The following is a 288,358-nucleotide window of genomic DNA, read 5'->3' on the forward strand; positions in this document are numbered from 1 at the left end:
GCCAATCTTAGAAATGGCAATATCCTCGTTTAAAAACTAGACAGAATCATTCTCAGAAACTACTTTGTACTGGATGTGTTCAACTCACAGAGTTTAACCTTTCTTTTCATAGAGCAGTTTGGAAACACTCTGTTTGTTAAGTCTGCAAGTGGATATTTAGACCTCTTTGTGGCCTTCGTTGGAAACGGGATTTCTTCATATACTGCAAGAAAGAAGAATTCTCAGTAACTTCTTTGTGTGGTGTGTGTTCAACTCACAGAGTTAAACCTTCCTTTAGAAAGATCAGTTTTGAAACACTCTTTTTGTGGAAATTCCAAGTGGAGATTTCCTGCGATTTGAGGCCAATCTTAGAAATTGAAAGAACCCCGTTTCAAAACTACACAGAATCATTCTCAGAAACTACTTTGTAATGGGTGTGTTCAACTCACAGAGTTTAACCTTTCTTTTCATAGAGCAGTTTGAAAACACTCTGTTTGTTAAGTCTGCAAGTGGATATTTAGACCTGGTTGAGGCCTTCGTTGGAAACGGGATTTCTTCATAGAATGCTAGACAGAAGAATTCTCAGTAACTTCTTTGCATTGTTTGTATTCAACTCACAGAGCTGAACGTTCCTTTAGACAGAGCAGTTTTGAAACACTCTTTTTGTGGAATTTGCAAGTGGAGATTTCAAGAGATTTGAGGCCAATCTTAGAAATGGCAATATCCTCGTTTAAAAACTAGACAGAATCATTCTCAGAAACTACTTTGAACTGGATGTGTTCAACTCACAGAGTTTAACCTTTCTTTTCATAGAGCAGTTTGGAAAAACTCTGTTTGTTAAGTCTGCAAGTGGATATTTTGACCTGTTTGTGGCCTTCGTTGGAAACGGGATTTCTTCATATACTGCAAGAAAGAAGAATTCTCAGCAACTTCTTTGTGTGGTGTGTGTTCAACTCACAGAGTTAAACCTTCCTTTAGAAAGATCAGTTTTGAAACACTCTTTTTGTGGAAATTGCAAGTGGAGATTTCCTGCGATTTGAGGCCAATCTTAGAAATTGAAATAACCCCGTTTCAAAACTACACAGAATCATTCTCAGAAACTACTTTGTAATGGGTGTGTTCAACTCACAGAGTTTAACCTTTCTTTTCATAGAGCAGTTTGAAAACACTCTGTTTGTTAAGTCTGCAAGTGGATATTTAGACCTGATTGAGGCCTTCGTTGGAAACGGGATTTCTTCATAGAATGCTAGACAGAAGAATTCTCAGTAACTTCTTTGCGTTGTTTGTATTCAACTCACAGAGCTGAACGTTCCTTTAGACAGAGCAGTTTTGAAACACTCTTTTTGTGGAATTTGCAAGTGGAGATTTCAAGAGATTTGAGGCCAATCTTAGAAATGGCAATATCCTCGTTTAAAAACTAGACAGAATCATTCTCAGAAACTACTTTGTACTGGATGTGTTCAACTCACAGAGTTTAACCTTTCTTTTCATAGAGCAGTTTGGAAACACTCTGTTTCTTAAGTCTGCAAGTGGATATTTAGACCTCTTTGTGGCCTTCGTTGGAAACGGGATTTCTTCATATACTGCAAGAAAGAAGAATTCTCAGTAACTTCTTTGTGTGGTGTGTGTTCAACTCACAGAGTTAAACCTTCCTTTAGAAAGATCAGTTTTGAAACACTCTTTTTGTGGAAATTGCAAGTGGAGATTTCCTGCGATTTGAGGCCAATCTTAGAAATTGAAATAACCCCGTTTCAAAACTACACAGAATCATTCTCAGAAACTACTTTGTAATGGGTGTGTTCAACTCACAGAGTTTAACCTTTCTTTTCATAGAGCAGTTTGGAAACACTCTGTTTCTTAAGTCTGCAAGTGGATATTTAGACCTGTTTGTGGCCTTCGTTGGAAACGGGATTTCTTCATATACTGCAAGAAAGAAGAATTCTCAGTAACTTCTTTGTGTGGTGTGTGTTCAACTCACAGAGTTAAACCTTCCTTTAGAAAGATCAGTTTTGAAACACTCTTTTTGTGGAAATTGCAAGTGGAGATTTCCTGCGATTTGAGGCCAATCTTAGAAATTGAAATAACCCCGTTTCAAAACTACACAGAATCATTCTCAGAAACTACTTTGTAATGGGTGTGTTCAACTCACAGAGTTTAACCTTTCTTTTCATAGAGCAGTTTGAAAACACTCTGTTTGTTAAGTCTGCAAGTGGATATTTAGACCTGGTTGAGGCCTTCGTTGGAAACGGGATTTCTTCATAGAATGCTAGACAGAAGAATTCTCAGTAACTTCTTTGCATTGTTTGTATTCAACTCACAGAGCTGAATGTTCCTTTAGACAGAGCAGTTTTGAAACACTCTTTTTGTGGAATTTGCAAGTGGAGATTTCAAGAGATTTGAGGCCAATCTTAGAAATGGCAATATCCTCGTTTAAAAACTAGACAGAATCATTCTCAGAAACTACTTTGTACTGGATGTGTTCAACTCACAGAGTTTAACCTTTCTTTTCATAGAGCAGTTTGGAAACACTCTGTTTCTTAAGTCTGCAAGTGGATATTTAGACCTCTTTGTGGCCTTCGTTGGAAACGGGATTTCTTCATATACTGCAAGAAAGAAGAATTCTCAGTAACTTCTTTGTGTGGTGTGTGTTCAACTCACAGAGTTAAACCTTCCTTTAGAAAGATCAGTTTTGAAACACTCTTTTTGTGGAAATTGCAAGTGGAGATTTCCTGCGATTTGAGGCCAATCTTAGAAATTGAAAGAACCCCGTTTCAAAACTACACAGAATCATTCTCAGAAACTACTTTGTAATGGGTGTGTTCAACTCACAGAGTTTAACCTTTCTTTTCATAGAGCAGTTTGAAAACCCTCTGTTTGTTAAGTCTGCAAGTGGATATTTAGACCTGGTTGAGGCCTTCGTTGGAAACGGGATTTCTTCATAGAATGCTAGACAGAAGAATTCTCAGTAACTTCTTTGCGTTCTTTGTATTCAACTCACAGAGCTGAACGTTCCTTTAGACAGAGCAGTTTTGAAACACTCTTTTTGTGGAATTTGCAAGTGGAGATTTCAAGAGATTTGAGGCCAATCTTAGAAATGGCAATATCCTCGTTTAAAAACTAGACAGAATCATTCTCAGAAACTACTTTGTACTGGAGGTGTTCAACTCACAGAGTTTAACCTTTCTTTTCATAGAGCAGTTTGGAAACACTCTGTTTGATAAGTCTGCAAGTGGATATTTCGACCTCTTTGTGGCCTTCGTTGGAAACGGGATTTCTTCATATACTGCAAGAAAGAAGAATTCTCAGTAACTTCTTTGTGTGGTGTGTGTTCAACCCACAGAGTTAAACCTTCCTTTAGAAAGATCAGTTTTGAAACACTCTTTTTGTGGAAATTGCAAGTGGAGATTTCCTGCGATTTGAGGCCAATCTTAGAAATTGAAATAACCCCGTTTCAAAACTACACAGAATCATTCTCAGAAACTACTTTGTAATGGGTGTGTTCAACTCACAGAGTTTAACCTTTCTTTTCATAGAGCAGTTTGGAAACACTCTGTTTCTTAAGTCTGCAAGTGGATATTTAGACCTCTTTGTGGCCTTCGTTTGAAACGGGATTTCTTCATATACTGCAAGAAAGAAGAATTCTCAGTAACTTCTTTGTGTGGTGTGTGTTCAACTCACAGAGTTAAACCTTCCTTTAGAAAGATCAGTTTTGAAACACTCTTTTTGTGGAAATTGCAAGTGGAGATTTCCTGCGATTTGAGGCCAATCTTAGAAATTGAAATAACCCCGTTTCAAAACTACACAGAATCATTCTCAGAAACTACTTTGTAATGGGTGTGTTCAACTCACAGAGTTTAACCTTTCTTTTCATAGAGCAGTTTGAAAACACTCTGTTTGTTAAGTCTGCAAGTGGATATTTAGACCTGGTTGAGGCCTTCGTTGGAAACGGGATTTCTTCATAGAATGCTAGACAGAAGAATTCTCAGCAACTACTTTGCGTTGTTTGTATTCAACTCACAGAGCTGAACGTTCCTTTAGACAGAGCAGTTTTGAAACACTCTTTTTGTGGAATTTGCAAGTGGAGATTTCAAGAGATTTGAGGCCAATCTTAGAAATGGCAATATCCTCGTTTAAAAACTAGACAGAATCATTCTCAGAAACTACTTTGTACTGGATGTGTTCAACTCACAGAGTTTAACCTTTCTTTTCATAGAGCAGTTTGGAAACACTCTGTTTCTTAAGTCTGCAAGTGGATATTTAGACCTCTTTGTGGCCTTCGTTGGAAACGGGATTTCTTCATATACTGCAAGAAAGAAGAATTCTCAGTAACTTCTTTGTGTGGTGTGTGTTCAACTCACAGAGTTAAACCTTCCTTTAGAAAGATCAGTTTTGAAACACTCTTTTTGTGGAAATTGCAAGTGGAGATTTCCTGCGATTTGAGGCCAATCTTAGAAATTGAAATAACCCCGTTTCAAAACTACACAGAATCATTCTCAGAAACTACTTTGTAATGGGTGTGTTCAACTCACAGAGTTTAACCTTTCTTTTCATAGAGCAGTTTGGAAACACTCTGTTTCTTAAGTCTGCAAGTGGATATTTAGACCTCTTTGTGGCCTTCGTTGGAAACGGGATTTCTTCATATACTGCAAGAAAGAAGAATTCTCAGTAACTTCTTTGTGTGGTGTGTGTTCAACTCACAGAGTTAAACCTTCCTTTAGAAAGATCAGTTTTGAAACACTCTTTTTGTGGAAATTGCAAGTGGAGATTTCCTGCGATTTGAGGCCAATCTTAGAAATTGAAATAACCCCGTTTCAAAACTACACAGAATCATTCTCAGAAACTACTTTGTAATGGGTGTGTTCAACTCACAGAGTTTAACCTTTCTTTTCATAGAGCAGTTTGGAAACACTCTGTTTCTTAAGTCTGCAAGTGGATATTTAGACCTGTTTGTGGCCTTCGTTGGAAACGGGATTTCTTCATATACTGCAAGAAAGAAGAATTCTCAGTAACTTCTTTGTGTGGTGTGTGTTCAACTCACAGAGTTAAACCTTCCTTTAGAAAGATCAGTTTTGAAACACTCTTTTTGTGGAAATTGCAAGTGGAGATTTCCTGCGATTTGAGGCCAATCTTAGAAATTGAAATAACCCCGTTTCAAAACAACACAGAATCATTCTCAGAAACTACTTTGTAATGGGTGTGTTCAACTCACAGAGTTTAACCTTTCTTTTCATAGAGCAGTTTGAAAACACTCTGTTTGTTAAGTCTGCAAGTGGATATTTAGACCTGGTTGAGGCCTTCGTTGGAAACGGGATTTCTTCATAGAATGCTAGACAGAAGAATTCTCAGTAACTTCTTTGCATTGTTTGTATTCAACTCACAGAGCTGAATGTTCCTTTAGACAGAGCAGTTTTGAAACACTCTTTTTGTGGAATTTGCAAGTGGAGATTTCAAGAGATTTGAGGCCAATCTTAGAAATGGCAATATCCTCGTTTAAAAACTAGACAGAATCATTCTCAGAAACTACTTTGTACTGGATGTGTTCAACTCACAGAGTTTAACCTTTCTTTTCATAGAGCAGTTTGGAAACACTCTGTTTCTTAAGTCTGCAAGTGGATATTTAGACCTCTTTGTGGCCTTCGTTGGAAACGGGATTTCTTCATATACTGCAAGAAAGAAGAATTCTCAGTAACTTCTTTGTGTGGTGTGTGTTCAACTCACAGAGTTAAACCTTCCTTTAGAAAGATCAGTTTTGAAACACTCTTTTTGTGGAAATTGCAAGTGGAGATTTCCTGCGATTTGAGGCCAATCTTAGAAATTGAAAGAACCCCGTTTCAAAACTACACAGAATCATTCTCAGAAACTACTTTGTAATGGGTGTGTTCAACTCACAGAGTTTAACCTTTCTTTTCATAGAGCAGTTTGAAAACCCTCTGTTTGTTAAGTCTGCAAGTGGATATTTAGACCTGGTTGAGGCCTTCGTTGGAAACGGGATTTCTTCATAGAATGCTAGACAGAAGAATTCTCAGTAACTTCTTTGCGTTCTTTGTATTCAACTCACAGAGCTGAACGTTCCTTTAGACAGAGCAGTTTTGAAACACTCTTTTTGTGGAATTTGCAAGTGGAGATTTCAAGAGATTTGAGGCCAATCTTAGAAATGGCAATATCCTCGTTTAAAAACTAGACAGAATCATTCTCAGAAACTACTTTGTACTGGAGGTGTTCAACTCACAGAGTTTAACCTTTCTTTTCATAGAGCAGTTTGGAAACACTCTGTTTGATAAGTCTGCAAGTGGATATTTCGACCTCTTTGTGGCCTTCGTTGGAAACGGGATTTCTTCATATACTGCAAGAAAGAAGAATTCTCAGTAACTTCTTTGTGTGGTGTGTGTTCAACTCACAGAGTTAAACCTTCCTTTAGAAAGATCAGTTTTGAAACACTCTTTTTGTGGAAATTGCAAGTGGAGATTTCCTGCGATTTGAGGCCAATCTTAGAAATTGAAATAACCCCGTTTCAAAACTACACAGAATCATTCTCAGAAACTACTTTGTAATGGGTGTGTTCAACTCACAGAGTTTAACCTTTCTTTTCATAGAGCAGTTTGGAAACACTCTGTTTCTTAAGTCTGCAAGTGGATATTTAGACCTCTTTGTGGCCTTCGTTTGAAACGGGATTTCTTCATATACTGCAAGAAAGAAGAATTCTCAGTAACTTCTTTGTGTGGTGTGTGTTCAACTCACAGAGTTAAACCTTCCTTTAGAAAGATCAGTTTTGAAACACTCTTTTTGTGGAAATTGCAAGTGGAGATTTCCTGCGATTTGAGGCCAATCTTAGAAATTGAAATAACCCCGTTTCAAAACTACACAGAATCATTCTCAGAAACTACTTTGTAATGGGTGTGTTCAACTCACAGAGTTTAACCTTTCTTTTCATAGAGCAGTTTGAAAACACTCTGTTTGTTAAGTCTGCAAGTGGATATTTAGACCTGGTTGAGGCCTTCGTTGGAAACGGGATTTCTTCATAGAATGCTAGACAGAAGAATTCTCAGCAACTACTTTGCGTTGTTTGTATTCAACTCACAGAGCTGAACGTTCCTTTAGACAGAGCAGTTTTGAAACACTCTTTTTGTGGAATTTGCAAGTGGAGATTTCAAGAGATTTGAGGCCAATCTTAGAAATGGCAATATCCTCGTTTAAAAACTAGACAGAATCATTCTCAGAAACTACTTTGTACTGGATGTGTTCAACTCACAGAGTTTAACCTTTCTTTTCATAGAGCAGTTTGGAAACACTCTGTTTCTTAAGTCTGCAAGTGGATATTTAGACCTCTTTGTGGCCTTCGTTGGAAACGGGATTTCTTCATATACTGCAAGAAAGAAGAATTCTCAGTAACTTCTTTGTGTGGTGTGTGTTCAACTCACAGAGTTAAACCTTCCTTTAGAAAGATCAGTTTTGAAACACTCTTTTTGTGGAAATTGCAAGTGGAGATTTCCTGCGATTTGAGGCCAATCTTAGAAATTGAAATAACCCCGTTTCAAAACTACACAGAATCATTCTCAGAAACTACTTTGTAATGGGTGTGTTCAACTCACAGAGTTTAACCTTTCTTTTCATAGAGCAGTTTGGAAACACTCTGTTTCTTAAGTCTGCAAGTGGATATTTAGACCTCTTTGTGGCCTTCGTTGGAAACGGGATTTCTTCATATACTGCAAGAAAGAAGAATTCTCAGTAACTTCTTTGTGTGGTGTGTGTTCAACCCACAGAGTTAAACATTCCTTTAGAAAGATCAGTTTTGAAACACTCTTTTTGTGGAAATTGCAAGTGGAGATTTCCTGCGATTTGAGGCCAATCTTAGAAATTGAAATAACCCCGTTTCAAAACTACACAGAATCATTCTCAGAAACTACTTTGTAATGGGTGTGTTCAACTCACAGAGTTTAACCTTTCTTTGCATAGAGCAGTTTGAAAACACTCTGTTTGTTAAGTCTGCAATTCGATATTTAGACCTGGTTGAGGCCTTCGTTGGAAACGGGATTTCTTCATAGAATGCCTGACAGAAGAATTCTCAGTAACTTCTTCGCGTTGTTTGTATTCAACTCACAGAGCTGAACGTTCCTTTAGACAGAGCAGTTTTGAAACACTCTTTTTGTGGATTTTGCAAGTGGTGATTTCAAGAGATTTGAGGCCAATCTTAGAAATGGCAATATCCTCGTTTAAAAAGTAGACAGAATCATTCTCAGAAACTACTTTGTACTGGATGTGTTCAACTCACAGAGTTTAACCTTTCTTTTCATAGAGCAGTTTGGAAACACTCTGTTTCTTAAGTCTGCAAGTGGATATTTCGACCTCTTTGTGGCCTTCGTTGGAAACGGGATTTCTTCATATACTGCAAGAAAGAAGAATTCTCAGTAACTCCTTTTTGTGGTGTGTGTTCAACTCACAGAGTTAAACCTTCCTTTAGAAAGATCAGTTTTGAAACACTCTTTTTGTGGAAATTGCAAGTGGAGATTTCCTGCGATTTGAGGCCAATCTTAGAAATTGAAATAACCCCGTTTCAAAACTACACAGAATCATTCTCAGAAACTACTTTGTAATGGGTGTGTTCAACTCACAGAGTTTAACCTTTCTTTTCACAGAGCAGTTTGAAAACACTCTGTTTGTTAAGTCTGCAAGTGGATATTTAGACCTGGTTGAGGCCTTCGTTGGAAACGGGATTTCTTTATTGAATGCTAGACAGAAGAATTCTCAGTAACTTCTTTGCGTTGTTTGTATTCAACTCACAGAGCTGAACGTTCCTTTAGACAGAGCAGTTTTGAAACACTCTTTTTGTGGAATTTGCAAGTGGAGATTTCAAGAGATTTGAGGCCAATCTTAGAAATGGCAATATCCTCGTTTAAAAACTAGACAGAATCATTCTCAGAAACTACTTTGTACTGGATGTGTTCAACTCACAGAGTTTAACCTTTCTTTTCATAGAGCAGTTTGGAAACACTCTGTTTCTTAAGTCTGCAAGTGGATATTTAGACCTCTTTGTGGCCTTCGTTGGAAACGGGATTTCTTCATATACTGCAAGAAAGAAGAATTCTCAGTAACTTCTTTGTGTGGTGTGTGTTCAACTCACAGAGTTAAACCTTCCTTTAGAAAGATCAGTTTTGAAACACTCTTTTTGTGGAAATTGCAAGTGGAGATTTCCTGCGATTTGAGGCCAATCTTAGAAATTGAAAGAACCCCGTTTCAAAACTACACAGAATCATTCTCAGAAACTACTTTGTAATGGGTGTGTTCAACTCACAGAGTTTAACCTTTCTTTTCACAGAGCAGTTTGAAAACACTCTGTTTGTTAAGTCTACAAGTGGATATTTAGACCTGGTTGAGGCCTTCGTTGGAAACGGGATTTCTTCATAGAATGCTAGACAGAAGAATTCTCAGTAACTTCTTTGCGTTGTTTGTATTCAACTCACAGAGCTGAACGTTCCTTTAGACAGAGCAGTTTTGAAACACTCTTTTTGTGGAATTTGCAAGTGGAGATTTCAAGAGATTTGAGGCCAATCTTAGAAATGGCAATATCCTCGTTTAAAAACTAGACAGAATCATTCTCAGAAACTACTTTGTACTGGATGTGTTCAACTCACAGAGTTTAACCTTTCTTTTCATAGAGCAGTTTGGAAACACTCTGTTTGATAAGTCTGCAAGTGGATATTTCGACCTCTTTGTGGCCTTCGTTGGAAACGGGATTTCTTCATATACTGCAAGAAAGAAGAATTCTCAGTAACTTCTTTGTGTGGTGTGTGTTCAACTCACAGAGTTAAACCTTCCTTTAGAAAGATCAGTTTTGAAACACTCTTTTTGTGGAAATTGCAAGTGGAGATTTCCTGCGATTTGAGGCCAATCTTAGAAATTGAAATAACCCCGTTTCAAAACTACACAGAATCATTCTCAGAAACTACTTTGTAATGGGTGTGTTCAACTCACAGAGTTTAACCTTTCTTTTCATAGAGCAGTTTGGAAACACTCTGTTTCTTAAGTCTGCAAGTGGATATTTAGACCTCTTTGTGGCCTTCGTTGGAAACGGGATTTCTTCATATACTGCAAGAAAGAAGAATTCTCAGTAACTTCTTTGTGTGGTGTGTGTTCAACTCACAGAGTTAAACCTTCCTTTAGAAAGATCAGTTTTGAAACACTCTTTTTGTGGAAATTGCAAGTGGAGATTTCCTGCGATTTGAGGCCAATCTTAGAAATTGAAATAACCCCGTTTCAAAACTACACAGAATCATTCTCAGAAACTACTTTGTAATGGGTGTGTTCAACTCACAGAGTTTAACCTTTCTTTTCATAGAGCAGTTTGAAAACACTCTGTTTGTTAAGTCTGCAAGTGGATATTTAGACCTGGTTGAGGCCTTCGTTGGAAACGGGATTTCTTCATAGAATGCTAGACAGAAGAATTCTCAGCAACTACTTTGCGTTGTTTGTATTCAACTCACAGAGCTGAACGTTCCTTTAGACAGAGCAGTTTTGAAACACTCTTTTTGTGGAATTTGCAAGTGGAGATTTCAAGAGATTTGAGGCCAATCTTAGAAATGGCAATATCCTCGTTTAAAAACTAGACAGAATCATTCTCAGAAACTACTTTGTACTGGATGTGTTCAACTCACAGAGTTTAACCTTTCTTTTCATAGAGCAGTTTGGAAACACTCTGTTTCTTAAGTCTGCAAGTGGATATTTAGACCTCTTTGTGGCCTTCGTTGGAAACGGGATTTCTTCATATACTGCAAGAAAGAAGAATTCTCAGTAACTTCTTTGTGTGGTGTGTGTTCAACTCACAGAGTTAAACCTTCCTTTAGAAAGATCAGTTTTGAAACACTCTTTTTGTGGAAATTGCAAGTGGAGATTTCCTGCGATTTGAGGCCAATCTTAGAAATTGAAATAACCCCGTTTCAAAACTACACAGAATCATTCTCAGAAACTACTTTGTAATGGGTGTGTTCAACTCACAGAGTTTAACCTTTCTTTTCATAGAGCAGTTTGGAAACACTCTGTTTCTTAAGTCTGCAAGTGGATATTTAGACCTCTTTGTGGCCTTCGTTGGAAACGGGATTTCTTCATATACTGCAAGAAAGAAGAATTCTCAGTAACTTCTTTGTGTGGTGTGTGTTCAACCCACAGAGTTAAACATTCCTTTAGAAAGATCAGTTTTGAAACACTCTTTTTGTGGAAATTGCAAGTGGAGATTTCCTGCGATTTGAGGCCAATCTTAGAAATTGAAATAACCCCGTTTCAAAACTACACAGAATCATTCTCAGAAACTACTTTGTAATGGGTGTGTTCAACTCACAGAGTTTAACCTTTCTTTTCACAGAGCAGTTTGAAAACACTCTGTTTGTTAAGTCTGCAAGTGGATATTTAGACCTGGTTGAGGCCTTCGTTGGAAACGGGATTTCTTCATTGAATGCTAGACAGAAGAATTCTCAGTAACTTCTTTGCGTTGTTTGTATTCAACTCACAGAGCTGAACGTTCCTTTAGACAGAGCAGTTTTGAAACACTCTTTTTGTGGAATTTGCAAGTGGAGATTTCAAGAGATTTGAGGCCAATCTTAGAAATGGCAATATCCTCGTTTAAAAACTAGACAGAATCATTCTCAGAAACTACTTTGTACTGGATGTGTTCAACTCACAGAGTTTAAACTTTCTTTTCATAGAGCAGTTTGGAAACACTCTGTTTCTTAAGTCTGCAAGTGGATATTTAGACCTCTTTGTGGCCTTCGTTGGAAACGGGATTTCTTCATATTCTGCAAGAAAGAAGAATTCTCAGTAACTTCTTTGTGTGGTGTGTGTTCAACTCACAGAGTTAAACCTTCCTTTAGAAAGATCAGTTTTGAAACACTCTTTTTGTGGAAATTGCAAGTGGAGATTTCCTGCGATTTGAGGCCAATCTTAGAAATTGAAATAACCCCGTTTCAAAACTACACAGAATCATTCTCAGAAACTACTTTGTAATGGGTGTGTTCAACTCACAGGGTTTAACCTTCCTTTTCATAGAGCAGTTTGAAAACACTCTGTTTGTTAAGTCTGCAAGTGGATATTTAGACCTGGTTGAGGCCTTCGTTGGAAACGGGATTTCTTCATAGAATGCTAGACAGAAGAATTCTCAGTAACTTCTTTGCGTTGTTTGTATTCAACTCACAGAGCTGAACGTTCCTTTAGACAGAGCAGTTTTGAAACACTCTTTTTGTGGAATTTGCAAGTGGAGATTTCAAGAGATTTGAGGCCAATCTTAGAAATGGCAATATCCTCGTTTAAAAACTAGACAGAATCATTCTCAGAAACTACTTTGAACTGGATGTGTTCAACTCACAGAGTTTAACCTTTCTTTTCATAGAGCAGTTTGGAAAAACTCTGTTTGTTAAGTCTGCAAGTGGATATTTTGACCTGTTTGTGGCCTTCGTTGGAAACGGGATTTCTTCATATACTGCAAGAAAGAAGAATTCTCAGCAACTTCTTTGTGTGGTGTGTGTTCAACTCACAGAGTTAAACCTTCCTTTAGAAAGATCAGTTTTGAAACACTCTTTTTGTGGAAATTGCAAGTGGAGATTTCCTGCGATTTGAGGCCAATCTTAGAAATTGAAATAACCCCGTTTCAAAACTACACAGAATCATTCTCAGAAACTACTTTGTAATGGGTGTGTTCAACTCACAGAGTTTAACCTTTCTTTTCATAGAGCAGTTTGAAAACACTCTGTTTGTTAAGTCTGCAAGTGGATATTTAGACCTGGTTGAGGCCTTCGTTGGAAACGGGATTTCTTCATAGAATGCTAGACAGAAGAATTCTCAGCAACTACTTTGCGTTGTTTGTATTCAACTCACAGAGCTGAACGTTCCTTTAGACAGAGCAGTTTTGAAACACTCTTTTTGTGGAATTTGCAAGTGGAGATTTCAAGAGATTTGAGGCCAATCTTAGAAATGGCAATATCCTCGTTTAAAAACTAGACAGAATCATTCTCAGAAACTACTTTGTACTGGATGTGTTCAACTCACAGAGTTTAACCTTTCTTTTCATAGAGCAGTTTGGAAACACTCTGTTTCTTAAGTCTGCAAGTGGATATTTAGACCTCTTTGTGGCCTTCGTTGGAAACGGGATTTCTTCATATACTGCAAGAAAGAAGAATTCTCAGTAACTTCTTTGTGTGGTGTGTGTTCAACTCACAGAGTTAAACCTTCCTTTAGAAAGATCAGTTTTGAAACACTCTTTTTGTGGAAATTGCAAGTGGAGATTTCCTGCGATTTGAGGCCAATCTTAGAAATTGAAATAACCCCGTTTCAAAACTACACAGAATCATTCTCAGAAACTACTTTGTAATGGGTGTGTTCAACTCACAGTTTAACCTTTCTTTTCATAGAGCAGTTTGGAAACACTCTGTTTCTTAAGTCTGCAAGTGGATATTTAGACCTGTTTGTGACCTTCGTTGGAAACGGGATTTCTTCATATACTGCAAGAAAGAAGAATTCTCAGTAACTTCTTTGTGTGGTGTGTGTTCAACTCACAGAGTTAAACCTTCCTTTAGAAAGATCAGTTTTGAAACACTCTTTTTGTGGAAATTGCAAGTGGAGATTTCCTGCGATTTGAGGCCAATCTTAGAAATTGAAATAACCCCGTTTCAAAACTACACAGAATCATTCTCAGAAACTACTTTGTAATGGGTGTGTTCAACTCACAGAGTTTAACCTTTCTTTTCATAGAGCAGTTTGAAAACACTCTGTTTGTTAAGTCTGCAAGTGGATATTTAGACCTGGTTGAGGCCTTCGTTGGAAACGGGATTTCTTCATAGAATGCTAGACAGAAGAATTCTCAGTAACTTCTTTGCATTGTTTGTATTCAACTCACAGAGCTGAATGTTCCTTTAGACAGAGCAGTTTTGAAACACTCTTTTTGTGGAATTTGCAAGTGGAGATTTCAAGAGATTTGAGGCCAATCTTAGAAATGGCAATATCCTCGTTTAAAAACTAGACAGAATCATTCTCAGAAACTACTTTGTACTGGATGTGTTCAACTCACAGAGTTTAACCTTTCTTTTCATAGAGCAGTTTGGAAACACTCTGTTTCTTAAGTCTGCAAGTGGATATTTAGACCTCTTTGTGGCCTTCGTTGGAAACGGGATTTCTTCATATACTGCAAGAAAGAAGAATTCTCAGTAACTTCTTTGTGTGGTGTGTGTTCAACTCACAGAGTTAAACCTTCCTTTAGAAAGATCAGTTTTGAAACACTCTTTTTGTGGAAATTGCAAGTGGAGATTTCCTGCGATTTGAGGCCAATCTTAGAAATTGAAAGAACCCCGTTTCAAAACTACACAGAATCATTCTCAGAAACTACTTTGTAATGGGTGTGTTCAACTCACAGAGTTTAACCTTTCTTTTCATAGAGCAGTTTGAAAACCCTCTGTTTGTTAAGTCTGCAAGTGGATATTTAGACCTGGTTGAGGCCTTCGTTGGAAAAGGGATTTCTTCATAGAATGCTAGACAGAAGAATTCTCAGTAACTTCTTTGCGTTCTTTGTATTCAACTCACAGAGCTGAACGTTCCTTTAGACAGAGCAGTTTTGAAACACTCTTTTTGTGGAATTTGCAAGTGGAGATTTCAAGAGATTTGAGGCCAATCTTAGAAATGGCAATATCCTCGTTTAAAAACTAGACAGAATCATTCTCAGAAACTACTTTGTACTGGAGGTGTTCAACTCACAGAGTTTAACCTTTCTTTTCATAGAGCAGTTTGGAAACACTCTGTTTCTTAAGTCTGCAAGTGGATATTTAGACCTCTTTGTGGCCTTCGTTGGAAACGGGATTTCTTCATATACTGCAAGAAAGAAGAATTCTCAGTAACTTCTTTGTGTGGTGTGTGTTCAACTCACAGAGTTAAACCTTCCTTTAGAAAGATCAGTTTTGAAACACTCTTTTTGTGGAAATTGCAAGTGGAGATTTCCTGCGATTTGAGGCCAATCTTAGAAATTGAAATAACCCCGTTTCAAAACTACACAGAATCATTCTCAGAAACTACTTTGTAATGGGTGTGTTCAACTCACAGAGTTTAACCTTTCTTTTCATAGAGCAGTTTGGAAACACTCTGTTTCTTAAGTCTGCAAGTGGATATTTAGACCTCTTTGTGGCCTTCGTTGGAAACGGGATTTCTTCATATACTGCAAGAAAGAAGAATTCTCAGTAACTTCTTTGTGTGGTGTGTGTTCAACTCACAGAGTTAAACCTTCCTTTAGAAAGATCAGTTTTGAAACACTCTTTTTGTGGAAATTGCAAGTGGAGATTTCCTGCGATTTGAGGCCAATCTTAGAAATTGAAATAACCCCGTTTCAAAACTACACAGAATCATTCTCAGAAACTACTTTGTAATGGGTGTGTTCAACTCACAGAGTTTAACCTTTCTTTTCATAGAGCAGTTTGAAAACACTCTGTTTGTTAAGTCTGCAAGTGGATATTTAGACCTGGTTGAGGCCTTCGTTGGAAACGGGATTTCTTCATAGAATGCTAGACAGAAGAATTCTCAGCAACTACTTTGCGTTGTTTGTATTCAACTCACAGAGCTGAACGTTCCTTTAGACAGAGCAGTTTTGAAACACTCTTTTTGTGGAATTTGCAAGTGGAGATTTCAAGAGATTTGAGGCCAATCTTAGAAATGGCAATATCCTCGTTTAAAAACTAGACAGAATCATTCTCAGAAACTACTTTGTACTGGATGTGTTCAACTCACAGAGTTTAACCTTTCTTTTCATAGAGCAGTTTGGAAACACTCTGTTTCTTAAGTCTGCAAGTGGATATTTAGACCTCTTTGTGGCCTTCGTTGGAAACGGGATTTCTTCATATACTGCAAGAAAGAAGAATTCTCAGTAACTTCTTTGTGTGGTGTGTGTTCAACTCACAGAGTTAAACCTTCCTTTAGAAAGATCAGTTTTGAAACACTCTTTTTGTGGAAATTGCAAGTGGAGATTTCCTGCGATTTGAGGCCAATCTTAGAAATTGAAATAACCCCGTTTCAAAACTACACAGAATCATTCTCAGAAACTACTTTGTAATGGGTGTGTTCAACTCACAGAGTTTAACCTTTCTTTTCATAGAGCAGTTTGGAAACACTCTGTTTCTTAAGTCTGCAAGTGGATATTTAGACCTCTTTGTGGCCTTCGTTGGAAACGGGATTTCTTCATATACTGCAAGAAAGAAGAATTCTCAGTAACTTCTTTGTGTGGTGTGTGTTCAACCCACAGAGTTAAACATTCCTTTAGAAAGATCAGTTTTGAAACACTCTTTTTGTGGAAATTGCAAGTGGAGATTTCCTGCGATTTGAGGCCAATCTTAGAAATTGAAATAACCCCGTTTCAAAACTACACAGAATCATTCTCAGAAACTACTTTGTAATGGGTGTGTTCAACTCACAGAGTTTAACCTTTCTTTTCATAGAGCAGTTTGAAAACACTCTGTTTGTTAAGTCTGCAAGTGGATATTTAGACCTGGTTGAGGCCTTCGTTGGAAACGGGATTTCTTCATTGAATGCTAGACAGAAGAATTCTCAGCAACTACTTTGCGTTGTTTGTATTCAACTCACAGAGCTGAACGTTCCTTTAGACAGAGCAGTTTTGAAACACTCTTTTTGTGGAATTTGCAAGTGGAGATTTCAAGAGATTTGAGGCCAATCTTAGAAATGGCAATATCCTCGTTTAAAAACTAGACAGAATCATTCTCAGAAACTACTTTGTACTGGATGTGTTCAACTCACAGAGTTTAACCTTTCTTTTCATAGAGCAGTTTGGAAACACTCTGTTTCTTAAGTCTGCAAGTGGATATTTAGACCTCTTTGTGGCCTTCGTTGGAAACGGGATTTCTTCATATACTGCAAGAAAGAAGAATTCTCAGTAACTTCTTTGTGTGGTGTGTGTTCAACTCACAGAGTTAAACCTTCCTTTAGAAAGATCAGTTTTGAAACACTCTTTTTGTGGAAATTGCAAGTGGAGATTTCCTGCGATTTGAGGCCAATCTTAGAAATTGAAATAACCCCGTTTCAAAACTACACAGAATCATTCTCAGAAACTACTTTGTAATGGGTGTGTTCAACTCACAGAGTTTAACCTTTCTTTTCATAGAGCAGTTTGGAAACACTCTGTTTCTTAAGTCTGCAAGTGGATATTTAGACCTCTTTGTGGCCTTCGTTGGAAACGGGATTTCTTCATATACTGCAAGAAAGAAGAATTCTCAGTAACTTCTTTGTGTGGTGTGTGTTCAACCCACAGAGTTAAACATTCCTTTAGAAAGATCAGTTTTGAAACACTCTTTTTGTGGAAATTGCAAGTGGAGATTTCCTGCGATTTGAGGCCAATCTTAGAAATTGAAATAACCCCGTTTCAAAACTACACAGAATCATTCTCAGAAACTACTTTGTAATGGGTGTGTTCAACTCACAGAGTTTAACCTTTCTTTGCATAGAGCAGTTTGAAAACACTCTGTTTGTTAAGTCTGCAATTCGATATTTAGACCTGGTTGAGGCCTTCGTTGGAAACGGGATTTCTTCATAGAATGCCTGACAGAAGAATTCTCAGTAACTTCTTCGCGTTGTTTGTATTCAACTCACAGAGCTGAACGTTCCTTTAGACAGAGCAGTTTTGAAACACTCTTTTTGTGGATTTTGCAAGTGGTGATTTCAAGAGATTTGAGGCCAATCTTAGAAATGGCAATATCCTCGTTTAAAAAGTAGACAGAATCATTCTCAGAAACTACTTTGTACTGGATGTGTTCAACTCACAGAGTTTAACCTTTCTTTTCATAGAGCAGTTTGGAAACACTCTGTTTCTTAAGTCTGCAAGTGGATATTTCGACCTCTTTGTGGCCTTCGTTGGAAACGGGATTTCTTCATATACTGCAAGAAAGAAGAATTCTCAGTAACTCCTTTCTGTGGTGTGTGTTCAACTCACAGAGTTAAACCTTCCTTTAGAAAGATCAGTTTTGAAACACTCTTTTTGTGGAAATTGCAAGTGGAGATTTCCTGCGATTTGAGGCCAATCTTAGAAATTGAAATAACCCCGTTTCAAAACTACACAGAATCATTCTCAGAAACTACTTTGTAATGGGTGTGTTCAACTCACAGAGTTTAACCTTTCTTTTCACAGAGCAGTTTGAAAACACTCTGTTTGTTAAGTCTGCAAGTGGATATTTAGACCTGGTTGAGGCCTTCGTTGGAAACGGGATTTCTTCATTGAATGCTAGACAGAAGAATTCTCAGTAACTTCTTTGCGTTGTTTGTATTCAACTCACAGAGCTGAACGTTCCTTTAGACAGAGCAGTTTTGAAACACTCTTTTTGTGGAATTTGCAAGTGGAGATTTCAAGAGATTTGAGGCCAATCTTAGAAATGGCAATATCCTCGTTTAAAAACTAGACAGAATCATTCTCAGAAACTAATTTGTACTGGATGTGTTCAACTCACAGAGTTTAACCTTTCTTTTCATAGAGCAGTTTGGAAACACTCTGTTTCTTAAGTCTGCAAGTGGATATTTAGACCTCTTTGTGGCCTTCGTTGGAAACGGGATTTCTTCATATACTGCAAGAAAGAAGAATTCTCAGTAACTTCTTTGTGTGGTGTGTGTTCAACTCACAGAGTTAAACCTTCCTTTAGAAAGATCAGTTTTGAAACACTCTTTTTGTGGAAATTGCAAGTGGAGATTTCCTGCGATTTGAGGCCAATCTTAGAAATTGAAATAACCCCGTTTCAAAACTACACAGAATCATTCTCAGAAACTACTTTGTAATGGGTGTGTTCAACTCACAGAGTTTAACCTTTCTTTTCACAGAGCAGTTTGAAAACACTCTGTTTGTTCAGTCTACAAGTGGATATTTAGAACTGGTTGAGGCCTTCGTTGGAAACGGGATTTCTTCATAGAATGCTAGACAGAAGAATTCTCAGTAACTTCTTTGCGTTGTTTGTATTCAACTCACAGAGCTGAACGTTCCTTTAGACAGAGCAGTTTTGAAACACTCTTTTTGTGGAATTTGCAAGTGGAGATTTCAAGAGATTTGAGGCCAATCTTAGAAATGGCAATATCCTCGTTTAAAAACTAGACAGAATCATTCTCAGAAACTACTTTGTACTGGATGTGTTCAACTCACAGAGTTTAACCTTTCTTTTCATAGAGCAGTTTGGAAACACTCTGTTTGATAAGTCTGCAAGTGGATATTTCGACCTCTTTGTGGCCTTCGTTGGAAACGGGATTTCTTCATATACTGCAAGAAAGAAGAATTCTCAGTAACTTCTTTGTGTGGTGTGTGTTCAACTCACAGAGTTAAACCTTCCTTTAGAAAGATCAGTTTTGAAACACTCTTTTTGTGGAAATTGCAAGTGGAGATTTCCTGCGATTTGAGGCCAATCTTAGAAATTGAAATAACCCCGTTTCAAAACTACACAGAATCATTCTCAGAAACTACTTTGTAATGGGTGTGTTCAACTCACAGAGTTTAACCTTTCTTTTCATAGAGCAGTTTGGAAACACTCTGTTTCTTAAGTCTGCAAGTGGATATTTAGACCTCTTTGTGGCCTTCGTTTGAAACGGGATTTCTTCATATACTGCAAGAAAGAAGAATTCTCAGTAACTTCTTTGTGTGGTGTGTGTTCAACTCACAGAGTTAAACCTTCCTTTAGAAAGATCAGTTTTGAAACACTCTTTTTGTGGAAATTGCAAGTGGAGATTTCCTGCGATTTGAGGCCAATCTTAGAAATTGAAATAACCCCGTTTCAAAACTACACAGAATCATTCTCAGAAACTACTTTGTAATGGGTGTGTTCAACTCACAGAGTTTAACCTTTCTTTTCATAGAGCAGTTTGAAAACACTCTGTTTGTTAAGTCTGCAATTGGATATTTAGACCTGGTTGAGGCCTTCGTTGGAAACGGGATTTCTTCATAGAATGCTAGACAGAAGAATTCTCAGCAACTACTTTGCGTTGTTTGTATTCAACTCACAGAGCTGAACGTTCCTTTAGACAGAGCAGTTTTGAAACACTCTTTTTGTGGAATTTGCAAGTGGAGATTTCAAGAGATTTGAGGCCAATCTTAGAAATGGCAATATCCTCGTTTAAAAACTAGACAGAATCATTCTCAGAAACTACTTTGTACTGGATGTGTTCAACTCACAGAGTTTAACCTTTCTTTTCATAGAGCAGTTTGGAAACACTCTGTCTCTTAAGTCTGCAAGTGGATATTTAGACCTCTTTGTGGCCTTCGTTGGAAACGGGATTTCTTCATATACTGCAAGAAAGAAGAATTCTCAGTAACTTCTTTGTGTGGTGTGTGTTCAACTCACAGAGTTAAACCTTCCTTTAGAAAGATCAGTTTTGAAACACTCTTTTTGTGGAAATTGCAAGTGGAGATTTCCTGCGATTTGAGGCCAATCTTAGAAATTGAAATAACCCCGTTTCAAAACTACACAGAATCATTCTCAGAAACTACTTTGTAATGGGTGTGTTCAACTCACAGAGTTTAACCTTTCTTTTCATAGAGCAGTTTGGAAACACTCTGTTTCTTAAGTCTGCAAGTGGATATTTAGACCTCTTTGTGGCCTTCGTTGGAAACGGGATTTCTTCATATACTGCAAGAAAGAAGAATTCTCAGTAACTTCTTTGTGTGGTGTGTGTTCAACCCACAGAGTTAAACATTCCTTTAGAAAGATCAGTTTTGAAACACTCTTTTTGTGGAAATTGCAAGTGGAGATTTCCTGCGATTTGAGGCCAATCTTAGAAATTGAAATAACCCCGTTTCAAAACTACACAGAATCATTCTCAGAAACTACTTTGTAATGGGTGTGTTCAACTCACAGAGTTTAACCTTTCTTTTCACAGAGCAGTTTGAAAACACTCTGTTTGTTAAGTCTGCAAGTGGATATTTAGACCTGGTTGAGGCCTTCGTTGGAAACGGGATTTCTTCATTGAATGCTAGACAGAAGAATTCTCAGTAACTTCTTTGCGTTGTTTGTATTCAACTCACAGAGCTGAACGTTCCTTTAGACAGAGCAGTTTTGAAACACTCTTTTTGTGGAATTTGCAAGTGGAGATTTCAAGAGATTTGAGGGCAATCTTAGAAATGGCAATATCCTCGTTTAAAAACTAGACAGAATCATTCTCAGAAACTACTTTGTACTGGATGTGTTCAACTCACAGAGTTTAACCTTTCTTTTCATAGAGCAGTTTGGAAACACTCTGTTTCTTAAGTCTGCAAGTGGATATTTAGACCTCTTTGTGGCCTTCGTTGGAAACGGGATTTCTTCATATACTGCAAGAAAGAAGAATTCTCAGTAACTTCTTTGTGTGGTGTGTGTTCAACTCACAGAGTTAAACCTTCCTTTAGAAAGATCAGTTTTGAAACACTCTTTTTGTGGAAATTGCAAGTGGAGATTTCCTGCGATTTGAGGCCAATCTTAGAAATTGAAAGAACCCCGTTTCAAAACTACACAGAATCATTCTCAGAAACTACTTTGTAATGGGTGTGTTCAACTCACAGAGTTTAACCTTTCTTTTCACAGAGCAGTTTGAAAACACTCTGTTTGTTAAGTCTGCAAGTGGATATTTAGACCTGGTTGAGGCCTTCGTTGGAAACGGGATTTCTTCATAGAATGCTAGACAGAAGAATTCTCAGTAACTTCTTTGCGTTGTTTGTATTCAACTCACAGAGCTGAACGTTCCTTTAGACAGAGCAGTTTTGAAACACTCTTTTTGTGGAATTTGCAAGTGGAGATTTCAAGAGATTTGAGGCCAATCTTAGAAATGGCAATATCCTCGTTTAAAAACTAGACAGAATCATTCTCAGAAACTACTTTGTACTGGATGTGTTCAACTCACAGAGTTTAACTTTTCTTTTCATAGAGCAGTTTGGAAACACTCTGTTTCTTAAGTCTGCAAGTGGATATTTAGACCTCTTTGTGGCCTTCGTTGGAAACGGGATTTCTTCATATACTGCAAGAAAGAAGAATTCTCAGTAACTTCTTTGTGTGGTGTGTGTTCAACTCACAGAGTTAAACCTTCCTTTAGAAAGATCAGTTTTGAAACACTCTTTTTGTGGAAATTGCAAGTGGAGATTTCCTGCGATTTGAGGCCAATCTTAGAAATTGAAATAACCCCGTTTCAAAACTACACAGAATCATTCTCAGAAACTACTTTGTAATGGGTGTGTTCAACTCACAGAGTTTAACCTTTCTTTTCATAGAGCAGTTTGGAAACACTCTGTTTCTTAAGTCTGCAAGTGGATATTTAGACCTCTTTGTGGCCTTCGTTGGAAACGGGATTTCTTCATATACTGCAAGAAAGAAGAATTCTCAGTAACTTCTTTGTGTGGTGTGTGTTCAACTCACAGAGTTAAACCTTCCTTTAGAAAGATCAGTTTTGAAACACTCTTTTTGTGGAAATTGCAAGTGGAGATTTCCTGCGATTTGAGGCCAATCTTAGAAATTGAAAGAACCCCGTTTCAAAACTACACAGAATCATTCTCAGAAACTACTTTGTAATGGGTGTGTTCAACTCACAGAGTTTAACCTTTCTTTTCATAGAGCAGTTTGAAAACACTCTGTTTGTTAAGTCTGCAAGTGGATATTTAGACCTGGTTGAGGCCTTCGTTGGAAACGGGATTTCTTCATAGAATGCTAGACAGAAGAATTCTCAGTAACTTCTTTGCGTTGTTTGTATTCAACTCACAGAGCTGAACGTTCCTTTAGACAGAGCAGTTTTGAAACACTCTTTTTGTGGAATTTGCAAGTGGAGATTTCAAGAGATTTGAGGCCAATCTTAGAAATGGCAATATCCTCGTTTAAAAACTAGACACAATCATTCTCAGAAACTACTTTGTACTGGATGTGTTCAACTCACAGAGTTTAACCTTTCTTTTCATAGAGCAGTTTGGAAACACTCTGTTTCTTAAGTCTGCAAGTGGATATTTAGACCTCTTTGTGGCCTTCGTTGGAAACGGGATTTCTTCATATACTGCAAGAAAGAAGAATTCTCAGTAACTTCTTTGTGTGGTGTGTGTTCAACTCACAGAGTTAAACCTTCCTTTAGAAAGATCAGTTTTGAAACACTCTTTTTGTGGAAATTGCAAGTGGAGATTTCCTGCGATTTGAGGCCAATCTTAGAAATTGAAATAACCCCGTTTCAAAACTACACAGAATCATTCTCAGAAACTACTTTGTAATGGGTGTGTTCAACTCACAGAGTTTAACCTTTCTTTTCATAGAGCAGTTTGAAAACACTCTGTTTCTTAAGTCTGCAAGTGGATATTTAGACCTCTTTGTGGCCTTCGTTGCAAACGGGATTTCTTCATATACTGCAAGAAAGAAGAATTCTCAGTAACTTCTTTGTGTGGTGTGTGTTCAACCCACAGAGTTAAACCTTCCTTTAGAAAGATCAGTTTTGAAACACTCTTTTTGTGGAAATTGCAAGTGGAGATTTCCTGCGATTTGAGGCCAATCTTAGAAATTGAAATAACCCCGTTTCAAAACTACACAGAATCATTCTCAGAAACTACTTTGTAATGGGTGTGTTCAACTCACAGAGTTTAACCTTTCTTTGCATAGAGCAGTTTGAAAACACTCTGTTTGTTAAGTCTGCAATTCGATATTTAGACCTGGTTGAGGCCTTCGTTGGAAACGGGATTTCTTCATAGAATGCCTGACAGAAGAATTCTCAGTAACTTCTTCGCGTTGTTTGTATTCAACTCACAGAGCTGAACGTTCCTTTAGACAGAGCAGTTTTGAAACACTCTTTTTGTGGATTTTGCAAGTGGTGATTTCAAGAGATTTGAGGCCAATCTTAGAAATGGCAATATCCTCGTTTAAAAAGTAGACAGAATCATTCTCAGAAACTACTTTGTACTGGATGTGTTCAACTCACAGAGTTTAACCTTTCTTTTCATAGAGCAGTTTGGAAACACTCTGTTTCTTAAGTCTGCAAGTGGATATTTAGACCTCTTTGTGGCCTTCGTTGGAAACGGGATTTCTTCATATACTGCAAGAAAGAAGAATTCTCAGTAACTTCTTTGTGTGGTGTGTGTTCAACTCACAGAGTTAAACCTTCCTTTAGAAAGATCAGTTTTGAAACACTCTTTTTGTGGAAATTGCAAGTGGAGATTTCCTGCGATTTGAGGCCAATCTTAGAAATTGAAATAACCCCGTTTCAAAACTACACAGAATCATTCTCAGAAACTACTTTGTAATGGGTGTGTTCAACTCACAGAGTTTAACCTTTCTTTTCACAGAGCAGTTTGAAAACACTCTGTTTGTTAAGTCTGCAAGTGGATATTTAGACCTGGTTGAGGCCGTCGTTGGAAACGGGATTTCTTCATAGAATGCTAGACAGAAGAATTCTCAGTAACTTCGTTGCCTTGTTTGTATTCAACTCACAGAGCTGAACGTTCCTTTAGACAGAGCAGTTTTGAAACACTCTTTTTGTGGAATTTGCAAGTGGAGATTTCAAGAGATTTGAGGCCAATCTTAGAAATGGCAATATCCTCGTTTAAAAACTAGACAGAATCATTCTCAGAAACTACTTTGTACTGGAGGTGTTCAACTCACAGAGTTTAACCTTTCTTTTCATAGAGCAGTTTGGAAACACTCTGTTTGATAAGTCTGCAAGTGGATATTTCGACCTCTTTGTGGCCTTCGTTGGAAACGGGATTTCTTCATATACTGCAAGAAAGAAGAATTCTCAGTAACTTCTTTGTGTGGTGTGTGTTCAGCTCACAGAGTTAAATCTTCCTTTAGAAAGATCAGTTTTGAAACACTCTTTTTGTGGAAATTGCAAGTGGAGATTTCCTGCGATTTGAGGCCAATCTTAGAAATTGAAATAACCCCGTTTCAAAACTACACAGAATCATTCTCAGAAACTACTCTGTAATGGGTGTGTTCAACTCACAGAGTTTAACCTTTCTTTTCACAGAGCAGTTTGAAAACACTCTGTTTGTTAAGTCTGCAAGTGGATATTTAGACCTGATTGAGGCCTTCGTTGGAAATGGGATTTCTTCATAAAATGCTAGACAGAAGAATTCTCAGTAACTTCTTTGCGTTGTTTGTATTCAACTCACAGAGCTGAACGTTCCTTTAGACAGAGCAGTTTTGAAACACTCTTTTTGTGGAATTTGCAAGTGGAGATTTCAAGAGATTTGAGGCCAATCTTAGAAATGGCAATATCCTCGTTTAAAAACTAGACAGAATCATTCTCAGAAACTACTTTGTACTGGATGTGTTCAACTCACAGAGTTTAACCTTTCTTTTCATAGAGCAGTTTGGAAACACTCTGTTTCTTAAGTCTGCAAGTGGATATTTAGACCTCTTTGTGGCCTTCGTTGGAAACGGGATTTCTTCATATACTGCAAGAAAGAAGAATTCTCAGTAACTTCTTTGTGTGGTGTGTGTTCAACTCACAGAGTTAAACCTTCCTTTAGAAAGATCAGTTTTGAAACACTCTTTTTGTGGAAATTGCAAGTGGAGATTTCCTGCGATTTGAGGCCAATCTTAGAAATTGAAATAACCCCGTTTCAAAACTACACAGAATCATTCTCAGAAACTACTTTGTAATGGGTGTGTTCAACTCACAGAGTTTAACCTTTCTTTTCACAGAGCAGTTTGAAAACACTCTGTTTGTTAAGTCTGCAAGTGGATATTTAGACCTGGTTGAGGCCTTCGTTGGAAATGGGATTTCTTCATAAAATGCTAGACTGAAGAATTCTCAGTAACTTCTTTGCATTGTTTGTATTCAACTCACAGAGTTAAACCTTCCTTTAGAAAGATCAGTTTTGAAACACTCTTTTTGTGGAAATTGCAAGTGGAGATTTCCTGCGATTTGAGGCCAATCTTAGAAATTGAAATAACCCCGTTTCAAAACTACACAGAATCATTCTCAGAAACTACTTTGTAATGAGTGTGTTCAACTCACAGAGTTTAACCTTTCTTTTCATAGAGCAGTTTGGAAACACTCTGTTTCTTAAGTCTGCAAGTGGATATTTAGACCTCTTTGTGGCCTTCGTTGGAAACGGGATTTCTTCATATACTGCAAGAAAGAAGAATTCTCAGTAACTTCTTTGTGTGGTGTGTGTTCAACCCACAGAGTTAAACATTCCTTTAGAAAGATCAGTTTTGAAACACTCTTTTTGTGGAAATTGCAAGTGGAGATTTCCTGCGATTTGAGGCCAATCTTAGAAATTGAAAGAACCCCGTTTCAAAACTACACAGAATCATTCTCAGAAACTACTTTGTAATGGGTGTGTTCAACTCACAGAGTTTAACCTTTCTTTTCACAGAGCAGTTTGAAAACACTCTGTTTGTTAAGTCTGCAAGTGGATATTTAGACCTGGTTGAGGCCTTCGTTGGAAATGGGATTTCTTCATAAAATGCTAGACAGAAGAATTCTCAGTAACTTCTTTGCATTGTTTGTATTCAACTCACAGAGCTGAATGTTCCTTTAGACAGAGCAGTTTTGAAACACTCTTCTTGTGGAATTTGCAAGTGGAGATTTCAAGAGATTTGAGGCCAATCTTAGAAATGGCAATATCCTCGTTTAAAAACTAGACAGAATCATTCTCAGAAACTACTTTGTACTGGATGTGTTCAACTCACAGAGTTTAACCTTTCTTTTCATAGAGCAGTTTGGAAACACTCTGTTTCTTAAGTCTGCAAGTGGATATTTAGACCTCTTTGTGGCCTTCGTTGGAAACGGGATTTCTTCATATACTGCAAGAAAGAAGAATTCTCAGTAACTTCTTTGTGTGGTGTGTGTTCAACTCACAGAGTTAAACCTTCCTTTAGAAAGATCAGTTTTGAAACACTCTTTTTGTGGAAATTGCAAGTGGAGATTTCCTGCGATTTGAGGCCAATCTTAGAAATTGAAATAACCCCGTTTCAAAACTACACAGAATCATTCTCAGAAACTACTTTGTAATGGGTGTGTTCAACTCACAGAGTTTAACCTTTCTTTTCACAGAGCAGTTTGGAAACACTCTGTTTGATAAGTCTGCAAGTGGATATTTCGACCTCTTTGTGGCCTTCGTTGGAAACGGGATTTCTTCATATACTGCAAGAAAGAAGAATTCTCAGTAACTTCTTTGTGTGGTGTGTGTTCAGCTCACAGAGTTAAATCTTCCTTTAGAAAGATCAGTTTTGAAACACTCTTTTTGTGGAAATTGCAAGTGGAGATTTCCTGCGATTTGAGGCCAATCTTAGAAATTGAAATAACCCCGTTTCAAAACTACACAGAATCATTCTCAGAAACTACTCTGTAATGGGTGTGTTCAACTCACAGAGTTTAACCTTTCTTTTCACAGAGCAGTTTGAAAACACTCTGTTTGTTAAGTCTGCAAGTGGATATTTAGACCTGATTGAGGCCTTCGTTGGAAATGGGATTTCTTCATAAAATGCTAGACAGAAGAATTCTCAGTAACTTCTTTGCATTGTTTGTATTCAACTCACAGAGCTGAATGTTCCTTTAGACAGAGCAGTTTTGAAACACTCTTTTTGTGGAATTTGCAAGTGGAGATTTCAAGAGATTTGAGGCCAATCTTAGAAATGGCAATATCCTCGTTTAAAAACTAGACAGAATCATTCTCAGAAACTACTTTGTACTGGATGTGTTCAACTCACAGAGTTTAACCTTTCTTTTCATAGAGCAGTTTGGAAACACTCTGTTTCTTAAGTCTGCAAGTGGATATTTAGACCTCTTTGTGGCCTTCGTTGGAAACGGGATTTCTTCATATACTGCAAGAAAGAAGAATTCTCAGTAACTTCTTTGTGTGGTGTGTGTTCAACTCACAGAGTTAAACCTTCCTTTAGAAAGATCAGTTTTGAAACACTCTTTTTGTGGAAATTGCAAGTGGAGATTTCCTGCGATTTGAGGCCAATCTTAGAAATTGAAATAACCCCGTTTCAAAACTACACAGAATCATTCTCAGAAACTACTTTGTAATGGGTGTGTTCAACTCACAGAGTTTAACCTTTCTTTTCACAGAGCAGTTTGAAAACACTCTGTTTGTTAAGTCTGCAAGTGGATATTTAGACCTGGTTGAGGCCTTCGTTGGAAATGGGATTTCTTCATAAAATGCTAGACAGAAGAATTCTCAGTAACTTCTTTGCATTGTTTGTATTCAACTCACAGAGCTGAATGTTCCTTTAGACAGAGCAGTTTTGAAACACTCTTCTTGTGGAATTTGCAAGTGGAGATTTCAAGAGATTTGAGGCCAATCTTAGAAATGGCAATATCCTCGTTTAAAAACTAGACAGAATCATTCTCAGAAACTACTTTGTACTGGATGTGTTCAACTCACAGAGTTTAACCTTTCTTTTCATAGAGCAGTTTGGAAACACTCTGTTTCTTAAGTCTGCAAGTGGATATTTAGACCTCTTTGTGGGCCTTCGTTGGAAACGGGATTTCTTCATATACTGCAAGAAAGAAGAATTCTCAGTAACTTCTTTGTGTGGTGTATGTTCAACTCACAGAGTTAAACCTTCCTTTAGAAAGATCAGTTTTGAAACACTCTTTTTGTGGAAATTGCAAGTGGAGATTTCCTGCGATTTGAGGCCAATCTTAGAAATTGAAATAACCCCGTTTCAAAACTACACAGAATCATTCTCAGAAACTACTTTGTAATGAGTGTGTTCAACTCACAGAGTTTAACCTTTCTTTTCATAGAGCAGTTTGGAAACACTCTGTTTCTTAAGTCTGCAAGTGGATATTTAGACCTCTTTGTGGCCTTCGTTGGAAACGGGATTTCTTCATATACTGCAAGAAAGAAGAATTCTCAGTAACTTCTTTGTGTGGTGTGTGTTCAACCCACAGAGTTAAACATTCCTTTAGAAAGATCAGTTTTGAAACACTCTTTTTGTGGAAATTGCAAGTGGAGATTTCCTGCGATTTGAGGCCAATCTTAGAAATTGAAAGAACCCCGTTTCAAAACTACACAGAATCATTCTCAGAAACTACTTTGTAATGGGTGTGTTCAACTCACAGAGTTTAACCTTTCTTTTCACAGAGCAGTTTGAAAACACTCTGTTTGTTAAGTCTGCAAGTGGATATTTAGACCTGGTTGAGGCCTTCGTTGGAAATGGGATTTCTTCATAAAATGCTAGACAGAAGAATTCTCAGTAACTTCTTTGCATTGTTTGTATTCAACTCACAGAGCTGAATGTTCCTTTAGACAGAGCAGTTTTGAAACACTCTTCTTGTGGAATTTGCAAGTGGAGATTTCAAGAGATTTGAGGCCAATCTTAGAAATGGCAATATCCTCGTTTAAAAACTAGACAGAATCATTCTCAGAAACTACTTTGTACTGGATGTGTTCAACTCACAGAGTTTAACCTTTCTTTTCATAGAGCAGTTTGGAAACACTCTGTTTCTTAAGTCTGCAAGTGGATATTTAGACCTCTTTGTGGCCTTCGTTGGAAACGGGATTTCTTCATATACTGCAAGAAAGAAGAATTCTCAGTAACTTCTTTGTGTGGTGTGTGTTCAACTCACAGAGTTAAACCTTCCTTTAGAAAGATCAGTTTTGAAACACTCTTTTTGTGGAAATTGCAAGTGGAGATTTCCTGCGATTTGAGGCCAATCTTAGAAATTGAAATAACCCCGTTTCAAAACTACACAGAATCATTCTCAGAAACTACTTTGTAATGGGTGTGTTCAACTCACAGAGTTTAACCTTTCTTTTCACAGAGCAGTTTGAAAACACTCTGTTTGTTAAGTCTGCAAGTGGATATTTAGACCTGGTTGAGGCCGTCGTTGGAAACGGGATTTCTTCATAGAATGCTAGACAGAAGAATTCTCAGTAACTTCTTTGCCTTGTTTGTATTCAACTCACAGAGCTGAACGTTCCTTTAGACAGAGCAGTTTTGAAACACTCTTTTTGTGGAATTTGCAAGTGGAGATTTCAAGAGATTTGAGGCCAATCTTAGAAATGGCAATATCCTCGTTTAAAAACTAGACAGAATCATTCTCAGAAACTACTTTGTACTGGAGGTGTTCAACTCACAGAGTTTAACCTTTCTTTTCATAGAGCAGTTTGGAAACACTCTGTTTGATAAGTCTGCAAGTGGATATTTCGACCTCTTTGTGGCCTTCGTTGGAAACGGGATTTCTTCATATACTGCAAGAAAGAAGAATTCTCAGTAACTTCTTTGTGTGGTGTGTGTTCAGCTCACAGAGTTAAATCTTCCTTTAGAAAGATCAGTTTTGAAACACTCTTTTTGTGGAAATTGCAAGTGGAGATTTCCTGCGATTTGAGGCCAATCTTAGAAATTGAAATAACCCCGTTTCAAAACTACACAGAATCATTCTCAGAAACTAGTCTGTAATGGGGGTGTTCAACTCACAGAGTTTAACCTTTCTTTTCTCAGAGCAGTTTGAAAACACTCTGTTTGTTAAGTCTGCAAGTGGATATTTAGACCTGATTGAGGCCTTCGTTGGAAATGGGATTTCTTCATAAAATGCTAGACAGAAGAATTCTCAGTAACTTCTTTGCATTGTTTGTATTCAACTCACAGAGCTGAATGTTCCTTTAGACAGAGCAGTTTTGAAACACTCTTTTTGTGGAATTTGCAAGTGGAGATTTCAAGAGATTTGAGGCCAATCTTAGAAATGGCAATATCCTCGTTTAAAAACTAGACAGAATCATTCTCAGAAACTACTTTGTACTGGATGTGTTCAACTCACAGAGTTTAACCTTTCTTTTCATAGAGCAGTTTGGAAACACTCTGTTTCTTAAGTCTGCAAGTGGATATTTAGACCTCTTTGTGGCCTTCGTTGGAAACGGGATTTCTTCATATACTGCAAGAAAGAAGAATTCTCAGTAACTTCTTTGTGTGGTGTGTGTTCAACTCACAGAGTTAAACCTTCCTTTAGAAAGATCAGTTTTGAAACACTCTTTTTGTGGAAATTGCAAGTGGAGATTTCCTGCGATTTGAGGCCAATCTTAGAAATTGAAATAACCCCGTTTCAAAACTACACAGAATCATTCTCAGAAACTACTTTGTAATGGGTGTGTTCAACTCACAGAGTTTAACCTTTCTTTTCACAGAGCAGTTTGAAAACACTCTGTTTGTTAAGTCTGCAAGTGGATATTTAGACCTGGTTGGGATTTCTTCATAGAATGCTAGACAGAAGAATTCTCAGTAACTTCTTTGCCTTGTTTGTATTCAACTCACAGAGCTGAACGTTCCTTTAGACAGAGCAGTTTTGAAACACTCTTTTTGTGGAATTTGCAAGTGGAGATTTCAAGAGATTTGAGGCCAATCTTAGAAATGGCAATATCCTCGTTTAAAAACTAGACAGAATCATTCTCAGAAACTACTTTGTACTGGAGGTGTTCAACTCACAGAGTTTAACCTTTCTTTTCATAGAGCAGTTTGGAAACACTCTGTTTGATAAGTCTGCAAGTGGATATTTCGACCTCTTTGTGGCCTTCGTTGGAAACGGGATTTCTTCATATACTGCAAGAAAGAAGAATTCTCAGTAACTTCTTTGTGTGGTGTGTGTTCAGCTCACAGAGTTAAATCTTCCTTTAGAAAGATCAGTTTTGAAACACTCTTTTTGTGGAAATTGCAAGTGGAGATTTCCTGCGATTTGAGGCCAATCTTAGAAATTGAAATAACCCCGTTTCAAAACTACACAGAATCATTCTCAGAAACTACTCTGTAATGGGTGTGTTCAACTCACAGAGTTTAACCTTTCTTTTCACAGAGCAGTTTGAAAACACTCTGTTTGTTAAGTCTGCAAGTGGATATTTAGACCTGATTGAGGCCTTCGTTGGAAATGGGATTTCTTCATAAAATGCTAGACAGAAGAATTCTCAGTAACTTCTTTGCATTGTTTGTATTCAACTCACAGAGCTGAATGTTCCTTTAGACAGAGCAGTTTTGAAACACTCTTTTTGTGGAATTTGCAAGTGGAGATTTCAAGAGATTTGAGGCCAATCTTAGAAATGGCAATATCCTCGTTTAAAAACTAGACAGAATCATTCTCAGAAACTACTTTGTACTGGATGTGTTCAACTCACAGAGTTTAACCTTTCTTTTCATAGAGCAGTTTGGAAACACTCTGTTTCTTAAGTCTGCAAGTGGATATTTAGACCTCTTTGTGGCCTTCGTTGGAAACGGGATTTCTTCATATACTGCAAGAAAGAAGAATTCTCAGTAACTTCTTTGTGTGGTGTGTGTTCAACTCACAGAGTTAAACCTTCCTTTAGAAAGATCAGTTTTGAAACACTCTTTTTGTGGAAATTGCAAGTGGAGATTTCCTGCGATTTGAGGCCAATCTTAGAAATTGAAATAACCCCGTTTCAAAACTACACAGAATCATTCTCAGAAACTACTTTGTAATGGGTGTGTTCAACTCACAGAGTTTAACCTTTCTTTTCACAGAGCAGTTTGAAAACACTCTGTTTGTTAAGTCTGCAAGTGGATATTTAGACCTGGTTGAGGCCGTCGTTGGAAACGGGATTTCTTCATAGAATGCTAGACAGAAGAATTCTCAGTAACTTCTTTGCCTTGTTTGTATTCAACTCACAGAGCTGAACGTTCCTTTAGACAGAGCAGTTTTGAAACACTCTTTTTGTGGAATTTGCAAGTGGAGATTTCAAGAGATTTGAGGCCAATCTTAGAAATGGCAATATCCTCGTTTAAAAACTAGACAGAATCATTCTCAGAAACTACTTTGTACTGGAGGTGTTCAACTCACAGAGTTTAACCTTTCTTTTCATAGAGCAGTTTGGAAACACTCTGTTTGATAAGTCTGCAAGTGGATATTTCGACCTCTTTGTGGCCTTCGTTGGAAACGGGATTTCTTCATATACTGCAAGAAAGAAGAATTCTCAGTAACTTCTTTGTGTGGTGTGTGTTCAGCTCACAGAGTTAAATCTTCCTTTAGAAAGATCAGTTTTGAAACACTCTTTTTGTGGAAATTGCAAGTGGAGATTTCCTGCGATTTGAGGCCAATCTTAGAAATTGAAATAACCCCGTTTCAAAACTACACAGAATCATTCTCAGAAACTACTCTGTAATGGGTGTGTTCAACTCACAGAGTTTAACCTTTCTTTTCACAGAGCAGTTTGAAAACACTCTGTTTGTTAAGTCTGCAAGTGGATATTTAGACCTGATTGAGGCCTTCGTTGGAAATGGGATTTCTTCATAAAATGCTAGACAGAAGAATTCTCAGTAACTTCTTTGCATTGTTTGTATTCAACTCACAGAGCTGAATGTTCCTTTAGACAGAGCAGTTTTGAAACACTCTTTTTGTGGAATTTGCAAGTGGAGATTTCAAGAGATTTGAGGCCAATCTTAGAAATGGCAATATCCTCGTTTAAAAACTAGACAGAATCATTCTCAGAAACTACTTTGTACTGGATGTGTTCAACTCACAGAGTTTAACCTTTCTTTTCATAGAGCAGTTTGGAAACACTCTGTTTCTTAAGTCTGCAAGTGGATATTTAGACCTCTTTGTGGCCTTCGTTGGAAACGGGATTTCTTCATATACTGCAAGAAAGAAGAATTCTCAGTAACTTCTTTGTGTGGTGTGTGTTCAACTCACAGAGTTAAACCTTCCTTTAGAAAGATCAGTTTTGAAACACTCTTTTTGTGGAAATTGCAAGTGGAGATTTCCTGCGATTTGAGGCCAATCTTAGAAATTGAAATAACCCCGTTTCAAAACTACACAGAATCATTCTCAGAAACTACTTTGTAATGGGTGTGTTCAACTCACAGAGTTTAACCTTTCTTTTCACAGAGCAGTTTGAAAACACTCTGTTTGTTAAGTCTGCAAGTGGATATTTAGACCTGGTTGAGGCCTTCGTTGGAAATGGGATTTCTTCATAAAATGCTAGACAGAAGAATTCTCAGTAACTTCTTTGCATTGTTTGTATTCAACTCACAGAGCTGAATGTTCCTTTAGACAGAGCAGTTTTGAAACACTCTTTTTGTGGAATTTGCAAGTGGAGATTTCAAGAGATTTGAGGCCAATCTTAGAAATGGCAATATCCTCGTTTAAAAACTAGACAGAATCATTCTCAGAAACTACTTTGTACTGGATGTGTTCAACTCACAGAGTTTAACCTTTCTTTTCATAGAGCAGTTTGGAAACACTCTGTTTCTTAAGTCTGCAAGTGGATATTTAGACCTCTTTGTGGCCTTCGTTGGAAACGGGATTTCTTCATATACTGCAAGAAAGAAGAATTCTCAGTAACTTCTTTGTGTGGTGTGTGTTCAACTCACAGAGTTAAACCTTCCTTTAGAAAGATCAGTTTTGAAACACTCTTTTTGTGGAAATTGCAAGTGGAGATTTCCTGCGATTTGAGGCCAATCTTAGAAATTGAAATAACCCCGTTTCAAAACTACACAGAATCATTCTCAGAAACTACTTTGTAATGGGTGTGTTCAACTCACAGAGTTTAACCTTTCTTTTCACAGAGCAGTTTGAAAACACTCTGTTTGTTAAGTCTGCAAGTGGATATTTAGACCTGGTTGAGGCCGTCGTTGGAAACGGGATTTCTTCATAGAATGCTAGACAGAAGAATTCTCAGTAACTTCTTTGCCTTGTTTGTATTCAACTCACAGAGCTGAACGTTCCTTTAGACAGAGCAGTTTTGAAACACTCTTTTTGTGGAATTTGCAAGTGGAGATTTCAAGAGATTTGAGGCCAATCTTAGAAATGGCAATATCCTCGTTTAAAAACTAGACAGAATCATTCTCAGAAACTACTTTGTACTGGAGGTGTTCAACTCACAGAGTTTAACCTTTCTTTTCATAGAGCAGTTTGGAAACACTCTGTTTGATAAGTCTGCAAGTGGATATTTCGACCTCTTTGTGGCCTTCGTTGGAAACGGGATTTCTTCATATACTGCAAGAAAGAAGAATTCTCAGTAACTTCTTTGTGTGGTGTGTGTTCAGCTCACAGAGTTAAATCTTCCTTTAGAAAGATCAGTTTTGAAACACTCTTTTTGTGGAAATTGCAAGTGGAGATTTCCTGCGATTTGAGGCCAATCTTAGAAATTGAAATAACCCCGTTTCAAAACTACACAGAATCATTCTCAGAAACTACTCTGTAATGGGTGTGTTCAACTCACAGAGTTTAACCTTTCTTTTCACAGAGCAGTTTGAAAACACTCTGTTTGTTAAGTCTGCAAGTGGATATTTAGACCTGATTGAGGCCTTCGTTGGAAATGGGATTTCTTCATAAAATGCTAGACAGAAGAATTCTCAGTAACTTCTTTGCATTGTTTGTATTCAACTCACAGAGCTGAATGTTCCTTTAGACAGAGCAGTTTTGAAACACTCTTTTTGTGGAATTTGCAAGTGGAGATTTCAAGAGATTTGAGGCCAATCTTAGAAATGGCAATATCCTCGTTTAAAAACTAGACAGAATCATTCTCAGAAACTACTTTGTACTGGATGTGTTCAACTCACAGAGTTTAACCTTTCTTTTCATAGAGCAGTTTGGAAACACTCTGTTTCTTAAGTCTGCAAGTGGATATTTAGACCTCTTTGTGGCCTTCGTTGGAAACGGGATTTCTTCATATACTGCAAGAAAGAAGAATTCTCAGTAACTTCTTTGTGTGGTGTGTGTTCAACTCACAGAGTTAAACCTTCCTTTAGAAAGATCAGTTTTGAAACACTCTTTTTGTGGAAATTGCAAGTGGAGATTTCCTGCGATTTGAGGCCAATCTTAGAAATTGAAATAACCCCGTTTCAAAACTACACAGAATCATTCTCAGAAACTACTTTGTAATGGGTGTGTTCAACTCACAGAGTTTAACCTTTCTTTTCACAGAGCAGTTTGAAAACACTCTGTTTGTTAAGTCTGCAAGTGGATATTTAGACCTGGTTGAGGCCTTCGTTGGAAATGGGATTTCTTCATAAAATGCTAGACAGAAGAATTCTCAGTAACTTCTTTGCATTGTTTGTATTCAACTCACAGAGCTGAATGTTCCTTTAGACAGAGCAGTTTTGAAACACTCTTTTTGTGGAATTTGCAAGTGGAGATTTCAAGAGATTTGAGGCCAATCTTAGAAATGGCAATATCCTCGTTTAAAAACTAGACAGAATCATTCTCAGAAACTACTTTGTACTGGATGTGTTCAACTCACAGAGTTTAACCTTTCTTTTCATAGAGCAGTTTGGAAACACTCTGTTTCTTAAGTCTGCAAGTGGATATTTAGACCTCTTTGTGGCCTTCGTTGGAAACGGGATTTCTTCATATACTGCAAGAAAGAAGAATTCTCAGTAACTTCTTTGTGTGGTGTGTGTTCAACTCACAGAGTTAAACCTTCCTTTAGAAAGATCAGTTTTGAAACACTCTTTTTGTGGAAATTGCAAGTGGAGATTTCCTGCGATTTGAGGCCAATCTTAGAAATTGAAATAACCCCGTTTCAAAACTACACAGAATCATTCTCAGAAACTACTTTGTAATGGGTGTGTTCAACTCACAGAGTTTAACCTTTCTTTTCACAGAGCAGTTTGAAAACACTCTGTTTGTTAAGTCTGCAAGTGGATATTTAGACCTGGTTGAGGCCGTCGTTGGAAACGGGATTTCTTCATAGAATGCTAGACAGAAGAATTCTCAGTAACTTCTTTGCCTTGTTTGTATTCAACTCACAGAGCTGAACGTTCCTTTAGACAGAGCAGTTTTGAAACACTCTTTTTGTGGAATTTGCAAGTGGAGATTTCAAGAGATTTGAGGCCAATCTTAGAAATGGCAATATCCTCGTTTAAAAACTAGACAGAATCATTCTCAGAAACTACTTTGTACTGGAGGTGTTCAACTCACAGAGTTTAACCTTTCTTTTCATAGAGCAGTTTGGAAACACTCTGTTTGATAAGTCTGCAAGTGGATATTTCGACCTCTTTGTGGCCTTCGTTGGAAACGGGATTTCTTCATATACTGCAAGAAAGAAGAATTCTCAGTAACTTCTTTGTGTGGTGTGTGTTCAGCTCACAGAGTTAAATCTTCCTTTAGAAAGATCAGTTTTGAAACACTCTTTTTGTGGAAATTGCAAGTGGAGATTTCCTGCGATTTGAGGCCAATCTTAGAAATTGAAATAACCCCGTTTCAAAACTACACAGAATCATTCTCAGAAACTACTCTGTAATGGGTGTGTTCAACTCACAGAGTTTAACCTTTCTTTTCACAGAGCAGTTTGAAAACACTCTGTTTGTTAAGTCTGCAAGTGGATATTTAGACCTGATTGAGGCCTTCGTTGGAAATGGGATTTCTTCATAAAATGCTAGACAGAAGAATTCTCAGTAACTTCTTTGCATTGTTTGTATTCAACTCACAGAGCTGAATGTTCCTTTAGACAGAGCAGTTTTGAAACACTCTTTTTGTGGAATTTGCAAGTGGAGATTTCAAGAGATTTGAGGCCAATCTTAGAAATGGCAATATCCTCGTTTAAAAACTAGACAGAATCATTCTCAGAAACTACTTTGTACTGGATGTGTTCAACTCACAGAGTTTAACCTTTCTTTTCATAGAGCAGTTTGGAAACACTCTGTTTCTTAAGTCTGCAAGTGGATATTTAGACCTCTTTGTGGCCTTCGTTGGAAACGGGATTTCTTCATATACTGCAAGAAAGAAGAATTCTCAGTAACTTCTTTGTGTGGTGTGTGTTCAACTCACAGAGTTAAACCTTCCTTTAGAAAGATCAGTTTTGAAACACTCTTTTTGTGGAAATTGCAAGTGGAGATTTCCTGCGATTTGAGGCCAATCTTAGAAATTGAAATAACCCCGTTTCAAAACTACACAGAATCATTCTCAGAAACTACTTTGTAATGGGTGTGTTCAACTCACAGAGTTTAACCTTTCTTTTCACAGAGCAGTTTGAAAACACTCTGTTTGTTAAGTCTGCAAGTGGATATTTAGACCTGGTTGAGGCCTTCGTTGGAAATGGGATTTCTTCATAAAATGCTAGACAGAAGAATTCTCAGTAACTTCTTTGCATTGTTTGTATTCAACTCACAGAGCTGAATGTTCCTTTAGACAGAGCAGTTTTGAAACACTCTTCTTGTGGAATTTGCAAGTGGAGATTTCAAGAGATTTGAGGCCAATCTTAGAAATGACAATATCCTCGTTTAAAAACTAGACAGAATCATTCTCAGAAACTACTTTGTACTGGATGTGTTCAACTCACAGAGTTTAACCTTTCTTTTCATAGAGCAGTTTGGAAACACTCTGTTTCTTAAGTCTGCTAGTGGATATTTAGACCTCTTTGTGGCCTTCGTTGGAAACGGGATTTCTTCATATACTGCAAGAAAGAAGAATTCTCAGTAACTTCTTTGTGTGGTGTGTGTTCAACTCACAGAGTTAAACCTTCCTTTAGAAAGATCAGTTTTGAAACACTCTTTTTGTGGAAATTGCAAGTGGAGATTTCCTGCGATTTGAGGCCAATCTTAGAAATTGAAATAACCCCGTTTCAAAACTACACAGAATCATTCTCAGAAACTACTTTGTAATGAGTGTGTTCAACTCACAGAGTTTAACCTTTCTTTTCATAGAGCAGTTTGGAAACACTCTGTTTCTTAAGTCTGCAAGTGGATATTTAGACCTCTTTGTGGCCTTCGTTGGAAACGGGATTTCTTCATATACTGCAAGAAAGAAGAATTCTCAGTAACTTCTTTGTGTGGTGTGTGTTCAACCCACAGAGTTAAACATTCCTTTAGAAAGATCAGTTTTGAAACACTCTTTTTGTGGAAATTGCAAGTGGAGATTTCCTGCGATTTGAGGCCAATCTTAGAAATTGAAAGAACCCCGTTTCAAAACTACACAGAATCATTCTCAGAAACTACTTTGTAATGGGTGTGTTCAACTCACAGAGTTTCACCTTTCTTTTCACAGAGCAGTTTGAAAACACTCTGTTTGTTAAGTCTGCAAGTGGATATTTAGACCTGGTTGAGGCCTTCGTTGGAAATGGGATTTCTTCATAAAATGCTAGACAGAAGAATTCTCAGTAACTTCTTTGCATTGTTTGTATTCAACTCACAGAGCTGAATGTTCCTTTAGACAGAGCAGTTTTGAAACACTCTTCTTGTGGAATTTGCAAGTGGAGATTTCAAGAGATTTGAGGCCAATCTTAGAAATGGCAATATCCTCGTTTAAAAACTAGACAGAATCATTCTCAGAAACTACTTTGTACTGGATGTGTTCAACTCACAGAGTTTAACCTTTCTTTTCATAGAGCAGTTTGGAAACACTCTGTTTCTTAAGTCTGCAAGTGGATATTTAGACCTCTTTGTGGCCTTCGTTGGAAACGGGATTTCTTCATATACTGCAAGAAAGAAGAATTCTCAGTAACTTCTTTGTGTGGTGTGTGTTCAACTCACAGAGTTAAACCTTCCTTTAGAAAGATCAGTTTTGAAACACTCTTTTTGTGGAAATTGCAAGTGGAGATTTCCTGCGATTTGAGGCCAATCTTAGAAATTGAAATAACCCCGTTTCAAAACTACACAGAATCATTCTCAGAAACTACTTTGTAATGGGTGTGTTCAACTCACAGAGTTTAACCTTTCTTTTCACAGAGCAGTTTGAAAACACTCTGTTTGTTAAGTCTGCAAGTGGATATTTAGACCTGGTTGAGGCCGTCGTTGGAAACGGGATTTCTTCATAGAATGCTAGACAGAAGAATTCTCAGTAACTTCTTTGCCTTGTTTGTATTCAACTCACAGAGCTGAACGTTCCTTTAGACAGAGCAGTTTTGAAACACTCTTTTTGTGGAATTTGCAAGTGGAGATTTCAAGAGATTTGAGGCCAATCTTAGAAATGGCAATATCCTCGTTTAAAAACTAGACAGAATCATTCTCAGAAACTACTTTGTACTGGAGGTGTTCAACTCACAGAGTTTAACCTTTCTTTTCATAGAGCAGTTTGGAAACACTCTGTTTGATAAGTCTGCAAGTGGATATTTAGACCTCTTTGTGGCCTTCGTTGGAAACGGGATTTCTTCATATACTGCAAGAAAGAAGAATTCTCAGTAACTTCTTTGTGTGGTGTGTGTTCAACTCACAGAGTTAAACCTTCCTTTAGAAAGATCAGTTTTGAAACACTCTTTTTGTGGAAATTGCAAGTGGAGATTTCCTGCGATTTGAGGCCAATCTTAGAAATTGAAATAACCCCGTTTCAAAACTACACAGAATCATTCTCAGAAACTACTTTGTAATGGGTGTGTTCAACTCACAGAGTTTAACCTTTCTTTTCACAGAGCAGTTTGAAAACACTCTGTTTGTTAAGTCTGCAAGTGGATATTTAGACCTGGTTGAGGCCGTCGTTGGAAACGGGATTTCTTCATAGAATGCTAGACAGAAGAATTCTCAGTAACTTCTTTGCCTTGTTTGTATTCAACTCACAGAGCTGAACGTTCCTTTAGACAGAGCAGTTTTGAAACACTCTTTTTGTGGAATTTGCAAGTGGAGATTTCAAGAGATTTGAGGCCAATCTTAGAAATGGCAATATCCTCGTTTAAAAACTAGACAGAATCATTCTCAGAAACTACTTTGTACTGGAGGTGTTCAACTCACAGAGTTTAACCTTTCTTTTCATAGAGCAGTTTGGAAACACTCTGTTTGATAAGTCTGCAAGTGGATATTTCGACCTCTTTGTGGCCTTCGTTGGAAACGGGATTTCTTCATATACTGCAAGAAAGAAGAATTCTCAGTAACTTCTTTGTGTGGTGTGTGTTCAGCTCACAGAGTTAAATCTTCCTTTAGAAAGATCAGTTTTGAAACACTCTTTTTGTGGAAATTGCAAGTGGAGATTTCCTGCGATTTGAGGCCAATCTTAGAAATTGAAATAACCCCGTTTCAAAACTACACAGAATCATTCTCAGAAACTACTCTGTAATGGGTGTGTTCAACTCACAGAGTTTAACCTTTCTTTTCACAGAGCAGTTTGAAAACACTCTGTTTGTTAAGTCTGCAAGTGGATATTTAGACCTGATTGAGGCCTTCGTTGGAAATGGGATTTCTTCATAAATTGCTAGACAGAAGAATTCTCAGTAACTTCTTTGCATTGTTTGTATTCAACTCACAGAGCTGAATGTTCCTTTAGACAGAGCAGTTTTGAAACACTCTTTTTGTGGAATTTGCAAGTGGAGATTTCAAGAGATTTGAGGCCAATCTTAGAAATGGCAATATCCTCGTTTAAAAACTAGACAGAATCATTCTCAGAAACTACTTTGTACTGGATGTGTTCAACTCACAGAGTTTAACCTTTCTTTTCATAGAGCAGTTTGGAAACACTCTGTTTCTTAAGTCTGCAAGTGGATATTTAGACCTCTTTGTGGCCTTCGTTGGAAACGGGATTTCTTCATATACTGCAAGAAAGAAGAATTCTCAGTAACTTCTTTGTGTGGTGTGTGTTCAACTCACAGAGTTAAACCTTCCTTTAGAAAGATCAGTTTTGAAACACTCTTTTTGTGGAAATTGCAAGTGGAGATTTCCTGCGATTTGAGGCCAATCTTAGAAATTGAAATAACCCCGTTTCAAAACTACACAGAATCATTCTCAGAAACTACTTTGTAATGGGTGTGTTCAACTCACAGAGTTTAACCTTTCTTTTCACAGAGCAGTTTGAAAACACTCTGTTTGTTAAGTCTGCAAGTGGATATTTAGACCTGGTTGAGGCCTTCGTTGGAAATGGGATTTCTTCATAAAATGCTAGACAGAAGAATTCTCAGTAACTTCTTTGCATTGTTTGTATTCAACTCACAGAGCTGAATGTTCCTTTAGACAGAGCAGTTTTGAAACACTCTTCTTGTGGAATTTGCAAGTGGAGATTTCAAGAGATTTGAGGCCAATCTTAGAAATGGCAATATCCTCGTTTAAAAACTAGACAGAATCATTCTCAGAAACTACTTTGTACTGGATGTGTTCAACTCACAGAGTTTAACCTTTCTTTTCATAGAGCAGTTTGGAAACACTCTGTTTCTTAAGTCTGCTAGTGGATATTTAGACCTCTTTGTGGCCTTCGTTGGAAACGGGATTTCTTCATATACTGCAAGAAAGAAGAATTCTCAGTAACTTCTTTGTGTGGTGTGTGTTCAACTCACAGAGTTAAACCTTCCTTTAGAAAGATCAGTTTTGAAACACTCTTTTTGTGGAAATTGCAAGTGGAGATTTCCTGCGATTTGAGGCCAATCTTAGAAATTGAAATAACCCCGTTTCAAAACTACACAGAATCATTCTCAGAAACTACTTTGTAATGAGTGTGTTCAACTCACAGAGTTTAACCTTTCTTTTCATAGAGCAGTTTGGAAACACTCTGTTTCTTAAGTCTGCAAGTGGATATTTAGACCTCTTTGTGGCCTTCGTTGGAAACGGGATTTCTTCATATACTGCAAGAAAGAAGAATTCTCAGTAACTTCTTTGTGTGGTGTGTGTTCAACCCACAGAGTTAAACATTCCTTTAGAAAGATCAGTTTTGAAACACTCTTTTTGTGGAAATTGCAAGTGGAGATTTCCTGCGATTTGAGGCCAATCTTAGAAATTGAAAGAACCCCGTTTCAAAACTACACAGAATCATTCTCAGAAACTACTTTGTAATGGGTGTGTTCAACTCACAGAGTTTCACCTTTCTTTTCACAGAGCAGTTTGAAAACACTCTGTTTGTTAAGTCTGCAAGTGGATATTTAGACCTGGTTGAGGCCTTCGTTGGAAATGGGATTTCTTCATAAAATGCTAGACAGAAGAATTCTCAGTAACTTCTTTGCATTGTTTGTATTCAACTCACAGAGCTGAATGTTCCTTTAGACAGAGCAGTTTTGAAACACTCTTCTTGTGGAATTTGCAAGTGGAGATTTCAAGAGATTTGAGGCCAATCTTAGAAATGGCAATATCCTCGTTTAAAAACTAGACAGAATCATTCTCAGAAACTACTTTGTACTGGATGTGTTCAACTCACAGAGTTTAACCTTTCTTTTCATAGAGCAGTTTGGAAACACTCTGTTTCTTAAGTCTGCAAGTGGATATTTAGACCTCTTTGTGGCCTTCGTTGGAAACGGGATTTCTTCATATACTGCAAGAAAGAAGAATTCTCAGTAACTTCTTTGTGTGGTGTGTGTTCAACTCACAGAGTTAAACCTTCCTTTAGAAAGATCAGTTTTGAAACACTCTTTTTGTGGAAATTGCAAGTGGAGATTTCCTGCGATTTGAGGCCAATCTTAGAAATTGAAATAACCCCGTTTCAAAACTACACAGAATCATTCTCAGAAACTACTTTGTAATGGGTGTGTTCAACTCACAGAGTTTAACCTTTCTTTTCACAGAGCAGTTTGAAAACACTCTGTTTGTTAAGTCTGCAAGTGGATATTTAGACCTGGTTGAGGCCGTCATTGGAAACGGGATTTCTTCATAGAATGCTAGACAGAAGAATTCTCAGTAACTTCTTTGCCTTGTTTGTATTCAACTCACAGAGCTGAACGTTCCTTTAGACAGAGCAGTTTTGAAACACTCTTTTTGTGGAATTTGCAAGTGGAGATTTCAAGAGATTTGAGGCCAATCTTAGAAATGGCAATATCCTCGTTTAAAAACTAGACAGAATCATTCTCAGAAACTACTTTGTACTGGAGGTGTTCAACTCACAGAGTTTAACCTTTCTTTTCATAGAGCAGTTTGGAAACACTCTGTTTGATAAGTCTGCAAGTGGATATTTCGACCTCTTTGTGGCCTTCGTTGGAAACGGGATTTCTTCATATACTGCAAGAAAGAAGAATTCTCAGTAACTTCTTTGTGTGGTGTGTGTTCAGCTCACAGAGTTAAATCTTCCTTTAGAAAGATCAGTTTTGAAACACTCTTTTTGTGGAAATTGCAAGTGGAGATTTCCTGCGATTTGAGGCCAATCTTAGAAATTGAAATAACCCCGTTTCAAAACTACACAGAATCATTCTCAGAAACTACTCTGTAATGGGTGTGTTCAACTCACAGAGTTTAACCTTTCTTTTCACAGAGCAGTTTGAAAACACTCTGTTTGTTAAGTCTGCAAGTGGATATTTAGACCTGGTTGAGGCCGTCGTTGGAAACGGGATTTCTTCATAGAATGCTAGACAGAAGAATTCTCAGTAACTTCTTTGCCTTGTTTGTATTCAACTCACAGAGCTGAACGTTCCTTTAGACAGAGCAGTTTTGAAACACTCTTTTTGTGGAATTTGCAAGTGGAGATTTCAAGAGATTTGAGGCCAATCTTAGAAATGGCAATATCCTCGTTTAAAAACTAGACAGAATCATTCTCAGAAACTACTTTGTACTGGAGGTGTTCAACTCACAGAGTTTAACCTTTCTTTTCATAGAGCAGTTTGGAAACACTCTGTTTGATAAGTCTGCAAGTGGATATTTCGACCTCTTTGTGGCCTTCGTTGGAAACGGGATTTCTTCATATACTGCAAGAAAGAAGAATTCTCAGTAACTTCTTTGTGTGGTGTGTGTTCAGCTCACAGAGTTAAATCTTCCTTTAGAAAGATCAGTTTTGAAACACTCTTTTTGTGGAAATTGCAAGTGGAGATTTCCTGCGATTTGAGGCCAATCTTAGAAATTGAAATAACCCCGTTTCAAAACTACACAGAATCATTCTCAGAAACTACTCTGTAATGGGTGTGTTCAACTCACAGAGTTTAACCTTTCTTTTCACAGAGCAGTTTGAAAACACTCTGTTTGTTAAGTCTGCAAGTGGATATTTAGACCTGATTGAGGCCTTCGTTGGAAATGGGATTTCTTCATAAAATGCTAGACAGAAGAATTCTCAGTAACTTCTTTGCATTGTTTGTATTCAACTCACAGAGCTGAATGTTCCTTTAGACAGAGCAGTTTTGAAACACTCTTTTTGTGGAATTTGCAAGTGGAGATTTCAAGAGATTTGAGGCCAATCTTAGAAATGGCAATATCCTCGTTTAAAAACTAGACAGAATCATTCTCAGAAACTACTTTGTACTGGATGTGTTCAACTCACAGAGTTTAACCTTTCTTTTCATAGAGCAGTTTGGAAACACTCTGTTTCTTAAGTCTGCAAGTGGATATTTAGACCTCTTTGTGGCCTTCGTTGGAAACGGGATTTCTTCATATACTGCAAGAAAGAAGAATTCTCAGTAACTTCTTTGTGTGGTGTGTGTTCAACTCACAGAGTTAAACCTTCCTTTAGAAAGATCAGTTTTGAAACACTCTTTTTGTGGAAATTGCAAGTGGAGATTTCCTGCGATTTGAGGCCAATCTTAGAAATTGAAATAACCCCGTTTCAAAACTACACAGAATCATTCTCAGAAACTACTTTGTAATGGGTGTGTTCAACTCACAGAGTTTAACCTTTCTTTTCACAGAGCAGTTTGAAAACACTCTGTTTGTTAAGTCTGCAAGTGGATATTTAGACCTGGTTGAGGCCTTCGTTGGAAATGGGATTTCTTCATAAAATGCTAGACAGAAGAATTCTCAGTAACTTCTTTGCATTGTTTGTATTCAACTCACAGAGCTGAATGTTCCTTTAGACAGAGCAGTTTTGAAACACTCTTTTTGTGGAATTTGCAAGTGGAGATTTCAAGAGATTTGAGGCCAATCTTAGAAATGGCAATATCCTCGTTTAAAAACTAGACAGAATCATTCTCAGAAACTACTTTGTACTGGATGTGTTCAACTCACAGAGTTTAACCTTTCTTTTCATAGAGCAGTTTGGAAACACTCTGTTTCTTAAGTCTGCAAGTGGATATTTAGACCTCTTTGTGGCCTTCGTTGGAAACGGGATTTCTTCATATACTGCAAGAAAGAAGAATTCTCAGTAACTTCTTTGTGTGGTGTGTGTTCAACTCACAGAGTTAAACCTTCCTTTAGAAAGATCAGTTTTGAAACACTCTTTTTGTGGAAATTGCAAGTGGAGATTTCCTGCGATTTGAGGCCAATCTTAGAAATTGAAATAACCCCGTTTCAAAACTACACAGAATCATTCTCAGAAACTACTTTGTAATGGGTGTGTTCAACTCACAGAGTTTAACCTTTCTTTTCACAGAGCAGTTTGAAAACACTCTGTTTGTTAAGTCTGCAAGTGGATATTTAGACCTGGTTGAGGCCTTCGTTGGAAATGGGATTTCTTCATAAAATGCTAGACAGAAGAATTCTCAGTAACTTCTTTGCATTGTTTGTATTCAACTCACAGAGCTGAATGTTCCTTTAGACAGAGCAGTTTTGAAACACTCTTCTTGTGGAATTTGCAAGTGGAGATTTCAAGAGATTTGAGGCCAATCTTAGAAATGGCAATATCCTCGTTTAAAAACTAGACAGAATCATTCTCAGAAACTACTTTGTACTGGATGTGTTCAACTCACAGAGTTTAACCTTTCTTTTCATAGAGCAGTTTGGAAACACTCTGTTTCTTAAGTCTGCAAGTGGATATTTAGACCTCTTTGTGGCCTTCGTTGGAAACGGGATTTCTTCATATACTGCAAGAAAGAAGAATTCTCAGTAACTTCTTTGTGTGGTGTGTGTTCAACTCACAGAGTTAAACCTTCCTTTAGAAAGATCAGTTTTGAAACACTCTTTTTGTGGAAATTGCAAGTGGAGATTTCCTGCGATTTGAGGCCAATCTTAGAAATTGAAATAACCCCGTTTCAAAACTACACAGAATCATTCTCAGAAACTACTTTGTAATGGGTGTGTTCAACTCACAGAGTTTAACCTTTCTTTTCACAGAGCAGTTTGAAAACACTCTGTTTGTTAAGTCTGCAAGTGGATATTTAGACCTGGTTGAGGCCGTCGTTGGAAACGGGATTTCTTCATAGAATGCTAGACAGAAGAATTCTCAGTAACTTCTTTGCCTTGTTTGTATTCAACTCACAGAGCTGAACGTTCCTTTAGACAGAGCAGTTTTGAAACACTCTTTTTGTGGAATTTGCAAGTGGAGATTTCAAGAGATTTGAGGCCAATCTTAGAAATGGCAATATCCTCGTTTAAAAACTAGACAGAATCATTCTCAGAAACTACTTTGTACTGGAGGTGTTCAACTCACAGAGTTTAACCTTTCTTTTCATAGAGCAGTTTGGAAACACTCTGTTTGATAAGTCTGCAAGTGGATATTTCGACCTCTTTGTGGCCTTCGTTGGAAACGGGATTTCTTCATATACTGCAAGAAAGAAGAATTCTCAGTAACTTCTTTGTGTGGTGTGTGTTCAGCTCACAGAGTTAAATCTTCCTTTAGAAAGATCAGTTTTGAAACACTCTTTTTGTGGAAATTGCAAGTGGAGATTTCCTGCGATTTGAGGCCAATCTTAGAAATTGAAATAACCCCGTTTCAAAACTACACAGAATCATTCTCAGAAACTACTCTGTAATGGGTGTGTTCAACTCACAGAGTTTAACCTTTCTTTTCACAGAGCAGTTTGAAAACACTCTGTTTGTTAAGTCTGCAAGTGGATATTTAGACCTGATTGAGGCCTTCGTTGGAAATGGGATTTCTTCATAAAATGCTAGACAGAAGAATTCTCAGTAACTTCTTTGCATTGTTTGTATTCAACTCACAGAGCTGAATGTTCCTTTAGACAGAGCAGTTTTGAAACACTCTTTTTGTGGAATTTGCAAGTGGAGATTTCAAGAGATTTGAGGCCAATCTTAGAAATGGCAATATCCTCGTTTAAAAACTAGACAGAATCATTCTCAGAAACTACTTTGTACTGGATGTGTTCAACTCACAGAGTTTAACCTTTCTTTTCATAGAGCAGTTTGGAAACACTCTGTTTCTTAAGTCTGCAAGTGGATATTTAGACCTCTTTGTGGCCTTCGTTGGAAACGGGATTTCTTCATATACTGCAAGAAAGAAGAATTCTCAGTAACTTCTTTGTGTGGTGTGTGTTCAACTCACAGAGTTAAACCTTCCTTTAGAAAGATCAGTTTTGAAACACTCTTTTTGTGGAAATTGCAAGTGGAGATTTCCTGCGATTTGAGGCCAATCTTAGAAATTGAAATAACCCCGTTTCAAAACTACACAGAATCATTCTCAGAAACTACTTTGTAATGGGTGTGTTCAACTCACAGAGTTTAACCTTTCTTTTCACAGAGCAGTTTGAAAACACTCTGTTTGTTAAGTCTGCAAGTGGATATTTAGACCTGGTTGAGGCCTTCGTTGGAAATGGGATTTCTTCATAAAATGCTAGACAGAAGAATTCTCAGTAACTTCTTTGCATTGTTTGTATTCAACTCACAGAGCTGAATGTTCCTTTAGACAGAGCAGTTTTGAAACACTCTTCTTGTGGAATTTGCAAGTGGAGATTTCAAGAGATTTGAGGCCAATCTTAGAAATGGCAATATCCTCGTTTAAAAACTAGACAGAATCATTCTCAGAAACTACTTTGTACTGGATGTGTTCAACTCACAGAGTTTAACCTTTCTTTTCATAGAGCAGTTTGGAAACACTCTGTTTGATAAGTCTGCAAGTGGATATTTAGACCTCTTTGTGGCCTTCGTTGGAAACGGGATTTCTTCATATACTGCAAGAAAGAAGAATTCTCAGTAACTTCTTTGTGTGGTGTGTGTTCAACTCACAGAGTTAAACCTTCCTTTAGAAAGATCAGTTTTGAAACACTCTTTTTGTGGAAATTGCAAGTGGAGATTTCCTGCGATTTGAGGCCAATCTTAGAAATTGAAATAACCCCGTTTCAAAACTACACAGAATCATTCTCAGAAACTACTTTGTAATGAGTGTGTTCAACTCACAGAGTTTAACCTTTCTTTTCATAGAGCAGTTTGGAAACACTCTGTTTGATAAGTCTGCAAGTGGATATTTCGACCTCTTTGTGGCCTTCGTTGGAAACGGGATTTCTTCATATACTGCAAGAAAGAAGAATTCTCAGTAACTTCTTTGTGTGGTGTGTGTTCAGCTCACAGAGTTAAATCTTCCTTTAGAAAGATCAGTTTTGAAACACTCTTTTTGTGGAAATTGCAAGTGGAGATTTCCTGCGATTTGAGGCCAATCTTAGAAATTGAAATAACCCCGTTTCAAAACTACACAGAATCATTCTCAGAAACTACTCTGTAATGGGTGTGTTCAACTCACAGAGTTTAACCTTTCTTTTCACAGAGCAGTTTGAAAACACTCTGTTTGTTAAGTCTGCAAGTGGATATTTAGACCTGATTGAGGCCTTCGTTGGAAATGGGATTTCTTCATAAAATGCTAGACAGAAGAATTCTCAGTAACTTCTTTGCATTGTTTGTATTCAACTCACAGAGCTGAATGTTCCTTTAGACAGAGCAGTTTTGAAACACTCTTTTTGTGGAATTTGCAAGTGGAGATTTCAAGAGATTTGAGGCCAATCTTAGAAATGGCAATATCCTCGTTTAAAAACTAGACAGAATCATTCTCAGAAACTACTTTGTACTGGATGTGTTCAACTCACAGAGTTTAACCTTTCTTTTCATAGAGCAGTTTGGAAACACTCTGTTTCTTAAGTCTGCAAGTGGATATTTAGACCTCTTTGTGGCCTTCGTTGGAAACGGGATTTCTTCATATACTGCAAGAAAGAAGAATTCTCAGTAACTTCTTTGTGTGGTGTGTGTTCAACTCACAGAGTTAAACCTTCCTTTAGAAAGATCAGTTTTGAAACACTCTTTTTGTGGAAATTGCAAGTGGAGATTTCCTGCGATTTGAGGCCAATCTTAGAAATTGAAATAACCCCGTTTCAAAACTACACAGAATCATTCTCAGAAACTACTTTGTAATGGGTGTGTTCAACTCACAGAGTTTAACCTTTCTTTTCACAGAGCAGTTTGAAAACACTCTGTTTGTTAAGTCTGCAAGTGGATATTTAGACCTGGTTGAGGCCTTCGTTGGAAATGGGATTTCTTCATAAAATGCTAGACAGAAGAATTCTCAGTAACTTCTTTGCATTGTTTGTATTCAACTCACAGAGCTGAATGTTCCTTTAGACAGAGCAGTTTTGAAACACTCTTTTTGTGGAATTTGCAAGTGGAGATTTCAAGAGATTTGAGGCCAATCTTAGAAATGGCAATATCCTCGTTTAAAAACTAGACAGAATCATTCTCAGAAACTACTTTGTACTGGATGTGTTCAACTCACAGAGTTTAACCTTTCTTTTCATAGAGCAGTTTGGAAACACTCTGTTTCTTAAGTCTGCAAGTGGATATTTAGACCTCTTTGTGGCCTTCGTTGGAAACGGGATTTCTTCATATACTGCAAGAAAGAAGAATTCTCAGTAACTTCTTTGTGTGGTGTGTGTTCAACTCACAGAGTTAAACCTTCCTTTAGAAAGATCAGTTTTGAAACACTCTTTTTGTGGAAATTGCAAGTGGAGATTTCCTGCGATTTGAGGCCAATCTTAGAAATTGAAATAACCCCGTTTCAAAACTACACAGAATCATTCTCAGAAACTACTTTGTAATGGGTGTGTTCAACTCACAGAGTTTAACCTTTCTTTTCACAGAGCAGTTTGAAAACACTCTGTTTGTTAAGTCTGCAAGTGGATATTTAGACCTGGTTGAGGCCTTCGTTGGAAATGGGATTTCTTCATAAAATGCTAGACAGAAGAATTCTCAGTAACTTCTTTGCATTGTTTGTATTCAACTCACAGAGCTGAATGTTCCTTTAGACAGAGCAGTTTTGAAACACTCTTCTTGTGGAATTTGCAAGTGGAGATTTCAAGAGATTTGAGGCCAATCTTAGAAATGGCAATATCCTCGTTTAAAAACTAGACAGAATCATTCTCAGAAACTACTTTGTACTGGATGTGTTCAACTCACAGAGTTTAACCTTTCTTTTCATAGAGCAGTTTGGAAACACTCTGTTTCTTAAGTCTGCAAGTGGATATTTAGACCTCTTTGTGGCCTTCGTTGGAAACGGGATTTCTTCATATACTGCAAGAAAGAAGAATTCTCAGTAACTTCTTTGTGTGGTGTGTGTTCAACTCACAGAGTTAAACCTTCCTTTAGAAAGATCAGTTTTGAAACACTCTTTTTGTGGAAATTGCAAGTGGAGATTTCCTGCGATTTGAGGCCAATCTTAGAAATTGAAATAACCCCGTTTCAAAACTACACAGAATCATTCTCAGAAACTACTTTGTAATGGGTGTGTTCAACTCACAGAGTTTAACCTTTCTTTTCACAGAGCAGTTTGAAAACACTCTGTTTGTTAAGTCTGCAAGTGGATATTTAGACCTGGTTGAGGCCGTCGTTGGAAACGGGATTTCTTCATAGAATGCTAGACAGAAGAATTCTCAGTAACTTCTTTGCCTTGTTTGTATTCAACTCACAGAGCTGAACGTTCCTTTAGACAGAGCAGTTTTGAAACACTCTTTTTGTGGAATTTGCAAGTGGAGATTTCAAGAGATTTGAGGCCAATCTTAGAAATGGCAATATCCTCGTTTAAAAACTAGACAGAATCATTCTCAGAAACTACTTTGTACTGGAGGTGTTCAACTCACAGAGTTTAACCTTTCTTTTCATAGAGCAGTTTGGAAACACTCTGTTTGATAAGTCTGCAAGTGGATATTTCGACCTCTTTGTGGCCTTCGTTGGAAACGGGATTTCTTCATATACTGCAAGAAAGAAGAATTCTCAGTAACTTCTTTGTGTGGTGTGTGTTCAGCTCACAGAGTTAAATCTTCCTTTAGAAAGATCAGTTTTGAAACACTCTTTTTGTGGAAATTGCAAGTGGAGATTTCCTGCGATTTGAGGCCAATCTTAGAAATTGAAATAACCCCGTTTCAAAACTACACAGAATCATTCTCAGAAACTACTCTGTAATGGGTGTGTTCAACTCACAGAGTTTAACCTTTCTTTTCACAGAGCAGTTTGAAAACACTCTGTTTGTTAAGTCTGCAAGTGGATATTTAGACCTGATTGAGGCCTTCGTTGGAAATGGGATTTCTTCATAAAATGCTAGACAGAAGAATTCTCAGTAACTTCTTTGCATTGTTTGTATTCAACTCACAGAGCTGAATGTTCCTTTAGACAGAGCAGTTTTGAAACACTCTTTTTGTGGAATTTGCAAGTGGAGATTTCAAGAGATTTGAGGCCAATCTTAGAAATGGCAATATCCTCGTTTAAAAACTAGACAGAATCATTCTCAGAAACTACTTTGTACTGGATGTGTTCAACTCACAGAGTTTAACCTTTCTTTTCATAGAGCAGTTTGGAAACACTCTGTTTGATAAGTCTGCAAGTGGATATTTAGACCTCTTTGTGGCCTTCGTTGGAAACGGGATTTCTTCATATACTGCAAGAAAGAAGAATTCTCAGTAACTTCTTTGTGTGGTGTGTGTTCAACTCACAGAGTTAAACCTTCCTTTAGAAAGATCAGTTTTGAAACACTCTTTTTGTGGAAATTGCAAGTGGAGATTTCCTGCGATTTGAGGCCAATCTTAGAAATTGAAATAACCCCGTTTCAAAACTACACAGAATCATTCTCAGAAACTACTTTGTAATGAGTGTGTTCAACTCACAGAGTTTAACCTTTCTTTTCATAGAGCAGTTTGGAAACACTCTGTTTCTTAAGTCTGCAAGTGGATATTTAGACCTCTTTGTGGCCTTCGTTGGAAACGGGATTTCTTCATATACTGCAAGAAAGAAGAATTCTCAGTAACTTCTTTGTGTGGTGTGTGTTCAACCCACAGAGTTAAACATTCCTTTAGAAAGATCAGTTTTGAAACACTCTTTTTGTGGAAATTGCAAGTGGAGATTTCCTGCGATTTGAGGCCAATCTTAGAAATTGAAAGAACCCCGTTTCAAAACTACACAGAATCATTCTCAGAAACTACTTTGTAATGGGTGTGTTCAACTCACAGAGTTTAACCTTTCTTTTCACAGAGCAGTTTGAAAACACTCTGTTTGTTAAGTCTGCAAGTGGATATTTAGACCTGGTTGAGGCCTTCGTTGGAAATGGGATTTCTTCATAAAATGCTAGACAGAAGAATTCTCAGTAACTTCTTTGCATTGTTTGTATTCAACTCACAGAGCTGAATGTTCCTTTAGACAGAGCAGTTTTGAAACACTCTTCTTGTGGAATTTGCAAGTGGAGATTTCAAGAGATTTGAGGCCAATCTTAGAAATGGCAATATCCTCGTTTAAAAACTAGACAGAATCATTCTCAGAAACTACTTTGTACTGGATGTGTTCAACTCACAGAGTTTAACCTTTCTTTTCATAGAGCAGTTTGGAAACACTCTGTTTCTTAAGTCTGCAAGTGGATATTTAGACCTCTTTGTGGCCTTCGTTGGAAACGGGATTTCTTCATATACTGCAAGAAAGAAGAATTCTCAGTAACTTCTTTGTGTGGTGTGTGTTCAACTCACAGAGTTAAACCTTCCTTTAGAAAGATCAGTTTTGAAACACTCTTTTTGTGGAAATTGCAAGTGGAGATTTCCTGCGATTTGAGGCCAATCTTAGAAATTGAAATAACCCCGTTTCAAAACTACACAGAATCATTCTCAGAAACTACTTTGTAATGGGTGTGTTCAACTCACAGAGTTTAACCTTTCTTTTCACAGAGCAGTTTGAAAACACTCTGTTTGTTAAGTCTGCAAGTGGATATTTAGACCTGGTTGAGGCCGTCGTTGGAAACGGGATTTCTTCATAGAATGCTAGACAGAAGAATTCTCAGTAACTTCTTTGCCTTGTTTGTATTCAACTCACAGAGCTGAACGTTCCTTTAGACAGAGCAGTTTTGAAACACTCTTTTTGTGGAATTTGCAAGTGGAGATTTCAAGAGATTTGAGGCCAATCTTAGAAATGGCAATATCCTCGTTTAAAAACTAGACAGAATCATTCTCAGAAACTACTTTGTACTGGAGGTGTTCAACTCACAGAGTTTAACCTTTCTTTTCATAGAGCAGTTTGGAAACACTCTGTTTGATAAGTCTGCAAGTGGATATTTCGACCTCTTTGTGGCCTTCGTTGGAAACGGGATTTCTTCATATACTGCAAGAAAGAAGAATTCTCAGTAACTTCTTTGTGTGGTGTGTGTTCAGCTCACAGAGTTAAATCTTCCTTTAGAAAGATCAGTTTTGAAACACTCTTTTTGTGGAAATTGCAAGTGGAGATTTCCTGCGATTTGAGGCCAATCTTAGAAATTGAAATAACCCCGTTTCAAAACTACACAGAATCATTCTCAGAAACTACTCTGTAATGGGTGTGTTCAACTCACAGAGTTTAACCTTTCTTTTCACAGAGCAGTTTGAAAACACTCTGTTTGTTAAGTCTGCAAGTGGATATTTAGACCTGGTTGAGGCCTTCGTTGGAAATGGGATTTCTTCATAAAATGCTAGACAGAAGAATTCTCAGTAACTTCTTTGCATTGTTTGTATTCAACTCACAGAGCTGAATGTTCCTTTAGACAGAGCAGTTTTGAAACACTCTTTTTGTGGAATTTGCAAGTGGAGATTTCAAGAGATTTGAGGCCAATCTTAGAAATGGCAATATCCTCGTTTAAAAACTAGACAGAATCATTCTCAGAAACTACTTTGTACTGGATGTGTTCAACTCACAGAGTTTAACCTTTCTTTTCATAGAGCAGTTTGGAAACACTCTGTTTCTTAAGTCTGCAAGTGGATATTTAGACCTCTTTGTGGCCTTCGTTGGAAACGGGATTTCTTCATATACTGCAAGAAAGAAGAATTCTCAGTAACTTCTTTGTGTGGTGTGTGTTCAACTCACAGAGTTAAACCTTCCTTTAGAAAGATCAGTTTTGAAACACTCTTTTTGTGGAAATTGCAAGTGGAGATTTCCTGCGATTTGAGGCCAATCTTAGAAATTGAAATAACCCCGTTTCAAAACTACACAGAATCATTCTCAGAAACTACTTTGTAATGGGTGTGTTCAACTCACAGAGTTTAACCTTTCTTTTCACAGAGCAGTTTGAAAACACTCTGTTTGTTAAGTCTGCAAGTGGATATTTAGACCTGGTTGAGGCCGTCGTTGGAAACGGGATTTCTTCATAGAATGCTAGACAGAAGAATTCTCAGTAACTTCTTTGCCTTGTTTGTATTCAACTCACAGAGCTGAACGTTCCTTTAGACAGAGCAGTTTTGAAACACTCTTTTTGTGGAATTTGCAAGTGGAGATTTCAAGAGATTTGAGGCCAATCTTAGAAATGGCAATATCCTCGTTTAAAAACTAGACAGAATCATTCTCAGAAACTACTTTGTACTGGAGGTGTTCAACTCACAGAGTTTAACCTTTCTTTTCATAGAGCAGTTTGGAAACACTCTGTTTGATAAGTCTGCAAGTGGATATTTCGACCTCTTTGTGGCCTTCGTTGGAAACGGGATTTCTTCATATACTGCAAGAAAGAAGAATTCTCAGTAACTTCTTTGTGTGGTGTGTGTTCAGCTCACAGAGTTAAATCTTCCTTTAGAAAGATCAGTTTTGAAACACTCTTTTTGTGGAAATTGCAAGTGGAGATTTCCTGCGATTTGAGGCCAATCTTAGAAATTGAAATAACCCCGTTTCAAAACTACACAGAATCATTCTCAGAAACTACTCTGTAATGGGTGTGTTCAACTCACAGAGTTTAACCTTTCTTTTCACAGAGCAGTTTGAAAACACTCTGTTTGTTAAGTCTGCAAGTGGATATTTAGACCTGGTTGAGGCCTTCGTTGGAAATGGGATTTCTTCATAAAATGCTAGACAGAAGAATTCTCAGTAACTTCTTTGCATTGTTTGTATTCAACTCACAGAGCTGAATGTTCCTTTAGACAGAGCAGTTTTGAAACACTCTTTTTGTGGAATTTGCAAGTGGAGATTTCAAGAGATTTGAGGCCAATCTTAGAAATGGCAATATCCTCGTTTAAAAACTAGACAGAATCATTCTCAGAAACTACTTTGTACTGGATGTGTTCAACTCACAGAGTTTAACCTTTCTTTTCATAGAGCAGTTTGGAAACACTCTGTTTCTTAAGTCTGCAAGTGGATATTTAGACCTCTTTGTGGCCTTCGTTGGAAACGGGATTTCTTCATATACTGCAAGAAAGAAGAATTCTCAGTAACTTCTTTGTGTGGTGTGTGTTCAACTCACAGAGTTAAACCTTCCTTTAGAAAGATCAGTTTTGAAACACTCTTTTTGTGGAATTTGCAAGTGGAGATTTCAAGAGATTTGAGGCCAATCTTAGAAATGGCAATATCCTCGTTTAAAAACTAGACAGAATCATTCTCAGAAACTACTTTGTACTGGAGGTGTTCAACTCACAGAGTTTAACCTTTCTTTTCATAGAGCAGTTTGGAAACACTCTGTTTGATAAGTCTGCAAGTGGATATTTCGACCTCTTTGTGGCCTTCGTTGGAAACGGGATTTCTTCATATACTGCAAGAAAGAAGAATTCTCAGTAACTTCTTTGTGTGGTGTGTGTTCAGCTCACAGAGTTAAATCTTCCTTTAGAAAGATCAGTTTTGAAACACTCTTTTTGTGGAAATTGCAAGTGGAGATTTCCTGCGATTTGAGGCCAATCTTAGAAATTGAAATAACCCCGTTTCAAAACTACACAGAATCATTCTCAGAAACTACTCTGTAATGGGTGTGTTCAACTCACAGAGTTTAACCTTTCTTTTCACAGAGCAGTTTGAAAACACTCTGTTTGTTAAGTCTGCAAGTGGATATTTAGACCTGGTTGAGGCCGTCGTTGGAAACGGGATTTCTTCATAGAATGCTAGACAGAAGAATTCTCAGTAACTTCTTTGCCTTGTTTGTATTCAACTCACAGAGCTGAACGTTCCTTTAGACAGAGCAGTTTTGAAACACTCTTTTTGTGGAATTTGCAAGTGGAGATTTCAAGAGATTTGAGGCCAATCTTAGAAATGGCAATATCCTCGTTTAAAAACTAGACAGAATCATTCTCAGAAACTACTTTGTACTGGAGGTGTTCAACTCACAGAGTTTAACCTTTCTTTTCATAGAGCAGTTTGGAAACACTCTGTTTGATAAGTCTGCAAGTGGATATTTCGACCTCTTTGTGGCCTTCGTTGGAAACGGGATTTCTTCATATACTGCAAGAAAGAAGAATTCTCAGTAACTTCTTTGTGTGGTGTGTGTTCAGCTCACAGAGTTAAATCTTCCTTTAGAAAGATCAGTTTTGAAACACTCTTTTTGTGGAAATTGCAAGTGGAGATTTCCTGCGATTTGAGGCCAATCTTAGAAATTGAAATAACCCCGTTTCAAAACTACACAGAATCATTCTCAGAAACTACTCTGTAATGGGTGTGTTCAACTCACAGAGTTTAACCTTTCTTTTCACAGAGCAGTTTGAAAACACTCTGTTTGTTAAGTCTGCAAGTGGATATTTAGACCTGGTTGAGGCCTTCGTTGGAAATGGGATTTCTTCATAAAATGCTAGACAGAAGAATTCTCAGTAACTTCTTTGCATTGTTTGTATTCAACTCACAGAGCTGAATGTTCCTTTAGACAGAGCAGTTTTGAAACACTCTTTTTGTGGAATTTGCAAGTGGAGATTTCAAGAGATTTGAGGCCAATCTTAGAAATGGCAATATCCTCGTTTAAAAACTAGACAGAATCATTCTCAGAAACTACTTTGTACTGGATGTGTTCAACTCACAGAGTTTAACCTTTCTTTTCATAGAGCAGTTTGGAAACACTCTGTTTCTTAAGTCTGCAAGTGGATATTTAGACCTCTTTGTGGCCTTCGTTGGAAACGGGATTTCTTCATATACTGCAAGAAAGAAGAATTCTCAGTAACTTCTTTGTGTGGTGTGTGTTCAACTCACAGAGTTAAACCTTCCTTTAGAAAGATCAGTTTTGAAACACTCTTTTTGTGGAATTTGCAAGTGGAGATTTCAAGAGATTTGAGGCCAATCTTAGAAATGGCAATATCCTCGTTTAAAAACTAGACAGAATCATTCTCAGAAACTACTTTGTACTGGAGGTGTTCAACTCACAGAGTTTAACCTTTCTTTTCATAGAGCAGTTTGGAAACACTCTGTTTGATAAGTCTGCAAGTGGATATTTCGACCTCTTTGTGGCCTTCGTTGGAAACGGGATTTCTTCATATACTGCAAGAAAGAAGAATTCTCAGTAACTTCTTTGTGTGGTGTGTGTTCAGCTCACAGAGTTAAATCTTCCTTTAGAAAGATCAGTTTTGAAACACTCTTTTTGTGGAAATTGCAAGTGGAGATTTCCTGCGATTTGAGGCCAATCTTAGAAATTGAAATAACCCCGTTTCAAAACTACACAGAATCATTCTCAGAAACTACTCTGTAATGGGTGTGTTCAACTCACAGAGTTTAACCTTTCTTTTCACAGAGCAGTTTGAAAACACTCTGTTTGTTAAGTCTGCAAGTGGATATTTAGACCTGATTGAGGCCTTCGTTGGAAATGGGATTTCTTCATAAAATGCTAGACAGAAGAATTCTCAGTAACTTCTTTGCATTGTTTGTATTCAACTCACAGAGCTGAATGTTCCTTTAGACAGAGCAGTTTTGAAACACTCTTTTTGTGGAATTTGCAAGTGGAGATTTCAAGAGATTTGAGGCCAATCTTAGAAATGGCAATATCCTCGTTTAAAAACTAGACAGAATCATTCTCAGAAACTACTTTGTACTGGATGTGTTCAACTCACAGAGTTTAACCTTTCTTTTCATAGAGCAGTTTGGAAACACTCTGTTTCTTAAGTCTGCAAGTGGATATTTAGACCTCTTTGTGGCCTTCGTTGGAAACGGGATTTCTTCATATACTGCAAGAAAGAAGAATTCTCAGTAACTTCTTTGTGTGGTGTGTGTTCAACTCACAGAGTTAAACCTTCCTTTAGAAAGATCAGTTTTGAAACACTCTTTTTGTGGAAATTGCAAGTGGAGATTTCCTGCGATTTGAGGCCAATCTTAGAAATTGAAATAACCCCGTTTCAAAACTACACAGAATCATTCTCAGAAACTACTTTGTAATGGGTGTGTTCAACTCACAGAGTTTAACCTTTCTTTTCACAGAGCAGTTTGAAAACACTCTGTTTGTTAAGTCTGCAAGTGGATATTTAGACCTGGTTGAGGCCTTCGTTGGAAATGGGATTTCTTCATAAAATGCTAGACAGAAGAATTCTCAGTAACTTCTTTGCATTGTTTGTATTCAACTCACAGAGCTGAATGTTCCTTTAGACAGAGCAGTTTTGAAACACTCTTTTTGTGGAATTTGCAAGTGGAGATTTCAAGAGATTTGAGGCCAATCTTAGAAATGGCAATATCCTCGTTTAAAAACTAGACAGAATCATTCTCAGAAACTACTTTGTACTGGATGTGTTCAACTCACAGAGTTTAACCTTTCTTTTCATAGAGCAGTTTGGAAACACTCTGTTTCTTAAGTCTGCAAGTGGATATTTAGACCTCTTTGTGGCCTTCGTTGGAAACGGGATTTCTTCATATACTGCAAGAAAGAAGAATTCTCAGTAACTTCTTTGTGTGGTGTGTGTTCAACTCACAGAGTTAAACCTTCCTTTAGAAAGATCAGTTTTGAAACACTCTTTTTGTGGAAATTGCAAGTGGAGATTTCCTGCGATTTGAGGCCAATCTTAGAAATTGAAATAACCCCGTTTCAAAACTACACAGAATCATTCTCAGAAACTACTTTGTAATGGGTGTGTTCAACTCACAGAGTTTAACCTTTCTTTTCACAGAGCAGTTTGAAAACACTCTGTTTGTTAAGTCTGCAAGTGGATATTTAGACCTGGTTGAGGCCTTCGTTGGAAATGGGATTTCTTCATAAAATGCTAGACAGAAGAATTCTCAGTAACTTCTTTGCATTGTTTGTATTCAACTCACAGAGCTGAATGTTCCTTTAGACAGAGCAGTTTTGAAACACTCTTCTTGTGGAATTTGCAAGTGGAGATTTCAAGAGATTTGAGGCCAATCTTAGAAATGGCAATATCCTCGTTTAAAAACTAGACAGAATCATTCTCAGAAACTACTTTGTACTGGATGTGTTCAACTCACAGAGTTTAACCTTTCTTTTCATAGAGCAGTTTGGAAACACTCTGTTTCTTAAGTCTGCAAGTGGATATTTAGACCTCTTTGTGGCCTTCGTTGGAAACGGGATTTCTTCATATACTGCAAGAAAGAAGAATTCTCAGTAACTTCTTTGTGTGGTGTGTGTTCAACTCACAGAGTTAAACCTTCCTTTAGAAAGATCAGTTTTGAAACACTCTTTTTGTGGAAATTGCAAGTGGAGATTTCCTGCGATTTGAGGCCAATCTTAGAAATTGAAATAACCCCGTTTCAAAACTACACAGAATCATTCTCAGAAACTACTTTGTAATGGGTGTGTTCAACTCACAGAGTTTAACCTTTCTTTTCACAGAGCAGTTTGAAAACACTCTGTTTGTTAAGTCTGCAAGTGGATATTTAGACCTGGTTGAGGCCGTCGTTGGAAACGGGATTTCTTCATAGAATGCTAGACAGAAGAATTCTCAGTAACTTCTTTGCGTTGTTTGTATTCAACTCACAGAGCTGAACGTTCCTTTAGACAGAGCAGTTTTGAAACACTCTTTTTGTGGAATTTGCAAGTGGAGATTTCAAGAGATTTGAGGCCAATCTTAGAAATGGCAATATCCTCGTTTAAAAACTAGACAGAATCATTCTCAGAAACTACTTTGTACTGGAGGTGTTCAACTCACAGAGTTTAACCTTTCTTTTCATAGAGCAGTTTGGAAACACTCTGTTTGATAAGTCTGCAAGTGGATATTTCGACCTCTTTGTGGCCTTCGTTGGAAACGGGATTTCTTCATATACTGCAAGAAAGAAGAATTCTCAGTAACTTCTTTGTGTGGTGTGTGTTCAGCTCACAGAGTTAAATCTTCCTTTAGAAAGATCAGTTTTGAAACACTCTTTTTGTGGAAATTGCAAGTGGAGATTTCCTGCGATTTGAGGCCAATCTTAGAAATTGAAATAACCCCGTTTCAAAACTACACAGAATCATTCTCAGAAACTACTCTGTAATGGGTGTGTTCAACTCACAGAGTTTAACCTTTCTTTTCACAGAGCAGTTTGAAAACACTCTGTTTGTTAAGTCTGCAAGTGGATATTTAGACCTGATTGAGGCCTTCGTTGGAAATGGGATTTCTTCATAAAATGCTAGACAGAAGAATTCTCAGTAACTTCTTTGCATTGTTTGTATTCAACTCACAGAGCTGAATGTTCCTTTAGACAGAGCAGTTTTGAAACACTCTTTTTGTGGAATTTGCAAGTGGAGATTTCAAGAGATTTGAGGCCAATCTTAGAAATGGCAATATCCTCGTTTAAAAACTAGACAGAATCATTCTCAGAAACTACTTTGTACTGGATGTGTTCAACTCACAGAGTTTAACCTTTCTTTTCATAGAGCAGTTTGGAAACACTCTGTTTCTTAAGTCTGCAAGTGGATATTTAGACCTCTTTGTGGCCTTCGTTGGAAACGGGATTTCTTCATATACTGCAAGAAAGAAGAATTCTCAGTAACTTCTTTGTGTGGTGTGTGTTCAACTCACAGAGTTAAACCTTCCTTTAGAAAGATCAGTTTTGAAACACTCTTTTTGTGGAAATTGCAAGTGGAGATTTCCTGCGATTTGAGGCCAATCTTAGAAATTGAAATAACCCCGTTTCAAAACTACACAGAATCATTCTCAGAAACTACTTTGTAATGGGTGTGTTCAACTCACAGAGTTTAACCTTTCTTTTCACAGAGCAGTTTGAAAACACTCTGTTTGTTAAGTCTGCAAGTGGATATTTAGACCTGGTTGAGGCCTTCGTTGGAAATGGGATTTCTTCATAAAATGCTAGACAGAAGAATTCTCAGTAACTTCTTTGCATTGTTTGTATTCAACTCACAGAGCTGAATGTTCCTTTAGACAGAGCAGTTTTGAAACACTCTTTTTGTGGAATTTGCAAGTGGAGATTTCAAGAGATTTGAGGCCAATCTTAGAAATGGCAATATCCTCGTTTAAAAACTAGACAGAATCATTCTCAGAAACTACTTTGTACTGGATGTGTTCAACTCACAGAGTTTAACCTTTCTTTTCATAGAGCAGTTTGGAAACACTCTGTTTCTTAAGTCTGCAAGTGGATATTTAGACCTCTTTGTGGCCTTCGTTGGAAACGGGATTTCTTCATATACTGCAAGAAAGAAGAATTCTCAGTAACTTCTTTGTGTGGTGTGTGTTCAACTCACAGAGTTAAACCTTCCTTTAGAAAGATCAGTTTTGAAACACTCTTTTTGTGGAAATTGCAAGTGGAGATTTCCTGCGATTTGAGGCCAATCTTAGAAATTGAAATAACCCCGTTTCAAAACTACACAGAATCATTCTCAGAAACTACTTTGTAATGGGTGTGTTCAACTCACAGAGTTTAACCTTTCTTTTCACAGAGCAGTTTGAAAACACTCTGTTTGTTAAGTCTGCAAGTGGATATTTAGACCTGGTTGAGGCCTTCGTTGGAAATGGGATTTCTTCATAAAATGCTAGACAGAAGAATTCTCAGTAACTTCTTTGCATTGTTTGTATTCAACTCACAGAGCTGAATGTTCCTTTAGACAGAGCAGTTTTGAAACACTCTTCTTGTGGAATTTGCAAGTGGAGATTTCAAGAGATTTGAGGCCAATCTTAGAAATGGCAATATCCTCGTTTAAAAACTAGACAGAATCATTCTCAGAAACTACTTTGTACTGGATGTGTTCAACTCACAGAGTTTAACCTTTCTTTTCATAGAGCAGTTTGGAAACACTCTGTTTCTTAAGTCTGCAAGTGGATATTTAGACCTCTTTGTGGCCTTCGTTGGAAACGGGATTTCTTCATATACTGCAAGAAAGAAGAATTCTCAGTAACTTCTTTGTGTGGTGTGTGTTCAACTCACAGAGTTAAACCTTCCTTTAGAAAGATCAGTTTTGAAACACTCTTTTTGTGGAAATTGCAAGTGGAGATTTCCTGCGATTTGAGGCCAATCTTAGAAATTGAAATAACCCCGTTTCAAAACTACACAGAATCATTCTCAGAAACTACTTTGTAATGGGTGTGTTCAACTCACAGAGTTTAACCTTTCTTTTCACAGAGCAGTTTGAAAACACTCTGTTTGTTAAGTCTGCAAGTGGATATTTAGACCTGGTTGAGGCCGTCGTTGGAAACGGGATTTCTTCATAGAATGCTAGACAGAAGAATTCTCAGTAACTTCTTTGCGTTGTTTGTATTCAACTCACAGAGCTGAACGTTCCTTTAGACAGAGCAGTTTTGAAACACTCTTTTTGTGGAATTTGCAAGTGGAGATTTCAAGAGATTTGAGGCCAATCTTAGAAATGGCAATATCCTCGTTTAAAAACTAGACAGAATCATTCTCAGAAACTACTTTGTACTGGAGGTGTTCAACTCACAGAGTTTAACCTTTCTTTTCATAGAGCAGTTTGGAAACACTCTGTTTGATAAGTCTGCAAGTGGATATTTCGACCTCTTTGTGGCCTTCGTTGGAAACGGGATTTCTTCATATACTGCAAGAAAGAAGAATTCTCAGTAACTTCTTTGTGTGGTGTGTGTTCAGCTCACAGAGTTAAATCTTCCTTTAGAAAGATCAGTTTTGAAACACTCTTTTTGTGGAAATTGCAAGTGGAGATTTCCTGCGATTTGAGGCCAATCTTAGAAATTGAAATAACCCCGTTTCAAAACTACACAGAATCATTCTCAGAAACTACTCTGTAATGGGTGTGTTCAACTCACAGAGTTTAACCTTTCTTTTCACAGAGCAGTTTGAAAACACTCTGTTTGTTAAGTCTGCAAGTGGATATTTAGACCTGATTGAGGCCTTCGTTGGAAATGGGATTTCTTCATAAAATGCTAGACAGAAGAATTCTCAGTAACTTCTTTGCATTGTTTGTATTCAACTCACAGAGCTGAATGTTCCTTTAGACAGAGCAGTTTTGAAACACTCTTTTTGTGGAATTTGCAAGTGGAGATTTCAAGAGATTTGAGGCCAATCTTAGAAATGGCAATATCCTCGTTTAAAAACTAGACAGAATCATTCTCAGAAACTACTTTGTACTGGATGTGTTCAACTCACAGAGTTTAACCTTTCTTTTCATAGAGCAGTTTGGAAACACTCTGTTTCTTAAGTCTGCAAGTGGATATTTAGACCTCTTTGTGGCCTTCGTTGGAAACGGGATTTCTTCATATACTGCAAGAAAGAAGAATTCTCAGTAACTTCTTTGTGTGGTGTGTGTTCAACTCACAGAGTTAAACCTTCCTTTAGAAAGATCAGTTTTGAAACACTCTTTTTGTGGAAATTGCAAGTGGAGATTTCCTGCGATTTGAGGCCAATCTTAGAAATTGAAATAACCCCGTTTCAAAACTACACAGAATCATTCTCAGAAACTACTTTGTAATGGGTGTGTTCAACTCACAGAGTTTAACCTTTCTTTTCACAGAGCAGTTTGAAAACACTCTGTTTGTTAAGTCTGCAAGTGGATATTTAGACCTGGTTGAGGCCTTCGTTGGAAATGGGATTTCTTCATAAAATGCTAGACAGAAGAATTCTCAGTAACTTCTTTGCATTGTTTGTATTCAACTCACAGAGCTGAATGTTCCTTTAGACAGAGCAGTTTTGAAACACTCTTTTTGTGGAATTTGCAAGTGGAGATTTCAAGAGATTTGAGGCCAATCTTAGAAATGGCAATATCCTCGTTTAAAAACTAGACAGAATCATTCTCAGAAACTACTTTGTACTGGATGTGTTCAACTCACAGAGTTTAACCTTTCTTTTCATAGAGCAGTTTGGAAACACTCTGTTTCTTAAGTCTGCAAGTGGATATTTAGACCTCTTTGTGGCCTTCGTTGGAAACGGGATTTCTTCATATACTGCAAGAAAGAAGAATTCTCAGTAACTTCTTTGTGTGGTGTGTGTTCAACTCACAGAGTTAAACCTTCCTTTAGAAAGATCAGTTTTGAAACACTCTTTTTGTGGAAATTGCAAGTGGAGATTTCCTGCGATTTGAGGCCAATCTTAGAAATTGAAATAACCCCGTTTCAAAACTACACAGAATCATTCTCAGAAACTACTTTGTAATGGGTGTGTTCAACTCACAGAGTTTAACCTTTCTTTTCACAGAGCAGTTTGAAAACACTCTGTTTGTTAAGTCTGCAAGTGGATATTTAGACCTGGTTGAGGCCTTCGTTGGAAATGGGATTTCTTCATAAAATGCTAGACAGAAGAATTCTCAGTAACTTCTTTGCATTGTTTGTATTCAACTCACAGAGCTGAATGTTCCTTTAGACAGAGCAGTTTTGAAACACTCTTCTTGTGGAATTTGCAAGTGGAGATTTCAAGAGATTTGAGGCCAATCTTAGAAATGGCAATATCCTCGTTTAAAAACTAGACAGAATCATTCTCAGAAACTACTTTGTACTGGATGTGTTCAACTCACAGAGTTTAACCTTTCTTTTCATAGAGCAGTTTGGAAACACTCTGTTTCTTAAGTCTGCAAGTGGATATTTAGACCTCTTTGTGGCCTTCGTTGGAAACGGGATTTCTTCATATACTGCAAGAAAGAAGAATTCTCAGTAACTTCTTTGTGTGGTGTGTGTTCAACTCACAGAGTTAAACCTTCCTTTAGAAAGATCAGTTTTGAAACACTCTTTTTGTGGAAATTGCAAGTGGAGATTTCCTGCGATTTGAGGCCAATCTTAGAAATTGAAATAACCCCGTTTCAAAACTACACAGAATCATTCTCAGAAACTACTTTGTAATGGGTGTGTTCAACTCACAGAGTTTAACCTTTCTTTTCACAGAGCAGTTTGAAAACACTCTGTTTGTTAAGTCTGCAAGTGGATATTTAGACCTGGTTGAGGCCGTCGTTGGAAACGGGATTTCTTCATAGAATGCTAGACAGAAGAATTCTCAGTAACTTCTTTGCGTTGTTTGTATTCAACTCACAGAGCTGAACGTTCCTTTAGACAGAGCAGTTTTGAAACACTCTTTTTGTGGAATTTGCAAGTGGAGATTTCAAGAGATTTGAGGCCAATCTTAGAAATGGCAATATCCTCGTTTAAAAACTAGACAGAATCATTCTCAGAAACTACTTTGTACTGGAGGTGTTCAACTCACAGAGTTTAACCTTTCTTTTCATAGAGCAGTTTGGAAACACTCTGTTTGATAAGTCTGCAAGTGGATATTTCGACCTCTTTGTGGCCTTCGTTGGAAACGGGATTTCTTCATATACTGCAAGAAAGAAGAATTCTCAGTAACTTCTTTGTGTGGTGTGTGTTCAGCTCACAGAGTTAAATCTTCCTTTAGAAAGATCAGTTTTGAAACACTCTTTTTGTGGAAATTGCAAGTGGAGATTTCCTGCGATTTGAGGCCAATCTTAGAAATTGAAATAACCCCGTTTCAAAACTACACAGAATCATTCTCAGAAACTACTCTGTAATGGGTGTGTTCAACTCACAGAGTTTAACCTTTCTTTTCACAGAGCAGTTTGAAAACACTCTGTTTGTTAAGTCTGCAAGTGGATATTTAGACCTGATTGAGGCCTTCGTTGGAAATGGGATTTCTTCATAAAATGCTAGACAGAAGAATTCTCAGTAACTTCTTTGCATTGTTTGTATTCAACTCACAGAGCTGAATGTTCCTTTAGACAGAGCAGTTTTGAAACACTCTTTTTGTGGAATTTGCAAGTGGAGATTTCAAGAGATTTGAGGCCAATCTTAGAAATGGCAATATCCTCGTTTAAAAACTAGACAGAATCATTCTCAGAAACTACTTTGTACTGGATGTGTTCAACTCACAGAGTTTAACCTTTCTTTTCATAGAGCAGTTTGGAAACACTCTGTTTCTTAAGTCTGCAAGTGGATATTTAGACCTCTTTGTGGCCTTCGTTGGAAACGGGATTTCTTCATATACTGCAAGAAAGAAGAATTCTCAGTAACTTCTTTGTGTGGTGTGTGTTCAACTCACAGAGTTAAACCTTCCTTTAGAAAGATCAGTTTTGAAACACTCTTTTTGTGGAAATTGCAAGTGGAGATTTCCTGCGATTTGAGGCCAATCTTAGAAATTGAAATAACCCCGTTTCAAAACTACACAGAATCATTCTCAGAAACTACTTTGTAATGGGTGTGTTCAACTCACAGAGTTTAACCTTTCTTTTCACAGAGCAGTTTGAAAACACTCTGTTTGTTAAGTCTGCAAGTGGATATTTAGACCTGGTTGAGGCCTTCGTTGGAAATGGGATTTCTTCATAAAATGCTAGACAGAAGAATTCTCAGTAACTTCTTTGCATTGTTTGTATTCAACTCACAGAGCTGAATGTTCCTTTAGACAGAGCAGTTTTGAAACACTCTTTTTGTGGAATTTGCAAGTGGAGATTTCAAGAGATTTGAGGCCAATCTTAGAAATGGCAATATCCTCGTTTAAAAACTAGACAGAATCATTCTCAGAAACTACTTTGTACTGGATGTGTTCAACTCACAGAGTTTAACCTTTCTTTTCATAGAGCAGTTTGGAAACACTCTGTTTCTTAAGTCTGCAAGTGGATATTTAGACCTCTTTGTGGCCTTCGTTGGAAACGGGATTTCTTCATATACTGCAAGAAAGAAGAATTCTCAGTAACTTCTTTGTGTGGTGTGTGTTCAACTCACAGAGTTAAACCTTCCTTTAGAAAGATCAGTTTTGAAACACTCTTTTTGTGGAAATTGCAAGTGGAGATTTCCTGCGATTTGAGGCCAATCTTAGAAATTGAAATAACCCCGTTTCAAAACTACACAGAATCATTCTCAGAAACTACTTTGTAATGGGTGTGTTCAACTCACAGAGTTTAACCTTTCTTTTCACAGAGCAGTTTGAAAACACTCTGTTTGTTAAGTCTGCAAGTGGATATTTAGACCTGGTTGAGGCCTTCGTTGGAAATGGGATTTCTTCATAAAATGCTAGACAGAAGAATTCTCAGTAACTTCTTTGCATTGTTTGTATTCAACTCACAGAGCTGAATGTTCCTTTAGACAGAGCAGTTTTGAAACACTCTTCTTGTGGAATTTGCAAGTGGAGATTTCAAGAGATTTGAGGCCAATCTTAGAAATGGCAATATCCTCGTTTAAAAACTAGACAGAATCATTCTCAGAAACTACTTTGTACTGGATGTGTTCAACTCACAGAGTTTAACCTTTCTTTTCATAGAGCAGTTTGGAAACACTCTGTTTCTTAAGTCTGCAAGTGGATATTTAGACCTCTTTGTGGCCTTCGTTGGAAACGGGATTTCTTCATATACTGCAAGAAAGAAGAATTCTCAGTAACTTCTTTGTGTGGTGTGTGTTCAACTCACAGAGTTAAACCTTCCTTTAGAAAGATCAGTTTTGAAACACTCTTTTTGTGGAAATTGCAAGTGGAGATTTCCTGCGATTTGAGGCCAATCTTAGAAATTGAAATAACCCCGTTTCAAAACTACACAGAATCATTCTCAGAAACTACTTTGTAATGGGTGTGTTCAACTCACAGAGTTTAACCTTTCTTTTCACAGAGCAGTTTGAAAACACTCTGTTTGTTAAGTCTGCAAGTGGATATTTAGACCTGGTTGAGGCCGTCGTTGGAAACGGGATTTCTTCATAGAATGCTAGACAGAAGAATTCTCAGTAACTTCTTTGCGTTGTTTGTATTCAACTCACAGAGCTGAACGTTCCTTTAGACAGAGCAGTTTTGAAACACTCTTTTTGTGGAATTTGCAAGTGGAGATTTCAAGAGATTTGAGGCCAATCTTAGAAATGGCAATATCCTCGTTTAAAAACTAGACAGAATCATTCTCAGAAACTACTTTGTACTGGAGGTGTTCAACTCACAGAGTTTAACCTTTCTTTTCATAGAGCAGTTTGGAAACACTCTGTTTGATAAGTCTGCAAGTGGATATTTCGACCTCTTTGTGGCCTTCGTTGGAAACGGGATTTCTTCATATACTGCAAGAAAGAAGAATTCTCAGTAACTTCTTTGTGTGGTGTGTGTTCAGCTCACAGAGTTAAATCTTCCTTTAGAAAGATCAGTTTTGAAACACTCTTTTTGTGGAAATTGCAAGTGGAGATTTCCTGCGATTTGAGGCCAATCTTAGAAATTGAAATAACCCCGTTTCAAAACTACACAGAATCATTCTCAGAAACTACTCTGTAATGGGTGTGTTCAACTCACAGAGTTTAACCTTTCTTTTCACAGAGCAGTTTGAAAACACTCTGTTTGTTAAGTCTGCAAGTGGATATTTAGACCTGATTGAGGCCTTCGTTGGAAATGGGATTTCTTCATAAAATGCTAGACAGAAGAATTCTCAGTAACTTCTTTGCATTGTTTGTATTCAACTCACAGAGCTGAATGTTCCTTTAGACAGAGCAGTTTTGAAACACTCTTCTTGTGGAATTTGCAAGTGGAGATTTCAAGAGATTTGAGGCCAATCTTAGAAATGGCAATATCCTCGTTTAAAAACTAGACAGAATCATTCTCAGAAACTACTTTGTACTGGATGTGTTCAACTCACAGAGTTTAACCTTTCTTTTCATAGAGCAGTTTGGAAACACTCTGTTTCTTAAGTCTGCAAGTGGATATTTAGACCTCTTTGTGGCCTTCGTTGGAAACGGGATTTCTTCATATACTGCAAGAAAGAAGAATTCTCAGTAACTTCTTTGTGTGGTGTGTGTTCAACTCACAGAGTTAAACCTTCCTTTAGAAAGATCAGTTTTGAAACACTCTTTTTGTGGAAATTGCAAGTGGAGATTTCCTGCGATTTGAGGCCAATCTTAGAAATTGAAATAACCCCGTTTCAAAACTACACAGAATCATTCTCAGAAACTACTTTGTAATGGGTGTGTTCAACTCACAGAGTTTAACCTTTCTTTTCACAGAGCAGTTTGAAAACACTCTGTTTGTTAAGTCTGCAAGTGGATATTTAGACCTGGTTGAGGCCTTCGTTGGAAATGGGATTTCTTCATAAAATGCTAGACAGAAGAATTCTCAGTAACTTCTTTGCATTGTTTGTATTCAACTCACAGAGCTGAATGTTCCTTTAGACAGAGCAGTTTTGAAACACTCTTCTTGTGGAATTTGCAAGTGGAGATTTCAAGAGATTTGAGGCCAATCTTAGAAATGGCAATATCCTCGTTTAAAAACTAGACAGAATCATTCTCAGAAACTACTTTGTACTGGATGTGTTCAACTCACAGAGTTTAACCTTTCTTTTCATAGAGCAGTTTGGAAACACTCTGTTTCTTAAGTCTGCAAGTGGATATTTAGACCTCTTTGTGGCCTTCGTTGGAAACGGGATTTCTTCATATACTGCAAGAAAGAAGAATTCTCAGTAACTTCTTTGTGTGGTGTGTGTTCAACTCACAGAGTTAAACCTTCCTTTAGAAAGATCAGTTTTGAAACACTCTTTTTGTGGAAATTGCAAGTGGAGATTTCCTGCGATTTGAGGCCAATCTTAGAAATTGAAATAACCCCGTTTCAAAACTACACAGAATCATTCTCAGAAACTACTTTGTAATGAGTGTGTTCAACTCACAGAGTTTAACCTTTCTTTTCATAGAGCAGTTTGGAAACACTCTGTTTCTTAAGTCTGCAAGTGGATATTTAGACCTCTTTGTGGCCTTCGTTGGAAACGGGATTTCTTCATATACTGCAAGAAAGAAGAATTCTCAGTAACTTCTTTGTGTGGTGTGTGTTCAACCCACAGAGTTAAACATTCCTTTAGAAAGATCAGTTTTGAAACACTCTTTTTGTGGAAATTGCAAGTGGAGATTTCCTGCGATTTGAGGCCAATCTTAGAAATTGAAAGAACCCCGTTTCAAAACTACACAGAATCATTCTCAGAAACTACTTTGTAATGGGTGTGTTCAACTCACAGAGTTTAACCTTTCTTTTCACAGAGCAGTTTGAAAACACTCTGTTTGTTAAGTCTGCAAGTGGATATTTAGACCTGGTTGAGGCCTTCGTTGGAAATGGGATTTCTTCATAAAATGCTAGACAGAAGAATTCTCAGTAACTTCTTTGCATTGTTTGTATTCAACTCACAGAGCTGAATGTTCCTTTAGACAGAGCAGTTTTGAAACACTCTTCTTGTGGAATTTGCAAGTGGAGATTTCAAGAGATTTGAGGCCAATCTTAGAAATGGCAATATCCTCGTTTAAAAACTAGACAGAATCATTCTCAGAAACTACTTTGTACTGGATGTGTTCAACTCACAGAGTTTAACCTTTCTTTTCATAGAGCAGTTTGGAAACACTCTGTTTCTTAAGTCTGCAAGTGGATATTTAGACCTCTTTGTGGCCTTCGTTGGAAACGGGATTTCTTCATATACTGCAAGAAAGAAGAATTCTCAGTAACTTCTTTGTGTGGTGTGTGTTCAACTCACAGAGTTAAACCTTCCTTTAGAAAGATCAGTTTTGAAACACTCTTTTTGTGGAAATTGCAAGTGGAGATTTCCTGCGATTTGAGGCCAATCTTAGAAATTGAAATAACCCCGTTTCAAAACTACACAGAATCATTCTCAGAAACTACTTTGTAATGGGTGTGTTCAACTCACAGAGTTTAACCTTTCTTTTCACAGAGCAGTTTGAAAACACTCTGTTTGTTAAGTCTGCAAGTGGATATTTAGACCTGGTTGAGGCCGTCGTTGGAAACGGGATTTCTTCATAGAATGCTAGACAGAAGAATTCTCAGTAACTTCTTTGCCTTGTTTGTATTCAACTCACAGAGCTGAACGTTCCTTTAGACAGAGCAGTTTTGAAACACTCTTTTTGTGGAATTTGCAAGTGGAGATTTCAAGAGATTTGAGGCCAATCTTAGAAATGGCAATATCCTCGTTTAAAAACTAGACAGAATCATTCTCAGAAACTACTTTGTACTGGAGGTGTTCAACTCACAGAGTTTAACCTTTCTTTTCATAGAGCAGTTTGGAAACACTCTGTTTGATAAGTCTGCAAGTGGATATTTCGACCTCTTTGTGGCCTTCGTTGGAAACGGGATTTCTTCATATACTGCAAGAAAGAAGAATTCTCAGTAACTTCTTTGTGTGGTGTGTGTTCAGCTCACAGAGTTAAATCTTCCTTTAGAAAGATCAGTTTTGAAACACTCTTTTTGTGGAAATTGCAAGTGGAGATTTCCTGCGATTTGAGGCCAATCTTAGAAATTGAAATAACCCCGTTTCAAAACTACACAGAATCATTCTCAGAAACTACTCTGTAATGGGTGTGTTCAACTCACAGAGTTTAACCTTTCTTTTCACAGAGCAGTTTGAAAACACTCTGTTTGTTAAGTCTGCAAGTGGATATTTAGACCTGGTTGAGGCCTTCGTTGGAAATGGGATTTCTTCATAAAATGCTAGACAGAAGAATTCTCAGTAACTTCTTTGCATTGTTTGTATTCAACTCACAGAGCTGAATGTTCCTTTAGACAGAGCAGTTTTGAAACACTCTTCTTGTGGAATTTGCAAGTGGAGATTTCAAGAGATTTGAGGCCAATCTTAGAAATGGCAATATCCTCGTTTAAAAACTAGACAGAATCATTCTCAGAAACTACTTTGTACTGGATGTGTTCAACTCACAGAGTTTAACCTTTCTTTTCATAGAGCAGTTTGGAAACACTCTGTTTCTTAAGTCTGCAAGTGGATATTTAGACCTCTTTGTGGCCTTCGTTGGAAACGGGATTTCTTCATATACTGCAAGAAAGAAGAATTCTCAGTAACTTCTTTGTGTGGTGTGTGTTCAACTCACAGAGTTAAACCTTCCTTTAGAAAGATCAGTTTTGAAACACTCTTTTTGTGGAAATTGCAAGTGGAGATTTCCTGCGATTTGAGGCCAATCTTAGAAATTGAAATAACCCCGTTTCAAAACTACACAGAATCATTCTCAGAAACTACTTTGTAATGGGTGTGTTCAACTCACAGAGTTTAACCTTTCTTTTCACAGAGCAGTTTGAAAACACTCTGTTTGTTAAGTCTGCAAGTGGATATTTAGACCTGGTTGAGGCCGTCGTTGGAAACGGGATTTCTTCATAGAATGCTAGACAGAAGAATTCTCAGTAACTTCTTTGCCTTGTTTGTATTCAACTCACAGAGCTGAACGTTCCTTTAGACAGAGCAGTTTTGAAACACTCTTTTTGTGGAATTTGCAAGTGGAGATTTCAAGAGATTTGAGGCCAATCTTAGAAATGGCAATATCCTCGTTTAAAAACTAGACAGAATCATTCTCAGAAACTACTTTGTACTGGAGGTGTTCAACTCACAGAGTTTAACCTTTCTTTTCATAGAGCAGTTTGGAAACACTCTGTTTGATAAGTCTGCAAGTGGATATTTCGACCTCTTTGTGGCCTTCGTTGGAAACGGGATTTCTTCATATACTGCAAGAAAGAAGAATTCTCAGTAACTTCTTTGTGTGGTGTGTGTTCAGCTCACAGAGTTAAATCTTCCTTTAGAAAGATCAGTTTTGAAACACTCTTTTTGTGGAAATTGCAAGTGGAGATTTCCTGCGATTTGAGGCCAATCTTAGAAATTGAAATAACCCTGTTTCAAAACTACACAGAATCATTCTCAGAAACTACTCTGTAATGGGTGTGTTCAACTCACAGAGTTTAACCTTTCTTTTCACAGAGCAGTTTGAAAACACTCTGTTTGTTAAGTCTGCAAGTGGATATTTAGACCTGATTGAGGCCTTCGTTGGAAATGGGATTTCTTCATAAAATGCTAGACAGAAGAATTCTCAGTAACTTCTTTGCATTGTTTGTATTCAACTCACAGAGCTGAATGTTCCTTTAGACAGAGCAGTTTTGAAACACTCTTTTTGTGGAATTTGCAAGTGGAGATTTCAAGAGATTTGAGGCCAATCTTAGAAATGGCAATATCCTCGTTTAAAAACTAGACAGAATCATTCTCAGAAACTACTTTGTACTGGATGTGTTCAACTCACAGAGTTTAACCTTTCTTTTCATAGAGCAGTTTGGAAACACTCTGTTTCTTAAGTCTGCAAGTGGATATTTAGACCTCTTTGTGGCCTTCGTTGGAAACGGGATTTCTTCATATACTGCAAGAAAGAAGAATTCTCAGTAACTTCTTTGTGTGGTGTGTGTTCAACTCACAGAGTTAAACCTTCCTTTAGAAAGATCAGTTTTGAAACACTCTTTTTGTGGAAATTGCAAGTGGAGATTTCCTGCGATTTGAGGCCAATCTTAGAAATTGAAATAACCCCGTTTCAAAACTACACAGAATCATTCTCAGAAACTACTTTGTAATGGGTGTGTTCAACTCACAGAGTTTAACCTTTCTTTTCACAGAGCAGTTTGAAAACACTCTGTTTGTTAAGTCTGCAAGTGGATATTTAGACCTGGTTGAGGCCGTCGTTGGAAACGGGATTTCTTCATAGAATGCTAGACAGAAGAATTCTCAGTAACTTCTTTGCGTTGTTTGTATTCAACTCACAGAGCTGAACGTTCCTTTAGACAGAGCAGTTTTGAAACACTCTTTTTGTGGAATTTGCAAGTGGAGATTTCAAGAGATTTGAGGCCAATCTTAGAAATGGCAATATCCTCGTTTAAAAACTAGACAGAATCATTCTCAGAAACTACTTTGTACTGGAGGTGTTCAACTCACAGAGTTTAACCTTTCTTTTCATAGAGCAGTTTGGAAACACTCTGTTTGATAAGTCTGCAAGTGGATATTTCGACCTCTTTGTGGCCTTCGTTGGAAACGGGATTTCTTCATATACTGCAAGAAAGAAGAATTCTCAGTAACTTCTTTGTGTGGTGTGTGTTCAGCTCACAGAGTTAAATCTTCCTTTAGAAAGATCAGTTTTGAAACACTCTTTTTGTGGAAATTGCAAGTGGAGATTTCCTGCGATTTGAGGCCAATCTTAGAAATTGAAATAACCCCGTTTCAAAACTACACAGAATCATTCTCAGAAACTACTCTGTAATGGGTGTGTTCAACTCACAGAGTTTAACCTTTCTTTTCACAGAGCAGTTTGAAAACACTCTGTTTGTTAAGTCTGCAAGTGGATATTTAGACCTGGTTGAGGCCTTCGTTGGAAATGGGATTTCTTCATAAAATGCTAGACAGAAGAATTCTCAGTAACTTCTTTGCATTGTTTGTATTCAACTCACAGAGCTGAATGTTCCTTTAGACAGAGCAGTTTTGAAACACTCTTTTTGTGGAATTTGCAAGTGGAGATTTCAAGAGATTTGAGGCCAATCTTAGAAATGGCAATATCCTCGTTTAAAAACTAGACAGAATCATTCTCAGAAACTACTTTGTACTGGATGTGTTCAACTCACAGAGTTTAACCTTTCTTTTCATAGAGCAGTTTGGAAACACTCTGTTTCTTAAGTCTGCAAGTGGATATTTAGACCTCTTTGTGGCCTTCGTTGGAAACGGGATTTCTTCATATACTGCAAGAAAGAAGAATTCTCAGTAACTTCTTTGTGTGGTGTGTGTTCAACTCACAGAGTTAAACCTTCCTTTAGAAAGATCAGTTTTGAAACACTCTTTTTGTGGAAATTGCAAGTGGAGATTTCCTGCGATTTGAGGCCAATCTTAGAAATTGAAATAACCCCGTTTCAAAACTACACAGAATCATTCTCAGAAACTACTTTGTAATGGGTGTGTTCAACTCACAGAGTTTAACCTTTCTTTTCACAGAGCAGTTTGAAAACACTCTGTTTGTTAAGTCTGCAAGTGGATATTTAGACCTGGTTGAGGCCTTCGTTGGAAATGGGATTTCTTCATAAAATGCTAGACAGAAGAATTCTCAGTAACTTCTTTGCATTGTTTGTATTCAACTCACAGAGCTGAATGTTCCTTTAGACAGAGCAGTTTTGAAACACTCTTTTTGTGGAATTTGCAAGTGGAGATTTCAAGAGATTTGAGGCCAATCTTAGAAATGGCAATATCCTCGTTTAAAAACTAGACAGAATCATTCTCAGAAACTACTTTGTACTGGATGTGTTCAACTCACAGAGTTTAACCTTTCTTTTCATAGAGCAGTTTGGAAACACTCTGTTTCTTAAGTCTGCAAGTGGATATTTAGACCTCTTTGTGGCCTTCGTTGGAAACGGGATTTCTTCATATACTGCAAGAAAGAAGAATTCTCAGTAACTTCTTTGTGTGGTGTGTGTTCAACTCACAGAGTTAAACCTTCCTTTAGAAAGATCAGTTTTGAAACACTCTTTTTGTGGAAATTGCAAGTGGAGATTTCCTGCGATTTGAGGCCAATCTTAGAAATTGAAATAACCCCGTTTCAAAACTACACAGAATCATTCTCAGAAACTACTTTGTAATGGGTGTGTTCAACTCACAGAGTTTAACCTTTCTTTTCACAGAGCAGTTTGAAAACACTCTGTTTGTTAAGTCTGCAAGTGGATATTTAGACCTGGTTGAGGCCTTCGTTGGAAATGGGATTTCTTCATAAAATGCTAGACAGAAGAATTCTCAGTAACTTCTTTGCATTGTTTGTATTCAACTCACAGAGCTGAATGTTCCTTTAGACAGAGCAGTTTTGAAACACTCTTCTTGTGGAATTTGCAAGTGGAGATTTCAAGAGATTTGAGGCCAATCTTAGAAATGGCAATATCCTCGTTTAAAAACTAGACAGAATCATTCTCAGAAACTACTTTGTACTGGATGTGTTCAACTCACAGAGTTTAACCTTTCTTTTCATAGAGCAGTTTGGAAACACTCTGTTTCTTAAGTCTGCAAGTGGATATTTAGACCTCTTTGTGGCCTTCGTTGGAAACGGGATTTCTTCATATACTGCAAGAAAGAAGAATTCTCAGTAACTTCTTTGTGTGGTGTGTGTTCAACTCACAGAGTTAAACCTTCCTTTAGAAAGATCAGTTTTGAAACACTCTTTTTGTGGAAATTGCAAGTGGAGATTTCCTGCGATTTGAGGCCAATCTTAGAAATTGAAATAACCCCGTTTCAAAACTACACAGAATCATTCTCAGAAACTACTTTGTAATGGGTGTGTTCAACTCACAGAGTTTAACCTTTCTTTTCACAGAGCAGTTTGAAAACACTCTGTTTGTTAAGTCTGCAAGTGGATATTTAGACCTGGTTGAGGCCGTCGTTGGAAACGGGATTTCTTCATAGAATGCTAGACAGAAGAATTCTCAGTAACTTCTTTGCCTTGTTTGTATTCAACTCACAGAGCTGAACGTTCCTTTAGACAGAGCAGTTTTGAAACACTCTTTTTGTGGAATTTGCAAGTGGAGATTTCAAGAGATTTGAGGCCAATCTTAGAAATGGCAATATCCTCGTTTAAAAACTAGACAGAATCATTCTCAGAAACTACTTTGTACTGGAGGTGTTCAACTCACAGAGTTTAACCTTTCTTTTCATAGAGCAGTTTGGAAACACTCTGTTTGATAAGTCTGCAAGTGGATATTTCGACCTCTTTGTGGCCTTCGTTGGAAACGGGATTTCTTCATATACTGCAAGAAAGAAGAATTCTCAGTAACTTCTTTGTGTGGTGTGTGTTCAGCTCACAGAGTTAAATCTTCCTTTAGAAAGATCAGTTTTGAAACACTCTTTTTGTGGAAATTGCAAGTGGAGATTTCCTGCGATTTGAGGCCAATCTTAGAAATTGAAATAACCCCGTTTCAAAACTACACAGAATCATTCTCAGAAACTACTCTGTAATGGGTGTGTTCAACTCACAGAGTTTAACCTTTCTTTTCACAGAGCAGTTTGAAAACACTCTGTTTGTTAAGTCTGCAAGTGGATATTTAGACCTGATTGAGGCCTTCGTTGGAAATGGGATTTCTTCATAAAATGCTAGACAGAAGAATTCTCAGTAACTTCTTTGCATTGTTTGTATTCAACTCACAGAGCTGAATGTTCCTTTAGACAGAGCAGTTTTGAAACACTCTTTTTGTGGAATTTGCAAGTGGAGATTTCAAGAGATTTGAGGCCAATCTTAGAAATGGCAATATCCTCGTTTAAAAACTAGACAGAATCATTCTCAGAAACTACTTTGTACTGGATGTGTTCAACTCACAGAGTTTAACCTTTCTTTTCATAGAGCAGTTTGGAAACACTCTGTTTCTTAAGTCTGCAAGTGGATATTTAGACCTCTTTGTGGCCTTCGTTGGAAACGGGATTTCTTCATATACTGCAAGAAAGAAGAATTCTCAGTAACTTCTTTGTGTGGTGTGTGTTCAACTCACAGAGTTAAACCTTCCTTTAGAAAGATCAGTTTTGAAACACTCTTTTTGTGGAAATTGCAAGTGGAGATTTCCTGCGATTTGAGGCCAATCTTAGAAATTGAAATAACCCCGTTTCAAAACTACACAGAATCATTCTCAGAAACTACTTTGTAATGGGTGTGTTCAACTCACAGAGTTTAACCTTTCTTTTCACAGAGCAGTTTGAAAACACTCTGTTTGTTAAGTCTGCAAGTGGATATTTAGACCTGGTTGAGGCCTTCGTTGGAAATGGGATTTCTTCATAAAATGCTAGACAGAAGAATTCTCAGTAACTTCTTTGCATTGTTTGTATTCAACTCACAGAGCTGAATGTTCCTTTAGACAGAGCAGTTTTGAAACACTCTTCTTGTGGAATTTGCAAGTGGAGATTTCAAGAGATTTGAGGCCAATCTTAGAAATGGCAATATCCTCGTTTAAAAACTAGACAGAATCATTCTCAGAAACTACTTTGTACTGGATGTGTTCAACTCACAGAGTTTAACCTTTCTTTTCATAGAGCAGTTTGGAAACACTCTGTTTCTTAAGTCTGCAAGTGGATATTTAGACCTCTTTGTGGCCTTCGTTGGAAACGGGATTTCTTCATATACTGCAAGAAAGAAGAATTCTCAGTAACTTCTTTGTGTGGTGTGTGTTCAACTCACAGAGTTAAACCTTCCTTTAGAAAGATCAGTTTTGAAACACTCTTTTTGTGGAAATTGCAAGTGGAGATTTCCTGCGATTTGAGGCCAATCTTAGAAATTGAAATAACCCCGTTTCAAAACTACACAGAATCATTCTCAGAAACTACTTTGTAATGAGTGTGTTCAACTCACAGAGTTTAACCTTTCTTTTCATAGAGCAGTTTGGAAACACTCTGTTTCTTAAGTCTGCAAGTGGATATTTAGACCTCTTTGTGGCCTTCGTTGGAAACGGGATTTCTTCATATACTGCAAGAAAGAAGAATTCTCAGTAACTTCTTTGTGTGGTGTGTGTTCAACCCACAGAGTTAAACATTCCTTTAGAAAGATCAGTTTTGAAACACTCTTTTTGTGGAAATTGCAAGTGGAGATTTCCTGCGATTTGAGGCCAATCTTAGAAATTGAAAGAACCCCGTTTCAAAACTACACAGAATCATTCTCAGAAACTACTTTGTAATGGGTGTGTTCAACTCACAGAGTTTAACCTTTCTTTTCACAGAGCAGTTTGAAAACACTCTGTTTGTTAAGTCTGCAAGTGGATATTTAGACCTGGTTGAGGCCTTCGTTGGAAATGGGATTTCTTCATAAAATGCTAGACAGAAGAATTCTCAGTAACTTCTTTGCATTGTTTGTATTCAACTCACAGAGCTGAATGTTCCTTTAGACAGAGCAGTTTTCAAACACTCTTCTTGTGGAATTTGCAAGTGGAGATTTCAAGAGATTTGAGGCCAATCTTAGAAATGGCAATATCCTCGTTTAAAAACTAGACAGAATCATTCTCAGAAACTACTTTGTACTGGATGTGTTCAACTCACAGAGTTTAACCTTTCTTTTCATAGAGCAGTTTGGAAACACTCTGTTTCTTAAGTCTGCAAGTGGATATTTAGACCTCTTTGTGGCCTTCGTTGGAAACGGGATTTCTTCATATACTGCAAGAAAGAAGAATTCTCAGTAACTTCTTTGTGTGGTGTGTGTTCAACTCACAGAGTTAAACCTTCCTTTAGAAAGATCAGTTTTGAAACACTCTTTTTGTGGAAATTGCAAGTGGAGATTTCCTGCGATTTGAGGCCAATCTTAGAAATTGAAATAACCCCGTTTCAAAACTACACAGAATCATTCTCAGAAACTACTTTGTAATGGGTGTGTTCAACTCACAGAGTTTAACCTTTCTTTTCACAGAGCAGTTTGAAAACACTCTGTTTGTTAAGTCTGCAAGTGGATATTTAGACCTGGTTGAGGCCGTCGTTGGAAACGGGATTTCTTCATAGAATGCTAGACAGAAGAATTCTCAGTAACTTCTTTGCCTTGTTTGTATTCAACTCACAGAGCTGAACGTTCCTTTAGACAGAGCAGTTTTGAAACACTCTTTTTGTGGAATTTGCAAGTGGAGATTTCAAGAGATTTGAGGCCAATCTTAGAAATGGCAATATCCTCGTTTAAAAACTAGACAGAATCATTCTCAGAAACTACTTTGTACTGGAGGTGTTCAACTCACAGAGTTTAACCTTTCTTTTCATAGAGCAGTTTGGAAACACTCTGTTTGATAAGTCTGCAAGTGGATATTTCGACCTCTTTGTTGCCTTCGTTGGAAACGGGATTTCTTCATATACTGCAAGAAAGAAGAATTCTCAGTAACTTCTTTGTGTGGTGTGTGTTCAGCTCACAGAGTTAAATCTTCCTTTAGAAAGATCAGTTTTGAAACACTCTTTTTGTGGAAATTGCAAGTGGAGATTTCCTGCGATTTGAGGCCAATCTTAGAAATTGAAATAACCCCGTTTCAAAACTACACAGAATCATTCTCAGAAACTACTCTGTAATGGGTGTGTTCAACTCACAGAGTTTAACCTTTCTTTTCACAGAGCAGTTTGAAAACACTCTGTTTGTTAAGTCTGCAAGTGGATATTTAGACCTGATTGAGGCCTTCGTTGGAAATGGGATTTCTTCATAAAATGCTAGACAGAAGAATTCTCAGTAACTTCTTTGCATTGTTTGTATTCAACTCACAGAGCTGAATGTTCCTTTAGACAGAGCAGTTTTGAAACACTCTTTTTGTGGAATTTGCAAGTGGAGATTTCAAGAGATTTGAGGCCAATCTTAGAAATGGCAATATCCTCGTTTAAAAACTAGACAGAATCATTCTCAGAAACTACTTTGTACTGGATGTGTTCAACTCACAGAGTTTAACCTTTCTTTTCATAGAGCAGTTTGGAAACACTCTGTTTCTTAAGTCTGCAAGTGGATATTTAGACCTCTTTGTGGCCTTCGTTGGAAACGGGATTTCTTCATATACTGCAAGAAAGAAGAATTCTCAGTAACTTCTTTGTGTGGTGTGTGTTCAACTCACAGAGTTAAACCTTCCTTTAGAAAGATCAGTTTTGAAACACTCTTTTTGTGGAAATTGCAAGTGGAGATTTCCTGCGATTTGAGGCCAATCTTAGAAATTGAAATAACCCCGTTTCAAAACTACACAGAATCATTCTCAGAAACTACTTTGTAATGGGTGTGTTCAACACATAGAGTTTAACCTTTCTTTTCACAGAGCAGTTTGAAAACACTCTGTTTGTTAAGTCTGCAAGTGGATATTTAGACCTGGTTGAGGCCGTCGTTGGAAACGGGATTTCTTCATAGAATGCTAGACAGAAGAATTCTCAGTAACTTCTTTGCCTTGTTTGTATTCAACTCACAGAGCTGAACGTTCCTTTAGACAGAGCAGTTTTGAAACACTCTTTTTGTGGAATTTGCAAGTGGAGATTTCAAGAGATTTGAGGCCAATCTTAGAAATGGCAATATCCTCGTTTAAAAACTAGACAGAATCATTCTCAGAAACTACTTTGTACTGGAGGTGTTCAACTCACAGAGTTTAACCTTTCTTTTCATAGAGCAGTTTGGAAACACTCTGTTTGATAAGTCTGCAAGTGGATATTTCGACCTCTTTGTGGCCTTCGTTGGAAACGGGATTTCTTCATATACTGCAAGAAAGAAGAATTCTCAGTAACTTCTTTGTGTGGTGTGTGTTCAGCTCACAGAGTTAAATCTTCCTTTAGAAAGATCAGTTTTGAAACACTCTTTTTGTGGAAATTGCAAGTGGAGATTTCCTGCGATTTGAGGCCAATCTTAGAAATTGAAATAACCCCGTTTCAAAACTACACAGAATCATTCTCAGAAACTACTCTGTAATGGGTGTGTTCAACTCACAGAGTTTAACCTTTCTTTTCACAGAGCAGTTTGAAAACACTCTGTTTGTTAAGTCTGCAAGTGGATATTTAGACCTGATTGAGGCCTTCGTTGGAAATGGGATTTCTTCATAAAATGCTAGACAGAAGAATTCTCAGTAACTTCTTTGCATTGTTTGTATTCAACTCACAGAGCTGAATGTTCCTTTAGACAGAGCAGTTTTGAAACACTCTTTTTGTGGAATTTGCAAGTGGAGATTTCAAGAGATTTGAGGCCAATCTTAGAAATGGCAATATCCTCGTTTAAAAACTAGACAGAATCATTCTCAGAAACTACTTTGTACTGGATGTGTTCAACTCACAGAGTTTAACCTTTCTTTTCATAGAGCAGTTTGGAAACACTCTGTTTCTTAAGTCTGCAAGTGGATATTTAGACCTCTTTGTGGCCTTCGTTGGAAACGGGATTTCTTCATATACTGCAAGAAAGAAGAATTCTCAGTAACTTCTTTGTGTGGTGTGTGTTCAACTCACAGAGTTAAACCTTCCTTTAGAAAGATCAGTTTTGAAACACTCTTTTTGTGGAAATTGCAAGTGGAGATTTCCTGCGATTTGAGGCCAATCTTAGAAATTGAAATAACCCCGTTTCAAAACTACACAGAATCATTCTCAGAAACTACTTTGTAATGGGTGTGTTCAACTCACAGAGTTTAACCTTTCTTTTCACAGAGCAGTTTGAAAACACTCTGTTTGTTAAGTCTGCAAGTGGATATTTAGACCTGGTTGAGGCCTTCGTTGGAAATGGGATTTCTTCATAAAATGCTAGACAGAAGAATTCTCAGTAACTTCTTTGCATTGTTTGTATTCAACTCACAGAGCTGAATGTTCCTTTAGACAGAGCAGTTTTGAAACACTCTTCTTGTGGAATTTGCAAGTGGAGATTTCAAGAGATTTGAGGCCAATCTTAGAAATGGCAATATCCTCGTTTAAAAACTAGACAGAATCATTCTCAGAAACTACTTTGTACTGGATGTGTTCAACTCACAGAGTTTAACCTTTCTTTTCATAGAGCAGTTTGGAAACACTCTGTTTCTTAAGTCTGCAAGTGGATATTTAGACCTCTTTGTGGCCTTCGTTGGAAACGGGATTTCTTCATATACTGCAAGAAAGAAGAATTCTCAGTAACTTCTTTGTGTGGTGTGTGTTCAACTCACAGAGTTAAACCTTCCTTTAGAAAGATCAGTTTTGAAACACTCTTTTTGTGGAAATTGCAAGTGGAGATTTCCTGCGATTTGAGGCCAATCTTACAAATTGAAATAACCCCGTTTCAAAACTACACAGAATCATTCTCAGAAACTACTTTGTAATGAGTGTGTTCAACTCACAGAGTTTAACCTTTCTTTTCATAGAGCAGTTTGGAAACACTCTGTTTCTTAAGTCTGCAAGTGGATATTTAGACCTCTTTGTGGCCTTCGTTGGAAACGGGATTTCTTCATATACTGCAAGAAAGAAGAATTCTCAGTAACTTCTTTGTGTGGTGTGTGTTCAACCCACAGAGTTAAACATTCCTTTAGAAAGATCAGTTTTGAAACACTCTTTTTGTGGAAATTGCAAGTGGAGATTTCCTGCGATTTGAGGCCAATCTTAGAAATTGAAAGAACCCCGTTTCAAAACTACACAGAATCATTCTCAGAAACTACTTTGTAATGGGTGTGTTCAACTCACAGAGTTTAACCTTTCTTTTCACAGAGCAGTTTGAAAACACTCTGTTTGTTAAGTCTGCAAGTGGATATTTAGACCTGGTTGAGGCCTTCGTTGGAAATGGGATTTCTTCATAAAATGCTAGACAGAAGAATTCTCAGTAACTTCTTTGCATTGTTTGTATTCAACTCACAGAGCTGAATGTTCCTTTAGACAGAGCAGTTTTGAAACACTCTTCTTGTGGAATTTGCAAGTGGAGATTTCAAGAGATTTGAGGCCAATCTTAGAAATGGCAATATCCTCGTTTAAAAACTAGACAGAATCATTCTCAGAAACTACTTTGTACTGGATGTGTTCAACTCACAGAGTTTAACCTTTCTTTTCATAGAGCAGTTTGGAAACACTCTGTTTCTTAAGTCTGCAAGTGGATATTTAGACCTCTTTGTGGCCTTCGTTGGAAACGGGATTTCTTCATATACTGCAAGAAAGAAGAATTCTCAGTAACTTCTTTGTGTGGTGTGTGTTCAACTCACAGAGTTAAACCTTCCTTTAGAAAGATCAGTTTTGAAACACTCTTTTTGTGGAAATTGCAAGTGGAGATTTCCTGCGATTTGAGGCCAATCTTAGAAATTGAAATAACCCCGTTTCAAAACTACACAGAATCATTCTCAGAAACTACTTTGTAATGGGTGTGTTCAACTCACAGAGTTTAACCTTTCTTTTCACAGAGCAGTTTGAAAACACTCTGTTTGTTAAGTCTGCAAGTGGATATTTAGACCTGGTTGAGGCCGTCGTTGGAAACGGGATTTCTTCATAGAATGCTAGACAGAAGAATTCTCAGTAACTTCTTTGCCTTGTTTGTATTCAACTCACAGAGCTGAACGTTCCTTTAGACAGAGCAGTTTTGAAACACTCTTTTTGTGGAATTTGCAAGTGGAGATTTCAAGAGATTTGAGGCCAATCTTAGAAATGGCAATATCCTCGTTTAAAAACTAGACAGAATCATTCTCAGAAACTACTTTGTACTGGAGGTGTTCAACTCACAGAGTTTAACCTTTCTTTTCATAGAGCAGTTTGGAAACACTCTGTTTGATAAGTCTGCAAGTGGACATTTCGACCTCTTTGTGGCCTTCGTTGGAAACGGGATTTCTTCATATACTGCAAGAAAGAAGAATTCTCAGTAACTTCTTTGTGTGGTGTGTGTTCAGCTCACAGAGTTAAATCTTCCTTTAGAAAGATCAGTTTTGAAACACTCTTTTTGTGGAAATTGCAAGTGGAGATTTCCTGCGATTTGAGGCCAATCTTAGAAATTGAAATAACCCCGTTTCAAAACTACACAGAATCATTCTCAGAAACTACTCTGTAATGGGTGTGTTCAACTCACAGAGTTTAACCTTTCTTTTCACAGAGCAGTTTGAAAACACTCTGTTTGTTAAGTCTGCAAGTGGATATTTAGACCTGGTTGAGGCCTTCGTTGGAAATGGGATTTCTTCATAAAATGCTAGACAGAAGAATTCTCAGTAACTTCTTTGCATTGTTTGTATTCAACTCACAGAGCTGAATGTTCCTTTAGACAGAGCAGTTTTGAAACACTCTTTTTGTGGAATTTGCAAGTGGAGATTTCAAGAGATTTGAGGCCAATCTTAGAAATGGCAATATCCTCGTTTAAAAACTAGACAGAATCATTCTCAGAAACTACTTTGTACTGGATGTGTTCAACTCACAGAGTTTAACCTTTCTTTTCATAGAGCAGTTTGGAAACACTCTGTTTCTTAAGTCTGCAAGTGGATATTTAGACCTCTTTGTGGCCTTCGTTGGAAACGGGATTTCTTCATATACTGCAAGAAAGAAGAATTCTCAGTAACTTCTTTGTGTGGTGTGTGTTCAACTCACAGAGTTAAACCTTCCTTTAGAAAGATCAGTTTTGAAACACTCTTTTTGTGGAAATTGCAAGTGGAGATTTCCTGCGATTTGAGGCCAATCTTAGAAATTGAAATAACCCCGTTTCAAAACTACACAGAATCATTCTCAGAAACTACTTTGTAATGGGTGTGTTCAACTCACAGAGTTTAACCTTTCTTTTCACAGAGCAGTTTGAAAACACTCTGTTTGTTAAGTCTGCAAGTGGATATTTAGACCTGGTTGAGGCCGTCGTTGGAAACGGGATTTCTTCATAGAATGCTAGACAGAAGAATTCTCAGTAACTTCTTTGCCTTGTTTGTATTCAACTCACAGAGCTGAACGTTCCTTTAGACAGAGCAGTTTTGAAACACTCTTTTTGTGGAATTTGCAAGTGGAGATTTCAAGAGATTTGAGGCCAATCTTAGAAATGGCAATATCCTCGTTTAAAAACTAGACAGAATCATTCTCAGAAACTACTTTGTACTGGAGGTGTTCAACTCACAGAGTTTAACCTTTCTTTTCATAGAGCAGTTTGGAAACACTCTGTTTGATAAGTCTGCAAGTGGATATTTCGACCTCTTTGTGGCCTTCGTTGGAAACGGGATTTCTTCATATACTGCAAGAAAGAAGAATTCTCAGTAACTTCTTTGTGTGGTGTGTGTTCAGCTCACAGAGTTAAATCTTCCTTTAGAAAGATCAGTTTTGAAACACTCTTTTTGTGGAAATTGCAAGTGGAGATTTCCTGCGATTTGAGGCCAATCTTAGAAATTGAAATAACCCCGTTTCAAAACTACACAGAATCATTCTCAGAAACTACTCTGTAATGGGTGTGTTCAACTCACAGAGTTTAACCTTTCTTTTCACAGAGCAGTTTGAAAACACTCTGTTTGTTAAGTCTGCAAGTGGATATTTAGACCTGATTGAGGCCTTCGTTGGAAATGGGATTTCTTCATAAAATGCTAGACAGAAGAATTCTCAGTAACTTCTTTGCATTGTTTGTATTCAACTCACAGAGCTGAATGTTCCTTTAGACAGAGCAGTTTTGAAACACTCTTTTTGTGGAATTTGCAAGTGGAGATTTCAAGAGATTTGAGGCCAATCTTAGAAATGGCAATATCCTCGTTTAAAAACTAGACAGAATCATTCTCAGAAACTACTTTGTACTGGATGTGTTCAACTCACAGAGTTTAACCTTTCTTTTCATAGAGCAGTTTGGAAACACTCTGTTTCTTAAGTCTGCAAGTGGATATTTAGACCTCTTTGTGGCCTTCGTTGGAAACGGGATTTCTTCATATACTGCAAGAAAGAAGAATTCTCAGTAACTTCTTTGTGTGGTGTGTGTTCAACTCACAGAGTTAAACCTTCCTTTAGAAAGATCAGTTTTGAAACACTCTTTTTGTGGAAATTGCAAGTGGAGATTTCCTGCGATTTGAGGCCAATCTTAGAAATTGAAATAACCCCGTTTCAAAACTACACAGAATCATTCTCAGAAACTACTTTGTAATGGGTGTGTTCAACTCACAGAGTTTAACCTTTCTTTTCACAGAGCAGTTTGAAAACACTCTGTTTGTTAAGTCTGCAAGTGGATATTTAGACCTGGTTGAGGCCGTCGTTGGAAACGGGATTTCTTCATAGAATGCTAGACAGAAGAATTCTCAGTAACTTCTTTGCCTTGTTTGTATTCAACTCACAGAGCTGAACGTTCCTTTAGACAGAGCAGTTTTGAAACACTCTTTTTGTGGAATTTGCAAGTGGAGATTTCAAGAGATTTGAGGCCAATCTTAGAAATGGCAATATCCTCGTTTAAAAACTAGACAGAATCATTCTCAGAAACTACTTTGTACTGGAGGTGTTCAACTCACAGAGTTTAACCTTTCTTTTCATAGAGCAGTTTGGAAACACTCTGTTTGATAAGTCTGCAAGTGGATATTTCGACCTCTTTGTGGCCTTCGTTGGAAACGGGATTTCTTCATATACTGCAAGAAAGAAGAATTCTCAGTAACTTCTTTGTGTGGTGTGTGTTCAGCTCACAGAGTTAAATCTTCCTTTAGAAAGATCAGTTTTGAAACACTCTTTTTGTGGAAATTGCAAGTGGAGATTTCCTGCGATTTGAGGCCAATCTTAGAAATTGAAATAACCCCGTTTCAAAACTACACAGAATCATTCTCAGAAACTACTTTGTAATGGGTGTGTTCAACTCACAGAGTTTAACCTTTCTTTTCACAGAGCAGTTTGAAAACACTCTGTTTGTTAAGTCTGCAAGTGGATATTTAGACCTGATTGAGGCCTTCGTTGGAAATGGGATTTCTTCATAAAATGCTAGACAGAAGAATTCTCAGTAACTTCTTTGCATTGTTTGTATTCAACTCACAGAGCTGAATGTTCCTTTAGACAGAGCAGTTTTGAAACACTCTTTTTGTGGAATTTGCAAGTGGAGATTTCAAGAGATTTGAGGCCAATCTTAGAAATGGCAATATCCTCGTTTAAAAACTAGACAGAATCATTCTCAGAAACTACTTTGTACTGGATGTGTTCAACTCACAGAGTTTAACCTTTCTTTTCATAGAGCAGTTTGGAAACACTCTGTTTCTTAAGTCTGCAAGTGGATATTTAGACCTCTTTGTGGCCTTCGTTGGAAACGGGATTTCTTCATATACTGCAAGAAAGAAGAATTCTCAGTAACTTCTTTGTGTGGTGTGTGTTCAACTCACAGAGTTAAACCTTCCTTTAGAAAGATCAGTTTTGAAACACTCTTTTTGTGGAAATTGCAAGTGGAGATTTCCTGCGATTTGAGGCCAATCTTAGAAATTGAAATAACCCCGTTTCAAAACTACACAGAATCATTCTCAGAAACTACTTTGTAATGGGTGTGTTCAACTCACAGAGTTTAACCTTTCTTTTCACAGAGCAGTTTGAAAACACTCTGTTTGTTAAGTCTGCAAGTGGATATTTAGACCTGGTTGAGGCCTTCGTTGGAAATGGGATTTCTTCATAAAATGCTAGACAGAAGAATTCTCAGTAACTTCTTTGCATTGTTTGTATTCAACTCACAGAGCTGAATGTTCCTTTAGACAGAGCAGTTTTGAAACACTCTTTTTGTGGAATTTGCAAGTGGAGATTTCAAGAGATTTGAGGCCAATCTTAGAAATGGCAATATCCTCGTTTAAAAACTAGACAGAATCATTCTCAGAAACTACTTTGTACTGGATGTGTTCAACTCACAGAGTTTAACCTTTCTTTTCATAGAGCAGTTTGGAAACACTCTGTTTCTTAAGTCTGCAAGTGGATATTTAGACCTCTTTGTGGCCTTCGTTGGAAACGGGATTTCTTCATATACTGCAAGAAAGAAGAATTCTCAGTAACTTCTTTGTGTGGTGTGTGTTCAACTCACAGAGTTAAACCTTCCTTTAGAAAGATCAGTTTTGAAACACTCTTTTTGTGGAAATTGCAAGTGGAGATTTCCTGCGATTTGAGGCCAATCTTAGAAATTGAAATAACCCCGTTTCAAAACTACACAGAATCATTCTCAGAAACTACTTTGTAATGGGTGTGTTCAACTCACAGAGTTTAACCTTTCTTTTCACAGAGCAGTTTGAAAACACTCTGTTTGTTAAGTCTGCAAGTGGATATTTAGACCTGGTTGAGGCCTTCGTTGGAAATGGGATTTCTTCATAAAATGCTAGACAGAAGAATTCTCAGTAACTTCTTTGCATTGTTTGTATTCAACTCACAGAGCTGAATGTTCCTTTAGACAGAGCAGTTTTGAAACACTCTTCTTGTGGAATTTGCAAGTGGAGATTTCAAGAGATTTGAGGCCAATCTTAGAAATGGCAATATCCTCGTTTAAAAACTAGACAGAATCATTCTCAGAAACTACTTTGTACTGGATGTGTTCAACTCACAGAGTTTAACCTTTCTTTTCATAGAGCAGTTTGGAAACACTCTGTTTCTTAAGTCTGCAAGTGGATATTTCGACCTCTTTGTGGCCTTCGTTGGAAACGGGATTTCTTCATATACTGCAAGAAAGAAGAATTCTCAGTAACTTCTTTGTGTGGTGTGTGTTCAACTCACAGAGTTAAACCTTCCTTTAGAAAGATCAGTTTTGAAACACTCTTTTTGTGGAAATTGCAAGTGGAGATTTCCTGCGATTTGAGGCCAATCTTAGAAATTGAAATAACCCCGTTTCAAAACTACACAGAATCATTCTCAGAAACTACTTTGTAATGGGTGTGTTCAACTCACAGAGTTTAACCTTTCTTTTCACAGAGCAGTTTGAAAACACTCTGTTTGTTAAGTCTGCAAGTGGATATTTAGACCTGGTTGAGGCCGTCGTTGGAAACGGGATTTCTTCATAGAATGCTAGACAGAAGAATTCTCAGTAACTTCTTTGCCTTGTTTGTATTCAACTCACAGAGCTGAACGTTCCTTTAGACAGAGCAGTTTTGAAACACTCTTTTTGTGGAATTTGCAAGTGGAGATTTCAAGAGATTTGAGGCCAATCTTAGAAATGGCAATATCCTCGTTTAAAAACTAGACAGAATCATTCTCAGAAACTACTTTGTACTGGAGGTGTTCAACTCACAGAGTTTAACCTTTCTTTTCATAGAGCAGTTTGGAAACACTCTGTTTGATAAGTCTGCAAGTGGATATTTCGACCTCTTTGTGGCCTTCGTTGGAAACGGGATTTCTTCATATACTGCAAGAAAGAAGAATTCTCAGTAACTTCTTTGTGTGGTGTGTGTTCAGCTCACAGAGTTAAATCTTCCTTTAGAAAGATCAGTTTTGAAACACTCTTTTTGTGGAAATTGCAAGTGGAGATTTCCTGCGATTTGAGGCCAATCTTAGAAATTGAAATAACCCCGTTTCAAAACTACACAGAATCATTCTCAGAAACTACTCTGTAATGGGTGTGTTCAACTCACAGAGTTTAACCTTTCTTTTCACAGAGCAGTTTGAAAACACTCTGTTTGTTAAGTCTGCAAGTGGATATTTAGACCTGATTGAGGCCTTCGTTGGAAATGGGATTTCTTCATAAAATGCTAGACAGAAGAATTCTCAGTAACTTCTTTGCATTGTTTGTATTCAACTCACAGAGCTGAATGTTCCTTTAGACAGAGCAGTTTTGAAACACTCTTTTTGTGGAATTTGCAAGTGGAGATTTCAAGAGATTTGAGGCCAATCTTAGAAATGGCAATATCCTCGTTTAAAAACTAGACAGAATCATTCTCAGAAACTACTTTGTACTGGATGTGTTCAACTCACAGAGTTTAACCTTTCTTTTCATAGAGCAGTTTGGAAACACTCTGTTTCTTAAGTCTGCAAGTGGATATTTAGACCTCTTTGTGGCCTTCGTTGGAAACGGGATTTCTTCATATACTGCAAGAAAGAAGAATTCTCAGTAACTTCTTTGTGTGGTGTGTGTTCAACTCACAGAGTTAAACCTTCCTTTAGAAAGATCAGTTTTGAAACACTCTTTTTGTGGAAATTGCAAGTGGAGATTTCCTGCGATTTGAGGCCAATCTTAGAAATTGAAATAACCCCGTTTCAAAACTACACAGAATCATTCTCAGAAACTACTTTGTAATGGGTGTGTTCAACTCACAGAGTTTAACCTTTCTTTTCACAGAGCAGTTTGAAAACACTCTGTTTGTTAAGTCTGCAAGTGGATATTTAGACCTGGTTGAGGCCTTCGTTGGAAATGGGATTTCTTCATAAAATGCTAGACAGAAGAATTCTCAGTAACTTCTTTGCATTGTTTGTATTCAACTCACAGAGCTGAATGTTCCTTTAGACAGAGCAGTTTTGAAACACTCTTCTTGTGGAATTTGCAAGTGGAGATTTCAAGAGATTTGAGGCCAATCTTAGAAATGGCAATATCCTCGTTTAAAAACTAGACAGAATCATTCTCAGAAACTACTTTGTACTGGATGTGTTCAACTCACAGAGTTTAACCTTTCTTTTCATAGAGCAGTTTGGAAACACTCTGTTTCTTAAGTCTGCAAGTGGATATTTAGACCTCTTTGTGGCCTTCGTTGGAAACGGGATTTCTTCATATACTGCAAGAAAGAAGAATTCTCAGTAACTTCTTTGTGTGGTGTGTGTTCAACTCACAGAGTTAAACCTTCCTTTAGAAAGATCAGTTTTGAAACACTCTTTTTGTGGAAATTGCAAGTGGAGATTTCCTGCGATTTGAGGCCAATCTTAGAAATTGAAATAACCCCGTTTCAAAACTACACAGAATCATTCTCAGAAACTACTTTGTAATGAGTGTGTTCAACTCACAGAGTTTAACCTTTCTTTTCATAGAGCAGTTTGGAAACACTCTGTTTCTTAAGTCTGCAAGTGGATATTTAGACCTGGTTGAGGCCTTCGTTGGAAACGGGATTTCTTCATATACTGCAAGAAAGAAGAATTCTCAGTAACTTCTTTGTGTGGTGTGTGTTCAACCCACAGAGTTAAACATTCCTTTAGAAAGATCAGTTTTGAAACACTCTTTTTGTGGAAATTGCAAGTGGAGATTTCCTGCGATTTGAGGCCAATCTTAGAAATTGAAAGAACCCCGTTTCAAAACTACACAGAATCATTCTCAGAAACTACTTTGTAATGGGTGTGTTCAACTCACAGAGTTTAACCTTTCTTTTCACAGAGCAGTTTGAAAACACTCTGTTTGTTAAGTCTGCAAGTGGATATTTAGACCTGGTTGAGGCCTTCGTTGGAAATGGGATTTCTTCATAAAATGCTAGACAGAAGAATTCTCAGTAACTTCTTTGCATTGTTTGTATTCAACTCACAGAGCTGAATGTTCCTTTAGACAGAGCAGTTTTGAAACACTCTTCTTGTGGAATTTGCAAGTGGAGATTTCAAGAGATTTGAGGCCAATCTTAGAAATGGCAATATCCTCGTTTAAAAACTAGACAGAATCATTCTCAGAAACTACTTTGTACTGGATGTGTTCAACTCACAGAGTTTAACCTTTCTTTTCATAGAGCAGTTTGGAAACACTCTGTTTCTTAAGTCTGCAAGTGGATATTTAGACCTCTTTGTGGCCTTCGTTGGAAACGGGATTTCTTCATATACTGCAAGAAAGAAGAATTCTCAGTAACTTCTTTGTGTGGTGTGTGTTCAACTCACAGAGTTAAACCTTCCTTTAGAAAGATCAGTTTTGAAACACTCTTTTTGTGGAAATTGCAAGTGGAGATTTCCTGCGATTTGAGGCCAATCTTAGAAATTGAAATAACCCCGTTTCAAAACTACACAGAATCATTCTCAGAAACTACTTTGTAATGGGTGTGTTCAACTCACAGAGTTTAACCTTTCTTTTCACAGAGCAGTTTGAAAACACTCTGTTTGTTAAGTCTGCAAGTGGATATTTAGACCTGGTTGAGGCCTTCGTTGGAAATGGGATTTCTTCATAAAATGCTAGACAGAAGAATTCTCAGTAACTTCTTTGCATTGTTTGTATTCAACTCACAGAGCTGAATGTTCCTTTAGACAGAGCAGTTTTGAAACACTCTTTTTGTGGAATTTGCAAGTGGAGATTTCAAGAGATTTGAGGCCAATCTTAGAAATGGCAATATCCTCGTTTAAAAACTAGACAGAATCATTCTCAGAAACTACTTTGTACTGGATGTGTTCAACTCACAGAGTTTAACCTTTCTTTTCATAGAGCAGTTTGGAAACACTCTGTTTCTTAAGTCTGCAAGTGGATATTTAGACCTCTTTGTGGCCTTCGTTGGAAACGGGATTTCTTCATATACTGCAAGAAAGAAGAATTCTCAGTAACTTCTTTGTGTGGTGTGTGTTCAACTCACAGAGTTAAACCTTCCTTTAGAAAGATCAGTTTTGAAACACTCTTTTTGTGGAAATTGCAAGTGGAGATTTCCTGCGATTTGAGGCCAATCTTAGAAATTGAAATAACCCCGTTTCAAAACTACACAGAATCATTCTCAGAAACTACTTTGTAATGGGTGTGTTCAACTCACAGAGTTTAACCTTTCTTTTCACAGAGCAGTTTGAAAACACTCTGTTTGTTAAGTCTGCAAGTGGATATTTAGACCTGGTTGAGGCCGTCGTTGGAAACGGGATTTCTTCATAGAATGCTAGACAGAAGAATTCTCAGTAACTTCTTTGCCTTGTTTGTATTCAACTCACAGAGCTGAACGTTCCTTTAGACAGAGCAGTTTTGAAACACTCTTTTTGTGGAATTTGCAAGTGGAGATTTCAAGAGATTTGAGGCCAATCTTAGAAATGGCAATATCCTCGTTTAAAAACTAGACAGAATCATTCTCAGAAACTACTTTGTACTGGAGGTGTTCAACTCACAGAGTTTAACCTTTCTTTTCATAGAGCAGTTTGGAAACACTCTGTTTGATAAGTCTGCAAGTGGATATTTCGACCTCTTTGTGGCCTTCGTTGGAAACGGGATTTCTTCATATACTGCAAGAAAGAAGAATTCTCAGTAACTTCTTTGTGTGGTGTGTGTTCAGCTCACAGAGTTAAATCTTCCTTTAGAAAGATCAGTTTTGAAACACTCTTTTTGTGGAAATTGCAAGTGGAGATTTCCTGCGATTTGAGGCCAATCTTAGAAATTGAAATAACCCCGTTTCAAAACTACACAGAATCATTCTCAGAAACTACTCTGTAATGGGTGTGTTCAACTCACAGAGTTTAACCTTTCTTTTCACAGAGCAGTTTGAAAACACTCTGTTTGTTAAGTCTGCAAGTGGATATTTAGACCTGATTGAGGCCTTCGTTGGAAATGGGATTTCTTCATAAAATGCTAGACAGAAGAATTCTCAGTAACTTCTTTGCATTGTTTGTATTCAACTCACAGAGCTGAATGTTCCTTTAGACAGAGCAGTTTTGAAACACTCTTTTTGTGGAATTTGCAAGTGGAGATTTCAAGAGATTTGAGGCCAATCTTAGAAATGGCAATATCCTCGTTTAAAAACTAGACAGAATCATTCTCAGAAACTACTTTGTACTGGATGTGTTCAACTCACAGAGTTTAACCTTTCTTTTCATAGAGCAGTTTGGAAACACTCTGTTTCTTAAGTCTGCAAGTGGATATTTAGACCTCTTTGTGGCCTTCGTTGGAAACGGGATTTCTTCATATACTGCAAGAAAGAAGAATTCTCAGTAACTTCTTTGTGTGGTGTGTGTTCAACTCACAGAGTTAAACCTTCCTTTAGAAAGATCAGTTTTGAAACACTCTTTTTGTGGAAATTGCAAGTGGAGATTTCCTGCGATTTGAGGCCAATCTTAGAAATTGAAATAACCCCGTTTCAAAACTACACAGAATCATTCTCAGAAACTACTTTGTAATGGGTGTGTTCAACTCACAGAGTTTAACCTTTCTTTTCACAGAGCAGTTTGAAAACACTCTGTTTGTTAAGTCTGCAAGTGGATATTTAGACCTGGTTGAGGCCTTCGTTGGAAATGGGATTTCTTCATAAAATGCTAGACAGAAGAATTCTCAGTAACTTCTTTGCATTGTTTGTATTCAACTCACAGAGCTGAATGTTCCTTTAGACAGAGCAGTTTTGAAACACTCTTCTTGTGGAATTTGCAAGTGGAGATTTCAAGAGATTTGAGGCCAATCTTAGAAATGGCAATATCCTCGTTTAAAAACTAGACAGAATCATTCTCAGAAACTACTTTGTACTGGATGTGTTCAACTCACAGAGTTTAACCTTTCTTTTCATAGAGCAGTTTGGAAACACTCTGTTTCTTAAGTCTGCAAGTGGATATTTAGACCTCTTTGTGGCCTTCGTTGGAAACGGGATTTCTTCATATACTGCAAGAAAGAAGAATTCTCAGTAACTTCTTTGTGTGGTGTGTGTTCAACTCACAGAGTTAAACCTTCCTTTAGAAAGATCAGTTTTGAAACACTCTTTTTGTGGAAATTGCAAGTGGAGATTTCCTGCGATTTGAGGCCAATCTTAGAAATTGAAATAACCCCGTTTCAAAACTACACAGAATCATTCTCAGAAACTACTTTGTAATGAGTGTGTTCAACTCACAGAGTTTAACCTTTCTTTTCATAGAGCAGTTTGGAAACACTCTGTTTCTTAAGTCTGCAAGTGGATATTTAGACCTGGTTGAGGCCTTCGTTGGAAACGGGATTTCTTCATATACTGCAAGAAAGAAGAATTCTCAGTAACTTCTTTGTGTGGTGTGTGTTCAACCCACAGAGTTAAACATTCCTTTAGAAAGATCAGTTTTGAAACACTCTTTTTGTGGAAATTGCAAGTGGAGATTTCCTGCGATTTGAGGCCAATCTTAGAAATTGAAAGAACCCCGTTTCAAAACTACACAGAATCATTCTCAGAAACTACTTTGTAATGGGTGTGTTCAACTCACAGAGTTTAACCTTTCTTTTCACAGAGCAGTTTGAAAACACTCTGTTTGTTAAGTCTGCAAGTGGATATTTAGACCTGGTTGAGGCCTTCGTTGGAAATGGGATTTCTTCATAAAATGCTAGACAGAAGAATTCTCAGTAACTTCTTTGCATTGTTTGTATTCAACTCACAGAGCTGAATGTTCCTTTAGACAGAGCAGTTTTGAAACACTCTTCTTGTGGAATTTGCAAGTGGAGATTTCAAGAGATTTGAGGCCAATCTTAGAAATGGCAATATCCTCGTTTAAAAACTAGACAGAATCATTCTCAGAAACTACTTTGTACTGGATGTGTTCAACTCACAGAGTTTAACCTTTCTTTTCATAGAGCAGTTTGGAAACACTCTGTTTCTTAAGTCTGCAAGTGGATATTTAGACCTCTTTGTGGCCTTCGTTGGAAACGGGATTTCTTCATATACTGCAAGAAAGAAGAATTCTCAGTAACTTCTTTGTGTGGTGTGTGTTCAACTCACAGAGTTAAACCTTCCTTTAGAAAGATCAGTTTTGAAACACTCTTTTTGTGGAAATTGCAAGTGGAGATTTCCTGCGATTTGAGGCCAATCTTAGAAATTGAAATAACCCCGTTTCAAAACTACACAGAATCATTCTCAGAAACTACTTTGTAATGGGTGTGTTCAACTCACAGAGTTTAACCTTTCTTTTCACAGAGCAGTTTGAAAACACTCTGTTTGTTAAGTCTGCAAGTGGATATTTAGACCTGGTTGAGGCCTTCGTTGGAAATGGGATTTCTTCATAAAATGCTAGACAGAAGAATTCTCAGTAACTTCTTTGCATTGTTTGTATTCAACTCACAGAGCTGAATGTTCCTTTAGACAGAGCAGTTTTGAAACACTCTTTTTGTGGAATTTGCAAGTGGAGATTTCAAGAGATTTGAGGCCAATCTTAGAAATGGCAATATCCTCGTTTAAAAACTAGACAGAATCATTCTCAGAAACTACTTTGTACTGGATGTGTTCAACTCACAGAGTTTAACCTTTCTTTTCATAGAGCAGTTTGGAAACACTCTGTTTCTTAAGTCTGCAAGTGGATATTTAGACCTCTTTGTGGCCTTCGTTGGAAACGGGATTTCTTCATATACTGCAAGAAAGAAGAATTCTCAGTAACTTCTTTGTGTGGTGTGTGTTCAACTCACAGAGTTAAACCTTCCTTTAGAAAGATCAGTTTTGAAACACTCTTTTTGTGGAAATTGCAAGTGGAGATTTCCTGCGATTTGAGGCCAATCTTAGAAATTGAAATAACCCCGTTTCAAAACTACACAGAATCATTCTCAGAAACTACTTTGTAATGGGTGTGTTCAACTCACAGAGTTTAACCTTTCTTTTCACAGAGCAGTTTGAAAACACTCTGTTTGTTAAGTCTGCAAGTGGATATTTAGACCTGGTTGAGGCCTTCGTTGGAAATGGGATTTCTTCATAAAATGCTAGACAGAAGAATTCTCAGTAACTTCTTTGCATTGTTTGTATTCAACTCACAGAGCTGAATGTTCCTTTAGACAGAGCAGTTTTGAAACACTCTTCTTGTGGAATTTGCAAGTGGAGATTTCAAGAGATTTGAGGCCAATCTTAGAAATGGCAATATCCTCGTTTAAAAACTAGACAGAATCATTCTCAGAAACTACTTTGTACTGGATGTGTTCAACTCACAGAGTTTAACCTTTCTTTTCATAGAGCAGTTTGGAAACACTCTGTTTCTTAAGTCTGCAAGTGGATATTTCGACCTCTTTGTGGCCTTCGTTGGAAACGGGATTTCTTCATATACTGCAAGAAAGAAGAATTCTCAGTAACTTCTTTGTGTGGTGTGTGTTCAACTCACAGAGTTAAACCTTCCTTTAGAAAGATCAGTTTTGAAACACTCTTTTTGTGGAAATTGCAAGTGGAGATTTCCTGCGATTTGAGGCCAATCTTAGAAATTGAAATAACCCCGTTTCAAAACTACACAGAATCATTCTCAGAAACTACTTTGTAATGGGTGTGTTCAACTCACAGAGTTTAACCTTTCTTTTCACAGAGCAGTTTGAAAACACTCTGTTTGTTAAGTCTGCAAGTGGATATTTAGACCTGGTTGAGGCCGTCGTTGGAAACGGGATTTCTTCATAGAATGCTAGACAGAAGAATTCTCAGTAACTTCTTTGCCTTGTTTGTATTCAACTCACAGAGCTGAACGTTCCTTTAGACAGAGCAGTTTTGAAACACTCTTTTTGTGGAATTTGCAAGTGGAGATTTCAAGAGATTTGAGGCCAATCTTAGAAATGGCAATATCCTCGTTTAAAAACTAGACAGAATCATTCTCAGAAACTACTTTGTACTGGAGGTGTTCAACTCACAGAGTTTAACCTTTCTTTTCATAGAGCAGTTTGGAAACACTCTGTTTGATAAGTCTGCAAGTGGATATTTCGACCTCTTTGTGGCCTTCGTTGGAAACGGGATTTCTTCATATACTGCAAGAAAGAAGAATTCTCAGTAACTTCTTTGTGTGGTGTGTGTTCAGCTCACAGAGTTAAATCTTCCTTTAGAAAGATCAGTTTTGAAACACTCTTTTTGTGGAAATTGCAAGTGGAGATTTCCTGCGATTTGAGGCCAATCTTAGAAATTGAAATAACCCCGTTTCAAAACTACACAGAATCATTCTCAGAAACTACTCTGTAATGGGTGTGTTCAACTCACAGAGTTTAACCTTTCTTTTCACAGAGCAGTTTGAAAACACTCTGTTTGTTAAGTCTGCAAGTGGATATTTAGACCTGATTGAGGCCTTCGTTGGAAATGGGATTTCTTCATAAAATGCTAGACAGAAGAATTCTCAGTAACTTCTTTGCATTGTTTGTATTCAACTCACAGAGCTGAATGTTCCTTTAGACAGAGCAGTTTTGAAACACTCTTTTTGTGGAATTTGCAAGTGGAGATTTCAAGAGATTTGAGGCCAATCTTAGAAATGGCAATATCCTCGTTTAAAAACTAGACAGAATCATTCTCAGAAACTACTTTGTACTGGATGTGTTCAACTCACAGAGTTTAACCTTTCTTTTCATAGAGCAGTTTGGAAACACTCTGTTTCTTAAGTCTGCAAGTGGATATTTAGACCTCTTTGTGGCCTTCGTTGGAAACGGGATTTCTTCATATACTGCAAGAAAGAAGAATTCTCAGTAACTTCTTTGTGTGGTGTGTGTTCAACTCACAGAGTTAAACCTTCCTTTAGAAAGATCAGTTTTGAAACACTCTTTTTGTGGAAATTGCAAGTGGAGATTTCCTGCGATTTGAGGCCAATCTTAGAAATTGAAATAACCCCGTTTCAAAACTACACAGAATCATTCTCAGAAACTACTTTGTAATGGGTGTGTTCAACTCACAGAGTTTAACCTTTCTTTTCACAGAGCAGTTTGAAAACACTCTGTTTGTTAAGTCTGCAAGTGGATATTTAGACCTGGTTGAGGCCTTCGTTGGAAATGGGATTTCTTCATAAAATGCTAGACAGAAGAATTCTCAGTAACTTCTTTGCATTGTTTGTATTCAACTCACAGAGCTGAATGTTCCTTTAGACAGAGCAGTTTTGAAACACTCTTCTTGTGGAATTTGCAAGTGGAGATTTCAAGAGATTTGAGGCCAATCTTAGAAATGGCAATATCCTCGTTTAAAAACTAGACAGAATCATTCTCAGAAACTACTTTGTACTGGATGTGTTCAACTCACAGAGTTTAACCTTTCTTTTCATAGAGCAGTTTGGAAACACTCTGTTTCTTAAGTCTGCAAGTGGATATTTAGACCTCTTTGTGGCCTTCGTTGGAAACGGGATTTCTTCATATACTGCAAGAAAGAAGAATTCTCAGTAACTTCTTTGTGTGGTGTGTGTTCAACTCACAGAGTTAAACCTTCCTTTAGAAAGATCAGTTTTGAAACACTCTTTTTGTGGAAATTGCAAGTGGAGATTTCCTGCGATTTGAGGCCAATCTTAGAAATTGAAATAACCCCGTTTCAAAACTACACAGAATCATTCTCAGAAACTACTTTGTAATGAGTGTGTTCAACTCACAGAGTTTAACCTTTCTTTTCATAGAGCAGTTTGGAAACACTCTGTTTCTTAAGTCTGCAAGTGGATATTTAGACCTGGTTGAGGCCTTCGTTGGAAACGGGATTTCTTCATATACTGCAAGAAAGAAGAATTCTCAGTAACTTCTTTGTGTGGTGTGTGTTCAACCCACAGAGTTAAACATTCCTTTAGAAAGATCAGTTTTGAAACACTCTTTTTGTGGAAATTGCAAGTGGAGATTTCCTGCGATTTGAGGCCAATCTTAGAAATTGAAAGAACCCCGTTTCAAAACTACACAGAATCATTCTCAGAAACTACTTTGTAATGGGTGTGTTCAACTCACAGAGTTTAACCTTTCTTTTCACAGAGCAGTTTGAAAACACTCTGTTTGTTAAGTCTGCAAGTGGATATTTAGACCTGGTTGAGGCCTTCGTTGGAAATGGGATTTCTTCATAAAATGCTAGACAGAAGAATTCTCAGTAACTTCTTTGCATTGTTTGTATTCAACTCACAGAGCTGAATGTTCCTTTAGACAGAGCAGTTTTGAAACACTCTTCTTGTGGAATTTGCAAGTGGAGATTTCAAGAGATTTGAGGCCAATCTTAGAAATGGCAATATCCTCGTTTAAAAACTAGACAGAATCATTCTCAGAAACTACTTTGTACTGGATGTGTTCAACTCACAGAGTTTAACCTTTCTTTTCATAGAGCAGTTTGGAAACACTCTGTTTCTTAAGTCTGCAAGTGGATATTTAGACCTCTTTGTGGCCTTCGTTGGAAACGGGATTTCTTCATATACTGCAAGAAAGAAGAATTCTCAGTAACTTCTTTGTGTGGTGTGTGTTCAACTCACAGAGTTAAACCTTCCTTTAGAAAGATCAGTTTTGAAACACTCTTTTTGTGGAAATTGCAAGTGGAGATTTCCTGCGATTTGAGGCCAATCTTAGAAATTGAAATAACCCCGTTTCAAAACTACACAGAATCATTCTCAGAAACTACTTTGTAATGGGTGTGTTCAACTCACAGAGTTTAACCTTTCTTTTCACAGAGCAGTTTGAAAACACTCTGTTTGTTAAGTCTGCAAGTGGATATTTAGACCTGGTTGAGGCCGTCGTTGGAAACGGGATTTCTTCATAGAATGCTAGACAGAAGAATTCTCAGTAACTTCTTTGCCTTGTTTGTATTCAACTCACAGAGCTGAACGTTCCTTTAGACAGAGCAGTTTTGAAACACTCTTTTTGTGGAATTTGCAAGTGGAGATTTCAAGAGATTTGAGGCCAATCTTAGAAATGGCAATATCCTCGTTTAAAAACTAGACAGAATCATTCTCAGAAACTACTTTGTACTGGATGTGTTCAACTCACAGAGTTTAACCTTTCTTTTCATAGAGCAGTTTGGAAACACTCTGTTTCTTAAGTCTGCAAGTGGATATTTAGACCTCTTTGTGGCCTTCGTTGGAAACGGGATTTCTTCATATACTGCAAGAAAGAAGAATTCTCAGTAACTTCTTTGTGTGGTGTGTGTTCAACTCACAGAGTTAAACCTTCCTTTAGAAAGATCAGTTTTGAAACACTCTTTTTGTGGAAATTGCAAGTGGAGATTTCCTGCGATTTGAGGCCAATCTTAGAAATTGAAATAACCCCGTTTCAAAACTACACAGAATCATTCTCAGAAACTACTTTGTAATGGGTGTGTTCAACTCACAGAGTTTAACCTTTCTTTTCACAGAGCAGTTTGAAAACACTCTGTTTGTTAAGTCTGCAAGTGGATATTTAGACCTGGTTGAGGCCGTCGTTGGAAACGGGATTTCTTCATAGAATGCTAGACAGAAGAATTCTCAGTAACTTCTTTGCCTTGTTTGTATTCAACTCACAGAGCTGAACGTTCCTTTAGACAGAGCAGTTTTGAAACACTCTTTTTGTGGAATTTGCAAGTGGAGATTTCAAGAGATTTGAGGCCAATCTTAGAAATGGCAATATCCTCGTTTAAAAACTAGACAGAATCATTCTCAGAAACTACTTTGTACTGGAGGTGTTCAACTCACAGAGTTTAACCTTTCTTTTCATAGAGCAGTTTGGAAACACTCTGTTTGATAAGTCTGCAAGTGGATATTTCGACCTCTTTGTGGCCTTCGTTGGAAACGGGATTTCTTCATATACTGCAAGAAAGAAGAATTCTCAGTAACTTCTTTGTGTGGTGTGTGTTCAGCTCACAGAGTTAAATCTTCCTTTAGAAAGATCAGTTTTGAAACACTCTTTTTGTGGAAATTGCAAGTGGAGATTTCCTGCGATTTGAGGCCAATCTTAGAAATTGAAATAACCCCGTTTCAAAACTACACAGAATCATTCTCAGAAACTACTCTGTAATGGGTGTGTTCAACTCACAGAGTTTAACCTTTCTTTTCACAGAGCAGTTTGAAAACACTCTGTTTGTTAAGTCTGCAAGTGGATATTTAGACCTGGTTGAGGCCGTCGTTGGAAACGGGATTTCTTCATAGAATGCTAGACAGAAGAATTCTCAGTAACTTCTTTGCCTTGTTTGTATTCAACTCACAGAGCTGAATGTTCCTTTAGACAGAGCAGTTTTGAAACACTCTTCTTGTGGAATTTGCAAGTGGAGATTTCAAGAGATTTGAGGCCAATCTTAGAAATGGCAATATCCTCGTTTAAAAACTAGACAGAATCATTCTCAGAAACTACTTTGTACTGGATGTGTTCAACTCACAGAGTTTAACCTTTCTTTTCATAGAGCAGTTTGGAAACACTCTGTTTCTTAAGTCTGCAAGTGGATATTTAGACCTCTTTGTGGCCTTCGTTGGAAACGGGATTTCTTCATATACTGCAAGAAAGAAGAATTCTCAGTAACTTCTTTGTGTGGTGTGTGTTCAACTCACAGAGTTAAACCTTCCTTTAGAAAGATCAGTTTTGAAACACTCTTTTTGTGGAAATTGCAAGTGGAGATTTCCTGCGATTTGAGGCCAATCTTAGAAATTGAAATAACCCCGTTTCAAAACTACACAGAATCATTCTCAGAAACTACTTTGTAATGGGTGTGTTCAACTCACAGAGTTTAACCTTTCTTTTCACAGAGCAGTTTGAAAACACTCTGTTTGTTAAGTCTGCAAGTGGATATTTAGACCTGGTTGAGGCCGTCGTTGGAAACGGGATTTCTTCATAGAATGCTAGACAGAAGAATTCTCAGTAACTTCTTTGCCTTGTTTGTATTCAACTCACAGAGCTGAACGTTCCTTTAGACAGAGCAGTTTTGAAACACTCTTTTTGTGGAATTTGCAAGTGGAGATTTCAAGAGATTTGAGGCCAATCTTAGAAATGGCAATATCCTCGTTTAAAAACCAGACAGAATCATTCTCAGAAACTACTTTGTACTGGATGTGTTCAACTCACAGAGTTTAACCTTTCTTTTCATAGAGCAGTTTGGAAACACTCTGTTTCTTAAGTCTGCAAGTGGATATTTAGACCTCTTTGTGGCCTTCGTTGGAAACGGGATTTCTTCATATACTGCAAGAAAGAAGAATTCTCAGTAACTTCTTTGTGTGGTGTGTGTTCAACTCACAGAGTTAAACCTTCCTTTAGAAAGATCAGTTTTGAAACACTCTTTTTGTGGAAATTGCAAGTGGAGATTTCCTGCGATTTGAGGCCAATCTTAGAAATTGAAATAACCCCGTTTCAAAACTACACAGAATCATTCTCAGAAACTACTTTGTAATGGGTGTGTTCAACTCACAGAGTTTAACCTTTCTTTTCACAGAGCAGTTTGAAAACACTCTGTTTGTTAAGTCTGCAAGTGGATATTTAGACCTGGTTGAGGCCGTCGTTGGAAACGGGATTTCTTCATAGAATGCTAGACAGAAGAATTCTCAGTAACTTCTTTGCCTTGTTTGTATTCAACTCACAGAGCTGAACGTTCCTTTAGACAGAGCAGTTTTGAAACACTCTTTTTGTGGAATTTGCAAGTGGAGATTTCAAGAGATTTGAGGCCAATCTTAGAAATGGCAATATCCTCGTTTAAAAACTAGACAGAATCATTCTCAGAAACTACTTTGTACTGGAGGTGTTCAACTCACAGAGTTTAACCTTTCTTTTCATAGAGCAGTTTGGAAACACTCTGTTTGATAAGTCTGCAAGTGGATATTTCGACCTCTTTGTGGCCTTCGTTGGAAACGGGATTTCTTCATATACTGCAAGAAAGAAGAATTCTCAGTAACTTCTTTGTGTGGTGTGTGTTCAGCTCACAGAGTTAAATCTTCCTTTAGAAAGATCAGTTTTGAAACACTCTTTTTGTGGAAATTGCAAGTGGAGATTTCCTGCGATTTGAGGCCAATCTTAGAAATTGAAATAACCCCGTTTCAAAACTACACAGAATCATTCTCAGAAACTACTCTGTAATGGGTGTGTTCAACTCACAGAGTTTAACCTTTCTTTTCACAGAGCAGTTTGAAAACACTCTGTTTGTTAAGTCTGCAAGTGGATATTTAGACCTGATTGAGGCCTTCGTTGGAAATGGGATTTCTTCATAAAATGCTAGACAGAAGAATTCTCAGTAACTTCTTTGCATTGTTTGTATTCAACTCACAGAGCTGAATGTTCCTTTAGACAGAGCAGTTTTGAAACACTCTTTTTGTGGAATTTGCAAGTGGAGATTTCAAGAGATTTGAGGCCAATCTTAGAAATGGCAATATCCTCGTTTAAAAACTAGACAGAATCATTCTCAGAAACTACTTTGTACTGGATGTGTTCAACTCACAGAGTTTAACCTTTCTTTTCATAGAGCAGTTTGGAAACACTCTGTTTCTTAAGTCTGCAAGTGGATATTTAGACCTCTTTGTGGCCTTCGTTGGAAACGGGATTTCTTCATATACTGCAAGAAAGAAGAATTCTCAGTAACTTCTTTGTGTGGTGTGTGTTCAACTCACAGAGTTAAACCTTCCTTTAGAAAGATCAGTTTTGAAACACTCTTTTTGTGGAAATTGCAAGTGGAGATTTCCTGCGATTTGAGGCCAATCTTAGAAATTGAAATAACCCCGTTTCAAAACTACACAGAATCATTCTCAGAAACTACTTTGTAATGGGTGTGTTCAACTCACAGAGTTTAACCTTTCTTTTCACAGAGCAGTTTGAAAACACTCTGTTTGTTAAGTCTGCAAGTGGATATTTAGACCTGGTTGAGGCCGTCGTTGGAAACGGGATTTCTTCATAGAATGCTAGACAGAAGAATTCTCAGTAACTTCTTTGCCTTGTTTGTATTCAACTCACAGAGCTGAACGTTCCTTTAGACAGAGCAGTTTTGAAACACTCTTTTTGTGGAATTTGCAAGTGGAGATTTCAAGAGATTTGAGGCCAATCTTAGAAATGGCAATATCCTCGTTTAAAAACTAGACAGAATCATTCTCAGAAACTACTTTGTACTGGAGGTGTTCAACTCACAGAGTTTAACCTTTCTTTTCATAGAGCAGTTTGGAAACACTCTGTTTGATAAGTCTGCAAGTGGATATTTCGACCTCTTTGTGGCCTTCGTTGGAAACGGGATTTCTTCATATACTGCAAGAAAGAAGAATTCTCAGTAACTTCTTTGTGTGGTGTGTGTTCAGCTCACAGAGTTAAATCTTCCTTTAGAAAGATCAGTTTTGAAACACTCTTTTTGTGGAAATTGCAAGTGGAGATTTCCTGCGATTTGAGGCCAATCTTAGAAATTGAAATAACCCCGTTTCAAAACTACACAGAATCATTCTCAGAAACTACTCTGTAATGGGTGTGTTCAACTCACAGAGTTTAACCTTTCTTTTCACAGAGCAGTTTGAAAACACTCTGTTTGTTAAGTCTGCAAGTGGATATTTAGACCTGATTGAGGCCTTCGTTGGAAATGGGATTTCTTCATAAAATGCTAGACAGAAGAATTCTCAGTAACTTCTTTGCATTGTTTGTATTCAACTCACAGAGCTGAATGTTCCTTTAGACAGAGCAGTTTTGAAACACTCTTTTTGTGGAATTTGCAAGTGGAGATTTCAAGAGATTTGAGGCCAATCTTAGAAATGGCAATATCCTCGTTTAAAAACTAGACAGAATCATTCTCAGAAACTACTTTGTACTGGATGTGTTCAACTCACAGAGTTTAACCTTTCTTTTCATAGAGCAGTTTGGAAACACTCTGTTTCTTAAGTCTGCAAGTGGATATTTAGACCTCTTTGTGGCCTTCGTTGGAAACGGGATTTCTTCATATACTGCAAGAAAGAAGAATTCTCAGTAACTTCTTTGTGTGGTGTGTGTTCAACTCACAGAGTTAAACCTTCCTTTAGAAAGATCAGTTTTGAAACACTCTTTTTGTGGAAATTGCAAGTGGAGATTTCCTGCGATTTGAGGCCAATCTTAGAAATTGAAATAACCCCGTTTCAAAACTACACAGAATCATTCTCAGAAACTACTTTGTAATGGGTGTGTTCAACTCACAGAGTTTAACCTTTCTTTTCACAGAGCAGTTTGAAAACACTCTGTTTGTTAAGTCTGCAAGTGGATATTTAGACCTGGTTGAGGCCGTCGTTGGAAACGGGATTTCTTCATAGAATGCTAGACAGAAGAATTCTCAGTAACTTCTTTGCCTTGTTTGTATTCAACTCACAGAGCTGAACGTTCCTTTAGACAGAGCAGTTTTGAAACACTCTTTTTGTGGAATTTGCAAGTGGAGATTTCAAGAGATTTGAGGCCAATCTTAGAAATGGCAATATCCTCGTTTAAAAACTAGACAGAATCATTCTCAGAAACTACTTTGTACTGGAGGTGTTCAACTCACAGAGTTTAACCTTTCTTTTCATAGAGCAGTTTGGAAACACTCTGTTTGATAAGTCTGCAAGTGGATATTTCGACCTCTTTGTGGCCTTCGTTGGAAACGGGATTTCTTCATATACTGCAAGAAAGAAGAATTCTCAGTAACTTCTTTGTGTGGTGTGTGTTCAGCTCACAGAGTTAAATCTTCCTTTAGAAAGATCAGTTTTGAAACACTCTTTTTGTGGAAATTGCAAGTGGAGATTTCCTGCGATTTGAGGCCAATCTTAGAAATTGAAATAACCCCGTTTCAAAACTACACAGAATCATTCTCAGAAACTACTCTGTAATGGGTGTGTTCAACTCACAGAGTTTAACCTTTCTTTTCACAGAGCAGTTTGAAAACACTCTGTTTGTTAAGTCTGCAAGTGGATATTTAGACCTGATTGAGGCCTTCGTTGGAAATGGGATTTCTTCATAAAATGCTAGACAGAAGAATTCTCAGTAACTTCTTTGCATTGTTTGTATTCAACTCACAGAGCTGAATGTTCCTTTAGACAGAGCAGTTTTGAAACACTCTTTTTGTGGAATTTGCAAGTGGAGATTTCAAGAGATTTGAGGCCAATCTTAGAAATGGCAATATCCTCGTTTAAAAACTAGACAGAATCATTCTCAGAAACTACTTTGTACTGGATGTGTTCAACTCACAGAGTTTAACCTTTCTTTTCATAGAGCAGTTTGGAAACACTCTGTTTCTTAAGTCTGCAAGTGGATATTTAGACCTCTTTGTGGCCTTCGTTGGAAACGGGATTTCTTCATATACTGCAAGAAAGAAGAATTCTCAGTAACTTCTTTGTGTGGTGTGTGTTCAACTCACAGAGTTAAACCTTCCTTTAGAAAGATCAGTTTTGAAACACTCTTTTTGTGGAAATTGCAAGTGGAGATTTCCTGCGATTTGAGGCCAATCTTAGAAATTGAAATAACCCCGTTTCAAAACTACACAGAATCATTCTCAGAAACTACTTTGTAATGGGTGTGTTCAACTCACAGAGTTTAACCTTTCTTTTCACAGAGCAGTTTGAAAACACTCTGTTTGTTAAGTCTGCAAGTGGATATTTAGACCTGGTTGAGGCCTTCGTTGGAAATGGGATTTCTTCATAAAATGCTAGACAGAAGAATTCTCAGTAACTTCTTTGCATTGTTTGTATTCAACTCACAGAGCTGAATGTTCCTTTAGACAGAGCAGTTTTGAAACACTCTTTTTGTGGAATTTGCAAGTGGAGATTTCAAGAGATTTGAGGCCAATCTTAGAAATGGCAATATCCTCGTTTAAAAACTAGACAGAATCATTCTCAGAAACTACTTTGTACTGGATGTGTTCAACTCACAGAGTTTAACCTTTCTTTTCATAGAGCAGTTTGGAAACACTCTGTTTCTTAAGTCTGCAAGTGGATATTTAGACCTCTTTGTGGCCTTCGTTGGAAACGGGATTTCTTCATATACTGCAAGAAAGAAGAATTCTCAGTAACTTCTTTGTGTGGTGTGTGTTCAACTCACAGAGTTAAACCTTCCTTTAGAAAGATCAGTTTTGAAACACTCTTTTTGTGGAAATTGCAAGTGGAGATTTCCTGCGATTTGAGGCCAATCTTAGAAATTGAAATAACCCCGTTTCAAAACTACACAGAATCATTCTCAGAAACTACTTTGTAATGGGTGTGTTCAACTCACAGAGTTTAACCTTTCTTTTCACAGAGCAGTTTGAAAACACTCTGTTTGTTAAGTCTGCAAGTGGATATTTAGACCTGGTTGAGGCCTTCGTTGGAAATGGGATTTCTTCATAAAATGCTAGACAGAAGAATTCTCAGTAACTTCTTTGCATTGTTTGTATTCAACTCACAGAGCTGAATGTTCCTTTAGACAGAGCAGTTTTGAAACACTCTTCTTGTGGAATTTGCAAGTGGAGATTTCAAGAGATTTGAGGCCAATCTTAGAAATGGCAATATCCTCGTTTAAAAACTAGACAGAATCATTCTCAGAAACTACTTTGTACTGGATGTGTTCAACTCACAGAGTTTAACCTTTCTTTTCATAGAGCAGTTTGGAAACACTCTGTTTCTTAAGTCTGCAAGTGGATATTTAGACCTCTTTGTGGCCTTCGTTGGAAACGGGATTTCTTCATATACTGCAAGAAAGAAGAATTCTCAGTAACTTCTTTGTGTGGTGTGTGTTCAACTCACAGAGTTAAACCTTCCTTTAGAAAGATCAGTTTTGAAACACTCTTTTTGTGGAAATTGCAAGTGGAGATTTCCTGCGATTTGAGGCCAATCTTAGAAATTGAAATAACCCCGTTTCAAAACTACACAGAATCATTCTCAGAAACTACTTTGTAATGGGTGTGTTCAACTCACAGAGTTTAACCTTTCTTTTCACAGAGCAGTTTGAAAACACTCTGTTTGTTAAGTCTGCAAGTGGATATTTAGAACTGGTTGAGGCCGTCGTTGGAAACGGGATTTCTTCATAGAATGCTAGACAGAAGAATTCTCAGTAACTTCTTTGCCTTGTTTGTATTCAACTCACAGAGCTGAATGTTCCTTTAGACAGAGCAGTTTTGAAACACTCTTTTTGTGGAATTTGCAAGTGGAGATTTCAAGAGATTTGAGGCCAATCTTAGAAATGGCAATATCCTCGTTTAAAAACTAGACAGAATCATTCTCAGAAACTACTTTGTACTGGAGGTGTTCAACTCACAGAGTTTAACCTTTCTTTTCATAGAGCAGTTTGGAAACACTCTGTTTGATAAGTCTGCAAGTGGATATTTCGACCTCTTTGTGGCCTTCGTTGGAAACGGGATTTCTTCATATACTGCAAGAAAGAAGAATTCTCAGTAACTTCTTTGTGTGGTGTGTGTTCAGCTCACAGAGTTAAATCTTCCTTTAGAAAGATCAGTTTTGAAACACTCTTTTTGTGGAAATTGCAAGTGGAGATTTCCTGCGATTTGAGGCCAATCTTAGAAATTGAAATAACCCCGTTTCAAAACTACACAGAATCATTCTCAGAAACTACTCTGTAATGGGTGTGTTCAACTCACAGAGTTTAACCTTTCTTTTCACAGAGCAGTTTGAAAACACTCTGTTTGTTAAGTCTGCAAGTGGATATTTAGACCTGATTGAGGCCTTCGTTGGAAATGGGATTTCTTCATAAAATGCTAGACAGAAGAATTCTCAGTAACTTCTTTGCATTGTTTGTATTCAACTCACAGAGCTGAATGTTCCTTTAGACAGAGCAGTTTTGAAACACTCTTTTTGTGGAATTTGCAAGTGGAGATTTCAAGAGATTTGAGGCCAATCTTAGAAATGGCAATATCCTCGTTTAAAAACTAGACAGAATCATTCTCAGAAACTACTTTGTACTGGATGTGTTCAACTCACAGAGTTTAACCTTTCTTTTCATAGAGCAGTTTGGAAACACTCTGTTTCTTAAGTCTGCAAGTGGATATTTAGACCTCTTTGTGGCCTTCGTTGGAAACGGGATTTCTTCATATACTGCAAGAAAGAAGAATTCTCAGTAACTTCTTTGTGTGGTGTGTGTTCAACTCACAGAGTTAAACCTTCCTTTAGAAAGATCAGTTTTGAAACACTCTTTTTGTGGAAATTGCAAGTGGAGATTTCCTGCAATTTGAGGCCAATCTTAGAAATTGAAATAACCCCGTTTCAAAACTACACAGAATCATTCTCAGAAACTACTTTGTAATGGGTGTGTTCAACTCACAGAGTTTAACCTTTCTTTTCACAGAGCAGTTTGAAAACACTCTGTTTGTTAAGTCTGCAAGTGGATATTTAGACCTGGTTGAGGCCTTCGTTGGAAATGGGATTTCTTCATAAAATGCTAGACAGAAGAATTCTCAGTAACTTCTTTGCATTGTTTGTATTCAACTCACAGAGCTGAATGTTCCTTTAGACAGAGCAGTTTTGAAACACTCTTCTTGTGGAATTTGCAAGTGGAGATTTCAAGAGATTTGAGGCCAATCTTAGAAATGGCAATATCCTCGTTTAAAAACTAGACAGAATCATTCTCAGAAACTACTTTGTACTGGATGTGTTCAACTCACAGAGTTTAACCTTTCTTTTCATAGAGCAGTTTGGAAACACTCTGTTTCTTAAGTCTGCAAGTGGATATTTAGACCTCTTTGTGGCCTTCGTTGGAAACGGGATTTCTTCATATACTGCAAGAAAGAAGAATTCTCAGTAACTTCTTTGTGTGGTGTGTGTTCAACTCACAGAGTTAAACCTTCCTTTAGAAAGATCAGTTTTGAAACACTCTTTTTGTGGAAATTGCAAGTGGAGATTTCCTGCGATTTGAGGCCAATCTTAGAAATTGAAATAACCCCGTTTCAAAACTACACAGAATCATTCTCAGAAACTACTTTGTAATGGGTGTGTTCAACTCACAGAGTTTAACCTTTCTTTTCACAGAGCAGTTTGAAAACACTCTGTTTGTTAAGTCTGCAAGTGGATATTTAGACCTGGTTGAGGCCGTCGTTGGAAACGGGATTTCTTCATAGAATGCTAGACAGAAGAATTCTCAGTAACTTCTTTGCCTTGTTTGTATTCAACTCACAGAGCTCAACGTTCCTTTAGACAGAGCAGTTTTGAAACACTCTTTTTGTGGAATTTGCAAGTGGAGATTTCAAGAGATTTGAGGCCAATCTTAGAAATGGCAATATCCTCGTTTAAAAACTAGACAGAATCATTCTCAGAAACTACTTTGTACTGGAGGTGTTCAACTCACAGAGTTTAACCTTTCTTTTCATAGAGCAGTTTGGAAACACTCTGTTTGATAAGTCTGCAAGTGGATATTTCGACCTCTTTGTGGCCTTCGTTGGAAACGGGATTTCTTCATATACTGCAAGAAAGAAGAATTCTCAGTAACTTCTTTGTGTGGTGTGTGTTCAGCTCACAGAGTTAAATCTTCCTTTAGAAAGATCAGTTTTGAAACACTCTTTTTGTGGAAATTGCAAGTGGAGATTTCCTGCGATTTGAGGCCAATCTTAGAAATTGAAATAACCCCGTTTCAAAACTACACAGAATCATTCTCAGAAACTACTCTGTAATGGGTGTGTTCAACTCACAGAGTTTAACCTTTCTTTTCACAGAGCAGTTTGAAAACACTCTGTTTGTTAAGTCTGCAAGTGGATATTTAGACCTGATTGAGGCCTTCGTTGGAAATGGGATTTCTTCATAAAATGCTAGACAGAAGAATTCTCAGTAACTTCTTTGCATTGTTTGTATTCAACTCACAGAGCTGAATGTTCCTTTAGACAGAGCAGTTTTGAAACACTCTTTTTGTGGAATTTGCAAGTGGAGATTTCAAGAGATTTGAGGCCAATCTTAGAAATGGCAATATCCTCGTTTAAAAACTAGACAGAATCATTCTCAGAAACTACTTTGTACTGGATGTGTTCAACTCACAGAGTTTAACCTTTCTTTTCATAGAGCAGTTTGGAAACACTCTGTTTCTTAAGTCTGCAAGTGGATATTTAGACCTCTTTGTGGCCTTCGTTGGAAACGGGATTTCTTCATATACTGCAAGAAAGAAGAATTCTCAGTAACTTCTTTGTGTGGTGTGTGTTCAACTCACAGAGTTAAACCTTCCTTTAGAAAGATCAGTTTTGAAACACTCTTTTTGTGGAAATTGCAAGTGGAGATTTCCTGCGATTTGAGGCCAATCTTAGAAATTGAAATAACCCCGTTTCAAAACTACACAGAATCATTCTCAGAAACTACTTTGTAATGGGTGTGTTCAACTCACAGAGTTTAACCTTTCTTTTCACAGAGCAGTTTGAAAACACTCTGTTTGTTAAGTCTGCAAGTGGATATTTAGACCTGGTTGAGGCCTTCGTTGGAAATGGGATTTCTTCATAAAATGCTAGACAGAAGAATTCTCAGTAACTTCTTTGCATTGTTTGTATTCAACTCACAGAGCTGAATGTTCCTTTAGACAGAGCAGTTTTGAAACACTCTTTTTGTGGAATTTGCAAGTGGAGATTTCAAGAGATTTGAGGCCAATCTTAGAAATGGCAATATCCTCGTTTAAAAACTAGACAGAATCATTCTCAGAAACTACTTTGTACTGGATGTGTTCAACTCACAGAGTTTAACCTTTCTTTTCATAGAGCAGTTTGGAAACACTCTGTTTCTTAAGTCTGCAAGTGGATATTTAGACCTCTTTGTGGCCTTCGTTGGAAACGGGATTTCTTCATATACTGCAAGAAAGAAGAATTCTCAGTAACTTCTTTGTGTGGTGTGTGTTCAACTCACAGAGTTAAACCTTCCTTTAGAAAGATCAGTTTTGAAACACTCTTTTTGTGGAAATTGCAAGTGGAGATTTCCTGCGATTTGAGGCCAATCTTAGAAATTGAAATAACCCCGTTTCAAAACTACACAGAATCATTCTCAGAAACTACTTTGTAATGGGTGTGTTCAACTCACAGAGTTTAACCTTTCTTTTCACAGAGCAGTTTGAAAACACTCTGTTTGTTAAGTCTGCAAGTGGATATTTAGACCTGGTTGAGGCCTTCGTTGGAAATGGGATTTCTTCATAAAATGCTAGACAGAAGAATTCTCAGTAACTTCTTTGCATTGTTTGTATTCAACTCACAGAGCTGAATGTTCCTTTAGACAGAGCAGTTTTGAAACACTCTTCTTGTGGAATTTGCAAGTGGAGATTTCAAGAGATTTGAGGCCAATCTTAGAAATGGCAATATCCTCGTTTAAAAACTAGACAGAATCATTCTCAGAAACTACTTTGTACTGGATGTGTTCAACTCACAGAGTTTAACCTTTCTTTTCATAGAGCAGTTTGGAAACACTCTGTTTCTTAAGTCTGCAAGTGGATATTTAGACCTCTTTGTGGCCTTCGTTGGAAACGGGATTTCTTCATATACTGCAAGAAAGAAGAATTCTCAGTAACTTCTTTGTGTGGTGTGTGTTCAACTCACAGAGTTAAACCTTCCTTTAGAAAGATCAGTTTTGAAACACTCTTTTTGTGGAAATTGCAAGTGGAGATTTCCTGCGATTTGAGGCCAATCTTAGAAATTGAAATAACCCCGTTTCAAAACTACACAGAATCATTCTCAGAAACTACTTTGTAATGGGTGTGTTCAACTCACAGAGTTTAACCTTTCTTTTCACAGAGCAGTTTGAAAACACTCTGTTTGTTAAGTCTGCAAGTGGATATTTAGAACTGGTTGAGGCCGTCGTTGGAAACGGGATTTCTTCATAGAATGCTAGACAGAAGAATTCTCAGTAACTTCTTTGCCTTGTTTGTATTCAACTCACAGAGCTGAATGTTCCTTTAGACAGAGCAGTTTTGAAACACTCTTTTTGTGGAATTTGCAAGTGGAGATTTCAAGAGATTTGAGGCCAATCTTAGAAATGGCAATATCCTCGTTTAAAAACTAGACAGAATCATTCTCAGAAACTACTTTGTACTGGAGGTGTTCAACTCACAGAGTTTAACCTTTCTTTTCATAGAGCAGTTTGGAAACACTCTGTTTGATAAGTCTGCAAGTGGATATTTCGACCTCTTTGTGGCCTTCGTTGGAAACGGGATTTCTTCATATACTGCAAGAAAGAAGAATTCTCAGTAACTTCTTTGTGTGGTGTGTGTTCAGCTCACAGAGTTAAATCTTCCTTTAGAAAGATCAGTTTTGAAACACTCTTTTTGTGGAAATTGCAAGTGGAGATTTCCTGCGATTTGAGGCCAATCTTAGAAATTGAAATAACCCCGTTTCAAAACTACACAGAATCATTCTCAGAAACTACTCTGTAATGGGTGTGTTCAACTCACAGAGTTTAACCTTTCTTTTCACAGAGCAGTTTGAAAACACTCTGTTTGTTAAGTCTGCAAGTGGATATTTAGACCTGATTGAGGCCTTCGTTGGAAATGGGATTTCTTCATAAAATGCTAGACAGAAGAATTCTCAGTAACTTCTTTGCATTGTTTGTATTCAACTCACAGAGCTGAATGTTCCTTTAGACAGAGCAGTTTTGAAACACTCTTTTTGTGGAATTTGCAAGTGGAGATTTCAAGAGATTTGAGGCCAATCTTAGAAATGGCAATATCCTCGTTTAAAAACTAGACAGAATCATTCTCAGAAACTACTTTGTACTGGATGTGTTCAACTCACAGAGTTTAACCTTTCTTTTCATAGAGCAGTTTGGAAACACTCTGTTTCTTAAGTCTGCAAGTGGATATTTAGACCTCTTTGTGGCCTTCGTTGGAAACGGGATTTCTTCATATACTGCAAGAAAGAAGAATTCTCAGTAACTTCTTTGTGTGGTGTGTGTTCAACTCACAGAGTTAAACCTTCCTTTAGAAAGATCAGTTTTGAAACACTCTTTTTGTGGAAATTGCAAGTGGAGATTTCCTGCAATTTGAGGCCAATCTTAGAAATTGAAATAACCCCGTTTCAAAACTACACAGAATCATTCTCAGAAACTACTTTGTAATGGGTGTGTTCAACTCACAGAGTTTAACCTTTCTTTTCACAGAGCAGTTTGAAAACACTCTGTTTGTTAAGTCTGCAAGTGGATATTTAGACCTGGTTGAGGCCTTCGTTGGAAATGGGATTTCTTCATAAAATGCTAGACAGAAGAATTCTCAGTAACTTCTTTGCATTGTTTGTATTCAACTCACAGAGCTGAATGTTCCTTTAGACAGAGCAGTTTTGAAACACTCTTCTTGTGGAATTTGCAAGTGGAGATTTCAAGAGATTTGAGGCCAATCTTAGAAATGGCAATATCCTCGTTTAAAAACTAGACAGAATCATTCTCAGAAACTACTTTGTACTGGATGTGTTCAACTCACAGAGTTTAACCTTTCTTTTCATAGAGCAGTTTGGAAACACTCTGTTTCTTAAGTCTGCAAGTGGATATTTAGACCTCTTTGTGGCCTTCGTTGGAAACGGGATTTCTTCATATACTGCAAGAAAGAAGAATTCTCAGTAACTTCTTTGTGTGGTGTGTGTTCAACTCACAGAGTTAAACCTTCCTTTAGAAAGATCAGTTTTGAAACACTCTTTTTGTGGAAATTGCAAGTGGAGATTTCCTGCGATTTGAGGCCAATCTTAGAAATTGAAATAACCCCGTTTCAAAACTACACAGAATCATTCTCAGAAACTACTTTGTAATGGGTGTGTTCAACTCACAGAGTTTAACCTTTCTTTTCACAGAGCAGTTTGAAAACACTCTGTTTGTTAAGTCTGCAAGTGGATATTTAGACCTGGTTGAGGCCGTCGTTGGAAACGGGATTTCTTCATAGAATGCTAGACAGAAGAATTCTCAGTAACTTCTTTGCCTTGTTTGTATTCAACTCACAGAGCTCAACGTTCCTTTAGACAGAGCAGTTTTGAAACACTCTTTTTGTGGAATTTGCAAGTGGAGATTTCAAGAGATTTGAGGCCAATCTTAGAAATGGCAATATCCTCGTTTAAAAACTAGACAGAATCATTCTCAGAAACTACTTTGTACTGGAGGTGTTCAACTCACAGAGTTTAACCTTTCTTTTCATAGAGCAGTTTGGAAACACTCTGTTTGATAAGTCTGCAAGTGGATATTTCGACCTCTTTGTGGCCTTCGTTGGAAACGGGATTTCTTCATATACTGCAAGAAAGAAGAATTCTCAGTAACTTCTTTGTGTGGTGTGTGTTCAGCTCACAGAGTTAAATCTTCCTTTAGAAAGATCAGTTTTGAAACACTCTTTTTGTGGAAATTGCAAGTGGAGATTTCCTGCGATTTGAGGCCAATCTTAGAAATTGAAATAACCCCGTTTCAAAACTACACAGAATCATTCTCAGAAACTACTCTGTAATGGGTGTGTTCAACTCACAGAGTTTAACCTTTCTTTTCACAGAGCAGTTTGAAAACACTCTGTTTGTTAAGTCTGCAAGTGGATATTTAGACCTGATTGAGGCCTTCGTTGGAAATGGGATTTCTTCATAAAATGCTAGACAGAAGAATTCTCAGTAACTTCTTTGCATTGTTTGTATTCAACTCACAGAGCTGAATGTTCCTTTAGACAGAGCAGTTTTGAAACACTCTTTTTGTGGAATTTGCAAGTGGAGATTTCAAGAGATTTGAGGCCAATCTTAGAAATGGCAATATCCTCGTTTAAAAACTAGACAGAATCATTCTCAGAAACTACTTTGTACTGGATGTGTTCAACTCACAGAGTTTAACCTTTCTTTTCATAGAGCAGTTTGGAAACACTCTGTTTCTTAAGTCTGCAAGTGGATATTTAGACCTCTTTGTGGCCTTCGTTGGAAACGGGATTTCTTCATATACTGCAAGAAAGAAGAATTCTCAGTAACTTCTTTGTGTGGTGTGTGTTCAACTCACAGAGTTAAACCTTCCTTTAGAAAGATCAGTTTTGAAACACTCTTTTTGTGGAAATTGCAAGTGGAGATTTCCTGCGATTTGAGGCCAATCTTAGAAATTGAAATAACCCCGTTTCAAAACTACACAGAATCATTCTCAGAAACTACTTTGTAATGGGTGTGTTCAACTCACAGAGTTTAACCTTTCTTTTCACAGAGCAGTTTGAAAACACTCTGTTTGTTAAGTCTGCAAGTGGATATTTAGACCTGGTTGAGGCCGTCGTTGGAAACGGGATTTCTTCATAGAATGCTAGACAGAAGAATTCTCAGTAACTTCTTTGCCTTGTTTGTATTCAACTCACAGAGCTGAACGTTCCTTTAGACAGAGCAGTTTTGAAACACTCTTTTTGTGGAATTTGCAAGTGGAGATTTCAAGAGATTTGAGGCCAATCTTAGAAATGGCAATATCCTCGTTTAAAAACTAGACAGAATCATTCTCAGAAACTACTTTGTACTGGAGGTGTTCAACTCACAGAGTTTAACCTTTCTTTTCATAGAGCAGTTTGGAAACACTCTGTTTGATAAGTCTGCAAGTGGATATTTCGACCTCTTTGTGGCCTTCGTTGGAAACGGGATTTCTTCATATACTGCAAGAAAGAAGAATTCTCAGTAACTTCTTTGTGTGGTGTGTGTTCAGCTCACAGAGTTAAATCTTCCTTTAGAAAGATCAGTTTTGAAACACTCTTTTTGTGGAAATTGCAAGTGGAGATTTCCTGCGATTTGAGGCCAATCTTAGAAATTGAAATAACCCCGTTTCAAAACTACACAGAATCATTCTCAGAAACTACTCTGTAATGGGTGTGTTCAACTCACAGAGTTTAACCTTTCTTTTCACAGAGCAGTTTGAAAACACTCTGTTTGTTAAGTCTGCAAGTGGATATTTAGACCTGATTGAGGCCTTCGTTGGAAATGGGATTTCTTCATAAAATGCTAGACAGAAGAATTCTCAGTAACTTCTTTGCATTGTTTGTATTCAACTCACAGAGCTGAATGTTCCTTTAGACAGAGCAGTTTTGAAACACTCTTTTTGTGGAATTTGCAAGTGGAGATTTCAAGAGATTTGAGGCCAATCTTAGAAATGGCAATATCCTCGTTTAAAAACTAGACAGAATCATTCTCAGAAACTACTTTGTACTGGATGTGTTCAACTCACAGAGTTTAACCTTTCTTTTCATAGAGCAGTTTGGAAACACTCTGTTTCTTAAGTCTGCAAGTGGATATTTAGACCTCTTTGTGGCCTTCGTTGGAAACGGGATTTCTTCATATACTGCAAGAAAGAAGAATTCTCAGTAACTTCTTTGTGTGGTGTGTGTTCAACTCACAGAGTTAAACCTTCCTTTAGAAAGATCAGTTTTGAAACACTCTTTTTGTGGAAATTGCAAGTGGAGATTTCCTGCGATTTGAGGCCAATCTTAGAAATTGAAATAACCCCGTTTCAAAACTACACAGAATCATTCTCAGAAACTACTTTGTAATGGGTGTGTTCAACTCACAGAGTTTAACCTTTCTTTTCACAGAGCAGTTTGAAAACACTCTGTTTGTTAAGTCTGCAAGTGGATATTTAGACCTGGTTGAGGCCGTCGTTGGAAACGGGATTTCTTCATAGAATGCTAGACAGAAGAATTCTCAGTAACTTCTTTGCCTTGTTTGTATTCAACTCACAGAGCTGAACGTTCCTTTAGACAGAGCAGTTTTGAAACACTCTTTTTGTGGAATTTGCAAGTGGAGATTTCAAGAGATTTGAGGCCAATCTTAGAAATGGCAATATCCTCGTTTAAAAACTAGACAGAATCATTCTCAGAAACTACTTTGTACTGGAGGTGTTCAACTCACAGAGTTTAACCTTTCTTTTCATAGAGCAGTTTGGAAACACTCTGTTTGATAAGTCTGCAAGTGGATATTTCGACCTCTTTGTGGCCTTCGTTGGAAACGGGATTTCTTCATATACTGCAAGAAAGAAGAATTCTCAGTAACTTCTTTGTGTGGTGTGTGTTCAGCTCACAGAGTTAAATCTTCCTTTAGAAAGATCAGTTTTGAAACACTCTTTTTGTGGAAATTGCAAGTGGAGATTTCCTGCGATTTGAGGCCAATCTTAGAAATTGAAATAACCCCGTTTCAAAACTACACAGAATCATTCTCAGAAACTACTCTGTAATGGGTGTGTTCAACTCACAGAGTTTAACCTTTCTTTTCACAGAGCAGTTTGAAAACACTCTGTTTGTTAAGTCTGCAAGTGGATATTTAGACCTGATTGAGGCCTTCGTTGGAAATGGGATTTCTTCATAAAATGCTAGACAGAAGAATTCTCAGTAACTTCTTTGCATTGTTTGTATTCAACTCACAGAGCTGAATGTTCCTTTAGACAGAGCAGTTTTGAAACACTCTTTTTGTGGAATTTGCAAGTGGAGATTTCAAGAGATTTGAGGCCAATCTTAGAAATGGCAATATCCTCGTTTAAAAACTAGACAGAATCATTCTCAGAAACTACTTTGTACTGGATGTGTTCAACTCACAGAGTTTAACCTTTCTTTTCATAGAGCAGTTTGGAAACACTCTGTTTCTTAAGTCTGCAAGTGGATATTTAGACCTCTTTGTGGCCTTCGTTGGAAACGGGATTTCTTCATATACTGCAAGAAAGAAGAATTCTCAGTAACTTCTTTGTGTGGTGTGTGTTCAACTCACAGAGTTAAACCTTCCTTTAGAAAGATCAGTTTTGAAACACTCTTTTTGTGGAAATTGCAAGTGGAGATTTCCTGCGATTTGAGGCCAATCTTAGAAATTGAAATAACCCCGTTTCAAAACTACACAGAATCATTCTCAGAAACTACTTTGTAATGGGTGTGTTCAACTCACAGAGTTTAACCTTTCTTTTCACAGAGCAGTTTGAAAACACTCTGTTTGTTAAGTCTGCAAGTGGATATTTAGACCTGGTTGAGGCCGTCGTTGGAAACGGGATTTCTTCATAGAATGCTAGACAGAAGAATTCTCAGTAACTTCTTTGCCTTGTTTGTATTCAACTCACAGAGCTGAACGTTCCTTTAGACAGAGCAGTTTTGAAACACTCTTTTTGTGGAATTTGCAAGTGGAGATTTCAAGAGATTTGAGGCCAATCTTAGAAATGGCAATATCCTCGTTTAAAAACTAGACAGAATCATTCTCAGAAACTACTTTGTACTGGAGGTGTTCAACTCACAGAGTTTAACCTTTCTTTTCATAGAGCAGTTTGGAAACACTCTGTTTGATAAGTCTGCAAGTGGATATTTCGACCTCTTTGTGGCCTTCGTTGGAAACGGGATTTCTTCATATACTGCAAGAAAGAAGAATTCTCAGTAACTTCTTTGTGTGGTGTGTGTTCAGCTCACAGAGTTAAATCTTCCTTTAGAAAGATCAGTTTTGAAACACTCTTTTTGTGGAAATTGCAAGTGGAGATTTCCTGCGATTTGAGGCCAATCTTAGAAATTGAAATAACCCCGTTTCAAAACTACACAGAATCATTCTCAGAAACTACTCTGTAATGGGTGTGTTCAACTCACAGAGTTTAACCTTTCTTTTCACAGAGCAGTTTGAAAACACTCTGTTTGTTAAGTCTGCAAGTGGATATTTAGACCTGATTGAGGCCTTCGTTGGAAATGGGATTTCTTCATAAAATGCTAGACAGAAGAATTCTCAGTAACTTCTTTGCATTGTTTGTATTCAACTCACAGAGCTGAATGTTCCTTTAGACAGAGCAGTTTTGAAACACTCTTTTTGTGGAATTTGCAAGTGGAGATTTCAAGAGATTTGAGGCCAATCTTAGAAATGGCAATATCCTCGTTTAAAAACTAGACAGAATCATTCTCAGAAACTACTTTGTACTGGATGTGTTCAACTCACAGAGTTTAACCTTTCTTTTCATAGAGCAGTTTGGAAACACTCTGTTTCTTAAGTCTGCAAGTGGATATTTAGACCTCTTTGTGGCCTTCGTTGGAAACGGGATTTCTTCATATACTGCAAGAAAGAAGAATTCTCAGTAACTTCTTTGTGTGGTGTGTGTTCAACTCACAGAGTTAAACCTTCCTTTAGAAAGATCAGTTTTGAAACACTCTTTTTGTGGAAATTGCAAGTGGAGATTTCCTGCGATTTGAGGCCAATCTTAGAAATTGAAATAACCCCGTTTCAAAACTACACAGAATCATTCTCAGAAACTACTTTGTAATGGGTGTGTTCAACTCACAGAGTTTAACCTTTCTTTTCACAGAGCAGTTTGAAAACACTCTGTTTGTTAAGTCTGCAAGTGGATATTTAGACCTGGTTGAGGCCTTCGTTGGAAATGGGATTTCTTCATAAAATGCTAGACAGAAGAATTCTCAGTAACTTCTTTGCATTGTTTGTATTCAACTCACAGAGCTGAATGTTCCTTTAGACAGAGCAGTTTTGAAACACTCTTTTTGTGGAATTTGCAAGTGGAGATTTCAAGAGATTTGAGGCCAATCTTAGAAATGGCAATATCCTCGTTTAAAAACTAGACAGAATCATTCTCAGAAACTACTTTGTACTGGATGTGTTCAACTCACAGAGTTTAACCTTTCTTTTCATAGAGCAGTTTGGAAACACTCTGTTTCTTAAGTCTGCAAGTGGATATTTAGACCTCTTTGTGGCCTTCGTTGGAAACGGGATTTCTTCATATACTGCAAGAAAGAAGAATTCTCAGTAACTTCTTTGTGTGGTGTGTGTTCAACTCACAGAGTTAAACCTTCCTTTAGAAAGATCAGTTTTGAAACACTCTTTTTGTGGAAATTGCAAGTGGAGATTTCCTGCGATTTGAGGCCAATCTTAGAAATTGAAATAACCCCGTTTCAAAACTACACAGAATCATTCTCAGAAACTACTTTGTAATGGGTGTGTTCAACTCACAGAGTTTAACCTTTCTTTTCACAGAGCAGTTTGAAAACACTCTGTTTGTTAAGTCTGCAAGTGGATATTTAGACCTGGTTGAGGCCTTCGTTGGAAATGGGATTTCTTCATAAAATGCTAGACAGAAGAATTCTCAGTAACTTCTTTGCATTGTTTGTATTCAACTCACAGAGCTGAATGTTCCTTTAGACAGAGCAGTTTTGAAACACTCTTCTTGTGGAATTTGCAAGTGGAGATTTCAAGAGATTTGAGGCCAATCTTAGAAATGGCAATATCCTCGTTTAAAAACTAGACAGAATCATTCTCAGAAACTACTTTGTACTGGATGTGTTCAACTCACAGAGTTTAACCTTTCTTTTCATAGAGCAGTTTGGAAACACTCTGTTTCTTAAGTCTGCAAGTGGATATTTAGACCTCTTTGTGGCCTTCGTTGGAAACGGGATTTCTTCATATACTGCAAGAAAGAAGAATTCTCAGTAACTTCTTTGTGTGGTGTGTGTTCAACTCACAGAGTTAAACCTTCCTTTAGAAAGATCAGTTTTGAAACACTCTTTTTGTGGAAATTGCAAGTGGAGATTTCCTGCGATTTGAGGCCAATCTTAGAAATTGAAATAACCCCGTTTCAAAACTACACAGAATCATTCTCAGAAACTACTTTGTAATGGGTGTGTTCAACTCACAGAGTTTAACCTTTCTTTTCACAGAGCAGTTTGAAAACACTCTGTTTGTTAAGTCTGCAAGTGGATATTTAGACCTGGTTGAGGCCGTCGTTGGAAACGGGATTTCTTCATAGAATGCTAGACAGAAGAATTCTCAGTAACTTCTTTGCCTTGTTTGTATTCAACTCACAGAGCTGAACGTTCCTTTAGACAGAGCAGTTTTGAAACACTCTTTTTGTGGAATTTGCAAGTGGAGATTTCAAGAGATTTGAGGCCAATCTTAGAAATGGCAATATCCTCGTTTAAAAACTAGACAGAATCATTCTCAGAAACTACTTTGTACTGGAGGTGTTCAACTCACAGAGTTTAACCTTTCTTTTCATAGAGCAGTTTGGAAACACTCTGTTTGATAAGTCTGCAAGTGGATATTTCGACCTCTTTGTGGCCTTCGTTGGAAACGGGATTTCTTCATATACTGCAAGAAAGAAGAATTCTCAGTAACTTCTTTGTGTGGTGTGTGTTCAGCTCACAGAGTTAAATCTTCCTTTAGAAAGATCAGTTTTGAAACACTCTTTTTGTGGAAATTGCAAGTGGAGATTTCCTGCGATTTGAGGCCAATCTTAGAAATTGAAATAACCCCGTTTCAAAACTACACAGAATCATTCTCAGAAACTACTCTGTAATGGGTGTGTTCAACTCACAGAGTTTAACCTTTCTTTTCACAGAGCAGTTTGAAAACACTCTGTTTGTTAAGTCTGCAAGTGGATATTTAGACCTGATTGAGGCCTTCGTTGGAAATGGGATTTCTTCATAAAATGCTAGACAGAAGAATTCTCAGTAACTTCTTTGCATTGTTTGTATTCAACTCACAGAGCTGAATGTTCCTTTAGACAGAGCAGTTTTGAAACACTCTTTTTGTGGAATTTGCAAGTGGAGATTTCAAGAGATTTGAGGCCAATCTTAGAAATGGCAATATCCTCGTTTAAAAACTAGACAGAATCATTCTCAGAAACTACTTTGTACTGGATGTGTTCAACTCACAGAGTTTAACCTTTCTTTTCATAGAGCAGTTTGGAAACACTCTGTTTCTTAAGTCTGCAAGTGGATATTTAGACCTCTTTGTGGCCTTCGTTGGAAACGGGATTTCTTCATATACTGCAAGAAAGAAGAATTCTCAGTAACTTCTTTGTGTGGTGTGTGTTCAACCCACAGAGTTAAACATTCCTTTAGAAAGATCAGTTTTGAAACACTCTTTTTGTGGAAATTGCAAGTGGAGATTTCCTGCGATTTGAGGCCAATCTTAGAAATTGAAATAACCCCGTTTCAAAACTACACAGAATCATTCTCAGAAACTACTTTGTAATGGGTGTGTTCAACTCACAGAGTTTAACCTTTCTTTTCACAGAGCAGTTTGAAAACACTCTGTTTGTTAAGTCTGCAAGTGGATATTTAGACCTGGTTGAGGCCTTCGTTGGAAATGGGATTTCTTCATAAAATGCTAGACAGAAGAATTCTCAGTAACTTCTTTGCATTGTTTGTATTCAACTCACAGAGCTGAATGTTCCTTTAGACAGAGCAGTTTTGAAACACTCTTCTTGTGGAATTTGCAAGTGGAGATTTCAAGAGATTTGAGGCCAATCTTAGAAATGGCAATATCCTCGTTTAAAAACTAGACAGAATCATTCTCAGAAACTACTTTGTACTGGATGTGTTCAACTCACAGAGTTTAACCTTTCTTTTCATAGAGCAGTTTGGAAACACTCTGTTTCTTAAGTCTGCAAGTGGATATTTAGACCTCTTTGTGGCCTTCGTTGGAAACGGGATTTCTTCATATACTGCAAGAAAGAAGAATTCTCAGTAACTTCTTTGTGTGGTGTGTGTTCAACTCACAGAGTTAAACCTTCCTTTAGAAAGATCAGTTTTGAAACACTCTTTTTGTGGAAATTGCAAGTGGAGATTTCCTGCGATTTGAGGCCAATCTTAGAAATTGAAATAACCCCGTTTCAAAACTACACAGAATCATTCTCAGAAACTACTTTGTAATGGGTGTGTTCAACTCACAGAGTTTAACCTTTCTTTTCACAGAGCAGTTTGAAAACACTCTGTTTGTTAAGTCTGCAAGTGGATATTTAGACCTGGTTGAGGCCGTCGTTGGAAACGGGATTTCTTCATAGAATGCTAGACAGAAGAATTCTCAGTAACTTCTTTGCCTTGTTTGTATTCAACTCACAGAGCTGAACGTTCCTTTAGACAGAGCAGTTTTGAAACACTCTTTTTGTGGAATTTGCAAGTGGAGATTTCAAGAGATTTGAGGCCAATCTTAGAAATGACAATATCCTCGTTTAAAAACTAGACAGAATCATTCTCAGAAACTACTTTGTACTGGAGGTGTTCAACTCACAGAGTTTAACCTTTCTTTTCATAGAGCAGTTTGGAAACACTCTGTTTGATAAGTCTGCAAGTGGATATTTCGACCTCTTTGTGGCCTTCGTTGGAAACGGGATTTCTTCATATACTGCAAGAAAGAAGAATTCTCAGTAACTTCTTTGTGTGGTGTGTGTTCAGCTCACAGAGTTAAATCTTCCTTTAGAAAGATCAGTTTTGAAACACTCTTTTTGTGGAAATTGCAAGTGGAGATTTCCTGCGATTTGAGGCCAATCTTAGAAATTGAAATAACCCCGTTTCAAAACTACACAGAATCATTCTCAGAAACTACTCTGTAATGGGTGTGTTCAACTCACAGAGTTTAACCTTTCTTTTCACAGAGCAGTTTGAAAACACTCTGTTTGTTAAGTCTGCAAGTGGATATTTAGACCTGATTGAGGCCTTCGTTGGAAATGGGATTTCTTCATAAAATGCTAGACAGAAGAATTCTCAGTAACTTCTTTGCATTGTTTGTATTCAACTCACAGAGCTGAATGTTCCTTTAGACAGAGCAGTTTTGAAACACTCTTTTTGTGGAATTTGCAAGTGGAGATTTCAAGAGATTTGAGGCCAATCTTAGAAATGGCAATATCCTCGTTTAAAAACTAGACAGAATCATTCTCAGAAACTACTTTGTACTGGATGTGTTCAACTCACAGAGTTTAACCTTTCTTTTCATAGAGCAGTTTGGAAACACTCTGTTTCTTAAGTCTGCAAGTGGATATTTAGACCTCTTTGTGGCCTTCGTTGGAAACGGGATTTCTTCATATACTGCAAGAAAGAAGAATTCTCAGTAACTTCTTTGTGTGGTGTGTGTTCAACTCACAGAGTTAAACCTTCCTTTAGAAAGATCAGTTTTGAAATACTCTTTTTGTGGAAATTGCAAGTGGAGATTTCCTGCGATTTGAGGCCAATCTTAGAAATTGAAATAACCCCGTTTCAAAACTACACAGAATCATTCTCAGAAACTACTTTGTAATGGGTGTGTTCAACTCACAGAGTTTAACCTTTCTTTTCACAGAGCAGTTTGAAAACACTCTGTTTGTTAAGTCTGCAAGTGGATATTAAACCTGGTTGAGGCCGTCGTTGGAAACGGGATTTCTTCATAGAATGCTAGACAGAAGAATTCTCAGTAACTTCTTTGCCTTGTTTGTATTCAACTCACAGAGCTAAACGTTCCTTTAGACAGAGCAGTTTTGAAACACTCTTTTTGTGGAATTTGCAAGTGGAGATTTCAAGAGATTTGAGGCCAATCTTAGAAATGGCAATATCCTCGTTTAAAAACTAGACAGAATCATTCTCAGAAACTACTTTGTACTGGAGGTGTTCAACTCACAGAGTTTAACCTTTCTTTTCATAGAGCAGTTTGGAAACACTCTGTTTGATAAGTCTGCAAGTGGATATTTCGACCTCTTTGTGGCCTTCGTTGGAAACGGGATTTCTTCATATACTGCAAGAAAGAAGAATTCTCAGTAACTTCTTTGTGTGGTGTGTGTTCAGCTCACAGAGTTAAATCTTCCTTTAGAAAGATCAGTTTTGAAACACTCTTTTTGTGGAAATTGCAAGTGGAGATTTCCTGCGATTTGAGGCCAATCTTAGAAATTGAAATAACCCCGTTTCAAAACTACACAGAATCATTCTCAGAAACTACTCTGTAATGGGTGTGTTCAACTCACAGAGTTTAACCTTTCTTTTCACAGAGCAGTTTGAAAACACTCTGTTTGTTAAGTCTGCAAGTGGATATTTAGACCTGATTGAGGCCTTCGTTGGAAATGGGATTTCTTCATAAAATGCTAGACAGAAGAATTCTCAGTAACTTCTTTGCATTGTTTGTATTCAACTCACAGAGCTGAATGTTCCTTTAGAAAGAGCAGTTTTGAAACACTCTTTTTGTGGAATTTGCAAGTGGAGATTTCAAGAGATTTGAGGCCAATCTTAGAAATGGCAATATCCTCGTTTAAAAACTAGACAGAATCATTCTCAGAAACTACTTTGTACTGGATGTGTTCAACTCACAGAGTTTAACCTTTCTTTTCATAGAGCAGTTTGGAAACACTCTGTTTCTTAAGTCTGCAAGTGGATATTTAGACCTCTTTGTGGCCTTCGTTGGAAACGGGATTTCTTCATATACTGCAAGAAAGAAGAATTCTCAGTAACTTCTTTGTGTGGTGTGTGTTCAACTCACAGAGTTAAACCTTCCTTTAGAAAGATCAGTTTTGAAACACTCTTTTTGTGGAAATTGCAAGTGGAGATTTCCTGCGATTTGAGGCCAATCTTAGAAATTGAAATAACCCCGTTTCAAAACTACACAGAATCATTCTCAGAAACTACTTTGTAATGGGTGTGTTCAACTCACAGAGTTTAACCTTTCTTTTCACAGAGCAGTTTGAAAACACTCTGTTTGTTAAGTCTGCAAGTGGATATTTAGACCTGGTTGAGGCCTTCGTTGGAAATGGGATTTCTTCATAAAATGCTAGACAGAAGAATTCTCAGTAACTTCTTTGCATTGTTTGTATTCAACTCACAGAGCTGAATGTTCCTTTAGACAGAGCAGTTTTGAAACACTCTTCTTGTGGAATTTGCAAGTGGAGATTTCAAGAGATTTGAGGCCAATCTTAGAAATGGCAATATCCTCGTTTAAAAACTAGACAGAATCATTCTCAGAAACTACTTTGTACTGGATGTGTTCAACTCACAGAGTTTAACCTTTCTTTTCATAGAGCAGTTTGGAAACACTCTGTTTCTTAAGTCTGCAAGTGGATATTTAGACCTCTTTGTGGCCTTCGTTGGAAACGGGATTTCTTCATATACTGCAAGAAAGAAGAATTCTCAGTAACTTCTTTGTGTGGTGTGTGTTCAACTCACAGAGTTAAACCTTCCTTTAGAAAGATCAGTTTTGAAACACTCTTTTTGTGGAAATTGCAAGTGGAGATTTCCTGCGATTTGAGGCCAATCTTAGAAATTGAAATAACCCCGTTTCAAAACTACACAGAATCATTCTCAGAAACTACTTTGTAATGGGTGTGTTCAACTCACAGAGTTTAACCTTTCTTTTCACAGAGCAGTTTGAAAACACTCTGTTTGTTAAGTCTGCAAGTGGATATTTAGACCTGGTTGAGGCCGTCGTTGGAAACGGGATTTCTTCATAGAATGCTAGACAGAAGAATTCTCAGTAACTTCTTTGCCTTGTTTGTATTCAACTCACAGAGCTGAACGTTCCTTTAGACAGAGCAGTTTTGAAACACTCTTTTTGTGGAATTTGCAAGTGGAGATTTCAAGAGATTTGAGGCCAATCTTAGAAATGACAATATCCTCGTTTAAAAACTAGACAGAATCATTCTCAGAAACTACTTTGTACTGGAGGTGTTCAACTCACAGAGTTTAACCTTTCTTTTCATAGAGCAGTTTGGAAACACTCTGTTTGATAAGTCTGCAAGTGGATATTTCGACCTCTTTGTGGCCTTCGTTGGAAACGGGATTTCTTCATATACTGCAAGAAAGAAGAATTCTCAGTAACTTCTTTGTGTGGTGTGTGTTCAGCTCACAGAGTTAAATCTTCCTTTAGAAAGATCAGTTTTGAAACACTCTTTTTGTGGAAATTGCAAGTGGAGATTTCCTGCGATTTGAGGCCAATCTTAGAAATTGAAATAACCCCGTTTCAAAACTACACAGAATCATTCTCAGAAACTACTCTGTAATGGGTGTGTTCAACTCACAGAGTTTAACCTTTCTTTTCACAGAGCAGTTTGAAAACACTCTGTTTGTTAAGTCTGCAAGTGGATATTTAGACCTGATTGAGGCCTTCGTTGGAAATGGGATTTCTTCATAAAATGCTAGACAGAAGAATTCTCAGTAACTTCTTTGCATTGTTTGTATTCAACTCACAGAGCTGAATGTTCCTTTAGACAGAGCAGTTTTGAAACACTCTTTTTGTGGAATTTGCAAGTGGAGATTTCAAGAGATTTGAGGCCAATCTTAGAAATGGCAATATCCTCGTTTAAAAACTAGACAGAATCATTCTCAGAAACTACTTTGTACTGGATGTGTTCAACTCACAGAGTTTAACCTTTCTTTTCATAGAGCAGTTTGGAAACACTCTGTTTCTTAAGTCTGCAAGTGGATATTTAGACCTCTTTGTGGCCTTCGTTGGAAACGGGATTTCTTCATATACTGCAAGAAAGAAGAATTCTCAGTAACTTCTTTGTGTGGTGTGTGTTCAACTCACAGAGTTAAACCTTCCTTTAGAAAGATCAGTTTTGAAATACTCTTTTTGTGGAAATTGCAAGTGGAGATTTCCTGCGATTTGAGGCCAATCTTAGAAATTGAAATAACCCCGTTTCAAAACTACACAGAATCATTCTCAGAAACTACTTTGTAATGGGTGTGTTCAACTCACAGAGTTTAACCTTTCTTTTCACAGAGCAGTTTGAAAACACTCTGTTTGTTAAGTCTGCAAGTGGATATTTAGACCTGGTTGAGGCCGTCGTTGGAAACGGGATTTCTTCATAGAATGCTAGACAGAAGAATTCTCAGTAACTTCTTTGCCTTGTTTGTATTCAACTCACAGAGCTAAACGTTCCTTTAGACAGAGCAGTTTTGAAACACTCTTTTTGTGGAATTTGCAAGTGGAGATTTCAAGAGATTTGAGGCCAATCTTAGAAATGGCAATATCCTCGTTTAAAAACTAGACAGAATCATTCTCAGAAACTACTTTGTACTGGAGGTGTTCAACTCACAGAGTTTAACCTTTCTTTTCATAGAGCAGTTTGGAAACACTCTGTTTGATAAGTCTGCAAGTGGATATTTCGACCTCTTTGTGGCCTTCGTTGGAAACGGGATTTCTTCATATACTGCAAGAAAGAAGAATTCTCAGTAACTTCTTTGTGTGGTGTGTGTTCAGCTCACAGAGTTAAATCTTCCTTTAGAAAGATCAGTTTTGAAACACTCTTTTTGTGGAAATTGCAAGTGGAGATTTCCTGCGATTTGAGGCCAATCTTAGAAATTGAAATAACCCCGTTTCAAAACTACACAGAATCATTCTCAGAAACTACTCTGTAATGGGTGTGTTCAACTCACAGAGTTTAACCTTTCTTTTCACAGAGCAGTTTGAAAACACTCTGTTTGTTAAGTCTGCAAGTGGATATTTAGACCTGATTGAGGCCTTCGTTGGAAATGGGATTTCTTCATAAAATGCTAGACAGAAGAATTCTCAGTAACTTCTTTGCATTGTTTGTATTCAACTCACAGAGCTGAATGTTCCTTTAGACAGAGCAGTTTTGAAACACTCTTTTTGTGGAATTTGCAAGTGGAGATTTCAAGAGATTTGAGGCCAATCTTAGAAATGGCAATATCCTCGTTTAAAAACTAGACAGAATCATTCTCAGAAACTACTTTGTACTGGATGTGTTCAACTCACAGAGTTTAACCTTTCTTTTCATAGAGCAGTTTGGAAACACTCTGTTTCTTAAGTCTGCAAGTGGATATTTAGACCTCTTTGTGGCCTTCGTTGGAAACGGGATTTCTTCATATACTGCAAGAAAGAAGAATTCTCAGTAACTTCTTTGTGTGGTGTGTGTTCAACTCACAGAGTTAAACCTTCCTTTAGAAAGATCAGTTTTGAAACACTCTTTTTGTGGAAATTGCAAGTGGAGATTTCCTGCGATTTGAGGCCAATCTTAGAAATTGAAATAACCCCGTTTCAAAACTACACAGAATCATTCTCAGAAACTACTTTGTAATGGGTGTGTTCAACTCACAGAGTTTAACCTTTCTTTTCACAGAGCAGTTTGAAAACACTCTGTTTGTTAAGTCTGCAAGTGGATATTTAGACCTGGTTGAGGCCGTCGTTGGAAACGGGATTTCTTCATAGAATGCTAGACAGAAGAATTCTCAGTAACTTCTTTGCCTTGTTTGTATTCAACTCACAGAGCTGAACGTTCCTTTAGACAGAGCAGTTTTGAAACACTCTTTTTGTGGAATTTGCAAGTGGAGATTTCAAGAGATTTGAGGCCAATCTTAGAAATGGCAATATCCTCGTTTAAAAACTAGACAGAATCATTCTCAGAAACTACTTTGTACTGGAGGTGTTCAACTCACAGAGTTTAACCTTTCTTTTCATAGAGCAGTTTGGAAACACTCTGTTTGATAAGTCTGCAAGTGGATATTTCGACCTCTTTGTGGCCTTCGTTGGAAACGGGATTTCTTCATATACTGCAAGAAAGAAGAATTCTCAGTAACTTCTTTGTGTGGTGTGTGTTCAGCTCACAGAGTTAAATCTTCCTTTAGAAAGATCAGTTTTGAAACACTCTTTTTGTGGAAATTGCAAGTGGAGATTTCCTGCGATTTGAGGCCAATCTTAGAAATTGAAATAACCCCGTTTCAAAACTACACAGAATCATTCTCAGAAACTACTCTGTAATGGGTGTGTTCAACTCACAGAGTTTAACCTTTCTTTTCACAGAGCAGTTTGAAAACACTCTGTTTGTTAAGTCTGCAAGTGGATATTTAGACCTGATTGAGGCCTTCGTTGGAAATGGGATTTCTTCATAAAATGCTAGACAGAAGAATTCTCAGTAACTTCTTTGCATTGTTTGTATTCAACTCACAGAGCTGAATGTTCCTTTAGACAGAGCAGTTTTGAAACACTCTTTTTGTGGAATTTGCAAGTGGAGATTTCAAGAGATTTGAGGCCAATCTTAGAAATGGCAATATCCTCGTTTAAAAACTAGACAGAATCATTCTCAGAAACTACTTTGTACTGGATGTGTTCAACTCACAGAGTTTAACCTTTCTTTTCATAGAGCAGTTTGGAAACACTCTGTTTCTTAAGTCTGCAAGTGGATATTTAGACCTCTTTGTGGCCTTCGTTGGAAACGGGATTTCTTCATATACTGCAAGAAAGAAGAATTCTCAGTAACTTCTTTGTGTGGTGTGTGTTCAACTCACAGAGTTAAACCTTCCTTTAGAAAGATCAGTTTTGAAATACTCTTTTTGTGGAAATTGCAAGTGGAGATTTCCTGCGATTTGAGGCCAATCTTAGAAATTGAAATAACCCCGTTTCAAAACTACACAGAATCATTCTCAGAAACTACTTTGTAATGGGTGTGTTCAACTCACAGAGTTTAACCTTTCTTTTCACAGAGCAGTTTGAAAACACTCTGTTTGTTAAGTCTGCAAGTGGATATTTAGACCTGGTTGAGGCCGTCGTTGGAAACGGGATTTCTTCATAGAATGCTAGACAGAAGAATTCTCAGTAACTTCTTTGCCTTGTTTGTATTCAACTCACAGAGCTAAACGTTCCTTTAGACAGAGCAGTTTTGAAACACTCTTTTTGTGGAATTTGCAAGTGGAGATTTCAAGAGATTTGAGGCCAATCTTAGAAATGGCAATATCCTCGTTTAAAAACTAGACAGAATCATTCTCAGAAACTACTTTGTACTGGAGGTGTTCAACTCACAGAGTTTAACCTTTCTTTTCATAGAGCAGTTTGGAAACACTCTGTTTGATAAGTCTGCAAGTGGATATTTCGACCTCTTTGTGGCCTTCGTTGGAAACGGGATTTCTTCATATACTGCAAGAAAGAAGAATTCTCAGTAACTTCTTTGTGTGGTGTGTGTTCAGCTCACAGAGTTAAATCTTCCTTTAGAAAGATCAGTTTTGAAACACTCTTTTTGTGGAAATTGCAAGTGGAGATTTCCTGCGATTTGAGGCCAATCTTAGAAATTGAAATAACCCCGTTTCAAAACTACACAGAATCATTCTCAGAAACTACTCTGTAATGGGTGTGTTCAACTCACAGAGTTTAACCTTTCTTTTCACAGAGCAGTTTGAAAACACTCTGTTTGTTAAGTCTGCAAGTGGATATTTAGACCTGATTGAGGCCTTCGTTGGAAATGGGATTTCTTCATAAAATGCTAGACAGAAGAATTCTCAGTAACTTCTTTGCATTGTTTGTATTCAACTCACAGAGCTGAATGTTCCTTTAGACAGAGCAGTTTTGAAACACTCTTTTTGTGGAATTTGCAAGTGGAGATTTCAAGAGATTTGAGGCCAATCTTAGAAATGGCAATATCCTCGTTTAAAAACTAGACAGAATCATTCTCAGAAACTACTTTGTACTGGATGTGTTCAACTCACAGAGTTTAACCTTTCTTTTCATAGAGCAGTTTGGAAACACTCTGTTTCTTAAGTCTGCAAGTGGATATTTAGACCTCTTTGTGGCCTTCGTTGGAAACGGGATTTCTTCATATACTGCAAGAAAGAAGAATTCTCAGTAACTTCTTTGTGTGGTGTGTGTTCAACTCACAGAGTTAAACCTTCCTTTAGAAAGATCAGTTTTGAAACACTCTTTTTGTGGAAATTGCAAGTGGAGATTTCCTGCGATTTGAGGCCAATCTTAGAAATTGAAATAACCCCGTTTCAAAACTACACAGAATCATTCTCAGAAACTACTTTGTAATGGGTGTGTTCAACTCACAGAGTTTAACCTTTCTTTTCACAGAGCAGTTTGAAAACACTCTGTTTGTTAAGTCTGCAAGTGGATATTTAGACCTGGTTGAGGCCGTCGTTGGAAACGGGATTTCTTCATAGAATGCTAGACAGAAGAATTCTCAGTAACTTCTTTGCCTTGTTTGTATTCAACTCACAGAGCTGAACGTTCCTTTAGACAGAGCAGTTTTGAAACACTCTTTTTGTGGAATTTGCAAGTGGAGATTTCAAGAGATTTGAGGCCAATCTTAGAAATGGCAATATCCTCGTTTAAAAACTAGACAGAATCATTCTCAGAAACTACTTTGTACTGGAGGTGTTCAACTCACAGAGTTTAACCTTTCTTTTCATAGAGCAGTTTGGAAACACTCTGTTTGATAAGTCTGCAAGTGGATATTTCGACCTCTTTGTGGCCTTCGTTGGAAACGGGATTTCTTCATATACTGCAAGAAAGAAGAATTCTCAGTAACTTCTTTGTGTGGTGTGTGTTCAGCTCACAGAGTTAAATCTTCCTTTAGAAAGATCAGTTTTGAAACACTCTTTTTGTGGAAATTGCAAGTGGAGATTTCCTGCGATTTGAGGCCAATCTTAGAAATTGAAATAACCCCGTTTCAAAACTACACAGAATCATTCTCAGAAACTACTCTGTAATGGGTGTGTTCAACTCACAGAGTTTAACCTTTCTTTTCACAGAGCAGTTTGAAAACACTCTGTTTGTTAAGTCTGCAAGTGGATATTTAGACCTGATTGAGGCCTTCGTTGGAAATGGGATTTCTTCATAAAATGCTAGACAGAAGAATTCTCAGTAACTTCTTTGCATTGTTTGTATTCAACTCACAGAGCTGAATGTTCCTTTAGACAGAGCAGTTTTGAAACACTCTTTTTGTGGAATTTGCAAGTGGAGATTTCAAGAGATTTGAGGCCAATCTTAGAAATGGCAATATCCTCGTTTAAAAACTAGACAGAATCATTCTCAGAAACTACTTTGTACTGGATGTGTTCAACTCACAGAGTTTAACCTTTCTTTTCATAGAGCAGTTTGGAAACACTCTGTTTCTTAAGTCTGCAAGTGGATATTTAGACCTCTTTGTGGCCTTCGTTGGAAACGGGATTTCTTCATATACTGCAAGAAAGAAGAATTCTCAGTAACTTCTTTGTGTGGTGTGTGTTCAACTCACAGAGTTAAACCTTCCTTTAGAAAGATCAGTTTTGAAACACTCTTTTTGTGGAAATTGCAAGTGGAGATTTCCTGCGATTTGAGGCCAATCTTAGAAATTGAAATAACCCCGTTTCAAAACTACACAGAATCATTCTCAGAAACTACTTTGTAATGGGTGTGTTCAACTCACAGAGTTTAACCTTTCTTTTCACAGAGCAGTTTGAAAACACTCTGTTTGTTAAGTCTGCAAGTGGATATTTAGACCTGGTTGAGGCCTTCGTTGGAAATGGGATTTCTTCATAAAATGCTAGACAGAAGAATTCTCAGTAACTTCTTTGCATTGTTTGTATTCAACTCACAGAGCTGAATGTTCCTTTAGACAGAGCAGTTTTGAAACACTCTTTTTGTGGAATTTGCAAGTGGAGATTTCAAGAGATTTGAGGCCAATCTTAGAAATGGCAATATCCTCGTTTAAAAACTAGACAGAATCATTCTCAGAAACTACTTTGTACTGGATGTGTTCAACTCACAGAGTTTAACCTTTCTTTTCATAGAGCAGTTTGGAAACACTCTGTTTCTTAAGTCTGCAAGTGGATATTTAGACCTCTTTGTGGCCTTCGTTGGAAACGGGATTTCTTCATATACTGCAAGAAAGAAGAATTCTCAGTAACTTCTTTGTGTGGTGTGTGTTCAACTCACAGAGTTAAACCTTCCTTTAGAAAGATCAGTTTTGAAACACTCTTTTTGTGGAAATTGCAAGTGGAGATTTCCTGCGATTTGAGGCCAATCTTAGAAATTGAAATAACCCCGTTTCAAAACTACACAGAATCATTCTCAGAAACTACTTTGTAATGGGTGTGTTCAACTCACAGAGTTTAACCTTTCTTTTCACAGAGCAGTTTGAAAACACTCTGTTTGTTAAGTCTGCAAGTGGATATTTAGACCTGGTTGAGGCCTTCGTTGGAAATGGGATTTCTTCATAAAATGCTAGACAGAAGAATTCTCAGTAACTTCTTTGCATTGTTTGTATTCAACTCACAGAGCTGAATGTTCCTTTAGACAGAGCAGTTTTGAAACACTCTTCTTGTGGAATTTGCAAGTGGAGATTTCAAGAGATTTGAGGCCAATCTTAGAAATGGCAATATCCTCGTTTAAAAACTAGACAGAATCATTCTCAGAAACTACTTTGTACTGGATGTGTTCAACTCACAGAGTTTAACCTTTCTTTTCATAGAGCAGTTTGGAAACACTCTGTTTCTTAAGTCTGCAAGTGGATATTTAGACCTCTTTGTGGCCTTCGTTGGAAACGGGATTTCTTCATATACTGCAAGAAAGAAGAATTCTCAGTAACTTCTTTGTGTGGTGTGTGTTCAACTCACAGAGTTAAACCTTCCTTTAGAAAGATCAGTTTTGAAACACTCTTTTTGTGGAAATTGCAAGTGGAGATTTCCTGCGATTTGAGGCCAATCTTAGAAATTGAAATAACCCCGTTTCAAAACTACACAGAATCATTCTCAGAAACTACTTTGTAATGGGTGTGTTCAACTCACAGAGTTTAACCTTTCTTTTCACAGAGCAGTTTGAAAACACTCTGTTTGTTAAGTCTGCAAGTGGATATTTAGACCTGGTTGAGGCCGTCGTTGGAAACGGGATTTCTTCATAGAATGCTAGACAGAAGAATTCTCAGTAACTTCTTTGCCTTGTTTGTATTCAACTCACAGAGCTGAACGTTCCTTTAGACAGAGCAGTTTTGAAACACTCTTTTTGTGGAATTTGCAAGTGGAGATTTCAAGAGATTTGAGGCCAATCTTAGAAATGGCAATATCCTCGTTTAAAAACTAGACAGAATCATTCTCAGAAACTACTTTGTACTGGAGGTGTTCAACTCACAGAGTTTAACCTTTCTTTTCATAGAGCAGTTTGGAAACACTCTGTTTGATAAGTCTGCAAGTGGATATTTCGACCTCTTTGTGGCCTTCGTTGGAAACGGGATTTCTTCATATACTGCAAGAAAGAAGAATTCTCAGTAACTTCTTTGTGTGGTGTGTGTTCAGCTCACAGAGTTAAATCTTCCTTTAGAAAGATCAGTTTTGAAACACTCTTTTTGTGGAAATTGCAAGTGGAGATTTCCTGCGATTTGAGGCCAATCTTAGAAATTGAAATAACCCCGTTTCAAAACTACACAGAATCATTCTCAGAAACTACTCTGTAATGGGTGTGTTCAACTCACAGAGTTTAACCTTTCTTTTCACAGAGCAGTTTGAAAACACTCTGTTTGTTAAGTCTGCAAGTGGATATTTAGACCTGATTGAGGCCTTCGTTGGAAATGGGATTTCTTCATAAAATGCTAGACAGAAGAATTCTCAGTAACTTCTTTGCATTGTTTGTATTCAACTCACAGAGCTGAATGTTCCTTTAGACAGAGCAGTTTTGAAACACTCTTCTTGTGGAATTTGCAAGTGGAGATTTCAAGAGATTTGAGGCCAATCTTAGAAATGGCAATATCCTCGTTTAAAAACTAGACAGAATCATTCTCAGAAACTACTTTGTACTGGATGTGTTCAACTCACAGAGTTTAACCTTTCTTTTCATAGAGCAGTTTGGAAACACTCTGTTTCTTAAGTCTGCAAGTGGATATTTAGACCTCTTTGTGGCCTTCGTTGGAAACGGGATTTCTTCATATACTGCAAGAAAGAAGAATTCTCAGTAACTTCTTTGTGTGGTGTGTGTTCAACTCACAGAGTTAAACCTTCCTTTAGAAAGATCAGTTTTGAAACACTCTTTTTGTGGAAATTGCAAGTGGAGATTTCCTGCGATTTGAGGCCAATCTTAGAAATTGAAATAACCCCGTTTCAAAACTACACAGAATCATTCTCAGAAACTACTTTGTAATGGGTGTGTTCAACTCACAGAGTTTAACCTTTCTTTTCACAGAGCAGTTTGAAAACACTCTGTTTGTTAAGTCTGCAAGTGGATATTTAGACCTGGTTGAGGCCGTCGTTGGAAACGGGATTTCTTCATAGAATGCTAGACAGAAGAATTCTCAGTAACTTCTTTGCCTTGTTTGTATTCAACTCACAGAGCTAAACGTTCCTTTAGACAGAGCAGTTTTGAAACACTCTTTTTGTGGAATTTGCAAGTGGAGATTTCAAGAGATTTGAGGCCAATCTTAGAAATGGCAATATCCTCGTTTAAAAACTAGACAGAATCATTCTCAGAAACTACTTTGTACTGGAGGTGTTCAACTCACAGAGTTTAACCTTTCTTTTCATAGAGCAGTTTGGAAACACTCTGTTTGATAAGTCTGCAAGTGGATATTTCGACCTCTTTGTGGCCTTCGTTGGAAACGGGATTTCTTCATATACTGCAAGAAAGAAGAATTCTCAGTAACTTCTTTGTGTGGTGTGTGTTCAGCTCACAGAGTTAAATCTTCCTTTAGAAAGATCAGTTTTGAAACACTCTTTTTGTGGAAATTGCAAGTGGAGATTTCCTGCGATTTGAGGCCAATCTTAGAAATTGAAATAACCCCGTTTCAAAACTACACAGAATCATTCTCAGAAACTACTCTGTAATGGGTGTGTTCAACTCACAGAGTTTAACCTTTCTTTTCACAGAGCAGTTTGAAAACACTCTGTTTGTTAAGTCTGCAAGTGGATATTTAGACCTGATTGAGGCCTTCGTTGGAAATGGGATTTCTTCATAAAATGCTAGACAGAAGAATTCTCAGTAACTTCTTTGCATTGTTTGTATTCAACTCACAGAGCTGAATGTTCCTTTAGACAGAGCAGTTTTGAAACACTCTTTTTGTGGAATTTGCAAGTGGAGATTTCAAGAGATTTGAGGCCAATCTTAGAAATGGCAATATCCTCGTTTAAAAACTAGACAGAATCATTCTCAGAAACTACTTTGTACTGGATGTGTTCAACTCACAGAGTTTAACCTTTCTTTTCATAGAGCAGTTTGGAAACACTCTGTTTCTTAAGTCTGCAAGTGGATATTTAGACCTCTTTGTGGCCTTCGTTGGAAACGGGATTTCTTCATATACTGCAAGAAAGAAGAATTCTCAGTAACTTCTTTGTGTGGTGTGTGTTCAACTCACAGAGTTAAACCTTCCTTTAGAAAGATCAGTTTTGAAACACTCTTTTTGTGGAAATTGCAAGTGGAGATTTCCTGCGATTTGAGGCCAATCTTAGAAATTGAAATAACCCCGTTTCAAAACTACACAGAATCATTCTCAGAAACTACTTTGTAATGGGTGTGTTCAACTCACAGAGTTTAAACTTTCTTTTCACAGAGCAGTTTGAAAACACTCTGTTTGTTAAGTCTGCAAGTGGATATTTAGACCTGGTTGAGGCCTTCGTTGGAAATGGGATTTCTTCATAAAATGCTAGACAGAAGAATTCTCAGTAACTTCTTTGCATTGTTTGTATTCAACTCACAGAGCTGAATGTTCCTTTAGACAGAGCAGTTTTGAAACACTCTTCTTGTGGAATTTGCAAGTGGAGATTTCAAGAGATTTGAGGCCAATCTTAGAAATGGCAATATCCTCGTTTAAAAACTAGACAGAATCATTCTCAGAAACTACTTTGTACTGGATGTGTTCAACTCACAGAGTTTAACCTTTCTTTTCATAGAGCAGTTTGGAAACACTCTGTTTCTTAAGTCTGCAAGTGGATATTTAGACCTCTTTGTGGCCTTCGTTGGAAACGGGATTTCTTCATATACTGCAAGAAAGAAGAATTCTCAGTAACTTCTTTGTGTGGTGTGTGTTCAACTCACAGAGTTAAACCTTCCTTTAGAAAGATCAGTTTTGAAACACTCTTTTTGTGGAAATTGCAAGTGGAGATTTCCTGCGATTTGAGGCCAATCTTAGAAATTGAAATAACCCCGTTTCAAAACTACACAGAATCATTCTCAGAAACTACTTTGTAATGAGTGTGTTCAACTCACAGAGTTTAACCTTTCTTTTCATAGAGCAGTTTGGAAACACTCTGTTTCTTAAGTCTGCAAGTGGATATTTAGACCTCTTTGTGGCCTTCGTTGGAAACGGGATTTCTTCATATACTGCAAGAAAGAAGAATTCTCAGTAACTTCTTTGTGTGGTGTGTGTTCAACCCACAGAGTTAAACATTCCTTTAGAAAGATCAGTTTTGAAACACTCTTTTTGTGGAAATTGCAAGTGGAGATTTCCTGCGATTTGAGGCCAATCTTAGAAATTGAAAGAACCCCGTTTCAAAACTACACAGAATCATTCTCAGAAACTACTTTGTAATGGGTGTGTTCAACTCACAGAGTTTAACCTTTCTTTTCACAGAGCAGTTTGAAAACACTCTGTTTGTTAAGTCTGCAAGTGGATATTTAGACCTGGTTGAGGCCTTCGTTGGAAATGGGATTTCTTCATAAAATGCTAGACAGAAGAATTCTCAGTAACTTCTTTGCATTGTTTGTATTCAACTCACAGAGCTGAATGTTCCTTTAGACAGAGCAGTTTTGAAACACTCTTCTTGTGGAATTTGCAAGTGGAGATTTCAAGAGATTTGAGGCCAATCTTAGAAATGGCAATATCCTCGTTTAAAAACTAGACAGAATCATTCTCAGAAACTACTTTGTACTGGATGTGTTCAACTCACAGAGTTTAACCTTTCTTTTCATAGAGCAGTTTGGAAACACTCTGTTTCTTAAGTCTGCAAGTGGATATTTAGACCTCTTTGTGGCCTTCGTTGGAAACGGGATTTCTTCATATACTGCAAGAAAGAAGAATTCTCAGTAACTTCTTTGTGTGGTGTGTGTTCAACTCACAGAGTTAAACCTTCCTTTAGAAAGATCAGTTTTGAAACACTCTTTTTGTGGAAATTGCAAGTGGAGATTTCCTGCGATTTGAGGCCAATCTTAGAAATTGAAATAACCCCGTTTCAAAACTACACAGAATCATTCTCAGAAACTACTTTGTAATGGGTGTGTTCAACTCACAGAGTTTAACCTTTCTTTTCACAGAGCAGTTTGAAAACACTCTGTTTGTTAAGTCTGCAAGTGGATATTTAGACCTGGTTGAGGCCGTCGTTGGAAACGGGATTTCTTCATAGAATGCTAGACAGAAGAATTCTCAGTAACTTCTTTGCCTTGTTTGTATTCAACTCACAGAGCTGAACGTTCCTTTAGACAGAGCAGTTTTGAAACACTCTTTTTGTGGAATTTGCAAGTGGAGATTTCAAGAGATTTGAGGCCAATCTTAGAAATGGCAATATCCTCGTTTAAAAACTAGACAGAATCATTCTCAGAAACTACTTTGTACTGGAGGTGTTCAACTCACAGAGTTTAACCTTTCTTTTCATAGAGCAGTTTGGAAACACTCTGTTTGATAAGTCTGCAAGTGGATATTTCGACCTCTTTGTGGCCTTCGTTGGAAACGGGATTTCTTCATATACTGCAAGAAAGAAGAATTCTCAGTAACTTCTTTGTGTGGTGTGTGTTCAGCTCACAGAGTTAAATCTTCCTTTAGAAAGATCAGTTTTGAAACACTCTTTTTGTGGAAATTGCAAGTGGAGATTTCCTGCGATTTGAGGCCAATCTTAGAAATTGAAATAACCCCGTTTCAAAACTACACAGAATCATTCTCAGAAACTACTCTGTAATGGGTGTGTTCAACTCACAGAGTTTAACCTTTCTTTTCACAGAGCAGTTTGAAAACACTCTGTTTGTTAAGTCTGCAAGTGGATATTTAGACCTGATTGAGGCCTTCGTTGGAAATGGGATTTCTTCATAAAATGCTAGACAGAAGAATTCTCAGTAACTTCTTTGCATTGTTTGTATTCAACTCACAGAGCTGAATGTTCCTTTAGACAGAGCAGTTTTGAAACACTCTTTTTGTGGAATTTGCAAGTGGAGATTTCAAGAGATTTGAGGCCAATCTTAGAAATGGCAATATCCTCGTTTAAAAACTAGACAGAATCATTCTCAGAAACTACTTTGTACTGGATGTGTTCAACTCACAGAGTTTAACCTTTCTTTTCATAGAGCAGTTTGGAAACACTCTGTTTCTTAAGTCTGCAAGTGGATATTTAGACCTCTTTGTGGCCTTCGTTGGAAACGGGATTTCTTCATATACTGCAAGAAAGAAGAATTCTCAGTAACTTCTTTGTGTGGTGTGTGTTCAACTCACAGAGTTAAACCTTCCTTTAGAAAGATCAGTTTTGAAACACTCTTTTTGTGGAAATTGCAAGTGGAGATTTCCTGCGATTTGAGGCCAATCTTAGAAATTGAAATAACCCCGTTTCAAAACTACACAGAATCATTCTCAGAAACTACTTTGTAATGGGTGTGTTCAACTCACAGAGTTTAACCTTTCTTTTCACAGAGCAGTTTGAAAACACTCTGTTTGTTAAGTCTGCAAGTGGATATTTAGACCTGGTTGAGGCCGTCGTTGGAAACGGGATTTCTTCATAGAATGCTAGACAGAAGAATTCTCAGTAACTTCTTTGCCTTGTTTGTATTCAACTCACAGAGCTGAACGTTCCTTTAGACAGAGCAGTTTTGAAACACTCTTTTTGTGGAATTTGCAAGTGGAGATTTCAAGAGATTTGAGGCCAATCTTAGAAATGGCAATATCCTCGTTTAAAAACTAGACAGAATCATTCTCAGAAACTACTTTGTACTGGAGGTGTTCAACTCACAGAGTTTAACCTTTCTTTTCATAGAGCAGTTTGGAAACACTCTGTTTGATAAGTCTGCAAGTGGATATTTCGACCTCTTTGTGGCCTTCGTTGGAAACGGGATTTCTTCATATACTGCAAGAAAGAAGAATTCTCAGTAACTTCTTTGTGTGGTGTGTGTTCAGCTCACAGAGTTAAATCTTCCTTTAGAAAGATCAGTTTTGAAACACTCTTTTTGTGGAAATTGCAAGTGGAGATTTCCTGCGATTTGAGGCCAATCTTAGAAATTGAAATAACCCCGTTTCAAAACTACACAGAATCATTCTCAGAAACTACTCTGTAATGGGTGTGTTCAACTCACAGAGTTTAACCTTTCTTTTCACAGAGCAGTTTGAAAACACTCTGTTTGTTAAGTCTGCAAGTGGATATTTAGACCTGATTGAGGCCTTCGTTGGAAATGGGATTTCTTCATAAAATGCTAGACAGAAGAATTCTCAGTAACTTCTTTGCATTGTTTGTATTCAACTCACAGAGCTGAATGTTCCTTTAGACAGAGCAGTTTTGAAACACTCTTTTTGTGGAATTTGCAAGTGGAGATTTCAAGAGATTTGAGGCCAATCTTAGAAATGGCAATATCCTCGTTTAAAAACTAGACAGAATCATTCTCAGAAACTACTTTGTACTGGATGTGTTCAACTCACAGAGTTTAACCTTTCTTTTCATAGAGCAGTTTGGAAACACTCTGTTTCTTAAGTCTGCAAGTGGATATTTAGACCTCTTTGTGGCCTTCGTTGGAAACGGGATTTCTTCATATACTGCAAGAAAGAAGAATTCTCAGTAACTTCTTTGTGTGGTGTGTGTTCAACTCACAGAGTTAAACCTTCCTTTAGAAAGATCAGTTTTGAAACACTCTTTTTGTGGAAATTGCAAGTGGAGATTTCCTGCGATTTGAGGCCAATCTTAGAAATTGAAAGAACCCCGTTTCAAAACTACACAGAATCATTCTCAGAAACTACTTTGTAATGGGTGTGTTCAACTCACAGAGTTTAACCTTTCTTTTCATAGAGCAGTTTGAAAACACTCTGTTTGTTAAGTCTGCAAGTGGATATTTAGACCTGGTTGAGGCCTTCGTTGGAAACGGGATTTCTTCATAGAATGCTAGACAGAAGAATTCTCAGCAACTACTTTGCGTTGTTTGTATTCAACTCACAGAGCTGAACGTTCCTTTAGACAGAGCAGTTTTGAAACACTCTTTTTGTGGAATTTGCAAGTGGAGATTTCAAGAGATTTGAGGCCAATCTTAGAAATGGCAATATCCTCGTTTAAAAACTAGACAGAATCATTCTCAGAAACTGCTTTGTACTGGATGTGTTCAACTCACAGAGTTTAACCTTTCTTTTCATAGAGCAGTTTGGAAACACTCTGTTTCTTAAGTCTGCAAGTGGATATTTAGACCTCTTTGTGGCCTTCGTTGGAAACGGGATTTCTTCATATACTGCAAGAAAGAAGAATTCTCAGTAACTTCTTTGTGTGGTGTGTGTTCAACTCACAGAGTTAAACCTTCCTTTAGAAAGATCAGTTTTGAAACACTCTTTTTGTGGAAATTGCAAGTGGAGATTTCCTGCGATTTGAGGCCAATCTTAGAAATTGAAAGAACCCCGTTTCAAAACTACACAGAATCATTCTCAGAAACTACTTTGTAATGGGTGTGTTCAACTCACAGAGTTTAACCTTTCTTTTCATAGAGCAGTTTGGAAACACTCTGTTTCTTAAGTCTGCCAGTGGATATTTAGACCTCTTTGTGGCCTTCGTTGGAAACGGGATTTCTTCATATACTGCAAGAAAGAAGAATTCTCAGTAACTTCTTTGTGTGGTGTGTGTTCAACTCACAGAGTTAAACCTTCCTTTAGAAAGATCAGTTTTGAAACACTCTTTTTGTGGAAATTGCAAGTGGAGATTTCCTGCGATTTGAGGCCAATCTTAGAAATTGAAAGAACCCCGTTTCAAAACTACACAGAATCATTCTCAGAAACTACTTTGTAATGGGTGTGTTCAACTCACAGAGTTTAACCTTTCTTTTCACAGAGCAGTTTGAAAACACTCTGTTTGTTAAGTCTGCAAGTGGATATTTAGACCTGGTTGAGGCCTTCGTTGGAAACGGTATTTCTTCATAAAATGCTAGACAGAAGAATTCTCAGTAACTTCTTTGCGTTGTTTGTATTCAACTCACAGAGCTGAACGTTCCTTTAGACAGAGCAGTTTTGAAACGCTCTTTTTGTGGAATTTGCAAGTGGAGATTTCAAGAGATTTGAGGCCAATCTTAGAAATGGCAATATCCTCGTTTAAAAACTAGACAGAATCATTCTCAGAAACTACTTTGTACTGGATGTGTTCAACTCACAGAGTTTAACCTTTCTTTTCATAGAGCAGTTTGGAAACACTCTGTTTCTTAAGTCTGCAAGTGGATATTTAGACCTGGTTGAGGCCGTCGTTGGAAACGGGATTTCTTCATAGAATGCTAGACAGAAGAATTCTCAGTAACTTCTTTGCCTTGTTTGTATTCAACTCACAGAGCTGAACGTTCCTTTAGACAGAGCAGTTTTGAAACACTCTTTTTGTGGAATTTGCAAGTGGAGATTTCAAGAGATTTGAGGCCAATCTTAGAAATGGCAATATCCTCGTTTAAAAACTAGACAGAATCATTCTCAGAAACTACTTTGTACTGGAGGTGTTCAACTCACAGAGTTTAACCTTTCTTTTCATAGAGCAGTTTGGAAACACTCTGTTTGATAAGTCTGCAAGTGGATATTTCGACCTCTTTGTGGCCTTCGTTGGAAACGGGATTTCTTCATATACTGCAAGAAAGAAGAATTCTCAGTAACTTCTTTGTGTGGTGTGTGTTCAGCTCACAGAGTTAAATCTTCCTTTAGAAAGATCAGTTTTGAAACACTCTTTTTGTGGAAATTGCAAGTGGAGATTTCCTGCGATTTGAGGCCAATCTTAGAAATTGAAATAACCCCGTTTCAAAACTACACAGAATCATTCTCAGAAACTACTCTGTAATGGGTGTGTTCAACTCACAGAGTTTAACCTTTCTTTTCACAGAGCAGTTTGAAAACACTCTGTTTGTTAAGTCTGCAAGTGGATATTTAGACCTGATTGAGGCCTTCGTTGGAAATGGGATTTCTTCATAAAATGCTAGACAGAAGAATTCTCAGTAACTTCTTTGCATTGTTTGTATTCAACTCACAGAGCTGAATGTTCCTTTAGACAGAGCAGTTTTGAAACACTCTTTTTGTGGAATTTGCAAGTGGAGATTTCAAGAGATTTGAGGCCAATCTTAGAAATGGCAATATCCTCGTTTAAAAACTAGACAGAATCATTCTCAGAAACTACTTTGTACTGGATGTGTTCAACTCACAGAGTTTAACCTTTCTTTTCATAGAGCAGTTTGGAAACACTCTGTTTCTTAAGTCTGCAAGTGGATATTTAGACCTCTTTGTGGCCTTCGTTGGAAACGGGATTTCTTCATATACTGCAAGAAAGAAGAATTCTCAGTAACTTCTTTGTGTGGTGTGTGTTCAACTCACAGAGTTAAACCTTCCTTTAGAAAGATCAGTTTTGAAACACTCTTTTTGTGGAAATTGCAAGTGGAGATTTCCTGCGATTTGAGGCCAATCTTAGAAATTGAAATAACCCCGTTTCAAAACTACACAGAATCATTCTCAGAAACTACTTTGTAATGGGTGTGTTCAACTCACAGAGTTTAACCTTTCTTTTCACAGAGCAGTTTGAAAACACTCTGTTTGTTAAGTCTGCAAGTGGATATTTAGACCTGGTTGAGGCCTTCGTTGGAAATGGGATTTCTTCATAAAATGCTAGACAGAAGAATTCTCAGTAACTTCTTTGCATTGTTTGTATTCAACTCACAGAGCTGAATGTTCCTTTAGACAGAGCAGTTTTGAAACACTCTTCTTGTGGAATTTGCAAGTGGAGATTTCAAGAGATTTGAGGCCTATCTTAGAAATGGCAATATCCTCGTTTAAAAACTAGACAGAATCATTCTCAGAAACTACTTTGTACTGGATGTGTTCAACTCACAGAGTTTAACCTTTCTTTTCATAGAGCAGTTTGGAAACACTCTGTTTCTTAAGTCTGCAAGTGGATATTTAGACCTCTTTGTGGCCTTCGTTGGAAACGGGATTTCTTCATATACTGCAAGAAAGAAGAATTCTCAGTAACTTCTTTGTGTGGTGTGTGTTCAACTCACAGAGTTAAACCTTCCTTTAGAAAGATCAGTTTTGAAACACTCTTTTTGTGGAAATTGCAAGTGGAGATTTCCTGCGATTTGAGGCCAATCTTAGAAATTGAAAGAACCCCGTTTCAAAACTACACAGAATCATTCTCAGAAACTACTTTGTAATGAGTGTGTTCAACTCACAGAGTTTAACCTTTCTTTTCATAGAGCAGTTTGGAAACACTCTGTTTCTTAAGTCTGCAAGTGGATATTTAGACCTCTTTGTGGCCTTCGTTGGAAACGGGATTTCTTCATATACTGCAAGAAAGAAGAATTCTCAGTAACTTCTTTGTGTGGTGTGTGTTCAACCCACAGAGTTAAACATTCCTTTAGAAAGATCAGTTTTGAAACACTCTTTTTGTGGAAATTGCAAGTGGAGATTTCCTGCGATTTGAGGCCAATCTTAGAAATTGAAAGAACCCCGTTTCAAAACTACACAGAATCATTCTCAGAAACTACTTTGTAATGGGTGTGTTCAACTCACAGAGTTTAACCTTTCTTTTCACAGAGCAGTTTGAAAACACTCTGTTTGTTAAGTCTGCAAGTGGATATTTAGACCTGGTTGAGGCCTTCGTTGGAAATGGGATTTCTTCATAAAATGCTAGACAGAAGAATTCTCAGTAACTTCTTTGCATTGTTTGTATTCAACTCACAGAGCTGAATGTTCCTTTAGACAGAGCAGTTTTGAAACACTCTTCTTGTGGAATTTGCAAGTGGAGATTTCAAGAGATTTGAGGCCAATCTTAGAAATGGCAATATCCTCGTTTAAAAACTAGACAGAATCATTCTCAGAAACTACTTTGTACTGGATGTGTTCAACTCACAGAGTTTAACCTTTCTTTTCATAGAGCAGTTTGGAAACACTCTGTTTCTTAAGTCTGCAAGTGGATATTTAGACCTCTTTGTGGCCTTCGTTGGAAACGGTATTTCTTCATATACTGCAAGAAAGAAGAATTCTCAGTAACTTCTTTGTGTGGTGTGTGTTCAACTCACAGAGTTAAACCTTCCTTTAGAAAGATCAGTTTTGAAACACTCTTTTTGTGGAAATTGCAAGTGGAGATTTCCTGCGATTTGAGGCCAATCTTAGAAATTGAAATAACCCCGTTTCAAAACTACACAGAATCATTCTCAGAAACTACTTTGTAATGGGTGTGTTCAACTCACAGAGTTTAACCTTTCTTTTCACAGAGCAGTTTGAAAACACTCTGTTTGTTAAGTCTGCAAGTGGATATTTAGACCTGGTTGAGGCCGTCGTTGGAAACGGGATTTCTTCATAGAATGCTAGACAGAAGAATTCTCAGTAACTTCTTTGCCTTGTTTGTATTCAACTCAGAGAGCTGAACGTTCCTTTAGACAGAGCAGTTTTGAAACACTCTTTTTGTGGAATTTGCAAGTGGAGATTTCAAGAGATTTGAGGCCAATCTTAGAAATGGCAATATCCTCGTTTAAAAACTAGACAGAATCATTCTCAGAAACTACTTTGTACTGGAGGTGTTCAACTCACAGAGTTTAACCTTTCTTTTCATAGAGCAGTTTGGAAACACTCTGTTTGATAAGTCTGCAAGTGGATATTTCGACCTCTTTGTGGCCTTCGTTGGAAACGGGATTTCTTCATATACTGCAAGAAAGAAGAATTCTCAGTAACTTCTTTGTGTGGTGTGTGTTCAGCTCACAGAGTTAAATCTTCCTTTAGAAAGATCAGTTTTGAAACACTCTTTTTGTGGAAATTGCAAGTGGAGATTTCCTGCGATTTGAGGCCAATCTTAGAAATTGAAATAACCCCGTTTCAAAACTACACAGAATCATTCTCAGAAACTACTCTGTAATGGGTGTGTTCAACTCACAGAGTTTAACCTTTCTTTTCACAGAGCAGTTTGAAAACACTCTGTTTGTTAAGTCTGCAAGTGGATATTTAGACCTGATTGAGGCCTTCGTTGGAAATGGGATTTCTTCATAAAATGCTAGACAGAAGAATTCTCAGTAACTTCTTTGCATTGTTTGTATTCAACTCACAGAGCTGAATGTTCCTTTAGACAGAGCAGTTTTGAAACACTCTTTTTGTGGAATTTGCAAGTGGAGATTTCAAGAGATTTGAGGCCAATCTTAGAAATGGCAATATCCTCGTTTAAAAACTAGACAGAATCATTCTCAGAAACTACTTTGTACTGGATGTGTTCAACTCACAGAGTTTAACCTTTCTTTTCATAGAGCAGTTTGGAAACACTCTGTTTCTTAAGTCTGCAAGTGGATATTTAGACCTCTTTGTGGCCTTCGTTGGAAACGGGATTTCTTCATATACTGCAAGAAAGAAGAATTCTCAGTAACTTCTTTGTGTGGTGTGTGTTCAACTCACAGAGTTAAACCTTCCTTTAGAAAGATCAGTTTTGAAACACTCTTTTTGTGGAAATTGCAAGTGGAGATTTCCTGCGATTTGAGGCCAATCTTAGAAATTGAAATAACCCCGTTTCAAAACTACACAGAATCATTCTCAGAAACTACTTTGTAATGGGTGTGTTCAACTCACAGAGTTTAACCTTTCTTTTCACAGAGCAGTTTGAAAACACTCTGTTTGTTAAGTCTGCAAGTGGATATTTAGACCTGGTTGAGGCCGTCGTTGGAAACGGGATTTCTTCATAGAATGCTAGACAGAAGAATTCTCAGTAACTTCTTTGCCTTGTTTGTATTCAACTCACAGAGCTGAACGTTCCTTTAGACAGAGCAGTTTTGAAACACTCTTTTTGTGGAATTTGCAAGTGGAGATTTCAAGAGATTTGAGGCCTATCTTAGAAATGGCAATATCCTCGTTTAAAAACTAGACAGAATCATTCTCAGAAACTACTTTGTACTGGAGGTGTTCAACTCACAGAGTTTAACCTTTCTTTTCATAGAGCAGTTTGGAAACACTCTGTTTGATAAGTCTGCAAGTGGATATTTCGACCTCTTTGTGGCCTTCGTTGGAAACGGGATTTCTTCATATACTGCAAGAAAGAAGAATTCTCAGTAACTTCTTTGTGTGGTGTGTGTTCAGCTCACAGAGTTAAATCTTCCTTTAGAAAGATCAGTTTTGAAACACTCTTTTTGTGGAAATTGCAAGTGGAGATTTCCTGCGATTTGAGGCCAATCTTAGAAATTGAAATAACCCCGTTTCAAAACTACACAGAATCATTCTCAGAAACTACTCTGTAATGGGTGTGTTCAACTCACAGAGTTTAACCTTTCTTTTCACAGAGCAGTTTGAAAACACTCTGTTTGTTAAGTCTGCAAGTGGATATTTAGACCTGATTGAGGCCTTCGTTGGAAATGGGATTTCTTCATAAAATGCTAGACAGAAGAATTCTCAGTAACTTCTTTGCATTGTTTGTATTCAACTCACAGAGCTGAATGTTCCTTTAGACAGAGCAGTTTTGAAACACTCTTTTTGTGGAATTTGCAAGTGGAGATTTCAAGAGATTTGAGGCCAATCTTAGAAATGGCAATATCCTCGTTTAAAAACTAGACAGAATCATTCTCAGAAACTACTTTGTACTGGATGTGTTCAACTCACAGAGTTTAACCTTTCTTTTCATAGAGCAGTTTGGAAACACTCTGTTTCTTAAGTCTGCAAGTGGATATTTAGACCTCTTTGTGGCCTTCGTTGGAAACGGGATTTCTTCATATACTGCAAGAAAGAAGAATTCTCAGTAACTTCTTTGTGTGGTGTGTGTTCAACTCACAGAGTTAAACCTTCCTTTAGAAAGATCAGTTTTGAAACACTCTTTTTGTGGAAATTGCAAGTGGAGATTTCCTGCGATTTGAGGCCAATCTTAGAAATTGAAATAACCCCGTTTCAAAACTACACAGAATCATTCTCAGAAACTACTTTGTAATGGGTGTGTTCAACTCACAGAGTTTAACCTTTCTTTTCACAGAGCAGTTTGAAAACACTCTGTTTGTTAAGTCTGCAAGTGGATATTTAGACCTGGTTGAGGCCTTCGTTGGAAATGGGATTTCTTCATAAAATGCTAGACAGAAGAATTCTCAGTAACTTCTTTGCATTGTTTGTATTCAACTCACAGAGCTGAATGTTCCTTTAGACAGAGCAGTTTTGAAACACTCTTCTTGTGGAATTTGCAAGTGGAGATTTCAAGAGATTTGAGGCCTATCTTAGAAATGGCAATATCCTCGTTTAAAAACTAGACAGAATCATTCTCAGAAACTACTTTGTACTGGATGTGTTCAACTCACAGAGTTTAACCTTTCTTTTCATAGAGCAGTTTGGAAACACTCTGTTTCTTAAGTCTGCAAGTGGATATTTAGACCTCTTTGTGGCCTTCGTTGGAAACGGGATTTCTTCATATACTGCAAGAAAGAAGAATTCTCAGTAACTTCTTTGTGTGGTGTGTGTTCAACTCACAGAGTTAAACCTTCCTTTAGAAAGATCAGTTTTGAAACACTCTTTTTGTGGAAATTGCAAGTGGAGATTTCCTGCGATTTGAGGCCAATCTTAGAAATTGAAAGAACCCCGTTTCAAAACTACACAGAATCATTCTCAGAAACTACTCTGTAATGAGTGTGTTCAACTCACAGAGTTTAACCTTTCTTTTCATAGAGCAGTTTGGAAACACTCTGTTTCTTAAGTCTGCAAGTGGATATTTAGACCTCTTTGTGGCCTTCGTTGGAAACGGGATTTCTTCATATACTGCAAGAAAGAAGAATTCTCAGTAACTTCTTTGTGTGGTGTGTGTTCAACCCACAGAGTTAAACATTCCTTTAGAAAGATCAGTTTTGAAACACTCTTTTTGTGGAAATTGCAAGTGGAGATTTCCTGCGATTTGAGGCCAATCTTAGAAATTGAAAGAACCCCGTTTCAAAACTACACAGAATCATTCTCAGAAACTACTTTGTAATGGGTGTGTTCAACTCACAGAGTTTAACCTTTCTTTTCACAGAGCAGTTTGAAAACACTCTGTTTGTTAAGTCTGCAAGTGGATATTTAGACCTGGTTGAGGCCTTCGTTGGAAATGGGATTTCTTCATAAAATGCTAGACAGAAGAATTCTCAGTAACTTCTTTGCATTGTTTGTATTCAACTCACAGAGCTGAATGTTCCTTTAGACAGAGCAGTTTTGAAACACTCTTCTTGTGGAATTTGCAAGTGGAGATTTCAAGAGATTTGAGGCCAATCTTAGAAATGGCAATATCCTCGTTTAAAAACTAGACAGAATCATTCTCAGAAACTACTTTGTACTGGATGTGTTCAACTCACAGAGTTTAACCTTTCTTTTCATAGAGCAGTTTGGAAACACTCTGTTTCTTAAGTCTGCAAGTGGATATTTAGACCTCTTTGTGGCCTTCGTTGGAAACGGGATTTCTTCATATACTGCAAGAAAGAAGAATTCTCAGTAACTTCTTTGTGTGGTGTGTGTTCAACTCACAGAGTTAAACCTTCCTTTAGAAAGATCAGTTTTGAAACACTCTTTTTGTGGAAATTGCAAGTGGAGATTTCCTGCGATTTGAGGCCAATCTTAGAAATTGAAATAACCCCGTTTCAAAACTACACAGAATCATTCTCAGAAACTACTTTGTAATGGGTGTGTTCAACTCACAGAGTTTAACCTTTCTTTTCACAGAGCAGTTTGAAAACACTCTGTTTGTTAAGTCTGCAAGTGGATATTTAGACCTGGTTGAGGCCGTCGTTGGAAACGGGATTTCTTCATAGAATGCTAGACAGAAGAATTCTCAGTAACTTCTTTGCCTTGTTTGTATTCAACTCACAGAGCTGAACGTTCCTTTAGACAGAGCAGTTTTGAAACACTCTTTTTGTGGAATTTGCAAGTGGAGATTTCAAGAGATTTGAGGCCAATCTTAGAAATGGCAATATCCTCGTTTAAAAACTAGACAGAATCATTCTCAGAAACTACTTTGTACTGGAGGTGTTCAACTCACAGAGTTTAACCTTTCTTTTCATAGAGCAGTTTGGAAACACTCTGTTTGATAAGTCTGCAAGTGGATATTTCGACCTCTTTGTGGCCTTCGTTGGAAACGGGATTTCTTCATATACTGCAAGAAAGAAGAATTCTCAGTAACTTCTTTGTGTGGTGTGTGTTCAGCTCACAGAGTTAAATCTTCCTTTAGAAAGATCAGTTTTGAAACACTCTTTTTGTGGAAATTGCAAGTGGAGATTTCCTGCGATTTGAGGCCAATCTTAGAAATTGAAATAACCCCGTTTCAAAACTACACAGAATCATTCTCAGAAACTACTCTGTAATGGGTGTGTTCAACTCACAGAGTTTAACCTTTCTTTTCACAGAGCAGTTTGAAAACACTCTGTTTGTTAAGTCTGCAAGTGGATATTTAGACCTGATTGAGGCCTTCGTTGGAAATGGGATTTCTTCATAAAATGCTAGACAGAAGAATTCTCAGTAACTTCTTTGCATTGTTTGTATTCAACTCACAGAGCTGAATGTTCCTTTAGACAGAGCAGTTTTGAAACACTCTTTTTGTGGAATTTGCAAGTGGAGATTTCAAGAGATTTGAGGCCAATCTTAGAAATGGCAATATCCTCGTTTAAAAACTAGACAGAATCATTCTCAGAAACTACTTTGTACTGGATGTGTTCAACTCACAGAGTTTAACCTTTCTTTTCATAGAGCAGTTTGGAAACACTCTGTTTCTTAAGTCTGCAAGTGGATATTTAGACCTCTTTGTGGCCTTCGTTGGAAACGGGATTTCTTCATATACTGCAAGAAAGAAGAATTCTCAGTAACTTCTTTGTGTGGTGTGTGTTCAACTCACAGAGTTAAACCTTCCTTTAGAAAGATCAGTTTTGAAACACTCTTTTTGTGGAAATTGCAAGTGGAGATTTCCTGCGATTTGAGGCCAATCTTAGAAATTGAAATAACCCCGTTTCAAAACTACACAGAATCATTCTCAGAAACTACTTTGTAATGGGTGTGTTCAACTCACAGAGTTTAACCTTTCTTTTCACAGAGCAGTTTGAAAACACTCTGTTTGTTAAGTCTGCAAGTGGATATTTAGACCTGGTTGAGGCCTTCGTTGGAAATGGGATTTCTTCATAAAATGCTAGACAGAAGAATTCTCAGTAACTTCTTTGCATTGTTTGTATTCAACTCACAGAGCTGAATGTTCCTTTAGACAGAGCAGTTTTGAAACACTCTTCTTGTGGAATTTGCAAGTGGAGATTTCAAGAGATTTGAGGCCTATCTTAGAAATGGCAATATCCTCGTTTAAAAACTAGACAGAATCATTCTCAGAAACTACTTTGTACTGGATGTGTTCAACTCACAGAGTTTAACCTTTCTTTTCATAGAGCAGTTTGGAAACACTCTGTTTCTTAAGTCTGCAAGTGGATATTTAGACCTCTTTGTGGCCTTCGTTGGAAACGGGATTTCTTCATATACTGCAAGAAAGAAGAATTCTCAGTAACTTCTTTGTGTGGTGTGTGTTCAACTCACAGAGTTAAACCTTCCTTTAGAAAGATCAGTTTTGAAACACTCTTTTTGTGGAAATTGCAAGTGGAGATTTCCTGCGATTTGAGGCCAATCTTAGAAATTGAAAGAACCCCGTTTCAAAACTACACAGAATCATTCTCAGAAACTACTTTGTAATGAGTGTGTTCAACTCACAGAGTTTAACCTTTCTTTTCATAGAGCAGTTTGGAAACACTCTGTTTCTTAAGTCTGCAAGTGGATATTTAGACCTCTTTGTGGCCTTCGTTGGAAACGGGATTTCTTCATATACTGCAAGAAAGAAGAATTCTCAGTAACTTCTTTGTGTGGTGTGTGTTCAACCCACAGAGTTAAACATTCCTTTAGAAAGATCAGTTTTGAAACACTCTTTTTGTGGAAATTGCAAGTGGAGATTTCCTGCGATTTGAGGCCAATCTTAGAAATTGAAAGAACCCCGTTTCAAAACTACACAGAATCATTCTCAGAAACTACTTTGTAATGGGTGTGTTCAACTCACAGAGTTTAACCTTTCTTTTCACAGAGCAGTTTGAAAACACTCTGTTTGTTAAGTCTGCAAGTGGATATTTAGACCTGGTTGAGGCCTTCGTTGGAAATGGGATTTCTTCATAAAATGCTAGACAGAAGAATTCTCAGTAACTTCTTTGCATTGTTTGTATTCAACTCACAGAGCTGAATGTTCCTTTAGACAGAGCAGTTTTGAAACACTCTTCTTGTGGAATTTGCAAGTGGAGATTTCAAGAGATTTGAGGCCAATCTTAGAAATGGCAATATCCTCGTTTAAAAACTAGACAGAATCATTCTCAGAAACTACTTTGTACTGGATGTGTTCAACTCACAGAGTTTAACCTTTCTTTTCATAGAGCAGTTTGGAAACACTCTGTTTCTTAAGTCTGCAAGTGGATATTTAGACCTCTTTGTGGCCTTCGTTGGAAACGGGATTTCTTCATATACTGCAAGAAAGAAGAATTCTCAGTAACTTCTTTGTGTGGTGTGTGTTCAACTCACAGAGTTAAACCTTCCTTTAGAAAGATCAGTTTTGAAACACTCTTTTTGTGGAAATTGCAAGTGGAGATTTCCTGCGATTTGAGGCCAATCTTAGAAATTGAAATAACCCCGTTTCAAAACTACACAGAATCATTCTCAGAAACTACTTTGTAATGGGTGTGTTCAACTCACAGAGTTTAACCTTTCTTTTCACAGAGCAGTTTGAAAACACTCTGTTTGTTAAGTCTGCAAGTGGATATTTAGACCTGGTTGAGGCCGTCGTTGGAAACGGGATTTCTTCATAGAATGCTAGACAGAAGAATTCTCAGTAACTTCTTTGCCTTGTTTGTATTCAACTCACAGAGCTGAACGTTCCTTTAGACAGAGCAGTTTTGAAACACTCTTTTTGTGGAATTTGCAAGTGGAGATTTCAAGAGATTTGAGGCCAATCTTAGAAATGGCAATATCCTCGTTTAAAAACTAGACAGAATCATTCTCAGAAACTACTTTGTACTGGAGGTGTTCAACTCACAGAGTTTAACCTTTCTTTTCATAGAGCAGTTTGGAAACACTCTGTTTGATAAGTCTGCAAGTGGATATTTCGACCTCTTTGTGGCCTTCGTTGGAAACGGGATTTCTTCATATACTGCAAGAAAGAAGAATTCTCAGTAACTTCTTTGTGTGGTGTGTGTTCAGCTCACAGAGTTAAATCTTCCTTTAGAAAGATCAGTTTTGAAACACTCTTTTTGTGGAAATTGCAAGTGGAGATTTCCTGCGATTTGAGGCCAATCTTAGAAATTGAAATAACCCCGTTTCAAAACTACACAGAATCATTCTCAGAAACTACTCTGTAATGGGTGTGTTCAACTCACAGAGTTTAACCTTTCTTTTCACAGAGCAGTTTGAAAACACTCTGTTTGTTAAGTCTGCAAGTGGATATTTAGACCTGATTGAGGCCTTCGTTGGAAATGGGATTTCTTCATAAAATGCTAGACAGAAGAATTCTCAGTAACTTCTTTGCATTGTTTGTATTCAACTCACAGAGCTGAATGTTCCTTTAGACAGAGCAGTTTTGAAACACTCTTTTTGTGGAATTTGCAAGTGGAGATTTCAAGAGATTTGAGGCCAATCTTAGAAATGGCAATATCCTCGTTTAAAAACTAGACAGAATCATTCTCAGAAACTACTTTGTACTGGATGTGTTCAACTCACAGAGTTTAACCTTTCTTTTCATAGAGCAGTTTGGAAACACTCTGTTTCTTAAGTCTGCAAGTGGATATTTAGACCTCTTTGTGGCCTTCGTTGGAAACGGGATTTCTTCATATACTGCAAGAAAGAAGAATTCTCAGTAACTTCTTTGTGTGGTGTGTGTTCAACTCACAGAGTTAAACCTTCCTTTAGAAAGATCAGTTTTGAAACACTCTTTTTGTGGAAATTGCAAGTGGAGATTTCCTGCGATTTGAGGCCAATCTTAGAAATTGAAATAACCCCGTTTCAAAACTACACAGAATCATTCTCAGAAACTACTTTGTAATGGGTGTGTTCAACTCACAGAGTTTAACCTTTCTTTTCACAGAGCAGTTTGAAAACACTCTGTTTGTTAAGTCTGCAAGTGGATATTTAGACCTGGTTGAGGCCGTCGTTGGAAACGGGATTTCTTCATAGAATGCTAGACAGAAGAATTCTCAGTAACTTCTTTGCCTTGTTTGTATTCAACTCACAGAGCTGAACGTTCCTTTAGACAGAGCAGTTTTGAAACACTCTTTTTGTGGAATTTGCAAGTGGAGATTTCAAGAGATTTGAGGCCAATCTTAGAAATGGCAATATCCTCGTTTAAAAACTAGACAGAATCATTCTCAGAAACTACTTTGTACTGGAGGTGTTCAACTCACAGAGTTTAACCTTTCTTTTCATAGAGCAGTTTGGAAACACTCTGTTTGATAAGTCTGCAAGTGGATATTTCGACCTCTTTGTGGCCTTCGTTGGAAACGGGATTTCTTCATATACTGCAAGAAAGAAGAATTCTCAGTAACTTCTTTGTGTGGTGTGTGTTCAGCTCACAGAGTTAAATCTTCCTTTAGAAAGATCAGTTTTGAAACACTCTTTTTGTGGAAATTGCAAGTGGAGATTTCCTGCGATTTGAGGCCAATCTTAGAAATTGAAATAACCCCGTTTCAAAACTACACAGAATCATTCTCAGAAACTACTCTGTAATGGGTGTGTTCAACTCACAGAGTTTAACCTTTCTTTTCACAGAGCAGTTTGAAAACACTCTGTTTGTTAAGTCTGCAAGTGGATATTTAGACCTGATTGAGGCCTTCGTTGGAAATGGGATTTCTTCATAAAATGCTAGACAGAAGAATTCTCAGTAACTTCTTTGCATTGTTTGTATTCAACTCACAGAGCTGAATGTTCCTTTAGACAGAGCAGTTTTGAAACACTCTTTTTGTGGAATTTGCAAGTGGAGATTTCAAGAGATTTGAGGCCAATCTTAGAAATGGCAATATCCTCGTTTAAAAACTAGACAGAATCATTCTCAGAAACTACTTTGTACTGGATGTGTTCAACTCACAGAGTTTAACCTTTCTTTTCATAGAGCAGTTTGGAAACACTCTGTTTCTTAAGTCTGCAAGTGGATATTTAGACCTCTTTGTGGCCTTCGTTGGAAACGGGATTTCTTCATATACTGCAAGAAAGAAGAATTCTCAGTAACTTCTTTGTGTGGTGTGTGTTCAACTCACAGAGTTAAACCTTCCTTTAGAAAGATCAGTTTTGAAACACTCTTTTTGTGGAAATTGCAAGTGGAGATTTCCTGCGATTTGAGGCCAATCTTAGAAATTGAAATAACCCCGTTTCAAAACTACACAGAATCATTCTCAGAAACTACTTTGTAATGGGTGTGTTCAACTCACAGAGTTTAACCTTTCTTTTCACAGAGCAGTTTGAAAACACTCTGTTTGTTAAGTCTGCAAGTGGATATTTAGACCTGGTTGAGGCCTTCGTTGGAAATGGGATTTCTTCATAAAATGCTAGACAGAAGAATTCTCAGTAACTTCTTTGCGTTGTTTGTATTCAACTCACAGAGCTGAATGTTCCTTTAGACAGAGCAGTTTTGAAACACTCTTCTTGTGGAATTTGCAAGTGGAGATTTCAAGAGATTTGAGGCCAATCTTAGAAATGGCAATATCCTCGTTTAAAAACTAGACAGAATCATTCTCAGAAACTACTTTGTACTGGATGTGTTCAACTCACAGAGTTTAACCTTTCTTTTCATAGAGCAGTTTGGAAACACTCTGTTTCTTAAGTCTGCAAGTGGATATTTAGACCTCTTTGTGGCCTTCGTTGGAAACGGGATTTCTTCATATACTGCAAGAAAGAAGAATTCTCAGTAACTTCTTTGTGTGGTGTGTGTTCAACTCACAGAGTTAAACCTTCCTTTAGAAAGATCAGTTTTGAAACACTCTTTTTGTGGAAATTGCAAGTGGAGATTTCCTGCGATTTGAGGCCAATCTTAGAAATTGAAATAACCCCGTTTCAAAACTACACAGAATCATTCTCAGAAACTACTTTGTAATGGGTGTGTTCAACTCACAGAGTTTAACCTTTCTTTTCACAGAGCAGTTTGAAAACACTCTGTTTGTTAAGTCTGCAAGTGGATATTTAGACCTGGTTGAGGCCGTCGTTGGAAACGGGATTTCTTCATAGAATGCTAGACAGAAGAATTCTCAGTAACTTCTTTGCCTTGTTTGTATTCAACTCAGAGAGCTGAACGTTCCTTTAGACAGAGCAGTTTTGAAACACTCTTTTTGTGGAATTTGCAAGTGGAGATTTCAAGAGATTTGAGGCCAATCTTAGAAATGGCAATATCCTCGTTTAAAAACTAGACAGAATCATTCTCAGAAACTACTTTGTACTGGAGGTGTTCAACTCACAGAGTTTAACCTTTCTTTTCATAGAGCAGTTTGGAAACACTCTGTTTGATAAGTCTGCAAGTGGATATTTCGACCTCTTTGTGGCCTTCGTTGGAAACGGGATTTCTTCATATACTGCAAGAAAGAAGAATTCTCAGTAACTTCTTTGTGTGGTGTGTGTTCAGCTCACAGAGTTAAATCTTCCTTTAGAAAGATCAGTTTTGAAACACTCTTTTTGTGGAAATTGCAAGTGGAGATTTCCTGCGATTTGAGGCCAATCTTAGAAATTGAAATAACCCCGTTTCAAAACTACACAGAATCATTCTCAGAAACTACTCTGTAATGGGTGTGTTCAACTCACAGAGTTTAACCTTTCTTTTCACAGAGCAGTTTGAAAACACTCTGTTTGTTAAGTCTGCAAGTGGATATTTAGACCTGATTGAGGCCTTCGTTGGAAATGGGATTTCTTCATAAAATGCTAGACAGAAGAATTCTCAGTAACTTCTTTGCATTGTTTGTATTCAACTCACAGAGCTGAATGTTCCTTTAGACAGAGCAGTTTTGAAACACTCTTTTTGTGGAATTTGCAAGTGGAGATTTCAAGAGATTTGAGGCCAATCTTAGAAATGGCAATATCCTCGTTTAAAAACTAGACAGAATCATTCTCAGAAACTACTTTGTACTGGATGTGTTCAACTCACAGAGTTTAACCTTTCTTTTCATAGAGCAGTTTGGAAACACTCTGTTTCTTAAGTCTGCAAGTGGATATTTAGACCTCTTTGTGGCCTTCGTTGGAAACGGGATTTCTTCATATACTGCAAGAAAGAAGAATTCTCAGTAACTTCTTTGTGTGGTGTGTGTTCAACTCACAGAGTTAAACCTTCCTTTAGAAAGATCAGTTTTGAAACACTCTTTTTGTGGAAATTGCAAGTGGAGATTTCCTGCGATTTGAGGCCAATCTTAGAAATTGAAATAACCCCGTTTCAAAACTACACAGAATCATTCTCAGAAACTACTTTGTAATGGGTGTGTTCAACTCACAGAGTTTAACCTTTCTTTTCACAGAGCAGTTTGAAAACACTCTGTTTGTTAAGTCTGCAAGTGGATATTTAGACCTGGTTGAGGCCTTCGTTGGAAATGGGATTTCTTCATAAAATGCTAGACAGAAGAATTCTCAGTAACTTCTTTGCGTTGTTTGTATTCAACTCACAGAGCTGAATGTTCCTTTAGACAGAGCAGTTTTGAAACACTCTTCTTGTGGAATTTGCAAGTGGAGATTTCAAGAGATTTGAGGCCAATCTTAGAAATGGCAATATCCTCGTTTAAAAACTAGACAGAATCATTCTCAGAAACTACTTTGTACTGGATGTGTTCAACTCACAGAGTTTAACCTTTCTTTTCATAGAGCAGTTTGGAAACACTCTGTTTCTTAAGTCTGCAAGTGGATATTTAGACCTCTTTGTGGCCTTCGTTGGAAACGGGATTTCTTCATATACTGCAAGAAAGAAGAATTCTCAGTAACTTCTTTGTGTGGTGTGTGTTCAACTCACAGAGTTAAACCTTCCTTTAGAAAGATCAGTTTTGAAACACTCTTTTTGTGGAAATTGCAAGTGGAGATTTCCTGCGATTTGAGGCCAATCTTAGAAATTGAAATAACCCCGTTTCAAAACTACACAGAATCATTCTCAGAAACTACTTTGTAATGGGTGTGTTCAACTCACAGAGTTTAACCTTTCTTTTCACAGAGCAGTTTGAAAACACTCTGTTTGTTAAGTCTGCAAGTGGATATTTAGACCTGGTTGAGGCCGTCGTTGGAAACGGGATTTCTTCATAGAATGCTAGACAGAAGAATTCTCAGTAACTTCTTTGCCTTGTTTGTATTCAACTCACAGAGCTGAACGTTCCTTTAGACAGAGCAGTTTTGAAACACTCTTTTTGTGGAATTTGCAAGTGGAGATTTCAAGAGATTTGAGGCCAATCTTAGAAATGGCAATATCCTCGTTTAAAAACTAGACAGAATCATTCTCAGAAACTACTTTGTACTGGAGGTGTTCAACTCACAGAGTTTAACCTTTCTTTTCATAGAGCAGTTTGGAAACACTCTGTTTGATAAGTCTGCAAGTGGATATTTCGACCTCTTTGTGGCCTTCGTTGGAAACGGGATTTCTTCATATACTGCAAGAAAGAAGAATTCTCAGTAACTTCTTTGTGTGGTGTGTGTTCAGCTCACAGAGTTAAATCTTCCTTTAGAAAGATCAGTTTTGAAACACTCTTTTTGTGGAAATTGCAAGTGGAGATTTCCTGCGATTTGAGGCCAATCTTAGAAATTGAAATAACCCCGTTTCAAAACTACACAGAATCATTCTCAGAAACTACTCTGTAATGGGTGTGTTCAACTCACAGAGTTTAACCTTTCTTTTCACAGAGCAGTTTGAAAACACTCTGTTTGTTAAGTCTGCAAGTGGATATTTAGACCTGATTGAGGCCTTCGTTGGAAATGGGATTTCTTCATAAAATGCTAGACAGAAGAATTCTCAGTAACTTCTTTGCATTGTTTGTATTCAACTCACAGAGCTGAATGTTCCTTTAGACAGAGCAGTTTTGAAACACTCTTTTTGTGGAATTTGCAAGTGGAGATTTCAAGAGATTTGAGGCCAATCTTAGAAATGGCAATATCCTCGTTTAAAAACTAGACAGAATCATTCTCAGAAACTACTTTGTACTGGATGTGTTCAACTCACAGAGTTTAACCTTTCTTTTCATAGAGCAGTTTGGAAACACTCTGTTTCTTAAGTCTGCAAGTGGATATTTAGACCTCTTTGTGGCCTTCGTTGGAAACGGGATTTCTTCATATACTGCAAGAAAGAAGAATTCTCAGTAACTTCTTTGTGTGGTGTGTGTTCAACTCACAGAGTTAAACCTTCCTTTAGAAAGATCAGTTTTGAAACACTCTTTTTGTGGAAATTGCAAGTGGAGATTTCCTGCGATTTGAGGCCAATCTTAGAAATTGAAATAACCCCGTTTCAAAACTACACAGAATCATTCTCAGAAACTACTTTGTAATGGGTGTGTTCAACTCACAGAGTTTAACCTTTCTTTTCACAGAGCAGTTTGAAAACACTCTGTTTGTTAAGTCTGCAAGTGGATATTTAGACCTGGTTGAGGCCGTCGTTGGAAACGGGATTTCTTCATAGAATGCTAGACAGAAGAATTCTCAGTAACTTCTTTGCCTTGTTTGTATTCAACTCACAGAGCTGAACGTTCCTTTAGACAGAGCAGTTTTGAAACACTCTTTTTGTGGAATTTGCAAGTGGAGATTTCAAGAGATTTGAGGCCAATCTTAGAAATGGCAATATCCTCGTTTAAAAACTAGACAGAATCATTCTCAGAAACTACTTTGTACTGGAGGTGTTCAACTCACAGAGTTTAACCTTTCTTTTCATAGAGCAGTTTGGAAACACTCTGTTTGATAAGTCTGCAAGTGGATATTTCGACCTCTTTGTGGCCTTCGTTGGAAACGGGATTTCTTCATATACTGCAAGAAAGAAGAATTCTCAGTAACTTCTTTGTGTGGTGTGTGTTCAGCTCACAGAGTTAAATCTTCCTTTAGAAAGATCAGTTTTGAAACACTCTTTTTGTGGAAATTGCAAGTGGAGATTTCCTGCGATTTGAGGCCAATCTTAGAAATTGAAATAACCCCGTTTCAAAACTACACAGAATCATTCTCAGAAACTACTCTGTAATGGGTGTGTTCAACTCACAGAGTTTAACCTTTCTTTTCACAGAGCAGTTTGAAAACACTCTGTTTGTTAAGTCTGCAAGTGGATATTTAGACCTGATTGAGGCCTTCGTTGGAAATGGGATTTCTTCATAAAATGCTAGACAGAAGAATTCTCAGTAACTTCTTTGCATTGTTTGTATTCAACTCACAGAGCTGAATGTTCCTTTAGACAGAGCAGTTTTGAAACACTCTTTTTGTGGAATTTGCAAGTGGAGATTTCAAGAGATTTGAGGCCAATCTTAGAAATGGCAATATCCTCGTTTAAAAACTAGACAGAATCATTCTCAGAAACTACTTTGTACTGGATGTGTTCAACTCACAGAGTTTAACCTTTCTTTTCATAGAGCAGTTTGGAAACACTCTGTTTCTTAAGTCTGCAAGTGGATATTTAGACCTCTTTGTGGCCTTCGTTGGAAACGGGATTTCTTCATATACTGCAAGAAAGAAGAATTCTCAGTAACTTCTTTGTGTGGTGTGTGTTCAACTCACAGAGTTAAACCTTCCTTTAGAAAGATCAGTTTTGAAACACTCTTTTTGTGGAAATTGCAAGTGGAGATTTCCTGCGATTTGAGGCCAATCTTAGAAATTGAAATAACCCCGTTTCAAAACTACACAGAATCATTCTCAGAAACTACTTTGTAATGGGTGTGTTCAACTCACAGAGTTTAACCTTTCTTTTCACAGAGCAGTTTGAAAACACTCTGTTTGTTAAGTCTGCAAGTGGATATTTAGACCTGGTTGAGGCCTTCGTTGGAAATGGGATTTCTTCATAAAATGCTAGACAGAAGAATTCTCAGTAACTTCTTTGCGTTGTTTGTATTCAACTCACAGAGCTGAATGTTCCTTTAGACAGAGCAGTTTTGAAACACTCTTCTTGTGGAATTTGCAAGTGGAGATTTCAAGAGATTTGAGGCCAATCTTAGAAATGGCAATATCCTCGTTTAAAAACTAGACAGAATCATTCTCAGAAACTACTTTGTACTGGATGTGTTCAACTCACAGAGTTTAACCTTTCTTTTCATAGAGCAGTTTGGAAACACTCTGTTTCTTAAGTCTGCAAGTGGATATTTAGACCTCTTTGTGGCCTTCGTTGGAAACGGGATTTCTTCATATACTGCAAGAAAGAAGAATTCTCAGTAACTTCTTTGTGTGGTGTGTGTTCAACTCACAGAGTTAAACCTTCCTTTAGAAAGATCAGTTTTGAAACACTCTTTTTGTGGAAATTGCAAGTGGAGATTTCCTGCGATTTGAGGCCAATCTTAGAAATTGAAATAACCCCGTTTCAAAACTACACAGAATCATTCTCAGAAACTACTTTGTAATGGGTGTGTTCAACTCACAGAGTTTAACCTTTCTTTTCACAGAGCAGTTTGAAAACACTCTGTTTGTTAAGTCTGCAAGTGGATATTTAGACCTGGTTGAGGCCGTCGTTGGAAACGGGATTTCTTCATAGAATGCTAGACAGAAGAATTCTCAGTAACTTCTTTGCCTTGTTTGTATTCAACTCAGAGAGCTGAACGTTCCTTTAGACAGAGCAGTTTTGAAACACTCTTTTTGTGGAATTTGCAAGTGGAGATTTCAAGAGATTTGAGGCCAATCTTAGAAATGGCAATATCCTCGTTTAAAAACTAGACAGAATCATTCTCAGAAACTACTTTGTACTGGAGGTGTTCAACTCACAGAGTTTAACCTTTCTTTTCATAGAGCAGTTTGGAAACACTCTGTTTGATAAGTCTGCAAGTGGATATTTCGACCTCTTTGTGGCCTTCGTTGGAAACGGGATTTCTTCATATACTGCAAGAAAGAAGAATTCTCAGTAACTTCTTTGTGTGGTGTGTGTTCAGCTCACAGAGTTAAATCTTCCTTTAGAAAGATCAGTTTTGAAACACTCTTTTTGTGGAAATTGCAAGTGGAGATTTCCTGCGATTTGAGGCCAATCTTAGAAATTGAAATAACCCCGTTTCAAAACTACACAGAATCATTCTCAGAAACTACTCTGTAATGGGTGTGTTCAACTCACAGAGTTTAACCTTTCTTTTCACAGAGCAGTTTGAAAACACTCTGTTTGTTAAGTCTGCAAGTGGATATTTAGACCTGATTGAGGCCTTCGTTGGAAATGGGATTTCTTCATAAAATGCTAGACAGAAGAATTCTCAGTAACTTCTTTGCATTGTTTGTATTCAACTCACAGAGCTGAATGTTCCTTTAGACAGAGCAGTTTTGAAACACTCTTTTTGTGGAATTTGCAAGTGGAGATTTCAAGAGATTTGAGGCCAATCTTAGAAATGGCAATATCCTCGTTTAAAAACTAGACAGAATCATTCTCAGAAACTACTTTGTACTGGATGTGTTCAACTCACAGAGTTTAACCTTTCTTTTCATAGAGCAGTTTGGAAACACTCTGTTTCTTAAGTCTGCAAGTGGATATTTAGACCTCTTTGTGGCCTTCGTTGGAAACGGGATTTCTTCATATACTGCAAGAAAGAAGAATTCTCAGTAACTTCTTTGTGTGGTGTGTGTTCAACTCACAGAGTTAAACCTTCCTTTAGAAAGATCAGTTTTGAAACACTCTTTTTGTGGAAATTGCAAGTGGAGATTTCCTGCGATTTGAGGCCAATCTTAGAAATTGAAATAACCCCGTTTCAAAACTACACAGAATCATTCTCAGAAACTACTTTGTAATGGGTGTGTTCAACTCACAGAGTTTAACCTTTCTTTTCACAGAGCAGTTTGAAAACACTCTGTTTGTTAAGTCTGCAAGTGGATATTTAGACCTGGTTGAGGCCTTCGTTGGAAATGGGATTTCTTCATAAAATGCTAGACAGAAGAATTCTCAGTAACTTCTTTGCGTTGTTTGTATTCAACTCACAGAGCTGAATGTTCCTTTAGACAGAGCAGTTTTGAAACACTCTTCTTGTGGAATTTGCAAGTGGAGATTTCAAGAGATTTGAGGCCAATCTTAGAAATGGCAATATCCTCGTTTAAAAACTAGACAGAATCATTCTCAGAAACTACTTTGTACTGGATGTGTTCAACTCACAGAGTTTAACCTTTCTTTTCATAGAGCAGTTTGGAAACACTCTGTTTCTTAAGTCTGCAAGTGGATATTTAGACCTCTTTGTGGCCTTCGTTGGAAACGGGATTTCTTCATATACTGCAAGAAAGAAGAATTCTCAGTAACTTCTTTGTGTGGTGTGTGTTCAACTCACAGAGTTAAACCTTCCTTTAGAAAGATCAGTTTTGAAACACTCTTTTTGTGGAAATTGCAAGTGGAGATTTCCTGCGATTTGAGGCCAATCTTAGAAATTGAAATAACCCCGTTTCAAAACTACACAGAATCATTCTCAGAAACTACTTTGTAATGGGTGTGTTCAACTCACAGAGTTTAACCTTTCTTTTCACAGAGCAGTTTGAAAACACTCTGTTTGTTAAGTCTGCAAGTGGATATTTAGACCTGGTTGAGGCCGTCGTTGGAAACGGGATTTCTTCATAGAATGCTAGACAGAAGAATTCTCAGTAACTTCTTTGCCTTGTTTGTATTCAACTCACAGAGCTGAACGTTCCTTTAGACAGAGCAGTTTTGAAACACTCTTTTTGTGGAATTTGCAAGTGGAGATTTCAAGAGATTTGAGGCCAATCTTAGAAATGGCAATATCCTCGTTTAAAAACTAGACAGAATCATTCTCAGAAACTACTTTGTACTGGAGGTGTTCAACTCACAGAGTTTAACCTTTCTTTTCATAGAGCAGTTTGGAAACACTCTGTTTGATAAGTCTGCAAGTGGATATTTCGACCTCTTTGTGGCCTTCGTTGGAAACGGGATTTCTTCATATACTGCAAGAAAGAAGAATTCTCAGTAACTTCTTTGTGTGGTGTGTGTTCAGCTCACAGAGTTAAATCTTCCTTTAGAAAGATCAGTTTTGAAACACTCTTTTTGTGGAAATTGCAAGTGGAGATTTCCTGCGATTTGAGGCCAATCTTAGAAATTGAAATAACCCCGTTTCAAAACTACACAGAATCATTCTCAGAAACTACTCTGTAATGGGTGTGTTCAACTCACAGAGTTTAACCTTTCTTTTCACAGAGCAGTTTGAAAACACTCTGTTTGTTAAGTCTGCAAGTGGATATTTAGACCTGATTGAGGCCTTCGTTGGAAATGGGATTTCTTCATAAAATGCTAGACAGAAGAATTCTCAGTAACTTCTTTGCATTGTTTGTATTCAACTCACAGAGCTGAATGTTCCTTTAGACAGAGCAGTTTTGAAACACTCTTTTTGTGGAATTTGCAAGTGGAGATTTCAAGAGATTTGAGGCCAATCTTAGAAATGGCAATATCCTCGTTTAAAAACTAGACAGAATCATTCTCAGAAACTACTTTGTACTGGATGTGTTCAACTCACAGAGTTTAACCTTTCTTTTCATAGAGCAGTTTGGAAACACTCTGTTTCTTAAGTCTGCAAGTGGATATTTAGACCTCTTTGTGGCCTTCGTTGGAAACGGGATTTCTTCATATACTGCAAGAAAGAAGAATTCTCAGTAACTTCTTTGTGTGGTGTGTGTTCAACTCACAGAGTTAAACCTTCCTTTAGAAAGATCAGTTTTGAAACACTCTTTTTGTGGAAATTGCAAGTGGAGATTTCCTGCGATTTGAGGCCAATCTTAGAAATTGAAATAACCCCGTTTCAAAACTACACAGAATCATTCTCAGAAACTACTTTGTAATGGGTGTGTTCAACTCACAGAGTTTAACCTTTCTTTTCACAGAGCAGTTTGAAAACACTCTGTTTGTTAAGTCTGCAAGTGGATATTTAGACCTGGTTGAGGCCTTCGTTGGAAATGGGATTTCTTCATAAAATGCTAGACAGAAGAATTCTCAGTAACTTCTTTGCATTGTTTGTATTCAACTCACAGAGCTGAATGTTCCTTTAGACAGAGCAGTTTTGAAACACTCTTCTTGTGGAATTTGCAAGTGGAGATTTCAAGAGATTTGAGGCCAATCTTAGAAATGGCAATATCCTCGTTTAAAAACTAGACAGAATCATTCTCAGAAACTACTTTGTACTGGATGTGTTCAACTCACAGAGTTTAACCTTTCTTTTCATAGAGCAGTTTGGAAACACTCTGTTTCTTAAGTCTGCAAGTGGATATTTAGACCTCTTTGTGGCCTTCGTTGGAAACGGGATTTCTTCATATACTGCAAGAAAGAAGAATTCTCAGTAACTTCTTTGTGTGGTGTGTGTTCAACTCACAGAGTTAAACCTTCCTTTAGAAAGATCAGTTTTGAAACACTCTTTTTGTGGAAATTGCAAGTGGAGATTTCCTGCGATTTGAGGCCAATCTTAGAAATTGAAATAACCCCGTTTCAAAACTACACAGAATCATTCTCAGAAACTACTTTGTAATGAGTGTGTTCAACTCACAGAGTTTAACCTTTCTTTTCATAGAGCAGTTTGGAAACACTCTGTTTCTTAAGTCTGCAAGTGGATATTTAGACCTCTTTGTGGCCTTCGTTGGAAACGGGATTTCTTCATATACTGCAAGAAAGAAGAATTCTCAGTAACTTCTTTGTGTGGTGTGTGTTCAACCCACAGAGTTAAACATTCCTTTAGAAAGATCAGTTTTGAAACACTCTTTTTGTGGAAATTGCAAGTGGAGATTTCCTGCGATTTGAGGCCAATCTTAGAAATTGAAAGAACCCCGTTTCAAAACTACACAGAATCATTCTCAGAAACTACTTTGTAATGGGTGTGTTCAACTCACAGAGTTTAACCTTTCTTTGCATAGAGCAGTTTGAAAACACTCTCTTTGTTAAGTCTGCAATTGGATATTTAGACCTGGTTGAGGCCTTCGTTGGAAACGGGATTTCTTCATAGAATGCCTGACAGAAGTGTTCTCAGTAACTTCTTCGCGTTGTTTGTATTCAACTCACAGAGCTGAACGTTCCTTTAGACAGACCAGTTTTGAAACACTCTTTTTGTGGATTTTGCAAGTGGTGATTTCAAGAGATTTGAGGCCAATCTTAGAAATGGCAATATCCTCGTTTAAAAAGTAGACAGAATCATTCTCAGAAACTACTTTGTACTGGATGTGTTCAACTCACAGAGTTTAACCTTTCTTTTCATAGAGCAGTTTGGAAACACTCTGTTTGTTAAGTCTGCAAGTGGATATTTAGACCTGTTTGTGGCCTTCGTTGGAAACGGGATTTCTTCATATACTGCAAGAAAGAAGAATTCTCAGTAACTTCTTTGTGTGGTGTGTGTTCAACTCACAGAGTTAAACCTTCCTTTAGAAAGATCAGTTTTGAAACACTCTTTTTGTGGAAATTGCAAGTGGAGATTTCCTGCGATTTGAGGCCAATCTTAGAAATTGAAATAACCCCGTTTCAAAACTACACAGAATCATTCTCAGAAACTACTTTGTAATGGGTGTGTTCAACTCACAGAGTTTAACCTTTCTTTTCATAGAGCAGTTTGAAAACACTGTTTGTTAAGTCTGCAAGTGGATATTTAGACCTGGTTGAGGCCTTCGTTGGAAACGGGATTTCTTCATAGAATGCTAGACAGAAGAATTCTCAGTAACTTCTTTGCATTGTTTGTATTCAACTCACAGAGCTGAATGTTCCTTTAGACAGAGCAGTTTTGAAACACTCTTTTTGTGGAATTTGCAAGTGGAGATTTCAAGAGATTTGAGGCCAATCTTAGAAATGGCAATATCCTCGTTTAAAAACTAGACAGAATCATTCTCAGAAACTACTTTGTACTGGATGTGTTCAACTCACAGAGTTTAACCTTTCTTTTCATAGAGCAGTTTGGAAACACTCTGTTTCTTAAGTCTGCAAGTGGATATTTAGACCTCTTTGTGGCCTTCGTTGGAAACGGGATTTCTTCATATACTGCAAGAAAGAAGAATTCTCAGTAACTTCTTTGTGTGGTGTGTGTTCAACTCACAGAGTTAAACCTTCCTTTAGAAAGATCAGTTTTGAAACACTCTTTTTGTGGAAATTGCAAGTGGAGATTTCCTGCGATTTGAGGCCAATCTTAGAAATTGAAATAACCCCGTTTCAAAACTACACAGAATCATTCTCAGAAACTACTTTGTAATGGGTGTGTTCAACTCACAGAGTTTAACCTTTCTTTTCACAGAGCAGTTTGAAAACACTCTGTTTGTTAAGTCTGCAAGTGGATATTTAGACCTGGTTGAGGCCTTCGTTGGAAATGGGATTTCTTCATAAAATGCTAGACAGAAGAATTCTCAGTAACTTCTTTGCATTGTTTGTATTCAACTCACAGAGCTGAATGTTCCTTTAGACAGAGCAGTTTTGAAACACTCTTCTTGTGGAATTTGCAAGTGGAGATTTCAAGAGATTTGAGGCCAATCTTAGAAATGGCAATATCCTCGTTTAAAAACTAGACAGAATCATTCTCAGAAACTACTTTGTACTGGATGTGTTCAACTCACAGAGTTTAACCTTTCTTTTCATAGAGCAGTTTGGAAACACTCTGTTTCTTAAGTCTGCAAGTGGATATTTAGACCTCTTTGTGGCCTTCGTTGGAAACGGGATTTCTTCATATACTGCAAGAAAGAAGAATTCTCAGTAACTTCTTTGTGTGGTGTGTGTTCAACTCACAGAGTTAAACGTTCCTTTAGAAAGATCAGTTTTGAAACACTCTTTTTGTGGAAATTGCAAGTGGAGATTTCCTGCGATTTGAGGCCAATCTTAGAAATTGAAAGAACCCCGTTTCAAAACTACACAGAATCATTCTCAGAAACTACTTTGTAATGGGTGTGTTCAACTCACAGAGTTTAACCTTTCTTTTCATAGAGCAGTTTGGAAACACTCTGTTTCTTAAGTCTGCAAGTGGATATTTAGACCTCTTTGTGGCCTTCGTTGGAAACGGGATTTCTTCATATACTGCAAGAAAGAAGAATTCTCAGTAACTTCTTTGTGTGGTGTGTGTTCAACTCACAGAGTTAAACCTTCCTTTAGAAAGATCAGTTTTGAAACACTCTTTTTGTGGAAATTGCAAGTGGAGATTTCCTGCGATTTGAGGCCAATCTTAGAAATTGAAAGAACCCCGTTTCAAAACTACACAGAATCATTCTCAGAAACTACTTTGTAATGGGTGTGTTCAACTCACAGAGTTTAACCTTTCTTTTCATAGAGCAGTTTGGAAACACTCTGTTTCTTAAGTCTGCAAGTGGATATTTCGACCTCTTTGTGGCCTTCGTTGGAAACGGGATTTCTTCATATACTGCAAGAAAGAAGAATTCTCAGTAACTTCTTTGTGTGGTGTGTGTTCAACTCACAGAGTTAAACCTTCCTTTAGAGAGATCAGTTTTGAAACACTCTTTTTGTGGAAATTGCAAGTGGAGATTTCCTGCGATTTGAGGCCAATCTTAGAAATTGAAAGAACCCCGTTTCAAAACTACACAGAATCATTCTCAGAAACTACTTTGTAATGGGTGTGTTCAACTCACAGAGTTTAACCTTTCTTTTCATAGAGCAGTTTGAAAACACTCTGTTTGTTAAGTCTGCAAGTGGATATTTAGACCTGGTTGAGGCCTTCGTTGGAAACGGGATTTCTTCATAGAATGCTAGACAGAAGAATTCTCAGCAACTACTTTGCGTTGTTTGTATTCAACTCACAGAGCTGAACGTTCCTTTAGACAGAGCAGTTTTGAAACACTCTTTTTGTGGAATTTGCAAGTGGAGATTTCAAGAGATTTGAGGCCAATCTTAGAAATGGCAATATCCTCGTTTAAAAACTAGACAGAATCATTCTCAGAAACTGCTTTGTACTGGATGTGTTCAACTCACAGAGTTTAACCTTTCTTTTCATAGAGCAGTTTGGAAACACTCTGTTTCTTAAGTCTGCAAGTGGATATTTAGACCTGTTTGTGGCCTTCGTTGGAAAAGGGATTTCTTCATATACTGCAAGAAAGAAGAATTCTCAGTAACTTCTTTGTGTGGTGTGTGTTCAACTCACAGAGTTAAACCTTCCTTTAGAAAGATCAGTTTTGAAACACTCTTTTTGTGGAAATTGCAAGTGGAGATTTCCTGCGATTTGAGGCCAATCTTAGAAATTGAAATAACCCCGTTTCAAAACTACACAGAATCATTCTCAGAAACTACTCTGTAATGGGTGTGTTCAACTCACAGAGTTTAACCTTTCTTTTCACAGAGCAGTTTGAAAACACTCTGTTTGTTAAGTCTGCAAGTGGATATTTAGACCTGATTGAGGCCTTCGTTGGAAATGGGATTTCTTCATAAAATGCTAGACAGAAGAATTCTCAGTAACTTCTTTGCATTGTTTGTATTCAACTCACAGAGCTGAATGTTCCTTTAGACAGAGCAGTTTTGAAACACTCTTTTTGTGGAATTTGCAAGTGGAGATTTCAAGAGATTTGAGGCCAATCTTAGAAATGGCAATATCCTCGTTTAAAAACTAGACAGAATCATTCTCAGAAACTACTTTGTACTGGATGTGTTCAACTCACAGAGTTTAACCTTTCTTTTCATAGAGCAGTTTGGAAACACTCTGTTTCTTAAGTCTGCAAGTGGATATTTAGACCTCTTTGTGGCCTTCGTTGGAAACGGGATTTCTTCATATACTGCAAGAAAGAAGAATTCTCAGTAACTTCTTTGTGTGGTGTGTGTTCAACTCACAGAGTTAAACCTTCCTTTAGAAAGATCAGTTTTGAAACACTCTTTTTGTGGAAATTGCAAGTGGAGATTTCCTGCGATTTGAGGCCAATCTTAGAAATTGAAATAACCCCGTTTCAAAACTACACAGAATCATTCTCAGAAACTACTTTGTAATGGGTGTGTTCAACTCACAGAGTTTAACCTTTCTTTTCACAGAGCAGTTTGAAAACACTCTGTTTGTTAAGTCTGCAAGTGGATATTTAGACCTGGTTGAGGCCTTCGTTGGAAACGGTATTTCTTCATAAAATGCTAGACAGAAGAATTCTCAGTAACTTCTTTGCGTTGTTTGTATTCAACTCACAGAGCTGAACGTTCCTTTAGACAGAGCAGTTTTGAAACGCTCTTTTTGTGGAATTTGCAAGTGGAGATTTCAAGAGATTTGAGGCCAATCTTAGAAATGGCAATATCCTCGTTTAAAAACTAGACAGAATCATTCTCAGAAACTACTTTGTACTGGATGTGTTCAACTCACAGAGTTTAACCTTTCTTTTAATAGAGCAGTTTGGAAACACTCTGTTTCTTAAGTCTGCAAGTGGATATTTAGACCTCTTTGTGGCCTTCGTTGGAAACGGGATTTCTTCATATACTGCAAGAAAGAAGAATTCTCAGTAACTTCTTTGTGTGGTGTGTGTTCAACTCACAGAGTTAAACCTTCCTTTAGAAAGATCAGTTTTGAAACACTCTTTTTGTGGAAATTGCAAGTGGAGATTTCCTGCGATTTGAGGCCAATCTTAGAAATTGAAAGAACCCCGTTTCAAAACTACACAGAATCATTCTCAGAAACTACTTTGTAATGGGTGTGTTCAACTCACAGAGTTTAACCTTTCTTTTCATAGAGCAGTTTGAAAACACTCTGTTTGTTAAGTCTGCAAGTGGATATTTAGACCTGGTTGAGGCCTTCGTTGGAAACGGGATTTCTTCATAGAATGCTAGACAGAAGAATTCTCAGCAACTACTTTGCGTTGTTTGTATTCAACTCACAGAGCTGAACGTTCCTTTAGACAGAGCAGTTTTGAAACACTCTTTTTGTGGAATTTGCAAGTGGAGATTTCAAGAGATTTGAGGCCAATCTTAGAAATGGCAATATCCTCGTTTAAAAACTAGACAGAATCATTCTCAGAAACTGCTTTGTACTGGATGTGTTCAACTCACAGAGTTTAACCTTTCTTTTCATAGAGCAGTTTGGAAACACTCTGTTTCTTAAGTCTGCAAGTGGATATTTAGACCTGTTTGTGGCCTTCGTTGGAAAAGGGATTTCTTCATATACTGCAAGAAAGAAGAATTCTCAGTAACTTCTTTGTGTGGTGTGTGTTCAACTCACAGAGTTAAACCTTCCTTTAGAAAGATCAGTTTTGAAACACTCTTTTTGTGGAAATTGCAAGTGGAGATTTCCTGCGATTTGAGGCCAATCTTAGAAATTGAAATAACCCCGTTTCAAAACTACACAGAATCATTCTCAGAAACTACTCTGTAATGGGTGTGTTCAACTCACAGAGTTTAACCTTTCTTTTCACAGAGCAGTTTGAAAACACTCTGTTTGTTAAGTCTGCAAGTGGATATTTAGACCTGATTGAGGCCTTCGTTGGAAATGGGATTTCTTCATAAAATGCTAGACAGAAGAATTCTCAGTAACTTCTTTGCATTGTTTGTATTCAACTCACAGAGCTGAATGTTCCTTTAGACAGAGCAGTTTTGAAACACTCTTTTTGTGGAATTTGCAAGTGGAGATTTCAAGAGATTTGAGGCCAATCTTAGAAATGGCAATATCCTCGTTTAAAAACTAGACAGAATCATTCTCAGAAACTACTTTGTACTGGATGTGTTCAACTCACAGAGTTTAACCTTTCTTTTCATAGAGCAGTTTGGAAACACTCTGTTTCTTAAGTCTGCAAGTGGATATTTAGACCTCTTTGTGGCCTTCGTTGGAAACGGGATTTCTTCATATACTGCAAGAAAGAAGAATTCTCAGTAACTTCTTTGTGTGGTGTGTGTTCAACTCACAGAGTTAAACCTTCCTTTAGAAAGATCAGTTTTGAAACACTCTTTTTGTGGAAATTGCAAGTGGAGATTTCCTGCGATTTGAGGCCAATCTTAGAAATTGAAATAACCCCGTTTCAAAACTACACAGAATCATTCTCAGAAACTACTTTGTAATGGGTGTGTTCAACTCACAGAGTTTAACCTTTCTTTTCACAGAGCAGTTTGAAAACACTCTGTTTGTTAAGTCTGCAAGTGGATATTTAGACCTGGTTGAGGCCTTCGTTGGAAACGGTATTTCTTCATAAAATGCTAGACAGAAGAATTCTCAGTAACTTCTTTGCGTTGTTTGTATTCAACTCACAGAGCTGAACGTTCCTTTAGACAGAGCAGTTTTGAAACGCTCTTTTTGTGGAATTTGCAAGTGGAGATTTCAAGAGATTTGAGGCCAATCTTAGAAATGGCAATATCCTCGTTTAAAAACTAGACAGAATCATTCTCAGAAACTACTTTGTACTGGATGTGTTCAACTCACAGAGTTTAACCTTTCTTTTCATAGAGCAGTTTGGAAACACTCTGTTTCTTAAGTCTGCAAGTGGATATTTAGACCTCTTTGTGGCCTTCGTTGGAAACGGGATTTCTTCATATACTGCAAGAAAGAAGAATTCTCAGTAACTTCTTTGTGTGGTGTGTGTTCAACTCACAGAGTTAAACCTTCCTTTAGAAAGATCAGTTTTGAAACACTCTTTTTGTGGAAATTGCAAGTGGAGATTTCCTGCGATTTGAGGCCAATCTTAGAAATTGAAAGAACCCCGTTTCAAAACTACACAGAATCATTCTCAGAAACTACTTTGTAATGGGTGTGTTCAACTCACAGAGTTTAACCTTTCTTTTCATAGAGCAGTTTGAAAACACTCTGTTTGTTAAGTCTGCAAGTGGATATTTACACCTGGTTGAGGCCTTCGTTGGAAACGGGATTTCTTCATAGAATGCTAGACAGAAGAATTCTCAGCAACTACTTTGCGTTGTTTGTATTCAACTCACAGAGCTGAACGTTCCTTTAGACAGAGCAGTTTTGAAACACTTTTTTTGTGGAATTTGCAAGTGGAGATTTCAAGAGATTTGAGGCCAATCTTAGAAATGGCAATATCCTCGTTTAAAAACTAGACAGAATCATTCTCAGAAACTGCTTTGTACTGGATGTGTTCAACTCACAGAGTTTAACCTTTCTTTTCATAGAGCAGTTTGGAAACACTCTGTTTCTTAAGTCTGCAAGTGGATATTTAGACCTCTTTGTGGCCTTCGTTGGAAACGGGATTTCTTCATATACTGCAAGAAAGAAGAATTCTCAGTAACTTCTTTGTGTGGTGTGTGTTCAACTCACGGAGTTAAACCTTCCTTTAGAAAGATCAGTTTTGAAACACTCTTTTTGTGGAAATTGCAAGTGGAGATTTCCTGCGATTTGAGGCCAATCTTAGAAATTGAAAGAACCCCGTTTCAAAACTACACAGAATCATTCTCAGAAACTACTTTGTAATGGGTGTGTTCAACTCACAGAGTTTAACCTTTCTTTTCATAGAGCAGTTTGGAAACACTCTGTTTCTTAAGTCTGCAAGTGGATATTTAGACCTCTTTGTGGCCTTCGTTGGAAACGGGATTTCTTCATATACTGCAAGAAAGAAGAATTCTCAGTAACTTCTTTGTGTGGTGTGTGTTCAACTCACAGAGTTAAACGTTCCTTTAGAAAGATCAGTTTTGAAACACTCTTTTTGTGGAAATTGCAAGTGGAGATTTCCTGCGATTTGAGGCCAATCTTAGAAATTGAAAGAACCCCGTTTCAAAACTACACAGAATCATTCTCAGAAACTACTTTGTAATGGGTGTGTTCAACTCACAGAGTTTAACCTTTCTTTTCATAGAGCAGTTTGGAAACACTCTGTTTCTTAAGTCTGCAAGTGGATATTTAGACCTCTTTGTGGCCTTCGTTGGAAACGGGATTTCTTCATATACTGCAAGAAAGAAGAATTCTCAGTAACTTCTTTGTGTGGTGTGTGTTCAACTCACAGAGTTAAACCTTCCTTTAGAAAGATCAGTTTTGAAACACTCTTTTTGTGGAAATTGCAAGTGGAGATTTCCTGCGATTTGAGGCCAATCTTAGAAATTGAAAGAACCCCGTTTCAAAACTACACAGAATCATTCTCAGAAACTACTTTGTAATGGGTGTGTTCAACTCACAGAGTTTAACCTTTCTTTTCATAGAGCAGTTTGGAAACACTCTGTTTCTTAAGTCTGCAAGTGGATATTTCGACCTCTTTGTGGCCTTCGTTGGAAACGGGATTTCTTCATATACTGCAAGAAAGAAGAATTCTCAGTAACTTCTTTGTGTGGTGTGTGTTCAACTCACAGAGTTAAACCTTCCTTTAGAAAGATCAGTTTTGAAACACTCTTTTTGTGGAAATTGCAAGTGGAGATTTCCTGCGATTTGAGGCCAATCTTAGAAATTGAAAGAACCCCGTTTCAAAACTACACAGAATCATTCTCAGAAACTACTTTGTAATGGGTGTGTTCAACTCACAGAGTTTAACCTTTCTTTTCATAGAGCAGTTTGAAAACACTCTGTTTGTTAAGTCTGCAAGTGGATATTTAGACCTGGTTGAGGCCTTCGTTGGAAACGGGATTTCTTCATAGAATGCTAGACAGAAGAATTCTCAGCAACTACTTTGCGTTGTTTGTATTCAACTCACAGAGCTGAACGTTCCTTTAGACAGAGCAGTTTTGAAACACTCTTTTTGTGGAATTTGCAAGTGGAGATTTCAAGAGATTTGAGGCCAATCTTAGAAATGGCAATATCCTCGTTTAAAAACTAGACAGAATCATTCTCAGAAACTGCTTTGTACTGGATGTGTTCAACTCACAGAGTTTAACCTTTCTTTTCATAGAGCAGTTTGGAAACACTCTGTTTCTTAAGTCTGCAAGTGGATATTTAGACCTGTTTGTGGCCTTCGTTGGAAAAGGGATTTCTTCATATACTGCAAGAAAGAAGAATTCTCAGTAACTTCTTTGTGTGGTGTGTGTTCAACTCACAGAGTTAAACCTTCCTTTAGAAAGATCAGTTTTGAAACACTCTTTTTGTGGAAATTGCAAGTGGAGATTTCCTGCGATTTGAGGCCAATCTTAGAAATTGAAATAACCCCGTTTCAAAACTACACAGAATCATTCTCAGAAACTACTCTGTAATGGGTGTGTTCAACTCACAGAGTTTAACCTTTCTTTTCACAGAGCAGTTTGAAAACACTCTGTTTGTTAAGTCTGCAAGTGGATATTTAGACCTGATTGAGGCCTTCGTTGGAAATGGGATTTCTTCATAAAATGCTAGACAGAAGAATTCTCAGTAACTTCTTTGCATTGTTTGTATTCAACTCACAGAGCTGAATGTTCCTTTAGACAGAGCAGTTTTGAAACACTCTTTTTGTGGAATTTGCAAGTGGAGATTTCAAGAGATTTGAGGCCAATCTTAGAAATGGCAATATCCTCGTTTAAAAACTAGACAGAATCATTCTCAGAAACTACTTTGTACTGGATGTGTTCAACTCACAGAGTTTAACCTTTCTTTTCATAGAGCAGTTTGGAAACACTCTGTTTCTTAAGTCTGCAAGTGGATATTTAGACCTCTTTGTGGCCTTCGTTGGAAACGGGATTTCTTCATATACTGCAAGAAAGAAGAATTCTCAGTAACTTCTTTGTGTGGTGTGTGTTCAACTCACAGAGTTAAACCTTCCTTTAGAAAGATCAGTTTTGAAACACTCTTTTTGTGGAAATTGCAAGTGGAGATTTCCTGCGATTTGAGGCCAATCTTAGAAATTGAAATAACCCCGTTTCAAAACTACACAGAATCATTCTCAGAAACTACTTTGTAATGGGTGTGTTCAACTCACAGAGTTTAACCTTTCTTTTCACAGAGCAGTTTGAAAACACTCTGTTTGTTAAGTCTGCAAGTGGATATTTAGACCTGGTTGAGGCCTTCGTTGGAAACGGTATTTCTTCATAAAATGCTAGACAGAAGAATTCTCAGTAACTTCTTTGCGTTGTTTGTATTCAACTCACAGAGCTGAACGTTCCTTTAGACAGAGCAGTTTTGAAACGCTCTTTTTGTGGAATTTGCAAGTGGAGATTTCAAGAGATTTGAGGCCAATCTTAGAAATGGCAATATCCTCGTTTAAAAACTAGACAGAATCATTCTCAGAAACTACTTTGTACTGGATGTGTTCAACTCACAGAGTTTAACCTTTCTTTTCATAGAGCAGTTTGGAAACACTCTGTTTCTTAAGTCTGCAAGTGGATATTTAGACCTCTTTGTGGCCTTCGTTGGAAACGGGATTTCTTCATATACTGCAAGAAAGAAGAATTCTCAGTAACTTCTTTGTGTGGTGTGTGTTCAACTCACAGAGTTAAACCTTCCTTTAGAAAGATCAGTTTTGAAACACTCTTTTTGTGGAAATTGCAAGTGGAGATTTCCTGCGATTTGAGGCCAATCTTAGAAATTGAAAGAACCCCGTTTCAAAACTACACAGAATCATTCTCAGAAACTACTTTGTAATGGGTGTGTTCAACTCACAGAGTTTAACCTTTCTTTTCATAGAGCAGTTTGAAAACACTCTGTTTGTTAAGTCTGCAAGTGGATATTTACACCTGGTTGAGGCCTTCGTTGGAAACGGGATTTCTTCATAGAATGCTAGACAGAAGAATTCTCAGCAACTACTTTGCGTTGTTTGTATTCAACTCACAGAGCTGAACGTTCCTTTAGACAGAGCAGTTTTGAAACACTTTTTTTGTGGAATTTGCAAGTGGAGATTTCAAGAGATTTGAGGCCAATCTTAGAAATGGCAATATCCTCGTTTAAAAACTAGACAGAATCATTCTCAGAAACTGCTTTGTACTGGATGTGTTCAACTCACAGAGTTTAACCTTTCTTTTCATAGAGCAGTTTGGAAACACTCTGTTTCTTAAGTCTGCAAGTGGATATTTAGACCTCTTTGTGGCCTTCGTTGGAAACGGGATTTCTTCATATACTGCAAGAAAGAAGAATTCTCAGTAACTTCTTTGTGTGGTGTGTGTTCAACTCACGGAGTTAAACCTTCCTTTAGAAAGATCAGTTTTGAAACACTCTTTTTGTGGAAATTGCAAGTGGAGATTTCCTGCGATTTGAGGCCAATCTTAGAAATTGAAAGAACCCCGTTTCAAAACTACACAGAATCATTCTCAGAAACTACTTTGTAATGGGTGTGTTCAACTCACAGAGTTTAACCTTTCTTTTCATAGAGCAGTTTGGAAACACTCTGTTTCTTAAGTCTGCAAGTGGATATTTAGACCTCTTTGTGGCCTTCGTTGGAAACGGGATTTCTTCATATACTGCAAGAAAGAAGAATTCTCAGTAACTTCTTTGTGTGGTGTGTGTTCAACTCACAGAGTTAAACCTTCCTTTAGAAAGATCAGTTTTGAAACACTCTTTTTGTGGAAATTGCAAGTGGAGATTTCCTGCGATTTGAGGCCAATCTTAGAAATTGAAAGAACCCCGTTTCAAAACTACACAGAATCATTCTCAGAAACTACTTTGTACTGGATGTGTTCAACTCACAGAGTTTAACCTTTCTTTTCACAGAGCAGTTTGAAAACACTCTGTTTGTTAAGTCTGCAAGTGGATATTTAGACCTGGTTGAGGCCTTCGTTGGAAACGGTATTTCTTCATAAAATGCTAGACAGAAGAATTCTCAGTAACTTCTTTGCGTTGTTTGTATTCAACTCACAGAGCTGAACGTTCCTTTAGACAGAGCAGTTTTGAAACGCTCTTTTTGTGGAATTTGCAAGTGGAGATTTCAAGAGATTTGAGGCCAATCTTAGAAATGGCAATATCCTCGTTTAAAAACTAGACAGAATCATTCTCAGAAACTACTTTGTACTGGATGTGTTCAACTCACAGAGTTTAACCTTTCTTTTAATAGAGCAGTTTGGAAACACTCTGTTTCTTAAGTCTGCAAGTGGATATTTAGACCTCTTTGTGGCCTTCGTTGGAAACGGGATTTCTTCATATACTGCAAGAAAGAAGAATTCTCAGTAACTTCTTTGTGTGGTGTGTGTTCAACTCACAGAGTTAAACCTTCCTTTAGAAAGATCAGTTTTGAAACACTCTTTTTGTGGAAATTGCAAGTGGAGATTTCCTGCGATTTGAGGCCAATCTTAGAAATTGAAAGAACCCCGTTTCAAAACTACACAGAATCATTCTCAGAAACTACTTTGTAATGGGTGTGTTCAACTCACAGAGTTTAACCTTTCTTTTCATAGAGCAGTTTGAAAACACTCTGTTTGTTAAGTCTGCAAGTGGATATTTAGACCTGGTTGAGGCCTTCGTTGGAAACGGGATTTCTTCATAGAATGCTAGACAGAAGAATTCTCAGCAACTACTTTGCGTTGTTTGTATTCAACTCACAGAGCTGAACGTTCCTTTAGACAGAGCAGTTTTGAAACACTCTTTTTGTGGAATTTGCAAGTGGAGATTTCAAGAGATTTGAGGCCAATCTTAGAAATGGCAATATCCTCGTTTAAAAACTAGACAGAATCATTCTCAGAAACTGCTTTGTACTGGATGTGTTCAACTCACAGAGTTTAACCTTTCTTTTCATAGAGCAGTTTGGAAACACTCTGTTTCTTAAGTCTGCAAGTGGATATTTAGACCTGTTTGTGGCCTTCGTTGGAAAAGGGATTTCTTCATATACTGCAAGAAAGAAGAATTCTCAGTAACTTCTTTGTGTGGTGTGTGTTCAACTCACAGAGTTAAACCTTCCTTTAGAAAGATCAGTTTTGAAACACTCTTTTTGTGGAAATTGCAAGTGGAGATTTCCTGCGATTTGAGGCCAATCTTAGAAATTGAAATAACCCCGTTTCAAAACTACACAGAATCATTCTCAGAAACTACTTTGTAATGGGTGTGTTCAACTCACAGAGTTTAACCTTTCTTTTCATAGAGCAGTTTGGAAACACTCTGTTTCTTAAGTCTGCAAGTGGATATTTAGACCTCTTTGTGGCCTTCGTTGGAAACGGGATTTCTTCATATACTGCAAGAAAGAAGAATTCTCAGTAACTTCTTTGTGTGGTGTGTGTTCAACCCACAGAGTTAAACATTCCTTTAGAAAGATCAGTTTTGAAACACTCTTTTTGTGGAAATTGCAAGTGGAGATTTCCTGCGATTTGAGGCCAATCTTAGAAATTGAAATAACCCCGTTTCAAAACTACACAGAATCATTCTCAGAAACTACTTTGTAATGGGTGTGTTCAACTCACAGAGTTTAACCTTTCTTTGCATAGAGCAGTTTGAAAACACTCTGTTTGTTAAGTCTGCAATTGGATATTTAGACCTGGTTGAGGCCTTCATTGGAAACGGGATTTCTTCATAGAATGCCTGACAGAAGAATTCTCAGTAACTTCTTCGCGTTGTTTGTATTCAACTCACAGAGCTGAACGTTCCTTTAGACAGACCAGTTTTGAAACACTCTTTTTGTGGATTTTGCAAGTGGTGATTTCAAGAGATTTGAGGCCAATCTTAGAAATGGCAATATCCTCGTTTAAAAAGTAGACAGAATCATTCTCAGAAACTACTTTGTACTGGATGTGTTCAACTCACAGAGTTTCACCTTTCTTTTCATAGAGCAGTTTGGAAACACTCTGTTTGTTAAGTCTGCAAGTGGATATTTAGACCTGTTTGTGGCTTTCGTTGGAAACGGGATTTCTTCATATACTGCAAGAAAGAAGAATTCTCAGTAACTTCTTTGTGTGGTGTGTGTTCAACTCACAGAGTTAAACCTTCCTTTAGAAAGATCAGTTTTGAAACACTCTTTTTGTGGAAATTGCAAGTGGAGATTTCCTGCGATTTGAGGCCAATCTTAGAAATTGAAAGAACCCCGTTTCAAAACTACACAGAATCATTCTCAGAAACTACTTTGTAATGGGTGTGTTCAACTCACAGAGTTTAACCTTTCTTTTCATAGAGCAGTTTGAAAACACTCTGTTTGTTAAGTCTGCAAGTGGATATTTAGACCTGGTTGAGGCCTTCGTTGGAAACGGGATTTCTTCATAGAATGCTAGACAGAAGAATTCTCAGTAACTTTTTTGCATTGTTTGTATTCAACTCACAGAGCTGAATGTTCCTTTAGACAGAGCAGTTTTGAAACACTCTTTTTGTGGAATTTGCAAGTGGAGATTTCAAGAGATTTGAGGCCAATCTTAGAAATGGCAATATCCTCGTTTAAAAACTAGACAGAATCATTCTCAGAAACTACTTTGTACTGGATGTGTTCAACTCACAGAGTTTAACCTTTCTTTTCATAGAGCAGTTTGGAAACACTCTGTTTGTTAAGTCTGCAAGTGGATATTTAGACCTCTTTGTGGCCTTCGTTGGAAACGGGATTTCTTCATATACTGCAAGAAAGAAGAATTCTCAGTAACTTCTTTGTGTGGTGTGTGTTCAACTCACAGAGTTAAACCTTCCTTTAGAAAGATCAGTTTTGAAACACTCTTTTTGTGGAAATTGCAAGTGGAGATTTCCTGCGATTTGAGGCCAATCTTAGAAATTGAAAGAACCCCGTTTCAAAACTACACAGAATCATTCTCAGAAACTACTTTGTAATGGGTGTGTTCAACTCACAGAGTTTAACCTTTCTTTTCACAGAGCAGTTTGAAAACACTCTGTTTGTTAAGTCTGCAAGTGGATATTTAGACCTGGTTGAGGCCTTCGTTGGAAACGGGATTTCTTCATAGAATGCTAGACAGAAGAATTCTCAGTAACTTCTTTGCGTTGTTTGTATTCAACTCACAGAGCTGAACGTTCCTTTAGACAGAGCAGTTTTGAAACACTCTTTTTGTGGAATTTGCAAGTGGAGATTTCAAGAGATTTGAGGCCAATCTTAGAAATGGCAATATCCTCGTTTAAAAACTAGACAGAATCATTCTCAGAAACTACTTTGTACTGGATGTGTTCAACTCACAGAGTTTAACCTTTCTTTTCATAGAGCAGTTTGGAAACACTCTGTTTCTTAAGTCTGCAAGTGGATATTTCGACCTCTTTGTGGCCTTCGTTGGAAACGGGATTTCTTCATATACTGCAAGAAAGAAGAATTCTCAGTAACTTCTTTGTGTGGTGTGTGTTCAACTCACAGAGTTAAACCTTCCTTTAGAAAGATCAGTTTTGAAACACTCTTTTTGTGGAAATTGCAAGTGGAGATTTCCTGCGATTTGAGGCCAATCTTAGAAATTGAAATAACCCCGTTTCAAAACTACACAGAATCATTCTCAGAAACTACTTTGTAATGGGTGTGTTCAACTCACAGAGTTTAACCTTTCTTTTCATAGAGCAGTTTGGAAACACTCTGTTTCTTAAGTCTGCAAGTGGATATTTAGACCTCTTTGTGGCCTTCGTTGGAAACGGGATTTCTTCATATACTGCAAGAAAGAAGAATTCTCAGTAACTTCTTTGTGTGGTGTGTGTTCAACTCACAGAGTTAAACCTTCCTTTAGAAAGATCAGTTTTGAAACACTCTTTTTGTTTAAATTGCAAGTGGAGATTTCCTGCGATTTGAGGCCAATCTTAGAAATTGAAAGAACCCCGTTTCAAAACTACACAGAATCATTCTCAGAAACTACTGTGTACTGGATGTGTTCAACTCACAGAGTTTAACCTTTCTTTTCATAGAGCAGTTTGGAAACACTCTGTTTCTTAAGTCTGCAAGTGGATATTTAGACCTCTTTGTGGCCTTCGTTGGAAACGGGATTTCTTCATATACTGCAAGAAAGAAGAATTCTCAGTAACTTCTTTGTGTGGTGTGTGTTCAACTCACAGAGTTAAACCTTCCTTTAGAAAGATCAGTTTTGAAACACTCTTTTTGTGGAAATTGCAAGTGGAGATTTCCTGCGATTTGAGGCCAATCTTAGAAATTGAAATAACCCCGTTTCAAAACTACACAGAATCATTCTCAGAAACTACTTTGTAATGGGTGTGTTCAACTCACAGAGTTTAACCTTTCTTTTCACAGAGCAGTTTGAAAACACTCTGTTTGTTAAGTCTGCAAGTGGATATTTAGACCTGGTTGAGGCCTTCGTTGGAAACGGGATTTCTTCATAAAATGCTAGACAGAAGAATTCTCAGTAACTTCTTTGTGTTGTTTGTATTCAACTCACAGAGCTGAACGTTCCTTTAGACAGAGCAGTTTTGAAGCGCTCTTTTTGTGGAATTTGCAAGTGGAGATTTCAAGAGATTTGAGGCCAATCTTAGAAATGGCAATATCCTCGTTTAAAAACTAGACAGAATCATTCTCAGAAACTACTTTGTACTGGATGTGTTCAACTCACAGAGTTTAACCTTTCTTTTCATAGAGCAGTTTGGAAACACTCTGTTTCTTAAGTCTGCAAGTGGATATTTAGACCTCTTTGTGGCCTTCGTTGGAAACGGGATTTCTTCATATACTGCAAGAAAGAAGAATTCTCAGTAACTTCTTTGTGTGGTGTGTGTTCAACTCACAGAGTTAAACCTTCCTTTAGAAAGATCAGTTTTGAAACACTCTTTTTGTGGAAATTGCAAGTGGAGATTTCCTGCGATTTGAGGCCAATCTTAGAAATTGAAATAACCCCGTTTCAAAACCACACAGAATCATTCTCAGAAACTACTTTGTACTGGATGTGTTCAACTCACAGAGTTTAACCTTTCTTTTCATAGAGCAGTTTGGAAACACTCTGTTTCTTAAGTCTGCAAGTGGATATTTAGACCTCTTTGTGGCCTTCGTTGGAAACGGGATTTCTTCATATACTGCAAGAAAGTAGAATTCTCAGTAACTTCTTTGTGTGGTGTGTGTTCAACTCACAGAGTTAAACCTTCCTTTAGAAAGATCAGTTTTGAAACACTCTTTTTGTGGAAATTGCAAGTGGAGATTTCCTGCGATTTGAGGCCAATCTTAGAAATTGAAAGAACCCCGTTTCAAAACTACACAGAATCATTCTCAGAAACTACTTTGTAATGGGTGTGTTCAACTCACAGAGTTTAACCTTTCTTTTCATAGAGCAGTTTGAAAACACTCTGTTTGTTAAGTCTGCAAGTGGATATTTAGACCTGGTTGAGGCCTTCGTTGGAAACGGGATTTCTTCATAGAATGCTAGACAGAAGAATTCTCAGTAACTTCTTTGCGTTGTTTGTATTCAACTCACAGAGCTGAACGTTCCTTTAGACAGAGCAGTTTTGAAACACTCTTTTTGTGGAATTTGCAAGTGGAGATTTCAAGAGATTTGAGGCCAATCTTAGAAATGGCAATATCCTCGTTTAAAAACTAGACAGAATCATTCTCAGAAACTACTTTGTACTGGATGTGTTCAACTCACAGAGTTTAACCTTTCTTTTCATAGAGCAGTTTGGAAACACTCTGTTTCTTAAGTCTGCAAGTGGATATTTAGACCTCTTTGTGGCCTTCGTTGGAAACGGGATTTCTTCATATACTGCAAGAAAGTAGAATTCTCAGTAACTTCTTTGTGTGGTGTGTGTTCAACTCACAGAGTTAAACCTTCCTTTAGAAAGATCAGTTTTGAAACACTCTTTTTGTGGAAATTGCAAGTGGAGATTTCCTGCGATTTGAGGCCAATCTTAGAAATTGAAAGAACCCCGTTTCAAAACTACACAGAATCATTCTCAGAAACTACTTTGTAATGGGTGTGTTCAACTCACAGAGTTTAACCTTTCTTTTCATAGAGCAGTTTGAAAACACTCTGTTTGTTAAGTCTGCAAGTGGATATTTAGACCTGGTTGAGGCCTTCGTTGGAAACGGGATTTCTTCATAGAATGCTAGACAGAAGAATTCTCAGTAACTTCTTTGCGTTGTTTGTATTCAACTCACAGAGCTGAACGTTCCTTTAGACAGAGCAGTTTTGAAACACTCTTTTTGTGGAATTTGCAAGTGGAGATTTCAAGAGATTTGAGGCCAATCTTAGATATGGCAATATCCTCGTTTAAAAACTAGACAGAATCATTCTCAGAAACTACTTTGTACTGGATGTGTTCAACTCACAGAGTTTAACCTTTCTTTTCATAGAACAGTTTGGAAACACTCTGTTTCTTAAGTCTGCAAGTGGATATTTAGACCTCTTTGTGGCCTTCGTTGGAAACGGGATTTCTTCATATAATGCAAGAAAGAAGAATTCTCAGTAACTTCTTTGTGTGGTGTGTGTTCAACTCACAGAGTTAAACCTTCCTTTAGAAAGATCAGTTTTGAACACTCTTTTTGTGGAAATTGCAAGTGGAGATTTCCTGCGATTTGAGGCCAATCTTAGAAATTGAAATAACCCCGTTTCAAAACTACACAGAATCATTCTCAGAAACTACTTTGTAATGGGTGTGTTCAACTCACAGAGTTTAACCTTTCTTTTCACAGAGCAGTTTGAAAACACTCTGTTTGTTAAGTCTGCAAGTGGATATTTAGACCTGGTTGAGGCCTTCGTTGGAAACGGGATTTCTTCATAGAATGCTAGACAGAAGAATTCTCAGTAACTTCTTTGCGTTGTTTGTATTCAACTCACAGAGCTGAACGTTCCTTTAGACAGAGCAGTTTTGAAACACTCTTTTTGTGGAATTTGCAAGTGGAGATTTCAAGAGATTTGAGGCCAATCTTAGAAATGGCAATATCCTCGTTTACAAACTAGACAGAATCATTCTCAGAAACTACTTTGTACTGGATGTGTTCAACTCACAGAGTTTAACCTTTCTTTTCATAGAGCAGTTTGGAAACACTCTGTTTCTTAAGTCTGCAAGTGGATATTTAGACCTCTTTGTGGCCTTCGGTGGAAACGGGATTTCTTCATATACTGCAAGAAAGAAGAATTCTCAGTAACTTCTTTGTGTGGTGTGTGTTCAACTCACAGAGTTAAACCTTCCTTTAGAAAGATCAGTTTTGAAACACTCTTTTTGTGGAAATTGCAAGTGGAGATTTCCTGCGATTTGAGGCCAATCTTAGAAATTGAAATAACCCCGTTTCAAAACTACACAGAATCATTCTCAGAAACTACTTTGTAATGGGTGTGTTCAACTCACAGAGTTTAACCTTTCTTTTCATAGAGCAGTTTGGAAACACTCTGTTTCTTAAGTCTGCAAGTGGATATTTAGACCTCTTTGTGGCCTTCGTTGGAAACGGGATTTCTTCATATACTGCAAGAAAGAAGAATTCTCAGTAACTTCTTTGTGTGGTGTGTGTTCAACTCACAGAGTTAAACCTTCCTTTAGAAAGATCAGTTTTGAAACACTCTTTTTGTGGAAATTGCAAGTGGAGATTTCCTGCGATTTGAGGCCAATCTTAGAAATTGAAAGAACCCCGTTTCAAAACTACACAGAATCATTCTCAGAAACTACTTTGTAATGGGTGTGTTCAACTCACAGAGTTTAACCTTTCTTTTCATAGAGCAGTTTGAAAACACTCTGTTTGTTAAGTCTGCAATTGGATATTTAGACCTGGTTGAGGCCTTCGTTGGAAACGGGATTTCTTCATAGAATGCTAGACAGAAGAATTCTCAGTAACTTCTTTGCCTTGTTTGTATTCAACTCACAGAGCTGAACGTTCCTTTAGACAGAGCAGTTTTGAAACACTCTTTTTGTGGAATTTGCAAGTGGAGATTTCAAGAGATTTGAGGCCAATCTTAGAAATGGCAATATCCTCGTTTAAAAACTAGACAGAATCATTCTCAGAAACTACTTTGTACTGGATGTGTTCAACTCACAGAGTTTAACCTTTCTTTTCATAGAGCAGTTTGGAAACACTCTGTTTCTTAAGTCTGCAAGTGGATATTTAGACCTCTTTGTGGCCTTCGTTGGAAACAGGATTTCTTCATATACTGCAAGAAAGAAGAATTCTCAGTAACTTCTTTGTGTGGTGTGTGTTCAACTCACAGAGTTAAACCTTCCTTTAGAAAGATCAGTTTTGAAACACTCTTTTTGTGGAAATTGCAAGTGGAGATTTCCTGCGATTTGAGGCCAATCTTAGAAATTGAAATAACCCCCTTTCAAAACTACACAGAATCATTCTCAGAAACTACTTTGTAATGGGTGTGTTCAACTCACAGAGTTTAACCTTTCTTTTCACAGAGCAGTTTGAAAACACTCTGTTTGTTAAGTCTGCAAGTGGATATTTAGACCTGGTTGAGGCCTTCGTTGGAAACGGGATTTCTTCATAGAATGCTAGACAGAAGAATTCTCAGCAACTACTTTGCGTTGTTTGTATTCAACTCACAGAGCTGAACGTTCCTTTAGACAGAGCAGTTTTGAAACACTCTTTTTGTGGAATTTGCAAGTGGAGATTTCAAGAGATTTGAGGCCAATCTTAGAAATGGCAATATCCTCGTTTAAAAACTAGACAGAATCATTCTCAGAAACTACTTTGTACTGGATGTGTTCAACTCACAGAGTTTAACCTTTCTTTTCATAGAGCAGTTTGGAAACACTCTGTTTCTTAAGTCTGCAAGTGGATATTTAGACCTCTTTGTGGCCTTCGTTGGAAACGGGATTTCTTCATATACTGCAAGAAAGAAGAATTCTCAGTAACTTCTTTGTGTGGTGTGTGTTCAACTCACAGAGTTAAACCTTCCTTTAGAAAGATCAGTTTTGAAACACTCTTTTTGTGGAAATTGCAAGTGGAGATTTCCTGCGATTTGAGGCCAATCTTAGAAATTGAAATAACCCCGTTTCAAAACTACACAGAATCATTCTCAGAAACTACTTTGTAATGGGTGTGTTCAACTCACAGAGTTTAACCTTTCTTTGCATAGAGCAGTTTGAAAACACTCTGTTTGTTAAGTCTGCAATTGGATATTTAGACCTGGTTGAGGCCTTCATTGGAAACGGGATTTCTTCATAGAATGCCTGACAGAAGAATTCTCAGTAACTTCTTCGCGTTGTTTGTATTCAACTCACAGAGCTGAACGTTCCTTTAGACAGACCAGTTTTGAAACACTCTTTTTGTGGATTTTGCAAGTGGTGATTTCAAGAGATTTGAGGCCAATCTTAGAAATGGCAATATCCTCGTTTAAAAAGTAGACAGAATCATTCTCAGAAACTACTTTGTACTGGATGTGTTCAACTCACAGAGTTTCACCTTTCTTTTCATAGAGCAGTTTGGAAACACTCTGTTTGTTAAGTCTGCAAGTGGATATTTAGACCTGTTTGTGGCTTTCGTTGGAAACGGGATTTCTTCATATACTGCAAGAAAGAAGAATTCTCAGTAACTTCTTTGTGTGGTGTGTGTTCAACTCACAGAGTTAAACCTTCCTTTAGAAAGATCAGTTTTGAAACACTCTTTTTGTGGAAATTGCAAGTGGAGATTTCCTGCGATTTGAGGCCAATCTTAGAAATTGAAAGAACCCCGTTTCAAAACTACACAGAATCATTCTCAGAAACTACTTTGTAATGGGTGTGTTCAACTCACAGAGTTTAACCTTTCTTTTCATAGAGCAGTTTGAAAACACTCTGTTTGTTAAGTCTGCAAGTGGATATTTAGACCTGGTTGAGGCCTTCGTTGGAAACGGGATTTCTTCATAGAATGCTAGACAGAAGAATTCTCAGTAACTTTTTTGCATTGTTTGTATTCAACTCACAGAGCTGAATGTTCCTTTAGACAGAGCAGTTTTGAAACACTCTTTTTGTGGAATTTGCAAGTGGAGATTTCAAGAGATTTGAGGCCAATCTTAGAAATGGCAATATCCTCGTTTAAAAACTAGACAGAATCATTCTCAGAAACTACTTTGTACTGGATGTGTTCAACTCACAGAGTTTAACCTTTCTTTTCATAGAGCAGTTTGGAAACACTCTGTTTGTTAAGTCTGCAAGTGGATATTTAGACCTCTTTGTGGCCTTCGTTGGAAACGGGATTTCTTCATATACTGCAAGAAAGAAGAATTCTCAGTAACTTCTTTGTGTGGTGTGTGTTCAACTCACAGAGTTAAACCTTCCTTTAGAAAGATCAGTTTTGAAACACTCTTTTTGTGGAAATTGCAAGTGGAGATTTCCTGCGATTTGAGGCCAATCTTAGAAATTGAAAGAACCCCGTTTCAAAACTACACAGAATCATTCTCAGAAACTACTTTGTAATGGGTGTGTTCAACTCACAGAGTTTAACCTTTCTTTTCACAGAGCAGTTTGAAAACACTCTGTTTGTTAAGTCTGCAAGTGGATATTTAGACCTGGTTGAGGCCTTCGTTGGAAACGGGATTTCTTCATAGAATGCTAGACAGAAGAATTCTCAGTAACTTCTTTGCGTTGTTTGTATTCAACTCACAGAGCTGAACGTTCCTTTAGACAGAGCAGTTTTGAAACACTCTTTTTGTGGAATTTGCAAGTGGAGATTTCAAGAGATTTGAGGCCAATCTTAGAAATGGCAATATCCTCGTTTAAAAACTAGACAGAATCATTCTCAGAAACTACTTTGTACTGGATGTGTTCAACTCACAGAGTTTAACCTTTCTTTTCATAGGGCAGTTTGGAAACACTCTGTTTCTTAAGTCTGCAAGTGGATATTTAGACCTCTTTGTGGCCTTCGTTGGAAACGGGATTTCTTCATATACTGCAAGAAAGAAGAATTCTCAGTAACTTCTTTGTGTGGTGTGTGTTCAACTCACAGAGTTAAACCTTCCTTTAGAAAGATCAGTTTTGAAACACTCTTTTTGTGGAAATTGCAAGTGGAGATTTCCTGCGATTTGAGGCCAATCTTAGAAATTGAAATAACCCCGTTTCAAAACTACACAGAATCATTCTCAGAAACTACTTTGTAATGGGTGTGTTCAACTCACAGAGTTTAACCTTTCTTTTCATAGAGCAGTTTGGAAACACTCTGTTTCTTAAGTCTGCAAGTGGATATTTAGACCTCTTTGTGGCCTTCGTTGGAAACGGGATTTCTTCATATACTGCAAGAAAGAAGAATTCTCAGTAACTTCTTTGTGTGGTGTGTGTTCAACTCACAGAGTTAAACCTTCCTTTAGAAAGATCAGTTTTGAAACACTCTTTTTGTTTAAATTGCAAGTGGAGATTTCCTGCGATTTGAGGCCAATCTTAGAAATTGAAAGAACCCCGTTTCAAAACTACACAGAATCATTCTCAGAAACTACTGTGTACTGGATGTGTTCAACTCACAGAGTTTAACCTTTCTTTTCATAGAGCAGTTTGGAAACACTCTGTTTCTTAAGTCTGCAAGTGGATATTTAGACCTCTTTGTGGCCTTCGTTGGAAACGGGATTTCTTCATATACTGCAAGAAAGAAGAATTCTCAGTAACTTCTTTGTGTGGTGTGTGTTCAACTCACAGAGTTAAACCTTCCTTTAGAAAGATCAGTTTTGAAACACTCTTTTTGTGGAAATTGCAAGTGGAGATTTCCTGCGATTTGAGGCCAATCTTAGAAATTGAAATAACCCCGTTTCAAAACTACACAGAATCATTCTCAGAAACTACTTTGTAATGGGTGTGTTCAACTCACAGAGTTTAACCTTTCTTTTCACAGAGCAGTTTGAAAACACTCTGTTTGTTAAGTCTGCAAGTGGATATTTAGACCTGGTTGAGGCCTTCGTTGGAAACGGGATTTCTTCATAAAATGCTAGACAGAAGAATTCTCAGTAACTTCTTTGTGTTGTTTGTATTCAACTCACAGAGCTGAACGTTCCTTTAGACAGAGCAGTTTTGAAGCGCTCTTTTTGTGGAATTTGCAAGTGGAGATTTCAAGAGATTTGAGGCCAATCTTAGAAATGGCAATATCCTCGTTTAAAAACTAGACAGAATCATTCTCAGAAACTACTTTGTACTGGATGTGTTCAACTCACAGAGTTTAACCTTTCTTTTCATAGAGCAGTTTGGAAACACTCTGTTTCTTAAGTCTGCAAGTGGATATTTAGACCTCTTTGTGGCCTTCGTTGGAAACGGGATTTCTTCATATACTGCAAGAAAGAAGAATTCTCAGTAACTTCTTTGTGTGGTGTGTGTTCAACTCACAGAGTTAAACCTTCCTTTAGAAAGATCAGTTTTGAAACACTCTTTTTGTGGAAATTGCAAGTGGAGATTTCCTGCGATTTGAGGCCAATCTTAGAAATTGAAATAACCCCGTTTCAAAACCACACAGAATCATTCTCAGAAACTACTTTGTACTGGATGTGTTCAACTCACAGAGTTTAACCTTTCTTTTCATAGAGCAGTTTGGAAACACTCTGTTTCTTAAGTCTGCAAGTGGATATTTAGACCTCTTTGTGGCCTTCGTTGGAAACGGGATTTCTTCATATACTGCAAGAAAGTAGAATTCTCAGTAACTTCTTTGTGTGGTGTGTGTTCAACTCACAGAGTTAAACCTTCCTTTAGAAAGATCAGTTTTGAAACACTCTTTTTGTGGAAATTGCAAGTGGAGATTTCCTGCGATTTGAGGCCAATCTTAGAAATTGAAAGAACCCCGTTTCAAAACTACACAGAATCATTCTCAGAAACTACTTTGTAATGGGTGTGTTCAACTCACAGAGTTTAACCTTTCTTTTCATAGAGCAGTTTGAAAACACTCTGTTTGTTAAGTCTGCAAGTGGATATTTAGACCTGGTTGAGGCCTTCGTTGGAAACGGGATTTCTTCATAGAATGCTAGACAGAAGAATTCTCAGTAACTTCTTTGCGTTGTTTGTATTCAACTCACAGAGCTGAACGTTCCTTTAGACAGAGCAGTTTTGAAACACTCTTTTTGTGGAATTTGCAAGTGGAGATTTCAAGAGATTTGAGGCCAATCTTAGAAATGGCAATATCCTCGTTTAAAAACTAGACAGAATCATTCTCAGAAACTACTTTGTACTGGATGTGTTCAACTCACAGAGTTTAACCTTTCTTTTCATAGAGCAGTTTGGAAACACTCTGTTTCTTAAGTCTGCAAGTGGATATTTAGACCTCTTTGTGGCCTTCGTTGGAAACGGGATTTCTTCATATACTGCAAGAAAGTAGAATTCTCAGTAACTTCTTTGTGTGGTGTGTGTTCAACTCACAGAGTTAAACCTTCCTTTAGAAAGATCAGTTTTGAAACACTCTTTTTGTGGAAATTGCAAGTGGAGATTTCCTGCGATTTGAGGCCAATCTTAGAAATTGAAAGAACCCCGTTTCAAAACTACACAGAATCATTCTCAGAAACTACTTTGTAATGGGTGTGTTCAACTCACAGAGTTTAACCTTTCTTTTCATAGAGCAGTTTGAAAACACTCTGTTTGTTAAGTCTGCAAGTGGATATTTAGACCTGGTTGAGGCCTTCGTTGGAAACGGGATTTCTTCATAGAATGCTAGACAGAAGAATTCTCAGTAACTTCTTTGCGTTGTTTGTATTCAACTCACAGAGCTGAACGTTCCTTTAGACAGAGCAGTTTTGAAACACTCTTTTTGTGGAATTTGCAAGTGGAGATTTCAAGAGATTTGAGGCCAATCTTAGATATGGCAATATCCTCGTTTAAAAACTAGACAGAATCATTCTCAGAAACTACTTTGTACTGGATGTGTTCAACTCACAGAGTTTAACCTTTCTTTTCATAGAACAGTTTGGAAACACTCTGTTTCTTAAGTCTGCAAGTGGATATTTAGACCTCTTTGTGGCCTTCGTTGGAAACGGGATTTCTTCATATAATGCAAGAAAGAAGAATTCTCAGTAACTTCTTTGTGTGGTGTGTGTTCAACTCACAGAGTTAAACCTTCCTTTAGAAAGATCAGTTTTGAACACTCTTTTTGTGGAAATTGCAAGTGGAGATTTCCTGCGATTTGAGGCCAATCTTAGAAATTGAAATAACCCCGTTTCAAAACTACACAGAATCATTCTCAGAAACTACTTTGTAATGGGTGTGTTCAACTCACAGAGTTTAACCTTTCTTTTCACAGAGCAGTTTGAAAACACTCTGTTTGTTAAGTCTGCAAGTGGATATTTAGACCTGGTTGAGGCCTTCGTTGGAAACGGGATTTCTTCATAGAATGCTAGACAGAAGAATTCTCAGTAACTTCTTTGCGTTGTTTGTATTCAACTCACAGAGCTGAACGTTCCTTTAGACAGAGCAGTTTTGAAACACTCTTTTTGTGGAATTTGCAAGTGGAGATTTCAAGAGATTTGAGGCCAATCTTAGAAATGGCAATATCCTCGTTTACAAACTAGACAGAATCATTCTCAGAAACTACTTTGTACTGGATGTGTTCAACTCACAGAGTTTAACCTTTCTTTTCATAGAGCAGTTTGGAAACACTCTGTTTCTTAAGTCTGCAAGTGGATATTTAGACCTCTTTGTGGCCTTCGGTGGAAACGGGATTTCTTCATATACTGCAAGAAAGAAGAATTCTCAGTAACTTCTTTGTGTGGTGTGTGTTCAACTCACAGAGTTAAACCTTCCTTTAGAAAGATCAGTTTTGAAACACTCTTTTTGTGGAAATTGCAAGTGGAGATTTCCTGCGATTTGAGGCCAATCTTAGAAATTGAAATAACCCCGTTTCAAAACTACACAGAATCATTCTCAGAAACTACTTTGTAATGGGTGTGTTCAACTCACAGAGTTTAACCTTTCTTTTCATAGAGCAGTTTGGAAACACTCTGTTTCTTAAGTCTGCAAGTGGATATTTAGACCTCTTTGTGGCCTTCGTTGGAAACGGGATTTCTTCATATACTGCAAGAAAGAAGAATTCTCAGTAACTTCTTTGTGTGGTGTGTGTTCAACTCACAGAGTTAAACCTTCCTGTAGAAAGATCAGTTTTGAAACACTCTTTTTGTGGAAATTGCAAGTGGAGATTTCCTGCGATTTGAGGCCAATCTTAGAAATTGAAAGAACCCCGTTTCAAAACTACACAGAATCATTCTCAGAAACTACTTTGTAATGGGTGTGTTCAACTCACAGAGTTTAACCTTTCTTTTCATAGAGCAGTTTGAAAACACTCTGTTTGTTAAGTCTGCAATTGGATATTTAGACCTGGTTGAGGCCTTCGTTGGAAACGGGATTTCTTCATAGAATGCTAGACAGAAGAATTCTCAGTAACTTCTTTGCCTTGTTTGTATTCAACTCACAGAGCTGAACGTTCCTTTAGACAGAGCAGTTTTGAAACACTCTTTTTGTGGAATTTGCAAGTGGAGATTTCAAGAGATTTGAGGCCAATCTTAGAAATGGCAATATCCTCGTTTAAAAACTAGACAGAATCATTCTCAGAAACTACTTTGTACTGGATGTGTTCAACTCACAGAGTTTAACCTTTCTTTTCATAGAGCAGTTTGGAAACACTCTGTTTCTTAAGTCTGCAAGTGGATATTTAGACCTCTTTGTGGCCTTCGTTGGAAACGGGATTTCTTCATATACTGCAAGAAAGAAGAATTCTCAGTAACTTCTTTGTGTGGTGTGTGTTCAACTCACAGAGTTAAACCTTCCTTTAGAAAGATCAGTTTTGAAACACTCTTTTTGTGGAAATTGCAAGTGGAGATTTCCTGCGATTTGAGGCCAATCTTAGAAATTGAAATAACCCCCTTTCAAAACTACACAGAATCATTCTCAGAAACTACTTTGTAATGGGTGTGTTCAACTCACAGAGTTTAACCTTTCTTTTCACAGAGCAGTTTGAAAACACTCTGTTTGTTAAGTCTGCAAGTGGATATTTAGACCTGGTTGAGGCCTTCGTTGGAAACGGGATTTCTTCATAGAATGCTAGACAGAAGAATTCTCAGCAACTACTTTGCGTTGTTTGTATTCAACTCACAGAGCTGAACGTTCCTTTAGACAGAGCAGTTTTGAAACACTCTTTTTGTGGAATTTGCAAGTGGAGATTTCAAGAGATTTGAGGCCAATCTTAGAAATGGCAATATCCTCGTTTAAAAACTAGACAGAATCATTCTCAGAAACTACTTTGTACTGGATGTGTTCAACTCACAGAGTTTAACCTTTCTTTTCATAGAGCAGTTTGGAAACACTCTGTTTCTTAAGTCTGCAAGTGGATATTTAGACCTCTTTGTGGCCTTCGTTGGAAACGGGATTTCTTCATATACTGCAAGAAAGAAGAATTCTCAGTAACTTCTTTGTGTGGTGTGTGTTCAACTCACAGAGTTAAACCTTCCTTTAGAAAGATCAGTTTTGAAACACTCTTTTTGTGGAAATTGCAAGTGGAGATTTCCTGCGATTTGAGGCCAATCTTAGAAATTGAAATAACCCCGTTTCAAAACTACACAGAATCATTCTCAGAAACTACTTTGTAATGGGTGTGTTCAACTCACAGAGTTTAACCTTTCTTTTCACAGAGCAGTTTGAAAACACTTTGTTTGTTAAGTCTGCAAGTGGATATTTAGACCTGGTTGAGGCCTTCGTTGGAAACGGGATTTCTTCATAGAATGCTAGACAGAAGAATTCTCAGCAACTACTTCGCGTTGTTTGTATTCAACTCACAGAGCTGAACGTTCCTTTAGACAGAGCAGTTTTGAAACACTCTTTTTGTGGAATTTGCAAGTGGAGATTTCAAGAGATTTGAGGCCAATCTTAGAAATGGCAATATCCTCGTTTAAAAACTAGACAGAATCATTCTCAGAAACTACTTTGTACTGGATGTGTTCAACTCACAGAGTTTAACCTTTCTTTTCATAGAGCAGTTTGAAAACACTCTGTTTGTTAAGTCTGCAAGTGGATATTTAGACATGGTTGAGGCCTTCGTTGAAAACGGGATTTCTTCATAGAATGCTAGACAGAAGATTTCTCAGCAACTACTTTGCGTTGTTTGTATTCAACTCACAGAGCTGAACGTTCCTTTAGACAGAGCAGTTTTGAAACACTCTTTTTGTGGAATTTGCAAGTGGAGATTTCAAGAGATTTGAGGCCAATCTTAGAAATGGCAATATCCTCGTTTAAAAACTAGACAGAATCATTCTCAGAAACTACTTTGTACTGGATGTGTTCAACTCACAGAGTTTAACCTTTCTTTTCATAGAGCAGTTTGGAAACACTCTGTTTCTTAAGTCTGCAAGTGGATATTTAGACCTCTTTGTGGCCTTCGTTGGAAACGGGATTTCTTCATATACTGCAAGAAAGAAGAATTCTCAGTAACTTCTTTGTGTGGTGTGTGTTCAACTCACAGAGTTAAACCTTCCTTTAGAAAGATCAGTTTTGAAACACTCTTTTTGTGGAAATTGCAAGTGGAGATTTCCTACGATTTGAGGCTAATCTTAGAAATTGAAATAACCCCGTTTCAAAACTACACAGAATCATTCTCAGAAACTACTTTGTAATGGGTGTGTTCAACTCACAGAGTTTAACCTTTCTTTTCACAGAGCACTTTGAAAACACTCTGTTTGTTAAGTATGCAAGTGGATATTTAGACCTGGTTGAGGCCTTCGTTGAAAACGGGATTTCTACATAGAATGCTAGACAGAAGAATTCTCAGCAACTACTTTGCGTTGTTTGTATTCAACTCACAGAGCTGAACGTTCCTTTAGACAGAGCAGTTTTGAAACACTCTTTTTGTGGAATTTGCAAGTGGAGATTTCAAGAGATTTGAGGCCAATCTTAGAAATGGCAATATCCTCGTTTAAAAACTAGACAGAATCATTCTCAGAAACTGCTTTGTACTGGATGTGTTCAACTCACAGAGTTTAACCTTTCTTTTCATAGAGCAGTTTGGAAACACTCTGTTTCTTAAGTCTGCAAGTGGATATTTAGACCTCTTTGTGGCCTTCGTTGGAAACGGGATTTCTTCATATACTGCAAGAAAGAAGAATTCTCAGTAACTTCTTTGTGTGGTGTGTGTTCAACTCACAGAGTTAAACCTTCCTTTAGAAAGATCAGTTTTGAAACACTCTTTTTGTGGAAATTGCAAGTGGAGATTTCCTGCGATTTGAGGCCAATCTTAGAAATTGAAAGAACCCCGTTTCAAAACTACACAGAATCATTCTCAGAAACTACTTTGTAATGGGTGTGTTCAACTCACAGAGTTTAACCTTTCTTTTCATAGAGCAGTTTGGAAACACTCTGTTTCTTAAGTCTGCAAGTGGATATTTAGACCTCTTTGTGGCCTTCGTTGGAAACGGGATTTCTTCATATACTGCAAGAAAGAAGAATTCTCAGTAACTTCTTTGTGTGGTGTGTGTTCAACTCACAGAGTTAAACCTTCCTTTAGAAAGATCAGTTTTGAAACACTCTTTTTGTGGAAATTGCAAGTGGAGATTTCCTGCGATTTGAGGCCAATCTTAGAAATTGAAAGAACCCCGTTTCAAAACTACACAGAATCATTCTCAGAAACTACTTTGTACTGGATGTGTTCAACTCACAGAGTTTAACCTTTCTTTTCACAGAGCAGTTTGAAAACACTCTGTTTGTTAAGTCTGCAAGTGGATATTTAGACCTGGTTGAGGCCTTCGTTGGAAACGGTATTTCTTCATAAAATGCTAGACAGAAGAATTCTCAGTAACTTCTTTGCGTTGTTTGTATTCAACTCACAGAGCTGAACGTTCCTTTAGACAGAGCAGTTTTGAAACGCTCTTTTTGTGGAATTTGCAAGTGGAGATTTCAAGAGATTTGAGGCCAATCTTAGAAATGGCAATATCCTCGTTTAAAAACTAGACAGAATCATTCTCAGAAACTACTTTGTACTGGATGTGTTCAACTCACAGAGTTTAACCTTTCTTTTAATAGAGCAGTTTGGAAACACTCTGTTTCTTAAGTCTGCAAGTGGATATTTAGACCTCTTTGTGGCCTTCGTTGGAAACGGGATTTCTTCATATACTGCAAGAAAGAAGAATTCTCAGTAACTTCTTTGTGTGGTGTGTGTTCAACTCACAGAGTTAAACCTTCCTTTAGAAAGATCAGTTTTGAAACACTCTTTTTGTGGAAATTGCAAGTGGAGATTTCCTGCGATTTGAGGCCAATCTTAGAAATTGAAAGAACCCCGTTTCAAAACTACACAGAATCATTCTCAGAAACTACTTTGTAATGGGTGTGTTCAACTCACAGAGTTTAACCTTTCTTTTCATAGAGCAGTTTGAAAACACTCTGTTTGTTAAGTCTGCAAGTGGATATTTAGACCTGGTTGAGGCCTTCGTTGGAAACGGGATTTCTTCATAGAATGCTAGACAGAAGAATTCTCAGCAACTACTTTGCGTTGTTTGTATTCAACTCACAGAGCTGAACGTTCCTTTAGACAGAGCAGTTTTGAAACACTCTTTTTGTGGAATTTGCAAGTGGAGATTTCAAGAGATTTGAGGCCAATCTTAGAAATGGCAATATCCTCGTTTAAAAACTAGACAGAATCATTCTCAGAAACTGCTTTGTACTGGATGTGTTCAACTCACAGGGTTTAACCTTTCTTTTCATAGAGCAGTTTGGAAACACTCTGTTTCTTAAGTCTGCAAGTGGATATTTAGACCTGTTTGTGGCCTTCGTTGGAAAAGGGATTTCTTCATATACTGCAAGAAAGAAGAATTCTCAGTAACTTCTTTGTGTGGTGTGTGTTCAACTCACAGAGTTAAACCTTCCTTTAGAAAGATCAGTTTTGAAACACTCTTTTTGTGGAAATTGCAAGTGGAGATTTCCTGCGATTTGAGGCCAATCTTAGAAATTGAAATAACCCCGTTTCAAAACTACACAGAATCATTCTCAGAAACTACTTTGTAATGGGTGTGTTCAACTCACAGAGTTTAACCTTTCTTTTCATAGAGCAGTTTGGAAACACTCTGTTTCTTAAGTCTGCAAGTGGATATTTAGACCTCTTTGTGGCCTTCGTTGGAAACGGGATTTCTTCATATACTGCAAGAAAGAAGAATTCTCAGTAACTTCTTTGTGTGGTGTGTGTTCAACCCACAGAGTTAAACATTCCTTTAGAAAGATCAGTTTTGAAACACTCTTTTTGTGGAAATTGCAAGTGGAGATTTCCTGCGATTTGAGGCCAATCTTAGAAATTGAAATAACCCCGTTTCAAAACTACACAGAATCATTCTCAGAAACTACTTTGTAATGGGTGTGTTCAACTCACAGAGTTTAACCTTTCTTTGCATAGAGCAGTTTGAAAACACTCTGTTTGTTAAGTCTGCAATTGGATATTTAGACCTGGTTGAGGCCTTCATTGGAAACGGGATTTCTTCATAGAATGCCTGACAGAAGAATTCTCAGTAACTTCTTCGCGTTGTTTGTATTCAACTCACAGAGCTGAACGTTCCTTTAGACAGACCAGTTTTGAAACACTCTTTTTGTGGATTTTGCAAGTGGTGATTTCAAGAGATTTGAGGCCAATCTTAGAAATGGCAATATCCTCGTTTAAAAAGTAGACAGAATCATTCTCAGAAACTACTTTGTACTGGATGTGTTCAACTCACAGAGTTTCACCTTTCTTTTCATAGAGCAGTTTGGAAACACTCTGTTTGTTAAGTCTGCAAGTGGATATTTAGACCTGTTTGTGGCTTTCGTTGGAAACGGGATTTCTTCATATACTGCAAGAAAGAAGAATTCTCAGTAACTTCTTTGTGTGGTGTGTGTTCAACTCACAGAGTTAAACCTTCCTTTAGAAAGATCAGTTTTGAAACACTCTTTTTGTGGAAATTGCAAGTGGAGATTTCCTGCGATTTGAGGCCAATCTTAGAAATTGAAAGAACCCCGTTTCAAAACTACACAGAATCATTCTCAGAAACTACTTTGTAATGGGTGTGTTCAACTCACAGAGTTTAACCTTTCTTTTCATAGAGCAGTTTGAAAACACTCTGTTTGTTAAGTCTGCAAGTGGATATTTAGACCTGGTTGAGGCCTTCGTTGGAAACGGGATTTCTTCATAGAATGCTAGACAGAAGAATTCTCAGTAACTTTTTTGCATTGTTTGCATTCAACTCACAGAGCTGAATGTTCCTTTAGACAGAGCAGTTTTGAAACACTCTTTTTGTGGAATTTGCAAGTGGAGATTTCAAGAGATTTGAGGCCAATCTTAGAAATGGCAATATCCTCGTTTAAAAACTAGACAGAATCATTCTCAGAAACTACTTTGTACTGGATGTGTTCAACTCACAGAGTTTAACCTTTCTTTTCATAGAGCAGTTTGGAAACACTCTGTTTCTTAAGTCTGCAAGTGGATATTTAGACCTCTTTGTGGCCTTCGTTGGAAACAGGATTTCTTCATATACTGCAAGAAAGAAGAATTCTCAGTAACTTCTTTGTGTGGTGTGTGTTCAACTCACAGAGTTAAACCTTCCTTTAGAAAGATCAGTTTTGAAACACTCTTTTTGTGGAAATTGCAAGTGGAGATTTCCTGCGATTTGAGGCCAATCTTAGAAATTGAAAGAACCCCGTTTCAAAACTACACAGAATCATTCTCAGAAACTACTTTGTAATGGGTGTGTTCAACTCACAGAGTTTAACCTTTCTTTTCATAGAGCAGTTTGAAAACCCTCTGTTTGTTAAGTCTGCAAGTGGATATTTAGACCTGGTTGAGGCCTTCGTTGGAAACGGGATTTCTTCATAGAATGCTAGACAGAATAATTCTCAGTAACTTCTTTGCGTTGTTTGTATTCAACTCACAGAGCTGAACGTTCCTTTAGACAGAGCAGTTTTGAAACACTCTTTTTGTGGAATTTGCAAGTGGAGATTTCAAGAGATTTGAGGCCAATCTTAGAAATGGCAATATCCTCGTTTAAAAACTAGACAGAATCATTCTCAGAAACTACTTTGTACTGGATGTGTTCAACTCACAGAGTTTAACCTTTCTTTTCATAGAGCAGTTTGGAAACACTCTGTTTGATAAGTCTGCAAGTGGATATTTCGACCTCTTTGTGGCCTTCGTTGGAAACGGGATTTCTTCATATACTGCAAGAAAGAAGAATTCTCAGTAACTTCTTTGTGTGGTGTGTGTTCAACTCACAGAGTTAAACCTTCCTTTAGAAAGATCAGTTTTGAAACACTCTTTTTGTGGAAATTGCAAGTGGAGATTTCCTGCGATTTGAGGCCAATCTTAGAAATTGAAATAACCCCGTTTCAAAACTACACAGAATCATTCTCAGAAACTACTTTGTAATGGGTGTGTTCAACTCACAGAGTTTAACCTTTCTTTTCACAGAGCAGTTTGAAAACTCTCTGTTTGTTATGTCTGCAAGTGGATATTTAGACCTGGTTGAGGCCTTCGTTGGAAATGGGATTTCTTCATAAAATGCTAGACAGAAGAATTCTCAGTAACTTCTTTGCATTGTTTGTATTCAACTCACAGAGCTGAATGTTCCTTTAGACAGAGCAGTTTTGAAACACTCTTTTTGTGGAATTTGCAAGTGGAGATTTCAAGAGATTTGAGGCCAATCTTAGAAATGGCAATATCCTCGTTTAAAAACTAGACAGAATCATTCTCAGAAACTACTTTGTACTGGATGTGTTCAACTCACAGAGTTTAACCTTTCTTTTCATAGAGCAGTTTGGAAACACTCTGTTTGTTAAGTCTGCAAGTGGATATTTAGACCTCTTTGTGGCCTTCGTTGGAAACGGGATTTCTTCATATACTGCAAGAAAGAAGAATTCTCAGTAACTTCTTTGTGTGGTGTGTGTTCAACTCACAGAGTTAAACCTTCCTTTAGAAAGATCAGTTTTGAAACACTCTTTTTGTGGAAATTGCAAGTGGAGATTTCCTGCGATTTGAGGCCAATCTTAGAAATTGAAAGAACCCCGTTTCAAAACTACACAGAATCATTCTCAGAAACTACTTTGTAATGGGTGTGTTCAACTCACAGAGTTTAACCTTTCTTTTCACAGAGCAGTTTGAAAACACTCTGTTTGTTAAGTCTGCAAGTGGATATTTAGACCTGGTTGAGGCCTTCGTTGGAAACGGGATTTCTTCATAGAATGCTAGACAGAAGAATTCTCAGTAACTTCTTTGCGTTGTTTGTATTCAACTCACAGAGCTGAACGTTCCTTTAGACAGAGCAGTTTTGAAACACTCTTTTTGTGGAATTTGCAAGTGGAGATTTCAAGAGATTTGAGGCCAATCTTAGAAATGGCAATATCCTCGTTTAAAAACTAGACAGAATCATTCTCAGAAACTACTTTGTACTGGATGTGTTCAACTCACAGAGTTTAACCTTTCTTTTCATAGAGCAGTTTGGAAACACTCTGTTTCTTAAGTCTGCAAGTGGATATTTAGACCTCTTTGTGGCCTTCGTTGGAAACGGGATTTCTTCATATACTGCAAGAAAGAAGAATTCTCAGTAACTTCTTTGTGTGGTGTGTGTTCAACTCACAGAGTTAAACCTTCCTTTAGAAAGATCAGTTTTGAAACACTCTTTTTGTGGAAATTGCAAGTGGAGATTTCCTGCGATTTGAGGCCAATCTTAGAAATTGAAATAACCCCGTTTCAAAACTACACAGAATCATTCTCAGAAACTACTTTGTAATGGGTGTGTTCAACTCACAGAGTTTAACCTTTCTTTTCATAGAGCAGTTTGGAAACACTCTGTTTCTTAAGTCTGCAAGTGGATATTTAGACCTCTTTGTGGCCTTCGTTGGAAACGGGATTTCTTCATATACTGCAAGAAAGAAGAATTCTCAGTAACTTCTTTGTGTGGTGTGTGTTCAACTCACAGAGTTAAACCTTCCTTTAGAAAGATCAGTTTTGAAACACTCTTTTTGTTTAAATTGCAAGTGGAGATTTCCTGCGATTTGAGGCCAATCTTAGAAATTGAAAGAACCCCGTTTCAAAACTACACAGAATCATTCTCAGAAACTACTGTGTACTGGATGTGTTCAACTCACAGAGTTTAACCTTTCTTTTCATAGAGCAGTTTGGAAACACTCTGTTTCTTAAGTCTGCAAGTGGATATTTAGACCTCTTTGTGGCCTTCGTTGGAAACGGGATTTCTTCATATACTGCAAGAAAGAAGAATTCTCAGTAACTTCTTTGTGTGGTGTGTGTTCAACTCACAGAGTTAAACCTTCCTTTAGAAAGATCAGTTTTGAAACACTCTTTTTGTGGAAATTGCAAGTGGAGATTTCCTGCGATTTGAGGCCAATCTTAGAAATTGAAATAACCCCGTTTCAAAACTACACAGAATCATTCTCAGAAACTACTTTGTAATGGGTGTGTTCAACTCACAGAGTTTAACCTTTCTTTTCACAGAGCAGTTTGAAAACACTCTGTTTGTTAAGTCTGCAAGTGGATATTTAGACCTGGTTGAGGCCTTCGTTGGAAACGGGATTTCTTCATAAAATGCTAGACAGAAGAATTCTCAGTAACTTCTTTGTGTTGTTTGTATTCAACTCACAGAGCTGAACGTTCCTTTAGACAGAGCAGTTTTGAAGCGCTCTTTTTGTGGAATTTGCAAGTGGAGATTTCAAGAGATTTGAGGCCAATCTTAGAAATGGCAATATCCTCGTTTAAAAACTAGACAGAATCATTCTCAGAAACTACTTTGTACTGGATGTGTTCAACTCACAGAGTTTAACCTTTCTTTTCATAGAGCAGTTTGGAAACACTCTGTTTCTTAAGTCTGCAAGTGGATATTTAGACCTCTTTGTGGCCTTCGTTGGAAACGGGATTTCTTCATATACTGCAAGAAAGAAGAATTCTCAGTAACTTCTTTGTGTGGTGTGTGTTCAACTCACAGAGTTAAACCTTCCTTTAGAAAGATCAGTTTTGAAACACTCTTTTTGTGGAAATTGCAAGTGGAGATTTCCTGCGATTTGAGGCCAATCTTAGAAATTGAAATAACCCCGTTTCAAAACCACACAGAATCATTCTCAGAAACTACTTTGTACTGGATGTGTTCAACTCACAGAGTTTAACCTTTCTTTTCATAGAGCAGTTTGGAAACACTCTGTTTCTTAAGTCTGCAAGTGGATATTTAGACCTCTTTGTGGCCTTCGTTGGAAACGGGATTTCTTCATATACTGCAAGAAAGTAGAATTCTCAGTAACTTCTTTGTGTGGTGTGTGTTCAACTCACAGAGTTAAACCTTCCTTTAGAAAGATCAGTTTTGAAACACTCTTTTTGTGGAAATTGCAAGTGGAGATTTCCTGCGATTTGAGGCCAATCTTAGAAATTGAAAGAACCCCGTTTCAAAACTACACAGAATCATTCTCAGAAACTACTTTGTAATGGGTGTGTTCAACTCACAGAGTTTAACCTTTCTTTTCATAGAGCAGTTTGAAAACACTCTGTTTGTTAAGTCTGCAAGTGGATATTTAGACCTGGTTGAGGCCTTCGTTGGAAACGGGATTTCTTCATAGAATGCTAGACAGAAGAATTCTCAGTAACTTCTTTGCGTTGTTTGTATTCAACTCACAGAGCTGAACGTTCCTTTAGACAGAGCAGTTTTGAAACACTCTTTTTGTGGAATTTGCAAGTGGAGATTTCAAGAGATTTGAGGCCAATCTTAGAAATGGCAATATCCTCGTTTAAAAACTAGACAGAATCATTCTCAGAAACTACTTTGTACTGGATGTGTTCAACTCACAGAGTTTAACCTTTCTTTTCATAGAGCAGTTTGGAAACACTCTGTTTCTTAAGTCTGCAAGTGGATATTTAGACCTCTTTGTGGCCTTCGTTGGAAACGGGATTTCTTCATATACTGCAAGAAAGTAGAATTCTCAGTAACTTCTTTGTGTGGTGTGTGTTCAACTCACAGAGTTAAACCTTCCTTTAGAAAGATCAGTTTTGAAACACTCTTTTTGTGGAAATTGCAAGTGGAGATTTCCTGCGATTTGAGGCCAATCTTAGAAATTGAAAGAACCCCGTTTCAAAACTACACAGAATCATTCTCAGAAACTACTTTGTAATGGGTGTGTTCAACTCACAGAGTTTAACCTTTCTTTTCATAGAGCAGTTTGAAAACACTCTGTTTGTTAAGTCTGCAAGTGGATATTTAGACCTGGTTGAGGCCTTCGTTGGAAACGGGATTTCTTCATAGAATGCTAGACAGAAGAATTCTCAGTAACTTCTTTGCGTTGTTTGTATTCAACTCACAGAGCTGAACGTTCCTTTAGACAGAGCAGTTTTGAAACACTCTTTTTGTGGAATTTGCAAGTGGAGATTTCAAGAGATTTGAGGCCAATCTTAGATATGGCAATATCCTCGTTTAAAAACTAGACAGAATCATTCTCAGAAACTACTTTGTACTGGATGTGTTCAACTCACAGAGTTTAACCTTTCTTTTCATAGAACAGTTTGGAAACACTCTGTTTCTTAAGTCTGCAAGTGGATATTTAGACCTCTTTGTGGCCTTCGTTGGAAACGGGATTTCTTCATATACTGCAAGAAAGAAGAATTCTCAGTAACTTCTTTGTGTGGTGTGTGTTCAACTCACAGAGTTAAACCTTCCTTTAGAAAGATCAGTTTTGAACACTCTTTTTGTGGAAATTGCAAGTGGAGATTTCCTGCGATTTGAGGCCAATCTTAGAAATTGAAATAACCCCGTTTCAAAACTACACAGAATCATTCTCAGAAACTACTTTGTAATGGGTGTGTTCAACTCACAGAGTTTAACCTTTCTTTTCACAGAGCAGTTTGAAAACACTCTGTTTGTTAAGTCTGCAAGTGGATATTTAGACCTGGTTGAGGCCTTCGTTGGAAACGGGATTTCTTCATAGAATGCTAGACAGAAGAATTCTCAGTAACTTCTTTGCGTTGTTTGTATTCAACTCACAGAGCTGAACGTTCCTTTAGACAGAGCAGTTTTGAAACACTCTTTTTCTGGAATTTGCAAGTGGAGATTTCAAGAGATTTGAGGCCAATCTTAGAAATGGCAATATCCTCGTTTACAAACTAGACAGAATCATTCTCAGAAACTACTTTGTACTGGATGTGTTCAACTCACAGAGTTTAACCTTTCTTTTCATAGAGCAGTTTGGAAACACTCTGTTTCTTAAGTCTGCAAGTGGATATTTAGACCTCTTTGTGGCCTTCGGTGGAAACGGGATTTCTTCATATACTGCAAGAAAGAAGAATTCTCAGTAACTTCTTTGTGTGGTGTGTGTTCAACTCACAGAGTTAAACCTTCCTTTAGAAAGATCAGTTTTGAAACACTCTTTTTGTGGAAATTGCAAGTGGAGATTTCCTGCGATTTGAGGCCAATCTTAGAAATTGAAATAACCCCGTTTCAAAACTACACAGAATCATTCTCAGAAACTACTTTGTAATGGGTGTGTTCAACTCACAGAGTTTAACCTTTCTTTTCATAGAGCAGTTTGGAAACACTCTGTTTCTTAAGTCTGCAAGTGGATATTTAGACCTCTTTGTGGCCTTCGTTGGAAACGGGATTTCTTCATATACTGCAAGAAAGAAGAATTCTCAGTAACTTCTTTGTGTGGTGTGTGTTCAACTCACAGAGTTAAACCTTCCTTTAGAAAGATCAGTTTTGAAACACTCTTTTTGTGGAAATTGCAAGTGGAGATTTCCTGCGATTTGAGGCCAATCTTAGAAATTGAAAGAACCCCGTTTCAAAACTACACAGAATCATTCTCAGAAACTACTTTGTAATGGGTGTGTTCAACTCACAGAGTTTAACCTTTCTTTTCATAGAGCAGTTTGAAAACACTCTGTTTGTTAAGTCTGCAATTGGATATTTAGACCTGGTTGAGGCCTTCGTTGGAAACGGGATTTCTTCATAGAATGCTAGACAGAAGAATTCTCAGTAACTTCTTTGCCTTGTTTGTATTCAACTCACAGAGCTGAACGTTCCTTTAGACAGAGCAGTTTTGAAACACTCTTTTTGTGGAATTTGCAAGTGGAGATTTCAAGAGATTTGAGGCCAATCTTAGAAATGGCAATATCCTCGTTTAAAAACTAGACAGAATCATTCTCAGAAACTACTTTGTACTGGATGTGTTCAACTCACAGAGTTTAACCTTTCTTTTCATAGAGCAGTTTGGAAACACTCTGTTTCTTAAGTCTGCAAGTGGATATTTAGACCTCTTTGTGGCCTTCGTTGGAAACAGGATTTCTTCATATACTGCAAGAAAGAAGAATTCTCAGTAACTTCTTTGTGTGGTGTGTGTTCAACTCACAGAGTTAAACCTTCCTTTAGAAAGATCAGTTTTGAAACACTCTTTTTGTGGAAATTGCAAGTGGAGATTTCCTGCGATTTGAGGCCAATCTTAGAAATTGAAATAACCCCCTTTCAAAACTACACAGAATCATTCTCAGAAACTACTTTGTAATGGGTGTGTTCAACTCACAGAGTTTAACCTTTCTTTTCACAGAGCAGTTTGAAAACACTCTGTTTGTTAAGTCTGCAAGTGGATATTTAGACCTGGTTGAGGCCTTCGTTGGAAACGGGATTTCTTCATAGAATGCTAGACAGAAGAATTCTCAGCAACTACTTTGCGTTGTTTGTATTCAACTCACAGAGCTGAACGTTCCTTTAGACAGAGCAGTTTTGAAACACTCTTTTTGTGGAATTTGCAAGTGGAGATTTCAAGAGATTTGAGGCCAATCTTAGAAATGGCAATATCCTCGTTTAAAAACTAGACAGAATCATTCTCAGAAACTACTTTGTACTGGATGTGTTCAACTCACAGAGTTTAACCTTTCTTTTCATAGAGCAGTTTGGAAACACTCTGTTTCTTAAGTCTGCAAGTGGATATTTAGACCTCTTTGTGGCCTTCGTTGGAAACGGGATTTCTTCATATACTGCAAGAAAGAAGAATTCTCAGTAACTTCTTTGTGTGGTGTGTGTTCAACTCACAGAGTTAAACCTTCCTTTAGAAAGATCAGTTTTGAAACACTCTTTTTGTGGAAATTGCAAGTGGAGATTTCCTGCGATTTGAGGCCAATCTTAGAAATTGAAATAACCCCGTTTCAAAACTACACAGAATCATTCTCAGAAACTACTTTGTAATGGGTGTGTTCAACTCACAGAGTTTAACCTTTCTTTTCACAGAGCAGTTTGAAAACACTTTGTTTGTTAAGTCTGCAAGTGGATATTTAGACCTGGTTGAGGCCTTCGTTGGAAACGGGATTTCTTCATAGAATGCTAGACAGAAGAATTCTCAGCAACTACTTTGCGTTGTTTGTATTCAACTCACAGAGCTGAACGTTCCTTTAGACAGAGCAGTTTTGAAACACTCTTTTTGTGGAATTTGCAAGTGGAGATTTCAAGAGATTTGAGGCCAATCTTAGAAATGGCAATATCCTCGTTTAAAAACTAGACAGAATCATTCTCAGAAACTACTTTGTACTGGATGTGTTCAACTCACAGAGTTTAACCTTTCTTTTCATAGAGCAGTTTGAAAACACTCTGTTTGTTAAGTCTGCAAGTGGATATTTAGACATGGTTGAGGCCTTCGTTGAAAACGGGATTTCTTCATAGAATGCTAGACAGAAGATTTCTCAGCAACTACTTTGCGTTGTTTGTATTCAACTCACAGAGCTGAACGTTCCTTTAGACAGAGCAGTTTTGAAACACTCTTTTTGTGGAATTTGCAAGTGGAGATTTCAAGAGATTTGAGGCCAATCTTAGAAATGGCAATATCCTCGTTTAAAAACTAGACAGAATCATTCTCAGAAACTACTTTGTACTGGATGTGTTCAACTCACAGAGTTTAACCTTTCTTTTCATAGAGCAGTTTGGAAACACTCTGTTTCTTAAGTCTGCAAGTGGATATTTAGACCTCTTTGTGGCCTTCGTTGGAAACGGGATTTCTTCATATACTGCAAGAAAGAAGAATTCTCAGTAACTTCTTTGTGTGGTGTGTGTTCAACTCACAGAGTTAAACCTTCCTTTAGAAAGATCAGTTTTGAAACACTCTTTTTGTTTAAATTGCAAGTGGAGATTTCCTGCGATTTGAGGCCAATCTTAGAAATTGAAATAACCCCGTTTCAAAACTACACAGAATCATTCTCAGAAACTACTTTGTAATGGGTGTGTTCAACTCACAGAGTTTAACCTTTCTTTTCACAGAGCACTTTGAAAACACTCTGTTTGTTAAGTATGCAAGTGGATATTTAGACCTGGTTGAGGCCTTCGTTGAAAACGGGATTTCTTCATAGAATGCTAGACAGAAGAATTCTCAGCAACTACTTTGCGTTGTTTGTATTCAACTCACAGAGCTGAACGTTCCTTTAGACAGAGCAGTTTTGAAACACTCTTTTTGTGGAATTTGCAAGTGGAGATTTCAAGAGATTTGAGGCCAATCTTAGAAATGGCAATATCCTCGTTTAAAAACTAGACAGAATCATTCTCAGAAACTACTTTGTACTGGATGTGTTCAACTCACAGAGTTTAACCTTTCTTTTCATAGAGCAGTTTGGAAACACTCTGTTTCTTAAGTCTGCAAGTGGATATTTAGACCTCTTTGTGGCCTTCGGTGGAAACGGGATTTCTTCATATACTGCAAGAAAGAAGAATTCTCAGTAACTTCTTTGTGTGGTGTGTGTTCAACTCACAGAGTTAAACCTTCCTTTAGAAAGATCAGTTTTGAAACACTCTTTTTGTGGAAATTGCAAGTGGAGATTTCCTGCGATTTGAGGCGAATCTTAGAAATTGAAATAACCCCGTTTCAAAACTACACAGAATCATTCTCAGAAACTACTTTGTAATGGGTGTGTTCAACTCACAGAGTTTAACCTTTCTTTTCATAGAGCAGTTTGGAAACACTCTGTTTCTTAAGTCTGCAAGTGGATATTTAGACCTGTTTGTGGCCTTCGTTGGAAACGGGATTTCTTCATATACTGCAAGAAAGAAGAATTCTCAGTAACTTCTTTGTGTGGTGTGTGTTCAACTCACAGAGTTAAACCTTCCTTTAGAAAGATCAGTTTTGAAACACTCTTTTTGTGGAAATTGCAAGTGGAGATTTCCTGCGATTTGAGGCCAATCTTAGAAATTGAAATAACCCCGTTTCAAAACTACACAGAATCATTCTCAGAAACTACTTTGTAATGGGTGTGTTCAACTCACAGAGTTTAACCTTTCTTTTCATAGAGCAGTTTGAAAACACTCTGTTTGTTAAGTCTGCAATTGGATATTTAGACCTGGTTGAGGCCTTCGTTGGAAACGGGATTTCTTCATAGAATGCTAGACAGAAGAATTCTCAGTAACTTCTTTGCCTTGTTTGTATTCAACTCACAGAGCTGAACGTTCCTTTAGACAGAGCAGTTTTGAAACACTCTTTTTGTGGAATTTGCAAGTGGAGATTTCAAGAGATTTGAGGCCAATCTTAGATATGGCAATATCCTCGTTTAAAAACTAGACAGAATCATTCTCAGAAACTACTTTGTACTGGATGTGTTCAACTCACAGAGTTTAACCTTTCTTTTCATAGAACAGTTTGGAAACACTCTGTTTCTTAAGTCTGCAAGTGGATATTTAGACCTCTTTGTGGCCTTCGTTGGAAACGGGATTTCTTCATATAATGCAAGAAAGAAGAATTCTCAGTAACTTCTTTGTGTGGTGTGTGTTCAACTCACAGAGTTAAACCTTCCTTTAGAAAGATCAGTTTTGAACACTCTTTTTGTGGAAATTGCAAGTGGAGATTTCCTGCGATTTGAGGCCAATCTTAGAAATTGAAATAACCCCGTTTCAAAACTACACAGAATCATTCTCAGAAACTACTTTGTAATGGGTGTGTTCAACTCACAGAGTTTAACCTTTCTTTTCACAGAGCAGTTTGAAAACACTCTGTTTGTTAAGTCTGCAAGTGGATATTTAGACCTGGTTGAGGCCTTCGTTGGAAACGGGATTTCTTCATAGAATGCTAGACAGAAGAATTCTCAGTAACTTCTTTGCGTTGTTTGTATTCAACTCACAGAGCTGAACGTTCCTTTAGACAGAGCAGTTTTGAAACACTCTTTTTGTGGAATTTGCAAGTGGAGATTTCAAGAGATTTGAGGCCAATCTTAGAAATGGCAATATCCTCGTTTACAAACTAGACAGAATCATTCTCAGAAACTACTTTGTACTGGATGTGTTCAACTCACAGAGTTTAACCTTTCTTTTCATAGAGCAGTTTGGAAACACTCTGTTTCTTAAGTCTGCAAGTGGATATTTAGACCTCTTTGTGGCCTTCGGTGGAAACGGGATTTCTTCATATACTGCAAGAAAGAAGAATTCTCAGTAACTTCTTTGTGTGGTGTGTGTTCAACTCACAGAGTTAAACCTTCCTTTAGAAAGATCAGTTTTGAAACACTCTTTTTGTGGAAATTGCAAGTGGAGATTTCCTGCGATTTGAGGCCAATCTTAGAAATTGAAATAACCCCGTTTCAAAACTACACAGAATCATTCTCAGAAACTACTTTGTAATGGGTGTGTTCAACTCACAGAGTTTAACCTTTCTTTTCATAGAGCAGTTTGGAAACACTCTGTTTCTTAAGTCTGCAAGTGGATATTTAGACCTCTTTGTGGCCTTCGTTGGAAACGGGATTTCTTCATATACTGCAAGAAAGAAGAATTCTCAGTAACTTCTTTGTGTGGTGTGTGTTCAACTCACAGAGTTAAACCTTCCTTTAGAAAGATCAGTTTTGAAACACTCTTTTTGTGGAAATTGCAAGTGGAGATTTCCTGCGATTTGAGGCCAATCTTAGAAATTGAAAGAACCCCGTTTCAAAACTACACAGAATCATTCTCAGAAACTACTTTGTAATGGGTGTGTTCAACTCACAGAGTTTAACCTTTCTTTTCATAGAGCAGTTTGAAAACACTCTGTTTGTTAAGTCTGCAATTGGATATTTAGACCTGGTTGAGGCCTTCGTTGGAAACGGGATTTCTTCATAGAATGCTAGACAGAAGAATTCTCAGTAACTTCTTTGCCTTGTTTGTATTCAACTCACAGAGCTGAACGTTCCTTTAGACAGAGCAGTTTTGAAACACTCTTTTTGTGGAATTTGCAAGTGGAGATTTCAAGAGATTTGAGGCCAATCTTAGAAATGGCAATATCCTCGTTTAAAAACTAGACAGAATCATTCTCAGAAACTACTTTGTACTGGATGTGTTCAACTCACAGAGTTTAACCTTTCTTTTCATAGAGCAGTTTGGAAACACTCTGTTTCTTAAGTCTGCAAGTGGATATTTAGACCTCTTTGTGGCCTTCGTTGGAAACAGGATTTCTTCATATACTGCAAGAAAGAAGAATTCTCAGTAACTTCTTTGTGTGGTGTGTGTTCAACTCACAGAGTTAAACCTTCCTTTAGAAAGATCAGTTTTGAAACACTCTTTTTGTGGAAATTGCAAGTGGAGATTTCCTGCGATTTGAGGCCAATCTTAGAAATTGAAATAACCCCCTTTCAAAACTACACAGAATCATTCTCAGAAACTACTTTGTAATGGGTGTGTTCAACTCACAGAGTTTAACCTTTCTTTTCACAGAGCAGTTTGAAAACACTCTGTTTGTTAAGTCTGCAAGTGGATATTTAGACCTGGTTGAGGCCTTCGTTGGAAACGGGATTTCTTCATAGAATGCTAGACAGAAGAATTCTCAGCAACTACTTTGCGTTGTTTGTATTCAACTCACAGAGCTGAACGTTCCTTTAGACAGAGCAGTTTTGAAACACTCTTTTTGTGGAATTTGCAAGTGGAGATTTCAAGAGATTTGAGGCCAATCTTAGAAATGGCAATATCCTCGTTTAAAAACTAGACAGAATCATTCTCAGAAACTACTTTGTACTGGATGTGTTCAACTCACAGAGTTTAACCTTTCTTTTCATAGAGCAGTTTGGAAACACTCTGTTTCTTAAGTCTGCAAGTGGATATTTAGACCTCTTTGTGGCCTTCGTTGGAAACGGGATTTCTTCATATACTGCAAGAAAGAAGAATTCTCAGTAACTTCTTTGTGTGGTGTGTGTTCAACTCACAGAGTTAAACCTTCCTTTAGAAAGATCAGTTTTGAAACACTCTTTTTGTGGAAATTGCAAGTGGAGATTTCCTGCGATTTGAGGCCAATCTTAGAAATTGAAATAACCCCGTTTCAAAACTACACAGAATCATTCTCAGAAACTACTTTGTAATGGGTGTGTTCAACTCACAGAGTTTAACCTTTCTTTTCACAGAGCAGTTTGAAAACACTTTGTTTGTTAAGTCTGCAAGTGGATATTTAGACCTGGTTGAGGCCTTCGTTGGAAACGGGATTTCTTCATAGAATGCTAGACAGAAGAATTCTCAGCAACTACTTTGCGTTGTTTGTATTCAACTCACAGAGCTGAACGTTCCTTTAGACAGAGCAGTTTTGAAACACTCTTTTTGTGGAATTTGCAAGTGGAGATTTCAAGAGATTTGAGGCCAATCTTAGAAATGGCAATATCCTCGTTTAAAAACTAGACAGAATCATTCTCAGAAACTACTTTGTACTGGATGTGTTCAACTCACAGAGTTTAACCTTTCTTTTCATAGAGCAGTTTGAAAACACTCTGTTTGTTAAGTCTGCAAGTGGATATTTAGACATGGTTGAGGCCTTCGTTGAAAACGGGATTTCTTCATAGAATGCTAGACAGAAGATTTCTCAGCAACTACTTTGCGTTGTTTGTATTCAACTCACAGAGCTGAACGTTCCTTTAGACAGAGCAGTTTTGAAACACTCTTTTTGTGGAATTTGCAAGTGGAGATTTCAAGAGATTTGAGGCCAATCTTAGAAATGGCAATATCCTCGTTTAAAAACTAGACAGAATCATTCTCAGAAACTACTTTGTACTGGATGTGTTCAACTCACAGAGTTTAACCTTTCTTTTCATAGAGCAGTTTGGAAACACTCTGTTTCTTAAGTCTGCAAGTGGATATTTAGACCTCTTTGTGGCCTTCGTTGGAAACGGGATTTCTTCATATACTGCAAGAAAGAAGAATTCTCAGTAACTTCTTTGTGTGGTGTGTGTTCAACTCACAGAGTTAAACCTTCCTTTAGAAAGATCAGTTTTGAAACACTCTTTTTGTGGAAATTGCAAGTGGAGATTTCCTGCGATTTGAGGCTAATCTTAGAAATTGAAATAACCCCGTTTCAAAACTACACAGAATCATTCTCAGAAACTACTTTGTAATGGGTGTGTTCAACTCACAGAGTTTAACCTTTCTTTTCACAGAGCACTTTGAAAACACTCTGTTTGTTAAGTATGCAAGTGGATATTTAGACCTGGTTGAGGCCTTCGTTGAAAACGGGATTTCTTCATAGAATGCTAGACAGAAGAATTCTCAGCAACTACTTTGCGTTGTTTGTATTCAACTCACAGAGCTGAACGTTCCTTTAGACAGAGCAGTTTTGAAACACTCTTTTTGTGGAATTTGCAAGTGGAGATTTCAAGAGATTTGAGGCCAATCTTAGAAATGGCAATATCCTCGTTTAAAAACTAGACAGAATCATTCTCAGAAACTACTTTGTACTGGATGTGTTCAACTCACAGAGTTTAACCTTTCTTTTCATAGAGCAGTTTGGAAACACTCTGTTTCTTAAGTCTGCAAGTGGATATTTAGACCTCTTTGTGGCCTTCGGTGGAAACGGGATTTCTTCATATACTGCAAGAAAGAAGAATTCTCAGTAACTTCTTTGTGTGGTGTGTGTTCAACTCACAGAGTTAAACCTTCCTTTAGAAAGATCAGTTTTGAAACACTCTTTTTGTGGAAATTGCAAGTGGAGATTTCCTGCGATTTGAGGCCAATCTTAGAAATTGAAATAACCCCGTTTCAAAACTACACAGAATCATTCTCAGAAACTACTTTGTAATGGGTGTGTTCAACTCACAGAGTTTAACCTTTCTTTTCATAGAGCAGTTTGGAAACACTCTGTTTCTTAAGTCTGCAAGTGGATATTTAGACCTGTTTGTGGCCTTCGTTGGAAACGGGATTTCTTCATATACTGCAAGAAAGAAGAATTCTCAGTAACTTCTTTGTGTGGTGTGTGTTCAACTCACAGAGTTAAACCTTCCTTTAGAAAGATCAGTTTTGAAACACTCTTTTTGTGGAAATTGCAAGTGGAGATTTCCTGCGATTTGAGGCCAATCTTAGAAATTGAAATAACCCCGTTTCAAAACTACACAGAATCATTCTCAGAAACTACTTTGTAATGGGTGTGTTCAACTCACAGAGTTTAACCTTTCTTTTCATAGAGCAGTTTGAAAACACTCTGTTTGTTAAGTCTGCAATTGGATATTTAGACCTGGTTGAGGCCTTCGTTGGAAACGGGATTTCTTCATAGAATGCTAGACAGAAGAATTCTCAGTAACTTCTTTGCCTTGTTTGTATTCAACTCACAGAGCTGAACGTTCCTTTAGACAGAGCAGTTTTGAAACACTCTTTTTGTGGAATTTGCAAGTGGAGATTTCAAGAGATTTGAGGCCAATCTTAGAAATGGCAATATCCTCGTTTAAAAACTAGACAGAATCATTCTCAGAAACTACTTTGTACTGGATGTGTTCAACTCACAGGGTTTAGCCTTTCTTTTCATAGAGCAGTTTGGAAACACTCTGTTTGTTAAGTCTGCAAGTGGATATTTAGACCTGTTTGTGGCCTTCGTTGGAAACAGGATTTCTTCATATACTGCAAGAAAGAAGAATTCTCAGTAACTTCTTTGTGTGGTGTGTGTTCAACTCACAGAGTTAAACCTTCCTTTAGAAAGATCAGTTTTGAAACACTCTTTTTGTGGAAATTGCAAGTGGAGATTTCCTGCGATTTGAGGCCAATCTTAGAAATTGAAATAACCCCCTTTCAAAACTACACAGAATCATTCTCAGAAACTACTTTGTAATGGGTGTGTTCAACTCACAGAGTTTAACCTTTCTTTTCACAGAGCAGTTTGAAAACACTCTGTTTGTTAAGTCTGCAAGTGGATATTTAGACCTGGTTGAGGCCTTCGTTGGAAACGGGATTTCTTCATAGAATGCTAGACAGAAGAATTCTCAGCAACTACTTTGCGTTGTTTGTATTCAACTCACAGAGCTGAACGTTCCTTTAGACAGAGCAGTTTTGAAACACTCTTTTTGTGGAATTTGCAAGTGGAGATTTCAAGAGATTTGAGGCCAATCTTAGAAATGGCAATATCCTCGTTTAAAAACTAGACAGAATCATTCTCAGAAACTACTTTGTACTGGATGTGTTCAACTCACAGAGTTTAACCTTTCTTTTCATAGAGCAGTTTGGAAACACTCTGTTTCTTAAGTCTGCAAGTGGATATTTAGACCTCTTTGTGGCCTTCGTTGGAAACGGGATTTCTTCATATACTGCAAGAAAGAAGAATTCTCAGTAACTTCTTTGTGTGGTGTGTGTTCAACTCACAGAGTTAAACCTTCCTTTAGAAAGATCAGTTTTGAAACACTCTTTTTGTGGAAATTGCAAGTGGAGATTTCCTGCGATTTGAGGCCAATCTTAGAAATTGAAAGAACCCCGTTTCAAAACTACACAGAATCATTCTCAGAAACTACTTTGTAATGGGTGTGTTCAACTCACAGAGTTTAACCTTTCTTTTCACAGAGCAGTTTGAAAACACTTTGTTTGTTAAGTCTGCAAGTGGATATTTAGACCTGGTTGAGGCCTTCGTTGGAAACGGGATTTCTTCATAGAATGCTAGACAGAAGAATTCTCAGCAACTACTTTGCGTTGTTTGTATTCAACTCACAGAGCTGAACGTTCCTTTAGACAGAGCAGTTTTGAAACACTCTTTTTGTGGAATTTGCAAGTGGAGATTTCAAGAGATTTGAGGCCAATCTTAGAAATGGCAATATCCTCGTTTAAAAACTAGACAGAATCATTCTCAGAAACTACTTTGTACTGGATGTGTTCAACTCACAGAGTTTAACCTTTCTTTTCATAGAGCAGTTTGAAAACACTCTGTTTGTTAAGTCTGCAAGTGGATATTTAGACCTGGTTGAGGCCTTCGTTGAAAACGGGATTTCTTCATAGAATGCTAGACAGAAGAATTCTCAGCAACTACTTTGCGTTGTTTGTATTCAACTCACAGAGCTGAACGTTCCTTTAGACAGAGCAGTTTTGAAACACTCTTTTTGTGGAATTTGCAAGTGGAGATTTCAAGAGATTTGAGGACAATCTTAGAAATGGCAATATCCTCGTTTAAAAACTAGACAGAATCATTCTCAGAAACTACTTTGTACTGGATGTGTTCAACTCACAGAGTTTAACCTTTCTTTTCATAGAGCAGTTTGGAAACACTCTGTTTCTTAAGTCTGCAAGTGGATATTTAGACCTCTTTGTGGCCTTCGTTGGAAACAGGATTTCTTCATATACTGCAAGAAAGAAGAATTCTCAGTAACTTCTTTGTGTGGTGTGTGTTCAACTCACAGAGTTAAACCTTCCTTTAGAAAGATCAGTTTTGAAACACTCTTTTTGTGGAAATTGCAAGTGGAGATTTCCTGCGATTTGAGGCCAATCTTAGAAATTGAAATAACCCCGTTTCAAAACTACACAGAATCATTCTCAGAAACTACTTTGTAATGGGTGTGTTCAACTCACAGAGTTTAACCTTTCTTTTCACAGAGCAGTTTGAAAACACTCTGTTTGTTAAGTCTGCAAGTGGATATTTAGACCTGGTTGAGGCCTTCGTTGGAAACGGGATTTCTTCATAGAATGCTAGACAGAAGAATTCTCAGTAACTTCTTTGCGTTGTTTGTATTCAACTCACAGAGCTGAACGTTCCTTTAGACAGAGCAGTTTTGAAACACTCTTTTTGTGGAATTTGCAAGTGGAGATTTCAAGAGATTTGAGGCCAATCTTAGAAATGGCAATATCCTCGTTTAAAAACTAGACAGAATCATTCTCAGAAACTACTTTGTACTGGATGTGTTCAACTCACAGAGTTTAACCTTTCTTTTCATAGAGCAGTTTGGAAACACTCTGTTTCTTAAGTCTGCAAGTGGATATTTAGACCTGTTTGTGGCCTTCGTTGGAAACGGGATTTCTTCATATACTGCAAGACAGAAGAATTCTCAGTAACTTCTTTGTGTGGTGTGTGTTCAACTCACAGAGTTAAACCTTCCTTTAGAAAGATCAGTTTTGAAACACTCTTTTGTGGAAATTGCAAGTGGAGATTTCCTGCGATTTGAGGCCAATCTTAGAAATTGAAATAACCCCGTTTCAAAACTACACAGAATCATTCTCAGAAACTACTTTGTAATGGGTGTGTTCAACTCACAGAGTTTAACCTTTCTTTTCATAGAGCAGTTTGAAAACACTCTGTTTGTTAAGTCTGCAAGTGGATATTTAGACCTGGTTGAGGCCTTCGTTGGAAACGGGATTTCTTCATAGAATGCTAGACAGAAGAATTCTCAGTAACTTCTTTGCATTGTTTTTATTCAACTCACAGAGCTGAACGTTCCTTTAGACAGAGCAGTTTTGAAACACTCTTTTTGTGGAATTTGCAAGTGGAGATTTCAAGAGATTTGAGGCCAATCTTAGAAATGGCAATATCCTCGTTTAAAAACTAGACAGAATCATTCTCAGAAACTACTTTGTACTGGATGTGTTCAACTCACAGAGTTTAACCTTTCTTTTCATAGAGCAGTTTGGAAACACTCTGTTTCTTAAGTCTGCAAGTGGATATTTAGACCTCTTTGTGGCCTTCGTTGGAAACGGGATTTCTTCATATTCTGCAAGAAAGAAGAATTCTCAGTAACTTCTTTGTGTGGTGTGTGTTCAACTCACAGAGTTAAACCTTCCTTTAGAAAGATCAGTTTTGAAACACTCTTTTTGTGGAAATTGCAAGTGGAGATTTCCTGCGATTTGAGGCCAATCTTAGAAATTGAAATAACCCCGTTTCAAAACTACACAGAATCATTCTCAGAAACTACTTTGTAATGGGTGTGTTCAACTCACAGAGTTTAACCTTCCTTTTCATAGAGCAGTTTGAAAACACTCTGTTTGTTAAGTCTGCAAGTGGATATTTAGACCTGGTTGAGGCCTTCGTTGGAAACGGGATTTCTTCATAGAATGCTAGACAGAAGAATTCTCAGTAACTTCTTTGCGTTGTTTGTATTCAACTCACAGAGCTGAACGTTCCTTTAGACAGAGCAGTTTTGAAACACTCTTTTTGTGGAATTTGCAAGTGGAGATTTCAAGAGATTTGAGGCCAATCTTAGAAATGGCAATATCCTCGTTTAAAAACTAGACAGAATCATTCTCAGAAACTACTTTGAACTGGATGTGTTCAACTCACAGAGTTTAACCTTTCTTTTCATAGAGCAGTTTGGAAACACTCTGTTTGTTAAGTCTGCAAGTGGATATTTTGACCTGTTTGTGGCCTTCGTTGGAAACGGGATTTCTTCATATACTGCAAGAAAGAAGAATTCTCAGCAACTTCTTTTTGTGGTGTGTGTTCAACTCACAGAGTTAAACCTTCCTTTAGAAAGATCAGTTTTGAAACACTCTTTTTGTGGAAATTGCAAGTGGAGATTTCCTGCGATTTGAGGCCAATCTTAGAAATTGAAATAACCCCGTTTCAAAACTACACAGAATCATTCTCAGAAACTACTTTGTAATGGGTGTGTTCAACTCACAGAGTTTAACCTTTCTTTTCATAGAGCAGTTTGAAAACACTCTGTTTGTTAAGTCTGCAAGTGGATATTTAGACCTGATTGAGGCCTTCGTTGGAAACGGGATTTCTTCATAGAATGCTAGACAGAAGAATTCTCAGTAACTTCTTTGCGTTGTTTGTATTCAACTCACAGAGCTGAACGTTCCTTTAGACAGAGCAGTTTTGAAACACTCTTTTTGTGGAATTTGCAAGTGGAGATTTCAAGAGATTTGAGGCCAATCTTAGAAATGGCAATATCCTCGTTTAAAAACTAGACAGAATCATTCTCAGAAACTACTTTGTACTGGAGGTGTTCAACTCACAGAGTTTAACCTTTCTTTTCATAGAGCAGTTTGGAAACACTCTGTTTCTTAAGTCTGCAAGTGGATATTTAGACCTCTTTGTGGCCTTCGTTGGAAACGGGATTTCTTCATATACTGCAAGAAAGAAGAATTCTCAGTAACTTCTTTGTGTGGTGTGTGTTCAACTCACAGAGTTAAACCTTCCTTTAGAAAGATCAGTTTTGAAACACTCTTTTTGTGGAAATTGCAAGTGGAGATTTCCTGCGATTTGAGGCCAATCTTAGAAATTGAAATAACCCCGTTTCAAAACTACACAGAATCATTCTCAGAAACTACTTTGTAATGGGTGTGTTCAACTCACAGAGTTTAACCTTTCTTTTCATAGAGCAGTTTGGAAACACTCTGTTTCTTAAGTCTGCAAGTGGATATTTAGACCTCTTTGTGGCCTTCGTTTGAAACGGGATTTCTTCATATACTGCAAGAAAGAAGAATTCTCAGTAACTTCTTTGTGTGGTGTGTGTTCAACTCACAGAGTTAAACCTTCCTTTAGAAAGATCAGTTTTGAAACACTCTTTTTGTGGAAATTGCAAGTGGAGATTTCCTGCGATTTGAGGCCAATCTTAGAAATTGAAATAACCCCATTTCAAAACTACACAGAATCATTCTCAGAAACTACTTTGTAATGGGTGTGTTCAACTCACAGAGTTTAACCTTTCTTTTCATAGAGCAGTTTGAAAACACTCTGTTTGTTAAGTCTGCAAGTGGATATTTAGACCTGGTTGAGGCCTTCGTTGGAAACGGGATTTCTTCATAGAATGCTAGACAGAAGAATTCTCAGCAACTACTTTGCGTTGTTTGTATTCAACTCACAGAGCTGAACGTTCCTTTAGACAGAGCAGTTTTGAAACACTCTTTTTGTGGAATTTGCAAGTGGAGATTTCAAGAGATTTGAGGCCAATCTTAGAAATGGCAATATCCTCGTTTAAAAACTAGACAGAATCATTCTCAGAAACTACTTTGTACTGGATGTGTTCAACTCACAGAGTTTAACCTTTCTTTTCATAGAGCAGTTTGGAAACACTCTGTTTGTTAAGTCTGCAAGTGGATATTTAGACCTGTTTGTGGCCTTCGTTGGAAACGGGATTTCTTCATATACTGCAAGAAAGAAGAATTCTCAGTAACTTCTTTGTGTGGTGTGTGTTCAACTCACAGGGTTAAACCTTCCTTTAGAAAGATCAGTTTTGAAACACTCTTTTTGTGGAAATTGCAATTGGAGATTTCCTGCGATTTGAGGCCAATCTTAGAAATTGAAAGAACCCCATTTCAAAACTACACAGAATCATTCTCAGAAACTACTTTGTAATGGGTGTGTTCAACTCACAGAGTTTAACCTTTCTATTCATAGAGCAGTTTGAAAACACTCTGTTTGTTAAGTCTGCAAGTGGATATTTGGACCTGGTTGAGGCCTTCTTTGGAAACGGGATTTCTTCATAGAATGCTAGACAGAAGAATTCTCAGTAACTTCTTTGCGTTGTTTGTATTCAACTCACAGAGCTGAACGTTCCTTTAGACAGAGCAGTTTTGAAACACTCTTTTTGTGGAATTTGCAAGTGGAGATTTCAAGAGATTTGAGGCCAATCTTAGAAATGGCAATATCCTCGTTTAAAAACTAGACAGAATCATTCTCAGAAACTACTTTGTACTGGATGTGTTCAACTCACAGAGTTTAACCTTTCTTTTCATAGAGCAGTTTGGAAACACTCTGTTTGTTAAGTCTGCAAGTGGATATTTAGACCTCTTTGTGGCCTTCGTTGGAAACGGGATTTCTTCATATACTGCAAGAAAGAAGAATTCTCAGTAACTTCTTTGTGTGGTGTGTGTTCAACTCACAGAGTTAAACCTTCCTTTAGAAGGATCAGTTTTGAAACACTCTTTTGTGGAAATTGCAAGTGGAGATTTCCTGCGATTTGAGGCCAATCTTAGAAATTGAAATAACCCCGTTTCAAAACTACACAGAATCATTCTCAGAAACTACTTTGTAATGGGTGTGTTCAACTCACAGAGTTTAACCTTCCTTTTCATAGAGCAGTTTGAAAACACTCTGTTTGTTAAGTCTGCAAGTGGATATTTAGACCTGGTTGAGGCCTTCGTTGGAAACGGGATTTCTTCATAGAATGCTAGACAGAAGAATTCTCAGTAACTTCTTTGCGTTGTTTGTATTCAACTCACAGAGCTGAACGTTCCTTTAGACAGAGCAGTTTTGAAACACCCTTTTTGTGGAATTTGCAAGTGGAGATTTCAAGAGATTTGAGGCCAATCTTAGAAATGGCAATATCCTCGTTTAAAAACTAGACAGAATCATTCTCAGAAACTACTTTGTACTGGATGTGTTCAACTCACAGAGTTTAACCTTTCTTTTCATAGAGCAGTTTGGAAACACTCTGTTTGTTAAGTCTGCAAGTGGATATTTAGACCTGTTTGTGGCCTTCGTTGGAAACGGGATTTCTTCATATACTGCAAGAAAGAAGAATTCTCAGTAACTTCTTTGTGTGGTGTGTGTTCAACTCACAGAGTTAAACCTTCCTTTAGAAAGATCAGTTTTGAAACACTCTTTTTGTGGAAATTGCAAGTGGAGATTTCCTGCGATTTGAGGCCAATCTTAGAAATTGAAAGAACCCCATTTCAAAATTACTCAGAATCATTCTCAGAAACTACTTTGTAATGGGTGTCTTCAACTGACAGAGTTTAACCTTCCTTTCCATAGAGCAGTTTGAAAACACTCTATTTGTTAAGTCTGCAAGTGGATATTTAGACCTGGTTGAGGCCTTCGTTGGAAACGGGATTTCTTCATAAAATGCTAGACAGAAGAATTCTCAGTAACTTCTTTGCGTTGTTTGTATTCAACTCACAGAGCTGAACGTTCCTTTAGACAGAGCAGTTTTGAAACACTCTTTTTGTGGAATTTGCAAGTGGAGATTTCAAGAGATTTGAGGCCAATCTTAGAAATGGCAATATCCTCGTTTAAAAACTAGACAGAATCATTCTCAGAAACTACTTTGTACTGGATGTGTTCAACTCACAGAGTTCAACCTTTCTTTTCATAGAGCAGTTTGGAAACACTCTGTTTCTTAAGTCTGCAAGTGGATATTTAGACCTCTTTGTGGCCTTCGTTGGAAACGGGATTTCTTCATATACTGCAAGAAAGAAGAATTCTCAGTAACTTCTTTGTGTGGTGTGTGTTCAACTCACAGAGTTAAACCTTCCTTTAGAAAGATCAGTTTTGAAACACTCTTTTTGTGCAAATTGCAAGTGGAGATTTCCTGCGATTTGAGGCCAATCTTAGAAATTGAAAGAACCCCTTTTCAAAGCTACACAGAATCATTCTCAGAAACTACTTTGTAATGGGTGTGTTCAACTCACAGAGTTTAACCACCCTTTTCACAGAGCAGTTTGAAAACACTCTGTTTGTTAAGTCTGCAAGTGGATATTTAGACCAGGTTGAGGCCTTCTTTGGAAACGGGATTTCTTCATAAAATGCTAGACAGAAGAATTCTCAGTAACTTCTTTCCATTGTTTGTATTCAACTCACAGAGCTGAACGTTCCTTTAGACAGAGCAGTTTTGAAACACTCTTTTTGTGGAATTTGCAAGTGGAGATTTCTAGAGATTTGAGGCCAATCTTAGAAATGGCAATATCCTCGTTTAAAAACTAGACAGAATCATTCTCAGAAACTACTTTGTACTGGATGTGTTCAACTCACAGAGTTTAACCTTTCTTTTCATAGAGCAGTTTGGAAACACTCTGTTTGTTAAGTCTGCAAGTGGATATTTAGACCTCTTTCTGGCCTTCGTTGGAAACGGGATTTCTTCATATACTGCAAGAAAGAAGAATTCTCGGTAACTTCTTTGTGTGGTGTGTGTTCAACTCACAGAGTTAAACCTTCCTTTAGAAAGATCAGTTTTGAAACACTCTTTTTGTGGAAATTGCAAGTGGAGATTTCCTGCGATTTGAGGCCAATCTTAGAAATTGAAATAACCCCGTTTCAAAACTACACAGAATCATTCTCAGAAACTACTTTGTAATGGGTGTGTTCAACTCACAGAGTTTAACCTTTCTTTTCATAGAGCAGTTTGAAAACACTCTGTTTGTTAAGTCTGCAAGTGGATATTTAGACCTGGTTGAGGCCTTCGTTGGAAACGGGATTTCTTCATAGAATGCTAGACAGAAGAATTCTCAGTAACTTCTTTGCATTGTTTGTATTCAACTCACAGAGCTGAACGTTCCTTTAGACAGAGCAGTTTTGAAACACTCTTTTTGTGGAATTTGCAAGTGGAGATTTCAAGAGATTTGAGGCCAATCTTAGAAATGGCAATATCCTCGTTTAAAAACTAGACAGAATCATTCTCAGAAACTACTTTGTACTGGATGTGTTCAACTCACAGAGTTTAACCTTTCTTTTCATAGAGCAGTTTGGAAACACTCTGTTTCTTAAGTCTGCAAGTGGATATTTAGACCTCTTTGTGGCCTTCGTTGGAAACGGGATTTCTTCATATACTGCAAGAAAGAAGAATTCTCAGTAACTTCTTTGTGTGGTGTGTGTTCAACTCACAGAGTTAAACCTTCCTTTAGAAAGATCAGTTTTGAAACACTCTTTTTGTGCAAATTGCAAGTGGAGATTTCCTGCGATTTGAGGCCAATCTTAGAAATTGAAAGAACCCCTTTTCAAAGCTACACAGAATCATTCTCAGAAACTACTTTGTAATGGGTGTGTTCAACTCACAGAGTTTAACCACCCTTTTCACAGAGCAGTTTGAAAACACTCTGTTTGTTAAGTCTGCAAGTGGATATTTAGACCAGGTTGAGGCCTTCTTTGGAAACGGGATTTCTTCATAAAATGCTAGACAGAAGAATTCTCAGTAACTTCTTTCCATTGTTTGTATTCAACTCACAGAGCTGAACGTTCCTTTAGACAGAGCAGTTTTGAAACACTCTTTTTGTGGAATTTGCAAGTGGAGATTTCTAGAGATTTGAGGCCAATCTTAGAAATGGCAATATCCTCGTTTAAAAACTAGACAGAATCATTCTCAGAAACTACTTTGTACTGGATGTGTTCAACTCACAGAGTTTAACCTTTCTTTTCATAGAGCAGTTTGGAAACACTCTGTTTGTTAAGTCTGCAAGTGGATATTTAGACCTCTTTCTGGCCTTCGTTGGAAACGGGATTTCTTCATATACTGCAAGAAAGAAGAATTCTCGGTAACTTCTTTGTGTGGTGTGTGTTCAACTCACAGAGTTAAACCTTCCTTTAGAAAGATCAGTTTTGAAACACTCTTTTTGTGGAAATTGCAAGTGGAGATTTCCTGCGATTTGAGGCCAATCTTAGAAATTGAAATAACCCCGTTTCAAAACTACACAGAATCATTCTCAGAAACTACTTTGTAATGGGTGTGTTCAACTCACAGAGTTTAACCTTTCTTTTCATAGAGCAGTTTGAAAACACTCTGTTTGTTAAGTCTGCAAGTGGATATTTAGACCTGGTTGAGGCCTTCGTTGGAAACGGGATTTCTTCATAGAATGCTAGACAGAAGAATTCTCAGTAACTTCTTTGCATTGTTTGTATTCAACTCACAGAGCTGAACGTTCCTTTAGACAGAGCAGTTTTGAAACACTCTTTTTGTGGAATTTGCAAGTGGAGATTTCAAGAGATTTGAGGCCAATCTTAGAAATGGCAATATCCTCGTTTAAAAACTAGACAGAATCATTCTCAGAAACTACTTTGTACTGGATGTGTTCAACTCACAGAGTTTAACCTTTCTTTTCATAGAGCAGTTTGGAAACACTCTGTTTCTTAAGTCTGCAAGTGGATATTTAGACCTCTTTGTGGCCTTCGTTGGAAACGGGATTTCTTCATATACTGCAAGAAAGAAGAATTCTCAGTAACTTCTTTGTGTGGTGTGTGTTCAACTCACAGAGTTAAACCTTCCTTTAGAAAGATCAGTTTTGAAACACTCTTTTTGTGGAAATTGCAAGTGGAGATTTCCTGCGATTTGAGGCCAATCTTAGAAATTGAAATAACCCCGTTTCAAAACTACACAGAATCATTCTCAGAAACTACTTTGTAATGGGTGTGTTCAACTCACAGAGTTTAACCTTCCTTTTCATAGAGCAGTTTGAAAACACTCTGTTTGTTAAGTCTGCAAGTGGATATTTAGACCTGGTTGAGGCCTTCTTTGGAAAAGGGATTTCCTCATAGAATGCTAGACAGAAGAATTCTCAGTAACTTCTTTGCGTTGTTTGTATTCAACTCACAGAGCTGAACGTTCCTTTAGACAGAGCAGTTTTGAAACACTCTTTTTGTGGAATTTGCAAGTGGAGATTTCAAGAGATTTGAGGCCAATCTTAGAAATGGCAATATCCTCGTTTACAAACTAGACAGAATCATTCTCAGAAACTACTTTGTACTGGATGTGTTCAACTCACAGAGTTTAACCTTTCTTTTCATAGAGCAGTTTGGAAACACTCTGTTTCTTAAGTCTGCAAGTGGATATTTAGACCTCTTTGTGGCCTTCGTTGGAAACGGGATTTCTTCATATACTGCAAGAAAGAAGAATTCTCAGTAACTTCTTTGTGTGGTGTGTGTTCAACTCACAGAGTTAAACCTTCCTTTAGAAAGATCAGTTTTGAAACACTCTTTTTGTGGAAATTGCAAGTGGAGATTTCCTGCGATTTGAGGCCAATCTTAGAAATTGAAATAACCCCGTTTCAAAACTACACAGAATCATTCTCAGAAACTACTTTGTAATGGGTGTGTTCAACTCACAGAGTTTAACCTTTCTTTTCACAGAGCAGTTTGAAAACACTCTGTTTGTTAAGTCTGCAAGTGGATATTTAGACCTGGTTGAGGCCTTCGTTGGAAACGGGATTTCTTCATAGAATGCTAGACAGAAGAATTCTCAGCAACTACTTTGCGTTGTTTGTATTCAACTCACAGAGCTGAACGTTCCTTTAGACAGAGCAGTTTTGAAACACTCTTTTTGTGGAATTTGCAAGTGGAGATTTCAAGAGATTTGAGGCCAATCTTAGAAATGGCAATATCCTCGTTTAAAAACTAGACAGAATCATTCTCAGAAACTACTTTGTACTGGATGTGTTCAACTCACAGAGTTTAACCTTTCTTTTCATAGAGCAGTTTGAAAACACTCTGTTTGTTAAGTCTGCAAGTGGATATTTAGACCTGGTTGAGGCCTTCGTTGAAAACGGGATTTCTTCATAGAATGCTAGACAGAAGAATTCTCAGCAACTACTTTGCGTTGTTTGTATTCAACTCACAGAGCTGAACGTTCCTTTAGACAGAGCAGTTTTGAAACACTCTTTTTGTGGAATTTGCAAGTGGAGAGTTCAAGAGATTTGAGGCCAATCTTAGAAATGGCAATATCCTCGTTTAAAAACTAGACAGAATCATTCTCAGAAACTACTTTGTACTGGATGTGTTCAACTCACAGAGTTTAACCTTTCTTTTCATAGAGCAGTTTGGAAACACTCTGTTTCTTAAGTCTGCAAGTGGATATTTAGACCTCTTTGTGGCCTTCGTTGGAAACGGGATTTCTTCATATACTGCAAGAAAGAAGAATTCTCAGCAACTTCTTTTTGTGGTGTGTGTTCAACTCACAGAGTTAAACCTTCCTTTAGAAAGATCAGTTTTGAAACACTCTTTTTGTGGAAATTGCAAGTGGAGATTTCCTGCGATTTGAGGCCAATCTTAGAAATTGAAATAACCCCGTTTCAAAACTACACAGAATCATTCTCAGAAACTACTTTGTAATGGGTGTGTTCAACTCACAGAGTTTAACCTTTCTTTTCACAGAGCAGTTTGAAAACACTCTGTTTGTTAAGTCTGCAAGTGGATATTTAGACCTGGTTGAGGCCTTCGTTGGAAACGGGATTTCTTCATAGAATGCTAGACAGAAGAATTCTCAGTAACTTCTTTGCCTTGTTTGTATTCAACTCACAGAGCTGAACGTTCCTTTAGACAGAGCAGTTTTGAAACACTCTTTTTGTGGAATTTGCAAGTGGAGATTTCAAGAGATTTGAGGCCAATCTTAGAAATGGCAATATCCTCGTTTAAAAACTAGACAGAATCATTCTCAGAAACTACTTTGTACTGGATGTGTTCAACTCACAGAGTTTAACCTTTCTTTTCATAGAGCAGTTTGGAAACACTCTGTTTGTTAAGTCTGCAAGTGGATATTTAGACCTGTTTGTGGCCTTCGTTGGAAACAGGATTTCTTAATATACTGCAAGAAAGAAGAATTCTCAGTAACTTCTTTGTGTGGTGTGTGTTCAACTCACAGAGTTAAACCTTCCTTTAGAAAGATCAGTTTTGAAACACTCTTTTTGTGGAAATTGCAAGTGGAGATTTCCTGCGATTTGAGGCCAATCTTAGAAATTGAAATAACCCCCTTTCAAAACTAAACAGAATCATTCTCAGAAACTACTTTGTAATGGGTGTGTTCAACTCACAGAGTTTAACCTTTCTTTTCATAGAGCAGTTTGGAAACACTCTATTTGTTAAGTCTGCAAGTGGATATTTAGACCTCTTTGTGGCCTTCGTTGGAAACGGGATTTCTTCATATACTGCAAGAAAGAAGAATTCTCAGTAACTTCTTTGTGTGGTGTGTGTTCAACTCACAGAGTTAAACCTTCCTTTAGAAAGATCAGTTTTGAAACACTCTTTTGTGGAAATTGCAAGTGGAGATTTCCTGCGATTTGAGGCCAATCTTAGAAATTGAAAGAACCCCGTTTCAAAACTACACAGAATCATTCTCAGAAACTACTTTGTAATGGGTGTGTTCAACTCACAGAGTTTAACCTTTCTTTTCATAGAGCAGTTTGAAAACACTCTGTTTGTTAAGTCTGCAAGTGGATATTTAGACCTGGTTGAGGCCTTCGTTGGAAACGGGATTTCTTCATAGAATGCTAGACAGAAGAATTCTCAGTAACTTCTTTGCCTTGTTTGTATTCAACTCACAGAGCTGAACGTTCCTTTAGACAGAGCAGTTTTGAAACACTCTTTTTGTGGAATTTGCAAGTGGAGATTTCAAGAGATTTGAGGCCAATCTTAGAAATGGCAATATCCTCGTTTAAAAACTAGACAGAATCATTCTCAGAAACTACTTTGTACTGGATGTGTTCAACTCACAGAGTTTAACCTTTCTTTTCATAGAGCAGTTTGGAAACACTCTGTTTGTTAAGTCTGCAAGTGGATATTTAGACCTGTTTGTGGCCTTCGTTGGAAACAGGATTTCTTCATATACTGCAAGAAAGAAGAATTCTCAGTAACTTCTTTGTGTGGTGTGTGTTCAACTCACAGAGTTAAACCTTCCTTTAGAAAGATCAGTTTTGAAACACTCTTTTTGTGGAAATTGCAAGTGGAGATTTCCTGCGATTTGAGGCCAATCTTAGAAATTGAAATAACCCCCTTTCAAAACTACACAGAATCATTCTCAGAAACTACTTTGTAATGGGTGTGTTCAACTCACAGAGTTTAACCTTTCTTTTCACAGAGCAGTTTGAAAACACTCTGTTTGTTAAGTCTGCAAGTGGATATTTAGACCTGGTTGAGGCCTTCGTTGGAAACGGGATTTCTTCATAGAATGCTAGACAGAAGAATTCTCAGCAACTACTTTGCGTTGTTTGTATTCAACTCACAGAGCTGAACGTTCCTTTAGACAGAGCAGTTTTGAAACACTCTTTTTGTGGAATTTGCAAGTGGAGATTTCAAGAGATTTGAGGCCAATCTTAGAAATGGCAATATCCTCGTTTAAAAACTAGACAGAATCATTCTCAGAAACTACTTTGTACTGGATGTGTTCAACTCACAGAGTTTAACCTTTCTTTTCATAGAGCAGTTTGGAAACACTCTGTTTGTTAAGTCTGCAAGTGGATATTTAGACCTCTTTGTGGCCTTCGTTGGAAACGGGATTTCTTCATATACTGCAAGAAAGAAGAATTCTCAGTAACTTCTTTGTGTGGTGTGTGTTCAACTCACAGAGTTAAACCTTCCTTTAGAAAGATCAGTTTTGAAACACTCTTTTTGTGGAAATTGCAAGTGGAGATTTCCTGCGATTTGAGGCCAATCTTAGAAATTGAAATAACCCCGTTTCAAAACTACACAGAATCATTCTCAGAAACTACTTTGTAATGGGTGTGTTCAACTCACAGAGTTTAACCTTTCTTTTCACAGAGCAGTTTGAAAACACTCTGTTTGTTAAGTCTGCAAGTGGATATTTAGACCTGGTTGAGGCCTTCGTTGGAAACGGGATTTCTTCATAGAATGCTAGAGAGAAGAATTCTCAGTAACTTCTTTGCGTTGTTTGTATTCAACTCACAGAGCTGAACGTTCCTTTAGACAGAGCAGTTTTGAAACACTCTTTTTGTGGAATTTGCAAGTGGAGATTTCAAGAGATTTGAGGCCAATCTTAGAAATGGCAATATCCTCGTTTAAAAACTAGACAGAATCATTCTCAGAAACTACTTTGTACTGGATGTGTTCAACTCACAGAGTTTAACCTTTCTTTTCATAGAGCAGTTTGGAAACACTCTGTTTCTTAAGTCTGCAAGTGGATATTTAGACCTCTTTGTGGCCTTCGTTGGAAACGGGATTTCTTCATATACTGCAAGACAGAAGAATTCTCAGTAACTTCTTTGTGTGGTGTGTGTTCAACTCACAGAGTTAAACCTTCCTTTAGAAAGATCAGTTTTGAAACACTCTTTTGTGGAAATTGCAAGTGGAGATTTCCTGCGATTTGAGGCCAATCTTAGAAATTGAAATAACCCCGTTTCAAAACTACACAGAATCATTCTCAGAAACTACTTTGTAATGGGTGTGTTCAACTCACAGAGTTTAACCTTTCTTTTCATAGAGCAGTTTGAAAACACTCTGTTTGTTAAGTCTGCAAGTGGATATTTAGACCTGGTTGAGGCCTTCGTTGGAAACGGGATTTCTTCATAGAATGCTAGACAGAAGAATTCTCAGTAACTTCTTTGCATTGTTTTTATTCAACTCACAGAGCTGAACGTTCCTTTAGACAGAGCAGTTTTGAAACACTCTTTTTGTGGAATTTGCAAGTGGAGATTTCAAGAGATTTGAGGCCAATCTTAGAAATGGCAATATCCTCGTTTAAAAACTAGACAGAATCATTCTCAGAAACTACTTTGTACTGGATGTGTTCAACTCACAGAGTTTAACCTTTCTTTTCATAGAGCAGTTTGGAAACACTCTGTTTCTTAAGTCTGCAAGTGGATATTTAGACCTGTTTGTGGCCTTCGTTGGAAACGGGATTTCTTCATATTCTGCAAGAAAGAAGAATTCTCAGTAACTTCTTTGTGTGGTGTGTGTTCAACTCACAGAGTTAAACCTTCCTTTAGAAAGATCAGTTTTGAAACACTCTTTTTGTGGAAATTGCAAGTGGAGATTTCCTGCGATTTGAGGCCAATCTTAGAAATTGAAATAACCCCGTTTCAAAACTACACAGAATCATTCTCAGAAACTACTTTGTAATGGGTGTGTTCAACTCACAGAGTTTAACCTTCCTTTTCATAGAGCAGTTTGAAAACACTCTGTTTGTTAAGTCTGCAAGTGGATATTTAGACCTGGTTGAGGCCTTCGTTGGAAACGGGATTTCTTCATAGAATGCTAGACAGAAGAATTCTCAGTAACTTCTTTGCGTTGTTTGTATTCAACTCACAGAGCTGAACGTTCCTTTAGACAGAGCAGTTTTGAAACACTCTTTTTGTGGAATTTGCAAGTGGAGATTTCAAGAGATTTGAGGCCAATCTTAGAAATGGCAATATCCTCGTTTAAAAACTAGACAGAATCATTCTCAGAAACTACTTTGAACTGGATGTGTTCAACTCACAGAGTTTAACCTTTCTTTTCATAGAGCAGTTTGGAAACACTCTGTTTGTTAAGTCTGCAAGTGGATATTTTGACCTGTTTGTGGCCTTCGTTGGAAACGGGATTTCTTCATATACTGCAAGAAAGAAGAATTCTCAGCAACTTCTTTTTGTGGTGTGTGTTCAACTCACAGAGTTAAACCTTCCTTTAGAAAGATCAGTTTTGAAACACTCTTTTTGTGGAAATTGCAAGTGGAGATTTCCTGCGATTTGAGGCCAATCTTAGAAATTGAAATAACCCCGTTTCAAAACTACACAGAATCATTCTCAGAAACTACTTTGTAATGGGTGTGTTCAACTCACAGAGTTTAACCTTTCTTTTCATAGAGCAGTTTGAAAACACTCTGTTTGTTAAGTCTGCAAGTGGATATTTAGACCTGATTGAGGCCTTCGTTGGAAACGGGATTTCTTCATAGAATGCTAGACAGAAGAATTCTCAGTAACTTCTTTGCGTTGTTTGTATTCAACTCACAGAGCTGAACGTTCCTTTAGACAGAGCAGTTTTGAAACACTCTTTTTGTGGAATTTGCAAGTGGAGATTTCAAGAGATTTGAGGCCAATCTTAGAAATGGCAATATCCTCGTTTAAAAACTAGACAGAATCATTCTCAGAAACTACTTTGTACTGGAGGTGTTCAACTCACAGAGTTTAACCTTTCTTTTCATAGAGCAGTTTGGAAACACTCTGTTTCTTAAGTCTGCAAGTGGATATTTAGACCTCTTTGTGGCCTTCGTTGGAAACGGGATTTCTTCATATACTGCAAGAAAGAAGAATTCTCAGTAACTTCTTTGTGTGGTGTGTGTTCAACTCACAGAGTTAAACCTTCCTTTAGAAAGATCAGTTTTGAAACACTCTTTTTGTGGAAATTGCAAGTGGAGATTTCCTGCGATTTGAGGCCAATCTTAGAAATTGAAATAACCCCGTTTCAAAACTACACAGAATCATTCTCAGAAACTACTTTGTAATGGGTGTGTTCAACTCACAGAGTTTAACCTTTCTTTTCATAGAGCAGTTTGGAAACACTCTGTTTCTTAAGTCTGCAAGTGGATATTTAGACCTCTTTGTGGCCTTCGTTTGAAACGGGATTTCTTCATATACTGCAAGAAAGAAGAATTCTCAGTAACTTCTTTGTGTGGTGTGTGTTCAACTCACAGAGTTAAACCTTCCTTTAGAAAGATCAGTTTTGAAACACTCTTTTGTGGAAATTGCAAGTGGAGATTTCCTGCGATTTGAGGCCAATCTTAGAAATTGAAATAACCCCGTTTCAAAACTACACAGAATCATTCTCAGAAACTACTTTGTAATGGGTGTGTTCAACTCACAGAGTTTAACCTTCCTTTTCATAGAGCAGTTTGAAAACACTCTGTTTGTTAAGTCTGCAAGTGGATATTTAGACCTGGTTGAGGCCTTCGTTGGAAAAGGGATTTCTTCATAGAATGCTAGACAGAAGAATTCTCAGTAACTTCTTTGCGTTGTTTGTATTCAACTCACAGAGCTGAACGTTCCTTTAGACAGAGCAGTTTTGAAACACCCTTTTTGTGGAATTTGCAAGTGGAGATTTCAAGAGATTTGAGGCCAATCTTAGAAATGGCAATATCCTCGTTTAAAAACTAGACAGAATCATTCTCAGAAACTACTTTGTACTGGATGTGTTCAACTCACAGAGTTTAACCTTTCTTTTCATAGAGCAGTTTGGAAACACTCTGTTTGTTAAGTCTGCAAGTGGATATTTAGACCTCTTTGTGGCCTTCGTTGGAAACGGGATTTCTTCATATACTGCAAGAAAGAAGAATTCTCAGTAACTTCTTTGTGTGGTGTGTGTTCAACTCACAGAGTTAAACCTTCCTTTAGAAAGATCAGTTTTGAAACACTCTTTTTGTGGAAATTGCAAGTGGAGATTTCCTGCGATTTGAGGCCAATCTTAGAAATTGAAAGAACCCCGTTTCAAAACTACACAGAATCATTCTCAGAAACTACTTTGTAATGGGTGTGTTCAACTCACAGAGTTTAACCTTTCTTTTCATAGAGCAGTTTGAAAACACTCTGTTTGTTAAGTCTGCAAGTGGATATTTAGACCTGGTTGAGGCCTTCGTTGGAAACGGGATTTCTTCATAGAATGCTAGACAGAAGAATTCTCAGTAACTTCTTTGCATTGTTTGTATTCAACTCACAGAGCTGAACGTTCCTTTAGACAGAGCAGTTTTGAAACACTCTTTTTGTGGAATTTGCAAGTGGAGATTTCAAGAGATTTGAGGCCAATCTTAGAAATGGCAATATCCTCGTTTAAAAACTAGACAGAATCATTCTCAGAAACTACTTTGTACTGGATGTGTTCAACTCACAGAGTTTAACCTTTCTTTTCATAGAGCAGTTTGGAAACACTCTGTTTCTTAAGTCTGCAAGTGGATATTTAGACCTCTTTGTGGCCTTCGTTGGAAACGGGATTTCTTCATATTCTGCAAGAAAGAAGAATTCTCAGTAACTTCTTTGTGTGGTGTGTGTTCAACTCACAGAGTTAAACCTTCCTTTAGAAAGATCAGTTTTGAAACACTCTTTTTGTGGAAATTGCAAGTGGAGATTTCCTGCGATTTGAGGCCAATCTTAGAAATTGAAAGAACCCCGTTTCAAAACTACACAGAATCATTCTCAGAAACTACTTTGTAATGGGTGTGTTCAACTCACAGAGTTTAACCTTCCTTTTCATAGAGCAGTTTGAAAACACTCTGTTTGTTAAGTCTGCAAGTGGATATTTAGACCTGGTTGAGGCCTTCGTTGGAAACGGGATTTCTTCATAGAATGCTAGACAGAAGAATTCTCAGTAACTTCTTTGCGTTGTTTGTATTCAACTCACAGAGCTGAACGTTCCTTTAGACAGAGCAGTTTTGAAACACTCTTTTTGTGGAATTTGCAAGTGGAGATTTCAAGAGATTTGAGGCCAATCTTAGAAATGGCAATATCCTCGTTTAAAAACTAGACAGAATCATTCTCAGAAACTACTTTGTACTGGAGGTGTTCAACTCACAGAGTTTAACCTTTCTTTTCATAGAGCAGTTTGGAAACACTCTGTTTGTTAAGTCTGCAAGTGGATATTTAGACCTGTTTGTGGCCTTCGTTGGAAACGGGATTTCTTCATATACTGCAAGAAAGAAGAATTCTCAGTAACTTCTTTGTGTGGTGTGTGTTCAACTCACAGAGTTAAACCTTCCTTTAGAAAGATCAGTTTTGAAACACTCTTTTTGTGGAAATTGCAAGTGGAGATTTCCTGCGATTTGAGGCCAATCTTAGAAATTGAAAGAACCCCTTTTCAAAGCTACACAGAATCATTCTCAGAAACTACTTTGTAATGGGTGTGTTCAACTCACAGAGTTTAACCACCCTTTTCACAGAGCAGTTTGAAAACACTCTGTTTGTTAAGTCTGCAAGTGGATATTTAGACCAGGTTGAGGCCTTCTTTGGAAACGGGATTTCTTCATAAAATGCTAGACAGAAGAATTCTCAGTAACTTCTTTCCATTGTTTGTATTCAACTCACAGAGCTGAACGTTCCTTTAGACAGAGCAGTTTTGAAACACTCTTTTTGTGGAATTTGCAAGTGGAGATTTCTAGAGATTTGAGGCCAATCTTAGAAATGGCAATATCCTCGTTTAAAAACTAGACAGAATCATTCTCAGAAACTACTTTGTACTGGATGTGTTCAACTCACAGAGTTTAACCTTTCTTTTCATAGAGCAGTTTGGAAACACTCTGTTTGTTAAGTCTGCAAGTGGATATTTAGACCTCTTTCTGGCCTTCGTTGGAAACGGGATTTCTTCATATACTGCAAGAAAGAAGAATTCTCGGTAACTTCTTTGTGTGGTGTGTGTTCAACTCACAGAGTTAAACCTTCCTTTAGAAAGATCAGTTTTGAAACACTCTTTTTGTGGAAATTGCAAGTGGAGATTTCCTGCGATTTGAGGCCAATCTTAGAAATTGAAATAACCCCGTTTCAAAACTACACAGAATCATTCTCAGAAACTACTTTGTAATGGGTGTGTTCAACTCACAGAGTTTAACCTTTCTTTTCATAGAGCAGTTTGAAAACACTCTGTTTGTTAAGTCTGCAAGTGGATATTTAGACCTGGTTGAGGCCTTCGTTGGAAACGGGATTTCTTCATAGAATGCTAGACAGAAGAATTCTCAGTAACTTCTTTGCATTGTTTGTATTCAACTCACAGAGCTGAACGTTCCTTTAGACAGAGCAGTTTTGAAACACTCTTTTTGTGGAATTTGCAAGTGGAGATTTCAAGAGATTTGAGGCCAATCTTAGAAATGGCAATATCCTCGTTTAAAAACTAGACAGAATCATTCTCAGAAACTACTTTGTACTGGATGTGTTCAACTCACAGAGTTTAACCTTTCTTTTCATAGAGCAGTTTGGAAACACTCTGTTTCTTAAGTCTGCAAGTGGATATTTAGACCTCTTTGTGGCCTTCGTTGGAAACGGGATTTCTTCATATACTGCAAGAAAGAAGAATTCTCAGTAACTTCTTTGTGTGGTGTGTGTTCAACTCACAGAGTTAAACCTTCCTTTAGAAAGATCAGTTTTGAAACACTCTTTTTGTGGAAATTGCAAGTGGAGATTTCCTGCGATTTGAGGCCAATCTTAGAAATTGAAAGAACCCCGTTTCAAAACTACACAGAATCATTCTCAGAAACTACTTTGTAATGGGTGTGTTCAACTCACAGAGTTTAACCTTCCTTTTCATAGAGCAGTTTGAAAACACTCTGTTTGTTAAGTCTGCAAGTGGATATTTAGACCTGGTTGAGGCCTTCGTTGGAAACGGGATTTCTTCATAGAATGCTAGACAGAAGAATTCTCAGTAACTTCTTTGCGTTGTTTGTATTCAACTCACAGAGCTGAACGTTCCTTTAGACAGAGCAGTTTTGAAACACTCTTTTTGTGGAATTTGCAAGTGGAGATTTCAAGAGATTTGAGGCCAATCTTAGAAATGGCAATATCCTCGTTTAAAAACTAGACAGAATCATTCTCAGAAACTACTTTGTACTGGAGGTGTTCAACTCACAGAGTTTAACCTTTCTTTTCATAGAGCAGTTTGGAAACACTCTGTTTGTTAAGTCTGCAAGTGGATATTTAGACCTCTTTCTGGCCTTCGTTGGAAACGGGATTTCTTCATATACTGCAAGAAAGAAGAATTCTCAGTAACTTCTTTGTGTGGTGTGTGTTCAACTCACAGAGTTAAACCTTCCTTTAGAAAGATCAGTTTTGAAACACTCTTTTTGTGGAAATTGCAAGTGGAGATTTCCTGCGATTTGAGGCCAATCTTAGAAATTGAAATAACCCCGTTTCAAAACTACACAGAATCATTCTCAGAAACTACTTTGTAATGGGTGTGTTCAACTCACAGAGTTTAACCTTTCTTTTCATAGAGCAGTTTGAAAACACTCTGTTTGTTAAGTCTGCAAGTGGATATTTAGACCTGGTTGAGGCCTTCGTTGGAAACGGGATTTCTTCATAGAATGCTAGACAGAAGAATTCTCAGCAACTACTTTGCGTTGTTTGTATTCAACTCACAGAGCTGAACGTTCCTTTAGACAGAGCAGTTTTGAAACACTCTTTTCGTGGAATTTGCAAGTGGAGATTTCAAGAGATTTGAGGCCAATCTTAGAAATGGCAATATCCTCGTTTAAAAACTAGACAGAATCATTCTCAGAAACTACTTTGTACTGGATGTGTTCAACTCACAGAGTTTAACCTTTCTTTTCATAGAGCAGTTTGAAAACACTCTGTTTGTTAAGTCTGCAAGTGGATATTTAGACCTGGTTGAGGCCTTCGTTGAAAACGGGATTTCTTCATAGAATGCTAGACAGAAGAATTCTCAGCAACTACTTTGCGTTGTTTGTATTCAACTCACAGAGCTGAACGTTCCTTTAGACAGAGCAGTTTTGAAACACTCTTTTTGTGGAATTTGCAAGTGGAGATTTCAAGAGATTTGAGGCCAATCTTAGAAATGGCAATATCCTCGTTTAAAAACTAGACAGAATCATTCTCAGAAACTACTTTGTACTGGATGTGTTCAACTCACAGAGTTTAACCTTTCTTTTCATAGAGCAGTTTGGAAACACTCTGTTTCTTAAGTCTGCAAGTGGATATTTAGACCTCTTTGTGGCCTTCGTTGGAAACGGGATTTCTTCATATACTGCAAGAAAGAAGAATTCTCAGTAACTTCTTTGTGTGGTGTGTGTTCAACTCACAGAGTTAAACCTTCCTTTAGAAAGATCAGTTTTGAAACACTCTTTTGTGGAAATTGCAAGTGGAGATTTCCTGCGATTTGAGGCCAATCTTAGAAATTGAAATAACCCCGTTTCAAAACTACACAGAATCATTCTCAGAAACTACTTTGTAATGGGTGTGTTCAACTCACAGAGTTTAACCTTCCTTTTCATAGAGCAGTTTGAAAACACTCTGTTTGTTAAGTCTGCAAGTGGATATTTAGACCTGGTTGAGGCCTTCGTTGGAAAAGGGATTTCTTCATAGAATGCTAGACAGAAGAATTCTCAGTAACTTCTTTGCGTTGTTTGTATTCAACTCACAGAGCTGAACGTTCCTTTAGACAGAGCAGTTTTGAAACACCCTTTTTGTGGAATTTGCAAGTGGAGATTTCAAGAGATTTGAGGCCAATCTTAGAAATGGCAATATCCTCGTTTAAAAACTAGACAGAATCATTCTCAGAAACTACTTTGTACTGGATGTGTTCAACTCACAGAGTTTAACCTTTCTTTTCATAGAGCAGTTTGGAAACACTCTGTTTGTTAAGTCTGCAAGTGGATATTTAGACCTCTTTGTGGCCTTCGTTGGAAACGGGATTTCTTCATATACTGCAAGAAAGAAGAATTCTCAGTAACTTCTTTGTGTGGTGTGTGTTCAACTCACAGAGTTAAACCTTCCTTTAGAAAGATCAGTTTTGAAACACTCTTTTTGTGGAAATTGCAAGTGGAGATTTCCTGCGATTTGAGGCCAATCTTAGAAATTGAAAGAACCCCGTTTCAAAACTACACAGAATCATTCTCAGAAACTACTTTGTAATGGGTGTGTTCAACTCACAGAGTTTAACCTTTCTTTTCATAGAGCAGTTTGAAAACACTCTGTTTGTTAAGTCTGCAAGTGGATATTTAGACCTGGTTGAGGCCTTCGTTGGAAACGGGATTTCTTCATAGAATGCTAGACAGAAGAATTCTCAGTAACTTCTTTGCATTGTTTGTATTCAACTCACAGAGCTGAACGTTCCTTTAGACAGAGCAGTTTTGAAACACTCTTTTTGTGGAATTTGCAAGTGGAGATTTCAAGAGATTTGAGGCCAATCTTAGAAATGGCAATATCCTCGTTTAAAAACTAGACAGAATCATTCTCAGAAACTACTTTGTACTGGATGTGTTCAACTCACAGAGTTTAACCTTTCTTTTCATAGAGCAGTTTGGAAACACTCTGTTTCTTAAGTCTGCAAGTGGATATTTAGACCTCTTTGTGGCCTTCGTTGGAAACGGGATTTCTTCATATTCTGCAAGAAAGAAGAATTCTCAGTAACTTCTTTGTGTGGTGTGTGTTCAACTCACAGAGTTAAACCTTCCTTTAGAAAGATCAGTTTTGAAACACTCTTTTTGTGGAAATTGCAAGTGGAGATTTCCTGCGATTTGAGGCCAATCTTAGAAATTGAAAGAACCCCGTTTCAAAACTACACAGAATCATTCTCAGAAACTACTTTGTAATGGGTGTGTTCAACTCACAGAGTTTAACCTTCCTTTTCATAGAGCAGTTTGAAAACACTCTGTTTGTTAAGTCTGCAAGTGGATATTTAGACCTGGTTGAGGCCTTCGTTGGAAACGGGATTTCTTCATAGAATGCTAGACAGAAGAATTCTCAGTAACTTCTTTGCGTTGTTTGTATTCAACTCACAGAGCTGAACGTTCCTTTAGACAGAGCAGTTTTGAAACACTCTTTTTGTGGAATTTGCAAGTGGAGATTTCAAGAGATTTGAGGCCAATCTTAGAAATGGCAATATCCTCGTTTAAAAACTAGACAGAATCATTCTCAGAAACTACTTTGTACTGGAGGTGTTCAACTCACAGAGTTTAACCTTTCTTTTCATAGAGCAGTTTGGAAACACTCTGTTTGTTAAGTCTGCAAGTGGATATTTAGACCTGTTTGTGGCCTTCGTTGGAAACGGGATTTCTTCATATACTGCAAGAAAGAAGAATTCTCAGTAACTTCTTTGTGTGGTGTGTGTTCAACTCACAGAGTTAAACCTTCCTTTAGAAAGATCAGTTTTGAAACACTCTTTTTGTGGAAATTGCAAGTGGAGATTTCCTGCGATTTGAGGCCAATCTTAGAAATTGAAAGAACCCCTTTTCAAAGCTACACAGAATCATTCTCAGAAACTACTTTGTAATGGGTGTGTTCAACTCACAGAGTTTAACCACCCTTTTCACAGAGCAGTTTGAAAACACTCTGTTTGTTAAGTCTGCAAGTGGATATTTAGACCAGGTTGAGGCCTTCTTTGGAAACGGGATTTCTTCATAAAATGCTAGACAGAAGAATTCTCAGTAACTTCTTTCCATTGTTTGTATTCAACTCACAGAGCTGAACGTTCCTTTAGACAGAGCAGTTTTGAAACACTCTTTTTGTGGAATTTGCAAGTGGAGATTTCTAGAGATTTGAGGCCAATCTTAGAAATGGCAATATCCTCGTTTAAAAACTAGACAGAATCATTCTCAGAAACTACTTTGTACTGGATGTGTTCAACTCACAGAGTTTAACCTTTCTTTTCATAGAGCAGTTTGGAAACACTCTGTTTGTTAAGTCTGCAAGTGGATATTTAGACCTCTTTCTGGCCTTCGTTGGAAACGGGATTTCTTCATATACTGCAAGAAAGAAGAATTCTCGGTAACTTCTTTGTGTGGTGTGTGTTCAACTCACAGAGTTAAACCTTCCTTTAGAAAGATCAGTTTTGAAACACTCTTTTTGTGGAAATTGCAAGTGGAGATTTCCTGCGATTTGAGGCCAATCTTAGAAATTGAAATAACCCCGTTTCAAAACTACACAGAATCATTCTCAGAAACTACTTTGTAATGGGTGTGTTCAACTCACAGAGTTTAACCTTTCTTTTCATAGAGCAGTTTGAAAACACTCTGTTTGTTAAGTCTGCAAGTGGATATTTAGACCTGGTTGAGGCCTTCGTTGGAAACGGGATTTCTTCATAGAATGCTAGACAGAAGAATTCTCAGTAACTTCTTTGCATTGTTTGTATTCAACTCACAGAGCTGAACGTTCCTTTAGACAGAGCAGTTTTGAAACACTCTTTTTGTGGAATTTGCAAGTGGAGATTTCAAGAGATTTGAGGCCAATCTTAGAAATGGCAATATCCTCGTTTAAAAACTAGACAGAATCATTCTCAGAAACTACTTTGTACTGGATGTGTTCAACTCACAGAGTTTAACCTTTCTTTTCATAGAGCAGTTTGGAAACACTCTGTTTCTTAAGTCTGCAAGTGGATATTTAGACCTCTTTGTGGCCTTCGTTGGAAACGGGATTTCTTCATATACTGCAAGAAAGAAGAATTCTCAGTAACTTCTTTGTGTGGTGTGTGTTCAACTCACAGAGTTAAACCTTCCTTTAGAAAGATCAGTTTTGAAACACTCTTTTTGTGGAAATTGCAAGTGGAGATTTCCTGCGATTTGAGGCCAATCTTAGAAATTGAAAGAACCCCGTTTCAAAACTACACAGAATCATTCTCAGAAACTACTTTGTAATGGGTGTGTTCAACTCACAGAGTTTAACCTTCCTTTTCATAGAGCAGTTTGAAAACACTCTGTTTGTTAAGTCTGCAAGTGGATATTTAGACCTGGTTGAGGCCTTCGTTGGAAACGGGATTTCTTCATAGAATGCTAGACAGAAGAATTCTCAGTAACTTCTTTGCGTTGTTTGTATTCAACTCACAGAGCTGAACGTTCCTTTAGACAGAGCAGTTTTGAAACACTCTTTTTGTGGAATTTGCAAGTGGAGATTTCAAGAGATTTGAGGCCAATCTTAGAAATGGCAATATCCTCGTTTAAAAACTAGACAGAATCATTCTCAGAAACTACTTTGTACTGGAGGTGTTCAACTCACAGAGTTTAACCTTTCTTTTCATAGAGCAGTTTGGAAACACTCTGTTTGTTAAGTCTGCAAGTGGATATTTAGACCTCTTTCTGGCCTTCGTTGGAAACGGGATTTCTTCATATACTGCAAGAAAGAAGAATTCTCAGTAACTTCTTTGTGTGGTGTGTGTTCAACTCACAGAGTTAAACCTTCCTTTAGAAAGATCAGTTTTGAAACACTCTTTTTGTGGAAATTGCAAGTGGAGATTTCCTGCGATTTGAGGCCAATCTTAGAAATTGAAATAACCCCGTTTCAAAACTACACAGAATCATTCTCAGAAACTACTTTGTAATGGGTGTGTTCAACTCACAGAGTTTAACCTTTCTTTTCATAGAGCAGTTTGAAAACACTCTGTTTGTTAAGTCTGCAAGTGGATATTTAGACCTGGTTGAGGCCTTCGTTGGAAACGGGATTTCTTCATAGAATGCTAGACAGAAGAATTCTCAGCAACTACTTTGCGTTGTTTGTATTCAACTCACAGAGCTGAACGTTCCTTTAGACAGAGCAGTTTTGAAACACTCTTTTCGTGGAATTTGCAAGTGGAGATTTCAAGAGATTTGAGGCCAATCTTAGAAATGGCAATATCCTCGTTTAAAAACTAGACAGAATCATTCTCAGAAACTACTTTGTACTGGATGTGTTCAACTCACAGAGTTTAACCTTTCTTTTCATAGAGCAGTTTGAAAACACTCTGTTTGTTAAGTCTGCAAGTGGATATTTAGACCTGGTTGAGGCCTTCGTTGAAAACGGGATTTCTTCATAGAATGCTAGACAGAAGAATTCTCAGCAACTACTTTGCGTTGTTTGTATTCAACTCACAGAGCTGAACGTTCCTTTAGACAGAGCAGTTTTGAAACACTCTTTTTGTGGAATTTGCAAGTGGAGATTTCAAGAGATTTGAGGCCAATCTTAGAAATGGCAATATCCTCGTTTAAAAACTAGACAGAATCATTCTCAGAAACTACTTTGTACTGGATGTGTTCAACTCACAGAGTTTAACCTTTCTTTTCATAGAGCAGTTTGGAAACACTCTGTTTCTTAAGTCTGCAAGTGGATATTTAGACCTCTTTGTGGCCTTCGTTGGAAACGGGATTTCTTCATATACTGCAAGAAAGAAGAATTCTCAGTAACTTCTTTGTGTGGTGTGTGTTCAACTCACAGAGTTAAACCTTCCTTTAGAAAGATCAGTTTTGAAACACTCTTTTGTGGAAATTGCAAGTGGAGATTTCCTGCGATTTGAGGCCAATCTTAGAAATTGAAATAACCCCGTTTCAAAACTACACAGAATCATTCTCAGAAACTACTTTGTAATGGGTGTGTTCAACTCACAGAGTTTAACCTTCCTTTTCATAGAGCAGTTTGAAAACACTCTGTTTGTTAAGTCTGCAAGTGGATATTTAGACCTGGTTGAGGCCTTCGTTGGAAAAGGGATTTCTTCATAGAATGCTAGACAGAAGAATTCTCAGTAACTTCTTTGCGTTGTTTGTATTCAACTCACAGAGCTGAACGTTCCTTTAGACAGAGCAGTTTTGAAACACCGTTTTTGTGGAATTTGCAAGTGGAGATTTCAAGAGATTTGAGGCCAATCTTAGAAATGGCAATATCCTCGTTTAAAAACTAGACAGAATCATTCTCAGAAACTACTTTGTACTGGATGTGTTCAACTCACAGAGTTTAACCTTTCTTTTCATAGAGCAGTTTGGAAACACTCTGTTTGTTAAGTCTGCAAGTGGATATTTAGACCTCTTTGTGGCCTTCGTTGGAAACGGGATTTCTTCATATACTGCAAGAAAGAAGAATTCTCAGTAACTTCTTTGTGTGGTGTGTGTTCAACTCACAGAGTTAAACCTTCCTTTAGAAAGATCAGTTTTGAAACACTCTTTTTGTGGAAATTGCAAGTGGAGATTTCCTGCGATTTGAGGCCAATCTTAGAAATTGAAAGAACCCCGTTTCAAAACTACACAGAATCATTCTCAGAAACTACTTTGTAATGGGTGTGTTCAACTCACAGAGTTTAACCTTTCTTTTCATAGAGCAGTTTGAAAACACTCTGTTTGTTAAGTCTGCAAGTGGATATTTAGACCTGGTTGAGGCCTTCGTTGGAAACGGGATTTCTTCATAGAATGCTAGACAGAAGAATTCTCAGTAACTTCTTTGCATTGTTTGTATTCAACTCACAGAGCTGAACGTTCCTTTAGACAGAGCAGTTTTGAAACACTCTTTTTGTGGAATTTGCAAGTGGAGATTTCAAGAGATTTGAGGCCAATCTTAGAAATGGCAATATCCTCGTTTAAAAACTAGACAGAATCATTCTCAGAAACTACTTTGTACTGGATGTGTTCAACTCACAGAGTTTAACCTTTCTTTTCATAGAGCAGTTTGGAAACACTCTGTTTCTTAAGTCTGCAAGTGGATATTTAGACCTCTTTGTGGCCTTCGTTGGAAACGGGATTTCTTCATATTCTGCAAGAAAGAAGAATTCTCAGTAACTTCTTTGTGTGGTGTGTGTTCAACTCACAGAGTTAAACCTTCCTTTAGAAAGATCAGTTTTGAAACACTCTTTTTGTGGAAATTGCAAGTGGAGATTTCCTGCGATTTGAGGCCAATCTTAGAAATTGAAAGAACCCCGTTTCAAAACTACACAGAATCATTCTCAGAAACTACTTTGTAATGGGTGTGTTCAACTCACAGAGTTTAACCTTCCTTTTCATAGAGCAGTTTGAAAACACTCTGTTTGTTAAGTCTGCAAGTGGATATTTAGACCTGGTTGAGGCCTTCGTTGGAAACGGGATTTCTTCATAGAATGCTAGACAGAAGAATTCTCAGTAACTTCTTTGCGTTGTTTGTATTCAACTCACAGAGCTGAACGTTCCTTTAGACAGAGCAGTTTTGAAACACTCTTTTTGTGGAATTTGCAAGTGGAGATTTCAAGAGATTTGAGGCCAATCTTAGAAATGGCAATATCCTCGTTTAAAAACTAGACAGAATCATTCTCAGAAACTACTTTGTACTGGAGGTGTTCAACTCACAGAGTTTAACCTTTCTTTTCATAGAGCAGTTTGGAAACACTCTGTTTGTTAAGTCTGCAAGTGGATATTTAGACCTGTTTGTGGCCTTCGTTGGAAACGGGATTTCTTCATATACTGCAAGAAAGAAGAATTCTCAGTAACTTCTTTGTGTGGTGTGTGTTCAACTCACAGAGTTAAACCTTCCTTTAGAAAGATCAGTTTTGAAACACTCTTTTTGTGGAAATTGCAAGTGGAGATTTCCTGCGATTTGAGGCCAATCTTAGAAATTGAAAGAACCCCATTTCAAAATTACTCAGAATCATTCTCAGAAACTACTTTGTAATGGGTGTCTTCAACTGACAGAGTTTAACCTTCCTTTCCATAGAGCAGTTTGAAAACACTCTATTTGTTAAGTCTGCAAGTGGATATTTAGACCTGGTTGAGGCCTTCGTTGGAAACGGTATTTCTTCATAAAATGCTAGACAGAAGAATTCTCAGTAACTTCTTTGCGTTGTTTGTATTCAACTCACAGAGCTGAACGTTCCTTTAGACAGAGCAGTTTTGAAACACTCTTTTTGTGGAATTTGCAAGTGGAGATTTCAAGAGATTTGAGGCCAATCTTAGAAATGGCAATATCCTCGTTTAAAAACTAGACAGAATCATTCTCAGAAACTACTTTGTACTGGATGTGTTCAACTCACAGAGTTCAACCTTTCTTTTCATAGAGCAGTTTGGAAACACTCTGTTTCTTAAGTCTGCAAGTGGATATTTAGACCTCTTTGTGGCCTTCGTTGGAAACGGGATTTCTTCATATACTGCAAGAAAGAAGAATTCTCAGTAACTTCTTTGTGTGGTGTGTGTTCAACTCACAGAGTTAAACCTTCCTTTAGAAAGATCAGTTTTGAAACACTCTTTTTGTGCAAATTGCAAGTGGAGATTTCCTGCGATTTTAGGCCAATCTTAGAAATTGAAAGAACCCCTTTTCAAAGCTACACAGAATCATTCTCAGAAACTACTTTGTAATGGGTGTGTTCAACTCACAGAGTTTAACCACCCTTTTCACAGAGCAGTTTGAAAACACTCTGTTTGTTAAGTCTGCAAGTGGATATTTAGACCAGGTTGAGGCCTTCTTTGGAAACGGGATTTCTTCATAAAATGCTAGACAGAAGAATTCTCAGTAACTTCTTTCCATTGTTTGTATTCAACTCACAGAGCTGAACGTTCCTTTAGACAGAGCAGTTTTGAAACACTCTTTTTGTGGAATTTGCAAGTGGAGATTTCTAGAGATTTGAGGCCAATCTTAGAAATGGCAATATCCTCGTTTAAAAACTAGACAGAATCATTCTCAGAAACTACTTTGTACTGGATGTGTTCAACTCACAGAGTTTAACCTTTCTTTTCATAGAGCAGTTTGGAAACACTCTGTTTGTTAAGTCTGCAAGTGGATATTTAGACCTCTTTCTGGCCTTCGTTGGAAACGGGATTTCTTCATATACTGCAAGAAAGAAGAATTCTCGGTAACTTCTTTGTGTGGTGTGTGTTCAACTCACAGAGTTAAACCTTCCTTTAGAAAGATCAGTTTTGAAACACTCTTTTTGTGGAAATTGCAAGTGGAGATTTCCTGCGATTTGAGGCCAATCTTAGAAATTGAAATAACCCCGTTTCAAAACTACACAGAATCATTCTCAGAAACTACTTTGTAATGGGTGTGTTCAACTCACAGAGTTTAACCTTTCTTTTCATAGAGCAGTTTGAAAACACTCTGTTTGTTAAGTCTGCAAGTGGATATTTAGACCTGGTTGAGGCCTTCGTTGGAAACGGGATTTCTTCATAGAATGCTAGACAGAAGAATTCTCAGTAACTTCTTTGCATTGTTTGTATTCAACTCACAGAGCTGAACGTTCCTTTAGACAGAGCAGTTTTGAAACACTCTTTTTGTGGAATTTGCAAGTGGAGATTTCAAGAGATTTGAGGCCAATCTTAGAAATGGCAATATCCTCGTTTAAAAACTAGACAGAATCATTCTCAGAAACTACTTTGTACTGGATGTGTTCAACTCACAGAGTTTAACCTTTCTTTTCATAGAGCAGTTTGGAAACACTCTGTTTCTTAAGTCTGCAAGTGGATATTTAGACCTCTTTGTGGCCTTCGTTGGAAACGGGATTTCTTCATATACTGCAAGAAAGAAGAATTCTCAGTAACTTCTTTGTGTGGTGTGTGTTCAACTCACAGAGTTAAACCTTCCTTTAGAAAGATCAGTTTTGAAACACTCTTTTTGTGGAAATTGCAAGTGGAGATTTCCTGCGATTTGAGGCCAATCTTAGAAATTGAAATAACCCCCTTTCAAAACTACACAGAATCATTCTCAGAAACTACTTTGTAATGGGTGTGTTCAACTCACAGAGTTTAACCTTCCTTTTCATAGAGCAGTTTGAAAACACTCTGTTTGTTAAGTCTGCAAGTGGATATTTAGACCTGGTTGAGGCCTTCTTTGGAAAAGGGATTTCTTCATAGAATGCTAGACAGAAGAATTCTCAGTAACTTCTTTGCGTTGTTTGTATTCAACTCACAGAGCTGAACGTTCCTTTAGACAGAGCAGTTTTGAAACACTCTTTTTGTGGAATTTGCAAGTGGAGATTTCAAGAGATTTGAGGCCAATCTTAGAAATGGCAATATCCTCGTTTACAAACTAGACAGAATCATTCTCAGAAACTACTTTGTACTGGATGTGTTCAACTCACAGAGTTTAACCTTTCTTTTCATAGAGCAGTTTGGAAACACTCTGTTTCTTAAGTCTGCAAGTGGATATTTAGACCTCTTTGTGGCCTTCGTTGGAAACGGGATTTCTTCATATACTGCAAGAAAGAAGAATTCTCAGTAACTTCTTTGTGTGGTGTGTGTTCAACTCACAGAGTTAAACCTTCCTTTAGAAAGATCAGTTTTGAAACACTCTTTTTGTGGAAATTGCAAGTGGAGATTTCCTGCGATTTGAGGCCAATCTTAGAAATTGAAATAACCCCGTTTCAAAACTACACAGAATCATTCTCAGAAACTACTTTGTAATGGGTGTGTTCAACTCACAGAGTTTAACCTTTCTTTTCATAGAGCAGTTTGAAAACACTCTGTTTGTTAAGTCTGCAAGTGGATATTTAGACCTGGTTGAGGCCTTCGTTGGAAACGGGATTTCTTCATAGAATGCTAGACAGAAGAATTCTCAGCAACTACTTTGCGTTGTTTGTATTCAACTCACAGAGCTGAACGTTCCTTTAGACAGAGCAGTTTTGAAACACTCTTTTTGTGGAATTTGCAAGTGGAGATTTCAAGAGATTTGAGGCCAATCTTAGAAATGGCAATATCCTCGTTTAAAAACTAGACAGAATCATTCTCAGAAACTACTTTGTACTGGATGTGTTCAACTCACAGAGTTTAACCTTTCTTTTCATAGAGCAGTTTGAAAACACTCTGTTTGTTAAGTCTGCAAGTGGATATTTAGACCTGGTTGAGGCCTTCGTTGAAAACGGGATTTCTTCATAGAATGCTAGACAGAAGAATTCTCAGCAACTACTTTGCGTTGTTTGTATTCAACTCACAGAGCTGAACGTTCCTTTAGACAGAGCAGTTTTGAAACACTCTTTTTGTGGAATTTGCAAGTGGAGATTTCAAGAGATTTGAGGCCAATCTTAGAAATGGCAATATCCTCGTTTAAAAACTAGACAGAATCATTCTCAGAAACTACTTTGTACTGGATGTGTTCAACTCACAGAGTTTAACCTTTCTTTTCATAGAGCAGTTTGGAAACACTCTGTTTCTTAAGTCTGCAAGTGGATATTTAGACCTCTTTGTGGCCTTCGTTGGAAACGGGATTTCTTCATATACTGCAAGAAAGAAGAATTCTCAGTAACTTCTTTGTGTGGTGTGTGTTCAACTCAGAGAGTTAAACCTTCCTTTAGAAAGATCAGTTTTGAAACACTCTTTTTGTGGAAATTGCAAGTGGAGATTTCCTGCGATTTGAGGCCAATCTTAGAAATTGAAATAACCCCGTTTCAAAACTACACAGAATCATTCTCAGAAACTACTTTGTAATGGGTGTGTTCAACTCACAGAGTTTAACCTTTCTTTTCATAGAGCAGTTTGGAAACACTCTGTTTCTTAAGTCTGCAAGTGGATATTTAGACCTCTTTGTGGCCTTCGTTGGAAACGGGATTTCTTCATATACTGCAAGAAAGAAGAATTCTCAGTAACTTCTTTGTGTGGTGTGTGTTCAACTCACAGAGTTAAACCTTCCTTTAGAAAGATCAGTTTTGAAACACTCTTTTTGTGGAAATTGCAAGTGGAGATTTCCTGCGATTTGAGGCCAATCTTAGAAATTGAAATAACCCCGTTTCAAAACTACACAGAATCATTCTCAGAAACTACTTTGTAATGGGTGTGTTCAACTCACAGAGTTTAACCTTTCTTTTCATAGAGCAGTTTGAAAACACTCTGTTTGTTAAGTCTGCAAGTGGATATTTAGACCTGGTTGAGGCCTTCGTTGGAAACGGGATTTCTTCATAGAATGCTAGACAGAAGAATTCTCAGTAACTTCTTTGCCTTGTTTGTATTCAACTCACAGAGCTGAACGTTCCTTTAGACAGAGCAGTTTTGAAACACTCTTTTTGTGGAATTTGCAAGTGGAGATTTCAAGAGATTTGAGGCCAATCTTAGAAATGGCAATATCCTCGTTTAAAAACTAGACAGAATCATTCTCAGAAACTACTTTGTACTGGATGTGTTCAACTCACAGAGTTTAACCTTTCTTTTCATAGAGCAGTTTGGAAACACTCTGTTTCTTAAGTCTGCAAGTGGATATTTAGACCTCTTTGTGGCCTTCGTTGGAAACGGGATTTCTTCATATACTGCAAGAAAGAAGAATTCTCAGTAACTTCTTTGTGTGGTGTGTGTTCAACTCACAGAGTTAAACCTTCCTTTAGAAAGATCAGTTTTGAAACACTCTTTTTGTGGAAATTGCAAGTGGAGATTTCCTGCGATTTGAGGCCAATCTTAGAAATTGAAATAACCCCGTTTCAAAACTACACAGAATCATTCTCAGAAACTACTTTGTAATGGGTGTGTTCAACTCACAGAGTTTAACCTTTCTTTTCACAGAGCAGTTTGAAAACACTCTGTTTGTTAAGTCTGCAAGTGGATATTTAGACCTGGTTGAGGCCTTCGTTGGAAACGGGATTTCTTCATAAAATGCTAGACAGAAGAATTCTCAGTAACTTCTTTGCGTTGTTTGTATTCAACTCACAGAGCTGAACGTTCCTTTAGACAGAGCAGTTTTGAAACACTCTTTTTGTGGAATTTGCAAGTGGAGATTTCAAGAGATTTGAGGCCAATCTTAGAAATGGCAATATCCTCGTTTAAAAACTAGACAGAATCATTCTCAGAAACTACTTTGTACTGGATGTGTTCAACTCACAGAGTTTAACCTTTCTTTTCATAGAGCAGTTTGGAAACACTCTGTTTCTTAAGTCTGCAAGTGGATATTTAGACCTCTTTGTGGCCTTCGTTGGAAACGGGGTTTCTTCATATTCTGCAAGAAAGAAGAATTCTCAGTAACTTCTTTGTGTGGTGTGTGTTCAACTCACAGAGTTAAACCTTCCTTTAGAAAGATCAGTTTTGAAACACTCTTTTTGTGGAAATTGCAAGTGGAGATTTCCTGCGATTTGAGGCCAATCTTAGAAATTGAAATAACCCCGTTTCAAAACTACACAGAATCATTCTCAGAAACTACTTTGTAATGGGTGTGTTCAACTCACAGAGTTTAACCTTCCTTTTCATAGAGCAGTTTGAAAACACTCTGTTTGTTAAGTCTGCAAGTGGATATTTAGACCTGGTTGAGGCCTTCGTTGGAAACGGGATTTCTTCATAGAATGCTAGACAGAAGAATTCTCAGTAACTTCTTTGCGTTGTTTGTATTCAACTCACAGAGCTGAACGTTCCTTTAGACAGAGCAGTTTTGAAACACTCTTTTTGTGGAATTTGCAAGTGGAGATTTCAAGAGATTTGAGGCCAATCTTAGAAATGGCAATATCCTCGTTTAAAAACTAGACAGAATCATTCTCAGAAACTACTTTGAACTGGATGTGTTCAACTCACAGAGTTTAAACTTTCTTTTCATAGAGCAGTTTGGAAACACTCTGTTTGTTAAGTCTGCAAGTGGATATTTTGACCTGTTTGTGGCCTTCGTTGGAAACGGGATTTCTTCATATACTGCAAGAAAGAAGAATTCTCAGCAACTTCTTTTTGTGGTGTGTGTTCAACTCACAGAGTTAAACCTTCCTTTAGAAAGATCAGTTTTGAAACACTCTTTTTGTGGAAATTGCAAGTGGAGATTTCCTGCGATTTGAGGCCAATCTTAGAAATTGAAATAACCCCGTTTCAAAACTACACAGAATCATTCTCAGAAACTACTTTGTAATGGGTGTGTTCAACTCACAGAGTTTAACCTTTCTTTTCATAGAGCAGTTTGAAAACACTCTGTTTGTTAAGTCTGCAAGTGGATATTTAGACCTGATTGAGGCCTTCGTTGGAAACGGGATTTCTTCATAGAATGCTAGACAGAAGAATTCTCAGTAACTTCTTTGCGTTGTTTGTATTCAACTCACAGAGCTGAACGTTCCTTTAGACAGAGCAGTTTTGAAACACTCTTTTTGTGGAATTTGCAAGTGGAGATTTCAAGAGATTTGAGGCCAATCTTAGAAATGGCAATATCCTCGTTTAAAAACTAGACAGAATCATTCTCAGAAACTACTTTGTACTGGAGGTGTTCAACTCACAGAGTTTAACCTTTCTTTTCATAGAGCAGTTTGGAAACACTCTGTTTCTTAAGTCTGCAAGTGGATATTTAGACCTCTTTGTGGCCTTCGTTGGAAACGGGATTTCTTCATATACTGCAAGAAAGAAGAATTCTCAGTAACTTCTTTGTGTGGTGTGTGTTCAACTCACAGAGTTAAACCTTCCTTTAGAAAGATCAGTTTTGAAACACTCTTTTTGTGGAAATTGCAAGTGGAGATTTCCTGCGATTTGAGGCCAATCTTAGAAATTGAAATAACCCCGTTTCAAAACTACACAGAATCATTCTCAGAAACTACTTTGTAATGGGTGTGTTCAACTCACAGAGTTTAACCTTTCTTTTCATAGAGCAGTTTGGAAACACTCTGTTTGTTAAGTCTGCAAGTGGATATTTAGACCTGTTTGTGGCCTTCGTTGGAAACGGGATTTCTTCATATACTGCAAGAAAGAAGAATTCTCAGTAACTTCTTTGTGTGGTGTGTGTTCAACTCACAGAGTTAAACCTTCCTTTAGAAAGATCAGTTTTGAAACACTCTTTTTGTGGAAATTGCAAGTGGAGATTTCCTGCGATTTGAGGCCAATCTTAGAAATTGAAATAACCCCGTTTCAAAACTACACAGAATCATTCTCAGAAACTACTTTGTAATGGGTGTGTTCAACTCACAGAGTTTAACCTTTCTTTTCATAGAGCAGTTTGGAAACACTCTGTTTCTTAAGTCTGCAAGTGGATATTTAGACCTCTTTGTGGCCTTCGTTGGAAACGGGATTTCTTCATATACTGCAAGAAAGAAGAATTCTCAGTAACTTCTTTGTGTGGTGTGTGTTCAACTCACAGAGTTAAACCTTCCTTTAGAAAGATCAGTTTTGAAACACTCTTTTTGTGGAAATTGCAAGTGGAGATTTCCTGCGATTTGAGGCCAATCTTAGAAATTGAAATAACCCCATTTCAAAACTACACAGAATCATTCTCAGAAACTACTTTGTAATGGGTGTGTTCAACTCACAGAGTTTAACCTTTCTTTTCATAGAGCAGTTTGAAAACACTCTGTTTGTTAAGTCTGCAAGTGGATATTTAGACCTGGTTGAGGCCTTCGTTGGAAACGGGATTTCTTCATAGAATGCTAGACAGAAGAATTCTCAGCAACTACTTTGCGTTGTTTGTATTCAACTCACAGAGCTGAACGTTCCTTTAGACAGAGCAGTTTTGAAACACTCTTTTTGTGGAATTTGCAAGTGGAGATTTCAAGAGATTTGAGGCCAATCTTAGAAATGGCAATATCCTCGTTTAAAAACTAGACAGAATCATTCTCAGAAACTACTTTGTACTGGATGTGTTCAACTCACAGAGTTTAACCTTTCTTTTCATAGAGCAGTTTGGAAACACTCTGTTTCTTAAGTCTGCAAGTGGATATTTAGACCTCTTTGTGGCCTTCGTTGGAAACGGGATTTCTTCATATACTGCAAGAAAGAAGAATTCTCAGTAACTTCTTTGTGTGGTGTGTGTTCAACTCACAGAGTTAAACCTTCCTTTAGAAAGATCAGTTTTGAAACACTCTTTTTGTGGAAATTGCAAGTGGAGATTTCCTGCGATTTGAGGCCAATCTTAGAAATTGAAATAACCCCGTTTCAAAACTACACAGAATCATTTTCAGAAACTACTTTGTAATGGGTGTGTTCAACTCACAGAGTTTAACCTTTCTTTTCATAGAGCAGTTTGGAAACACTCTGTTTCTTAAGTCTGCAAGTGGATATTTAGACCTCTTTGTGGCCTTCGTTGGAAACGGGATTTCTTCATATACTGCAAGAAAGAAGAATTCTCAGTAACTTCTTTGTGTGGTGTGTGTTCAACCCACAGAGTTAAACATTCCTTTAGAAAGATCAGTTTTGAAACACTCTTTTTGTGGAAATTGCAAGTGGAGATTTCCTGCGATTTGAGGCCAATCTTAGAAATTGAAATAACCCCGTTTCAAAACTACACAGAATCATTCTCAGAAACTACTTTGTAATGGGTGTGTTCAACTCACAGAGTTTAACCTTTCTTTTCATAGAGCAGTTTGAAAACACTCTGTTTGTTAAGTCTGCAAGTGGATATTTAGACCTGGTTGAGGCCTTCTTTGGAAACGGGATTTCTTCATAAAATGCTAGACAGAAGAATTCTCAGTAACTTCTTTGCGTTGTTTGTATTCAACTCACAGAGCTGAACGTTCCTTTAGACAGAGCAGTTTTGAAACACTCTTTTTGTGGAATTTGCAAGTGGTGATTTCAAGAGATTTGAGGCCAATCTTAGAAATGGCAATATCCTCGTTTAAAAACTAGACAGAATCATTCTCAGAAACTACTTTGTACTGGATGTGTTCAACTCACAGAGTTTAACCTTTCTTTTCATAGAGCAGTTTGGAAACACTCTGTTTGTTAAGTCTGCAAGTGGATATTTAGACCTGTTTGTGGCCTTCGTTGGAAACGGGATTTCTTCATATACTGCAAGAAAGAAGAATTCTCAGTAACTTCTTTGTGTGGTGTGTGTTCAACTCACAGGGTTAAACCTTCCTTTAGAAAGATCAGTTTTGAAACACTCTTTTTGTGGAAATTGCAATTGGAGGTTTCCTGCGATTTGAGGCCAATCTTAGAAATTGAAAGAACCCCATTTCAAAACTACACAGAATCATTCTCAGAAACTACTTTGTAATGGGTGTGTTCAACTCACAGAGTTTAACCTTTCTATTCATAGAGCAGTTTGAAAACACTCTGTTTGTTAAGTCTGCAAGTGGATATTTGGACCTGGTTGAGGCCTTCTTTGGAAACGGGATTTCTTCATAGAATGCTAGACAGAAGAATTCTCAGTAACTTCTTTGCGTTGTTTGTATTCAACTCACAGAGCTGAACGTTCCTTTAGACAGAGCAGTTTTGAAACACTCTTTTTGTGGAATTTGCAAGTGGAGATTTCAAGAGATTTGAGGCCAATCTTAGAAATGGCAATATCCTCGTTTAAAAACTAGACAGAATCATTCTCAGAAACTACTTTGTACTGGATGTGTTCAACTCACAGAGTTTAACCTTTCTTTTCATAGAGCAGTTTGGAAACACTCTGTTTCTTAACTCTGCAAGTGGATATTTAGACCTCTTTGTGGCCTTCGTTGGAAACGGGATTTCTTCATATACTGCAAGAAAGAAGAATTCTCAGTAACTTCTTTGTGTGGTGTGTGTTCAACTCACAGAGTTAAACCTTCCTTTAGAAAGATCAGTTTTGAAACACTCTTTTGTGGAAATTGCAAGTGGAGATTTCCTGCGATTTGAGGCCAATCTTAGAAATTGAAATAACCCCGTTTCAAAACTACACAGGATCATTCTCAGAATCTACTTTGTAATGGGTGTGTTCAACTCACAGAGTTTAACCTTCCTTTTCATAGAGCAGTTTGAAAACACTCTGTTTGTTAAGTCTGCAAGTGGATATTTAGACCTGGTTGAGGCCTTCGTTGGAAAAGGGATTTCTTCATAGAATGCTAGACAGAAGAATTCTCAGTAACTTCTTTGCGTTGTTTGTATTCAACTCACAGAGCTGAACGTTCCTTTAGACAGAGCAGTTTTGAAACACTCTTTTTGTGGAATTTGCAAGTGGAGATTTCAAGAGATTTGAGGCCAATCTTAGAAATGGCAATATCCTCGTTTAAAAACTAGACAGAATCATTCTCAGAAACTACTTTGTACTGGATGTGTTCAACTCACAGAGTTTAACCTTTCTTTTCATAGAGCAGTTTGGAAACACTCTGTTTGTTAAGTCTGCAAGTGGATATTTAGACCTCTTTGTGGCCTTCGTTGGAAACGGGATTTCTTCATATACTGCAAGAAAGAAGAATTCTCAGTAACTTCTTTGTGTGGTGTGTGTTCAACTCACAGAGTTAAACCTTCCTTTAGAAAGATCAGTTTTGAAACACTCTTTTTGTGGAAATTGCAAGTGCAGATTTCCTGCGATTTGAGGCCAATCTTAGAAATTGAAAGAACCCCGTTTCAAAACTACACAGAATCATTCTCAGAAACTACTTTGTAATGGGTGTGTTCAACTCACAGAGTTTAACCTTTCTTTTCATAGAGCAGTTTGAAAACACTCTGTTTGTTAAGTCTGCAAGTGGATATTTAGACCTGGTTGAGGCCTTCGTTGGAAACGGGATTTCTTCATAGAATGCTAGACAGAAGAATTCTCAGTAACTTCTTTGCATTGTTTGTATTCAACTCACAGAGCTGAACGTTCCTTTAGACAGAGCAGTTTTGAAACACTCTTTTTGTGGAATTTGCAAGTGGAGATTTCAAGAGATTTGAGGCCAATCTTAGAAATGGCAATATCCTCGTTTAAAAACTAGACAGAATCATTCTCAGAAACTACTTTGTACTGGATGTGTTCAACTCACAGAGTTTAACCTTTCTTTTCATAGAGCAGTTTGGAAACACTCTGTTTCTTAAGTCTGCAAGTGGATATTTAGACCTCTTTGTGGCCTTCGTTGGAAACGGGATTTCTTCATATTCTGCAAGAAAGAAGAATTCTCAGTAACTTCTTTGTGTGGTGTGTGTTCAACTCACAGAGTTAAACCTTCCTTTAGAAAGATCAGTTTTGAAACACTCTTTTTGTGGAAATTGCAAGTGGAGATTTCCTGCGATTTGAGGCCAATCTTAGAAATTGAAATAACCCCGTTTCAAAACTACACAGAATCATTCTCAGAAACTACTTTGTAATGGGTGTGTTCAACTCACAGAGTTTAACCTTCCTTTTCATAGAGCAGTTTGAAAACACTCTGTTTGTTAAGTCTGCAAGTGGATATTTAGACCTGGTTGAGGCCTTCGTTGGAAACGGGATTTCTTCATAGAATGCTAGACAGAAGAATTCTCAGTAACTTCTTTGCGTTGTTTGTATTCAACTCACAGAGCTGAACGTTCCTTTAGACAGAGCAGTTTTGAAACACTCTTTTTGTGGAATTTGCAAGTGGAGATTTCAAGAGATTTGAGGCCAATCTTAGAAATGGCAATATCCTCGTTTAAAAACTAGACAGAATCATTCTCAGAAACTACTTTGTACTGGAGGTGTTCAACTCACAGAGTTTAACCTTTCTTTTCATAGAGCAGTTTGGAAACACTCTGTTTGTTAAGTCTGCAAGTGGATATTTAGACCTGTTTGTGGCCTTCGTTGGAAACGGGATTTCTTCATATACTGCAAGAAAGAAGAATTCTCAGTAACTTCTTTGTGTGGTGTGTGTTCAACTCACAGAGTTAAACCTTCCTTTAGAAAGATCAGTTTTGAAACACTCTTTTTGTGGAAATTGCAAGTGGAGATTTCCTGCGATTTGAGGCCAATCTTAGAAATTGAAAGAACCCCATTTCAAAACTACTCAGAATCATTCTCAGAAACTACTTTGTAATGGGTGTCTTCAACTGACAGAGTTTAACCTTCCTTTCCATAGAGCAGTTTGAAAACACTCTATTTGTTAAGTCTGCAAGTGGATATTTAGACCTGGTTGAGGCCTTCGTTGGAAACGGGATTTCTTCATAAAATGCTAGACAGAAGAATTCTCAGTAACTTCTTTGCGTTGTTTGTATTCAACTCACAGAGCTGAACGTTCCTTTAGACAGAGCAGTTTTGAAACACTCTTTTTGTGGAATTTGCAAGTGGAGATTTCAAGAGATTTGAGGCCAATCTTAGAAATGGCAATATCCTCGTTTAAAAACTAGACAGAATCATTCTCAGAAACTACTTTGTACTGGATGTGTTCAACTCACAGAGTTTAACCTTTCTTTTCATAGAGCAGTTTGGAAACACTCTGTTTCTTAAGTCTGCAAGTGGATATTTAGACCTGTTTGTGGCCTTCGTTGGAAACGGGATTTCTTCATATACTGCAAGAAAGAAGAATTCTCAGTAACTTCTTTGTGTGGTGTGTGTTCAACTCACAGAGTTAAACCTTCCTTTAGAAAGATCAGTTTTGAAACACTCTTTTTGTGGAAATTGCAAGTGGAGATTTCCTGCGATTTGAGGCCAATCTTAGAAATTGAAATAACCCCGTTTCAAAACTACACAGAATCATTCTCAGAAACTACTTTGTAATGGGTGTGTTCAACTCACAGAGTTTAACCTTCCTTTTCATAGAGCAGTTTGAAAACACTCTGTTTGTTAAGTCTGCAAGTGGATATTTAGACCTGGTTGAGGCCTTCGTTGGAAACGGGATTTCTTCATAGAATGCTAGACAGAAGAATTCTCAGTAACTTCTTTGCGTTGTTTGTATTCAACTCACAGAGCTGAACGTTCCTTTAGACAGAGCAGTTTTGAAACACTCTTTTTGTGGAATTTGCAAGTGGAGATTTCAAGAGATTTGAGGCCAATCTTAGAAATGGCAATATCCTCGTTTAAAAACTAGACAGAATCATTCTCAGAAACTACTTTGTACTGGATGTGTTCAACTCACAGAGTTCAACCTTTCTTTTCATAGAGCAGTTTGGAAACACTCTGTTTCTTAAGTCTGCAAGTGGATATTTAGACCTCTTTGTGGCCTTCGTTGGAAACGGGATTTCTTCATATACTGCAAGAAAGAAGAATTCTCAGTAACTTCTTTGTGTGGTGTGTGTTCAACTCACAGAGTTAAACCTTCCTTTAGAAAGATCAGTTTTGAAACACTCTTTTTGTGCAAATTGCAAGTGGAGATTTCCTGCGATTTGAGGCCAATCTTAGAAATTGAAAGAACCCCTTTTCAAAGCTACACAGAATCATTCTCAGAAACTACTTTGTAATGGGTGTGTTCCACTCACAGAGTTTAACCACCCTTTTCACAGAGCAGTTTGAAAACACTCTGTTTGTTAAGTCTGCAAGTGGATATTTAGACCAGGTTGAGGCCTTCTTTGGAAACGGGATTTCTTCATAAAATGCTAGACAGAAGAATTCTCAGTAACTTCTTTCCATTGTTTGTATTCAACTCACAGAGCTGAACGTTCCTTTAGACAGAGCAGTTTTGAAACACTCTTTTTGTGGAATTTGCAAGTGGAGATTTCTAGAGATTTGAGGCCAATCTTAGAAATGGCAATATCCTCGTTTAAAAACTAGACAGAATCATTCTCAGAAACTACTTTGTACTGGATGTGTTCAACTCACAGAGTTTAACCTTTCTTTTCATAGAGCAGTTTGGAAACACTCTGTTTGTTAAGTCTGCAAGTGGATATTTAGACCTCTTTCTGGCCTTCGTTGGAAACGGGATTTCTTCATATACTGCAAGAAAGAAGAATTCTCGGTAACTTCTTTGTGTGGTGTGTGTTCAACTCACAGAGTTAAACCTTCCTTTAGAAAGATCAGTTTTGAAACACTCTTTTTGTGGAAATTGCAAGTGGAGATTTCCTGCGATTTGAGGCCAATCTTAGAAATTGAAATAACCCCGTTTCAAAACTACACAGAATCATTCTCAGAAACTACTTTGTAATGGGTGTGTTCAACTCACAGAGTTTAACCTTTCTTTTCATAGAGCAGTTTGAAAACACTCTGTTTGTTAAGTCTGCAAGTGGATATTTAGACCTGGTTGAGGCCTTCGTTGGAAACGGGATTTCTTCATAGAATGCTAGACAGAAGAATTCTCAGTAACTTCTTTGCATTGTTTGTATTCAACTCACAGAGCTGAACGTTCCTTTAGACAGAGCAGTTTTGAAACACTCTTTTTGTGGAATTTGCAAGTGGAGATTTCAAGAGATTTGAGGCCAATCTTAGAAATGGCAATATCCTCGTTTAAAAACTAGACAGAATCATTCTCAGAAACTACTTTGTACTGGATGTGTTCAACTCACAGAGTTTAACCTTTCTTTCCATAGAGCAGTTTGGAAACACTCTGTTTCTTAAGTCTGCAAGTGGATATTTAGACCTCTTTGTGGCCTTCGTTGGAAACGGGATTTCTTCATATACTGCAAGAAAGAAGAATTCTCAGTAACTTCTTTGTGTGGTGTGTGTTCAACTCACAGAGTTAAACCTTCCTTTAGAAAGATCAGTTTTGAAACACTCTTTTTGTGGAAATTGCAAGTGGAGATTTCCTGCGATTTGAGGCCAATCTTAGAAATTGAAAGAACCCCGTTTCAAAACTACACAGAATCATTCTCAGAAACTACTTTGTAATGGGTGTCTTCAACTGACAGAGTTTAACCTTCCTTTCCATAGAGCAGTTTGAAAACACTCTATTTGTTAAGTCTGCAAGTGGATATTTAGACCTGGTTGAGGCCTTCGTTGGAAACGGGATTTCTTCATAAAATGCTAGACAGAAGAATTCTCAGTAACTTCTTTGCGTTGTTTGTATTCAACTCACAGAGCTGAACGTTCCTTTAGACAGAGCAGTTTTGAAACACTCTTTTTGTGGAATTTGCAAGTGGAGATTTCAAGAGATTTGAGGCCAATCTTAGAAATGGCAATATCCTCGTTTAAAAACTAGACAGAATCATTCTCAGAAACTACTTTGTACTGGATGTGTTCAACTCACAGAGTTTAACCTTTCTTTTCATAGAGCAGTTTGGAAACACTCTGTTTCTTAAGTCTGCAAGTGGATATTTAGACCTGTTTGTGGCCTTCGTTGGAAACGGGATTTCTTCATATACTGCAAGAAAGAAGAATTCTCAGTAACTTCTTTGTGTGGTGTGTGTTCAACTCACAGAGTTAAACCTTCCTTTAGAAAGATCAGTTTTGAAACAATCTTTTTGTGGAAATTGAAAGTGGAGATTTCCTGCGATTTGAGGCCAATCTTAGAAATTGAAATAACCCCGTTTCAAAACTACACAGAATCATTCTCAGAAACTACTTTGTAATGGGTGTGTTCAACTCACAGAGTTTAACCTTCCTTTTCATAGAGCAGTTTGAAAACACTCTGTTTGTTAAGTCTGCAAGTGGATATTTAGACCTGGTTGAGGCCTTCGTTGGAAACGGGATTTCTTCATAGAATGCTAGACAGAAGAATTCTCAGTAACTTCTTTGCGTTGTTTGTATTCAACTCACAGAGCTGAACGTTCCTTTAGACAGAGCAGTTTTGAAACACTCTTTTTGTGGAATTTGCAAGTGGAGATTTCAAGAGATTTGAGGCCAATCTTAGAAATGGCAATATCCTCGTTTAAAAACTAGACAGAATCATTCTCAGAAACTACTTTGTACTGGATGTGTTCAACTCACAGAGTTCAACCTTTCTTTTCATAGAGCAGTTTGGAAACACTCTGTTTCTTAAGTCTGCAAGTGGATATTTAGACCTCTTTGTGGCCTTCGTTGGAAACGGGATTTCTTCATATACTGCAAGAAAGAAGAATTCTCAGTAACTTCTTTGTGTGGTGTGTGTTCAACTCACAGAGTTAAACCTTCCTTTAGAAAGATCAGTTTTGAAACACTCTTTTTGTGCAAATTGCAAGTGGAGATTTCCTGCGATTTGAGGCCAATCTTAGAAATTGAAAGAACCCCTTTTCAAAGCTACACAGAATCATTCTCAGAAACTACTTTGTAATGGGTGTGTTCCACTCACAGAGTTTAACCACCCTTTTCACAGAGCAGTTTGAAAACACTCTGTTTGTTAAGTCTGCAAGTGGATATTTAGACCAGGTTGAGGCCTTCTTTGGAAACGGGATTTCTTCATAAAATGCTAGACAGAAGAATTCTCAGTAACTTCTTTCCATTGTTTGTATTCAACTCACAGAGCTGAACGTTCCTTTAGACAGAGCAGTTTTGAAACACTCTTTTTGTGGAATTTGCAAGTGGAGATTTCTAGAGATTTGAGGCCAATCTTAGAAATGGCAATATCCTCGTTTAAAAACTAGACAGAATCATTCTCAGAAACTACTTTGTACTGGATGTGTTCAACTCACAGAGTTTAACCTTTCTTTTCATAGAGCAGTTTGGAAACACTCTGTTTGTTAAGTCTGCAAGTGGATATTTAGACCTCTTTCTGGCCTTCGTTGGAAACGGGATTTCTTCATATACTGCAAGAAAGAAGAATTCTCGGTAACTTCTTTGTGTGGTGTGTGTTCAACTCACAGAGTTAAACCTTCCTTTAGAAAGATCAGTTTTGAAACACTCTTTTTGTGGAAATTGCAAGTGGAGATTTCCTGCGATTTGAGGCCAATCTTAGAAATTGAAATAACCCCGTTTCAAAACTACACAGAATCATTCTCAGAAACTACTTTGTAATGGGTGTGTTCAACTCACAGAGTTTAACCTTTCTTTTCATAGAGCAGTTTGAAAACACTCTGTTTGTTAAGTCTGCAAGTGGATATTTAGACCTGGTTGAGGCCTTCGTTGGAAACGGGATTTCTTCATAGAATGCTAGACAGAAGAATTCTCAGTAACTTCTTTGCATTGTTTGTATTCAACTCACAGAGCTGAACGTTCCTTTAGACAGAGCAGTTTTGAAACACTCTTTTTGTGGAATTTGCAAGTGGAGATTTCAAGAGATTTGAGGCCAATCTTAGAAATGGCAATATCCTCGTTTAAAAACTAGACAGAATCATTCTCAGAAACTACTTTGTACTGGATGTGTTCAACTCACAGAGTTTAACCTTTCTTTCCATAGAGCAGTTTGGAAACACTCTGTTTCTTAAGTCTGCAAGTGGATATTTAGACCTCTTTGTGGCCTTCGTTGGAAACGGGATTTCTTCATATACTGCAAGAAAGAAGAATTCTCAGTAACTTCTTTGTGTGGTGTGTGTTCAACTCACAGAGTTAAACCTTCCTTTAGAAAGATCAGTTTTGAAACACTCTTTTTGTGGAAATTGCAAGTGGAGATTTCCTGCGATTTGAGGCCAATCTTAGAAATTGAAAGAACCCCGTTTCAAAACTACACAGAATCATTCTCAGAAACTACTTTGTAATGGGTGTGTTCAACTCACAGAGTTTAACCTTCCTTTTCATAGAGCAGTTTGAAAACACTCTGTTTGTTAAGTCTGCAAGTGGATATTTAGACCTGGTTGAGGCCTTCGTTGGAAAAGGGATTTCTTCATAGAATGCTAGACAGAAGAATTCTCAGTAACTTCTTTGCGTTGTTTGTATTCAACTCACAGAGCTGAACGTTCCTTTAGACAGAGCAGTTTTGAAACACTCTTTTTGTGGAATTTGCAAGTGGAGATTTCAAGAGATTTGAGGCCAATCTTAGAAATGGCAATATCCTCGTTTAAAAACTAGACAGAATCATTCTCAGAAACTACTTTGTACTGGATGTGTTCAACTCACAGAGTTTAACATTTCTTTTCATAGAGCAGTTTGGAAACACTCTGTTTCTTAAGTCTGCAAGTGGATATTTAGACCTCTTTGTGGCCTTCGTTGGAAACGGGATTTCTTCATATTCTGCAAGAAAGAAGAATTCTCAGTAACTTCTTTGTGTGGTGTGTGTTCAACTCACAGAGTTAAACCTTCCTTTAGAAAGATCAGTTTTGAAACACTCTTTTTGTGGAAATTGCAAGTGGAGATTTCCTGCGATTTGAGGCCAATCTTAGAAATTGAAATAACCCCGTTTCAAAACTACACAGAATCATTCTCAGAAACTACTTTGTAATGGGTGTGTTCAACTCACAGAGTTTAACCTTCCTTTTCATAGAGCAGTTTGAAAACACTCTGTTTGTTAAGTCTGCAAGTGGATATTTAGACCTGGTTGAGGCCTTCGTTGGAAACGGGATTTCTTCATAGAATGCTAGACAGAAGAATTCTCAGTAACTTCTTGGCGTTGTTTGTATTCAACTCACAGAGCTGAACGTTCCTATAGACAGAGCAGTTTTGAAACACTCTTTTTGTGGAATTTGCAAGTGGAGATTTCAAGAGATTTGAGGCCAATCTTAGAAATGGCAATATCCTCGTTTAAAAACTAGACAGAATCATTCTCAGAAACTACTTTGAACTGGATGTGTTCAACTCACAGAGTTTAACGTTTCTTTTCATAGAGCAGTTTGGAAACACTCTGTTTGTTAAGTCTGCAAGTGGATATTTTGACCTGTTTGTGGCCTTCGTTGGAAACGGGATTTCTTCATATACTGCAAGAAAGAAGAATTCTCAGCAACTTCTTTTTGTGGTGTGTGTTCAACTCACAGAGTTAAACCTTCCTTTAGAAAGATCAGTTTTGAAACACTCTTTTTGTGGAAATTGCAAGTGGAGATTTCCTGCGATTTGAGGCCAATCTTAGAAATTGAAATAACCCCGTTTCAAAACTACACAAAATCATTCTCAGAAACTACTTTGTAATGGGTGTGTTCAACTCACAGAGTTTAACCTTTCTTTTCATAGAGCAGTTTGAAAACACTCTGTTTGTTAAGTCTGCAAGTGGATATTTAGACCTGGTTGAGGCCTTCGTTGGAAACGGGATTTCTTCATAGAATGCTAGACAGAAGAATTCTCAGTAACTTCTTTGCGTTGTTTGTATTCAACTCACAGAGCTGAACGTTCCTTTAGACAGAGCAGTTTTGAAACACTCTTTTTGTGGAATTTGCAAGTGGAGATTTCAAGAGATTTGAGGCCAATCTTAGAAATGGCAATATCCTCGTTTAAAAACTAGACAGAATCATTCTCAGAAACTACTTTGTACTGGATGTGTTCAACTCACAGAGTTTAACCTTTCTTTTCATAGAGCAGTTTGGAAACACTCTGTTTGTTAAGTCTGCAAGTGGATATTTAGACCTCTTTGTTGCCTTCGTTGGAAAAAGGATTTCTTCATATACTGCAAGAAAGAAGAATTCTCAGCAACTTCTTTGTGTGGTGTGTGTTCAACTCACAGAGTTAAACCTTCCTTTAGAAAGATCAGTTTTGAAACACTCTTTTTGTGGAAATTGCAAGTGGAGATTTCCTGCGATTTGAGGCCAATCTTAGAAATTGAAATAACCCCGTTTCAAAACTACACAGAATCATTCTCAGAAACTACTTTGTAATGGGTGTGTTCAACTCACAGAGTTTAACCTTCCTTTTCATAGAGCAGTTTGAAAACACTCTGTTTGTTAAGTCTGCAATTGGATATTTAGACCTGGTTGAGGCCTTCGTTGGAAAAGGGATTTCTTCATAGAATGCTAGACAGAAGAATTCTCAGTAACTTCTTTGCGTTGTTTGTATTCAACTCACAGAGCTGAACGTTCCTTTAGACAGAGCAGTTTTGAAACACTCTTTTTGTGGAATTTGCAAGTGGAGATTTCAATAGATTTGAGGCCAATCTTAGAAATGGCAATATCCTCGTTTAAAAACTAGACAGAATCATTCTCAGAAACTACTTTGTACTGGATGTGTTCAACTCACAGAGTTTAACCTTTCTTTTCATAGAGCAGTTTGGAAACACTCTGTTAAGTCTGCAAGTGGATATTTAGACCTCTTTGTGGCCTTCGTTGGAAACGGGATTTCTTCATATACTGCAAGAAAGAAGAATTCTCAGTAACTTCTTTGTGTGGTGTGTGTTCAACTCACAGAGTTAAACCTTCCTTTAGAAAGATCAGTTTTGAAACACTCTTTTTGTGGAAATTGCAAGTGGAGATTTCCTGCGATTTGAGGCCAATCTTAGAAATTGAAAGAACCCCGTTTCAAAACTACACAGAATCATTCTCAGAAACTACTTTGTAATGGGTGTGTTCAACTCACAGAGTTTAACCTTCCTTTTCATAGAGCAGTTTGAAAACACTCTGTTTGTTAAGTCTGCAAGTGGATATTTAGACCTGGTTGAGGCCTTCGTTGGAAAAGGGATTTCTTCATAGAATGCTAGACAGAAGAATTCTCAGTAACTTCTTTGCGTTGTTTGTATTCAACTCACAGAGCTGAACGTTCCTTTAGACAGAGCAGTTTTGAAACACTCTTTTTGTGGAATTTGCAAGTGGAGATTTCAAGAGATTTGAGGCCAATCTTAGAAATGGCAATATCCTCGTTTAAAAACTAGACAGAATCATTCTCAGAAACTACTTTGTACTGGATGTTTTCAACTCACAGAGTTTAACCTTTCTTTTCATAGAGCAGTTTGGAAACACTCTGTTTCTTAAGTCTGCAAGTGGATATTTAGACCTCTTTGTGGCCTTCGTTGGAAACGGGATTTCTTCATATTCTGCAAGAAAGAAGAATTCTCAGTAACTTCTTTGTGTGGTGTGTGTTCAACTCACAGAGTTAAACATTCCTTTAGAAAGATCAGTTTTGAAACACTCTTTTTGTGGAAATTGCAAGTGGAGATTTCCTGCGATTTGAGGCCAATCTTAGAAATTGAAATAACCCCGTTTCAAAACTACACAGAATCATTCTCAGAAACTACTTTGTAATGGGTGTGTTCAACTCACAGAGTTTAACCTTCCTTTTCATAGAGCAGTTTGAAAACACTCTGTTTGTTAAGTCTGCAAGTGGATATTTAGACCTGGTTGAGGCCTTCGTTGGAAACGGGATTTCTTCATAGAATGCTAGACAGAAGAATTCTCAGTAACTTCTTGGCGTTGTTTGTATTCAACTCACAGAGCTGAACGTTCCTATAGACAGAGCAGTTTTGAAACACTCTTTTTGTGGAATTTGCAAGTGGAGATTTCAAGAGATTTGAGGCCAATCCTAGAAATGGCAATATCCTCGTTTAAAAACTAGACAGAATCATTCTCAGAAACTACTTTGAACTGGATGTGTTCAACTCACAGAGTTTAACGTTTCTTTTCATAGAGCAGTTTGGAAACACTCTGTTTGTTAAGTCTGCAAGTGGATATTTTGACCTGTTTGTGGCCTTCGTTGGAAACGGGATTTCTTCATATACTGCAAGAAAGAAGAATTCTCAGCAACTTCTTTTTGTGGTGTGTGTTCAACTCACAGAGTTAAACCTTCCTTTAGAAAGATCAGTTTTGAAACACTCTTTTTGTGGAAATTGCAAGTGGAGATTTCCTGCGATTTGAGGCCAATCTTAGAAATTGAAATAACCCCGTTTCAAAACTACACAAAATCATTCTCAGAAACTACTTTGTAATGGGTGTGTTCAACTCACAGAGTTTAACCTTTCTTTTCATAGAGCAGTTTGAAAACACTCTGTTTGTTAAGTCTGCAAGTGGATATTTAGACCTGGTTGAGGCCTTCGTTGGAAACGGGATTTCTTCATAGAATGCTAGACAGAAGAATTCTCAGTAACTTCTTTGCGTTGTTTGTATTCAACTCACAGAGCTGAACGTTCCTTTAGACAGAGCAGTTTTGAAACACTCTTTTTGTGGAATTTGCAAGTGGAGATTTCAAGAGATTTGAGGCCAATCTTAGAAATGGCAATATCCTCGTTTAAAAACTAGACAGAATCATTCTCAGAAACTACTTTGTACTGGATGTGTTCAACTCACAGAGTTTAACCTTTCTTTTCATAGAGCAGTTTGGAAACACTCTGTTTGTTAAGTCTGCAAGTGGATATTTAGACCTCTTTGTTGCCTTCGTTGGAAAAAGGATTTCTTCATATACTGCAAGAAAGAAGAATTCTCAGTAACTTCTTTGTGTGGTGTGTGTTCAACTCACAGAGTTAAACCTTCCTTTAGAAAGATCAGTTTTGAAACACTCTTTTTGTGGAAATTGCAAGTGGAGATTTCCTGCGATTTGAGGCCAATCTTAGAAATTGAAATAACCCCGTTTCAAAACTACACAGAATCATTCTCAGAAACTACTTTGTAATGGGTGTGTTCAACTCACAGAGTTTAACCTTCCTTTTCATAGAGCAGTTTGAAAACACTCTGTTTGTTAAGTCTGCAATTGGATATTTAGACCTGGTTGAGGCCTTCGTTGGAAAAGGGATTTCTTCATAGAATGCTAGACAGAAGAATTCTCAGTAACTTCTTTGCGTTGTTTGTATTCAACTCACAGAGCTGAACGTTCCTTTAGACAGAGCAGTTTTGAAACACTCTTTTTGTGGAATTTGCAAGTGGAGATTTCAAGAGATTTGAGGCCAATCTTAGAAATGGCAATATCCTCGTTTAAAAACTAGACAGAATCATTCTCAGAAACTACTTTGTACTGGATGTGTTCAACTCACAGAGTTTAACCTTTCTTTTCATAGAGCAGTTTGGAAACACTCTGTTTGTTAAGTCTGCAAGTGGATATTTAGACCTCTTTCTGGCCTTCGTTGGAAACGGGATTTCTTCATATACTGCAAGAAAGAAGAATTCTCGGTAACTTCTTTGTGTGGTGTGTGTTCAACTCACAGAGTTAAACCTTCCTTTAGAAAGATCAGTTTTGAAACACTCTTTTTGTGGAAATTGCAAGTGGAGATTTCCTGCGATTTGAGGCCAATCTTAGAAATTGAAATAACCCCGTTTCAAAACTACACAGAATCATTCTCAGAAACTACTTTGTAATGGGTGTGTTCAACTCACAGAGTTTAACCTTTCTTTTCATAGAGCAGTTTGAAAACACTCTGTTTGTTAAGTCTGCAAGTGGATATTTAGACCTGGTTGAGGCCTTCGTTGGAAACGGGATTTCTTCATAGAATGCTAGACAGAAGAATTCTCAGTAACTTCTTTGCATTGTTTGTATTCAACTCACAGAGCTGAACGTTCCTTTAGACAGAGCAGTTTTGAAACACTCTTTTTGTGGAATTTGCAAGTGGAGATTTCAAGAGATTTGAGGCCAATCTTAGAAATGGCAATATCCTCGTTTAAAAACTAGACAGAATCATTCTCAGAAACTACTTTGTACTGGATGTGTTCAACTCACAGAGTTTAACCTTTCTTTCCATAGAGCAGTTTGGAAACACTCTGTTTCTTAAGTCTGCAAGTGGATATTTAGACCTCTTTGTGGCCTTCGTTGGAAACGGGATTTCTTCATATACTGCAAGAAAGAAGAATTCTCAGTAACTTCTTTGTGTGGTGTGTGTTCAACTCACAGAGTTAAACCTTCCTTTAGAAAGATCAGTTTTGAAACACTCTTTTTGTGGAAATTGCAAGTGGAGATTTCCTGCGATTTGAGGCCAATCTTAGAAATTGAAAGAACCCCGTTTCAAAACTACACAGAATCATTCTCAGAAACTACTTTGTAATGGGTGTGTTCAACTCACAGAGTTTAACCTTCCTTTTCATAGAGCAGTTTGAAAACACTCTGTTTGTTAAGTCTGCAAGTGGATATTTAGACCTGGTTGAGGCCTTCGTTGGAAAAGGGATTTCTTCATAGAATGCTAGACAGAAGAATTCTCAGTAACTTCTTTGCGTTGTTTGTATTCAACTCACAGAGCTGAACGTTCCTTTAGACAGAGCAGTTTTGAAACACTCTTTTTGTGGAATTTGCAAGTGGAGATTTCAAGAGATTTGAGGCCAATCTTAGAAATGGCAATATCCTCGTTTAAAAACTAGACAGAATCATTCTCAGAAACTACTTTGTACTGGATGTGTTCAACTCACAGAGTTTAACCTTTCTTTTCATAGAGCAGTTTGGAAACACTCTGTTTCTTAAGTCTGCAAGTGGATATTTAGACCTCTTTGTGGCCTTCGTTGGAAACGGGATTTCTTCATATTCTGCAAGAAAGAAGAATTCTCAGTAACTTCTTTGTGTGGTGTGTGTTCAACTCACAGAGTTAAACCTTCCTTTAGAAAGATCAGTTTTGAAACACTCTTTTTGTGGAAATTGCAAGTGGAGATTTCCTGCGATTTGAGGCCAATCTTAGAAATTGAAATAACCCCGTTTCAAAACTACACAGAATCATTCTCAGAAACTACTTTGTAATGGGTGTGTTCAACTCACAGAGTTTAACCTTCCTTTTCATAGAGCAGTTTGAAAACACTCTGTTTGTTAAGTCTGCAAGTGGATATTTAGACCTGGTTGAGGCCTTCGTTGGAAACGGGATTTCTTCATAGAATGCTAGACAGAAGAATTCTCAGTAACTTCTTGGCGTTGTTTGTATTCAACTCACAGAGCTGAACGTTCCTATAGACAGAGCAGTTTTGAAACACTCTTTTTGTGGAATTTGCAAGTGGAGATTTCAAGAGATTTGAGGCCAATCTTAGAAATGGCAATATCCTCGTTTAAAAACTAGACAGAATCATTCTCAGAAACTACTTTGAACTGGATGTGTTCAACTCACAGAGTTTAACGTTTCTTTTCATAGAGCAGTTTGGAAACACTCTGTTTGTTAAGTCTGCAAGTGGATATTTTGACCTGTTTGTGGCCTTCGTTGGAAACGGGATTTCTTCATATACTGCAAGAAAGAAGAATTCTCAGCAACTTCTTTTTGTGGTGTGTGTTCAACTCACAGAGTTAAACCTTCCTTTAGAAAGATCAGTTTTGAAACACTCTTTTTGTGGAAATTGCAAGTGGAGATTTCCTGCGATTTGAGGCCAATCTTAGAAATTGAAATAACCCCGTTTCAAAACTACACAAAATCATTCTCAGAAACTACTTTGTAATGGGTGTGTTCAACTCACAGAGTTTAACCTTTCTTTTCATAGAGCAGTTTGAAAACACTCTGTTTGTTAAGTCTGCAAGTGGATATTTAGACCTGGTTGAGGCCTTCGTTGGAAACGGGATTTCTTCATAGAATGCTAGACAGAAGAATTCTCAGTAACTTCTTTGCGTTGTTTGTATTCAACTCACAGAGCTGAACGTTCCTTTAGACAGAGCAGTTTTGAAACACTCTTTTTGTGGAATTTGCAAGTGGAGATTTCAAGAGATTTGAGGCCAATCTTAGAAATGGCAATATCCTCGTTTAAAAACTAGACAGAATCATTCTCAGAAACTACTTTGTACTGGATGTGTTCAACTCACAGAGTTTAACCTTTCTTTTCATAGAGCAGTTTGGAAACACTCTGTTTGTTAAGTCTGCAAGTGGATATTTAGACCTCTTTGTTGCCTTCGTTGGAAAAAGGATTTCTTCATATACTGCAAGAAAGAAGAATTCTCAGTAACTTCTTTGTGTGGTGTGTGTTCAACTCACAGAGTTAAACCTTCCTTTAGAAAGATCAGTTTTGAAACACTCTTTTTGTGGAAATTGCAAGTGGAGATTTCCTGCGATTTGAGGCCAATCTTAGAAATTGAAATAACCCCGTTTCAAAACTACACAGAATCATTCTCAGAAACTACTTTGTAATGGGTGTGTTCAACTCACAGAGTTTAACCTTCCTTTTCATAGAGCAGTTTGAAAACACTCTGTTTGTTAAGTCTGCAAGTGGATATTTAGACCTGGTTGAGGCCTTCGTTGGAAAAGGGATTTCTTCATAGAATGCTAGACAGAAGAATTCTCAGTAACTTCTTTGCGTTGTTTGTATTCAACTCACAGAGCTGAACGTTCCTTTAGACAGAGCAGTTTTGAAACACTCTTTTTGTGGAATTTGCAAGTGGAGATTTCAAGAGATTTGAGGCCAATCTTAGAAATGGCAATATCCTCGTTTAAAAACTAGACAGAATCATTCTCAGAAACTACTTTGTACTGGATGTGTTCAACTCACAGAGTTTAACCTTTCTTTTCATAGAGCAGTTTGGAAACACTCTGTTAAGTCTGCAAGTGGATATTTAGACCTCTTTGTGGCCTCGTTGGAAACGGGATTTCTTCATATACTGCAAGAAAGAAGAATTCTCAGTAACTTCTTTGTGTGGTGTGTGTTCAACTCACAGAGTTAAACCTTCCTTTAGAAAGATCAGTTTTGAAACACTCTTTTTGTGGAAATTGCAAGTGGAGATTTCCTGCGATTTGAGGCCAATCTTAGAAATTGAAAGAACCCCGTTTCAAAACTACACAGAATCATTCTCAGAAACTACTTTGTAATGGGTGTGTTCAACTCACAGAGTTTAACCTTTCTTTTCATAGAGCAGTTTGAAAACACACGGTTTGTTAAGTCTGCAAGTGGATATTTAGACCTGGTTGAGGCCTTCGTTGGAAACGGGATTTCTTCATAGAATGCTAGACAGAAGAATTCTCAGTAACTTCTTTGCATTGTTTGTATTCAACTCACAGAGCTGAACGTTCCTTTAGACAGAGCAGTTTTGAAACACTCTTTTTGTGGAATTTGCAAGTGGAGATTTCAAGAGATTTGAGGCCAATCTTAGAAATGGCAATATCCTCGTTTAAAAACTAGACAGAATCATTCTCAGAAACTACTTTGTACTGGATGTGTTCAACTCACAGAGTTTAACCTTTCTTTTCATAGAGCAGTTTGGAAACACTCTGTTTCTTAAGTCTGCAAGTGGATATTTAGACCTCTTTGTGGCCTTCGTTGGAAACGGGGTTTCTTCATATTCTGCAAGAAAGAAGAATTCTCAGTAACTTCTTTGTGTGGTGTGTGTTCAACTCACAGAGTTAAACCTTCCTTTAGAAAGATCAGTTTTGAAACGCTCTTTTTGTGGAAATTGCAAGTGGAGATTTCCTGCGATTTGAGGCCAATCTTAGAAATTGAAATAACCCCGTTTCAAAACTACACAGAATCATTCTCAGAAACTACTTTGTAATGGGTGTGTTCAACTCACAGAGTTTAACCTTCCTTTTCATAGAGCAGTTTGAAAACACTCTGTTTGTTAAGTCTGCAAGTGGATATTTAGACCTGGTTGAGGCCTTCGTTGGAAACGGGATTTCTTCATAGAATGCTAGACAGAAGAATTCTCAGTAACTTCTTTGCGTTGTTTGTATTCAACTCACAGAGCTGAACGTTCCTATAGACAGAGCAGTTTTGAAACACTCTTTTTGTGGAATTTGCAAGTGGAGATTTCAAGAGATTTGAGGCCAATCTTAGAAATGGCAATATCCTCGTTTAAAAACTAGACAGAATCATTCTCAGAAACTACTTTGTACTGGAGGTGTTCAACTCACAGAGTTTAACCTTTCTTTTCATAGAGCAGTTTGGAAACACTCTGTTTCTTAAGTCTGCAAGTGGATATTTAGACCTCTTTGTGGCCTTCGTTGGAAACGGGATTTCTTCATATACTGCAAGAAAGAAGAATTCTCAGTAACTTCTTTGTGTGGTGTGTGTTCAACTCACAGAGTTAAACCTTCCTTTAGAAAGATCAGTTTTGAAACATTCTTTTTGTGGAAATTGCAAGTGGAGATTTCCTGCGATTTGAGGCCAATCTTAGAAATTGAAAGAACCCCGTTTCAAAACTACACAGAATCATTCTCAGAAACTACTTTGTAATGGGTGTGTTCAACTCACAGAGTTTAACCTTTCTTTTCATAGAGCAGTTTGGAAACACTCTGTTTCTTAAGTCTGCAAGTGGATATTTAGACCTCTTTGTGGCCTTCGTTGGAAACGGGATTTCTTCATATACTGCAAGAAAGAAGAATTCTCAGTAACTTCTTTGTGTGGTGTGTGTTCAGCTCACAGAGTTAAACCTTCCTTTAGAAAGATCAGTTTTGAAACACTCTTTTTGTGGAAATTGCAAGTGGAGATTTCCTGCGATTTGAGGCCAATCTTAGAAATTGAAATAACCCCGTTTCAAAACTACACAGAATCATTCTCAGAAACTACTTTGTAATGGGTGTGTTCAACTCACAGAGTTTAACCACCCTTTTCACAGAGCAGTTTGAAAACACTCTGTTTGTTAAGTCTGCAAGTGGATATTTAGACCTGGTTGAGGCCTTCGTTGGAAACGGGATTTCTTCATAGAATGCTAGACAGAAGAATTCTCAGCAACTACATTGCGTTGTTTGTATTCAACTCACAGAGCTGAACGTTCCTTTAGACAGAGCAGTTTTGAAACACTCTTTTTGTGGAATTTGCAAGTGGAGATTTCAAGAGATTTGAGGCCAATCTTAGAAATGGCAAAATCCTCGTTTAAAAACTAGACAGAATCATTCTCAGAAACTACTTTGTACTGGATGTGTTCAACTCACAGAGTTTAACCTTTCTTTTAATAGAGCAGTTTGGAAACACTCTGTTTCTTAAGTCTGCAAGTGGATATTTAGACCTCTTTGTGGCCTTCGTTGGAAACGGGATTTCTTCATATACTGCAAGAAAGAAGAATTCTCAGTAACTTCTTTGTGTGGTGTGTGTTCAACTCACAGAGTTAAACCTTCCTTTAGAAAGATCAGTTTTGAAACACTCTTTTTGTGGAAATTGCAAGTGGAGATTTCCTGCGATTTGAGGCCAATCTTAGAAATTGAAATAACCCCGTTTCAAAACTACACAGAATCATTCTCAGAAACTACTTTGTAATGGGTGTGTTCAACTCACAGAGTTTAACCTTTCTTTTCACAGAGCAGTTTGAAAACACTCTGTTTGCTAAGTCTGCAAGTGGATATTTAGACCTGCTTGAGGCCTTCGTTGGAAACGGGATTTCTTCATAGAATGCTAGACAGAAGAATTCTCAGTAACTTCTTTGCGTTGTTTGTATTCAACTCACAGAGCTGAACGTTCCTTTAGACAGAGCAGTTTTGAAACACTCTTTTTGTGGAATTTGCAAGTGGAGATTTCAAGAGATTTGAGGGCAATCTTAGAAATGGCAATATCCTCGTTTAAAAACTAGACAGAATCATTCTCAGAAACTACTTTGTACTGGATGTGTTCAACTCACAGAGTTTAACCTTTCTTTTCATAGAGCAGTTTGGAAACACTCTGTTTGTTAAGTCTGCAAGTGGATATTTAGACCTCTTTCTGGCCTTCGTTGGAAACGGGATTTCTTCATATACTGCAAGAAGGAAGAATTCTCGGTAACTTCTTTGTGTGGTGTGTGTTCAACTCACAGAGTTAAACCTTCCTTTAGAAAGATCAGTTTTGAAACACTCTTTTTGTGGAAATTGCAAGTGGAGATTTCCTGCGATTTGAGGCCAATCTTAGAAATTGAAATAACCCCGTTTCAAAACTACACAGAATCATTCTCAGAAACTACTTTGTAATGGTTGTGTTCAACTCACAGAGTTTAACCTTTCTTTTCATAGAGCAGTTTGAAAACACTCTGTTTGTTAAGTCTGCAAGTGGATATTTAGACCTGGTTGAGGCCTACGTTGGAAACGGGATTTCTTCATAGAATGCTAGACACAAGAATTCTCAGTAACTTCTTTGCATTGTTTGTATTCAACTCACAGAGCTGAACGTTCCTTTAGACAGAGCAGTTTTGAAACACTCTTTTTGTGGAATTTGCAAGTGGAGATTTCAAGAGATTTGAGGCCAATCTTAGAAATGGCAATATCCTCGTTTAAAAACTAGACAGAATCATTCTCAAAAACTACTTTGTACTGGATGTGTTCAACTCACAGAGTTTAACCTTTCTTTTCATAGAGCAGTTTGGAAACACTCTGTTTCTTAAGTCTGCATGTGGATATTTAGACCTCTTTGTGGCCTTCGTTGTAAACGGGATTTCTTCATATACTGCAAGAAAGAAGAATTCTCAGTAACTTCTTTGTGTGGTGTGTGTTCAACTCACAGAGTTAAACCTTCCTTTAGAAAGATCAGTTTTGAAACACTCTTTTTGTGGAAATTGCAAGTGGAGATTTCCTGTGATTTGAGGCCAATCTTAGAAATTGAAAGAACCCCGTTTCAAAACTACACAGAATCATTCTCAGAAACTACTTTGTAATGGGTGTGTTCAACTCACAGAGTTTAACCTTCCTTTTCATAGAGCGGTTTGAAAACACTCTGTTTGTTAAGTCTGCAAGTGGATATTTAGACCTGGTTGAGGCCTTCGTTGGAAAAGGGATTTCTTCATAGAATGCTAGACAGAAGAATTCTCAGTAACTTCTTTGCGTTGTTTGTATTCAACTCACAGAGCTGAACGTTCCTTTAGACAGAGCAGTTTTGAAACACTCTTTTTGTGGAATTTGCAAGTGGAGATTTCAAGAGATTTGAGGCCAATCTTAGAAATGGCAATATCCTCGTTTAAAAACTAGACAGAATCATTCTCAGAAACTACTTTGTACTGGATGTGTTCAACTCACAGAGTTTAACCTTTCTTTTTATAGAGCAGTTTGGAAACACTCTGTTTGTTAAGTCTTCAAGTGGATATTTAGACCTCTTTGTGGCCTTCGTTGGAAACGGGATTTCTTCATATACTGCAAGAAAGAAGAATTCTCAGTAACTTCTTTGTGTGGTGTGTGTTCAACTCACAGAGTTAAACCTTCCTTTAGAAAGATCAGTTTTGAAACACTCTTTTTGTGGAAATTGCAAGTGGAGATTTCCTGCGATTTGAGGCCAATCTTAGAAATTGAAAGAACCCCGTTTCAAAACTACACAGAATCATTCTCAGAAACTACTTTGTAATCGGTGTGTTCAACTCACAGAGTTTAACCTTTCTTTTCATAGAGCGGTTTGAAAACACTCTGTTTGTTAAGTCTGCAAGTGGATATTTAGACCTGGTTGAGGCCTTCGTTGGAAACGGGATTTCTTCATAGAATGCTAGACAGAAGAATTCTCAGTAACTTCTTTGCATTGTTTGTATTCAACTCACAGAGCTGAACGTTCCTTTAGACAGAGCAGTTTTGAAACACTCTTTTTGTGGAATTTGCAAGTGGAGATTTCAAGAGATTTGAGGCCAATCTTAGAAATGGCAATATCCTCGTTTAAAAACTAGACAGAATCATTCTGAGAAACTACTTTGTACTGGATGTGTTCAACTCACAGAGTTTAACCTTTCTTTTCATAGAGCAGTTTGGAAACACTCTGTTTCTTAAGTCTGCAAGTGGATATTTAGACCTCTTTGTGGCCTTCGTTGGAAACGGGATTTCTTCATATTCTGCAAGAAAGAAGAATTCTCAGTAACTTCTTTGTGTGGTGTGTGTTCAACTCACAGAGTTAAACCTTCCTTTAGAAAGATCAGTTTTGAAACACTCTTTTTGTGGAAATTGCAAGTGGAGATTTCCTGCGATTTGAGGCCAATCTTAGAAATTGAAATAACCCCGTTTCAAAACTACACAGAATCATTCTCAGAAACTACTTTGTAATGGGTGTGTTCAACTCACAGAGTTTAACCTTCCTTTTCATAGAGCAGTTTGAAAACACTCTGTTTGTTAAGTCTGCAAGTGGATATTTAGACCTGGTTGAGGCCTTCGTTGGAAACGGGATTTCTTCATAGAATGCTAGACAGAAGAATTCTCAGTAACTTCTTTGCGTTGTTTGTATTCAACTCACAGAGCTGAACGTTCCTTTAGACAGAGCAGTTTTGAAACACTCTTTTTGTGGAATTTGCAAGTGGAGATTTCAAGAGATTTGAGGCCAATCTTAGAAATGGCAATATCCTCGTTTAAAAACTAGACAGAATCATTCTCAGAAACTACTTTGTACTGGAGGTGTTCAACTCACAGAGTTTAACCTTTCTTTTCATAGAGCAGTTTGGAAACACTCTGTTTGTTAAGTCTGCAAGTGGATATTTAGACCTGTTTGTGGCCTTCGTTGGAAACGGGATTTCTTCATATACTGCAAGAAAGAAGAATTCTCAGTAACTTGTTTGTGTGGTGTGTGTTCAACTCACAGAGTTAAATCTTCCTTTAGAAAGATCAGTTTTGAAACACTCTTTTTGTGGAAATTGCAAGTGGAGATTTCCTGCGATTTGAGGCCAATCTTAGAAATTGAAATAACCCCGTTTCAAAACTACTCAGAATCATTCTCAGAAACTACTTTGTAATGGGTGTCTTCAACTCACAGAGTTTAACCTTCCTTTTCATAGAGCAGTTTCAAAACACTCTATTTGTTAAGTCTGCAAGTGGATATTTAGACCTGGTTGAGGCCTTCGTTGGAAACGGGATTTCTTCATAAAATGCTAGACAGAAGAATTCTCAGTAACTTCTTTGCGTTGTTTGTATTCAACTCACAGAGCTGAACGTTCCTTTAGACAGAGCAGTTTTGAAACACTCTTTTTGTGGAATTTGCAAGTGGAGATTTCAAGAGATTTGAGGCCAATCTTAGAAATGGCAATATCCTCGTTTAAAAACTAGACAGAATCATTCTCAGAAACTACTTTGTACTGGATGTGTTCAACTCACAGAGTTTAACCTTTCTTTTCATAGAGCAGTTTGGAAACACTCTGTTTGTTAAGTCTGCAAGTGGATATTTAGACCTCTTTCTGGCCTTCGTTGGAAACGGGATTTCTTCATATACTGCAAGAAAGAAGAATTCTCGGTAACTTCTTTGTGTGGTGTGTGTTCAACTCACAGAGTTAAACCTTCCTTTAGAAAGATCAGTTTTGAAACACTCTTTTTGTGGAAATTGCAAGTGGAGATTTCCTGCGATTTGAGGCCAATCTTAGAAATTGAAATAACCCCGTTTCAAAACTACACAGAATCATTCTCAGAAACTACTTTGTAATGGGTGTGTTCAACTCACAGAGTTTAACCTTTCTTTTCATAGAGCAGTTTGAAAACACTCTGTTTGTTAAGTCTGCAAGTGGATATTTAGACCTGGTTGAGGCCTACGTTGGAAACGGGATTTCTTCATAGAATGCTAGACACAAGAATTCTCAGTAACTTCTTTGCATTGTTTGTATTCAACTCACAGAGCTGAACGTTCCTTTAGACAGAGCAGTTTTGAAACACTCTTTTTGTGGAATTTGCAAGTGGAGATTTCAAGAGATTTGAGGCCAATCTTAGAAATGGCAATATCCTCGTTTAAAAACTAGACAGAATCATTCTCAGAAACTACTTTGTACTGGATGTGTTCAACTCACAGAGTTTAACCTTTCTTTTCATAGAGCAGTTTGGAAACACTCTGTTTCTTAAGTCTGCATGTGGATATTTAGACCTCTTTGTGGCCTTCGTTGTAAACGGGATTTCTTCATATACTGCAAGAAAGAAGAATTCTCAGTAACTTCTTTGTGTGGTGTGTGTTCAACTCACAGAGTTAAACCTTCCTTTAGAAAGATCAGTTTTGAAACACTCTTTTTGTGGAAATTGCAAGTGGAGATTTCCTGCGATTTGAGGCCAATCTTAGAAATTGAAAGAACCCCGTTTCAAAACTACACAGAATCATTCTCAGAAACTACTTTGTAATGGGTGTGTTCAACTCACAGAGTTTAACCTTCCTTTTCATAGAGCAGTTTGAAAACACTCTGTTTGTTAAGTCTGCAAGTGGATATTTAGACCTGGTTGAGGCCTTCGTTGGAAAAGGGATTTCTTCATAGAATGCTAGACAGAAGAATTCTCAGTAACTTCTTTGCGTTGTTTGTATTCAACTCACAGAGCTGAACGTTCCTTTAGACAGAGCAGTTTTGAAACACTCTTTTTGTGGAATTTGCAAGTGGAGATTTCAAGAGATTTGAGGCCAATCTTAGAAATGGCAATATCCTCGTTTAAAAACTAGACAGAATCATTCTCAGAAACTACTTTGTACTGGATGTGTTCAACTCACAGAGTTTAACCTTTCTTTTTATAGAGCAGTTTGGAAACACTCTGTTTGTTAAGTCTGCAAGTGGATATTTAGACCTCTTTGTGGCCTTCGTTGGAAACGGGATTTCTTCATATACTGCAAGAAAGAAGAATTCTCAGTAACTTCTTTGTGTGGTGTGTGTTCAACTCACAGAGTTAAACCTTCCTTTAGAAAGATCAGTTTTGAAACACTCTTTTTGTGGAAATTGCAAGTGGAGATTTCCTGCGATTTGAGGCCAATCTTAGAAATTGAAAGAACCCCGTTTCAAAACTACACAGAATCATTCTCAGAAACTACTTTGTAATGGGTGTGTTCAACTCACAGAGTTTAACCTTTCTTTTCATAGAGCGGTTTGAAAACACTCTGTTTGTTAAGTCTGCAAGTGGATATTTAGACCTGGTTGAGGCCTTCGTTGGAAACGGGATTTCTTCATAGAATGCTAGACAGAAGAATTCTCAGTAACTTCTTTGCATTGTTTGTATTCAACTCACAGAGCTGAACGTTCCTTTAGACAGAGCAGTTTTGAAACACTCTTTTTGTGGAATTTGCAAGTGGAGATTTCAAGAGATTTGAGGCCAATCTTAGAAATGGCAATATCCTCGTTTAAAAACTAGACAGAATCATTCTCAGAAACTACTTTGTACTGGATGTGTTCAACTCACAGAGTTTAACCTTTCTTTTCATAGAGCAGTTTGGAAACACTCTGTTTCTTAAGTCTGCAAGTGGATATTTAGACCTCTTTGTGGCCTTCGTTGGAAACGGGATTTCTTCATATTCTGCAAGAAAGAAGAATTCTCAGTAACTTCTTTGTGTGGTGTGTGTTCAACTCACAGAGTTAAACCTTCCTTTAGAAAGATCAGTTTTGAAACACTCTTTTTGTGGAAATTGCAAGTGGAGATTTCCTGCGATTTGAGGCCAATCTTAGAAATTGAAATAACCCCGTTTCAAAACTACACAGAATCATTCTCAGAAACTACTTTGTAATGGGTGTGTTCAACTCACAGAGTTTAACCTTCCTTTTCATAGAGCAGTTTGAAAACACTCTGTTTGTTAAGTCTGCAAGTGGATATTTAGACCTGGTTGAGGCCTTCGTTGGAAACGGGATTTCTTCATAGAATGCTAGACAGAAGAATTCTCAGTAACTTCTTTGCGTTGTTTGTATTCAACTCACAGAGCTGAATGTTCCTTTAGACAGAGCAGTTTTGAAACACTCTTTTTGTGGAATTTGCAAGTGGAGATTTCAAGAGATTTGAGGCCAATCTTAGAAATGGCAATATCCTCGTTTAAAAACTAGACAGAATCATTCTCAGAAACTACTTTGTACTGGAGGTGTTCAACTCACAGAGTTTAACCTTTCTTTTCATAGAGCAGTTTGGAAACACTCTGTTTGTTAAGTCTGCAAGTGGATATTTAGACCTGTTTGTGGCCTTCGTTGGAAACGGGATTTCTTCATATACTGCAAGAAAGAAGAATTCTCAGTAACTTGTTTGTGTGGTGTGTGTTCAACTCACAGAGTTAAACCTTCCTTTAGAAAGATCAGTTTTGAAACACTCTTTTTGTGGAAATTGCAAGTGGAGATTTCCTGCGATTTGAGGCCAATCTTAGAAATTGAAAGAACCCCGTTTCAAAACTACTCAGAATCATTCTCAGAAACTACTTTGTAATGGGTGTCTTCAACTCACAGAGTTTAACCTTCCTTTTCATAGAGCAGTTTCAAAACACTCTATTTGTTAAGTCTGCAAGTGGATATTTAGACCTGGTTGAGGCCTTCGTTGGAAACGGGATTTCTTCATAAAATGCTAGACAGAAGAATTCTCAGTAACTTCTTTGCGTTGTTTGTATTCAACTCACAGAGCTGAACGTTCCTTTAGACAGAGCAGTTTTGAAACACTCTTTTTGTGGAATTTGCAAGTGGAGATTTCAAGAGATTTGAGGCCAATCTTAGAAATGGCAATATCCTCGTTTAAAAACTAGACAGAATCATTCTCAGAAACTACTTTGTACTGGATGTGTTCAACTCACAGAGTTTAACCTTTCTTTTCATAGAGCAGTTTGGAAACACTCTGTTTCTTAAGTCTGCAAGTGGATATTTAGACCTCTTTGTGGCCTTCGTTGGAAACGGGATTTCTTCATATACTGCAAGAAAGAAGAATTCTCAGTAACTTCTTTGTGTGGTGTGTGTTCAACTCACAGAGTTAAACCTTCCTTTAGAAAGATCAGTTTTGAAACACTCTTTTTGTGGAAATTGCAAGGGGAGATTTCCTGCGATTTGAGGCCAATCTTAGAAATTGAAAGAACCCCGTTTCAAAACTACACAGAATCATTCTCAGAAACTACTTTGTAATCGGTACCTTCAACTCACAGAGTTTAACCTTCCTTTTCATAGAGCAGTTTGAAAACACTCTGTTTGTTAAGTCTGCAAGTGGATATTTAGACCTGGTTGAGGCCTTCTTTGGAAACGGGATTTCTTCATAAAATGCTAGACAGAAGAATTCTCAGTAACTTCTTTGCATTGTTTGTATTCAACTCACAGAGCTGAACGTTCCTTTAGACAGAGCAGTTTTGAAACACTCTTTTTGTGGAATTTGCAAGTGGAGATTTCAAGAGATTTGAGGCCAATCTTAGAAATGGCAATATCCTCGTTTAAAAACTAGACAGAATCATTCTCAGAAACTACTTTGTACTGGATGTGTTCAACTCACAGAGTTTAACCTTTCTTTTCATAGAGCAGTTTGGAAACACTCTGTTTCTTAAGTCTGCAAGTGGATATTTAGACCTCTTTGTGGCCTTCGTTGGAAACGGGATTTCTTCATATTCTGCAAGAAAGAAGAATTCTCAGTAACTTCTTTGTGTGGTGTGTGTTCAACTCACAGAGTTAAACCTTCCTTTAGAAAGATCAGTTTTGAAACACTCTTTTTGTGGAAATTGCAAGTGGAGATTTCCTGCGATTTGAGGCCAATCTTAGAAATTGAAATAACCCCGTTTCAAAACTACACAGAATCATTCTCAGAAACTACTTTGTAATGGGTGTGTTCAACTCACAGAGTTTAACCTTCCTTTTCATAGAGCAGTTTGAAAACACTCTGTTTGTTAAGTCTGCAAGTGGATATTTAGACCTGGTTGAGGCCTTCTTTGGAAACGGGATTTCTTCATAGAATGCTAGACAGAAGAATTCTCAGTAACTTCTTTGCGTTGTTTGTATTCAACTCACAGAGCTGAACGTTCCTTTAGACAGAGCAGTTTTGAAACACTCTTTTTGTGGAATTTGCAAGTGGAGATTTCAAGAGATTTGAGGCCAATCTTAGAAATGGCAATATCCTCGTTTAAAAACTAGACAGAATCATTCTCAGAAACTACTTTGTACTGGAGGTGTTCAACTCACAGAGTTTAACCTTTCTTTTCATAGAGCAGTTTGGAAACACTCTGTTTGTTAAGTCTGCAAGTGGATATTTAGACCTGTTTGTGGCCTTCGTTGGAAACGGGATTTCTTCATATACTGCAAGAAAGAAGAATTCTCAGTAACTTCTTTGTGTGGTGTGTGTTCAACTCACAGAGTTAAACCTTCCTTTAGAAAGATCAGTTTTGAAACACTCTTTTTGTGGAAATTGCAAGTGGAGATTTCCTGCGATTTGAGGCCAATCTTAGAAATTGAAAGAACCCCGTTTCAAAACTACACAGAATCATTCTCAGAAACTACTTTGTAATGGGTGTGTTCAACTCACAGAGTTTAACCTTCCTTTTCATAGAGCAGTTTGAAAACACTCTGTTTGTTAAGTCTGCAAGTGGATATTTAGACCTGGTTGAGGCCTTCGTTGGAAACGGGATTTCTTCATAGAATGCTAGACAGAAGAATTCTCAGTAACTTCTTTGCGTTGTTTGTATTCAACTCACAGAGCTGAACGTTCCTTTAGACAGAGCAGTTTTGAAACACTCTTTTTGTGGAATTTGCAAGTGGAGATTTCAAGAGATTTGAGGCCAATCTTAGAAATGGCAATATCCTCGTTTAAAAACTAGACAGAATCATTCTCAGAAACTACTTTGTACTGGATGTGTTCAACTCACAGAGTTTAACCTTTCTTTTCATAGAGCAGTTTGGAAACACTCTGTTTCTTAAGTCTGCAAGTGGATATTTAGACCTCTTTGTGGCCTTCGTTGGAAACGGGATTTCTTCATATACTGCAAGAAAGAAGAATTCTCAGTAACTTCTTTGTGTGGTGTGTGTTCAACTCACAGAGTTAAACCTTCCTTTAGAAAGATCAGTTTTGAAACACTCTTTTTGTGGAAATTGCAAGGGGAGATTTCCTGCGATTTGAGGCCAATCTTAGAAATTGAAAGAACCCCGTTTCAAAACTACACAGAATCATTCTCAGAAACTACTTTGTAATCGGTATCTTCAACTCACAGAGTTTAACCTTCCTTTTCATAGAGCAGTTTGAAAACACTCTGTTTGTTAAGTCTGCAAGTGGATATTTAGACCTCGTTGAGGCCTTCTTTGGAAACGGGATTTCTTCATAAAATGCTAGACAGAAGAATTCTCAGTAACTTCTTTGCATTGTTTGTATTCAACTCACAGAGCTGAACGTTCCTTTAGACAGAGCAGTTTTGAAACACTCTTTTTGTGGAATTTGCAAGTGGAGATTTCAAGAGATTTGAGGCCAATCTTAGAAATGGCAATATCCTCGTTTAAAAACTAGACAGAATCATTCTCAGAAACTACTTTGTACTGGATGTGTTCAACTCACAGAGTTTAACCTTTCTTTTCATAGAGCAGTTTGGAAACACTCTGTTTGTTAAGTCTGCAAGTGGATATTTAGACCTGTTTGTGGCCTTCGTTGGAAACGGGATTTCTTCATATACTGCAAGAAAGAAGAATTCTCAGTAACTTCTTTGTGTGGTGTGTGTTCAACTCACAGGGTTAAACCTTCCTTTAGAAAGATCAGTTTTGAAACACTCTTTTTGTGGAAATTGCAATTGGAGATTTCCTGCGATTTGAGGCCAATCTTAGAAATTGAAATAACCCCGCTTCAAAACTACACAGAATCATTCTCAGAAACTACTTTGTAATGGGTGTGTTCAACTCACAGAGTTTAACCTTCCTTTTCATAGAGCAGTTTGAAAACACTCTGTTTGTTAAGTCTGCAAGTGGATATTTAGACCTGGTTGAGGCCTTCTTTGGAAACGGGATTTCTTCATAGAATGCTAGACAGAAGAATTCTCAGTAACTTCTTTGCGTTGTTTGTATTCAACTCACAGAGCTGAACGTTCCTTTAGACAGAGCAGTTTTGAAACACTCTTTTTGTGGAATTTGCAAGTGGAGATTTCAAGAGATTTGAGGCCAATCTTAGAAATGGCAATATCCTCGTTTAAAAACTAGACAGAATCATTCTCAGAAACTACTTTGAACTGGATGTGTTCAACTCACAGAGTTTAACCTTTCTTTTCATAGAGCAGTTTGGAAACACTCTGTTTGTTAAGTCTGCAAGTGGATATTTTGACCTGTTTGTGGCCTTCGTTGGAAACGGGATTTCTTCATATACTGTAAGAAAGAAGAATTCTCAGCAACTTCTTTTTGTGGTGTGTGTTCAACTCACAGAGTTAAACCTTCCTTTAGAAAGATCAGTTTTGAAACACTCTTTTTGTGGAAATTGCAAGTGGAGATTTCCTGCGATTTGAGGCCAATCTTAGAAATTGAAATAACCCCGTTTCAAAACTACACAGAATCATTCTCAGAAACTACTTTGTAATGGGTGTGTTCAACTCACAGAGTTTAACCTTTCTTTTCATAGAGCAGTTTGAAAACACTCTGTTTGTTAAGTCTGCAAGTGGATATTTAGACCTGATTGAGGCCTTCGTTGGAAACGGGATTTCTTCATAGAATGCTAGACAGAAGAATTCTCAGTAACTTCTTTGCGTTGTTTGTATTCAACTCACAGAGCTGAACGTTCCTTTAGACAGAGCAGTTTTGAAACACTCTTTTTGTGGAATTTGCAAGTGGAGATTTCAAGAGATTTGAGGCCAATCTTAGAAATGGCAATATCCTCGTTTAAAAACTAGACAGAATCATTCTCAGAAACTACTTTGTACTGGATGTGTTCAACTCACAGAGTTTAACCTTTCTTTTCATAGAGCAGTTTGGAAACACTCTGTTTCTTAAGTCTGCAAGTGGATATTTAGACCTGTTTGTGGCCTTCGTTGGAAACGGGATTTCTTCATATACTGCAAGAAAGAAGAATTCTCAGCAACTTCTTTTTGTGGTGTGTGTTCAACTCACAGAGTTAAACCTTCCTTTAGAAAGATCAGTTTTGAAACACTCTTTTTGTGGAAATTGCAAGTGGAGATTTCCTGCGATTTGAGGCCAATCTTAGAAATTGAAATAACCCCGTTTCAAAACTACACAGAATCATTCTCAGAAACTACTTTGTAATGGGTGTGTTCAACTCACAGAGTTTAACCTTTCTTTTCATAGAGCGGTTTGAAAACACTCTGTTTGTTAAGTCTGCAAGTGGATATTTAGACCTGGTTGAGGCCTTCGTTGGAAACGGGATTTCTTCATAGAATGCTAGACAGAAGAATTCTCAGTAACTTCTTTGCATTGTTTGTATTCAACTCACAGAGCTGAACGTTCCTTTAGACAGAGCAGTTTTGAAACACTCTTTTTGTGGAATTTGCAAGTGGAGATTTCAAGAGATTTGAGGCCAATCTTAGAAATGGCAATATCCTCGTTTAAAAACTAGACAGAATCATTCTCAGAAACTACTTTGTACTGGATGTGTTCAACTCACAGAGTTTAACCTTTCTTTTCATAGAGCAGTTTGGAAACACTCTGTTTCTTAAGTCTGCAAGTGGATATTTAGACCTCTTTGTGGCCTTCGTTGGAAACGGGATTTCTTCATATACTGCAAGAAAGAAGAATTCTCAGTAACTTCTTTGTGTGGTGTGTGTTCAACTCACAGAGTTAAACCTTCCTTTAGAAAGATCAGTTTTGAAACACTCTTTTTGTGGAAATTGCAAGTGGAGATTTCCTGCGATTTGAGGCCAATCTTAGAAATTGAAATAACCCCGTTTCAAAACTACACAGAATCATTCTCAGAAACTACTTTGTAATGGGTGTGTTCAACTCACAGAGTTTAACCTTCCTTTTCATAGAGCAGTTTGAAAACACTCTGTTTGTTAAGTCTGCAAGTGGATATTTAGACCTGGTTGAGGCCTTCGTTGGAAACGGGATTTCTTCATAGAATGCTAGACAGAAGAATTCTCAGTAACTTCTTTGCGTTGTTTGTATTCAACTCACAGAGCTGAACGTTCCTTTAGACAGAGCAGTTTTGAAACACTCTTTTTGTGGAATTTGCAAGTGGAGATTTCAAGAGATTTGAGGCCAATCTTAGAAATGGCAATATCCTCGTTTAAAAACTAGACAGAATCATTCTCAGAAACTACTTTGTACTGGAGGTGTTCAACTCACAGAGTTTAACCTTTCTTTTCATAGAGCAGTTTGGAAACACTCTGTTTGTTAAGTCTGCAAGTGGATATTTAGACCTCTTTGTGGCCTTCGTTGGAAACGGGATTTCTTCATATACTGCAAGAAAGAAGAATTCTCAGTAACTTGTTTGTGTGGTGTGTGTTCAACTCACAGAGTTAAACCTTCCTTTAGAAAGATCAGTTTTGAAACACTCTTTTTGTGGAAATTGCAAGTGGAGATTTCCTGCGATTTGAGGCCAATCTTAGAAATTGAAAGAACCCCGTTTCAAAACTACTCAGAATCATTCTCAGAAACTACTTTGTAATGGGTGTCTTC

Source organism: Pan paniscus, chromosome 10 (assembly GCF_029289425.2).
Source record: "Pan paniscus chromosome 10, NHGRI_mPanPan1-v2.0_pri, whole genome shotgun sequence".
In the NCBI taxonomy this organism is placed as follows: Eukaryota; Metazoa; Chordata; class Mammalia; order Primates; family Hominidae; genus Pan; species Pan paniscus.